General features: G+C 41.4%; 20 protein-coding genes, 1 long non-coding RNA gene and 1 other non-coding gene across 28 annotated transcripts; 5 read left to right on the top strand and 17 right to left on the bottom strand.

Moving 5' to 3' along the window:
- Positions 1-23,290: 23,290 nt before the first annotated feature.
- Positions 23,291-26,172, bottom strand: LOC133000383 (myb-related transcription factor, partner of profilin-like). Its single transcript, XM_061070305.1, has 4 exons — positions 25,915-26,172; positions 25,488-25,791; positions 25,188-25,320; positions 23,291-24,918 (listed from the first exon to the last, which is right to left on the bottom strand). The coding sequence occupies exons 2-4, from the start codon at positions 25,783-25,785 to the stop codon at positions 24,531-24,533; spliced, it is 819 nt and encodes a 272-aa protein (XP_060926288.1). The 5' UTR covers positions 25,786-25,791; positions 25,915-26,172; the 3' UTR covers positions 23,291-24,530.
- Positions 26,173-26,210: 38 nt separating this feature from the next.
- Positions 26,211-42,758, top strand: stx18 (syntaxin 18). The gene is made up of 11 exons (XM_061070306.1): positions 26,211-26,396; positions 36,003-36,070; positions 37,748-37,863; positions 38,005-38,082; positions 38,283-38,349; positions 38,482-38,573; positions 39,282-39,376; positions 39,746-39,804; positions 41,694-41,763; positions 41,846-41,926; positions 42,073-42,758. The coding sequence occupies exons 1-11, from the start codon at positions 26,244-26,246 to the stop codon at positions 42,166-42,168; spliced, it is 975 nt and encodes a 324-aa protein (XP_060926289.1). The 5' UTR covers positions 26,211-26,243; the 3' UTR covers positions 42,169-42,758.
- Positions 42,759-44,255: 1,497 nt separating this feature from the next.
- On the bottom strand, positions 44,256-47,682 carry LOC133000657 (neuronal vesicle trafficking-associated protein 1-like). Of its 2 annotated transcripts, XM_061070608.1 has the most exons (4): positions 47,554-47,682; positions 47,176-47,292; positions 45,347-45,457; positions 44,256-44,456 (listed from the first exon to the last, which is right to left on the bottom strand). In XM_061070608.1, exons 1-4 carry the CDS (start codon positions 47,680-47,682, stop codon positions 44,256-44,258), a joined length of 558 nt encoding a protein of 185 aa, XP_060926591.1. The 2 variants fall into 2 exon arrangements, with proteins under 2 accessions (XP_060926591.1, XP_060926592.1); XM_061070609.1 differs by lacking the exon at positions 47,176-47,292.
- A 9,460-nt stretch (positions 47,683-57,142) lies between these two features.
- LOC132999827 (transforming acidic coiled-coil-containing protein 1-like) lies at positions 57,143-82,421 on the top strand. Of its 2 annotated transcripts, none has more exons than XM_061069605.1 (13): positions 57,143-57,351; positions 71,223-71,332; positions 73,287-75,609; positions 76,479-76,542; positions 77,059-77,224; positions 77,933-77,997; positions 78,590-78,721; positions 78,823-78,899; positions 79,020-79,063; positions 79,437-79,600; positions 79,691-79,797; positions 79,902-80,022; positions 80,850-82,421. In XM_061069605.1, exons 1-13 carry the CDS (start codon positions 57,284-57,286, stop codon positions 80,913-80,915), a joined length of 3,507 nt encoding a protein of 1,168 aa, XP_060925588.1. In that variant the 5' UTR covers positions 57,143-57,283; the 3' UTR covers positions 80,916-82,421. The 2 variants fall into 2 exon arrangements, with proteins under 2 accessions (XP_060925588.1, XP_060925587.1); XM_061069604.1 differs by lacking the exon at positions 57,143-57,351 and adding an exon at positions 69,291-69,774.
- aggf1 (angiogenic factor with G patch and FHA domains 1) lies at positions 58,322-64,870 on the bottom strand. The gene is made up of 16 exons (XM_061069701.1): positions 64,813-64,870; positions 64,661-64,722; positions 63,532-63,725; positions 63,186-63,285; positions 62,893-63,095; positions 62,358-62,489; positions 62,066-62,266; positions 60,820-61,231; positions 60,569-60,680; positions 60,149-60,200; positions 59,953-60,054; positions 59,707-59,872; positions 59,520-59,599; positions 59,317-59,438; positions 59,131-59,230; positions 58,322-59,009 (listed from the first exon to the last, which is right to left on the bottom strand). The coding sequence occupies exons 3-16, from the start codon at positions 63,715-63,717 to the stop codon at positions 58,770-58,772; spliced, it is 2,208 nt and encodes a 735-aa protein (XP_060925684.1). The 5' UTR covers positions 63,718-63,725; positions 64,661-64,722; positions 64,813-64,870; the 3' UTR covers positions 58,322-58,769.
- Positions 82,422-84,777: 2,356 nt separating the features above from the next.
- On the top strand, positions 84,778-115,509 carry loxl2a (lysyl oxidase-like 2a). Its single transcript, XM_061069704.1, has 14 exons — positions 84,778-84,867; positions 86,691-86,984; positions 89,393-89,568; positions 99,015-99,223; positions 102,539-102,755; positions 103,503-103,686; positions 105,954-106,105; positions 106,192-106,359; positions 109,634-109,799; positions 109,951-110,191; positions 110,625-110,740; positions 110,967-111,103; positions 111,460-111,571; positions 114,230-115,509. The coding sequence occupies exons 2-14, from the start codon at positions 86,714-86,716 to the stop codon at positions 114,298-114,300; spliced, it is 2,220 nt and encodes a 739-aa protein (XP_060925687.1). The 5' UTR covers positions 84,778-84,867; positions 86,691-86,713; the 3' UTR covers positions 114,301-115,509.
- A 5,274-nt stretch (positions 115,510-120,783) lies between these two features.
- Positions 120,784-125,908, bottom strand: LOC133000081 (golgin subfamily A member 7-like). Its single transcript, XM_061069951.1, has 5 exons — positions 125,881-125,908; positions 125,322-125,444; positions 125,078-125,230; positions 124,860-124,961; positions 120,784-122,460 (listed from the first exon to the last, which is right to left on the bottom strand). Exons 1-5 carry the CDS (start codon positions 125,887-125,889, stop codon positions 122,413-122,415), a joined length of 435 nt encoding a protein of 144 aa, XP_060925934.1. The 5' UTR covers positions 125,890-125,908; the 3' UTR covers positions 120,784-122,412.
- Positions 122,704-124,086, bottom strand: LOC133000082 (uncharacterized). Its single transcript, XR_009678176.1, has 3 exons — positions 123,814-124,086; positions 123,661-123,739; positions 122,704-123,047 (listed from the first exon to the last, which is right to left on the bottom strand). It is a non-coding gene; the product is annotated as an uncharacterized LOC133000082 (long non-coding RNA).
- Positions 125,909-126,538: 630 nt separating the features above from the next.
- On the bottom strand, positions 126,539-131,183 carry LOC132999565 (large ribosomal subunit protein uL10-like). The gene is made up of 8 exons (XM_061069258.1): positions 131,090-131,183; positions 128,380-128,486; positions 128,222-128,301; positions 127,998-128,085; positions 127,377-127,523; positions 127,053-127,238; positions 126,783-126,923; positions 126,539-126,598 (listed from the first exon to the last, which is right to left on the bottom strand). The coding sequence occupies exons 1-8, from the start codon at positions 131,181-131,183 to the stop codon at positions 126,539-126,541; spliced, it is 903 nt and encodes a 300-aa protein (XP_060925241.1).
- A 4,004-nt stretch (positions 131,184-135,187) lies between these two features.
- LOC132999566 (uncharacterized) lies at positions 135,188-138,224 on the bottom strand. Its single transcript, XM_061069259.1, has 4 exons — positions 138,129-138,224; positions 135,982-136,372; positions 135,704-135,888; positions 135,188-135,304 (listed from the first exon to the last, which is right to left on the bottom strand). The coding sequence occupies exons 1-4, from the start codon at positions 138,222-138,224 to the stop codon at positions 135,188-135,190; spliced, it is 789 nt and encodes a 262-aa protein (XP_060925242.1).
- A 565-nt stretch (positions 138,225-138,789) lies between these two features.
- LOC132999567 (uncharacterized) lies at positions 138,790-142,561 on the bottom strand. The gene is made up of 5 exons (XM_061069261.1): positions 142,535-142,561; positions 141,154-141,544; positions 140,886-141,060; positions 139,960-139,992; positions 138,790-138,862 (listed from the first exon to the last, which is right to left on the bottom strand). The coding sequence occupies exons 1-5, from the start codon at positions 142,559-142,561 to the stop codon at positions 138,790-138,792; spliced, it is 699 nt and encodes a 232-aa protein (XP_060925244.1).
- A 937-nt stretch (positions 142,562-143,498) lies between these two features.
- LOC133000091 (lysyl oxidase homolog 2B) lies at positions 143,499-148,373 on the top strand. The gene is made up of 4 exons (XM_061069963.1): positions 143,499-143,608; positions 143,835-143,971; positions 144,480-144,591; positions 147,239-148,373. The coding sequence occupies exons 1-4, from the start codon at positions 143,506-143,508 to the stop codon at positions 147,307-147,309; spliced, it is 423 nt and encodes a 140-aa protein (XP_060925946.1). The 5' UTR covers positions 143,499-143,505; the 3' UTR covers positions 147,310-148,373.
- Positions 146,046-153,481, bottom strand: r3hcc1 (R3H domain and coiled-coil containing 1). 2 transcript variants are annotated; one of them, XM_061069961.1, is made up of 9 exons: positions 153,443-153,481; positions 153,002-153,162; positions 152,095-152,232; positions 151,003-151,561; positions 150,638-150,813; positions 149,573-149,643; positions 149,383-149,478; positions 149,103-149,243; positions 146,046-146,943 (listed from the first exon to the last, which is right to left on the bottom strand). In XM_061069961.1, exons 2-8 carry the CDS (start codon positions 153,043-153,045, stop codon positions 149,134-149,136), a joined length of 1,194 nt encoding a protein of 397 aa, XP_060925944.1. In that variant the 5' UTR covers positions 153,046-153,162; positions 153,443-153,481; the 3' UTR covers positions 146,046-146,943; positions 149,103-149,133. The 2 variants fall into 2 exon arrangements, with proteins under 2 accessions (XP_060925944.1, XP_060925943.1); XM_061069960.1 differs by having other exon boundaries at positions 153,002-153,461.
- A 567-nt stretch (positions 153,482-154,048) lies between these two features.
- On the bottom strand, positions 154,049-157,117 carry LOC133000090 (golgin subfamily A member 7-like). The gene is made up of 5 exons (XM_061069962.1): positions 157,087-157,117; positions 156,528-156,650; positions 156,283-156,435; positions 156,065-156,166; positions 154,049-155,735 (listed from the first exon to the last, which is right to left on the bottom strand). The coding sequence occupies exons 1-5, from the start codon at positions 157,093-157,095 to the stop codon at positions 155,688-155,690; spliced, it is 435 nt and encodes a 144-aa protein (XP_060925945.1). The 5' UTR covers positions 157,096-157,117; the 3' UTR covers positions 154,049-155,687.
- Positions 157,118-157,707: 590 nt separating this feature from the next.
- Positions 157,708-160,394, bottom strand: rplp0 (ribosomal protein, large, P0). 2 transcript variants are annotated; one of them, XM_061069529.1, is made up of 8 exons: positions 160,363-160,394; positions 159,954-160,060; positions 159,639-159,814; positions 159,295-159,382; positions 158,677-158,823; positions 158,390-158,575; positions 158,136-158,276; positions 157,708-157,932 (listed from the first exon to the last, which is right to left on the bottom strand). In XM_061069529.1, the coding sequence occupies exons 2-8, from the start codon at positions 160,005-160,007 to the stop codon at positions 157,777-157,779; spliced, it is 948 nt and encodes a 315-aa protein (XP_060925512.1). In that variant the 5' UTR covers positions 160,008-160,060; positions 160,363-160,394; the 3' UTR covers positions 157,708-157,776. The 2 variants fall into 2 exon arrangements, with proteins under 2 accessions (XP_060925512.1, XP_060925513.1); XM_061069530.1 differs by lacking the exon at positions 160,363-160,394 and having other exon boundaries at positions 159,639-159,850; positions 159,954-160,023.
- LOC133000741 (small nucleolar RNA SNORA63) lies at positions 159,456-159,583 on the bottom strand. Its single transcript, XR_009678224.1, has one exon. It is a non-coding gene; the product is annotated as a small nucleolar RNA SNORA63 (small nucleolar RNA).
- Positions 160,395-171,355: 10,961 nt separating the features above from the next.
- Positions 171,356-198,777, bottom strand: LOC133000493 (paxillin-like). 2 transcript variants are annotated; one of them, XM_061070439.1, is made up of 11 exons: positions 198,664-198,777; positions 183,090-183,271; positions 182,880-182,965; positions 182,498-182,634; positions 182,164-182,356; positions 181,901-182,048; positions 176,195-176,353; positions 175,784-175,957; positions 174,466-174,547; positions 174,203-174,351; positions 171,356-173,869 (listed from the first exon to the last, which is right to left on the bottom strand). In XM_061070439.1, exons 1-11 carry the CDS (start codon positions 198,674-198,676, stop codon positions 173,603-173,605), a joined length of 1,590 nt encoding a protein of 529 aa, XP_060926422.1. In that variant the 5' UTR covers positions 198,677-198,777; the 3' UTR covers positions 171,356-173,602. The 2 variants fall into 2 exon arrangements, with proteins under 2 accessions (XP_060926422.1, XP_060926421.1); XM_061070438.1 differs by having other exon boundaries at positions 182,164-182,359.
- A 2,242-nt stretch (positions 198,778-201,019) lies between these two features.
- LOC133000093 (myosin regulatory light chain 2, ventricular/cardiac muscle isoform) lies at positions 201,020-202,864 on the bottom strand. Its single transcript, XM_061069966.1, has 6 exons — positions 202,760-202,864; positions 202,137-202,212; positions 201,854-201,958; positions 201,667-201,745; positions 201,397-201,445; positions 201,020-201,124 (listed from the first exon to the last, which is right to left on the bottom strand). Exons 1-6 carry the CDS (start codon positions 202,793-202,795, stop codon positions 201,020-201,022), a joined length of 450 nt encoding a protein of 149 aa, XP_060925949.1. The 5' UTR covers positions 202,796-202,864.
- Positions 202,865-205,640: 2,776 nt separating this feature from the next.
- Positions 205,641-240,016, bottom strand: cita (citron rho-interacting serine/threonine kinase a). The gene is made up of 48 exons (XM_061069262.1): positions 239,915-240,016; positions 239,638-239,779; positions 238,791-238,966; positions 237,814-237,915; positions 235,656-235,798; positions 234,350-234,447; positions 234,061-234,263; positions 233,724-233,877; positions 232,320-232,509; positions 228,695-228,800; positions 228,132-228,275; positions 227,891-228,010; positions 226,263-226,433; positions 226,106-226,159; positions 225,952-226,005; positions 225,577-225,717; positions 225,316-225,441; positions 224,723-224,818; positions 224,000-224,116; positions 223,218-223,327; positions 222,615-222,789; positions 220,871-221,068; positions 220,597-220,650; positions 219,804-220,001; positions 219,316-219,509; positions 219,089-219,224; positions 218,844-218,948; positions 218,482-218,622; positions 218,144-218,251; positions 217,813-218,005; positions 217,169-217,330; positions 215,685-215,822; positions 214,974-215,154; positions 214,795-214,886; positions 214,524-214,628; positions 214,151-214,320; positions 212,185-212,265; positions 211,961-212,096; positions 211,732-211,871; positions 211,484-211,576; positions 211,254-211,362; positions 210,946-211,074; positions 210,651-210,731; positions 210,473-210,551; positions 210,082-210,264; positions 208,344-208,535; positions 208,154-208,235; positions 205,641-207,663 (listed from the first exon to the last, which is right to left on the bottom strand). Exons 1-48 carry the CDS (start codon positions 240,014-240,016, stop codon positions 207,640-207,642), a joined length of 6,228 nt encoding a protein of 2,075 aa, XP_060925245.1. The 3' UTR covers positions 205,641-207,639.
- A 1,281-nt stretch (positions 240,017-241,297) lies between these two features.
- Positions 241,298-243,221, bottom strand: LOC133000413 (beta-crystallin B3-like). Of its 2 annotated transcripts, none has more exons than XM_061070346.1 (6): positions 242,541-242,615; positions 242,312-242,427; positions 242,075-242,216; positions 241,856-241,998; positions 241,497-241,741; positions 241,298-241,417 (listed from the first exon to the last, which is right to left on the bottom strand). In XM_061070346.1, the coding sequence occupies exons 1-6, from the start codon at positions 242,613-242,615 to the stop codon at positions 241,380-241,382; spliced, it is 759 nt and encodes a 252-aa protein (XP_060926329.1). In that variant the 3' UTR covers positions 241,298-241,379. The 2 variants fall into 2 exon arrangements, with proteins under 2 accessions (XP_060926329.1, XP_060926328.1); XM_061070345.1 differs by adding an exon at positions 242,995-243,221 and having other exon boundaries at positions 241,369-241,741; positions 242,541-242,622.
- A 1,344-nt stretch (positions 243,222-244,565) lies between these two features.
- Positions 244,566-265,209, bottom strand: tnks1bp1 (tankyrase 1 binding protein 1). Its single transcript, XM_061070173.1, has 10 exons — positions 265,056-265,209; positions 260,879-261,856; positions 256,554-259,440; positions 249,034-249,146; positions 248,313-248,391; positions 248,020-248,164; positions 247,751-247,887; positions 247,462-247,664; positions 247,267-247,352; positions 244,566-245,514 (listed from the first exon to the last, which is right to left on the bottom strand). Exons 2-9 carry the CDS (start codon positions 261,844-261,846, stop codon positions 247,277-247,279), a joined length of 4,608 nt encoding a protein of 1,535 aa, XP_060926156.1. The 5' UTR covers positions 261,847-261,856; positions 265,056-265,209; the 3' UTR covers positions 244,566-245,514; positions 247,267-247,276.
- A 3,307-nt stretch (positions 265,210-268,516) lies between these two features.
- LOC133000492 (protein unc-119 homolog B-like) lies at positions 268,517-272,788 on the top strand. Its single transcript, XM_061070437.1, has 5 exons — positions 268,517-268,739; positions 269,695-269,808; positions 270,339-270,438; positions 270,642-270,814; positions 272,263-272,788. The coding sequence occupies exons 1-5, from the start codon at positions 268,517-268,519 to the stop codon at positions 272,373-272,375; spliced, it is 723 nt and encodes a 240-aa protein (XP_060926420.1). The 3' UTR covers positions 272,376-272,788.
- Positions 272,789-280,563: the final 7,775 nt, after the last annotated feature.

A 280,563-nucleotide genomic window follows, 5' to 3' on the forward strand; every position in this document is an offset into this window, starting at 1 on the left:
TGTACACCTAAATAAGAGAGTATGATGGCAGGACCACCCAAATAGAGCAATCACACATGTAAAGTAAGAAAAGGGATGCTCATTATGTGGCAGACAGTTTGACGCTCTCTTTTTGCATGGTCTCATGCCACTTTGGGTCTGAGAATGATTGTAAATATAGTTTAAAAAAAAGTTAGATGAAGACATCATATTTGTCTCATGGCTTGAGTAAAGTAATTCCTCTTATTAAATTCAAGAGTGCACATTGGGGTAAGAGATTTGAACATCTGCCCATATCCTCAACTGGCTGCTGCCGGTGCATTTATTTCTCGTGATGCCGTCTGTGTATGTTTCCAAAGTGATACCAAACTTTAAAGGTGCAATTTGGTAAGTTAATGCTCTTGTCAAAACAAACAAATGAAACCACAGTGTGGAGAGAAGTGATTGCTGTTGCACCTAGAGGGGAGGGGCGCGGAGAGCGGCGCTCACACCGAGCAGACGGGCTCTCTCCAGTGTTCACTCAGGGGACTGCCGGTCTCTGCACAGTCTAACCTCAATTCCTCCCACATGCTGACACATCCGCATGCTGAGATTTACTCAATACCAGCACACACTTTACATGCAAGCATTTTAGCTGTTTAAACTACATATGATAGTTTATATCAAGCAGTTAAACAGCAGGCAACATTGTAAGAACCGGCAGAAAATGCTAGAAAAGAGGCTTGTGAAAATAAAAACAGTTTCTATGATTTCTTTGGCAGGCATACCCAAAAACTTTTTTCTCTCTATCTGCTTTTATCATGTTTCAACATTCAGAGTGAAATGAATTTAGCACTAAAGTGAAATACAACTACTATACTATCCAAGGCCAGAAATAGATCATATTTCAAAGGTGTTGTTTTTCCTATAACAAACCTGCTGTGATATTTTTTAAATGAGATAACTCACTGACAAAACTGACAAAACTCTGCTGCAGAAAAATAATTGATCTTTCAAGTCAAAGTTGACATATGTATTTGTGGTCATTAGCCCCAGAGCTGTGATGAGTTCTGCTGTGAGAATTGTTTCTGTGTGTTGTTGGTGTATGCTGTTAATCATCCGGAGTTACACAGCATTATGCAGCAAAGTATTGACGCTCCTTTCGTGCCAATATACTTTGGTTGTCAGTAGATCCGTCTGTTCCATTCTTGTGATTCTCAAAAACACCTGGGGGAGAATTTCTCCAATTATGCTGTTAACATTCAGTTGGACTCAAGGATGAAGTGATACTATTCGGTGGTCAAGGGTCAAGGTGGTTGGGACCTCACAAAGCACATTGTTTGACTGTGAACAGGATGTCTCAAGAATGCCTTATTTCTTCCCATTTTGCAAAAACATGCATTTGATCATAAAGATGAACTGATTATAGTTTGATTGGTATAAGGAACTCTAAATCCACTGTGTCCTGTTCAACAGCATTCTCACTCAATTTGTTCCCCCATCTCAGTCATCTGGATGGTTGAAGATCCAAAATGAATCATAACTTGTGGCTGCCCTTTGTAAAATGCAGCATTTACCAATCTTGGTTTGATTTTGTCCTCTCTTCTTGCTCCTCAGGTTAGATGAAGCCTTAACTTATTTCTTACTGGAGGAAGCTGGAGGCCCCACCAAAACCACAGGTTCCCTTTCACCCGGCCTCTGCTGGGACTTTTTCTTCACTTGTTCACATTTGTCCACAGTTAACTGTGGCCTTCCATCCTCAGTGGGCTTGGAGGAAGAACCTGAGGCTGCACTCTTGGTCTGAGGACCTCTACAGCCATTCTGTCTTTAGGATGTTCCACTTCTGCTTGGCTGTGACCACCTCCAGATTATTGCAGATAATCAGGAAGAGTTTGCAGAGTTACCATAGAGACTCTGCCTCTTGGTTATTGATGGGACTGTCTACACAGATGTGAATGAGAGCCTCTCTCAGAATGTGGGACATACGGAGCTCCATGATAAACTTGATGGTACTACGAGAAGGTTTAGCGTGCTCCAGCTGTTTCTTAATTTTCTCAGTGAATCTTATGTCCCTGACTGTCTCCAAACTTCTCACCCTCTTCTCAAAAGTCTCATCTTGGCCAAAATTCAAATGATGTACTGGGAACACCCTTAACCTATGTCCACCAAGTCTGATTTCCATCTGCTTTAATCCACTTGAGCGCTATCTAAGTTTTTCTTTTGTGACAATAGTAAAGCAATAATTATGAGCCCAACATAGTATTTTCCTCATTAAAATGCTGCTGTGATGGATGTAGCTTTTACTGAATTTGACTTTAGCCTTTAATTACATTTGAGTGATGCTTTCCTTCAACAAAGCACGATGATGCCGTTGCGGAAGACATAATTAAACAGCACTTCTAATTAGAAAAGAAGCAATACATGTGATTCTGCTGCACCCTCCTAAAAGGGTTCATTGGATAGAGGCAGGTTGTATAACAAATTCCAGGAAGCATTTATGAATATGGTATATATTTAGCTTCATTCAAAACTGGCCCTGCTCTCATAGCCTGCACCCTTTGTGAGTCATAGTTTCAACATTACCTGAAGAAAACTTGGCACAGCTACTAAGCAAGCGATGGAAAATTAAAAAAGCCCAGTTAGTGCCTATGGGTGAGAAACAATTATGGGTTTGTGTTCATTACAATGGTGTACAAAGGGAATGAAAATTCCTAAGCTAAGTGTTTTACCATCAAAATGCCAAGGGTAAAATGAATGTAATTAAGCCCACAAATACCTCCGGCTTTTGTAGCAAAGCTGTTTTACTGCCTTAACAGCGTGTGAGTACTTTGCTTTACACTAAGTAGTCGATACAAGAGCTTTGGCTGGGAATGACTCTGGAGTCAATCATGTATAAGGCAACATGTCACTGTATCATGTTTCATATTTGTTTCTCAGTTCTGCGATACTATTAATTAAGACATTCTAATGAATTTAAGTCTCCATAAATAAAAGATTTGTGGTTGTAGAGTTCTTCCATTACAGAACAGGGCTGTGTCACAGGGTAAGAATCACAGTTTCCTTCTCTTTTAATAGTTTGAAATCCATATTTTACAATAAATGTAGTGAAACTTACTTTGTACATGAGGTGATGATGCGGTAAAGGTCAACCCTTATATTTTATAAATCACGAAAGACAAAGATTCTGCCAACTTTCATGAACCAGGAGCGGGCCTACAATTGTCACTGACAATTGTTGTCACTGACAACAATAATACAACCTTTTAAAAATATGTTCCTGAAGAGTCATTGCAGTACAAACCAAGGTTTGTTATGTCTGGCACATATCAGGAAGTTCCAGTGAACATAAGGCGCTACTGCACCATTCATATCACCCTCAGGATATTTGGACCGAGTTTAAACTGTTTGGGCGTCAGCGCTCGTGTGAAAACGGCAACTCAACTGAATTTGTCAAACAGTGAATGACGCTCTCGAGGACTAGCGTGTGTTTTTGTGTGTGTGTGTGTGTATGTACTGTCTTTTGTTTAGTGTGGTGGTTGTTGGTGAACATTTTGTATTTGTCTGACATGGAGTATTAATAAGCAGATGTCAGAGCCACAGCAACGGTGAGTAAAAACACTTGTGAGTTTAAGAGGAACAACAGAAATCTCTAAAGCTATGAGCCTATTAGACACAGCATGTTTCATGTGGACTTTGTTATCCTATCAAACCCGCACTCAAGGCATGCCCTTATATCTGAGCTCTACATTTCCCCCAATTGAAAACATCTTCATTGAGATACATAAACAGATTTAAAAGTCCTATTTCGCTCTACATTTGGGTCCTGCCTAAGATCTCATTTTCCTCTCTTTGATGTTACGTCCATATTCTTCCTCCTCCCCGGCAACATGTGTCCCTCGTTACATCACGTCATGCCAACGAACAATCAGATTGTCAAAACACATCTCCAGGCTGGAGAGAAGGGCTGAGAAAAGCTAGCGAGGGGAAGAATGGTGGAGCACAAAGTTATCACCGCATTATTACCACAGTAACAGATAGCTCATAGCTAGTAGCATCGCATGACCAGCGGCTCGGAGCCCTCACCCCTAGCACCTTCTCCTTGATGTTAACACCGGGGCGCTCTGGGACCAGATTGGGGCGGCTCATTGAGTGACAGCTTCAATAAGGCTAATTACAGTGGGCTGCAGGGCCCAGTTATGCTGTCTGGCGACTCCACCCATCGTGGAGCCAGAGCGGCCGTGTTAACTATGGTGTTAGACCAAGGTAGGCATCACTCAGCCACCGCTGGACCTCACAGCTGTAAACACACACACACACACACACAAACAGTGGAATATACACAGACTGCTTCATCATTAGAGTCACGAGATTGTGAACACACGGTTTGATTCAAATGCAACAGAGGAGACTGTCTTCCTGTAACAGACGACCTTGTATGTTGCCAGTACAAGTTGCTTATTATGACCCACAGTTAGTCTTTATTGTGAAACGACAACTAGCAGCCGTACTTCTGACAGCAGCAGAGGAGGACGTTCGGTGATGTAGTAGACCTAGTCCACATCAGGAGGGACAACTGTTGTTGTGAGCCCTATAGTCAGTGTTGCTTCTTTTATCCGTGACTCTGCCAAAAGCTTCACCATGTGTTTATTATTGTCATTGTAACTCTGGTACTTTAGCTCCTGTGGGCTGAAGCTGAGGGTAGAGACAAAGGAGCCACAAGGACTTGTTGTAACAGAAAGAAAAGATGATAATGATGATTTCTGTATGTACACAGTATATCCCCAGAATAATGCTGGAACTGTGGGTTATGTTGCCAGCAGTGACTAAACGTAACCACAGCCATTTACTTACACAGTTAATTGTTCTTTAGCACAACTCTAAGGAACTTGTACTTTTTTTAGCTGTTCTTATTCATGATGGCAGAATTTAAATATATATATTTAAAAATATTTTAACTGACCCCATAGTTGTTGAAATTATCTCCAGCTCAACCAAACAGTACAAAGTATACTAACAATAATAGGAATGATACTTGTGTTGCTGCCACTGCTTCTACAGTCACAAATAATAATAATAATAATAATAATAATATCAATACCGTGTAACTTTTACAGGGGTGATGTTTCAGCATAATACATTTGAGGTGATGATTTAGATGATTTGTATGTTTGTATCATTGGTAAAAACGTCTCTTCTGGTTTCTCCTCCGAAATATTAAGTTTATATTTTCTAACAGTGAGTGAATTCTCCATTCACAGAGGTGGTTGCAGATGAGGTGGCCCAAGTGGTGGCGATAAAACATTGTGGGGGAATTTTTGGATAGAATTGTGCTGCATGGAGAGAGTTCAAACTTGTATGATCAGTGTGTCCAAACTAAGGCCTTCAGATTCAACTGAACATGCCCTGTTGTTAAATTTAGAGCTATTAAAATCAGATTTCCAAGCTGTGTCAAACACTTTTGCAGACTTGTTGGGATAGATCTGCCTATTCAGGATTCTGTTAAATGTGTCATTGAGGCACGTTGTTGATCATTATAGTACATTGTAATTACTGTTTGTACAATGCCTCTCATTACATGAAACTTTAGTTTACTCAAAAAGCTGTAGTTTTTCTGTCACCTCAACTAGTCAGACTGTGAAGATATTTAAAGCTTCTGTGTGAGACACCACAGGTTTTTCTTTATTCATCAAACTCACCTCAGAAGGGTCACATGACTTTGAAGACGCCGGTCAGCCAGCATGGCAAGACGGTGATGTTTGGGCAGTGGGTCGGCCGGCGTGGGAGGCTCATTCCACAGTGGAGCCAGGACTGTTTAGAGGCCAGTTGTGTCTGGAGTCTCTCAGGTCACTTTAATATCAGCCCAAGGCCTTGAATCTGCCCCCATGTCGCTCCAGCAATTACAGGAGAATCTCCCTGGTCCCTCTTCCTCCCCTCCCTCCCTCTGCTGGTGTCTGCACCACAACATTGTTTCTTCTAAACTCTCACATTCCTCTTCTTTCATTGTGTTTTCTGTTTCACATCTTATTGAAACATTAAACACGAGTAATGCTAAACACAAAGTATGCGATAATAGTCCACACAAAATCCTATTTACTACACATGCAAACATGGCAGTTCCACAGGAGATTCCAGTGAAAACTGTTAATCCCGGGTCTATCGTGAGCCTTTTCAATCATTTCAATCTTAACCCACTGTTTACTCTTTCATTGATCTGCCAGTAAACCGAGTTCCTGTCTGTGTATTTGTGTTTAAGCACACACAAGCCATCCCCGTGAGCTTGCGTGTATACAATAATGCTTTTAGGGGATTGGGCCCTGCGTTGGGCCTTTTAACTTCAGTCAGCGCTGCATCCTGATATCCTGGTGTGACTGGTTTGAGGGGGTAATTCACTCCACCAGGAACACAGGCTTTTAGAGGTTCCACATGTGCCTTGGCACCAGACAGAAGAGAGGCCGGTAGGTTTCATTAATTGTGGCAACATTCCTGTAGCGTTGTCAGGCGGTTTTATTAGTATTAGCTTTGCCTGCAGGCTGTCATTATGCCTCATTTAGAGCCCAAACCCTTCCCATGGCTGTCAGGTCATAACCGTATGAGAATATTGTTAACCACTCACACAACCCTAATAATCAAATCAATAAAGTCAGTTCAAGATTGTGAACTAATTGATTAAATGAGACAAACTTTAAACAAACCACTCAATACATTGAAATGAAATTACTTTTAAAAAAGATGTGTTCCTAATTAGTAAAACAACATAAAACTGTGTCACAAAATCTCACGGTCTGAACAACAAATTGCTAACAAGGATTTGGAAGCAAACTGCGTGTTCATAATATGCTCTTTTACAGAGATTCAGTCACACAAATATTTGCAGGTTTTCCTTGTCAACCTTCCCAGAAAAATGTCAAACGCTCCTTTAATCCAAGCAGCTCACTGGGAGGATTCATTGGAGCAATCATCCTAATAACAGTAAATCCACGATAATTGACATGTCAAAATTACTTTAAAAAATTGTCTTTTTTTCTCTTGACAGAGGCCTTTTAAATGGGCTGAGATGGTCCAGCAGGTTGAAAATGAAAAACAGATTGATTTGCTGCAGCAGGTATTAACCCCACCTCTGGTTCGACCTCCTCAGGTCAGCACCGGGCTACTGAAACAGTCGCGCTGCTGACTTTGGTTTGATGTGCGCCTGTTGACAAGGTCAGCTGTAACTGGCTGAGAGGTTGACATGACTGACTGCAAAGCACTCCTGACTCATCTGCGCAATCATTTGTCAGCATGTCATGTTGCTCAAAATGAGAGTTGGCTGGAAAATAAAAGTCCCAAAAACCATTTTCAGTTTTTAAAAATGTCAATGTAACATTTTTATAATCCTCTTCTTACTCCCTAAAAAATAGTTTTAGACGTGGAACGTGTCTTGTAGGCAATTTAACATGTTTTTGAATAAAAAAAGACACTTTTTGGGTTTTAACTGACACCACGTGACGTATTGAAGCACAGAAATGTGACTCATTAGTGGTGCTTATTGTGGCTGTCTGGACGTAATTTGTTTGCACCAATAAAAGTGCGTAGTAATTGTTTGTTTTTAATGACCATGTTATCCCCGTGGAAGCATGAAATTTTATGTCTTTTTTCCACTGAGACATTCAAAATCACCTCAAGATGAGATAATGAAACTGAATTAAACTTAATGGGAAATATATTTTGTTGTTTTACTGTATGAGAGTAAATAGAGCGACTTTGCATGCAAACACATTTTTCAGCCACTTTGAGGAGAATCTTACGAAATCCTGATGTCGACCGCAGCCACCAGCATGTACATAGCATTCAGTGAGTGGCTGTTAATTCACATTGTACCAGAATGTGTGTGTGTGTGTCTTTTAGTCCTTGCTCCCTGCTCGCCTGGTGGTTTGCCGTTTCTCTGCGTGGAGCTCAGATGTGAGGAGTGAACGAGGATCACTGCTGCCATCCGACTGCAGATCAAATGCACATCAGGAGGCAGCGAGGATGACAAACAGTCAAAACAGAACCTGATCTCAGGGGCAATTACCAGTGTTTGCTTAATCTTTGGAACGTGCTGTCGAAAGCCAGGGTCAGGGAAGCCGCCTGACTCTCCCTTTTCTAACTGGGGCGAGAAAAAAGATTATTACTCATGAGGACTTCACAGTTTGACGTTTGGATATGTAGGGGTAGAGCAGGAGTGTGTGTGTGTGTGTGTGTGTGTGTGTGTGTGTGTATGTGAGAGTGTGTGAGTGTGTGTGTGTAGGGGGTGGGGAGGGGGGCTTGTGTTAAGGCATAGTTCTGCTAATCTATCACAATAGAAACAAAGATAAGAGAGACCAAAAAAAGGGACAAGCACACTCAGGGTAAAATGAAGGCATGAATTTTACTAAATGAAAAACATTAAAATCCCAAACGTCCTGTTGTTCAGTCTGAATTTTCCTGAGAGCTTCTTTCTCTGGGCTTGTTCTCGGTGAACAAAGGTGTGACACTGACACTCTCTCACCAGTTTTCTTCATTAACCCCCCTGGCGGTCCTCTCCCAACGATTCTGTTACCTGTTTGTTACCTCAGCATCAATTAAAGCTATTTGAAACCTCACCCACCCACAGGCTCCCTCCACCTCGCAATTAAGGTGGCGTGAGACTCTGGTTTGCGTCACACTAATTTCGCTCCACATTTAAATGACAGTGGCGAGGGCCCTCGAGGGTTGAGCAAAGGTCTTTATTACTGAGGATTCATAATTACCTGAAAAGGTAATTGTAACTAATTCCAGCCAGCCCACAAGATGTTACGAGTTAGTTATTTAGTTGAAAGCTGAGGTTCTCAGCCTCTGGTTACCTATAAAGAGCTGTGCATAATGGAGGGTGTAATGAAGTGTTTTTAAATCCATGTCTAAAATGATAATAATAAGTTATATGGATGTGACCCCTGGTCCTGAAATTATAGATGTGTGTTTATGATGATCCTTTAGGCTACGTATCAGTTCATTCATTGGTTTACTACAAAGTGAATCACTTCTTTCAGGAAATAAACAACTGCAACAAGTAAAGTAGGTCAAAATCCGCCCAGAAGTCAGTCTGTGTGTTTTCGATACAGCAATTTAAATTTTTATTTTTATTTTTGTTTTCTCTTCTAATCAATTTTTGTTTATCTGAGGCTTCTTTTACAAACTTCAATTTATGTTTCTGGCGGAATTTGACCTGTTTTAGGAATGTTGCTAATTCCCAGACTTCAGCAATTAACTTGCTTATGTTTATTCTTATCAACAGAAATGATAGTCTGCTACTAATACAAGACCGAAGTCATAATAGATAGCCAGTCCAGATACTCCATATCCGCAGCTGCTGTTCCACCAGCTTCTTTATCTCAACACATTTTTTCAAAGAGAAAAATACAATAATCAAAGGCATTCAATGAAGAGCAGCTCCTACAAATCTTGTTATTAGAAGTTCACTGTAACATGGCTTCTTCCTCCAACACTCTCCTCTAATGTGACTTCATTAACCAGTCCTCTCAGTCCTGCTATTGTTACAAACATGTCTGAATTACTCATAATCTCTAGACTGCTAAACTTGAACTAATGTGGAAATACAACCAAAGAGAAAAATATTAAACAATATTAGGCTTTTAAAAAAGTAACATATATTTGTGTAAATTTCTGTTCCTGGATTTTGTAATTTTTCTCATAACAAATGTGAATTTGATTTATTTTTATAGTCTGGGAGGAAATGAGGAAGTCACTTTCACCTTGGTCTGTGTAAACCTAAATTCATTTAAATTCAGGAAATGTGACACTTTTTCTTTATTCTCTTTTCACTGTTCTTCCCTCCTCCTGTATAGGGACTGTCAGACAGACGCACACACACACACACACACATACTGACACACGCACACACACCCACACACACACCCACACACACACCCACACACACACACATGCACACACACACACACACACATACACACACGCACACACGCACACACAAGCGTCTTGTGGTCATGTAGTGACTAACCCGGGGAAAGAGAAGAGGTTTCATGCTGACAGGATGTCAGTGCTCAGTGGGAGACGGCTCACTAGTGGGAGCATCAAAGATCGGCAAAATCAGCTCCCTTCCACCGCAGCCCAGTCACCACATTCCTCCAAGGTGCACATATGAAAGGCAGCGTGTGCTTTGTAGATTCTTACTATGAAAAATTGTGCTATCTAAGATCAATTTATGTTCTGTAATATTTCCCCATCTTTTTCACTCTCTTCATCCCTTGATATATTTTGTGAAACATACATGTAGCTGACCGTGCTCTGTCTAGCAGTACAGCTGTCTTCACTTTGTTCTTTACTGTTTTCATGACTTTGGCAGCAGTAACACAGTGAACCACCATCCTTAAAAAAATCGCATATACCACTCAGCACATACACTATGGGGCATGTTGTGTGTGTGTACAAGTTGTTGCGGAGAGGAAGGGGAATATAATGAGACATTTATTTGGTGACAGCTTCACTCACTGTGCCTCTGTTTCACACTTGTATAAAGAGATGCCATAATGGACAAAATGGAAGTTGTGAAAACAGACAGTGCTTGAATTTGAGAGGCAATAACTTTGAGAGGGGCCGTCACTACTGATATTTCCAGGGATATCATACCTTTTATCTGATTTCGGTCAAATGTGTTAGTTTGCGTTAGTTTGCCCTCAGACAGTCACGAAGCAGATCCGTTTTTACAACCCTCCCTCCAGACAATCACGTAAAGTAACTTTATTTCATCTAAAGTGGGTTTTTCCCTTTTTGCGCTTCATGGCCTCACTATTGTATTCTCTCTATTCTCATTCATCCCAAACTGCCCCCCCCCCCCTTCTATTGCTACACAAACCCTGAGACTCTGTTCACCTCCCTCCTCCCCAAACTGCTGCCGCAAACCCAACTCTCCCCTGCCAAGACCATCACACACCCAAACAGGACCTGCTTTGACTGCCACTTAATTACACACCGTTTTACTCCACAGTTTACCAGTCAAAAGGAGGGGCCAGCTGGGGGTATGGGAGGGTGGGGGGCTGGAGGTAACGGGGCCCCAGTATCCTCTCCATCAATGTCGGCAGGCCCAACAAAGGGCCCCATGACAGAGGATGAGTAGTTGTAATGCCGCGGCCGTGCCTGCCGCTCAGAGTCACCCCATTCCTAATTGCCCTCAGAGATGGCAGATAATGGAGGAGCTTTGAAGTAAAAATGGCCCCTAATGAGCGAGAGAGAGAGGGAGAGAGAGAGAGAGAGAGAGGAAAGAGGCATAGCGAGGATGTGTACATGTGTGAAGACTGGATCTGAACCTGTTTATATGAAAGGAGGACAGAAAATGTAAGAGAAATACAGAAGAAACAGAAAGGATGTTTGATGGGACGTTACTGTCCTCTTCTCTCTCTCTCTCCCACTGTGCTCAGAGGAGCGAGGACCAGTCCGAGACGGGAGCCTGAGACGGACGCTCAGCAGGGGTCTGCTTCGTCTATCTTCCGTCCTCGCCTCTTCCTCACCCCTCAGCCTCCAGTTTAACCTACAGGCACCTGTATCCCCCAATGATTGTCTCTCCTTCTTTGACCTCTTTATATTCTGCTCTTCTTTCTTTCATCCTTTTTTTTTTTTATCTTGCCTGTCTAGGTCTCCCTTTGTTTCCATCCTTCCCTCTCTCTGTGTGTCTCTGATGGACAAATGGCCCCACTCTGGTGTCAGGCCCTTCCCATACCAGCAACATGCCTGAGATTCTTTGCACTGTCTCTCATGCTTTCTCAGGACGCCATGGAGACTCAAATGATTTACATACAAAGCATTTTATTTTTACTGCATGCTCCTTTTGTCGTGCTCTTTGTGACTTTCTCTTACCTTTTCTTTGATATTGTGATGAAGCCTTCTCATCCTTTACCTCTCACTGTTGTCAGCAGGCTATAAACTCTGCAGGCCCACAGACAATAAGAGATGCTCAGGATACATGTAATAACTGCACAGGCAATGATCCATCAGAGAAATGATTATTTACAATTATAATAGATGGTAACCTAAAATAAGTAAATCAATTTCTAACTTTTATTAAGGTAAGAGTTTATGGCCTTCTGTATAAATATATTTTAAATGATTTTCAAGACTATGTGTGTGCTGAGCTTTTATTTCAATTTCTTATCTCATTACACCCGAATCACAGATCTTTACATTTGATTCAACTCAAATATATGCGCCAAGTTTTGTATGTACAAAACTATTATTATTAATAATAATAATAATATAAATAATAATTATTTTTTTAAGGCAAACCGTCGTTAAACAACAATAATTGACTATGTATATGTATTTTAATGATTATGATACCTTTATCACTATCTTGCTGAAAGTCAGTTACTCGACAACATTTTTTTATTAGTCTCCCAAATTTTTCACTTTCCTCCCCTAAACCAAACAAAGATTGTTTTGTAAATAACATGTCAATGTTAAGGGAGAGAGATGAAAATAATATTTTTGTTTTCAGTGATATTAGTTTATGTTGATACAATGCTATGCATTTATATAGTGTATATTATGTTTCTTGCTTGAAAACTAAGTAAACCATAACTAATACATTTATCAATATTTTAAAAAATTCTGTTTTTAATGGAGAGAAAAATAGATATAATTTTTGAACCCTAATCCAAATTGTCATTTAGAAATCATTACAGTGGTTACTGTTAGAAACATTCTGGCTTGATGTTTTTAGGAAAATGCTTTTCTCTGTGACTGTGGTCAAACGAGAGGCACAAAGCTATAGTCATTCCATTTCAAGTTAGACAGGCATATGGAAATTTAAATTTTTTTGTAAATTTGCAATATTTTTCACTGTTTCTATAAAGTCTTAATCTCACATTCAGCTCATTCTAGCTGCTTTAATGCATCATTAGCACTGCTGTTATCATCCTCCTGTTCTTCTTGTTACAACAGCAAACCAGCTTCCCCTCCTCTGAACTGAAATTACATCTATTCCCTGTATTGATTTGAATAAACAGTTCCATTGTCTTTCAAATTAAAAGTCGTCTCTTTGAACTCAGATCGTTGACATCGGGGAGTTCCAGTGGTCTGTGATATGACTTGTCCTGTGTTACACAACAAAACACAACCTGCCTGAATAATGAAGCTGCCAGTTAACTGTAATCTGACTTTATCAGGCTCCATCAGCCATTGTGATACTCCCCTCAGCCCTTTGTCTCTTTAACAAGTTGCGTTTTTTTGCTATGGCCTGCCATATCAAAGGGGGGCCTCCTCTACTCGACAAAGACCAGAGCCAGCAGGGCCCTGCTGAATGACAATGCTCTGAGGAATCAGTTGGTATTTACTGCTGAAGAGGTGGAGTGCATTAAACCAAGAGACTGATTGTTGTTGTGTTTGCCTTTACTAATTGGCTGGAAGGCAGTGAGCTGCTGATACAAGTCAGAGGGAAAACAGTGATCAGAGGAGGAGACAGGGGAGACAGGGGTGAGGGGGTGAGGGGGTGAGGAGGGGTGGAAACTGCAGATTAAAACAAATCCACAGTTGGTTGATATTCTGAGGGATGATGAGAACATTAAGGTTGTAAGGACGTGCCAGACAGTGACGTGTGGTTTAACTTTGTTTATTCAAAACCAAATTACACTGTGTGTATTTATTCCCATATGCTGGATGAGGTCATGACCCACTTTATCGATGACTTTGTCTAGTAATTGAATGTCTGCACAACACGTATCGAACCACACAGTGGCGACTGATTAAAAGCAACTTTATTTTAGGAGCATCTACAGTCCAATCGAGTCTCCTGTCCTTCACAGAAACCTCAGAGACAGTCACTCAGAAATATGAAAGAGGGGAAATGAGGACCAGAGAGACATGGTTCCCTCTAACCACGGGTACTTGTCTACTTAGTAATCAGGACAAGCTGTGGGGAGACTTGGCCTAAACTCTCAACCGCAATTTCTTCCTCCAGATTGGGAGACGACGAGAAGGAATAACAGAGGGGGAAACGGTGAGCAAACTTTTTTGCTGGACGAGCAGAAAAGTAGCCATCCCTGCAATGTGCTGTGAAAAACGGAGGCAAGTCATAGGTCTAAAAGGGACGTGCCGTATATTTGTGTGTGAGTGTGTGTGTGTACGGGCGTGTGTGTGCACATTTCTGTGTGTCAGAAACGGACCAAAGGCATGCACCAGTTAATTTTTTGCTGACAAGAGCTGCCCCAAAAACAGAGACGCTACTCATCAACTTTTAGGTCAGAGGGAGCCCAAATTGAGTGTGTGACACACAGCCAAGAGGGGGGTGGGCTTGAAATCAATGCAACAGCCAAAAAGTTGGGCTCTCAAATGGTCATGGTTGAAACCAGTATTCACAGTGAATTTCCGGCCACAGTGCCATGCCTAAGTCCCCTTGATTATTTTCTGGTTCAGGGGTTGCCGCATTTCAAAGCCTCCTCTATGGCCATGTGATTCGGTCTGGTTAAGGGGCCTATATGTCAGCACAGAAACACACAGAGAAGCTAAAGCGAAATTAAATGTGACTATCAATCACCCAGAGTTCTCAGACTTTCATTCGGGGTGTGGCGGCGGCGTGGACCAGGACGCTCGGCGGCCTAACCCTGCGACACTGAGTGGGCTGATATTTGAGTGTGTTTTTGTAAAAGAAGGTTCAATTTGCAGTGAGACTTGGAAATTCTATAAACTCCAAAATCCAGGAACCATGAAGCTCAGCTGGTTCTGCAGTGACTGGGTCTTTGTCCTCTGCGAAGATGCTTCAGTGGAAATCATGTACAATCATCCACTGTCGAATGGAAAACAACCGTCTGAGTTAAATCTGAAAGTGATCCAGACACAGATACTGACAATAAGTGACAGGCAGAAATGATGATGCTTGTATCTCCTTTGATTTTGAATTTTAGTTAGTCTTAAATAGAAGAAAGATAATTTTTATTTTTATTCTTTCAGAAAACCCTTTTCATTATATCACATATAGTTTACTCATCAGGAGAACTACTCATGTTTTTGGTGAACCGTAACTAAAAGAACCATTTGCAATACATACACATCACGCATCAGTTGGTGGCATTAATACAATAAAAAGTATTTTGCAGACTCCCAAAAAACATCAGAGGAAGACTCTTTTCACGAGTGATGGCAACGAAGGGGAAATGATTCGGGGCTGGGGATGGATGGGTAGGATGTAGTAATGAACTTATGGATGTGAACTGCTTTTAGTCAGTGTAAACCGAACTTTGCGTGTGAATTTGCAAAACATCACCACGCAACCTGTGAAAATAGCTGTATATGTAATAAATTTGTAATTACATTTGTAACAGAAAGGATGTATTTAGGATGTACTATAACTTGATCAATAATCACAGGGTTGATGGTTAAATCCCTGTCTCCTTGAGCAGGGAACAAGTGTCTGTGTACAAGATCAAGTTTTACCGTGGACCCAGATTAACACACCAGCAGTTTATATGCTAGTTTGCTGCCATTGGTGTCTGTGAATGGGTGAATTAGAGTTGTTTAAAGTGCTTTGGATAAAAGTATATTTGTGTAATCTACAAAACTGCCACATGCATATTGCTTGTTCCATCTCACTAACAGTCCAAAATACCACAGTATTAAATTTTAAGTAATTCAAGGTTATTAATTTACTAACTGTTTCTACACAATTAATTTTACTATGCAGCTTTTCGACCTTCACATTTGCTGTTGATAAAAGTCCGGACAGGTTAATGGTGTTTAGCACGTGGGAGAACATGACCTATCACCTTTTGAGAAAAATTATTGTCCATGGGGTCAACTCCTGAAGGACATAAAGGAGAAAAAAGAGAGCATTCAGATTAGTGACAGAGTATCTGTTTCACATAGTCGCTGTTCACGGTGCTCTTGCTCCTCCCTCCCCTCATGAGACATGAAAGAACGAACCTCATAATAAAATGGAATAAACCATACAAGGTTGAATTATTGTAATTACATGTAATTGAGTGTTTGGTGGCAAAACCATTTCCTCCTGAGATCCTGCATGTACTTTTTTGAAAATCATGATCACTTTGTTCTTAGCCCCAGCCACCGATTGACCTTCTCCAATTGCAGTCTTTCGTGAACGGCTGTGACATGAGACAGAGTGGGACCTGGGGGGGGGGGGGGGGGGCGGTGAGCTGCATGCTATGTTGTCACACGATGAGTTGCTCTCTACCAGTTCCATATGCTTCCAGTCATCTGACGGGTTCCTTTCTCTTTTCCTTTTTCTCTTGGCCTATTTATAAATACACAAAGTTGTCCGGACATCCTGGCCTTGGCCAGAGACTCTGGTTAAGAATGGTTGAACCACCGAGACACAAATTAGTTCATGTTTCATTCCAATGTCTCTGAGGAGGCTGGTTTGTTGTGGGGCAGAAGCCTCTGCATGCACAGGAGATGTATCTGAGGATGTATAATAGTGTCCATTGTTAGGATTATGCTGGTAAGCCAATAGTCTCTCTGTAGAAGAGCAATTGACCTCAGCTGGCCTATTGTCATCCAGGAATAGTTTACCTTTATACGCTGTGGGTCAACAAACATTATACAGCAATTACAGACTGTTACATTGGGGAGAAGAAAATTGCAGTACTCTGTGCTAACATAGTACTTCTATGTTACCACAGTATAAGGTTTTCACAGTAATATATATTTTCTGGATGAACCGTCTGACTTGTGCTGACGCCCATAAGTCATTTCAAACTCCAAATTACATTTTCACCATCACAGCTGTCTCGTGAGGATGAGGCAATTGGGCGACCAGCTGCCTCCTCTGTAAATGCTTCCATGGAGTGTTTTGCCCCTCACGACCATTGTGTCACTGTGAATGTGCTCGTCTGTGTCAAGTCATCTGTCAAGTCAGAACTGGGTGTCCAATGAGGAAGTTGCAGGAAGTGATTCAGTAACATGACGACGATATTTTGAATCTCCATCAAACGCATTCAACTTGAGCTCAGAGGGCGAGGCAACAAATTTGTCAATTACAGAGGTGATTAATGCTGACTTGAACAACTTGCTGACTTAATTTTATAATATATTATATATTATAATAGGCCTGCTCTTGTTTACCTTTAGAGTTAGACAATGTGCCTTTTAAGTTTGGCCAAAGCCTTTCTCCTTGAGTCTTTGGCTCACAGAATAATAAGAACAAATTTAGTTATTTTGCCAATGACAGTGAAAGCACTAATGACATTACTCGTGGCTAATACTGTTCCTGTCACTGGTTAGAAGAAAAAAGAAAGGGTTGTAATTACATTGAATCATCACAAAGATCATATAGAGAGAAAACTTATTGCAAAATATGTATTCCTTTATTTATCATATGTGACAAAGTTCCCCTTCTGGACATGACCCTGTGATGCTGCAGACATATCTTAGACTAAATGCCATAATGTTCATTGTGGATATCAAAAGACTTGAGCTAATAATAGTAATAAATAGTATTATAGTGACAAATCTGACAGTTTACGTCACACGGGACTTGACATTGTGAATACAATACGTAACATTACTCAGGGTTCAGTAAAACGGTCATCTTTTGAACCACGGCGGAGTAAAAAGATAATTACGTACAGTGTACTTGACATTTCATGGCTCAAGTAAAAATGTCACTTCGATTTTAAAAACAAAACATTCTCTGGGTTGTGATAGAGAAATTGTAATTCTAGTATTCACAGTCGATTTGTCAGTGGGTATCACTCCTCGTATGCACTCCTCGCTGATTACATGGACTGCGGCTCAAAAGCAAGTTGTGAGTGGGAATGTCAGGTTGCCATTTTCTTATGATTGGCTGATGAAAGGTATAATTTGGGACTGCCAAGACAGCAACTTCAAAAGCTCCCAATGCCATATTAGGCTGGAATGTGAAAGCTGTCCAGGCAAAAAATGATCCAATTTTCTACTGGCTTTAATTACAAAGAGGATCCCCTTTCATTGGTGGGGCAATTGCTGTCCATTTCTGAAGACCATTGTGGAAAATTATCAAGTCAAGCATATCCAGAACGCTTAAATCTGGACTGTTTTAGAGTGGCCATGGCATGATTATATCATTTTTGAAACTCACATATCCACAGGCTCTGTAAAACAACCTTCAAAATGATGGAAATGTAGAGAGAGTTGTGTGCCAAGGGTAAACAATGCAAGACACAACTATAACACTGATGGCCACAGTCCAATCACTCAATGTCCAAGACCTTGTTTCTTTAATAACCATTCTGTTTGTGCTTGTGGTGAACAAAATAAAAGAACAAAATGAAATAAATGGGTAAATGGTAATTTGCCTTGTAACTGTGCCTTTTTCTAAAGTTTCCCTTTCTTGGCTGACACCACGCCAGCAAAATAAAAACACAAATTGTGGTTAATCCTTGGAGCAGAGACATTGTGCCTGTAGCCTGCTGGTAATGGGCAATGCCCTTTCTAATCAAAATAAAGTTAAGCATTTGTAACAGCAACTTCATTATGGAAAATCCAATTTGTGATTGCAACATCTCTACTGAACCTATGAGTAGCTCTTTGTTGGTCCAACAGCAAAGCTGCATGTCTTTTCCATGATTAGTTTTCCAGGAAACTTACATGAACATGACCTTGCATGCAATGCTTATGATTCATATGCAAAAACTGGATTATGGTTATTATGGTTGTAAAAAGAATCGACATCTAAGTATTCTCAGACATGCAAACTCATGTAAAGAGAACAGAACCCAGAGATAATGTGTGGGGATACACACAAGACCCCATTCTTTTTCCCATAGTCACACACACACACACATCTGCATATAGTCATGTTTACACACTCTCATCCAGTCTGTATTAAAATAATGACATTATCTATCTGATCACCCTTTGTTTGAGAGTAACTTGAAATAGTACTCTTTAATATTTATTGTTCACTTACTTAATATGACACCATGAGGCAAAGACAGAAACTCAGATGACTTGGACATGAGTCAAACATCTATTCTGGCAGCAGCTCCAAGTATCTTTTCTTCCTGGCTCTAAAAAGGCTTCTTCTATTTGTCTTGTTGAATAATGCCAACCAAAACAAACTATGAGTTAATTTAGCGCCTTGGCAAATGCTTCCCTCTCTACCCCCACCTGTCAGATCTTGTCAGACTATATGTGACAAGGAGAAGGACAAGAAGAAAATGGACCATTCTCACAGATTTGGGTCGTGTCCAGAGGCTTATTTGTAAGCCTGCAGGGTGGGACAGGTAAGCTTCCACCTCAAAGGCAACTGCTCCCTCCCATGTAATTGCTCTTCATCAGATCAAGATGCATAACATTCCTTCAGACTGCTTCAAGTGACTACTGCCAAAAGACAGAGAAGGCTAACTGCCATCAAAGGGGACAATCTCAGATCTGGATCAGCAGTGGCTGATGGGATAGCGTTGTGTCATTAGCCTAGGTTTCAGAATACAACCTATTAATAAACAGCACATATAGTGAAAAAGCACACTGATGGACTTGAACCAGGCAAAACACAAGAGGAAAACGTAAGCCCAATGGGCCACAACATGTATTAAAGAGCCCTTACACAAAACAGAGTTATTCACCCTAATAAGTGATACTCTTATCAGAGCCAGCACTGTTCTAGCGAGTCAGAGGAAGGATGCATCCCCAGGCAAAGCAGAGATAAGGGCCTTTGATAGAATTAAGCCAACGTCAAACAGCCAATAGATGAGTTCTATGAAGATAAAGCAGCCAGGACTGACAGGTCTGATAATAGTCCAAATAAAGAGAAAGTGGAGATTAAGGGGTTCCTTTTCAGACAGTTAAGTGGACTGCCCAGAGGATACTCCAAAACATGGCTCATCTGTCACAGACGGGAGGAATGGATACCATCACTGACGCTTCGTATAGGGATAGATCGTATCTAGGAATGTACAGCGGCTGAGAGAGTTCAACGCACTGCGGCCGAAGAAAACACATGCAAATATACAATAAACAAGTAAAAAATAAAAGTTGAATTACATGCGCTACAACTGCACAAAACGTAACAAGGAAAAGCACCAAAAGCGAACGCACGGCAAGTAGCACAGAGGAGCTACATGCACAGCTTGTTGTTCAATGCTACATTGAACCATTATAAAAAAATTCCACCACCACTGATGAGTAACCAACTTCACAAACTCCAAAAGTCGTGTTCAGATTCATCTCTTCAGCTTTGTCTTTGCTACTTGCAGCATGTTTCTATATAAGGCTGATCCATCTAACAACAGCTCAAGATCCTCTATCAGTCTGCTCGGCCTGAATCTCAGAACCCATTGGCAAATGTTGAACAACGAAATAGCCTTTGTGTGCAACGGCCAATATTTGTACTTTGTGTCGCTTTCTTTACGTCAACACAACATTTTGGTTAATCTCTTTAAACAGCTATCTGCATGTGAATGAAGATAAAATAAAAATAACCGACAGCCAATTTGGTCAATTTGTTTTTGCTCTCCACATGGACTGTTTACCTGTGTGCAACTAATAACGGCGCGAACAGAAAGCCTCCAGCCCCAAAATCTTGTCCCATGCCCCAAAAAATTCAGCATATTCACATGTAGAATCCCTTTATTGAGATTATCGCGGCCTCAAACTCTGCTCACATAGTCCTGTTATGTGTCCTGCTGCCAGTCTGGCTCTCTACCAGTGATGCTGCTGATCACTGCCTGTCCCCTTCTCCAACTCAGAGCTCTAGTTCTACTGCGTGGTTCAAGTTTTAATGGCAGTTTGATTTTTTTCATTTCTTATGGCAGTAGCAATATTCAACTCCAATTATTCTGCCTTATTATTCTGGGTCTTACATGATATGTCCTTGTGTACTGTATTTTTTTCCGTACAATATAATATTCTGCAGCTGCTGTAGCACTTTGGCCCAAAACAAATTTCCCCTTGGGAATACTAAAGTGTATTTGATTGGAAAACGTCTATTCAAACCTAACAATTCCTGCAATTGAAAGAGTGTGAGAAAACGTACAAGAAAAGATATTAGGTAGATGGATAAATGGTTAGAATGGACAAAACGTTTAAATGGACAGTGTTGGGAAGGATACTTTGAAAACGTATTCCGTTACAGAATACATGCACAAAAATGTAATCTGTAACGTATTCCATTACATTAACTTATCTGAGTAACGTATTCTGAATACTTGGAATACTTCCGGTTTGTATTGCATTTTTTAAGTGTATGATTGCGGCGTTTTTATAGTCAGGGGAGCAGCAGCAGTTTAAACTCTCTCTCCACCGATGCTGCGGGCCGCTGGATGTCCGGCTCCCATCCACTCCCACCTCTGTGCCGGTCCCACCAGAGGCTGAAGGACCCCCCCCTGTGCCAAGGCTGCCTCGCGCCGTGCTACGATCGTTTCGGCGTCGAGTCTATTTTAGTTTGAGCTTGACGCGAGCGTATCGCTCCAGGAAACACACTGAAAAATGATTTTAAACGATATTGATGACATATTTTATATGATTTATAAGCATGCATCCCATAGTTTGTATTCCCCTTCTGTTGTCCTGGAGTTTTAAATTTACCAATTTGACCGATCACATTATTAAATGCCCCCCTCTGCCCCTCCATACAGACACACAAGCAGTCATAAAGATAAAAAGAGAGGGGGGGGGGGCGGAGAATACGTAATTTACCCTCCACACCCGACATTGAATGGAGCAAACAGCGGAGAAGTTCTTGAAGATGGATGACATTAAATTGGGACGCTGTTGCAGTTAATGTTGGAGCAAGAAGTGACTATATGCTTTTATACTACTGGGTCAACGGGTGATATTATTTTAGCGTCGCTTCAGCGTCCGGTGTGAACCCGGCGTGCCTCGCTGGCCTCCTGCAGAGCCATGACAGCAGAGCTCTGGGAGCGCAGGTCGGTCTTCTCTCATCAGGCGCAGGAAGGGCAGCTTGCGGATCAGCAGCTCCGTAGATTTCTGGTAGCGACGGAACTCTCTCAGAGCCTCGGTCCCGAGCCGGTCGCGGTGAGGCTTCTTCACGCCGCCGGGGTCCCGGGCGCTCATACGGCAGCCCTGGTCTCCAGCTGCTTCCTGGGGGCTTTGCCTCCGGTGGATTTACGAGACAGTGATTAAACTCGTGAAACAGAGAAGTACCGTCATGTAATCCACTGATTTCAACAATGTAACTGTATTCTGAATACCATCTATTTAATTTGTAACTGTAACGGAATACAGTTACTCATAATTTGTATTCTAAATACGTAACGCCGTTACATGTATTCCGTTACTCCCCAACACTGTAAATGGATTGGTAAAAGATGTGGAAATAATACTTAAGATTGTATAACAGTTGGCTAACAGAGTAAATCAATATTAGAAACAGCTCAATGTTACAGATAAACAGTTGAAATAAGTAGCTAAGGGGCGCCCCCCCCACTCTCTACCCACACTTCCCAAACAAGTTAGCTTAAAGCACTGGCTAGAACAGTTTGACATTGTGATGAATGAACTATTGTAAAGCTAATGAAGCAGTTAGCTAAACATAAAGCTGTTTAAATTTAGTTGGTCTAAAAGTGAATATTTATGGCTGTACTTTGGTTATGTATAAAAATTTAACTTTAAGCATTGAGATTCAGTGTATAATTAATCCGTATGGACATGTTAAAATAGTGCAGTTAAACAAGTCCTCATCTGAAATGGATTTGAGGTTTGCTGCAGCAGACAAATGTTGAGAACCACTGATTCAGAGAATGAGAGTGACCTGATGAATGTTTTTCAGTATGTGATGGAAAACAGTGTGTGGTTGTGTGTGCACTTGTGTGATTGGACTTTTTGAGGAACATGTTGAACGTCTTCAGAAACATGGATACGGTCGTATTATTATGAATAAGTTATAAATAACTAGGTTTCTCATGTTTCATGTAAATGTAAAGAGTCAAACCAAAGTTACCAATGTTCAGGGTAAAAAACTGAACATAGGGAGATACAAATATTTTTTTTGCCAGTTATCCTATTTCCCATTCAAACCCATCACAGTACATGCTTGCAGCAAGCTGTTAAAGTTATAATGTGTTTTATCCCGTGGTAAGATAAAAGCTAGGAAACTTTAATGCTCGGTTAGCTCACATCAACACATTAGGTATCAAAAGGGCAATCATGCCTTAGTTTGAGCCAATAACCTCGGTCCCTAAATAGCTGCTCTCTTTCCACAGTCAAAGCTGAAAGAGTGAATGAAAAAACAAATGATGAGGAGTTAATGCTGAGGCGGCAGAAACGGAGAGACAGTACCAGCACTCAGCTGTAACACAGTCTGGCACAACACTAACAAAGGAAATGAGCAAACCACACAGCAAATAACAGACTTTTATTCAACACTCTGGGCCCCCACCACTTACATCTGAGTGCCAACGCCAGTCACTTACAAATAAATGGATTTATGAGGAATATTACGCACAAATAACTACATTTGTCTAGACAGGACATTAGTTTGGATTTACTCTCACTGGCAGGATCAAGTTCAATTTTCTTATATATGTTTATTGGTATATGTCAAACATTTACAGCTTTCAAATTTGCACTTGGCATGGCAGGAATCAGTAAATAAACAAAATGTCTCACAGTGTGAAGCTACACGAATGAATTGGAATTTCAGGCCAGGAAAAACACAAATTATGGTTTCTACGAAATATAAATCAATTTCAAGAATTACACAATTTAGTATGTGAATTTCTACAGTTACTGTGTATAGCATGATGCATTAGCCCATTTATTAATACGTCATCTGTCAACATAGACGGATGGTAAGGTCATATATCACACTTATGACATACGCTTTAATCAAAAGCTGCTTTGAGTTTCCAATACGAACTTACTCATGTATTCAAGCAACAACTGATTTACATTGGACCAGAATTTCACTCTACATGGTCACATTTGTTTAAATCAGATACAATACAACTCGGTACAGTTTGGATTTTATTATTCTGCAGTCATTTTCTCTTTTCAATATGACACTAAAGTGGTAATAATGTAACGCAATACATTATGAATCCCTATTCTTCCATTGTGCTACAGATTTTATGATGTATAACAGTGTTACACAAAGTTGGACAGTCGGTCATAAAATATAATTTCTCCTAAAGACATCACTGAAGAAAAAACACAAAAATCATTTCCTCACTCAAACATCCTCATAATACTGAGAGCTCTGTACAGACAGATAGACAGACAGGAAAGACAAAACTGTTTTCACCCGTACAGGAATAAATATTGAATACAATCTGAGTCATTGAAAAACACATTCATTTGGAAACAAAACCACATATTACTTGATGGATGCAGAATATCTTCAGACTTTTATTTGAGCTGTTACCAACAGATCACATGAAGATTATTATTCAGCATAAACGGACAAACCTAATGAGAGTCTCACAACAACGGAATGACGAATGGGTCTTCACCCTGAATAAAGTGTTTTTGGTGTTTCCCTCCTCTCTACTACAGAAAACATTACAGATTTAATCTGTAAAACTGAAATCATAATACTCATTGGATTTCCACGAGCCACATTTCACAGGCGACAGTCACATAAGGCTGCAACTGAGTTTCCTACAATTGTGTTAGTCCTTTTTGAGTGGCTCTTCCATTTTCTTTTTCATCAGCTTAATTTTTAGCGTGTAATATTCCTCTTGCAGCTTGAGGACAGCCTCTTGTCTTCGCAGCACAGACATTTCCAAATCCATTCGTTCTTGCAAAGCTGTGCAGTGCACCGAAGTTGGAGAAGTAGAGCCAGGAGTATACGAGTGTTCTCCAGAGGCAGTAAAGATGGCCGCATGGGGAGTACTGAACTGTACTGCAAGGGATTTAGGAATATTTGTAAAAGCAGAAAACTTTTGCTCTGCTGGAGAAGTGGATGAATGTGGATAGGAGAGGAACTCGTGGTCGGTCAGTGAACGTTTGTTTGGGAAACCTTCATCACTTCTGTGGTCGTTTCCATTCTGATCACAGCTGAAATGGGGGAAAGACACAATTTTTCACATCTCCAACCATGTGCATAGTTACCTCCAATAAAATCTGCGTCTAGTGAATTTAAATCTTGTTTTAAAATAGGGTTTCCTTTAAGGGATGTTGGGAATTTGAAGAAGTATGGACTCTACTGAGTGCCATTCTAGGTTAAGGTTAAATTTGTCCAGATTCAAGATACAGTGACAAATTACCAGTAACTTTGGCAAAGTCTGAGCACTCGAGAGAAGCCACATATATAACAAATGTTTTACCTGTTTTGAGGAGTTTCCACAAAGTCTGACACTGAAGAGTCCTCTCGATCTTGCTGCAGCATATCTGAGAGGTTCATCACAGAAATCACGATTTGTGTCACAGTGCTGAATTCATCAAGGGACATGCCTTCATCTGTTGATAGAAAATGTATAAATTTAACATATAAATAGAGATTTAGAATTGCAAATGTTTTATATATTTGTTAACTCTTAAAAACCCTCTTGGCTTTTGTAGTCTCAGATTGCAGATATAACACTGGTATTATGAGTTCTAGCCACTGAAGGGCAGATTTCCATCACCTGTATCTGTTTGCCTTCCTTGTCGTTTGATCTCCTCCCTCGACTTTGCAAGCAGATTTTCCCACTTTTTGTTGCAGTCCGACACTGTTCGCTGAATCTGTGGGAAGGCGGTGTTGATGGATTGGGTGATTTCCTCCCAGGCTTGTCTCTTGTCTTGTACGGATATTCCAGTGCTGCACTTCCCTCTGATTATCTCCCTCCTCTCCTGCATTAACTGGGCGAGAAGGAGACACTCCTGGTCTGTCCAGTTAGGTCTTCTTTTCCTGCTGGTCATCCCCTCAAGAAGTTGTAGAGGCATTTTTATCTGAAAGAGACAGACAGAAATTCACACATATTGATTATATGATGGATTAAATACCATAAATTGCACATCCTTGCAGCACATTAATATCAATGAGAAATGTCAGCATGACTCTGTTGAACTGACCTGTTCAGCATGATCACCTGACTGCACAGAAAAAACTTACACTTGAGTCTCTTTCACCTTAAGTTATTATATTTAAGATATTTTTTGAAATAGGAACATTTTCGCAGCCTGGAGCTGAATCAAGACGAGGAGTCATTAGTTATCAGTCCAGGCTCTTGTAAGATGTGAATAATATGAAGCACGAACGAGGCTATTACGAATAAATCTTAATAAAACCTTAAGGTAAAACGTAAGGCTTTCTTCTCCGTCTCAGGGAAAAGTCCTGGTCGCAGGATGATGACGTGGTCTCCCGGTGACGTGTCAGATTGTTTACAGCTGCCCGGGACACCATGGCTGTGGATATAACTAGTCTGTTTAAAGCCAGTGTGAAGACAGTGAAAACCAGGAACAAGGCGATAGGAATCGGCCTCGACTCCACTAAAGATGAGATCTTCCGGCGGAGCAGGACAAAGAGCGGCTTCTCCCCGAAGGCCAAGGAAGTGGTGAGTGTTACTCCCGAGTTAGCTTCAGCTAGCAGCAGGGCTAGCCGCCTAGCACCGAGCCTGACTTCACAGATGATGACAGTTGGGATGTTTAAACACAAGTAACTGTCTTGTACAAAACAATGCTGAATTAAAATGTATAGTTTAGTGGTTTTAAACTGTGTCTGATGCACTCTGTGAGAGACAGACACTTGGCTGAAGAGGGATCTGACAGTTGACAGATTTATCTGCACACAACTCAAGACGTCACATCTGTCAAACCTGACCAAGACCGTCATCATCTGGTCCAGGTTTAACCGAAGTGAACAGATGTTTTTGATCATGTTCCAGCTGTTTTGTTTTTGATTTGATTTGTAATCTGGGCCAGTTTAAGAAGATGTCAAAACGTAATTAAACCTGATTTCACACTGTTATGGCCTCGGTAAGAGATTATTTCCATGAGTATGCTCAAGAAACGGTTTCACAGCTCTACACAGGAGAAATACTAACCTTATGGTCTTGTCCATGTTTACAGAGTTTCCACTAGGATAGTAACTCCTGCCAGGTCAACATATATAAAAAACTAAACTAAAAGTGACGTAGCAAATTTTGATTCCATTGTTAAAGAAGACAAATTGCAGCAATGAATAAAGCTCACTGTGCTTATCATGAACCAGTTTTGCAATTTAACAGAGGTTATTTTTATGCAATAAAATATTTCGTTTTTTGATGAGAGGGAAGCTCTTCCAGTGAGTACTGCTCTGCCTGAAAAACATCCTCAGGGAAACACTGGTTTAATTAAATATATCTAGAGCAATAAACCAGAAAATTATGATTTTACGAATAAATAAAGTAGCTTTATCAGGCTGGATCATTATGCCTGCTGCTAATACACTCTTCCTGTCTCTAACTCATCTTGCAGGGTGGCTCCTCAATCGGTAATTGAAAGTGCTTGAATTGATATAGTCAATGGAAATGGATGATTAGTTTATTTTCTTCATTGGTTCTAAATTGTACAGAAGAAGTTCTGAATTATTTAAGTTTTTTTTTTTTTTCTGGTTTTAAATCCTATCCAAATTTAAATTAAAGTTCTGGCATAATGTTAGCAAGAGACTATGTGTTGCTGTCTGTGTGTGTACGTAAGAGACCACAGTCCGCATTTTATTCTGCCATTTCAATCTGACGTCACTGAAACACAGTACACATAAGTGACTTTGTAGTTTTCACACATTCAAGCCTTTAAATAGTACTCTGTATGAGCAAAAAAATCTTAAGCTGCTTTCAGTACTGCCCTGAACTCCGGATAAGCTAATGAAGTGATGAGGGGGAGCTGTATGTAAGAACGCAAATGTTCGAGTCAGTGTTGCAGACATTCTCTGGAGTTCCTCCTGTCAGCCACCTAGTAAAAATTCATGTTAATGTCTGAATGAGCCCTTGTGAGTATACAGCAGGAAATTATCTAGAGGTAAGACGTGCCATACACGTAGGCAACACAGAAGTAGATGTCAACTTAGAAGGCAAGAAGACTCTAGTAGGACATTGATGCCAGTGCCAAACCAAAACACATGATCTCTGCAACAGAATTCATATGTTACGTCCGGCCCCCTGCATGCCCTCAACCCCTCACCTGAACACTTCAATGTTGTGTCTCTGGAGAATATCCTGCTTTGTCGTTACGTGTGAAAGGCATAATCCGGAGAAAGACTGGTCTTCTCTGTGTGGACATTTCCCGGAATTCATGTCTGAAAACAGCTTTAGTGGTATAACATTGATCCATGTCTCAAACTATGCCATGTAGAATTCTTTAATCTGAGGAAATTGGGCCTGGAAGTCCTAGAAATGTTCTTGAAGTTGATGTTTATGAAGGTGTGGGAACCCTGCAACGGTGGCATCAGGTTCTAAATCACATTTAGCAACAGGACCTCAGCCTGAATAATTATCATTTGGTCTTTTAGTAATTAACGTAATGTCTCGGTAGGTATTTCTGCATCTCTGGCACGTTTTACTGCTGTCTGACTGAAGGCTCCTTCAAATGGAGGAGCAGATCAACTGCTCTGCTTGAGATCTGACACCAACAGGTCTGGGTTTAAAAGTAATGCAGAAAATGAACCGATGTGATGGATGATGATATGATATCCTGCTCTAATTAAAAAAGTGGTTCACTATGAGATGTTCAACTTCAGGTTGTAATTACATTACAGCAAGGAAATACTGATCCCAGTGCCTCTTTTAAAAGAATTAACTATGCTTAACTAATCTTGATTTAATTGTAGGAAATATCACATAAGCTTAAATATATTGGTGAAAACAAGTTTAACGAGTTTAAACTCTTGTAATGGGACACTGAACTTAGAAACTTGGCAGGAAAGGAAACATTGGCATTAAATTAGCTCAGGAAGCATCTCAAATGTTATTCTTCCACTGAAGTACAGAGACATCATCAATGGTTGGCAGTTACCGTTGGCAACACAAAGGCTTCCCTCCATGTCATGAGTGTTGCTTATACAGCTAAGAGTCGTTGGCCTAACATGAATATCATGAACACAAACCTCTTCAAAGTCACCTTGAAGAACCACTTTACGTTTCCCTCCGAGAGTCAGGATGCTATGTTTTACCTGATGTCTCCAACAATCACTCTGAGGCAAACATGAGCCCAGTCTCAGCAGCTCTGCACAACCAGCTTTTTGTTATGTCCTGAAACATTGATATTAGAACTGGTGGTTTAATAAAAGCACTGTTGCTGAATCAAAAGAAACCAAAACCTATCCTGTGGTTCCCTGCCCTCTGCTCTCCTCCCCCCCGCCGCCGTCTCCATCGCACTGCAGATATCATCTCAAAAGGTCCTTGTGGAGCAGCTTTTGTAGAAATTGAAATTGCGAGTTTGGAATGTCCTGACTGCTTACAGTTATGTCGCGGTTTTCACCCACATCTCCCCCAGCTCAAGTATCCATTCTTCTCTCTTTACAGCCTGACATAGGCAGCGTTTTTTGTGCGAGTCCCCTCTTTACATGTATGATTCCATAAACACGCTGCAATAACATTTTCTTTCGGCTCTCGAGCAATTTCTTGGGGAAAGCCGATCTTCCCAAGAGCCAGTGATTAAAGGTGGAAGATCAAAACAAAGAAAATATTAAATTAGGTCCCCAGTAACAATGTTGACGGCCGGCACCTAATGCACAACAGATGTGAGTGCCCTGACATGCATAACTCTCCAAGTTCCCACTGAAGCTTCACAAATTTAGAAAGAAAACATCAAAGTTGACAAATACACAGTGGTCCAGTGAGGCTTTTTTCCACTCGAAAAACTGCGCCATGAGAAAGGAAATGTAGCTTCTTTCAAAGCAATGCAAAAAAAGGGCTTGATTGACTAATAAGAGGGCCAGTGTTTGCAGGGTGGGGTTTGGTCTGGGGAATCTTTTACCTCATAGGGGTCGGTTTGGGGCACTGGGATCTCCATTTCACCGCACCACCTCTTCTCTCTCCGTTGCATGCTGCCCTTTTCCATTTTAAATGAAGGGGGTCACTCTGAAATTGTTAAATTGTGTGTAGAAAATAGTACTGGGCTCCCAACTGTGCCTTTAGTGTTGGTCTTTCAAAATTGGCTCCCCCTCACAGTGTTTTCTTGTAAGCCATTAAAAGTTTCAATGTATTTTGTGCTGTTGGAAAAAGGCTTGTTCCCTATGACCATTAAGAAGATTGAACTAATATCCCTATTTATTCTCCAACCAACAGTTTACATATACAAACTGCTTTACTCAAAATTTCTGTTATTTTAAACATTTGGAATTTCAATAAAATCATGTTTTGGGCATACTCTATCGTACCGCATAATATCAGTCTATGAACATGACATTATTTTTCTCCAGTAAAACTGGGATGTGTTAAATTAATGATATGGATTTTTTTGCTTTGTGTCATTCAGATGGAACAGGGACATATTTTTAAATGTGTTGTATTTTATAGGTCATGGTGGAAAAGATGAAAAATTACATGTATATAACTTTTAGGGAAATTATGGGTCTAGAAACAAATTTGTCCTTTTCTCCTGAAATTTGTTTTATCAAGAATAAAAAGCCATAACTGGCTGTAAGTACTGTTACTCAAATTTGAATATTCACATATGTGTACAGTACACATCCAACAAATATTTAAGAGAATGGAAAACAATCATTCATGTATTCAATTATGAGTATAATACAACATTGTTGTCATGAGTCAACATGAGGTCTGACTAAAGTCTTATTAATTGGCAAACTGTATGAAAGTGTGTTATTTATTTCAAAGTCAGGCCTGAGTAGGAGAAGCTGTTGAATCTCTTCAGTGTATAAAGTTTCCTCTTTAATGTTTCAAGTCACAAACTATATTGGCACACAGGCAAATACATGCTCACATACAGCTGTCCAAACCGGCTCTATATTGAGTCGGCACTTTATCCATGGGGAAGTGATCTGCGGGGATCACCCTGAGATGAACATGCTGCTAAATGGTCTCTTTACCAGTTGGCCTAATCTCTGCACTGTTTTCCCACGAAAGCCAGGCAAATTGAATTTCGAGGCATCTGTTGTCAGGCCCAAGCACAATCTTGATGTTGTTTCGCTGCGTGCAAAAGTGTTTTTTTGTTGCATGATTCATGAAATTGAAAATAAAAGAGGAAAAAAGTGGTGAAACACAGATTTACAGATGTGTGTCAAACGCTAAATCACGAGATGGACACCAGATTCCCCCGCAGACTAAATAGTTTAAGGAGAAAAAAAAGTAACGTTGAACACAAAAGATGAAGACTCTATTTAAACATTAAAACATGAAGCAAGACTGCAGCAGCAGCTGTGGAAACTTTTTAAAGAATGTTGTATGGTTCTGTTGTTAGACAAATCTCAGTTATTGTGATTTACAATCGCTGAAATTCTACCAATGCAGATGACAGCAGGCTGCATACTTGACCCTGACACTCCAAAACACTGAGAGTCTGAACCATGAAACTACAACAGATGTGTACTCATCTAAAACAGATGACATCTCCTAAGGACACCAGGGTGCCTTTTTCTTATAGATTAGGATGTCCGTGCAAGAGAGCATTGAGTATTAATTATGTATTGTTATTTCACACTGATGTTGAATAGGTCAAGTGATGCTGTTGTTTGAGTAACTAACTAATAACAGCAAACATTACGTATTGTTTGGCTTCTCACTTCACTGTCAACCGTCATCTACAGTAGATCAAACACACTGCTTAAGGCAAAGGTCGACAGAGTTAGACGTTTGTTTACTGCCTCAGAGGCGCAAACTGTCCAGGTCCTCATTTTTTCGTGTTTTCTTCCTCAAGAGGTTGAGTCTGGCAAAATTCTCAGAGACAGTCATCCACTCAGCTGAGAAGTCTGTCGTTTGCACATGTACAAACTTTGATTATCGTTCTTCAAATTCTGTAAATGATTTGAAAAATTTAACAGAGTGCGTGCTCCGTGATTCAATCCAATTTGGAGTTAATAGAGAAACTGTTCTTTAAAACTGGTCTTTAAAACTTTCATAACAAATGTAGTATCTTTGATACATAGAAAAGAAATGTTTTCAAATTCATATACATTTCTGCTGTTTACTTGACATGATGTAATTTAGCGCATTTTACATTCCTCAACAAGTTATGGGATATATGGTCTCTGTGACCCATCCTGGTTTTACTTTTGGTTATTTTATTGAATCAATTCTAATATATAATGTTTTGATTCCTCTAAATATAAGCTTAAGACAATTCAAGTAATTTTTGCTGAGCATATATTATTATCATTAGTAGGAATATTTGATACTAGTTCGTATCCAGATCTGTCTATGTCTCACAGATCTGAAAAACAGATTCGATTTTTTTTTTATTGGTATCATGATCCCATGATTTTTTTCTGAAAAACTAAGACAATGCTAAAAACACACTGGTCAAATTACTAGAAAGAAATCAAAACCAGTTGTCAGAAGAAACACTGGAAAACCTTTCAGAAACACCTTCCCAAATTCAATCCGAGGAGAGTGTGTTATTTTGGATTTTACACTTTAGAGTTGGAAGTGAGGCTTGATATGTGTTAGGCTGTCAGGATGAATCAATTATTGTATCATGCAGGCACCTCGAACTCCGCTTTCAGTAAACACAAGAAGAAAGGTAACGATGATTATGAAACATGTTCAGATTATTCAGAAATACAATATTTTTGCAGTATTACATAATCAGGTTCCTTTTAAAGAGAATTTGCTCTATAGAATATATAACATGGACCAGAGGATACTTGCAAATGATTACTTAAATTCATTCAACAAGTTGTTAATTTTTCTAAATATCTGCAATAATCTATCTGGTGCTGACCCATCACTAGTTGTGAATTCTTCCCTTCACACAGACAACATTGCCTTTGTGCTTGTTTATTTCTTCTGTTCTCTGTGATGCCCAGATTTTTTTTATAGATAAGTGTGACACAGACAATAATGTGTTTGACACTGAAATGTGATGTGGTTGCTTCAAAATGCACATTAGTATTTTTTATTTAAATCGCCCGAAACAGATGACAAGCCCCTTCTCCGTGGTGATGTCACCAAGACAATACAACTCACTGAGCCTCAGCAGCATCATTCACACTGCACACAACACAACAATAATTTTTTATCGATGCATGAACCTACCTGCATGATCAAAACTGAATACTAAGACTGATGTGTATAACAGCTGCTTATACAGTTTTTACTCTAAATGACTAATCAAGTAAAAATCAGATACACGTTATAAACGTATCAAAAAAGGTCAATGATTCAGTTCAGGGATAATCTTAAAAGCATTTGTTTGCTGGTGCTTTTTGTTTATAGAGCTGAGTGAAGCTCTCGAACTGCGAATAGACACGAGAAGACAAAACTGAGCCCATTAGAGAGTCAGACATAAACATGATAATAAAATCAACATGCGGCGCAGTCTTCTCCACTGAAACACCCTTTATGTATCAGGCCCACATACCTAAACACAACATAGCATGGCGTCAGTGTGGATCGCCCTCGGTCAGGACACACAGGGACTTAAACACAAGCAGGGCAGCCATCACCAAATTCTGTCAGTTACCTGGATTTAGCAAAACAAAGAGCCATCCAAGCTCTTTAGAAATCTGCAAGCTAAGCCTTTTCTCTTTTCTTCCTCATAATAATCCCCCCTGATGGTTTGTTTGGGCTCAGTCGGGGCTGGAGGGAAGCAGGGGGAAGGAGAAAGTGAGGAGGTAAAGTGGGGGTCTTTGATGATGACGAGATTAGATGTAGCCCGGCAGACTGTCTCCTCCTGCCTTCGCTACGAGCTCTGCCTCACACACACACACACACACTTACACACACACATACACACACCTATGTCGTCTTTGTGCACACACTCGCATATACCTACACACACACGGCAGTGAGCCGTATGCACAAGGCCACCCTCTTCCTCATTGTTGAGGAATTACTTGCTCTTTAGGGTCTTAAGTTACAAGAGCAATTGATCCCTCTGACCCCCTGCAAACCCTTGAGGTTGTGCTGGGAATCTGAGCCCCAATGTATACACACAGGAGACAGCTCAACCCCCAGAGCAGCACTCTTGACGCTCCCTGGCACCCCCACATCACACAGACAAACATACACATGAACACACTGGGTTGAGCTCTAAACCAGCGTGTTCTAATGCTGTGGATTTAGCTCTGCCTGCTGGTCAAAAAGGTGTAGTACCGTAAACACAGTTATTCAGATAAATACACTAGCTTGTACACAAATAAAAGACTGGAGCCAAGTGCTAATTGCAAGCAGAAAATATTATTTATCGTGTTTCACTTTGTGGCAGGTCATGGACAGTCCAGAAAAAAGGGAAAAAAACATCGCAGTTTTCTTGGTTTATAAATAACGATTTAATGCTTGAGAATTGGGAGTTGAAGAACTTACAACATCACGTATATCCCATACTGCATTTTTAACATTTAAAGACCTGTCAGCAAATTAAAAAAATCTCTTTATATAAAAGAGTTGTTTTTTTGTTTTCGTCTGATCTAGTGTAAATCCTAAAAATATCCAGATTATTATCATAGGAAACTAAAAGGATAAAAATATATAAAAATATACAATAATTGCTTACTTAAAATTGTTACAAAAAAAACTTGTATTTCTATTGTGATAATAGTTTCTGATGGGATCTCCTGCTGTCTTCACACATCGGATTCTCCTGGATTTCTATGGACTTTTTTTTGGAGGCCAGACATTAGAAAGAAGTCATTAGAAACTGTGGAGCGTGTCACTCGGACAGTTTCGTTCACATGCAACCCCGACGGAGGAAACACGGAGGAGCTGCAGAGTCGGTGCATGTCTGAATTCAGTTAAAATGCATATTTGCATTCTGCAAGATTACCCATTCTTTCCAACCCAAGTACATTTTAAAAAACAAGTTATCCATTGGATATACAATAAGTGTCGACTCAAAGGAGCTCAATCAAAGTTCTCTAATTCACTGAGACACTACATAACGTTCAATGTTTGGAAAGACTTGAACCATAAGAAAGGTTCTGTTCTCCCCTGAACCCCCCTCGCTAAGCTCAATTGCTCTGAACAACAATTAACTCTTGACCTCTAATAATTGTATTATTACAAGGGTCGGCTTGCCTGAGCTTGTGCCCCACAGCAGTGTCTTACGCCACTGAGGTTCCTTCCAAAGCAGAGAAGGGAGAGCTTGGTTTCGAACAAATTGCCCTGCTCTGTTTATCTTGACATCTTCGCTCTGCATAGAAGAAATAGTCATTTTTTTCAACCGTCAGCTCGAATAAAACAGCGCCTCAGGTCACCGTGACGCTGGGAGTGAATGTTTAGAGACATTATTAGACGGCTGGTGCCAGGTTGCTCCTCACAGCCAGGGCAATTTGATAATTGAGGTTGTTAGAGTGAAAAGGCTGAAGGCCGAAGACAGCGTCATTATGCTATCAAAATAATCTCCCACGCTCTGAGGTCGCTGTCACAGTCAAACTCATTGTGTCATTCCTCAGTCTCGGGCTTGTCTCCGTCCTGTCCTCTTCTGGATCTCACAGAGCCGGCTGTGTTCACACCCACGCGTTCTCTGCCAGCACCGCTCTGTGGACAGGGAAGCAATTTGTTCTTTTTTAATATTTGACCAAATTACAGGAGCAAATATTGGATTGAAGCACGTTTCCTCTGGTTTTCCTGTGCACATATACACTTGGACATTTTCTCAGTGATAAATAGAAGCAAATCGTGAATTTAAAGCTTATTAGAGATCGCTCTGTCAGTGGTCTGTATGCACTTGTTCTTATGAGAGCTGTTTGAAGAGGAAATTGCGGGTTTGATTTCTGTATGTCACAGACTTGATCAATTGTAAAAGTAAATATTGAGAATTCACAGATAGACAGACAGTAGTCGCCTGTCGTCCAATAAATACAAATTTCTACATTTACTCTGGCTCTGTCTAAATGTAGTTTGTAGAAAATGGTTTCCTGGTACATGTCTAAAAACTCTTTTTTAAGCTGTGTTTACAGGGTTAACATATTTGAAGGAGCAACCGAAACATCACAGTTAAATAGAACTGTTGACATGAAGGTAATGAAGTCAACTAATGCTTTTATCAATTTATCTTGGCAGATTGCGAACATCACCAAGCTCAAAGACTTTCTGCTGCAACACAGGAAAGACTATGTGAGCGCTGGAAGGTAAGCATTTCCAAAAAGTCACTGTCATCCACCACAATCCACAACGTCAGTAGGAAAACCTGCCCAGGCTGCAGAGAAAGGGACAAGCACTTTGAGGTCAGGGTTATGATGGGACTTTTAGTGTGTGTGTGTGTGTGTGTGTGTGTGTGTGTGTGTGTGTGTGTGTGTGTGTGTGTGTGTGTGTGTGTGTGTGTGTGTGTGTGTGTGTGTGTGTGTGTGTGTGTGTGTGTGTGTGTGTGTGTGTGTGTGTGTGTGTGTGTGTGTGTGTGTGTGTGTGTGTGTGTGTGTGTGTGTGTGTGTGTGTGTGTGCGCTGCAGGGCCTTGCTACTGGCACGAGGTCAGCAGCGAGCAGGGTGGTCTGTAGCGGCAGGCTCCAGTCTAATTGTCTGGAATAATTGAGCTGCAACCAAGTGGAGAACAAATCCCGCCCTGGGACTAATCCAGGCTTTCCTCTCTCCAAGGCCCTTTCTGTGTTCTGTAGGTGTGGGTGTGTGTGGAGGAGCCCATGTTTAGTTAGGCCTGTTGATAAAGTCTCTACAGAACACATTAACCCAACATTAGAGATGCTGAGGGGCGGAGTTGAGACGTATTTAGTCCTGGGAAAATCCATCAAGATGCCGTCACTGGTGTGTGGACAAGCCTGGTCTACTTTCAGCATCATCGCGGCTGCTCTGTTCCTGTCTTCTAGTTTTCTTATCATCATCCATTTTCCTCTACATCGTTTGACTTTGCCAGACAGAATAATGGCCACAATTTTAGTCCAAGCATGAATAAATAATGGGTAATTATAGTAAAAGCCTAACTGATGATAACTCTAAAATAGATGGGGGCAACACATATTCCCAGAGTCCAAGTTAACGTCTTCAGATAGATTGTTCTCTGCAAACAAAAGACGAAATATATCAAGACATGAACCTGTGAAAAACAGCAAACGTTCACACTCAAGAAGCTGGCCCAAGAAAATGTTTAGCATTTTGCTTGAAAAATTATTATAAAAACAGTTCAATATGAAACTAGAGGAGCCCTCAGAGAGCATGTACCTCTGTCTAGCCTATCATCCTATTTCAACATGTTAAGTTGGGAAAAAATCTTGGATCCGGCTGTTTATCTGGATTGGTTCCAAATTTGAATGGCTCCCTCCTTGAGTCATGCTCCACCCCTGCACAAAATGTAATTTAAACAGTTGTGTATTTTTTTTGTAATTCTGCTTACAAACAAACAAAAAAACATAATAAATTGTTGGTTACCTGCTGATTGGCTTATTATTTCAGCTCTAGTTAAACATTATCCCTTTAGGTGTTTGCATGAACAGTGATACCTTACGCAAGAAATACTTAACCCAGTCACACTTATTCAAAATGAAGTCTAACCAACTGAAACCAGCTTTGCACCAGAGGAGCATCACAGCTTCTCAGTGCCCTGTTCGTACTTGTTGTGTCTTAGAAGTCCACCAGAGGGAAACATTCAGTCTCAGCTGCACACTGAGGCCAGACTACAACCTGCATCTGAGTTATAGTCATGCACTTTCTTATGTTGAGTTCACATGCTCTCTCTTTGTGATTGAGCTACATACAGTGCTACATTGCTTTAGGGAGATTTGTTAAGTTTTCTATTAATCGTTCAGCTTTCGATACTTGCATACAAAGTATTTAAAGCCACTGTGATTTCGTTCTACAGTCTCATCTCATCAGATCTGACCCGCATGACGGACAATGAACGAGATCAGATCGACCAGGACGCTCAGATCTACATGAGAACCTGCTCGGAAGCCATCAGGCTGCTACGCAATGACGGTGTGCAGCCAATCAACTAGCTTTACAATATTATATGAAACATAGAATATGTTCATATTATTAATTTAACTCAGCATTCATCTGTGTTGAATTACATCAAGAGAACTAGTAAGTGAATGAAGTTGTTTCTTGTTGATATAGCGGAGAAGAAGGTGACATCAGCCCAGATTAAAGAGCACAGAGGAGCAGTACTGGACCTCATTGTAATGTATCTGAGAGGTGAGTTCATGCAGCTCATTACAATTTAGTGCAGTCCTCTGTCGATGCATCAAAATAGTCCCGATAGAACCTGGTATATGACAAGTCTACAACTACTTTGCACTTGTCCATTTGTGTATCATAAAGAACATTAACATTTTACGCAAAGAGATGATGGTTGCTGTGTTATCACTATTGTGCACATCTCTTCTGTCTCTAAGGAGTGTGTAAGCTGTACTCTGAGCAGAGGGCAATCAGAGTCAAGAGGATGGTGGACAAGAAGAGATTGTGAGTATTTGCTACTATCAAAATCTATGCATACCTCATTCACACAATTCATTATTTTAACTTTGAAAATTTAATTTTAGGACTATAGTGACCTTAAAAGCCAATTATTCGTCTTGATTCACATGGTTTCAGGTCCAGACTGGCACCAGAACACCACAGTCGGGTGGAGAAACCGAGAGAGGTGGAGCCCACGGAGGAGAAAACTGTCAAGGAAGAAAGTACTGGTAAGACAGGGAGTCAGCTGAAACACTGTATTTCTGGTACAAGAAGCCCTGTTACTACATTTTGTTTGGGTATGCTTATATTTTTCACTGGTTTAGTATTTGGTGTATTTAGTTTACTTTATTTGCCCCTGAAAGTTATTTTATACCTGTGTTCTGTGCAGGTCAAAGAAAAACGCTCTTTTTAAAAAACTGATTATAGAAAGAATTTTTGTGAATCAGTTTGTACTGCAGCTAAGATTAGCAGCCAACTTGGATCTTATCTACACCAGCTCCTAAATTGTGTTAAATGGTTCCACTTCATTAGTTTCATATTCACAGCCATCTGAAGACCAGCAGGACAGATGTGTGTGTGTTTCATCTGCACACTGTAATTATAAAGTGTTGTGTCACTTCACATGATGATCCATTGTTGGGACTCTGATCAAATCACATCCAATAACTAATTCTACAGGTTTTATGTCATCCAAACCATCAGGATTTGACCCCCCCCCCCAAAGAAATGTATTTATTATTTGAGCTCTTAGGTTGACTGCGATAAATATAAAGTGACTACATCTAAACAAAACCTTCTAAATAACCAGCTTTGAGCTAAATGTTCCCTTTGAGCTAGCGATTACATGCGTGACTCAAATAAACCCAGTGTACTAAGGAAACGTTTGGAGTTTTTGTTACTACATGAAGTTTTTTCACTCGTTTGTCTTCCTGTAGAGAAGAGTGTGTCAGAGGTCCTGGACAACACAGTGGAACACCTGTGGGAGGAGGGCCGAGTGGAGGACGAGCTCTCTCCCGAGGAGATCCAGATGGTACAGCGCCTCAGATGTCATAATTCATTATTTATGTTATACAGTGTAGATAGATCCATACGATTCAGGTGTTGAGGAATGGAAAGCTATTATTAGATGACATCTAAATGCAGAGGGACTCATTCAGAGAAACACATTTAGTGCATTACTGAGGAGGAAAATTACATTAATAGAGGTCCAGATAAATGACTAACTTAGTTTTGTAGGTGTTTGTCATCATAGAAATAGAACACAATCAACTAAATTGCCTTTTTGTTAGACACACCCTAAAATGTTCAGATATCCGATGTTCCTGTTGTACTTCATTAAAATCTGACATTTACATAAGCGTCGCTGACGGTAAAATGTGAGCTGTGTATTTCTGTCTAGTTTGAGCAGGAAAACCAGAGGCTGGTGAGTGAGATGAGCAACCTGGTGGATGAAGTGAGGTGAGACTCCCTCCGCAAATATGTTCCCGTTCATTTTTAATAAGTTTGTTGTGACCCGTGTTCAGGGCAGGTCAGGGATTTCACTCTGTTCTGTGAACGTTAAATCATTTATTAGGATCTAACTGCTGTGATCCAGAGACACTTAAGTGTGGCTGTTACACATCCTCACATCCCTCCCACTAAATTACATGCCCCAAGTGAATGAAAGGCCAGGTGAGCAAGACAACACTTATTTGAAACACCAGATGTCGATCCAGACAGGATTAAAATGAACCAAGGACATAGGTGTTTGCAGATGGAATTATTGCTATGGCAGCCAGAGAAAATCACTGACATGTTTGTTCCAGATGGCAAAATTCCTTATGTCCTGAGTTGAAAATTACCAGACCTGCCCCAGTAATATTGATGTCATCTGGGGGGGGTTTAAAACTGCTAGGCACACTGTTGTCATGGGATGTTTCATGCTTTTTTTTTTTTTTCAAATGTGTTTATTGGATTTTTTTTTTTCCTTTCAAGGAAGAGCAAGTTACAAATACAGTAAACATAAGAAACAATCACCCACACAAAATAATACAAATAAAAATGAAATAAAATAAAATGAAAAAAAAATACAAAAAAATAAAAAATAAAAATAAATTATTTAAAATGACACACAGAACTAGATGGCACACTCATTGGTACATTGGCATGAGGTATTTAGACAGTGGGTTGCCCAGTGGTTGTACAGGGGTAATGACTATACGTTCACTTTAGAGCCCTAAGAAATTGAGGGCCCTTAACAAAGTCCAAGAAGGAAGAACACATTTCTTCAAACTGTGCATATTTTCCTGTCAGTGAATATGATATTTTTTCCATGGCTATAACTTGTACAATGTCCTGTAGCCAGCCTTTCGTGGTCGGCCTCTGTATAGATTAACAACATTTTGCAATAGTTCGTCTGGCTTGTAGTAGGCATAGGGTAACCATCTTTCTGTTAGCTCTGCAGAGATTAATGTCCTTTGGTATGAGTCCCAAAACGCACATTCTTGGGCACATAGGAAGAGTCACCTCTGATGTATTTGAGAGTGTCTCAACAACCTCACTCCAAAACTTGTGTACTTTTGGACAGGACCATAAACAATGGAAAAGGGTCCCTTTATGTGTTTCACATTTAATACATACATCAGGAATATTATCATTGAAACGATTCAACAGCTCTGGAGTGATATACAGCCTCATGGACCATTTATACTGTAACAATCTGAAACCTGAGTTAGATGTTTGTGTTTGTGATTGGTAACAAATATATTGCCATTCCGACCTTGTTATCTCCTCCCCTATGTCTGCGCACCAAGCAAATCTCTTGTCCTCTGATGACTCTGTTGACAAAATCTTATAAAAGATGGAAATAAGACTTCTCTGGTGAGGGCTTACCATAATTTTTTCTACTGCTGAGAGGTCAGGTATTGAGAGCTTTTTTTGGGTCTTATAGATGAAGTCTCTGATTTGTAGGTATTTGAAGAAATGATTAGCTGGTATGTCAAATTGTTTTTTGATGTCTTCAAATGGCATGAGAACATCATCCTGAAAGAGATCTGCTATTTGGCCAATACCGACCATAGTTTAAATCCCTTGTCTTTTGCCCCTGGATGAAAATTGTTGTTTCCCCAAACGGGTGTGAACTGTGATAGCTTAAGGGGAACCTTTAGGTATCTATGAACTTCATGCCAAACACGAGTGGAGTTGGAAACAAATGGGTTACCTGTGATTTTCTTTAGTTTATTAGGTTTATCTGAGTATAGATACATACGAAGAGGTATGTTGGCTGAAGTTTCTCTTTCCATGGTCACCCATGAGGGGGATGGACTGGATCTGAGAATGTTTCATGCTTCATTTTTTGTGTGCATCAGGCAAATCGAGGGGAAGGTGGTGGAGATCTCTCGACTTCAGGAGATCTTCGCTGAGAAAGTGCTGCACCAAGTGAGCTGACTACCTTTCGGTTCATTAACATGTTTTTTTTTAGAATAAGTTTCACATAAACCGTTCTCACTCTCCATGATAGGAATCAGAGATTGGCAACATTCATCAGCTGGTTGTGGGAGCTACAGAGAACGTGAAAGAAGGCAATGAAGACATACGAGAGGTAACACTCACTAGATTAAAAACATGAATTTATGAGTACTATTCATAAACATATTGTCCTCCTTTGGTTGGTTTCTATACATCTGATCTGTAAAATGTCTTATTAAAATGTATACTGTTCTTCTGTATTCCTCCTTCAATCCCAAGGCAATCAAAAACAACGCTGGCTTCCGGGTATGGATCCTCTTCTTCCTCGTCATGTGCTCTTTCTCACTCCTCTTTCTGGACTGGTATGACAGCTAACACAGCTGCCAGCATGGACTCTGTGGATATGCTGGGAAACTGCCTGGCTCTGGCACATACTGGTGATCTCATTAACAAGTGATGACAACACTCAGACTGAATGTTCGGTTTCCCCAGATGAAGATTGTGCAGTCAAGTGGAGACGACAGTTTGCTCTTCCCTGATCTGAAGTATCAGTTTATCTTTGTCCAGTGCTAAAAGGAAGCAGTGTTAATGTGTTTGAAAGCACTTCTGTGAAGGCAAGCTTTGTAGGGAGCACTGAATCCACTATCATTATTTGTATGATTGGATGTTCTGTCTTTGTCTGCCTCTTAAGAATGAAAATGGTTTGATTGGCTGCTCCTGCTTTAATCTAACTGACTGAAAAACAAGTGCACTAAAGGATACTGTTTAGACTTGTGTCTCCTCATGTGTCATGTCTTTAAATAGATCATGAATATGTTTTCTGTGACACTAATGTATACATCACTGTCAAACCACTGACAATGTTTTGCCTTTATTTGAAACATCTGACAGCACAACTGTACTGACACACACTCACATTCAAGTTAAACTGAGCAATATTCTTAATTAAATTCTGTCTCTCTTAACCTCAGGACATCATTTTATGAGTTAATACATTTCAAATTTATGTCAAGCCTTCAGATAACATCAAGATGAGCAGCAACCAGTCACGGCCTGTCTTAGCCAAAGAGAAGAGGCCGTTCGACATGTTTGAGTCATGCAGCTCCTTGATAATTTCTGCTTAGCTGTTTATTCGGTTTAACCTATATTCGTAGAAAGTGCTTAGAAATGCCTCAATGATCATAACTCAAGAGAACATGAGCTGTGTGAGAGCATCGGTGTTGATGACAAAATGTATTCTTGAAACAGTTGAAGAAAATTCTCTTTTACTCACATGGATTCCACTTGAACATTGGTGTGAAATGTGGGCACTTTTATTTCAGTTTTTCAATTTAACATTTTTATGTAGCAAATGCACTTCAATGGTAATCATTACATTGTTTGAAAAAAGTACAGAATCTGTGACAGTTTTAGTCAAATGACAAATACAGGGGGAAAAGCAACAGGACAAGCAACTACTGTCGGATTGTTCCACTACATCAACCTAAGTCTAGTGTCTGTGATGGCTACCACCACCCATCAACGGTGACATGAATCAATGCGAAGCATTGCACAATACAGTGTCTTATCTAGCAATGCAAAAACATTCAATAGAGTAGCATAAAATGTATGCTATGAAAATTAACCTTTAAATAATGTGTAGCCTGCAGCAAAGAAAAGCACATGGTGATCACAAACAGTTCAGATGAACGGAGACAATCATTGACGCTGGTTAAAAAGACAATGCTCCAAATACTATAAACTCCTTAACAGCACTATATGCAGAGAGCAGAATGGCCTCAATTAAATAACAATTAAAATGTTTGTTTTTTTCGCTGGTTTACAGTTTTCTTCCAGTTCAACCCTCATGTATTCACAATATCATGACAGTAAAACGATGACCTCAGCGGCAGATATTTTTTAAAACTTACTGGACCGCAACAGGTCTGACATGCGCTATCAGTACATGATGTAACTGAAAAGGAAGCAAAACTGTATTATTATTATTAGAGTCGTGCGTGCATGTGCGTGAATACAAGCGACGCAGACACAAGATGGTTCACAGTAATTTCACAATCTGAGTACTAAAGTGAGTTCTCTTACATATGTGTAAATGTACAAAGACAGTGAGTGTGTGTGTGTGTGTGTGTGTGTGTGAGTGTTACTGTGGCTTTTTTCTACACGTATGCCACTCTTGTTTTGAAGTGTAAATAAATAACAACTTATGCTATTCAAACAAACCACGAGTCCACCCGACTGTAAGACTCACTTTGCTGAAAAACACGTTAAACAGTTCCACAGACTTCCTGCTACACGTCCACGGACCAAACTACACCAATGAGGCAGCACAGCACCTCAGGAACGAGAAGTTGATTTTTTCCGCCCTACAAAAAGCCGTGACACTCCGAGGTTTGCTTAAATGGCACAACCGTATTATTCATTTTTCCTACAGCAGGTGAGCCCACCTCCTGACCCCAGGTTGGTTAAGCCAGCTTCTGAGCAGTCTCCGTCTCCTGCTGGGTGACCTTCTCCTCAGACATGATGGTCATCCACGGCGATACTGACCGAGTGATGGTCTGCTTGGCTATGTTGTAGTGGTTGATGAGGGTAAAGAGGCGTCCACGGCCCCCAGGGCCCTGGGGAGGGAAGTTGCCGTACATCCCAGCCGGCATGCAGCGACCTTGCTGCTCAAAAAACAGAAAAACAGTAAGTGCGAGATTTTAAAATACCAAGAGAGGAAAAAATTTGTTGACACGAGGCATAATTGACAACGACACAAGTTGAAAAAATTCTGATTATGGAAAGTACAATGACATTCTGAGACAAACTGTGATCAACCCTTCACATTTGTTTGAGAAGAAAACTAAGCAGGTGATGAAATGGATCTGCAGAAACAGAGGAAGAGATCTCACTTTAAATGAGAAAGAGACCAGAAAGAAATGAATACGAGCTGAGCCCCTTTTGATAAGTACCTGTCGCAGTGGATCAGGCTCTCACCGAGAGCCAGTCCTCATTAACAATAACTCCACTGCCATAGCGTTGTAATAAGACTGTGATGAACAGTATCGCTGAGTCCACAAATCACACAGTGGGACCAAAATGTGATCGAGCTGCTGCAGCTTTCAACAATAACATTATTATTATTATGATTACTAATAATACTAACAGTGACATAAGTGGGGAAAAAAGCTATAAAATCCTGTACCATAAATATACTAGACAGTCTGATAAAATTAGCTCATATTCATTCAAGTAGGGCTATAGCTAATCTTATCAGAATATTGAACTGAGCGATGGTACATTTTTATTGTTTATTAATTTATTAAAGACTTCTCATCTTGCAGCTAGATGAATATTTCTGCTCTTTAATTTACATACTTTCATTTCAAGTTAATTGAAAAGGTAAATTTGCACCAAAAGTTGATCAAGATAACTGATTATCCTTCAAAAGATAAATGTTAATATCAAAGTTAGTCCAAAAAAAAAAATCTCATCATTACTTATCAAAGGGCTAAATAATCTCATGTGAAGTCAGTTTTATTATGAAGTCTTGATAAATTTGGAAGATGTTTACCGTGTAGACAAAGCTGTCGGGGCACGGCTGCTCGTACTGGTAGACCTTGTAGACGACCAGGAACACCACACACACGAGGAAGGCCAGGGCACAGATCACCAGCAAGGTCACCTACACAGGAGCAGACACACAACAACAACAACAACATCAGCTCCGTCATCAGCAACACCACCTCCTGTGTGATAACTGAGCCAGTCTAGCTGGCTTAAAGTAATGAGTGGGGAGACAATGTCTAATATTTATACTATTTATCCTCTGAGGGTCGTGGGGGGGCTGAAGCCAATCCGAGCTGACATTGGACGTGAGGTGGGGTACACCAGGTCGCCAGAGTATCTCAGGGCCAACATAGAGCGACATACAATAATTCACACTTACGGGAAGTAAGTGTTCACCTTGGCTGAATGCTTTTGGATTATGGGAGGAAACTGGAGTACCCGCAGAAAAACAGTCACACACACACACAGACAGAGAGAGAGAACATGCAAACTGTGGGGACATTGTTATGGCAAATCTATTTAGACTATTTTTTTCATTTATTTATTTTACAGGTTAAAGAGCAGCGTGAGGCTGCAGCTCAGAAATATCCATTGAGGTGTTCAGAGTTCTCCTGTGCCTCTACATTAGTGAGTGTTTATATGTAACAGTGACTAACAGCCAGTGAGGGCTACAAGATATTCTGTAACTCGACTGGGAAAAAGCTTGTGTGACCATCTGTGCAGCCCAGCTCTCACCTCTCTGGGGATTTCTGCAACAGCTTCTGGTGTTTGTGTGAAGTGGGAGAAAACGCCTCATTATTGTCGAAGCGGTTGACAGTGTGTGAGTCGCTTTAAAATAAATGTGCTTATTTCTTGAGCGCTCGTGGAGATTTGGGGAGAAACTGCTCTGTGTTTGTTTGGTTAAACTGTTTCAACACTGAAATCATAATGCAAATGTTGATTTTCATTTGAGTGCTGTGCTGTTTGATTATTCCTGAGGATTTATTTCGAAAGGGAGTGAGGCCGCTCTCTCTGTACCGCTCCTCAGTCTGTTTGGCTCAGAATTGATTGTTAACAACGTGTATCAATGAATAAAAGGAGTTTCATCTGTCGGTGCGAGTCCTGCAGTTGCACGGCGGAGCAGACGGTACAAAACGTATGAAGCAACGCAACAGGAGCTTATGAAAGAGACTCTCTGTGATGAAAGAGCCGCCTGCAGCATTTCAAAGCACCAATGTGAGGATACAAGCTGTGTTCTCAGAGAAAGTGATGTGCCTCTTCACCTCTCAGATCTTTGAAAATTCAAGCTCTATTACTAAAGGAAGCTTGACAGTCTCATCTGTTGATTTTGCATGTGGAGGGAGAGCAGTCTGCATGCAAGGCACCTAATGTATGTTGAATTTTAAAACATACAAGGAAAACGTCGGCCAATCAGAGCTTGAGCAAGGGATGTGTTTTAAATCCGTTTTAATGATCTAGAACACATCAGCTGGCCAAAGGGGCGGTGAGGAGGCTGGAGTGATGCTGCCGTTTGGAGGCCATCGCCATGGCAGCAGCTGAATTAATGAGGCTTTAGGGCGGGGTTAAGGGACTCATTGTGATATTGTCTCCCTGTGCAGCCTGGGCAAGATGACAGGCGGCACAGGACAGGAGACAGGGGGGTGTCCTCCGCAGAGAAAACCACAGAGTCTGGGCTAAACTTGGAGAGACAATGTTATGACAGCAGAGACAAATGTCCTGAGCTGCAGGGGATCAGATGTCTGCTCTCCATCATACGCATGTGTGGGAGTGTGGGAGAGCTGGGAAATGGGATGATGCATGAGATACAGACGATGGCGGCCACATGATTCTCACTTTGAGTCGCTCGGAGACGCCTTCGATGATGCTGATAGAGAACTCTGCGATTTTGGGAGACCGTAGCTTCCCTTTCTTGCTGTCGCTCTCATAGTCTGCCTTTGTCTTCACCACCACCTGGAAGAAGAAACACACACACACATATGAGAACAGATGCAATCAGCTTGCAGATACAGCTTCATACTGTATTAGGATTCACAGAGGCAGGAGGGATGAAATCATTTCTATTTTGCTTTTGTACATATGGAAATAAATCTGCATAGATGAACATTTGTTCACACAATAACTGTTTTCCTCCATTGGACCATTTGTAATTCAAGAAACACATCTAAAGGCCGTTATTCAATCAATGGAAATGTATAAAATCTCAAATCTCACCTTATCTGGTGCAGGAAACTGCAGCTGGCTGGCATCTAGCGGGGTGATGAGAGGGATGGTGTCAAACCCGTCTTCAGAAACCACCTTCCCGTTGTTTTTCTCGCTGAAATTATTCCCCAGTTTCACCATTTTCCCAACACGGAGGAAAAGCACCAACCTGAGAGGAGAAGACAAGCGCTCCCTCTAAAAAAAACACGTTCCATGAAAATACAAGCCTTGATGTTTTTTCGATACACATTCAGCTGATGATGCGAGGCGCTTTGTGGGCCGGGGGGGGAGAAAACCCCGTTAACCACAAAGGCGCAGGAGAGGACGCGCACGGTCTCGACATGATGACACTGATGGAGGAGAGAGAGAGAGAAAAACACCATTTACCGCATCCGAGCACCTACCAGATCTGTGGAGTCGCCTTCTCGGTCACAGTTTTCTCCGGATGTTCTGCCTTTATCGCTCCACTGCTGCTGAATGTGTGTGTGAGTGTGTGTGAGTGTGTATGTGCTGCTTAGGTGTGACGCAGCCGATTTGCGGAGAGCTGCTGCACAATATGGCCAAATGGGTCCGTGCGCTCCTTCCTCAGAAGCTGCTTCTGCTGGATGCTGCTGCTGGCGTCTGGCTGCACTGCAAGTGATGTAACACACACACACACACACACACACACACACACACACATGCACGTCTCTCTGTGGTTGTGAGGACACTCATTGACATAATGCATTCCCTGTCCCCTAACCTAACCCTTAAACCAGGTCTTAAGCCCATTGAATTTGTGAGGACCAGCCAAAATGTTTGGTTTAAAATTGGCCCTCATAACTACCTGCACGCACACACATCGAGCCCCCCACAACAAATTAATCTTTTTTTGTGTCCATTGATGAAGGGACTGTTAGGGAAAAAAATGATTGTGTACATGTAGCTGTTTGAAACATTTGTTGTCAAGAGAGTGTCTCCTGCAGAATAATCGAACACATTTGAGATAAACTGACTTATAATCATTATTTAGAGAGGCCCGAGCACCTATGGTTATTTTGAAGGATTTCCTTCTGGGCTTTTTCAGGGCCTAGACATGCTCAAATTCCGACCAAAGTTAGCAGGAAATGCAAAACCCCAAAAAGTTATTGTATTCTGGAGTAATTTTTCCCATCCTGACCCATTTCAAAGTTACATGTTTCAATCCGGCTTATTTGACAGGTTTAAATTTGTTATGAAACAAATCAGGATGTTCTGCAGACAATTGTATAAAACACTTATATCTAAAAATGTGATATAATGGACAAAAGAGCAAAACTGGGATTTTGTTTTCACAACTCACAACAAGATCGCAAAGGTGACTCTTTTCTCCTCAGTATTATTATTATTATTTTTATTGATGATAATAATAATAATACATTTGACTTCTAAAGCGCTTTCAAGGAACCTCATAGACACCTTACAAATTATTGAAGGAGATTAAAATCAATACACAAAAAATAAAAGCATAACATTTAATATGAATTGAATGGTAGCATCCAGCTTCATCTTCCAGAGACAAGATACCACATGTGAACTGGGTACATACACCGACCTCTGAGCTCTGGTCATGTTAAGGGGAACATATTGTGCTCAAGGCTCAGGGTAACACGTAATCACTTGTGGTTTCATTCACACCACTGCTTAGATTCACTCCCACTGATCTCACTGTGTCTATTTTAGCTCCAGAACATCAGGCAGCTGTTGTCAGAGGAAAACAACAGAAAACCCTCTGAACTCTGCGGGCTCAGCACTAAACAGCAGACAGGTCCAGAGCTTTATTACATTTAGCTATATCTGATGTGGTAAAGCAGGGGCAGCTCCTGGTACAGGCGACATAGGCGGTTGCCTAGGGTGAAAAATGCCGAGAGGGCGGCACAAGAGACTGAACTATCATGACGTGACACATGCAATGTAAAACAATATATTAACGTCACACCATCATCCTCTAACCCAGGGACGCACCGGAGCTAGAAGCGCCGCGAAAAGCGGTCCGCCTCATTTCCTCGCCCATGTACACACACACACACACACACAAGCACATAATCTCCTGTGGGGGGTGGCTACAGGCTTGCGTAGGTCAGTCACCTGTGAAGACCAGCATCATTTACCCCTGAACCAAGGCGGAGAAATGCGTTCCCTGGGCCGCAGGGATGATCCAGCCCCACGCCACTACGCTGCCATGGGTGGAACCAGGACACAAGCGGACACAGGAGCTGGGTCCGAACTCATGGGTAAGTTTGGCAGGCTGTCGTGTTGGCAGGACTTCAACCACCTATTCATTGCACAATATCTAATAATATGTATATTTAAAAACAAAAATGAACCATAACCATTTCAAATTAAATATAAAAACATAAAAAAATAGATTAAATTAAATAAAAAAAATTAAATAAAAAAAACTGCGCGCGCACATCCTGCGCAGAAGGCCATTGCGCAGGAACTGCACGTGCAGGTTTTTTTTTTTATTCATTTAATGCAATTTATCTTTTTTATATTTAATTAATTTAAATGTACATAGTATTATATATTTTGCAACTAATAGGTGATTGAAATCCTGCCAATTTTAAGAGTTCAGTATATTGCCGGCTCGAAGATAAGAAAGAATGGGGATTGCCGCGACATTTGTGATGAAGAACAACTACTCTACCCACTAGGCCAAACCTCCTGCTGTCTCCTGTGAAAAACCAAGCACCATAACAGGATGGACAAATTATCGTGTGTGTGTGTGTCAGTGTCATTCTATGCTACTTTGTATACACACTTCAGAAAAAATATTTTCTAATTTACTACCTAACTTAAAAGTTACTTTTATATTTTTGGATTTTAGATACTGGAGGATTTAACATGCTTTAAAAACCTATTGTTAGAGAATAACCCAGTAGTTTCCAAACTTGTCTTCTGACGCCTTACAACAGGGGTGTCCAAACTACGGCCCGCGGGCCAACTGCGGCCCGCCATCGATTTTTTTTTTTTTTGATACTCAAAATTTAGTAGCGCTCAAATGGCACTTACCTAAAGCACTTTGTTTTGCTTTATGGGGCCAGGCTTCTTCGACAGTGGAGAGGCCGGTGCATGCTTCTGCGTTTTCAGAGACACGCAAGAAGGGGCACGCAAGCACGCAAGAGCCCTTGCGTTCTTGCGTGCCCCTTCTTTCGTGCTTGCGTGCATTCACCAATTTTTGTAACTATACGACAAAGCTACGGAAGCCTCACGCAGCCCGCAAGGCTGTGATTGGTCCGCTAACTACATCTTTCCAGAGTCATATTACCGGTTTCATGCCCTATAATACCGGCAGAAACCAAGGAAGATTTAGAAGACCCGTCACTGACTAAATACAAGGACACGCAGATGACCTGCAATTCCTGGAAGGAGATCTCGGCTGACGTCGGGTTGCAGGTCGACGAGTGTACAAAGCTGTGTAGAAAGATCAGGGACAAGTTTGTCCTCCAGAAAAAGTAATAAACAGTCGACAAAGACTGCCACACACAAAGAAGGTGTCTCTTAGGTTGTCTTCGACAAAAAACCTTACTCCACCTAGTGGTGTGGCGGTGAATTGCTTTGCTGACTTGCTAGCTGTCCCTCAGAACTCCGCCACGCCCCCCCGCCCTGAGCGACGCGACTGTCAACCGTCCACTCCAGGGCAGGGGGGCGTGGCGGCGTGAGTGGCCCAGTCCTTGGTAATTTTTTCTGTATGTGGCCCTCGGGACAAAAAGTTTGGACACCCCTGCCTTACAAGAATCACAGTCTGCTGCTGCTGGTTTTCATGTGATGTCCTGAGGCTGCCCCCTGCTGGCTGCTGGGTTCCTCTGCTGCTCTTGCTTGGTTTGTGCAGCTTGTGATTAACTAAAGCTGTCCATAAAAGAAAATCTTTATTATCCTTCAAGGGCAATTTGATGTAAAACCAGCAACCAGTGCACGACAAAAATAAACCAATATATACAATGTAAATAAAACACAATATAAAAACCCTATAGACTAAGTAGCAGGGGAAAATGAGCTTTTAATAAATTAATTGATAAGTCGACCAACAGAAAATTACCCGTCAACTATTTAGATATTCTAGAAACATTTCAATCTACTTTTAATTTCCGGTTGTGTTTCTAATTATTAATAATGTTGGTGACATTACCTTGATAAATGTGTGGAGGTTTTATTACCTCTGCTTAGGAGGTTATGTTTTCACCTCTGATTTGTCAGTCAACATGTAATGAACTACTTGACCAATAACCACAAAACTTGGTAGAAGGAAGCTGCATGGATCAGAGATGAACCTGTAGGGCTCTATTGAGTCGTACAGGTACAGGCTCCCTGTGTGAACAGCCACGCTGCAATGACAGACTGCGGTTAGAGTCAACGATGAATCAAAAAAAAGATTAAATTATCAGGTGCACAATTCAGAAAGCACCGCAAAGTAGAGGAGGAGAAGAAAGAACAATATAGAGGTAAGAATCACCCCGATTGTGGACATCATTTATGTTTTTTTTGTCGACATGACATGATATGCTATCAGTACAGCTGATTTCAGACTCTTTATACTTCTTGTTATATATTTTTATTGTATTTTATAGCTTACAATTTTGTCTGCCTGTGTGTGCATCTGTATACAGTCCAAAAGTTATTGTGGATGCATGACAGTTTGCGTGTGTATATTGGGTGGCGCCAATTTGAAATCTTGCCTAGGGTGCCAACATTGCCAGGATCGGCCCTGTGGTAAAGAGCACAATCAGCCAACAGTGTATGACTGTGAATAGGAACTCGGGATTTTCAGAAATGTCGGGGTCCATCAGGTTAAGATACAAATCAAACCCCTTAAATTATCAACAACTATAACAGACGGTACAGGGTATCATGCTATTTCAAATACATGACTTTTGATTTTACGAGGCCTTTATTTCTTCTCAGCTGTGACTGAGGTTTTATCCTGTGGCCTGTTGCCAGGCTACAGTGTGGAGAGGGTTATGAGCAGTTGCAGAAATGATCAAGTCCAGCATTCACGTGAATGATCAGTGTCACAGTTTGGTAGCTGGGCCCTTGTGTATCTTATTCTTTGAGATATGAATTACAAACGTTCCTCATGCAGGACGGCTGTGGCTCAGGAGATACAGCGGGTCGTTCTCCAACCAGAAGGTCGATGGTTTGATCCCAGCCCCCGATTTCATGTTCTGCAACAGGGAGATGTGTAGCAAGTCTCTCTGCTGCAGTTGCCTTCTCCAAAAAATACACTAGAGGGAGACACCAGGTCAATGATGAAAGTCTGAGTTCTGCACAGTGTATGATGTGATCGATATCATTAAGATAATAAGCAAAACTTTAAAACTATGATACCCAAGGCATTCTTTGTCTATCACATCATGAAAATGAGCAATGACAATAAGTACAATACTATATCTATATTTACCCTTAGCTCAATAAAACATTCATGAAATAGGAAAAAGAAAGTAAAATTAGAAAAGCATTTACATCCAAAGACATTTCGATCTTAATTTATATATATTATTTTTATTTTTTTTTATTTTTTTATTTCCGTAGGCTTTGAATTTCCTGCTAAGTTTCATGATTTTTTTAGCATGTCAAGGCCCAGAAAAAGCCCCCCAAAGGAAAATAATAACAATAGTAAAAATCCTTACCATTTCAATAAGGCCTCCCAGCGCTCGGGTCCTAATGAAAAGCTGCAGCAGCAGAAATATCTTTACTTGTAACTTCCACAGTGAAAGTGGGACCAAACCTGACATAGCACTGAAACTGCTGTGTCTTTAAAACCCACTCTGCTCTTGGCTCTTTGCCCAGACGGCTCATTTCCCATTTCCCATCCAGCCACATGGGCTGAGCTCCGCCACACACAGGAGACAAGTATTTTCACTCTGAGAGCAGCAACTCCACCAGCAGTCTGAACTCGGACTCCCTGAAGGACATCTGTCATTGACCCATGCAGGACTTCATCTCCATCCACTGTGAAGGAGGTCACAGCCCGTCAATCCTCTGAGAGGTTGAGGTATGATTTACACTGACACTCACAGTGTGACAGCTGTGAGCCAGTCAAGGACACCGTTATCAGTTTTGAGTAAAATACACAGGAGCTTTGCGTTAGTAAACTGTGCTCTAGTAGTGATCTGCTAGTTTTTGGACGGCTGTGTGTCAAACGACTCGTTGAATGTGCTGTGTCTGGTGTTTAAAGGTCCTGCTGCCGGAGCTTTTGTCTTTTGCATGAACACAAAGCTTCTTTTCACAAATGTATAATTCCTCTCACTGGATGACCCAGCAGTTTGTGGAGGGTATGATGCCCAGAGGTGTAAAGCAGTTCGGTTAATTTACGCTGTTTTTGTGAATACTAACCGAAAGTTTTCCCTTGTGAGATTTTTTGTTTTAGCACTAGTGGTAGAATTAGTCGGTACGTTTTGAAAGGACAGAACTTTGGAAAGAGCAGTGAAGGTTGAGACTGAACGTTTGAGGAGTTGTTAAGCTTCAGCTTGAGCAAGAAAATGAAGTTCTCACATTTAGGCAGCAGTGACCAGGCTGCATAAACAGGATGCTGTAGTCTTCACACACTCACACACACACACACACACACACACACACACACACACACACACACACACACACACACACACACACACACACACACACTCACTCCGCTTGAATGAACAAGCACCACCAACAGCGCTGTTGATGTGATTCGCCGAGCGAGATGTTTCTCCACAAACTGTCTGGTTTGTGGTTGTGGACAAGTTGCACGGAGGCTGCATCATGTGGGCTGTTCGTGCTGCTGTTGTTTCCGGAGGAGTTCTCTGGGGAGATGAGGTCACAGGGAGACACACCCAGAGGCTTGGGGCCCTGAGCAGGAGCGGACATGGCTGGAAGACATTCAACAGGGGCTCTGACTCAGTCACTCGCTGGGAGGAAGCCGCTCTGATGGAATTTCCATTCAGTTTGGAGGAAAGGAATTTAGGTCTGAATGTATGAAACCCTTCACATGTATGACATTACTAACATGGGTCATTTCTTCCTCACATGCACAAATAGAAGCCCCACGACGTCTTGGACCGAATAATCTGCTACATTTTCATATACACACACATTTAGCAAAAGACTTGAGGGGGAAATCAAATTTCCTTTTTTCAAATCTCAAAAGTGATTTTATATGAGCCTCCTTTTCTAAGTGAAAAACGTATTTCCATTGGAATGTGCTTGGAATGAGGATCATTTCCTCTCAGCCGGAGAGATCAAGTTGGATGACCTGTGAACTTTATGGAAGCGTTTAAAACCCCCACCACTTCCTGATCTCTCTTCTCCTCACATGGACACTCACACACAACAAGTGCATTTTCACTGAGCCGGACATTGTTTTGACTACTGTCCAAGGTAATTTTTAAAATAGTATAATCTTGTGTCTTCAGCCTGAGAGCTTTAATTCATGTATCTCGATGAAAGAAATCCTGCATCTTTAGAGGTCTGATATTCATGACTCATGAGCAATATGGTGCAGATCCAAATAAAAATCTTGATCTAGTTAATTTGAATGTGGTTTCTTAAGGAGACTGTTGGACCTCAGCGGAGGTAATCACTCTACTGAGTTTCCTTCTAGCTAATTAACCTAATTGTTTCCTACAATATGTTTCTTAATTCATCGTGTGATCTGAACACCATAGACCTTAATGGAGTGGACTGCAAAGATCCCAATCTTCCATCTATCTGTGGAGCTACTGTGTCTTCATTACTTGACTGGGATCACTCCCATCACCCTGTGTGTATGTGCACTGCATACATTGTACAAGGACTTTGCTGTGCAGCAGATTGAGTCACTCAGATGAACACATTGTTAGCAGCATTTCAAAGTGCAACACTCTGTGGTCAGCTCTGTGTAATGCAACACACCAGACAAGCTCATAACGAAACTCCAGCTCAAAACTATCATGACATGCTGTTCACTGAACTCTATTTCTGAGGTATATTTTCCAAAATTACAGACTCCTCTGACCGATGCTTGCGGCACAGCCAAGCCCTCGACCATGATGGAAAACTTTAGAAATACATGATGTCCTGTCTTTTTTCGGGAAACTATGGATGATGATGAAGTTGCAAAGTTGCTCTTACTCTTATATTATGTGGTTGCTACAACACAGAGCACGGAAAGACAGGGAGTGTACAGTCGTGTTCAGAGTCGACCAGCTGATGTCGTGTTTCACTCAGTGACAGATCTGGACCAACTGAAGAATGAGTTTTTCTTCTCAGATTGTTTCATTTGAAGAATTATAGAGATAAGGCTGGAGTTAAGGATCCATAAAGAGGCTGGTATTAAAGTTAATTGAATTTTTTATTTAGTTTCACTCATTTTGGATCAATTTATTTAATCCGATATAATCGTTTATTTCAATTCAATCAATTAAATGAGATTCTCTATCGAATTAACCGGGTCTAAACAAATCAAAATTAGTTTAATTAAAAAGAGTAATTAATTAAATATATTCTACTAATTGTATTATTTAGTACACTTTAATTAAATACACCTTAAACCGTAAAGCTAAACTCCTATATATAATAAAAGACAACAATGGCCAGAAAATACTTTTCAGTCATCAGCATCTCTGACTCATCTGGATTATTTGTGACTTGAACATCCTCTGAAAACCTGAAACACTTGTACAGACACTCCTCTGTTATCTGCAGACAAGAGACGCTTCCCTCTTCTTTGTCTGAGCGGATTTAAAAATACAGCACACCACACAGTGTATTTACACCTCATCGTGATTGGGTTTATATATGTGTGGTATGAACAAGGGGGCAACCATGCTCCATGACCTTTGACCTGTGTTCAGCTTGAAGCCACTAGACAACCTTTAGACAGTCAGACACAGCAGCAGCACATTTTAGCCACTGTGTTAAAATATTCCCATTCCCACCTAAAAACTCTCATCACACCTGTGGAAAACCAAAATAGATCCTGTAATACAGATGTGGTGAATCAACTGCTTTCTTAAACCTCTAAGATTCTAAGTAGCACACTATGACAACATGTCAGTCAAATAGCCGAGAATCTGTTTCAGCTTCAAACTTCGACCTAAAGAGAACCTGTTGCCACTTGCCTGTGAGAGTACGGTGTGAGGAAAGATGGTCATCTCAGGAATACCCATATTTTCTCACTGCTCAACACTGTTAAGTTTAACATGGGCCTGCAACAATGAGAACTTTCATTTATTAGCATGTTTTCATTACCATGCATCAGACCATGAAAACACGTCAGCTGATTTCATCCTCCGAGCACTAAGAATCACTTTGTTTTGCAGAAAAATAGAAATTATGAACGCACTTGAAAGAACAGAGACCCAGTGTTCCTCTGATCGACTTTGCAGTGTTAGGAACTGGTCAAGCCTGATCTCTGAAAGAGCCCTGAGCCACATCCTCACACAAGAATGAATTCCCACTTTATCTCATGACTCACAACATCTCTTTATGGCGGAGGCTTTCTACCCAACACAACCGGACACACAGGACACGAGTCGATCCCTCCCAACTTTATTACACTGCAGTATCAGCTGCTGACAGGAGGCCGAGGGAGGAGACTCCAGCAGGGAGGGACCTACCTGCCCAGAGAGAGAGGAAGAAATGTGACAACAGAGCACCAGTGCTTCCCACTGAACAGACTCAGGAGAGTTTGCCTGCTAGCTGAGAGGGACACACACCCGTACCAGTGGCGGTCCAGTGACTGGAGCGAGGGGGGATCAGAATGGGGGGATCTTTTAGTCAGAAGAGCAGCAGGAGGGCCAGCTCAAGGAGTCACACCAGCAGCGTCATGTGAGTCAAATCACGCACCTGTTTGAAACAGGTTGTTGTGCAAAGTCCACCACCATTTACTTTCTTGTTTGTTGACATGGACTTGTGCTACTTGTAACTGAGCTAGTAACAAATTACACTTTCGGTGAAGTTGTATGCTGGTGAACCGATACCTGGAACTCTAATACAAAACTTGTGGCTGTTTGAATTAGTTCTTCCCAGTGGTATGAATGGCATCTGTTCAAGCGCACATTTGCACTCACATGCAAATATTCACACAGCCTCAAAATGAATCCACAGTTCACACGGAAGGACTGTACAATATCAACACATTGTACAGTCCGTACGCTCACTGAACAAATACGTGGTTGTGTGTGAGCGCTGCAGCAAAAGCCGCAGTGACAAAAAAATTTGATCTGATCTTACACAATGTTCAGGAAATATAAATTTTTAAAGGTGTCACATGTTAAGAAGGGGTTTGGTGTTTGGACACATGATCTAGTTGACAGGGCTGTCTGAGCAGATCCACAGTTGTCTCATCACAGTATGATGTCATTGTGAGAAATGTAGCTTCACTGTGTCAATATTTGCTTGAGGCGATCCACGTCCTCTTTGTTCTGGGAGGCACAGCAGCAGATTTGCCCTGTGTTGGTTTGACTACAGACACATGGGTCTGAGAAACACGGTCAGGAACTTTACTTCCAGTGTTGTGGACCGAAAACATCCCACATTGTTCACTTATGGAGCAGAGGCAGAAACATTCTGCAAACACAGCGGCTGACTTTCACAAGCTCTGGACAACTGGTTGATAGACAGCGTTTTACAAATGGACATAAGAATCATTGTGGGCATGAAGTTCCCATATATTGACATAATACTTTTGATCAGCAGCGTTTAATGTCATCAATTACAACTATTTTGTTATATTTGTTAATCCCTAATTCATATAAAAGGTTGGCTTTCAACAAATAACCACATGACAATGTGAAAGTTGGATGAATATACACGCTTTATTGCAAATTCTTGTTCAATCTATTCCTACATTTGTGTAATCTCACACTGTTGCTCCAGATCAGCATGATTGTTTCTTCTGCTGCCATAAACAACTCTTCTTCAGAAGAGGATTTTACCTAATTAATAAGAAATCACTGCCACCATGAAAACCGTAAACAAAAATGATAGTCTTAAAATGCCAAAAATGTCATAAAAAAAATTAACTGAGATTAACTGAGATTAAAATGACTTCAATTGATCAATGTTTACATCAATCTAATTCAAATCTGGTGTCAAACACTGATGGTCATACTCTGCTCTCAACAGAACAAAGTTAGAGGTTGGATTTCGTTTGTTGCTGGGGTCTTCAACCGGTACCCTAGAGAACAAACTGAGAAAAAAGGACTCAGCTCTTAATTTCCATAGTACATATATGCATCTTCTTCCTAACTTTGGTCATCTGTCTGTGAGTTGGTGGTATCAGTCTCTTCTGCTTTCACCCAGGCTTTGGGGGAGCTGCTCTGTGTTTTGGCGACTGCTGCGTCAGGCTCGAACGTATCAGCAAATCTCTCCCTGGCTTTCTCCCAGTTCTTCTGGGACTTTGACTTGGTCGTAGAGACGCTGTCGAGAGACATGGGTGCACCGGCTCCCAGACCTGACTGAGACTTCCTGATTTTTAGTTCAATCTGTGGAGAAAGAAATGAGAAAAAAGTAGAAAGAAAATCAAATATCTTTGCTATTTTGGAGTACATCTATGTTAAAGCAGATGTTACAGTCCGACATCTCCAGACAGTAAGGCGCTCTTACTGGGTTTTTCATTCCAGTTCCTCCTTTGCCCAGTCCCTCTCCTTTCTTCCAGCCCATCTTTTCCAGCATCTTCCGTCCTCTATTGACCTCACTGATCTCCCTTTCAGAGGAAAATCATAATATACAGTTAACACTCAAATCTATTATTTACATTCTTCAGCAAAATTCCAAAAACAACGGACTTACTTGTGAACAGAAGCAGGAGCATCATCTCTTTGGAAAACCCCCTCGCTGCCCACTGTCTGTCGACGAGACTCTGCTCGGTCCACATATTTGGGGTTCTTCAAGGCTTTGGTCTCCTCATTGCTCTGTTTACAGAAAACACAGAGGTGAATGGCTGCATAAAGAAGAATTGAGGGTTTAACCTGTCTGCTGCTGCCAACACTGACCTGCAGGCCATATTTGGCCTTCATCTGTTTCAGCTCCTTCTGTCTCAATGCTTCTTTATCCTCTTTGGTGGGAGCAGGGCCTTTAGGGAAAACAGTGAGATTTAAGTGAAGTATATCACTGCTGTTTCATGATTCTAAGCCAGAAATATATTCTTCTGTGACTTGGTTTCCTCTCGAGGCTGCTCACCTGTGTTCTCCTCTCTCTTGTATTTGCTGAGGTGGGCCATCACCTGCCCTGGCTCACATCCATCACAGGTGTCAGTGCCTGAGTGGATATGGAAAGAGAGAACAGTCTCTCCCATCTTCACCTCATCACCGTGCATCAGCACTTGCGGCTCACATATTGCTTTGGGCTGTTGAAGAAATATTGATAATGATGTCACGGCTAGCTTCAAGTTTTCCTAATTCATTTCAGAGGAAAAAAAAGGCTGACCTGTAAGATTCGGTTCCCATTGATGACTGTTCCGTTCTGGCTTCCCTGGTCCACCAGCGCATAGCTCTGTTGCTCCTGGTCAAAGTGCACCTCTGCATGGAACTGAAACCAAACAACAGTTAAAAACATCACACGACCACATATTACTCAAATGAACGATTCTTCCCTCTGGAAACAAAGAAGTGAAGAGCGTTACCTTGCTGACCCCCATCTCTGGTATTCGGATTGCATGATCCATGTCTTTCTCTCTGAAATAGAAAACAGCACGTCACCATCAAGGAGTCTCACTAGCCGTTAGGACACACTGAGATATCAATTACTTATTTAGTTTAAAACATTGAAAACCTGGAATGCAAACAATACAAATAATAATCTAATCTGCATTGTGAGTTTCGGGATCTGTTGCACCTCTACTACTAGTACTACTCACAAAGATTGTGCATTCTAAAAATTTGTGTTAAAGCCATGTGGATCAGTATTGCAGCCTTAGCACTAACGATTCATCCTCTGAAAATGAAAGCAGACATTTTTAGTCCTTGGTATGAAAGTATCAATTTTAACTGAGATTAAACTTATGTTGGCACTTGACACGTAAGAGAGAGAAAACTTCACAGACCTGCCGATGGTGGCCGTAGAGTCGGCGGTGATGATGAACAGAGTGCCCACCTGCAGCACCGGAGACCTGACCACTGTCACTCTTACACATGGCGGCCAAATGTTTGCGTTGACTGCAAGAAAAATACACCCACCAAAAAGTTAAGACAATAAAAACAAAACAAGTTATTACCAGCTTTAACCTCACAAAGAACTAATAGTGAACATGTGCACCCTGGACAGGTGCTAAACCCGTCTGGTCTTTCCTCTCACCTTCCTGACACTGAGTCTCCATCTCAGATTCCTGGGAGGGGGATGCACACGACGATGAGATCGAAGAAGTAGACTCCCACTTGTCTTTCTCAGACTCTGTGAGCTCGCCCTCCTCCTGTGAGCTATTCCCCTCCGAGTCATCACTTCTAGCCTGGCTCTTTTTCTTTTTCTTCTTCTTCTTCTTTTCTGATTTCTTGCTTTTCTTCTTTGATTTTCCTTTGTCATCGTGCCGTGATCCGTTTTTCAGCTTCTTCCTCTTCGAAGATTTGTCGCTGTCCTCCTGGCTTGGAGCCAAGTCTGCACTGCGAGACCTTCGCTTCAGTTTCCGGGATTCTGTGTTCCTCTTGGTTGATTTCAGCTCGACCCATTCAATATCTTCTTGTTCCAACCTCATCTCATCGAAAGTTAGTTCCTGCCATCAGACAGTCAATGGTGTGATTACCACCTTCAGTGATTGTTTACTGACAGCAGGCCAGCTGGCTTTGTACTGTAGCTCCTGTGCCTTCTGGCACAGTGCATGATCTCAGTCTTCAAACACAACTCATCATAGACCTCAACCAAATTATGTGAGGCTTAACAGGAAAATCCTCTGTCATCCCAATATTAGTTTGTGGGCAGATTTACACAAAAGATGACTAAAACCTTGAGTCATGTTTACAACACATTAGAGAAGTAATGATCACTTCAAACATGTTAACAGTTCATTAAAAACTGTGAAACATCCTACAGACTTAAACGATCCAAACTCACTGGGAAAACAAAACCTTTTAACTCTATGTTAAGTTTTGTAAGAATATATTTTACAAACTATTTACAATAAGTAAATAGTATTAAAGGTGTAGTTTGTATAAATTATACCTTTAATAAAATTGTATATGGGATTTTTTTGTTGGTGAGATGTACAAAATTATTACTATTTCAATGATGGTAGGAGAAATAAGTGTAAATATTTTTTAGGACCTTAATGGTGGTATTAAAAATGTACCTCTGTGTGCAGCGATTTTCCAGCGAGAGGAAATCTTCATTTTGGCCAAAGAGCTAGTCACCTCTTGCACCTAGGTCAGAGGAATATTCTTTCAGTGAATTAGCCTCAAATTAATACAACAAGCAAGTGTTTGAATACTGAGATTAACAAGGTCCATAGGATTTGTTTGGGCAACGGTAGAGAGCCAAATGGCAGCTGTCAGCTACAAAGAATAAAATGAGTCTATGCCATGGATCAATGAAAGATTTGTTTTTTAAATACCTTATCGTCCTGGTGTGACGTTTTCTTGAGCGCTTTCTTCAACTTCCTGCTTTTCTTCTCAGCAGTGTACATGTCTGAACAAGGCTCCACACCGGTCTGTGCAGCAGGCAGCTCGATCCTGGAATGAAACTGATATCGGCCGCTTTCTGCTTCGCAGTAGTAGTAAATGCCTGTGTTGGCATCGTAGTACAACTGACTAGCCTGAGGAAGAAAAATGGCTGGTCTGTCAAATTGCTGCTTATATGAATTCAGCTGTAGACACCAAAGTTTTACACAGAAGCAGTTGACGAACCGAGTCATAGTACAAGGCTGTGCTGTGATCGTAGTACATCCCTGTGGCCTCATCAAACACAAAGCCGGTCTGTGTCATTGCCTGTTCAGCCGTGGCCCTCAACATATCAGCTATAGATCCTGCATCGCCCTCCTGGAAGAGAAATCACATTTTTATCTCAAACTTTCAACTGACATTTTCAAACAAATCTATTTATCAGTCTTTTTTTGTTCCAAATTTGAAAGGATTCTCTTGAGGCCTTCCTAAGAGTTCACGATACAAAAGTGGGTTTTGAGAGGTCATAGTGACCTTGACCTTTGATCACCAAATTCAAATCACATCAGACATGATTCCAAGTGAATGTTGGTGCCTGATTTAATTAAATTCTCTATTTGTGCTCCTGACCTCACATTTCCAAGATCATTAGGTCACTGTTACCTTGACTTTTAATCTTTGAACAAATTCTAAATCAGCACTTGCTTGAGTTCAAAATGAAAACGAAGAAAGTTTGCTCGTTGTGACTGTTTAAATGTAACTAACTTTTTAATAAACTGACCTCTGTTGCGACTGTGACACTGCTGTTAGGTTGAGCTGACTCATCTGCAGCTTCTGTTTTGTTTGAAACCTCTGCAGCCTTGCTTTGGTCAGTTCCGTCCACTGCTGATGCTTCTGATGCTGATGCTTCTGCGTTCAGGCCTTCCTGAGGATCTGCTGACTCATTGTTCTGAGGGTAGCTTCCATAGTAGTAGTTGTAATAATCTGGAAGAGAATATCCAAACATTTGCAACAGTTTTCTTATTTTCAGATGTCATCCTATCCAACAAATGTACACATGTGAAATTTACCCACCAGTTTCTGTCCACACATTTTCTTCTGTCTGAGTTTCACTGTTGACTCTGTCTTTATCCTTCTTCTTCCGTTCATGAATCTCTGCACTCAGCTGATCCACCTGCAACAAAATAATTCAGATCAATAAATCAATGAATTCAGAATTCATATGCTTCTAACATGATTATCTGTTTGTTGTGAATCACAAAACCAAAGGCCAGCATGCTAACAGTTAATAGACTTTAATGAAATACAACATTCAAAGGGGAACAAATAAAGTCGTTGTTAGGTTATTAAGCCGCCATCTACTTGTGGTCACAACATTTTTCTGAATATGACTCTTTGAGGGTGCACGAGTCGGACTGACCTGTTTCCTCAGGTCTTCGTTGTAGCTCTCTGTGCTCTTCTGGAGCCTCTCAGACTGATTCAGCTGCTTCTGTAGCTTTGCCAGCTCGACTCTGCACTCTCTGAGCTCCTGCTTCAGGGAGTCTGCTTTCAGACGCAGCTCAGCCACTTCACTCTCCTCGTCCTTCTCTCCATCTTCCTTCTCCATTACTTGACCTGAAGTTTTGATATTAAAATGCCTAAGTTATTCACGAATGCAGCATTGAATTGGCAAAACAAGTTTATTTGTACTTTTCAATGACGAGAGCTTTGCATGAAATATAAAAGACATCATGACAAACTGTAAGGCCCTGTTCAGACCTGGTAACATCCGTCCTGACAGATCTGATCACAAGTGGAAAGCCTGGGGCTTAATGAATCAATGCCATATGTAGAACTACTTTGAAGAAAGATTTGATGCATTTGAGAGACAGAAATACATATATGGTGGTCACTGTTGCTAATGTGGCTACTGAGCGGTGAAACAATACTTTTGATTAATAGTGAAACTGTATCAGGTCAGAGGACGTGAGCAGAGAAAGCCTTCAGGAAGCGTTCAGCGGGCACACAGCAAAAAAACTGTGGGCACGTGTGTTCTAGACCTCTTCCAAATGTGGTTTGAAGGATCAGGTCTGAAGGATCAGGTCTGAAGGATCAGGTCTGAAGGATCGGGACCTGAACGCATTCCAGGTGAATTTGGGTGCGTTCGGTCTGAACTTGACTCTTTATGATCGGATCACTCAGGACTGAGGTTGATACCAGGTGTGAAGAGGGTCCACAAGCAACATCAGTAAATACAAAATAAGTAGATGGATGGTTGGAGAACGAAACACGAATCGATGAAATAAGAAATAGGAGTTAAAGTAACGTTGAAGTGTGAGTAATGATTATTTGATTTAGCAGAGAGCTTTGACTAACTAACAAGAAAGCAAAGCTTGTTCCGTGTGTGTGGAGCATAGAAGCGAAACCCTGCCTCTGAGGAGGGAATGTAAACCAGTCCCTGGAGACCTGAGGGGTCTGAGCAGTAGACCAGACATGGATCATATGAGTACAGAGACATGTGTTGATGAGGGTCCTGCAGCTGCACTTCATCCACCCTGAGCCCCTCTCACCGTTCGTCTCGTCTCCGGCTCCTCGGATGTGAGTTCGGCGTCCGCGCGTCGCCTGAACCGACCTGAAAGTTGAAAATAAACATCTTGAAACCACTCCGCCTTTCCGACACACTCCGGTACATGTTGAGAAGATTAGGAGACAGAGTTATAACCGTGGGAACGTTAACAGTCCACCCTGCTGTCCACCGCCATTAACTGAGTGCTAAGCGCGTCACAGCGGAAGTGATTCTTCTTCACGTTCGGCGGATCTGTTCCTTACTGTCAATTTGTCACAGCAAGAATAGAGGTATCGCCATCGAGCGGCAAACCTAAGTAATGTTTTTTCTTTACAATTTTTTTTGCCATTTCTTCCTTCTACCATCAACTTTAAATTAAATGTTATATAATTAAACCACTGTTTTAGTGGAGCCCAGCAAGTAATATAAAAGACAAATCCTGCTCTTTCTGCTCTTGTTTTTGACTCTTTCAGACTCTTTTATTGTTGGCATAACATTTGAGTCTTTGATAAATTGATGCATAAAGTGATAAAGTGAGGGAGGAACTTATGGACTCATTGAGCTGTGCAGGCACACAACACATGCTATTTAGAATTAAATATTTAGTTTTTAAGTGCCAGAGGTCTTCTTTTATTTTTTGTTATAATTTGTCTCTCCTGTTACTATACATTATTTTGTAGATTTCAAAATATTTACCACAAGCAGTGTATTGTGTCTTCTTATGTTCTCCACTGTATTCTTTTGTGTGCCCTGCACCAGCGAAATCTACATATCCATATGACCATATGTAATAATAATGTAACAATAACATTTAGTGCAGTGGTTATTCTCTGCATTCTCCAGCTGTTATGGTGCTTTTTGACCACTAGATGTCAACGCATCACTGATTCTGCCATCTGTTGACTGATGAGGCTGGTGAATGGGCCCACAGTCATTTCTGACAGGATGTGGTTCCAACGCTTAACGGTCTCTGCCAGCTGCCTGTAGGTTTTGTTGGTTGGTGAGTGCTCTTCTCGTGGTGTTCAGTTTGTGCTCATATTTAACAAGGTAGAGTCCCTTGTTGTCACACTAAGGCAGAAGTGAGCACTGCTCTATGCTACACTATTAACCAGTTGTTGTTGTTGGACTCTGCCAGGCCTTGCCGTCCCTCTGTTGTTCCTCAAACACACACAACTCTTCTGTGCACATTTTGGACTCACTTCCTTCCTCCTCATTAGTTTCCAACCCTGAAAAATAAAAGAAAACAAAAAGAATATGGACTGTCTGATGCCTCCAGACAGTTTGCTGACACTTGCCAAAACCAGGCCATCTCTCCATGTGTCTGGACTTATTTCAGGCTCCAGAGCAAAGGCTGTTATGTAATGCTATGGCTGCAGCATTGTTGTCTTAAACACAAACACACTTCTGCTTATAGCAAAAGCCTACTTAAAGCATTATAAAGTAGACTCTGTGTAAATATAGTGTGTGTGTATAAGCACATTTTATCTTTGCATTCTTTCCCACACCTGAACTGTGAAGCCACAGAGCAGCCCTGTATGAAAGATAATGTAACATGAATCCGAGACGACTCAAAATACTTGTGTCATTAATTACATTTTTACTGTAACAGCCTGAATTTGAGAACAACTCCAGAATAAGTTGGGACAGGCCAGGTTGTTTTTCCTTCTAGTTTTAATGACTTTCTCAAAAAACGCCTTTCAGGTTCCTCCCACCGTGTTTGAAACCTGAGCCCTTCTGAGCTGTGTTTGGATTTTGGTGGAGCATCAGACTTCTTGGCAGGAGCCGTGGTGGCAGTGGTGGTGATAGAGCCTTTGAGAATAGGTTGGTCTCTTTATCTTGAGTCACACGCAGCTGCCTCACGCTGCCTACTGATGTTTAATGATGCCGTTTATTTTTAGACGTGAAAAGCTCCAGTCCTAAAGGTTTCCTCACTGAGTACGACTGAAAAGCTGTGTGCTTTAGCACAGTGTTTAGAGCAACATGTTATGATTTCTTGTCAGGGATGGTAATAGGAATGCTTCCTTATGTAACCTTCTTATCCTTGGCTACCATGAGTTTTCAATGATGGCTCCGGTGCAGAGTCATTTGGAATAAACACAGAGTCCATGGAAACAAAGTCTTAAATGTTCTTTCCGCTTTCAGGCATCAAAATATTGAAAAAATAAAAAACCTCCACAGATGTGAAACCCATATAAGGTTTGTCATGTGTTGTAACTTATTAATCACATACTGTATGAACCAAATATTGATCATGGATTATTGACCAGTTTAAACACAGATAATCCTTTCTTCTGATAAGCCTGAGCCTTTGAACATTTCGACTGTGTCTCAGTAACTTCAAAAAGAGAAAATCCTGCCGCTTTTGTGAGATCATTGTTTACAGATAATAAAGAGAAACTAACTTCTCAGAATAAAGGCGCAGATGGATCCTTGTGCACCGAGAAAAATCTTTTAAACTACTACTTTACTAGTACCTGCACATGATTAGTTCACATATTCCACAGGGAATGGGCAGTGGACACACTCCCCCCTTTTGTGCTCTGATGTGGAAACTCTGAGGCCGACTGAGGCACGTGTGTCTCTGTTGCTGGGTGAGCATTTGGGAGGAGTTTAGCTGCTGCATGGTCGAGCCAAACCTTTTAATTTCTGGCAATGGAGGTCGATATATTTGAAAGAAATGCACATAAGAGGCTTTGTCATATTATATGTCAACAATCGCAGCACAAAAACATCAGATCATGTACTATACAGGTGGACTAGAAAAACAACACTGATTTTAAAGTAACTAAATTGCTATTACAAACACTGCTGCGAGCATGGCTGTTGATATTTTGATCTCCTCAATACTATGTCTGTATCTTAAATGTTCTCTTTTCCAAGGGTTTGTCTGTTTCATCATCCATCTGCAAATGAAAGGATAAAGTCATATTTTCTACCATAATGACATATTCACTTGTAAACTTTTACAATGCAAGAGTTTTTAGGGACTGTAATTATTCTTTACACTACAGACCATGAAGACAATGTACAGTTTATCCCTCTCGGTGAATAGGCGGATACTGATATTGTTATAAACAAGTTAAAATATAACAAACAATATATTTTCCAATTATAACATATTTTATAACAGAGAGATATAATATACAGATGAAACTATGAAACTAATGTTTTTCATGTAAGATACGTGATGAGATTCCTGGTTTGCTGTTTCTACATATTCTTTGTTACTTGTCAGTCAACATAGTGATATATCTTCGGCTGATACATCTGCTTTATTGTTTGTCGGCCTAACTTCACAGTCTTTCACTATCATTCATTTATTTAGCTGAGGCCAACGTGAGGCTCAGAAAATTTGAATAGCCGAAACAGTGGGATTCCTCCAAAGTAAGTTCCCCCCTTCTGTTTCCATGCATAGTTTGTCCTTGTACAGGCTAGGCAGAATGACAAAAAGTTCACTTCTGATAATAACAGTGTAACTTTGAAATAAGCCCAATAAATAACTGCAGCTGCTAAAACCTCCTTTTGCTTTATCTTGGGAGAAGTTACGGTGAGAGAGTGTTTCTGGGGGATTACTTTACAGCCAGTATATATAGCAGGAAAAACTGTAGAGAGCCATATTTCTGTCAGTGTACATATGGCTGTGAGTATTGCTTTAGGATTGACTTGGGGAGGGGGGGGGGGGGAGTGAACCTATATTATAAGCACAGAAGCTGCAGTCACTCTCCTCTCATGTGTGTTTCATTACGGCTTTAAAAACTCATATATCAAAGAGGTGAGTGGCAGATTTGATAAGTGCTGCTAATTGGCTCTTACTTAAATACAAACCACATTTGAAGAAGAGGTTGTAATTATGATTAATTAAAGAGTCTTTTTCCAGGAGGCGTTTAGCCTTCGTATGTCATGAGTCTTTATGTAAACATGATGAATCCTCTGCTGACACACATTTAAGGGATTTTTTTCTTGTATAGCTGCAATAGTTATGTAAAATGATTCTCACGCTGTTGAGGCGTTTCAGACACATCATGAGAGATGTCCTTCTGTCTTACTGCTCAATTGTCTTCACGATGTTCCCCTGTCAGATACAATAATGGGGATTTACCTGGTGCTAATGAGTGCATTGAAGTCCATTGTTGCCTGTGAGTTTAGTGCTATAGGCTGAGGCTATACCTCATACTAATTTCAGGTAGATCACCTGAGGCTGTCCAACGGAACAGGTTCTCGTGGTCATGCATGCCTGCCTGCCACTGGATGGGAGAGACAGATAACCGCTTAAAAGCCTGGGGGGGCAACGAGGGCTTTTGAAAATCCAGCCCCACATTCCTAACCTCTAGTTGGGCTGTAAAATGTGGAGACCCAACCATACAACTCCTCCTCCTCCTCCTTCTTCTCCTCCTCCTGTGTTTGTTTTCTGACTCCCTCCCTCTGCCTCAGAGTAGAAGAGCAGCCTGACAGGGAGATACCAATCTCCAACCACAGGGGAACTCATTCAGCTCAGTGCAGAGAAGCTGCATTCAAGATCCCTGCCTTCCCCCCTCTGCATTGCCTGTCAGTGGAGCAGCCTGATGTGGAAGGGAGAGGTTGGAGGGGGTTGAGAAGAGAAGAGAGTGAGCGCAGCATTTTGGAAACCAGCTGATCAGACCTGTGGTATTCTGCCACTGAGGCAGAGAGGAGGAGGAGAGGGACTGTCACTGGGGGAAATAAGAGAAGAGAACGCAGATGGAGTCTTTTTGAGAAAATACAAAAAGAAGAGTGGAAAAATAATGATCTCCTTCCTTTCATGGGAAACTCATGTGAAGAAGGGAGCTCCGTGGGGAAATGTGAGAGCCAACTGGCAGCAGGGTGGAAATCTGAGGAGGAAACACATAGAACAGGACAACCAGTACCGTTCTGGATTTAAAGAAAACACATCAGTGAGTCGACAGAGGGTTGAGGATCCAACCCAGAGGACAGAGGAGTGATGTCTTGGCTGTCACCTGTGTCATGGGCCAAATGGACGTGGACGGCGGTGCGAGGGGGAGAAGAGGAGGATGAGGAGGGGAGGGAGGCCAGCGAGGAGAGCGAGCAACGTGGAGAGAGAGGGGAGGAAAGAGAGGAGGATGAAAGATCTCAAGGCTTCAGGCAAGTGTTGTGCTGGGGGCCAGGGAACAACTGACACTGTAGGTTCCCCCACAGGAGGGGACATATCTACATTTGTGTGTCTATGCTCACCTGTCAGGGTGAGGAGTCTCAGAGATGAGATTGACAGAGAAAGACGTGTGTGTTGTCTTGTGTTGACACACACGTTGTGGTATGGTTGGTCTTTAGACTCTGATAGTGTTGGAAATGAATGTTTTTCTTAGCCGGTACATTTCTGTGGCTTTGACAGAAACAACACACACCCCAGTCAGGTGCTAGTCAGGTGCAATTCAATTTAATGATGTAATCCCTGGAAACACAAAGGTGACACATGCTCCAGACATTGTGTCGTGTGTGTCTATGTTCCTGATCACATTATCATCCTGGTCATTGTTGCTCTACTTCTTTTGTGCTCACTCTTTAAACACATTTTATTGATTGACTGCTGTGTGAAGTCAATTATCAGAATCCATGTTTACTCTCTTGTTAATCAGTTGTTATATAACCAGAGTAACGTCAACATGTGTCATGTTGCTTCCTGAAGTTAAAGCCATTGCACTAATGTTGAAATTGTAAAATCGGCATGGAAAAGACTGACAATATATATAAATATATGTATATATTACAAACTCAAACTCTTTCCCAGGCAATACTCACATCTTTATTTCAAATTAATGGATCACTTATTTCTAGAATGTTATAAATCATGCTGCATTGTGCTTTCAGTGGAACAGGAAATAGTAGGCCGTCCTACTTCCTCTTTCTCTTTTACTTCAACTATATTTTACTGTCTCCCCGTTGCTGACATGAAGTGAATGATACATGACACTAAACACATTAAATCGTGTGTATTATGACATTCAATATATTTCTGGTTCATATGCAAAACATATTGATAGTTGTGAGGCGTCAGTCAAGAAAGATAATTAGAAAGATAATTCTGTAGACCTGAACAATTGTATTTTATGACTTTTCTCTGTTTGTTGATTGAATACCGGACAGTTGTACCTCCTCATGTCTCTATTCTAATGGAACTATGTGACAAGGGAACATCTGGATTGCAGCCTGTGATGAGGGTTCACAAATAAACACATATTTACATTTCAGGTTCAGAAGCCATGATGACATGAATAATGGAATATGCAATATGGAATATGATGCCATGAATATGGAATACAAAATGTGTCTGCATATGATTTAATGAGTGCTCCGTTTGTCCATATACATGTACAGTGAAATGCACTTTGTGCATTGCTGTCTATGCAGGTCTGTTACAGTTCAGTGAATTCACCCTTTCGCTTTTGGGGATCAGCAGTTTTAGTGCGCCCTGTGTTCTCAGTATTGTAATGTGATTCCTCAGTTATGTAAGAATTTTTCTGTCCTCGTCTCTCATCTCATGAACGTTATGAAAGTTCACGCTCTAACTCTCTGACTCTCTCTGACTGCCACAGCTCTGACTCAGAGGGGAATTTTGGCACCCCTGAAGCTGCAACTCCTGTCCACGTGCCTGCGACCATCCTGGGAGAGCTGGAGAACAACAACACTGATGCAGAAAAAACAGGTGAGGCCACTGCTGAGTAAATCAACTGTAAAGGCAGACAGACTGCTGACGTAAGATGTCCAAGACGCTACAGTAACACCTCAGGTGGCTGCAGGTTCTCATTAAAATGGCAAATGTTGAGCAGAATAGACAGACAGCGTCACTTCCTGTCACTCTTCTGATGTTCCCCAAAAGGCTCAGACTTCACATGTGTGAATGTATTGGTCTGTAGCGTTAGACAATGAGAACATGTTCCTAAATATATACAATTAAATGAATAAATAAATATAAATTATCTTTAAATATGTCTTAAAATGTTAAAATCTCTGCATATATGACCTCCACTACCGTTTGTGAACTGTGTACATGGTGTTTCAAGTTTACCACGCCACAGTAATTGGATACATATGCAGTGTGCTGTCTCAGGAATGTACCTACAGACTACATTTCAGCTTCAATAAGAATTGACCTGCCTTTTTTTTAACTACAAGCTCAGTTACTTATAACCAGTGAAAGAAGCACTCACACCTCCTATATATTAAATAACATCAAATGCACAATGCTTGATAACAGATACCTGAGGTTACCTGATAGTTAAGCTGTCCTGTATGTTGGTATGTAAACTGGTATGCACATTGAGTAGGAATTTTGGGTGGGTTTTGGGTGTGTTGATGGCAGAAGCACGGTCACTGTCAGTTAAATACTAACAGCAGGAGTCTGCAGCAGAGTGTGGGAATGGCCTTTGCTCTGGAATTCAACAGGTTCAACAAAAGCTTTGGTTGGCCCTGCTTTGTGCTGGTCACTGATAGAGGTCACGGTGAGGGGAGTGACTGAACAAAGACCGTTATCAGGCTGAAACCATCAAGTCTTTGGAGAACAAGCTTGAAAGTGAAGCTGCTGCAGTGCTGATAGAGTTAAAATCTTCTGGTTAAACAGCTCCAGCGACATTTTACAAAATTGTATGTTGCGCATGTTCATGTTCGTTGCAACCACAAACATCCTTAACCCTGCAGCTGGAGGAGTAGGTTTGAATCCTGGCAGCCAGGAGCTGTAGTGACACTATAAACTTCTTTGGATATAAACATGGTAATCTCTGTGTCTGTGCCCATCCAAAGTCATCATCACTGCATCAGAATCAGTCTACACATGATGGCACTTTATAAATATTTAATAGACGGTGGAAGACCATGTGACCAAAAGTCCCATAACATGAAACCTGATTATGTGAACAGCGGGATGCTTGACATTTCTCATTTCAAAGAAACAAATCTACTACTGTGAATAGATATATGTTGCACTTATTGGATGCAAAACAATGCTTTAATGGTATAAGGTAAATAAGACCTTGGGATCAGTGTATTTTGCAGCTGAGTTAGTTTAATCTTGCTGTGACGTGTTCTGCCTCTTTGCAACACAGAGAGAACCAAACGACCTCTTTCACAAACATTGTGGATCGAGATGAGGACGTGTTTGCATGGGCATGCCAGATGGAAGGAGCACTTTGAAAATGACACTCAGGAAGACATGCTAATGTGTGTAGAAGTAGGTAGAAACACAGCAGGCAGAGCTAGTCTCTTAGCAACATAATATTACATGAATATGGCGGGTATGACGGGCACACTGAAATATGTTGATGTGTCAAAAGGAGCCCTGGAGGTAATCATTACACTATCACAGCCGCTGTCCCTGCTGTCCTCAGTATACAACACAGGGTGAAAAATAGAGCTATTTATGTAGTATTTTCCAATGTTCTTCTTGGTATGTGACGGCCTTCACAGAAAGACGTCGCCATGGCAACAGCAGCTAGTGGAACAGTTGGCTGGCTAGTAACCTGCTTTCAGAGAGCCAATCCGATATCACTTCCATCAGAGTTTATGTTCTGATTGGAGAGGTTGCTGCTTGCATCTGAAGTGTTTTAATGTTTTTATTTTCAGGGTTAATTCTGGTGTTTTCCTTTCTCTCATTTCTTCTTCAGACTTGGATCAGGACGAGCACCTGATAGTGACAGCTCCTGTTGACGATCACAACGGTTTTCTTAGACACAACATGGGTCAGGATGAGCCTGTGGTCCCCATGGGGGGCCCACTGGAAATAAACATGCAGACACTGGAAGCAGAAAAAACAGATGCTCTGGGCTCCATGCTTGTCCCTGATTCCTCCTCAGTGAAGGAATCTCCTCAGCAGGCCGAATGCACAGTGCCTTCCTCTGAGGCATCTCAGGACACAGAATCCATCCTACATGCAGACCCCGTCCTTGATCTAGCTCCAGCTCAAACTCCTGCCCCAATCTCAGCCCCAGCCCCAATCTCAGCCCCAACCCTAGCTCCTGCCCCAATCTCAGCCCCAGCCCTAGCTCCTGCCCCAATCTCAGCCCAAGACCCGGCTCCTGCCCCAATCGTAGCCGTAGACCCAGCCCCAGCTCCTGCCCCAATCTCAGCCCCAGCCCTAGCTCCTGCCCCAATCTCAGCCCAAGACCAGGCTCCTGCCCCAATTGTAGCCGTAGCCCCAGCCCCAGCTCCTGCCCCAATCTCAGCCCCAGCCCTAGCTCCTGCCCCAATCTCAGCCCTAGACCCGGCTCCAGCCCCAATCGTAGCCGTAGCCCCAGCCCCAGCTCCTGTCCCAATCACAGCCCCAGCTCCTGCCCCAATTTCAGCCCCAGACCCAATCACAGCCCCAATCACACCCCCAGCTCCTGCTCAAATCTTAACCCCAGCTCCTGCCCCAGTCTCAGCCCCAGCTCCTGCCCAAATCTCAGCCCCAGCTCGAGTCCTTGCTTTTGCCCCAGCACCAGACCCAGACTCAGTACAGAGCAGTGAACCTGAGGAAAAACCTTTAACTGTTTCAGAACCAGAGTGCAATGGCCTCCCCAAACAGACGGAGCCCATTCGAAAGACTAAAACCAGCAAACCTAAGCCTCCGGCCCTGAAAATGAAGGTTTCTCTGGACGAGCTTGGACAATCAAATGAGGAACAAGAACTTCCTGTTCCCAATGCCACATACAACTTTGATCCTGACCAGCTGGATGGGAGCTTTAACCCTTTTACCAGTGGTGGACCAAAAATCCAAAACTCTCCTCCCCCATGCAGTCCAGACTCTCTACCGAGACTTGAGCCACCTGGTAGCTCATTTCCTGTTTGCGAGGCCAGCTCAGCAGCAGAACCACAGATAATGGAGCCCTCATCTGAGACTAAACCTATGATTCTGGAGTTCGGTCTGGATGAGGGGCCAGTCAGTAAACCACCTCCGAGGAAATTAGGTGGAAAAAAGACAATCAGTAAATTCACAGCAAAGAAGCAGAGGCCAAAAAGACAAGAGGCCTACAGCAAACCTGCACCAGAACCCACAGAGCCAGAACCAGTACCTCAACCAGAACCAGAACTAGAACCAATTTCACAGGCAATTTCAGAACCAGTTACAGATCCTCTCCCAGCAACTTCTTTGCCAGTTTCAGACTCTTCCGCTCCATTGAACCTTGACGACGTTCCTATTCCTAAATCAGGAACATACAACTTTGATCCTGACCAGCTGGATGGGAGCTTCAACCCTTTTACCAGTGGTGGACCAAAAATCCAAAACTCTCCTCCCCCATGCAGTCCAGACTCTCTACCGAGACTTGAGCCACCTGGTAGCTCATTTCCTGTTTGCGAGGCCAGCTCAGCAGCAGAACCACAGATAATGGAGCCCTCATCTGAGACTAAACCTATGATTCTGGAGTTCGGTCTGGATGAGGGGCCAGTCAGTAAACCACCTCCGAGGAAATTAGGTGGAAAAAAGACAATCAGTAAATTCACAGCTAAGAAGCAGACGCCAAAAAGACAAGAGGCCTCCAGCAAACCTGCACCAGAACCCACAGAGCCAGAACCAGTACCTCAACCAGAACCAGAACTAGAACCAATTTCACAGGCAATTTCAGAACCAGTTACAGATCCTCTCCCAGAAACTTCTTTGCCAGTTTCAGACTCTTCCGCTGCATTGAACCTTGACGACGTTCCTATTCCTAAATCAGGAACATATAACTTTGATCCCAACCAGTGGGATGACCCGAGCTTCAATCCGTTTGGCAGTAACAGCAACACGAGCAGCTCTCCTGTGCTCCCCAAGGGCTCTTACAGCTTCGACCCAGACACATTTGATGACTCTGTGGACCCTTTTAAATCCTCCCAAAGTCTGAGCACAGAGGAATCGTCCAGTAGCACCGCTCAGCCCGAGAAGAAAGTGAAAGAAGAAGTAAAGCAGAAAGCTGGGCCCTTGCCTGGTGAGAAGAAAGTGAGGCAGATTCCCAAGAAAAGCAAAGAGAGGTTAGTCTACAGAGATATGCAATTGAATATCCATCCATATGCCTGCATTCCTTCGTTCATGCCCCAGAAGATAAAAGATATACATCACATATTATTATCTACATTTAGTCAGTGAGGGTGTCTGGATGCATACCAAACAGTGCTTTGAACACATGACAACAATTAACACTGCATACTGACCATTGATGCCATTCCCATATAGGCTATAAATAGAGTGTTAAAGTGCGCATGCACTGTTCAAACTAGCTTTTCCAGGTTTGTCGGCATCTTGTTTTTCTGCTCAGACCTTAAACTATCTGCTGAGTATCTAACATGTTGAGCTGAACACGTTTGTTTCTTCCCCCTGTTCTTTGTTCCCTTATGAAAACCCTCCTCATCCCTTCGCTCTATCCCCCTTCATCCTTCATCCTTCCTCCTCTTGCCTGTTGCACAACCCCCTCAACCTCTGCTTTCGCCCACCTCTCTCGGCCTCAGGAAATCTGAACAGGTCAAGTTTCTCTGTTTTCTGTTGTAAGTACTCTCACTATCGACGCTGCCTCTCACGCATGCCCCTTCCCATTTTACTGCCATCGTGACATATGTCATGTCAGAACTGACCTTTGAGGGATATGGTGTCTCCTTCAGTGTCCCCCCCAACTTGTGAGGCCAATCACTAACTATTTAATTTGTCCCGTCTCGTGATCCCTTTTGGAAGCTGGGCAGCACCTGTGGGGTTATAAATGTTTGCCACTCACCTCACATGATATAGGGCCATGCAACAGGGCTCAGGAGTGTTAGCAGCTTTATGGTTATAGAAACATTGAATTTAATGCTTTTTAGTTATATTTAGATATTAACTGTTGTGTTGGTTCCATGTGCTTGTTTTGTAGGAATTCCTGTAAAGTACAGAAATATGATGAAAGCCAGTCCATGGTGCTTGATGTGTGTAATCAGGTAATGTGTGTGTTTTGGCTTTATGTGTGTGTGTGTTTGTGTGTGTGTGTGTGTGTGTGTGTGTGTGTGTGTGTGTGTGTGTGTGTGTGTGTGTGTGTGTGTGTGTGTGAATGTTGTGTTAGCTGAAATGTTTTGCCCTTCTGTAGTGACACCGCATTGTTCATTATTCGGCAGCTGTCTGACCTCTCGGCCTCACCTCTCAACACACACAAGTACACACAAATAAACACACACCCACACACAGTCACGGTTGGTTGTGATGAGTGTCTGAATTAATGTGCTCTACCCTCATTAGTTCATGAAAGGTTTCATATCACAACAGAACATTTTATTATACATTTTTTTAAAGATTTTATGAAACTTGCAAACTATCTTGATTTCTGCCACCAGTAACTCTATACACCATCTCCATGTGTTCTTTCGACCAGAATGTTGTGTATTCTCTTGCAGGTGGATATGTAAGTAGGCTAATGTGTGATATAAATCACATCATATTGTGTGTTCTCTTGTCTGCAGGGGGAGGACGAGGTGGTGGTTCAGACCCCAGAGATCACTCAGCGGGTTAATCATGCCACCGATGAGGAGAAGTTGGCCTCCACTGGCTTCATGGGCCAGACAATGGAGAGCCAGGAGGAGAAGGGAGAACCTGAATGTAATAAGGCACCAGTTGATGTTATGGATGGTAGGATACAGATTCAGATTTTCTCTGTTGTGAAGTATTAGAGTATTGTTTTAGGGGTCAGCTATAGCTTGGGCAAATGGAGAGCCCAGGCTAGAGATGACATTTATTAGAATTTTAAGACAGCCTCAGTGGAACAGCTCGCAGACCAATGTGTTCACAAAGAAATGTATGTTTATGTTAAAATGACAGGTCTGGTCTCTGTTATTCCACCTGAACATATAAGTTCCCCTGTAATATGGTAATAGTGCCACTTTATATCAGAGTATTGATGTTGGGAGAAGAAGGCATCCGCAGAAAGGTGTCAGTTTAACCAAGAAACACAAAGAAGGAAGTGAGAGTGAATTTAGAGACTACAAAAATTTGTCAAATTGTGATAAAGAAAAACGGAGCCTGCCAGCTCTGCAAAAAACCCTCTGCTGGATATGAGGAAGTTATAAATGTGACACCAGGGAACCACTGCTTCCCACAATTGTGCATTAAAACTGTGTCTGTGTCTGTGTGTGTGGTGCAAATATTACACTTTTCAAAATCTTTTTATCACAAAATCAAGACGATGTAATAAAATAGCCTAATGCTGAAGATACTTTCTTAACATAGACTAAAGATGAGCCACTGTATGGATTTTCTTCTTTCTTTTTGTAGTTTCGATATGAGTAACTTTGTACAATTAACACGTGTCCCTGAATTATGTTTTTTTTCTCTTCAAAGGCCCTAAGACAAAGATTTCAGATAAGCAGGAGGAGGAGGACCCCTGCAGCCTGAAGGAAGATATAGTAAGTACTGTAGAAACCACAGGCATGTGTTAGTATAAATAATTAAACACAAGCAGCTTGTTAAGTACCTAATAGTAGTAAATAATAGGATTGTTTAGTCATAATTGGAGTCTTAGTTTTTATTTTGATGTGCTGCAGTCACAAGATATTTTAGCTACAAGAACCAAATCGTTTTTACTCACACAATATTTATCCAAGATAACCTCTTGCAATGGTGAGACAACACAGATGTTGATTTGTTAAGTCCACATAAATGTGAGCAGTTGATTTCAGAACATTCTTTTCAAAGGCATCATGTGACTAAAATATACTAATGTCTGAAATGATTTGTATATTAATAATTGATTAAAAATAGGGCACAAATTGTTTGTGTGCAATTATTTTATACAATCAACATTTTATGTTATTAATCTACGTGTTTGTCTGTTAATTACTTGTCAGGTCTCTCTTGTAAAAGAGATTATTAACCATAATGGGAATAACCTGGTTAGATTAAGGCTGAGAATAATGACAATAAAGCAACCATACATATAAAGATCATGGATCAGATCTCGACAAACTGAGCACATTGGGTTTTCTGCCTTTTTTACAGAGTGAGTTATGCATGAACCAAACTATAAAGATTAGCAGCACCGATGCCACAGGCCCAGGAGCCTTGAGCCAGGACAACTTACCACTGAGTGAGATGGACAAGGCTGCAGTTCTCACCCTGATCAGAGAAGAGGTATACATCACTGACCTGAAGTAAATCTGATGATGATCACTAATCCACATCCAAACATATCTAATCAGTTTATTTATTTTTTCTCTTTGTCCTCTAACCAGATCATCACTAAAGAGATTGAGGTGAACGAGTGGAGGAGAAAGTGCGAGGAGAGCAGGGCTGAGGTTTTTGAGATGAGGTACGAAGTTTCACTGGTAGCTACTCTGGCACCTCACTTCCTGTTTACAAAACATTACAGCACAAATGTAAAATGCTCCCGGTCAGCAAAGCTGACAGAGGACTGCTCTCTTGTTGACAGGAAAATAGTTGCAGAATATGAGAGGACAGTTGCACAGATGATTGGTAAGTTCCTGCCCCCTGGTGGTGATACTTTTCTATGTTTTTCCCATACTCAAATACAGCGAAATACTTACAACACAACCAAATACTCTTAATACAACTAAATATGCAAAATACAACCAAATACTCACAACACAACCAAATACTCACAACACAACCAAATACTCACAACACAACCAAATACTCACAACACAACCGAATACTCACAACACAATCATATACTCATAATACAACCAAAAACTGGCAACACAACCGAATACTCACGATACAACCGTTTGATGTGCCCACACATTTTTAGGCTGCGTTCAACAGCACTGCTTCAGTTCAGTCTTGCAGTTGTTTGCATAAAACAAACTTTCCCCTGACATGTCTGTAGAGGACGAGCAGCAGCAGAAGACGCTGTCCTGCAGTAAGTCAGTGAGGCAGCTGACCTTAGAGAGAGATCAGGCTCTTGCTGACCTCAACTCAGTGGAACGCTCCTTTGCTGACCTCTTCAGGAGGTATGAATCCTTGAAGGGAGTCCTGGAAGGCTTCAAGAAGGTCAGTACAGCTTTATATTTCATTATGCAGTTCCTTCCACCTTCATGTAATAATCAGCTCACTATATACTCTCTACATGCATCTCTACAGAATGAGGAGGTGCTGAAGAAGTGTGCACAGGACTACCTGATGAGGATCAAGCAGGAGGAGCAACGATACCAAACCCTCAAGGTTCATGCTGAGGAGAAACTGGACAAGTAAGTGTCATTAGACGGGTTTAAATAAATCCACATGGGTTCAAGGCCGATTCTGACAATCATCTCCTCCTTCTTCCCTCTCCTCCACTCCCTTACTTTCGCAGGGCGAATGAAGAGATAGCCCAGGTGCGAGGCAAGGCCAGCGCTGAGGGCGTGGCTCTGAACGCCAGCCTGAGGATGGAGCAGATGAAGGTGGACTCACTTGAAAGAGCTGTGCTTCAAAAGGTAGCTTGATTGAAAAAACGATTAAAATGGACAGTGTTGTTGAAATGAAGAATTTATGAAATTCTATATCTGTCATATTTTTGCATCATCCGTCAATTGTGAAGCACTCTGAGCTGCACAAAGTTGTGTGATAGGTGCTATAAGAAAAAAGATTGATTGATTGATAGATAGATTGATTACATCTGCATGTAATATAATCGACCACAACTCCCACAGAATCAGTTGTTTCCTGTCTGTTAGATTAGATTTTGTCAAGTTTGCTCCCATCAGCTTTTTAACTTTTGCATCATGGGGAACTACACATATTTTTCTTCCTCTGTCAATGTAAAGAAACATTTTCCTGTTTTTTTAAAACTGGATATCATTTAACCTCAAAGTTTTATTACTCACAATGTAGAAACACAAGTTAATTGTGCTGTTTCATTATAGTCATTATCTGTCTATACATGTGCAGGCAATGAGCACCACTCGTAAAAATTTGCCAACATGGAAATGGACACTAGAGTGCAGTGTTTCATTTACTAAAAGCACAATGGATTGGAAGTTAGATGGGGAGAAAAGCTTGGTGTTGGATGTTTTATACTTTGTTTATGGATGTAAGCCAAACAACTGTGTTACCAAATACCACTGTGTAGGCTCAGTTAATTAGTGTTTGAAATGAAGCACACTGGATAAAGCCTGTTTATTTATTGGCTGCTCTGCAAGGAAAATGGAAACCATTTCTCTGCCAACAGACTCAGACTTTCATTGTACCTTTACAGGGACGTGTTTCTGTCCTGGAAGATCTGTAAGATAATTTTTCTAAAACTTATGTTTGTCTCTCACAGAATCAAGAGATCGAGGAGCTCACCAAGATCTGCGATGAACTGATCGCCAAAATGGGAACAGACTGATAGGCCTACGTGTGATGTAAATTCTGTACAGGACATCTCAGCGTTCTCTTTGTCAGCTCATGTGTTTAAATAATTGGAGATTATTGAAATACAGGTTGAAATATGGTTGCACTTTCTTGTGATATTTTCAGAATGAAATATAAAGCAGATTTATGTCATTGTGTAATTTAAGAAGCACAAAGTTATCTTGAGGGGTATTTTAATAATATTGAAGGAGAAGTAAGGTGATCAAATTCCTGCTATGATTTGTTGATCTTTTATTTTGGATTTAATTAATTATTTTGAGGTTAAATGATTAGTCGTGATGTTTTTCATCTTCTCCTTTATTTTCCAACATCATTTTTTATCAAACTTCTCTCACACAAGGCTGTAGAAAATAATGTGGAAACTAAGAGAAAGAAAATGTGCACAGACACTTTTGACCACAGAAGGTCTACAATGTTAAATCTGATACAGGAAAACAAATGAGTGTATTCAATTTAAAATTTGATGGTATTTCATTTGTGATACAGATAGTTTTGCTCTGCTGTTTACTTTTTATCATCAGTAAATGAGCTGGAAGTAATATTGCAGATATTTTTCATCATTATTGTTTCACAGATTTTGAAGTCAAACCACAACGATTTTACATCTTGATCACTTGACCCTTTACATCTCGGGGATTGGGATCGGGAAATTTCAGGAGCACTTATGAAGCTCAAGCCTTTCACTCAGCTATATAATATGTTCATTTGATGGGAGTTTGATGATGGGTGAAGATGAACGTTTCAAGTAGTACAATTTTGCTTATTATACTTAATAATGAACCATGTGCCAAGATTAATTTTCTCTCGCTCTGCCTTTGAGTGTGGAAAAGCACAGTCTGACGCTGCCATGTAGATATATTTGGATCGTATTGATATTTTATGTGTGTGCTCACATGTTGCTAGTGTGCCTTTATTTTGTTTATTATGAAAAAGAGAGTTTGTCACACCTCATTGTTTCCATAGTCTGTTGCCAAAATGTATATTTCTAGGACTAAAGTACAACAGTGAGTCAGCATGGGTTTACAGTTATAATGTTTTACCTGCAGTTAAAAAAACAATGATTTATTTGTGCACAAGATGGACCACATTACTTTTATGGTAAAGGTCTGTGATTTGGGAGCAGTTTATGATCACATGTCCAGTGGACATCCTCTGGTCAGATATCACTCAGACATGTATCATATATAAAAGACAGGTTTTTGTATAAAAACCTTATTTCATGTCAGCACAATCAGTTGTAAAATGTTTGTGTAAACTGAGATGGGTTTCAGTGTGACCTTGTCCGGTTGTGTTGGTGTTACAGTGAAGGTGCTTTTCAATGCAAACCCATTGTTACATTATAATATGCGTGAATTTGATACTTTATGAAAAGAATATTCCGAATTCCATTGCTAATATTTGTAAACTTGAAGAATTAATAAGAATATACTCAGATTATTTTGTGCATTCCTGAATAAATGGTTTAAAAGATTTAATATGATGCCACTGTCCTCCTCTGCCTGAATCATTTCAGCTGTGCACGACAAACCAGAGATGAACATAAACAGAAGTAAATCCAGACAGAAGTTTTTCAGTCCTATACAGAGGAGCCAGTTTTCATGCTCTTTCCACTGTTACTTTTTACAGACATGTAATTTGTGGTGTTTGGTTTGTCAGTCAGGAGCCTGCAGTTTCCTCCAGCAGTCAAATTTGTCATAACAATGTGTCCATAAATACATCAACAAAACAGTATATCGTCGCCCCTGTGGCATGGTCGATTCATTTGTAAGGAACCATTATAGTATATATTTAGGATGTGATAACATTGTTATACTGTAGATTGAGAAATGGCACTAAGGATGTTGAGTTACTAACTATGACCAGCACTGCAGTTGTATGTTTTAACACTCCCCTGTTCTGTTTTAATCTGACCACGAAGACCACCTGCTTCCTGCTCCCCTGGGCCAGAGAAGGACTATTTAAGTAGTATATAAGTAACTCTTTGTTTAATATTCTTTATACTCTCTAATATTTTTAGCTGTTTATGCATAGAGCAGACTGCCCACTGATATAACTTTCTGATGTAACTTAGTGATCTTCACTTAGACCAAATGTGGTAACTAGCCATAGTAAGATATTTCTTAGTACAAAGAGTACAATGTTTAGGTGATTTGTTGTTTGGAAATAATAAAGAATTAAGTCATACTGGCTTAAATGTGGGATTAAAGGTTATTGTATGAAAAAGCAATGAAAAAGTACAGATGAAAAAGGGTGAATATGGTTAATGTGCTCATCAACATGTGTCCTGGTTTACAACAGTTGCAAAAAGCTAATAAAAACCTCAAATGTAATAATGTTACACAATCTGAGGAGGATTTAATGTCTGACTCCGAAAAACCATAACTTGGATATTTGCTCAGTTATTAGGGCATAAACATATGATAGCTGGAGAGACAGAAGTGCAAAGTTTGGGCTTAGATCTTACTTCACCTATAGCTGTAAATAAAAGAAACATATGTTTGTGAATATGTTTTAAATTGTACACAGTATTTTTCTGAAGCTGTGTGTATTTAATTATTCAGTCTGCAATATCCCTGGATCAGCACCTTCTCACCACATGGTGGAGTCCTCAGAAACCACAGGGAAATAGCACACCTCTGGTCCTGAACAGATCAGTTACTTCACTGTCAACATCACTGTCAATGAGGAGGCTTAGACATGTAGGGTTTACTGACGGGGCGAGAGGGATCACTCATTGATACAATCTAAATTTCTTACATTTAACTAATATTTCCTGCTTGTTGTCCTCTGGATTTGAATGAAGACCTGGTTATTCTAAATGTTTTCTTTTGATCACTTATTACTTGGTCTGCCATTCATTTTATGATGGAAAGAAAGGGAGTGGACTTGACTTTGGTGTTGATCGTTGGAAATGGTCGCCCTTACTTTGTCAAGAGAGAAGTTCACCTTAACTATCCTTCAAGCCACTAACATTTAAGTCCTATATACTGTATATATATATATTACACTCGTCATTTTAACAACTATCAAAACATAGCTTGACCAAACTTTACACATACACTCCTAGAGCCCAAGTATCCCAAAATGTCTCTTGTGCTGCTTTAGGCAGAGACAGGAGTCGACTCAGAGGACTGCCCTCCACTGTTTAATGGCCCCAGAGGACAATATAAAACCCGGTATTTTCCCTCTGGTATTTCTTTGCACCTGCAAAAAAAAACTGTGTCTTTAAAAATCTCCACGTAAACTCTCCAGTTTCCAAAGACAGTCGATGAATAACACAGCAATCAAGAACATCACAGTGATCAAATTCAGAAAATCATTTAATTATAAATACATTTTGAAAATACATATTAAAAACATGAAAGTGCATTTTTTTTTCTCTGTTACACCGAGAAGACATTTTGAGAGGTGGGGTCTGTGTTGGATGGTATAATTATAAAAATGGATGTTCAGTTTGGCCAAGTGAACAGTTAATAATTCAAATATGATTTAATGATTGCCTATAATCAGTGACAATACGTTACTGATCTCTCTGGAGTTATGTATAATCCTCTAATGAAGGATGCAGCCTCAGTGTTTGACTTGATGAGGCTATAAAACGGAGGGGGTTGGGGGGTGGGGGGGGGGGGTCACAATCCACTGATCCGGGTCCAGGGTCTTTCCAGCTCGAGCAGTGTTTTTGTAACCCATGGTGACCGGGCAGGAGGGGGCGGGTCCAGGATGCTGAGGCTGCGGCTGATAGGCTGCTGGCCGCGGTGATGAGTGGGACGGGACCGCGCCAGCAGCAGTGAGAGGAGAAAAGAGAAGAAGCAGAGGAGGAGAAGAGAGGAAGAAGTTCAGCTGCACAACTCATCCTCTGCTGCAGCTCAGAAATCTGAAAGTGTGTGTGAGTGGAGGACTGAGCCGCCTGTTCTCCGTCTGTGAAGGTAAGTCTCCCTCTTCGTGTCAGAATAGACCACTTCTGATTGGATGATCTGATCCGCACGTGCAGGAATCTGTGAAACTTTTTCTTGAAACATGAGACTCTCTGTAAACTGCATACTTCTCTTTTTTGTCCCCTCTGCATGACTTGGAACTTAAACAGGAGGGATATTTTTTATATCATTTATCACTGTAATAAGTAGTTTGCTGTCATTTTATCTCCTGTTGTTGTTTAACAAACAAGAGTAACACCCATTTAAAGTGATCATGATCTAAACATGAGCTACTAAGGTTTCGTATTGTTGCTATGCACTATTTACCCAAATGCAGACGAGAGGGACAGTATTCTTATGTTATATGTGTCTGGATTTCCAGAAGAAGGAGGATTCCTCTGAGCTCTGTCCTTTTCTCACTCATTGAGGATATTTGGAACTGGGCCCTTCTGGTTTAACAGTAACTTGAAGACTGATTTGTAGTTTGCACTCATGCACATTAGGGAATACAGAAAGCACTGGCTTTGACTGAGAAACCCATAGATTCATCATTTGGGGATTTTGTATTATCGAGTTGACTGGACAGCCCTTTGCTGGATTTCACTGACTTATTGTTCTTGAATGTTTCTGTAGGAAGTAAGTGTATCTTCACTGGTTTTGTAAGAAGTATAGACCAGTCACAACACATATTCCGGAGAAGTGTTTTTTTCCATGAATAGGTTTGTTGAGGTGAGACATGATGTTTGTTCAGTGTGTGTTCATAAGTGGACTCTGGAATAGTTGGAATAGACAGTGAAATTCAAAAGGCCAAATCAAAGCAGCTCCTGCTGAACTTGTTCCTCTCAGGGGGAAATAACCAGATGTTTTCCCTGGAGGATCACAAGAGACGTCTAACGGTTTATTGAGTGTGTACACCAGGGGTGTTTTGTCAAGCCCCTTCGTTCAGCAGTTTGTTGGCTGTTACTATGACGTCAACTTGGAAAGCACCCCCCCCCCCCGTCCTCATCCTCCTTCTCCCTCCTCACACTACGGACCTGGAGGTCTCCTTACTTTCACCGTGATCCTCCCCTCATTTAACTCCAGGAACATTCCTCCCTGAGGGGTTTTGGTCTGTCCGTTGACACTTTCATGGTCTGCAATGAAATATCGATGTGGAGTTCACTTTCCTTCTCAGTTGTGCAGCCTTCAGGCAGAGATCAGTAGATAAGTGAGAGGGGCAGCACACACCCTGTGGAGGCCCACATTTGCTCTTCATTAGGCTGTCAGAAAGACAGAGGCAGGAATCCTTGTCTCTGCAACATAACGTCCATTCTCACCCAAATCACACTTCTTCTCTCCCTTATTGGCAGTCAAATGCAGTTTCACATTTTTTACTGAACCTCAAACTTATATTTGTGGTGTATGGAGGCCAGTGGAGTCTCTGGTAACCTTAGGATAGCCAAACCAAACTCTAGCTGCATGTGCAGGATTTTATAAAATAAAAAGTCTTAACTTTTTGACGAAGCTCTATGCATGCCAAATCCATGAACTGTTCAGTGGGAAATCAACTGAAATGTCAATAAAACAACTTTTGGTCTACCCCCAGATCCGGATCTGCAGTAAAGATTTAAAGGGTTCTATCCTGAAACCTTTCACATCTTTCCACCAAGAACATTGATAATTCTTCCTGTGGTTTTGTGTAATTGTGCTCATAGACAAACAAACAAACAAACAGAAAGGGGTGACAACATATCCTACTTGGTAGATGTATCATCAAGAATGCTGTTGAGTTCAGCATCCCAGTATACAGCTTGAAACAGCTCTGACAGTCATTTATCTCATCCTCTTCTTTTTAGATTCTCCTCCATCCTCCTGCATCATGCTGCACCTGGGTGCCTTGTTCTCTTTGCTGTACATGTGTGCGCTGTGCAATGCCCAGTCAGACTCTGGAACACCTGTGATCCAGCTCCGTCTCGCTGGGGAGAAGCGGAAACACTACGAGGGTCGGGTGGAGGTTTTCTACAAAGGAGAGTGGGGGACAGTGTGCGATGACGACTTCTCCATCTACACTGCCCACGTGGTGTGCAGAGAGCTGGGCTTCATTGACGCAGCGTCCTGGTCGCCCTCAGCCAAGTTTGGAAAAGGGGAAGGTAAGAAAAAGCTGAATATGTTGGTTTCCCAAAATTTGATGTAAAACCCATATTTTTTATCGAATCAAAAACCTTGAATTTCATCTCAAACCCACGTTCTTCAGCTGTTTAAGACCTTGAGATGAGGGTTAATGGTTGATTATTTCAGCAAACTGCCAATCAGCCAACCACACACAGTCAAACGCAGTATATCTCTACATACTGTTTCATATGTTCCATGGAAACATCTTTGAATGAGATACACGTTTCCTCCTGTCTGACTGCTAATAACCTGAGGCACTGGCACTGGTTTCCACATTAGAGGAGACGTGAGAGACGCCAATCAGTTCATGAAGTAGCAGCAGGGTTGGTTTGGGGGGGGGTCAAGACTGGAAACACTGGGTGTGTAAGCCAGACAAATACACACACATAATCAGAAAAACACTCATGAGACATAATCTCATCACTGTTAAAAAAACAAACCCTGATGACATTTCCAACTCTGTCAAAGCTGTAGCTGCTGGTGGTGTACATGTTTGAGTAAGTTGGTGTTAATTAAAACAGTGTCCCTCGTTAAAGGCACATTTTACCCCTGGGTCTCGGCCACATCCAGCCAGCCACTTCAACAGTGAAGTAATTAACTTGGCTGTTTACTTCCCAAAGCACCAGAGTCATTATTCAAGAATTACGTTTACGACCTAATAGGCTCCATGCATGTAATGTTGCATGCATATACCATTTTATGAGTAGCAGCAAAACAGTTTGATGCATATGTATGGCCTGTCTGTGCAGAGAGGAAAATGTTTGCACTCAATGCAATGTAGGAATGTAGAGATGGAGGCTTTTGGCGATGTGGTCAGGGTGTGACCCTCCAGCGTTCCTAAAGATTAAAGATGAATTTTCACTTAAAACGTGGACAGGAAATTTATGTGCCATTTTGAGGAAGGTTCCTCTTTATTCTGACAAATAGATTCAAATTAGTTTATTGGGGAATAATTTAGAGAGGAGGATTTGAGGCTGTGTGCATGTGTTTTTTTGTTGTTTGTAGAGACACATGGCTGTAAAAGGGATCAAGAGATTTTTCCCATCATCATGGGGACTGTTGAAAGAGACCATCACATGTTTTCAATTGAAAACATCACTACATAACAAGTACAAGGACATCTCCCCTTTGGATGCAGTGCTTTTCCTGCCTGGTTGTTAATCCCATTCCCAGCAGCCTTTGCACAGATTTAAATTGCAAACTCTGTTGATAACATCATTAATTCACATTTATTCAGATTCACTTAGGAACACTGTGCTATAGTTTTGAGTATAGGTTACGTGGTTGACTCAAAATGCCAATATAAGCTCAATTTGAAAATAAATGGCTCCCTACATGCTGTGCTCCCTGCAGTTTTCACTAGCTTGCAAATTATGTTTTTAACACAACAATCCAAAACAATTACAACTGGCTATTCTGAATGTTTGTTTAGCCAGGGGTGCACTGAGACCAGGCTGGCTCTCACGTGGACTCTCTGCAGTAAATCACCACCAGGAAACTTGGCTTCTATCCTATTAAAAAATGTTCCAGAGGTAATAATCAGCTGCCAGGAGGAGGCTACGTGACCGTATAACATCCAGTCACTCTCTTGGTATGATCAGGATGTTCCTCTGCAGCGTGTTGAGACTGTCAGAGGAGCGATCCGTAGGTGGTTCCCATGGCCACAGTTGCTGGGGTTTCCGTGCTTCAGCAGGCTGATTCGGAACGGGCAGCTGGACGGCAGATGATCCGCTTCAGCCATGACAACATTCTTTGGCCAGGTTTTGGCTGAAAAAATGCGTCAGGTTATGTGGAGACGTCTCCACGTGAGTAGGTCTACTGTCTCTGTGACGAGGCTTCAGTGGAAACACGGCTTAAGACGGTCAAGGTGCAATATTGAAAGCACTCTTTCATTTGACTTTTCTAATGAAGAAATCCTCTGTCAGGGAAAGGGATTGTGTCAACATGTTGTGGAGAGTGCAGCATCAGCCCTACCATAACAAGGATGTCACTCACATTGTAATATAAAATACACAACCTTAAACACAGAATGTCACATTTTATTCTCACCTTGTGTTTTTGTCTGCGTTTGTGTGATTGCCTGTTCGTTAGTAGGATTACGTAAAAACAACTCAACCGATTTCCTATAAGATTTGTGTAGGACATGACTCATGGAAGAATCCAGTAAATTCAGATCAGGGGGTGGATCTAGGAATGCATTTCATTGCTCATTTAATTTGACCTACAGGAAAAAGTCCAAAGATTATAAGATTACATGAGACCAAACCCCTCACAGTTAATATAAGAGTAAACATCCTCAAAACTTGTTGAGTCTTCTACCAGAAACCCTTCATCTTCATCAGAGTACGTGTCAGTTCACATATAACTCTGCTCCTCTTCGCCCTAGGCCGTATCTGGCTCGACAACGTGCACTGCACTGGTGGAGAGAAGAGTCTGGCTCAGTGTGAGTCCAACGGCTTTGGAGTGTCTGACTGCAAACATTCGGAGGATGTCGGGGTGGTGTGCAATCAAAAGCGCATTCCAGGCTACAAGTTCATCCGGAACCAGGCCCATGGTGACGAGGTGGGTTCGCATTGAGAAACACACTTACGTCTAAACAATCAAACCTGCACGTGTAGGTCCATGTCACACTTATCTAACACCATGGTGGGATCCCTTACATCCAGCTACCACCTACATTCACACATGGTTCAAGTACACACATGCAACCTGAACAGATGTTCGCAATAAAAGAAGAAGAGGACAGGCTCGGGATGAAAGAAAATCCGTATCATAGTGCACCATTCCGAAGGGCTTCAAGTCCAATGTACTCTTCAAATCCTGCCAACTTTCCAGACTGAATATGTCTGTTGTCTTGTCTAACTACAAGTTAATTTCAAACCAGTGGTTACTTTTATCAGACTGCACCATTAAAACTTCACTGTCTTGGCCTGCTCAGACTAGTAATGTCCAATTACAACTAAGTAGCTTCAACGGTAACAGTTACTCACAAACTGTAACACAAATATAAAAATACAGTTTAGGTGACCAAACAATATATAAAACTTACTGTAGGTGTTTATATGTATACTGCATAGAAATAAACGTGTCAGTGTTAGTAGCATTGATACAATTTAGAATGAGTGTGGAAATATTCCATATATATATACTATCTGTTATTTGCTCCTTTACTCCAATGGTGACTGGGAGAATGTTTACTAATTTGAGGTATATATTTTTTTTTTTATCAAATTTAATTTAAATATTCTTGTTTTTATCGTTATTAAAGAGTATTGTACGCAAGAGCCAGGTCTGACGTATCGACAATATTCTTATACTGCTAGTGCTCTGGTAATACAGTTTATTAGAAAGGTAACTTTATTTTGTTAGTTAAGCAGCTAAAAAGTTACAACTGACAGTTATGTAGGCATAAATATTTACTAACATTAGTGTCTCCATATGATCTAGTATATTTGCAATTTATTTCAATGTGGTTAACACTTCTTGTAAAGTTCTTATTAACCAAAATTAATAAGAACTTTTGAACAGCTGCTGGAACTGGCTCCAGTATTTTATGATCTTTATGGTGAAATGGATACAACCAGTAACGAAAATGTCCTTATGGATATTTAATCAGTCTGTCTGGAGAAGACGTGCAGGTAGTCACATCTGCAGTGACATCAGGCCGGTGACATAGTCAGCGAATAGCGTTGAGCTGTCCGCACCACCATTTCCACTGATGACTTTGCCAGGCTGGTATTCGTCTATCACCGGCCCTCGGCAGACCCCGGCCCACTCTGCAGCCATGACTCAGAGAGGGGGAAGACCATCCTGTCTCGGAACGCCTCTGTGCCGGATGGAAAGTCAGCGTGGGTCTGTGACTGGGAGACAGAGGGAGAAAGGACGATAGCTGCATTCCTTCAGCTTGTCTGAGAACAAGTCATTGGAAACACACTGCCACAGAGGGCTTCTCTATTAAAACCAGACTGACACTGATGAAGCAACATTTCTTTGGCAGCTAACAAAACAGTCGATGTTGATTTTTTTACTGCTTTGGTTTTACAGTTTTATTTTTATGTATACTAGATGTAGGGTGGTAGATTCTGCTGAATGACCCATCTCTCTACAACAGCCAGAACTGTGACTGTGTTTTCACTGGATTCATTTTAGCAACAAGCCAGAGGAGTTCACCTGAAATACTTGTGTAACTTTCTAGCTGAGTCATGGCAATGAAAGCACCACTGAGACCTTTTCAGGATTTTTATTTTCCAGGTCATGTCCATAAGCAGCACCCTCTTGTTCCTTGTATTTAGGGTCTCTGGGGAGTTACTTAACTCCAGTCCCCCACCCTTTAAATATTTCCATGGTCTGGTTGAAGCCATTCACCTTTAACCATGCATGGGCTGACGTCAGCGGGCGGCTCTGTTCCTACAATCTGTTTATTCACAGCATGAATCGAGATGCTGTGCTGAACCTGAAAAGTTAACACCCTAACCATGAGTGTACTATAGTCTAAGTAACGGTAAAAAGTGAAAGAGTGAAGCAGTCAGTGTCCTCATGAATGTGAATTATTTTAAACCTTCAGAAAACTGATGCATGAAGAAGTTTCCAGCACATCTTCCCAAATTGAACTTGTATTGTCAGTGATTTGTTGATTCATTTTGATATGATATACGTGAATTTTGTCGATAACATTGGAATTGCAATTTGAATTATATGTAAAGTAGGTATTCTTTAAGTATTTCTGGGTCAAAAAATAGCTTCAGACTGTAATGATCTTGTTTTTGTGAGGGATACATCATGAGACAATTTCACAGTGTATGGGAAGGAGTGAAGATAAGACCATAACAACTCACTCTTGCAAGTTGAGCTTTGACCACAAATGATAGTCTGTTGAAAACATCAGTCTGTCATTAATGAAAATGGCAGCTTCCGCTGGCACAACTTGCACGTCTCAAATTGTAGCCGAGTCAATCAAAGATGTGTTGTATTGGCACAAGTAAAACAGTCGTAGGGCGTTAGCAGAAAATCTAAGTCATATTGCTGAAAGTGTTTATCTCACACAGTCCAAATCCGAGCGGTCATTTAACCTCTGTAATGTCCATGCATATCTCAGTCTGCTACTGATCTGACCAGATTCCTCCTGCTCTCACCATGACAACCTGTCTGTGCTGGTTACGGAACGCTTTTTAACACCACAGAACTTACATTCCTCCGTGACTGAATCATTACCATGGATAATCTTGATTATTTCAAAAAGCTTCAATGCTTTAGCAACACTGCCTGGAATCTATGTATTCATATATGAAGGGGAGTTTGTCTTTGGGAAAATTTAGCACAGTTGCTTTATTTATTATGTGTTTGTGCATAGCAGAGGCCTGAGTCTCTGAGTAAATAGGGAGACTTGCATTTGACATCAGAACCAGACACTGGGATGACAGGAAGCTTGTTTATCCGTCAGCAGGGACTGTTTAATGAACTCAGCTGTGTTGTGCTGCTGTTTATAACAGAACAGCTTGCTGTATGTGTCACGATGTTGAGAGGATCGAGGCTGGATACGTCTCCTTTATTAGAAGATGTCTGAAAGTTCAAGTATCTCGATGTTAGATGTTTATGTGAGAGTATACTGTGTCATTTGAGCATAATTATAGCTTCATGGTTAAGTTTGATTAGAGCTGTTCCACCGTGTTTGTTACTGTGTGGCATTGCTGTGTACTTGTGTAATCGTTGCATTTCACATTGTCCCCTGAAGAAGAGAGATTTACAGTGGGAACTCACATAATCACTAGCCAATGCAGATAAATTTAGCATTGTTCAATTAAAGAGATCTCCCGCTGCTGCTGTCAGAACCTCGTACATCATCACAAGCACGTGACAATACTTGATGAGTTCATCTTCAGTCTTCCTCCTGAAGGGTAGAGAAAACATCTGCACCAAAAGCAGCTGCAGTTGCGCGCCAGACCATTAAGCGTGTTTACTTCCACCAAACACTTGGATCTTAAATCAACACAAAGACGTCAGACGCCACTTGGAACAACAGAATGCAGCGGTTAAAAGGCTTTTGATTCTTTGCACGCCAAAGGCTGCACATCTCTGTGAGGCGCGACGGTGTCCCCTTACAAGAATTTCAGTGCCTCACATTCTGTGCTATACAGCAAAAAAAAAAGAAACTGGAGACAAAGCGGGTTAGCCTCCTGCAGGATGTATGCGAGAGGCTCGCGAGGAGGAGTCTGATCGAAGGGAGAAAAGGTTGGTGCGTGTCAGGAGACAGGAGCCAGTTGCTCTCTCTTGTGGATAGAAAAGTAGATGGATCCGCCACATGTTCAACAGCTGGATCCCTCTGGCCTCAGCCCTCCTCTCGACTGCACAGAGCCAAAAGTCCTGACCTTTATTGTCAGTAGGTGTGAATTATAGTATAAGCACTGCACATACTGTCTTCGTCAAAACTAAATAGAGATATGACACAAAAAGAGATTTTTTTAGTTAAGCTAATGGTGCCCTGGCCCTTATCTGAATCTGATTGGCCCCTAAAGTGCCCCTGTGTTGTCAGTAGTCACTCACTAACTATGCTAACAATAAATATTACAATTTGTTCTCTAAGCTTTTTTGAAGTACACAACTTGCTTAAACAAGGAACAAATTCCAAATCATGAATTGTTCATGGATGTCGGACATATAAATGGCCCCTCTATGGCCCATAATTTAGGAAAACCCTAGATCCGCCACTGCTCAGAGAGAAAATCTACTATATCGTTGCTTTGTTACTCTTTAACTGTTTTAATTGTTGTGACATAAGTTCAATTTCCATTTAACTTTTTGGAAAATATACTTTGGGAAGTTCGTCCCTAGAGTTCACGTCTGTCTGTGACGTTACCACAAGCTAGCTTAGCATTGCATAAAAACTGGTACAACTTGCCTGGCTTTGTCCAACTGTAATATCTGTATTCCAGCATCTCTAAGGCTTACATTAACTCATTATATCTTATGAATTTGATCCCTTAAGTGTAAAAACAGCAACTTGTGGTTTTATGGAGGTTTATGTTATGGATTATCGGCAGTGAGCTATTCATCTGGCAAACTCACAGTGACAAGAGCCCAAGGAGGAACTGTCTTCCAACAAGAAAACCTTGGGCAGGTAAGCCCCTGTGAAACTCCTCACTGTTGCTTTTACATTTTTCTGTTATAGATTCTTAGCAAACAAGATGAAGCCTTTTGAATAAAGAGCTTTAGAGGTGCTGGTCAGGGATTGTTTAACCCTTGAATGGAGCCAGGCTGATTCTCTAGTTGTAATCTGAACTAACCATCCATTGGCTCTGGCTTCTTATTTAAAGGAAATACAGAGAGTTGTATTGATTGTCACATCAAAAATTCAGCAAGAAAAAAAATGTTAGAATATTTCAGATCCTGGAAATCATCACCGTATATGTGATGCTTTAAACTGCTCTTATTTGATTAATTATCTAATCAAGGTCATGCTGTTAATTTGCAAACATATTTCAGTCATGATGTAATGATCATTAAATTATTCTGAGTATGTGTCTAGTCTTCCTGTTGTAATGATTCTTTTTAATTTCTATGATGGGAGCAGTGCATTCTAATAGATTTTCCAGATGTAAATCATCTCACACACACACACACACACACACACAGCACTTCGTCAGTCAGGCAGACTGGGGGCCGGTGAGGCAGAAGTTAGGCTGTGAAAGTCATTTCAAAGAGCCTCACTGTGGTCTTGCTTTTCATCTAAACTGTGGCGTGATTACCATTCATCCCTGCCCAGCTTTGCAGGGTGGGGCGTCGAGTGGATGGGGGTCTGTGGTCACGTGTAGACAAACGTGCAGCCGGGCGGTAAAGCTGAGTAAAACGGAAAAGAAATGCTCAGTAGTGGAAGCATTAGTCAGACACTGGCTAGACCACAGTCTAATGTTCACACATGTACATTGTGAGGGGGGGGGGGGGGGTTCCTGGTCAGAAAAACAAGTCTGCTTTCCTGTTGGAAATGTTTCAGTATAGTGGTCAAAGCTGGCTAAATAAAGAATGTTTTTCTTTTTCCTCAGACACCACTCACAAACAAGAACAAGAATGACTGTATTTGAACAGGATACAAGTATTTGGATCATATCCACAGAATGAATGAATCAGTGCAGTTGCACAGTGGTGAGAGTGACTGTGAGATGAGGAAACTTTGTAGAAATATCTAGGTGAGTGTTAACCTCAGGATGACCTGCAGGATGGAAAAGCCTGCATTCATTACAAATGAGTTTCTGTCCCTGCACTGATCCTGATGATAAACACGCAAATTCCCTATACTTACGTAAATTGTTCCCTATTTTAGATGAATGGTCTGTATTTATATTGAGCTTTTCTAGTTTTCATGACTAGTTACAGTACAGTTTTTGCCATGCACCCATTCATTTCATATGCAGCACTTTCTCAAGCACACATCTAGATCGCTTTATGAGACGCTAAGCTAACCATCTTCTGACTGTAACTTCCTAACAGATGCAAGAGTGATATCAATGTCCTCATCTAGCTCTCTGCAAGAAAGCCAAGAAGCATATTTCCCCCCGAAAAGATGTTCTTTCCATTGATTTCATGGTACATTTTTGGGAGTCCTCTTATTGGAAAGTCTAGATCTCCAAAGTGATATAATTAAAACTTGCAGCTTTTACTTGTAAAACAGCTTATCGCCTTCTTTGCTCTCTAGTAATAATTTCCCAGCATTGCCTTGAGAAAAAAAGAGTTTGGGACTGGGCAAACAGGATTTTGCTGAGTTTATGTCTGGCGGTTTGGGTTAAGAGGGGAAACGCCTGCTGGACAGATCACAGCTGTGGGTGTCTGTCTCTTCGGCCTCACACGTTCACATGGCCAGTTTCCGCTGTCTGAGCCAAATGCAACAACCGGTCAGACCCTTCTCAGTTCCCCCAGTTTCATACTCACCTCTTACCCTCCCTGTCCTGTCTGGTGTGTTAACCTTCACACCTGCCCTTACCTGGAAGATAACAGAACTTTATTGTCACTGCACCAGTACAATACAATGAAACTCTGTTGGAAGTCGACTAGTTGATGCCCATTTGGGTAGAATAAAAGAATAGACTTGAAATAAAAACTAAAGACACTAGAGATATGAATAAGTAAAAAATTAGAAAATACTATATACACAGTACGTACATACTTGTACTGTAGTTTTTCTATATGATTTCATGTTCTGTGTCAGTTATACTTTAGTTTATCAATTTATGAGTATGATTTTCATTTGTCTTCTTTGTATCTTTTTTTTAAATTATTTTCATGTTTGTCAAACTAAAAGTAATAAACTGCAATTTGCTTTTATATTGAAAAAAAGTTAATCCATAAAAGTTTCAGTTTATTTCGTTCATTTCAGTGTAATCATAATAATAATTAAGTCTTTTCAGCCCCTTTCATATAACATAATATAATATATATGCTCATTCCTTTTTTAATTTTCAATCTTAATATTACTCAATACGTTCATACTGTTTCATTACTTTTTCTTTACAAAATTGTCTTCAATTTATCAACAATTTGAGCAACATTTTTAATCATTGTCCAGAGAATTCCACAGTTTCATTCATCAAACAGAAATACACGTCTGTTTTACTGTAGTTTCCGCATATGGTCTTCTTAAACTTCCCTCTATGATCCTCATCATTTGATATTAATGTAAACATCTTCTGAGGGTTTTCAGCTACTGGCTTTACATATAGCCAATAATACTGTCAGGGAAAATAGATCTTTTAGTTTCAAAACATGTGACTTGATAAACAGTCTGTAAGTATTAGGTTTTAAACTGAGAATACCAGATCCCCTGATCATGATCACATCTCCTCACCTTCATTTACTGCAGGGCACTAATGGAAAACACTATGTCATGCTATTCGACCAGCAGGAATCTCCTCATGAATAAGTGGTTTCACCCGCTCTAACCGCTGCGGTCAGTGGGAGTACTTGGGTCACAGTAGAAACAGTTTGACTCAGTCATAGCTCCTCCTGCCGTCGAAAGTGTTCAGAGACCCTGAAGTCTTGAACATTCTTTCAGGATGATGCCATCACAGGAAACCAGCCTCTGGGCAAGCCTTTAGTATTTGCCTGGAGACGTGCCTGAATGTTTTTTTTCTTGCAGAGTTAAAGTACCTCCTGTTACAAAATTACAGAGATCAGTGTTGGCACACCACAAAGTAGCTCAGAGTTTGGGCTCTTTTTGGCGCCCACAGTGTAACCTCACACGCAGTCAGGAACCAACTGCAGCTCTGGGCTCAATGAGGGAAATCAACAATGGCTCTCTTATTAGGTAGCTGGTTCCTTGTAAAGCCCTGGAGGTCAAAGGTTACCATTCCTTCCTGATTTAGGGGTCTTCAGGACACATGATGCTAACTATGTTTGATGACTCTCCGCCTGACCAAATGGCTTTATAGCCCTTTAGTAGCCTGTGGACCACCCGCATACACACTCCCCAACCTGAACCCTATCGGCCACTCAGCTCAACAAGGCTTCTTTCTTCAACCTCTCTTCATTTGACATGAGACTTAATTGGATTCTGATTTTATTCATTAACCTCCCCTGAAAGATGAGAACTTAGGGAAAGATGAGAATTCACTGATCTGTTTCTAATTCTTGGTTATCTGTTGCATCAGTAAAAATAATGGCAATATACATTTCAACTCACATCTGAATATCCAGCAACAAGTATGAAACAGTGATGAATTACCACTTATTTCTTTTAACTTTTTAGGACGCAGGTAACCAAAACACTACTAGCTGGGTTTGACAGGTTTCTGTTATAAAGTAAACGGTCAACAAACTCCCTACTGACTCTTAAATGTCTTCTCCAAATCCTTCTGCAAAGATGGAGAAAAGGACGGAGAAAGAAATTCCAGACATTCATCTGCCCTGCTCGGGCCTCTCACCAACACGTAACAAGTTGAAACACAGATCTTATCATTCGATTTTTCAGCTTGACTTTGTGTATTTTGTAACACATGTGCAAAATGTTCCCGTTCCTAATAGTTTGGAGTGGAATTTATTTTCTTTTTTTATCTGTAACACTCCTGTATTTGACCAGAAAGCCATCTACCTTTATTATTCATATGGGCTGTATAGTACTCACAATATATTAAGTAGAAGATGTACATGTCCAGAGTAGTCATGGTGGTCTTTTAGAAAAATGTAACTGATGGATTTGAGTGAGTTAGTTAACTCAAACATCAAGTTATATTTCAATGTGTTGAATGTAATGTTGCACTGAAGCTTCTTGGAAACACGTTAGGGGGAATCACAGAAAACTCTTCGACTGGAACATGATATGCATGGGAGCACAGATATTTCTGCAGCTGGGAATATAAAGAATTTCCTTTGGCTCCACTTGTTCTATTTGACATGTTTAGCATGAAAACAAATTCATCACTGGTGACATTACTGATGTAATGAAGGATGGTTCAAAATAAAATAATATGTTTTTTCTTGTTACAATCAATAGTCTGATATGATCCACCAGCAATCTACCTACAATGATTTCAGAACACCATGAATCACTAAAACTCTGACCCAGTGTCAAAGGCACCGATAAATTACTTATGTAACATATTTTTCATCTGTAACTATTCATTTGCTTTTTTATATTGTCTTTAAATGCAATTATACCCTATTAATGTAAATGTTTGCAATTATTTTATGCCTCTGAAAGGCCCCTTTGAATTGCTTTGTGTCTCAAAGCACTCTAACATTCACATGTTTGCTTTCACTGAAAATGGTAACATGCTGATGCTAAGCAGGTGTATTGTTTACTATGTCTATCATAAAGTCTCCCTGACGATCATGAAAGCCTACTTAAGATTAAGTTTCACTACATCTATTGAGTGACGCACACAGTCGAATGCTCTATGTTTAGCACATTTGTCTCCATCCAGATGGACTAAAATCTACTTTCAGAGGCCAATTATGTTCATATTATCTATAAAATCGGAGGCAGTGAGGCAGTGATGGAACATTTCCTCTGCTCCGTGTTGCAGGGTTTGACGGTGCAAGTGGAGGACGTGAGGATCCGGGCCACGTATTCCCAAAGGAAGAAGGTTCCCATCACCGAGGGCTTTTTGGAGGTGAAAGACGGCGGCAAGTGGAGACAGATCTGTAATGAAGAGTGGACGGAGATGAACAGCAGGGTCATGTGTGGCATGTATGGCTTCCCCGGGGAGAAACGCTTCAATAGCCGGCCCTACAAGTGAGTAATGGTGCATGGGCGAGCAGCAGGGTTTAAGTAAGGCCGTTGGATATAATGAGTCTTCACATGAGTGAAACACACACATAAAAATTTGTTTTATTTGCAGTTTAGGTAATGGGAATATAGTAGTGTTATACAATGAATCCTTTTTAAATTCACAGTTGCGTAAAAAGCATGTTAACGTCTGAGGTTCGCCGCACATTCCTTTTTGATACAAACAACTCTATATGTTAAAAATACAGCATTTCCTGTAGGTGCTTTTTAGGTCTAAGTCTTTTTAGGAGTGTTGCAACACACCGGACTGATGTTAGCAACTGTTGCATAACCAGGCTGTTTACAGTGGTCATCAGTCATCCCTTCATCCACTTTCCACACGGAGATGAAACAGACTTGGGCCTGGACATTCTTGACAGGAAGCCAAACACAGCCTCAGGAAGTCTTAGAGGAAGAAGGCTGGGCTTTGCTGGGACTCGACTTAACGCAGTACGCTGGGAAACAGTGGCTCTTTTTTGGCTACGTCTAATAAGTCTGAGGATCTGTGCAGCTCATCAGGATCGCTGGAAGCTACATCAATCACAGATTTTAATTTTAGAAATCTGAATAAGAGTCAGAAATACTTACATGATGCCTGAGGGTAAATTGGATCACATTGCAGTTGCTCCATTCTAAGAATAGAAGAAATATGTGACAGCATAGAGACTGATAAGTAAAATAGTAATTATAGGATAAAAAGTATTCTATAACGCAATTGGTAGGTTATGCTTTATTTTAGTTTTGACTGGCCTCATAGCATACTACAAATTTGTTTTATTTTTAAAGCTTTTGCCAAGTTTAAAGAGCTCGCCAACCATCCTACACCAAACGATATCACAACACTTTATTAATATTATATAATAGGCAATAGCTCCATTTATCAATCATTTAGGCCAAAGCTGGAAATACATGCAATGTGATTTGGAGAGAAAATATGGCTTTCAGGTTAGATCTGCTTCGAAACACTTTTGGGACTCATCTACCTGCTTTCTTGTTCTGCTCTTTTATTTGCTGTGACTCAACTAGATATACACACACACACACACACACATGCACTTACAGGAATTTAAAGAATGTGTAAATTAAGTTGGATCAGGGACCGTATCAGTCGCGGTATAAAGGTGCTCAGATTCAGTGTCACAGGAGCTTTCTTTCTGGAACACTTCCAACAACTTGTTCATTTTTTTCTTTAGAAAACCAGTAAAGCTCAGATGTTATTCTTCCTGACGCTGTTGAGATGTGTGCACACTGTCTGGTATAACTCTGGCAGACATACACCAGTGAAATATGTACACCCACGTAGAGTCTAGCCTTCTGCCACAACAGACAGCGACTGGTGGTCAAGGCATATGAACGAAACCTTTTGGCTGTTATTTGGTTGATATTTGTTTTGGTTCACTTGCTGCCTTAGTGTTGGCTAGTTCAGTATTGTCATTTTGCTTTACGCAACTATGGCCTTAAAATGTCAGATGAAGTCTATGGTGTTCAGATGTTTTGGTTTCTTTTCTCCACTGTGAATTTCCTGCTGACACCAGGGCAGCCATTGTAGCTGCATTAGGAGAAATTGTCTCACGTTTTGTGCCATCTAATCAGCTCCTCTGCTTAGCAGCCAATGAAACTACTTTGAACACATATAGGCCCATAACGATTGGCCGCTGACGGGTCTGAGCACCTACATCATCTAACTGTTACTCTGTAAGTGAGGACCTGTCAGAGAGCCATCATTCTTAAGTGTCACAGTCAATATGTAGCTCAGCACAAAGCCAGCCACTTCTTACAGCACTTAGTGTCTCGTCACTTTTATCTGCTTACATTTGAACCAAAGTTCAAAACAAAACAGATACTTACACCATATGAGAAAATAATCATATGAGCACATCTGGTTACTGTGTGAAGGAGAACAATGTGGTTCTTTCTTGGCTCCCTCAGGCTGATATATAAATCCTCGAATCAAATATTTCTGAGAAGTAAACGTGGCGACCTGCCCTTTAGAATACATTAATAGATGGTTTGATCTAAAGGGAATTTCACACTGGCCGTACATTTTTGTTTTCATATCCAAATCAGTTTTTTTATGCACCGAAAACTAGTCCAACCACTGTCAAATCAAAACCAGTCAGACATCAGAAAGACATAAATTTACACAATGAGTCAATGTGATTGTCATGTCTCTATTTTGGCCAAATGAAGGCAAAGAAGGTGACTTGGATTAAAATTGATTTTATAGCTCTGGCGACATGACCTCATCTGTTTTGATGCAAATCATATGCTTCCTATCAGAAATGAACACTGGATATGTGGTTTCAAAGTGTGTGATGCTGCTGTGGCCTCACACGGTTCACAATTTTACAGATTTTTACTGATTCGGTCTTTCCTTTGTCTGGAACATCAAAAAACTGTTCTATTCAACAAACGTGCAAAACGAAACTAATACCTCTCTATCAAATAAGGCATTTCTTCATATTTCACGGATCTTAATCGGTCCTTGTATTCAAAGGGACTTGAAGCTTCACTGTGTTAACAGCATCTGGATAAGGCTGTAGAAGTGAAAGGCTGTAAATGTCACTCATGCTGCTTTCATTACACGGCCAGCCTCTTCCAAGTCTCAGGCCTCTTCAAGATCCACTGGTATTGCTTTCTTCAGTGACTTGAAGACTTTCTGGGGTCGTGAGAATGGAAAGGTATTCACACAATAATACCTCCATTGTGCTTCAGTATAAGATGGGCTTTGTTCAACCCTGCACGCAAATAAATCTTATTAAACAGCTGCTTAATATTTTAGTGAAGAGAAAGAACAATAAAACATTTTATGTGCTTTTGTACATGTCAGAGGAAATTTGTTAAGGTTTAAGGGAGCAAACAGAAGCTGAGACATGTGTAGAGTTGACACGAAGTAATTTAATGTAAAGATCAAGGGTTCAGGTATAAAATGATATTGCTTGGGTGCTGACGAATATCAAAGGTGATCTATCAAACCAGGGGTTGAAGGAGCTCCAAAGTGGAAAACTTGACGAGGAGATAACATAAAATAACAGAGACTAAATACTGACTGTGATGGATTGTGTTTCTGAAGTGAGATTCACGTCTGCAGGTTTTGGCATGAACTCATACCTATGAGAGGTTGAAAAACAAATGTCATTCTTCATGTGTTAATCTTAAAATCTATGACATCCTTTCTAAAATGGATGGCATACACACGTAACCATAAATAATGTACAGTATAAACCATGTGTTGCAGTAACTGACTCTATGTTATCTCGCTGTCATGTTACGCCTCCTCAGATTATTGGCCAAGCGTCGTAAGAAGAACTACTGGGGTTTTGCTGTCAACTGCACAGGCAACGAGGCCAACTTGTCCGACTGTAAACTGGGCCGGGAGATCGAGCTCAAGGGCAACAGCTCCTGTGGACAGGGCATGCCTGTCGTGATCAGCTGTATCCCGGGCCGTGCCTTCGCTTCCAGCATCAGCATCGGCTTCAGCAAGGCCTACAGGGTGGAGGTAGGCCAGAGAACCACTGTCAACTGAGAAATATTAACAAACTCTCTGACACCTAACAAGTCAGTTCATGATCCCATATGGCTGCAATTAAACTCTGCAAATGTGATCTAACTGGACGTATTGCAGATACTTGCATTTGTTCCTAATTAGACTCTTTACAAACATCCGATTAAAAATCTGTTGGATCTGCAATTTCATTGCGGCGCTAGATGATTACATCACATAACAGGAAGTACAAAATCCTGTACATGTAAATACAGAGTTCAATAATAACAATATACACGTGTCACGGTGTCCAACTATTCATTACAACAATTCATTCTTATAAATCAAGTGTCAGCGGTGTCCAACATCTGGAAACATTTGAATGGATGCACATCTGTCAAACATACAGTGAAATAATCAGTACTCCCTTACTGTGTTTATTGTTTATTGCTGAGTTATTACCATGGCATCTGTATGCTGCAAAACAAGGAACAATGGTGAATTGGTGATATAGACATAGAGTATATAATATATCCTCTAATGTTACTAAAGTGAATAAATCACTTTAATTCTAACTTTGATTTTAAAGGTCTTTATTACCTGTTACTTGCGTTGACATGTGTGCGTCACTCAGAAAGACTGCCTTCTCTGAACAAGAACTTCTAGTAAAATCGCAGTAAAATTTTAAATAAGGAATCTTTAACAAAATTATAATCTTCATGATTTTCACTAATATTTGTTTTTGGTGGACGGTTTCCATAGCAACCCCTGGTGCGTCTAAGAGGCGGAGCCATGATAGGCGAGGGCCGAGTGGAGGTGTTGAAGAACGGCGAGTGGGGAACAGTATGCGACGACAACTGGAACATTCGAGCTGCCACCGTGGTCTGTCGAGAGCTTGGGTTCGGTAGTGCCAAAGAGGCCCTGACCGGCGGCCGACAAGGACAAGGTACCATCTACAGATTAATCACCCTATAAAAGTTCACGTACCATAGAAGTATCACACTACAGTACTATAATAGTACTACTGCATTGGGTGGCACACTGAATGAATGAGTTGGAATGAAATAATAATAATTAAACTTTGTTTAAATGGTGTAACAAATCATTATTTAAATGCATTTTTTTTAAATTTGTAATAGAATAATTATATTTTTAAAAGGTTTTACATATCACTTATATTTAAAGAGTAACTTAACATCCATTTTTAGCTTGAACGCACTTCCTTCCCAAATTCAGTGCATTCATCTTAAAAAAGTGGTTTTAATGTGAAGGTACTTGTTATGTAATCAAAGAAAATATTCGGGCTATAAATTGGTTGGACCAAAACTCCAATGCAGAAATGTCAAAGATGAAGTTTGAGGTCATTTGGAAACACTTTCCCTTTTACTTACAGTAGTTTTCAGAACAAAGATGTTTTCAGGTTTATATTTAAAAAAAAAAACATAAAATCAAAGGCATTGTTGTTGTTTGTCTTTAAACAGAGCTCCAAAGAACATTAAGTGTCAACAAAGTTATCTCAGACTACAGTTCATTTAATCGCAGCAGTGGTGACACAATCCCGACTCCAGACACTAAGACATGTTCACACCCGTACGGGTAGAGTGAAGCACAATATTCGCTTTCATTACATTCCACATTTACAGCACTATCACACAACAACAATCTAAAAACTAGGTCAAGTAAAACCGCAGTTCCAGCTGGGACAATGAAAGGTGTGGGCTGAAACCAGAGATCTCCACCTCCCCCTTACGACCTCTGCCAAGGAGGCAATGATTCCATCAGCATTTGTTTGTTAGTAATCAGGATTACAGTAAAACTACTGAACCAATGGGCTAGGGCATGACCCAAGAAAGAATCCATTACATTTTGGAGAAGATCTGAATGGATTCAGGACATTTTTTGTCTCTGTCTTTAGCATGGCGAGATAGGGCGTTAGCCTTGGCGGGTATGAGGTATGAATGCTCCGAGCACTTTTCTAGTTTGCCCTCTGTGTCCCCACCTGTCTCAGTTTAATCAGTCTAGACCTCGAGTCAGCACATAAATATATATATATATGGAGCAGCACATTAATGTTCACACCTTGATTTACCAACCTGATTGTGCGAAATGCAATCTACCTCAGAATTATAAGAAGCATATGTTAGTCGGAAGATATTGGCCGTCTCCTTTGCTTTGATCTCACATCAAAAAACACAGGAGCGCCCTTAGTGCTCCAGCAAAGAAAACCAGCCTTATGGGTTTCAGAGGAGGAATTCGTGGTTGGAGAGTCCACAAGGTTATTTGAGGGATTTCTTTTCATGAGCTGACCACTGGATCCTGGAAATAGACGGGAAAAAAAGACTGGAAATAGATGATTGTGTTTGTTTTCAGAAGTCGGTGGAGTGGACGAAACTAAAATGTCAATAAAAATTAAATGAAATGGTAAAAGAAAGAGATCCAAGATTTTTATGGGAGTAGAATTTTATATACGTGTAATTACTTTTTCCTATTTATTATACAAAATTACCCAAATGTGCATTTTATGAATGTAATTTTATAACTTTTTTCTCACTCTTTTTTTGATGGACCTATATAAATTGTCTTTCATGCAATTGAAAAATACCATGTTTAATCATTTAATCTATTAAATCTGTCGTCATAGAAATTGACTGCCTGTTTTCCACAGCACTGTGTTCTTCCTGTCATGAAGTTATTTTTCTCTGATGGCTGCCAGTCCGTCTCAGTCTGCACTTTCAGAGCTCACATCACTAGAGACATTCCTGCTCAGGCACATGGGAAGAAAACTTGCTTTGACGGAGCATGTTATCGTGGAAACTCTGCTACACTCAGAGGACTTTTTTTTTTTTTAACAGGCCTCAAGTGTCTAATTTTCATTTGACATAGCTGACAGCTTGTTTCCTTTGCTGTTTGATTCTAGGAAACAACATCTGTCTTTACACGCAGTTATTTTAACTAAACAGTCAGGCAGGCGAGGTTGCTGGAGCTTCACTCGGGAAGAGTGAACTGCTTGTGTTTATATGAAGTTACTGTGAAATACAAATATCAAAAGTTGCTCTCTCCAGTAATGAAAATAGATGACACTTCTTCTAAAGTCGTTTTCTGTTTAGTTATGGTCTTGGTGAATAAGCCAACCTGTTTTTTCATGGTAAGTGTAGTCACAAGTTCAGCAGACTGAAAATATTCATCGTCTCTGTTGGGTTTGTTTCCTTGTAGGGATCGGGCCGGTACACATGAATGAGGTGGAATGCTCTGGGTTTGAAAAGTCACTGACTGAGTGCCACTTTAACCGTGAGTCTTTGGGCTGCAGCCACGAGGAAGACGCAGCCGTCAAGTGTAACGTCCCTGCCATGGGTTTCAAGAACAGAGTGAGTAACTCAATCTATCATGTATATCAAAAACAGCTTTTGATTGTGTTGCACTGCAAGACACATCTGTCTATCTCTGTCCTCAGCTTCGGATAAACGGGGGCCGTAACCCCTATGAGGGTCGGGTGGAGGTCCTGGCAGAGAAGAATGGCTCGCTGGTGTGGGGCACAGTGTGCAGTGACAGCTGGGGCACCATGGAGGCCATGGTGGTCTGCAGGCAGCTGGGCTTGGGCTTTGCCAGCCACGCTTTCCAGGTAAGATCTCTGGAGCAAATGTTTGTTATAATATGATAGATATATGTTGTTTTCATTTAGAAAATTGACCCTTAAAGGGACTCTCACCTTTGTTGCATTTGAGAATTACAGCACATTCAAATCATCCCGCCTTCCTCCAATGCCCCACCCCCTCGTTCCCATCCGCAGTGTTTTATTTAAGAAACTTATTTACACAAGCAGACTTACAACCATCCCGGTGTTTTTATTTTTTTGAAGAAACTTTATTTACAAGCAGACTTACAACCTACTGCCTCCGCGCACGCACGTGAGTTTTTGTTTACCAAAGCAATGATTTCGGATTCAGAAGCACCGGTAAGTTGTATACATTGCCTTGATGACGCGGGCCCGAATGCGCCACAAGAAGCAGACGGAAAACCTGCATGTCCATGCAGCAAACAGACAGGTCTGTCGGCCAATAAGGTCCTTCGGTCCGAAGAATTTTATTGGTTGAAGTTTTCACTAAATATTATGAGAGTGAAATAATTGTTTGTTTTTACTCCTGGTGGGTCTGTCTTGCATTTTAGAGTGTCATTACCTTATTAATACCAATTTAACCTTATCCAAAAAAAGTGTAAAAATGCAACAAAGGTGAGAGTCCCTTTAAAGTCCTTTCTTGTGAATATCAAGTTTTTAAACAGGTTAAAATGTCTCGCTTGTCTGATAAAATGGATTGAAACAGCCAGGGTTTGTCATGTCCCAAACCCAAGTAACCAATCCTGTCATCTTGTGGTTAAGGGTCAGTAGATGGAAAACGCTCCTCAACTGCAGGTGAGCTGTGAAGGTGGGAAGACAGGATGAGGGACATGGCAGCGTTATCTTATTAATAGATTTTTTTGCATAATAGATCAATGTCACGAAATGAGGAAGACAGGTGTAGAGTCACACTTAAGGCAGGAGGAGAATTATTTTAATGACAAACATTTTGAATGTCCTTTGATGAACAAAGAAGAGTTTTGTGTGTGCGTGTGTGTGTGTTGTGTGTGTGTGTGTGTGTGTGTGTGTTGGTGTTTGATTGGCCACTGGGACTAACATGCCATTGAGAAACTCCAGCTGATTTACAACAGCAGGACAGGATCCAAGATAAATAGTGGAGTTTTTCTATTTTTTAAGTTAGCTTGTAGTGATAAACATTGTAAACTGATGATGATCATTATTCATACTTAACAAAACAATCCATTTAATAGCAGCAATAGCATGTCAGCATTGAGAATTTCCACTGTGGGTCCTGAACTTGTTTGGCGTAGTGTTTCGTTGACTGTCACACACAATGTTGAGTTGTTGTAAAGTATTAGTAAACTGACCTTATCGCTTTTTTCCGCTTGTAGCTAAAGAAATTAGTCTGTGTAATTAGTTTTAAAAGCACTATAAAACTTCAGAAGACATTATGAATATTACTTAATGTTTAATATGAGTGAGAGTATATGAGTCTGACAGCACTACACATTTCACTCGGACCAGCTCTAGATTTATTGAACCCAGAGGGCAAAACAAAGATGCACTTGCTTAGTAACATTGAAAACACGCTGTCAGCACGGAAAGCAGGTCAGGCATGTTAAACACATGACAGCTGCTCAGCAGGAGCGATGGGAAAAGCCTTGGCTTCTTGTTTGAAGTTTTGTGGACCCTCCAACAGTAAAGTCTGTGGCATGACTTTGCTGCGTCACACTCCTGCCATGTTTAGGTTTCCCTCTTAGTTTTTAAAGGAGACCCCAGGGCTCCCTTTTTATCATAAGGCTAGTAAAGGTAAAGACCCCCGTCAGATCTTTATATATTTTTTCCCATTTTAAACCAGTGTGGCATTTAGGGATTCAGATTTTATAAGCCTGGAAAAAAGTATGTGTGAATCCTGGGGACGTGCGCTAATAACAGCAGAGGGTTTTATAATGTAACGTGGACCGACTCTGGAGGAGTGTGTTTATCTCACTAAGCGGTGTTTGGGACTATTACGTGGGATGCACTTCTAATGGTAAACATGTCATCATGTGTTTGTGCTCAGTGCCGGAGCATGCATCCCCCAGTCAAGTGTTACCAGCACTGATCCAGGATCGTTGTGTTGTGATTAAAAGTAGTTATTTCACTTGATTAAAGAGTAATTCTGTGTCAAGTCAGGCAAAAGGTGTCATAATTACAAGTCTCTCTGTCACTACATACACTAAGCTGCCATTACATAAGAGTCCTCATGTTAACGGCAGGTTGAGGAGTGATAAATGTCTCCTCTTTGTTATCACAGCGGAGCAGGGAACCCGTCTCCTAGGAAACTCTTTCCTGTCTGACTTTTAAATGCTTCTGCAGGCAAATCCCACCACCAGATGGAACAAATGACACAGAGCTCAAACTATACTGCTGCACGTCTGTCTGTCTCCTCAACCACCCGCGAGCACCCCCACATCCATATCCCTCAGTTTCTCTCTCATGACTCCTCTTCCTCTGTAGATTATGGAAAGAATGATTTTCTCTCATGGTTTCCCTGTGGTTTGCAAAACGCTGTAAAGAGGCTGAGTCAGGAGTGTGAGGATGACAGAGCGCCCCATGCTGTGTGTGTGTGTGTGTGTGATATACCCTCTGATTAGATCCGCCTTGTGGGACAAATGGGATGACGACGTGTCCGCAAATGAAATACTAAAGGAAAATTAAGATCATCATGTTTTGGTTCTAAACCGTCCCACACAGATCTTTGTTTCCAAAACTCTTTAAGCAGCACGATTTTTATTCTGCTTATTTCCAGCTGAGCTGAGCATGAAATAATGTAACTAGGATTTAACTGAGATAAAAAGTCGTTTGACGTGATGGAAAATTTCCTTTTTCCCCCAGAAGTTAGATGATATCACTATCACATCTGTACACTTAATTTAAAGCTACAGCCAGCAGCCAGCTTAGCATAAAGACTAGAAACAGGGGGAAACAGCTAGCATCACTCTGTCTGAAGGTAACAAAATACCTCTGATGTAATTGGTTACTACAGGAGAGGCACAAAGCCAAGTAACACCTCAGCTTTTGTTGAATTCAAGCAATTGCAACAAATAAATAATTTTAACATTATAATAATGGAGCTTAAGATGTGTTTAGGAGGTGGATTTTGTTAATTTTGGACAGAGACCGTTTCTACTGTTTGTGTTGAGCTAAAATAACCAGCGGCTGGCTTCAGCTTTATACCATAGCTTATTCTTTTAAGTCACAATAATTAGTAAGTCTTCTGAATTTCTTCTCCTTCAGCTTCTCAACTTCTCTCATCTCTGTGCTTCTTATTACTCAGGAAACATGGTACTGGCAAGGAGACTCCTCAGCTGATGCCGTGATGATGAGCGGAGTGAGATGTTCAGGTACCGAGTTGACTCTGGACCAGTGTCTGCACCATGGGAAACACGTCCTCTGTCCCAAAGGAGGCGGACGCTTCGCTGCTGGGGTCTCATGTACTCAGTGTAAGAAACAGTAGAACACCAATATTTAACACATTTAGAATATTGCACCGTTTAAGAGAGGTGCACTTTATGGGGGAATATCTGAAATGTGTGGAGTAACGTGTATTGTCACAGTCGGATATAAATGTTTTTTGTATCTCTCTCCCTCCAGCGGCTCCAGACCTGGTCCTCAATGCTCAGGTTGTAGAGCAGACCACCTACCTGGAGGACAGGCCCATGTACGCACTGCAGTGTGCCCAGGAGGAGAACTGTCTTTCCACCAGCGCAGACAAAGCCGACTCCACCTCCTACCGCCGCCTTCTCCGCTTCTCCTCCCAGATCCACAACAACGGCCTGTCTGACTTCAGGCCGCGGGCAGCACACCATTCCTGGATTTGGCATGAATGTCACAGGTTAGAGCCGCACACTTAAAAGTTCACTGCTGCACTTCACACGTAATTTCACACAAAATAATGCAAATGCAGTTTCATTATGTGAAAAACATTGATATAAAAATCTTCACTGCAGATAAACCAGGTAGGATGAACACAAGGTTTTCTACTTTCACTCTGCACCATATACTGTTTATAAAAAGCTCTGCACACAACGTCCAGCACAGAAACAATAAAAAAGTGACAGTATATTGTAGAACTGTGAGGAGGACTCAACAAAGACAATGAATAATCCTGCAGTAGCTCCGGAGCGTTAACACAGGACAAGACGAGACCCCCATGTGCTCCTGCTGATTAGAGTGGAACATGTGTAAGCATATGTAACTGTCAGGTTAGTAGTTATGTACAGAGGATGTTTAAAAATGTATCTTTCCTTTGCCTTTGTCCTTCCTAGACATTACCATAGTATGGAAGTTTTCACCCACTATGACCTGATGAGTTTGAATGGCACTAAAGTGGCGGAGGGACACAAAGCCAGCTTCTGTCTGGAGGACACGTATTGTGACGAAGGTAAATACAGACACCTTCCTTTCCTTTGTTCTACATTACATAGCTGTTGCTTTGTGTTGACGGACTTTTGGTTGATTGGGATTTTCTTCCCGAATATTAAAGTAGTAGTAAAAGCCCAAATTCGAATATTGAATAGGAATGATTTTACAAATAATGAACACTGTTGAATGAAGCATTTGATTAAAACTTCCTGAACAGGTCTAAATACAAACATTTACACTCACAGGTATCCAGAAAAGGTACGAATGTGCAAACTTTGGAGCACAAGGAATAACAGTTGGATGCTGGGATACATACAGACATGACATCGACTGTCAGTGGGTTGACATCACAGACGTGAAGCCCGGCGACTACATCTTCCAGGTTCGTCTGTTAGCATCTGCTGCTGGAAAGATCCTCTCATCCTCAGCCAGCATGGTCTCATAGACCAAACAAACACTTACCATGTCTCTGCATCTGCTTTTGTTTGGCATTCAGGCAATGAAACTCAAACAAGTTCACTTTTTTGTTTTGGGACATTGACTTAGCGAGATCCTCCTGACACCCTCTTAGTCTTAACTTGTATTGTTTGGTCATCAATAACACTTAATAATAATAAGGCAATAAGGTCCTCGCACCATCAGTGCTTGGGCTCTAATTCCTTTTTAAAAGTGTATAAATCTGTAATGGCGAAACATCTTGCTGTCATGTTTAACATGACCTGTTTTCTCCTCTGCCAGGTTGTGATAAACCCCAACTATGAGGTCGCAGAATCAGATTACAGCAACAACATAATGAAGTGCCGCTCTCGGTACGACGGACAAAGGATATGGATGTACAACTGTCGTATAGGTGAGAACTTTGATCTTAAAAGAATCACTATCTCCTCTGTGTTAAAATGATATTAACTCCAACCGTTAAACATCAGGACTGACTGCTCATCAATAAGGCCCGGGACCACATTGCAGTATAACAGTACACAATTATACTGCGCTAACTGGAAGTTGTACACAACATTCATATTGCACTTATCGTTTTTCTATTATTTAAAATATTTTGATAGTGTTCCTCACTTTTTATAACACACAACATACCTTACTTAACAGAACCTACTTGACTTCACAGGATTTGAAACTAGATATTACATGTGATGAGGTTTCTATATAAAATTGGCTTAAAGTCACATGATTCCTCTGGTGTAAATGAATAGATCCTCATATTAAGGATTAAGATAATTGACATACAACAGTGTTTCAGTTTCTCTTTGCACGTAATACCTTATTTATAGCGTTGTCTTCACAAGATGTTGGAATATTTCCTTAGTGATTCAGCTCTAAGTTGACATGACAGCCTAACACCATCTCTGCAGATCAGCTGCACAATACTGCTGCAAATGTGTTGTACTACATCCCAAAGGTTAATCTATTAGATTCAGTGACTCTTCTAGTGAATAGGAAGGCAACTGAAATTACTGTTCATGAAAATAGTTTGAGACGATATTTACTTTGGTTCATGATCCTGCTGGAAGTAGCCATGAGGAGATGCTGTGATCATAAGCAATAATTTAATTAATTCAAACCATGATTGATGGATATTCCCCACTAGCTGCCTTGACTGCAGACCCAAGGCAGGTTGAGTTTATGGATTCATGCTGTGCAAAGCATGAATTCAGACCCTACACTCTGCAGTCTCAGCAGAAATCCCCATTCATCAGACCAGGCTACACTTTTCCATTCTTCAGCTGTTTAGTTTTATGCACTTGGCTGACACGAGTGGAACCTGATGTGGTCTGATTCTATTCACCACAGTTGTAAAGGGTGGTTCTCTTTCTGCCAGCTCGTCTGAGCTCTCTCCATTGAACTTTCTAATCACTGAGATGCTGCTGGTCACACAACTGATGTTAGAACATTCACTGAAGCATCTCACCTGTAACTGCAGGACTATATGCCACTGCTGCCACATGATTGGCTGATTGGAAACAGCATTAATAAGCAGATGTACAGGTGTTCCCAATAAAGTGCTTGGTGAATATGTTTATTTTACAACACTGAAACCTCTTTTATTCAACAGATTTAGTTGAAAACAATGTAGAGTTTTAATGTTTTTGAGAATTTGTGCCACATTTAACGCTACAATCAAGTCTACTTTTGCCAAAAATGTCCTTATACAATACTGTAGATTAGTTAAAATCTCAAAGTTACTGTCATCGTAACAGACACAGAACAAGTCCTGGCAAACTGAAATCAGGTCAAAAGACAATTTCAGGGAAACAGCCCATTAAACTCAACTAATACAAACTTATAAATTGTCTCTTTATGCACTTCTTACAGAGGACTGATGTCAAGTCGTTCGCTAAATGACAAAAAATATGAACAGAGGGCTGAACATTTAAGCTTCCAATACACACGCTTAAGTTTTCTGTAATATGATGTAAGAAACAACTTGAACTCTTCCCTTCTGAGGCAACAAGAAATATATTTGTTTAGCTTTTCCGAATAAATTAAATATCAACAAGTCATATATTGCAACTTTTTTACCAAAAATAAAACTACACTTTTAAATGAACTAAAACATCAGGAAATACCTATGAAGTCCAGTAAAACATTGCTTGTTACATGTGTTCTTCTTTATACCTGTGTCTCTCTTGATGGTAATGGCTCTACATTACATTAAATCTGTTTACGCTCCATATAAAAATCTATCTATAACTTCAGCGTATAATGTAATAGATTTCTGTAACCAATCCTGAGAAAGAATCTGTGGGGAAATTTGATATTAAGTTACAATATAATAATTGCTACTAACACTGGATTATTCAACCAATCCTGGATGAACTGGGCAGGGGGAGAACAAAAATAAAACTCCCTGTCAAGAAATTAAGCAACTGTTAAACTTACTTTAGTTTAAAGGCAACATGCAATCAACTCAAAACAGATGTACCAGCTACTTCTAATCAGTCTGTTTGCATCTGAATGTTTCATATTTCACTCGCTCTTCAACACTTTTATCATTGTCGTATTATAAGTGACCCAGTGAACAACAGGAACCACAACAGTAATGTCTGAAGATTGGGGGGTCAGGTTTAACTGCAGAACAACAACTTTGAGGCTGGTGGGGATTCAGGACCCCTCGATCAGGGTGGATGTTGATGATGTTGGACGGTAGTCATGCTCATGATGTCAGCTGTAGAACATCTCTGCAGAAAAAAAAAGAAGAGTTTTGGTGTCAAATCATAACATTTTGAAATGTTTTCACTCAAATCCTTTGTGCTTATATTTGCTCGAGTTGTGCTCAAACTGTCTGAGAGCAGAGGGAAAAAATCCGCGGTTTGAAAAACACAAGTGTTTTGTAGTATTTATCTGAATGTATAAATCAGTAAGTCCTGCTTTTAAACCTTAAAGACTACACTTTTTAATTAAAAAAACGTTTAGACCAGGAGATTCAGCTTTTGATTTGAATTGTGTTACATAATACTGCTCCTCATCATCCTCTCCCTGTCTGCCCTCACAGGTGGCACACTGAGTTCAGAAACAGAGGAAACATTCCCTGGACTGCTCACCAACCAGCTGTCGCACAGGTAGACCTGAGGTCGACAACGCGGACGGACAGACGGACATTAGGGAAGCAAATATGAATATTTGACAACCACTAGAGGGGGCTGTGCAGCTTTGCTTCCTTGCAGAAGTCCTGGATTGAAGTTGAGCTCAGAGCTCAGCTGGTACAAAAGACAATGAGTAAATGGAAACAAAACACCTGCTTGCTTACTAAATGTATTTACACGATGTACAAAAATGTTCTTATCTCTTAGTGTCTTATGGTTGTTGTTAGTGAAATATCAGTTTTGACCTGGTGCTTAATGAGAGAGATGTCAGGGAGGATCGAAGCCAAATAATTTATTAAATGAATTATGCCAAACAGTTCAAGGCCAAAGTTTCAAACATTAGGGAACGACTCGAATGAAAGTACCCATTAGATGAGAGAGAGCGTCACCTGGATGTTGAGTTTACTTAGGATGGATAGAAAAACAGTTTGCTGCTAAATCTGGTGCTATAAGTGGTCGAAATCTTGCACTGTATGTTTGTTTTCTAAAAGAAAGTTGAACTAGAAGACAAATCTATCAATCACAGTGAAGATGCTTCACTAGAAGACAAAAACAAATACAGTACATGACTATGAGAATAACTGCAGAGCAACAAGGCGCAGAAGATGGCAACACAAAAATAATGCCTGTTTCCAGCATAGCTGTAAATTAACTTTCTAAAAATAATTCTCACTAGTAACCACAACTGCAAAGCAGGCGAGTGGAAGTTGGATCATCAGAGCGGAGTATCGTAGATTTATTGATGCCAACTGTCTTGGATTTGGTTCCTGCAGTATTTCTGACAATCTGTGAGGTTTTCACACATACATTTAAGTCACCATTAAGCTGAGAGGGAAAGTGCTTTTTGCTACCATGACTTTGTGTTTCACATACTTGAGTTCACTTTTAAGAAATGTTTTATTTATTGCTTTCATTATCTTGGCTGTTACAGTAGACACGTTTTCATCTTCAAGTGCACATCCCCTCAGCTTATGCTTCACGTTTGTTAAATTATTACCATCAGGGACAATGATAACATTGCGGGTGAACTGTGATACCTGCACATGTGTGAAAATAACTCTTCATGGTTTTGTGAATAAAATTTCTGATGTACGAATTCAATGACCCCTCTTTTTTATAAGAGTACCTGTTAGTTGTTGCCAAACTGTTTTGTATTTTGTATGCATGGGTGAATGTGGAAAAATTCATTAAAAATGATAAACGCAGAGATCGACTTGTGTGATGAACCTTTTTTTAATGTTTAAAGGTTTTAATGTTGTGTGATATGTGTATATTCTGCAGTTAATTGTGTGTTATTCAAAGCTTTCTGATCAGTAGCAATTAAAACTCCAAAGTGGTTAGAGTTGGACTGAGAACTACAGTGTTAAGATAAATGTGACAAAAATCCTATTAAGTAATAATAGCATGGAATCTCCCAAACCATAAAATAGGTCCAATTCATTTATTCCAACAAGAAAACCGTAGCCATAGTGGAGCACAGGCCGACTCTCATGTGACAATAAAGGAATTCCTTTTCAGTAAATCCTCAGCTGCAATTCCACAGGCTACATCTATACGATCTCAGCTCTTTATCGATAAAATCTCAATCAATGTAAACAGGAAACAGAATATTTACTCTGCAGTTAGTTGCTTGAATATTGAAAATATACAAATGAAAAACAACAATGGTGAAAAGTAAGAGCAAGGATTTATTTTGCCTTTACCGCTGATAGTCAAGTCGTGACTGATGAGAACCAATAAGGAAGTGAATGGGGTGTACACAGGCGCTAGAAAACGTAGCAATAGTGTTGCATTTTTTTAACAAAAATAAATTAGCATGGATGAAGCCACAGTGTTACCTGTGTGAAACTATGACGCCAAAATTCTTTGCCTTGCATTAGTCAGCTCACCTGTAGATGTCACCAGTGTGAGCACTTCCCTTCAGTATCGCGGCACTCTGCCTCGTGCCTGCAGCCCCAGGGCTCCGGTCACCATCCGCCTGGCGACAGCATAGTCTGTCCTGGGGCGTTCCTTCACAGGCTGGATAGACTCTGGAGGGTGTCACAGAAACAACCATCTCATCCATCAAACAGTGCTACAACAAAAACGAATCCCCGAGAACAATTATTAAGAGAGGGTTAAAACATTATTGCTAAATATAAGACATGGCTTAAAGGAGTGACCAACCTGCTCGTTGCATGGCTTTGCCTTTGGATTTTTTACTCCCTTCAGCCAGTGCTCGTACCTTCAGCAGTGGATGGGAGATGGAGAGCGCATGGAGAGCTGTGTGACACAGTAAAGAGCGCTGCACATTAGTACAGCATTTCAGTCACATATATAAGCTCTTAACCTAAAACTCACACGAAAGAGATCATACCCGCTGATTCACTGGCAAAACCCCCCAGGGCATGTGTGTTGTACTAATGCAGCTACCGCAACAAGGGGCAGGACTTGGTGGCTCTTTATGTAATGTGGGATCTTGTGAGCCTTTCAGGGACCGTCTCTCCAGGGCAGCTCGTGGCTGGTAAAGAGGTTTGTCTGGCCTCTTAGGTGCTCGGCTTCGTGATGTTCTTGAAGGTTTAGATTTGGCAACACCATCCACCTCCTCCCTACTTTTTAGAGGCTCTTCACACAAGCTGTTGTTGCTCTCCAAGTCCCTGTCCTCCTCCATCTCTCCCCTACAATAAAAGGAGAACAAAAACCCACATTTTTCTTAAACCCTACCTTGAATTTGATATGGATTACTCATTTTAGTTCAACTTTAACAGTGTTATATTCAAGTGTCAATAAAAGCTGTTTAAGTTAGTCATTTGTAATGCAAGAGGTTAGAATACACCCTCTAGACATCTCTAATTATTCAATCTCTCATGTTGGACTGAGAGTTGTAGGAAAATTACAGTGTTTCATTAAAGGGGACATATTATGCAAATTCCACTTTTGTAGTGCTTCTACACGTTAATTTGGGTATCTGGCATGTCTACCGTCCTTCAAAACTCTGAAAAAAAACAACTCCCGCGATTTGTTGTGGTTCCTCTCTGACAGAAACGCTAAACTAGAGTGCGTCCTATGGGATTATGGGCTTTATCTACGTCACTCGTGTGCCCCCCCCACCCCCCCAGGTGGAGATCTGGCGGAGGCGGAGACCAGGGTGAAGTACGAGCCAGAGCACCCTGGGGGGGGGGGGGTGTTAGCTGGGGAGCTAGCCGAGGCGGGACGCTAACCAGCCAGGGAGCTGGGTGAGAGGCGGAGGAAACAGAGCCTGCGGTCGGAGTGAGTTACCTGCCACAGCCCCCTCAGCTCGGGCTCGCTGGGTGATGTCTGTTGGACGTGTTGCTGTTTATTCCAGGTAGGAGGTCGGAGCTGCTTCACTGTGTTGATGCTGGGGCTGCTGGGGCTCTGTTTGACTGTGTGTCACTAGCTGGATGTAGCTGGATGTGACTTTGTCCAGGTTGGACGTGTCAGTGTTTGTTTACGGGTAGCAGCACCGGGCTAACGCTAGCTTCTGTGTGTGTGTTTTGCCCCGGTAGAAGCGGAGGAGGAGGAGGGGGGGAGAGAGCTGCGCCTTATAACTTTTGTGGCTCGTACAGATTTGCTCCACGCAGCCCGAGCACCGGTCACCAGCAGCTCGTTGCTGCTGTCGCTTTAAAATAGACTCATACCCGGGGTTTTAAGTGCAATTCGCCGCAAAAGTTGCAGCAGTGTTAGCCTCCTAAGCTAGCCCCAACATCCCTTTGTCTGTGTGTGTGTGTGTGTGTGTGTGTGTGTGTGTGTGTGTGTGTGTGTGTGTGCGTTCGCTCAGAATATATGCCCTGTATGAATAAATATACACATACAATTATATATTGTATACACACATATCTAATGCATGTGTTTAAATAAATGTACATCTTTATCAGAAGGTGTAGTAGTTTGAAAATTGTAGCTTCAATGAAGAAACCCAACAAACGAATACAGAAATATATGTGTAGGACAGTGACTTAAAATTATTTTAACAACCTTAAATATGCTATGTGTGTCTGTGTGTGTGTCTGTGTGTGTGTGTGTGTGTGTGTGTGCGTGCATGCTCAGACTATATGCCCTGTATGAATAAATATACACATACAATTATATACTGTATACACACATATCTGTATACATGTATTTAAATAAATGTACATCATTATCAGAAGGTGTAGTAGTTTGAAAATTGTAGCTTCAATGAAGAAACCCAACAAACGAATACAGAAATATATTTGTAGGACAGTGACGATTTGACAGCAGAAAAAATGTCTTTTTTCATGCCGATTTTTAACGAAAGAAAAGTTGTTGTTTTTCTGCCGCTTTTCAACGGCAGAAAAAATGTCTTTATTGTAGACAATAAAAAATGTTTTTTTTCATGCCAATTTTTAACGGCAGAAAAAATGATTTTTTTAGTTTGCTTTTTAAAGGCAGAAAAAATGTCTTTTTCATGCCGATTTTAAACGAAAGAGAAGTTGTTGTTTTTCTGCCGCTTTTTAACGGCAGAAGAAAAGAAAACTTTTCTCCTGCTTTTTAACGGCAGAAAAAATGACTTTTTTAATTTGCTTTTTAACGGCAGAAAAAATTTCTTTTTTCATGCCGATTTTTAACGGCAGAAAAAATGTATTTTTTCATGCCGCTTTTTAACGGCAGAAAAAATGACTTTTTTCATGCCACTTTTTAACGGCAGAAAAAATGTCTTTTTTCATGCCGCTTTTTAACGGCAGTAAAAATGTCTTTTTTCATGCCGCTTTTTAACGGCAGAAAAAATTACTTTTTTCACGCCGCTTTTTAGCGGCAGAAAAGTTGTCTTTTTAATGCTGCTTTTTAACGGCAGAAAAAAAGACAACTTTTCTGCCGCTAAAAAGCGGCGTGAAAAAAGTAATTTTTTCTGCCGTTAAAAAATTTCCTTTTTCATGCCGATTTTTAACGAAAGAAAAGTTGTTGTTTTTCTGCCGCTTTTTAACGGCAGAAAAAATGTATTTTTTCATGCCGCTTTTTAACGGCAGAAAAAATGTATTTTTTCATGCCGCTTTTTAACGGCAGAAAAAATGACTTTTATTTTGCTTTTTAGCGGCAGAAAAACTGTCTTTTTTCATGCCGATTTTTAACGAGAGAAAAGTTGTTGTTTTTCTGCCGCTTTTTAACGGCAGAAAGAATGTCTTTTTTATTTTGCTTTTTAACTGCAGAAAAAATGTATTTTTTCATGTTTTACAAAACCAACTTCAGTTTGTATGGCATCATTTCCCATGATGCTCAGCGACAATATCATCTAACCAGCATCCCCATATGTTAATGATTGTACGACTTTTACGACTGATGAGGAAGCTGTACAATAAAATGACTGGTTTTTCAAAATAATAACATCCTGTGGGATTTCTGATGAACTAGATGAGACACATGACTTCAAATACAACAGCTGGACGGTTCAGCTGTGTGCTCTCTTACCTCTCATGGCTGTTGTTCTGCTGGTATGTCTCCAGCTCCTCCATGACATGATGCACAAATTAATTCTCTTCCTTTGGGAGATAGATGCCATCGTAACAGGGGAACGCCAGGGTGGATATAGAAGGATGGCTCCAGGGTGGAGAAGCTAACTTTTAACTGACCTAACGAGCAGCGACGCCAAAAAACATCAAATCCAGCCAAATGTAGTAACGTTAGCTAAAAGTTAGCCACAATAGTAACGCATGTGTTAAGTGGAGCAGAAAGCTACCAGACTATGTTTTTATGTCTTAAACCACGCGTTGAAAACATGCTATCGTGTTAGCACGAATGTGGTAAACGTCAGATAACCGGAGGTTAATTAACGCTGATATTGAATTGAAGGGTCTTACCCTGGAGTGGGTTTATGTGTTATGTTTTTGTGTAACTTACGAGCAGGCTAACTGACCGTTTAGCTTCCGGAAGCAGATGTTTTGCTGTTCTGGACAGACATCCAATTTGACTCCTTCAGAGTAAAGGTCCTACAAATCTACCCCGACAAGATAGTTAAGATGCAATGTTTCTAATTTTATGGTGATACTAATTCAAGCCAAGTTAAAATAAAAAACACTTTTGGAACATTATTCCCAAACATGCCACTACAGCTCATGTAGGCACCAGAACGGAAGACATACTCACATCTTTTTCTCTGTAGAAATTGCATAGAAATACTTTACCAAAGGTTAAATTATTTAAAAATTGTTGCTTTATTGATGTTTCAATACTTGAATATAGTTACGCATATCACTACAGCAATTACTGTGAGTACAACTTGAATCAGAAAAAATAAGGCAGTTTCCTGTGTAAGAATTGAGTAATTTGGATTACGATAATTTTAGGAAAAAACCTACTTCAGTATCGATAGTCAAATCGAAGAATTTGCTTAACATGTGATACATTATAATGTATTCCTAACCAGAATCTGCAAAGTAGTTTTTGAGTAAATGTGTTGGTTACTTACCATCACTGCATGTGCTTTAGTTTTTCAAACAGTTCAGGAAAAGATTGTTTATTTAGACAAAACAGAAGATAATTTGTAACAAAAGTAGACTGGTTGTATCAAACACAAATTACAGCAATAATCTGTGGAATTCAAAGTGTTTAAGGTTCCTGTGGTGTTTGGTGACAATGAAAAATGGGATGACATTGACCACGTAGAAAACAACTTTAAGGAGAAACATGGCACAGGACTGTTGGGTATGATTTGGGAGATTTAGTCCAGTTGGGGTATATGACATGGCAAAGAGAGAGATTTCGCAAAATGTATTAGTTCACATTTTAGTTTTATGATTGACCTACCAACAGCAAACATCCTCCATGTTTGATTTCATAAACTCAAAACCAATGTGTGTGTTTCACAAGACAAGAGTTTCCCGCCAAAAAGTCCCATTCATGCACGAATGAGACATTTTCTCCAACAAAGACAACAGGTTAACACTGTGGAATACAACACATAACGGTACTTAGTTTTATAGACAGTTTCAACAACTCCGCCCCTACACAATTCTATGAAAACACAATATTTGACTTGCAAAACAATACACAAGTCAAATCCCTTGTGATTACCATGGTAAGAAGTGGCATTTATCACAATGGCCGATTAATGGAGACTGATCTCGATCAACTAGGACATCATCAATTATAAATTTAAGTATTTTGACAGATGACTTTTTTTTTTCTTCAGGCTCTGTGCCTCAGTAGACTAAATTTAAGATGATAATAATAAATACAAATACTAAAGTGTCATGTCTCAGCTTTAAATTGAGATGGGTTATGTTCATAGAGAGATAAATGTGTGGAAGATATGGCCCTTTTAGTACACAGTGCAAAAAGTTAAGGGGTTTTGAACAGATACACATGAGGTTAAACAAAACTAAATGGAACATTTTATGGAAAATACCTTGCTTGTGGCAGTTTAAACTTTTTTCAGCATGAATAAACATTCGAACTATACACAATTGCCCAAGAAACATTTAGGAGCCAAGTGTTAAGTTCAATTCATTTTGAAACTTTGCCTCTGTGTTAAATGAGCTTTATCTCCCACACAGTTATTTATATATCATTAAGAGCAGGCATTTCAATGGACTGTTTGAATTTATATTTCAAACAAAATGTGCAGAAGCAAAGGGCCTGAAGAGGTGGGGAAAGTGTCACTGCTCAAACACTTAGTCTGGACTGTAAACTATTTTATTTATACTGTATATAAAAAAGACATTAACAAATAAGGATAGGCAGACAGTAGAGTACGTATAAATAACAGAAATAAGAATCAGATACAAATTATAGACATCCATTTAGGTGAAGCAGATATCTGAATATGTGCTTCCAAATAGATGAAGAGTATCTGGTCAGACATTAGTTTACACAAAGAGTAAAGGAAAAAAGGGGGAAACTTCTTGAAAGTAAACAAAAGCCTATGGAGTTTGGTTTGTTAAGGCATCCTCGTAAGTAAATTGCAGTTCTTATCACATGGTGGAATTATAAGTGGTCAGCAATTAGTTTGACTATGGATAAAGGAAAATACTGTCCAGAAATTCAGACAAGAGTGTCACAGTGGAGCTCCCAAGATTTTCCCAGCAAAGCTGACACCATTAAAGATGTTTTTATGACTGACAACATACTGCAAGATTCTTTATCTTCCAGAGCCAACACTTCTGTCTTCATAGATGGTGATTTCAACCTGGAAGACAGCAAGTTAAGGAGAATATGCAATGCTAAACATGTTCTTATACAATCAACAGCAATTTGTTTTTGTTAGAATACACAAGGTTGCACAAGCTACTGTAACCAATTTTAGGAGTGTAAAAGTGAATTACAGTATAATATAAGTTGGACTAACAATAAGACCAGGACCAGAATCAGAAGAGACCAAATTCGAGAGGAGCCACTGTACTGAGCAACAACAATGAGGCAGACACAAGAGTAACAATTGAGTAGCCACTCTTATATTTTACAGTGAACAAAGTAATTTGTCTGGTTCGTACAAAATGCAAAATATCATACCAAACAGTAAGAAAAATAAAAAAAATAGTGTGCACACTTAAAACAAAATTGTCTGTTGGGGCCCTTAAAATAAAAGGAGTTGTTGCAAGTTCACCTGATTCCAAGGTTCCTTGTAGTGTAATGTGAGTGTATTATTTGTGTGAATGAGTGTGTACGTGAATATCTCCTCGGTGCTAATCTTCAATCAGGGTAGTTGGCTCGCCATCTTTTACAGCAGGAAGTTGTCCTGAACCTCAGACTCTCCAGTCCTCTAAAAAACCTGACCTGTAGACAGGGTCACACAATACATTCAACACTATCCATTCTCAGATGCATCATTAGGGATATCAGATGTCAAAAAATGCACACAATTACATCTTATTCTGACAAATCTTCATCTCTATTCAATTCTCAAATCTCTGTCTTTGTTGTACAACATTCAATCTTTAGTGTATCATTCATGAGAACTAAATATTAAAGTGCTCACACATTTACCTGTTCATGTGAACAGTTTAAATAATACTTATGGCAAGTAACCATTAACATACAAAACCATTAATTATAAACATCTGAACCATGTGCAAATAACATAACAGTACACATTTTGAGTTAGACTCAGAGGTATTAAAGAATTGTGCTTAGTTCACTCTTACACTATAGGCCTATTCATGTCTGAGATCTGCACCAAAAATTACCCTCTAATTGCTTTAAACTCAGTTGGAATAACATAAATGTCTTCAATAAATTGCACAATACAAAATAAACTATTGTTTTATATTCATCACATTCACAACATATCAAATTACTCTTTTTCCCCTAATATCACCACTGCTTTCTTTAAGCACACGGAAAACAAAAGGAAAATAGCACCAGAGCAGCTAAAGAGCAAATTTCTCACCGTTGCTCTGTGTGTCAAGGTGGAGCATGCCGATGCCGAACCTCGTAGCAGCTCTCCGGAGGACAGGCAAGCAGTTAGCCTGCTAAGCACAGAGCTAGCATTAGCATGGACGACGTCAAGCTATCTTTTCATCGGATAATTAACTCGTCTTACCGACGTAACTCTCCTTCGTTCAGCCACTTGGCTCCGGACCTCCACTGGGTAAGTGCTCCGACTCTTTTTCCTTTTTCACAGGTTTCACTCTGGGTTTCTTTTCTCTGGTTTTCCTCTTCTCCTCAACACACAGCTGCCCTCGCTTCCCTGGCCGAGATCCGAAAAGACCGGAAGAGCAACGCGACTGCACTTCCTCTCCGAGCCGACAGGCTGAGCGCGGCCTGCGTAGCTTCTGATTGGCTGCTGAGAACTAGGTACCCCACGTGGGACCATGCGAGTTGAGCGGTGCATTCAAAACAAATAAGATAATCAGAGCAAACAGTCTCTCTTCTTTTACGGTACTAAATTAACAGTGTTTCTTACACCTGGTTACACTACGTTTACATTCACAGATAGAATCACTAATGTTACAAGCTGTGTTGAGACTAATTTGTTATGCGTGGTGCATCAAATTCTGCATACTTGAAACTTTCCAAGAATACTCTCACCATAGAGATTTATGAGCCTGGTTTATGGAGATGAATGCACATTATTTTGAACCTTAATTTCCCTTTCCTGGACATTTAAACTAACACTGATCCTAATTTTACCTGTGTTATGGCATCTGTGGCTATGTAGGCTTAGGTACAGAATTCCTGTGCCAATATCTCTCCGGTTCGCAGACAGTTAGTACCTACCGGGCCAAATCACAACTCAGATTTCTGTACTGAAATATTTGTTCTGCTTACACGCAACATAAACATCACCACACGTGTGTAGTTTAGATTACATTTACCTCTAGTGGCAACACACACGCTCCATGGCTCTGGCAGAACATAACGTTGGCTTACAGTTAACTAGTAAGTACCTCAACCTCGAGACAACACAAAATGCAAAAAGCTTAACATAAAAAGTGTGGCCTCATTTCCCGCAAAAGGATTGAGACACTTGGCACATGCAGGAATTGTTTGAAAATAATTCAGAGTAAAGGGAGGAACATGACAAATTTCTTGAAACACTTGGTGTAACAGAATTCAGAGCTGGAGCATTAGCCAAGCAAAGGATACAACTCTGAGGCCTCTCTCTATGGGGTCAGTGAGCAGCAAGCCCCTGGGAGCATAGATCTTCTCATTCTGGTCCTTAATGTACCTGGTGATCTTCTTTAACACCTGTACAAAGATAGTCAGAGACACACTTAGGGAGAAGCAAACAACTGTAAACTATTGGTGGTAGTTATTTGATCTCCCCGGCCCGCCAGGGACCAAAACACTTGAATCAGTTTTACCTTTTCGTAGTGGGTCTCCATACAGAGGAAGACGGTGTATGCAGTCAGACAAGCCAGACAGCCCTCCAAGTAGGACTTCCCCCCGAGCTTCTCTGCCTCTGTATACAGGTTGTTTAAAGTCTGGATGGTCTTCTCAAACTGCTGCTTATCAAGCTGAAACCACACACACACACCACTTAAAGGCCTGACACATGGACACTAAGTCAACAACGATGACATACATGTCAATACTGTGAATACATACTCTTGACTCCAGGTCAGAGGGGAACTTGGTCTGGAATTTGCAGATGGTTCCTGAGCTGTAGTCCCTCTGCACGAACACCTTGGAGGAGACACCTGGCTGCTGGAGGTCCTGTAAACTGTGGGTCTGGACAACAGAACACACAATAATGTGACTTGTTTTTAAAGATGATCCGTCTGAAAGAGAAGAGTACCCACACATGTGAGGCTAGCTAACATACTCTCAAGGAATTCAGGATACTTTAGCCACATAAGCGTATGTTATCAGTAAGCCACAAACGAGTTATTCTCTATATCGACCTAATACTATGACACTCAACCATTTATGCAACATAACACTGGAGGAAATTGAATATGCTAGATTAAGACCGTGTTTAATGAGGTAATGTTAGCTAGCGTTCGCTAATGTCACGTTAGCTTAGGGTTTGATGAGCCAACGCAGCAGAAAAATAGGATGTTAGGACTGTATCTGGACTTGAAGCGACCAATCACGGCAAGCTATTTAGACATTCAAAGACATGACAATCTATAAAAATGAATAAAACCCAGAAAAACACTGTTACCTCAGCCATTGCGGACACTTCCTGTGAGCTCCACAAGCCCACTGAGATTTCCGTTCCACGGATTTCAGAATAAAACTCTTCACATGCCCATCACATTAATTGCGAGGCTCTTTAGGCATTAATTTACCCTACAAGTCTGGAGTCACGGTACATACATTTACATTTATTCCTGTTCCATGAATTTAAAAATCTTGAATCCCTCAGATATGACCAACAAGAACAGTTACTGAGGTAGACCTACCAGGGAAAAGTTTTCCAGGTGAAAATATCTGAGGTTGACTGATATTTTTGAAGATGCAAACTTGTGCTTCAAATTACATAGTAAATATGAAATTTTAAGTGTCAACTTTGACATTAAGGTCGATACCTTAATTTATAGAAAACCCAGTAATTCCAACAATGAATACAGTGGCACAACATGGGACATTAAATATGCTGGACTCAAAATCAGATGAATTATTAATTAATAAGTATTTGACCTAGCACAAGGACTATTTTACCCAATAAGCACTAGATAATAACAACATGAGCTCAACATTTAACACTACAATTTCAGAAGTTTATGGAACAGAGATTTGACAAGTCACAGTTGTAGGAGTTGAGATTTATTTTTTATTGAATCATGGTCTTATTTGACTCTTTTGTGCGCTGCATTTGTTTAGTCGAACAGACCGAAGCCCATGTCATCAGCAGAAGGGTCAGCAAGGAAGGCCTTGACCTGTGAAGATAAAGGGTATAATATTAGTTTCAGCCACACTAATATTCAAGGCCAATTTAAAGTCTCCTAGGAGAAGAAAACTAACTTCCCGGATAGACCTGCATGAATGAAACTTCACAGGCTGCATCTCAACTAGAGAAACCAATGCCACAATTTGCTTTGTTTAAATGTGAAGGCATCATACCTTGTCTGCCAGGGAGAATGAGTAGTCAGTCTCCACAGCAACAGCCAGGACTTTCTTGTAGCCATTAATGATGGAGTGGGGGATAGAGGCCATGGTGGGGTATCCAATCTCCAAACACACGCTAGCAATGTTCCTCACACCCTAAGAAAAACAAATTCATATGTTATAGTTACAGCTTTGAAGTAATTATAATATATAATATATAATAAACCTTCAGAGATCTAAATTAGTTATTGTATATCCGATTTCATAAAATCAAAAACATCTCACCTCCAGGAATTTGGCGTGCAGAGATTCCTCTGTGATGTCAAGCACCTCAGGGCTGTAAAAACTGCCATTGTCATACACCTGCTGGATGTCGAGTCCGAAGGAGAAGGGCGAGATGTTCAGCATGTTGAGGAGCGTGGCCTCGCTGGCACCAACCTTGTCGCCAGTCTTGATTAGATTGACGTCACTCTGAGAAAAATAAATAGGGAATGTTAAAATGGGCATACCTTCATGCACTTACAGCTTGGAGTAATGCATTTCAGTCAATAAAATCTGGGGCCCTCACTTTCAGAGTCAAGCAAAAAAAAAAAATAGTTTCAAACTTACCAAGATTTCAATGGTTCCCCTAGAGATCTTGGTGGTGATGCCCAGAGCCTGGAAGAAAGAAGTCTTCTCAGGACCCAGTCCGGTGTTCTGGGCAGGCACTGTCACACAACACGGGGCGATGGCTCCAGCACGGGCAGATGCAGGCACCTATGGTATTGACAACAATTTAGAACAATACTTGACTAAGGCAGGTTTGACCATCAAGTTTGTGATTCAATGTCTGAAATCCTACGTCCCTGTAAGTCAAAGGGAACTGACAGACAGGGATAGCGAGGAAACAGATTATTGTTTGCAGGGGGAACGACACAAGCTGCATTGTAACTTATCCTGCACATAGACAAACAATAACATCCATGTTTTTCCTGTAGGGTCCCTGATTAGACAACCTTAAAGCATTATCACCATCTATCAATTACTTTAAACAATTGTTTATTGCAGTTTCCACTGAACTTTGGGTGACGTGCAAGTTTGTGCTTTAATCTCCAATTACATGATAGTTGGACATGCTTTTGTTTAAACCAATGGACTAAAGTTTTAATTGCCGTTTGAACACAGTCTACTCTACTAAATGGGAGAAAAGGTCAACTTGGACAGTTCAACCAGGATTTCTTTAGGACCAACCTTGTTGAACAGCAGCAGGTCCCGGACCTCAGCCAAATCCTCCATGGTGAAGACAAAGCCCACATTTCCTTTAATGTGGGGCAGGAGCCTGAAAAAAGGATGGGATCAGCTGTTAATCACGGAGGCAGATAATCGTTTAAATGAAGAGAAAAACTCATCAAGTGTATGAAACCATGCGTCCCTGGTTGCCGGTGTGATTGAGACAGACAGGGATAGCTTGGGACAAGCGGATGGTCTGCATCTGCTTGGACCCCACATTGTCTGCCCCCACGATGAAGCATTTTGGATAGTCATCCAGAAGTTGCTACAAATCGAGGGCACAGCACGTCAGCAGTGAAATCTAAACAAGAAATTTGCATAAACAGTATCAGATCGTACTTACGATGAATTTAAGGAAGTAGTTGGACTTCCACGTGGCCCTGTCTTCCCTGGGCATCTTTGCAGTGCTTCCAAGGATCGCTAACAGCTGGTTTAAAGACAAGGAAGTATCTGTAGAAAGGGAAATGAGAATTAGTCAGAATCTCAAGGGTAAGGGTAACATGAGACGATACACTGTGTATTACAGATCCTGACACGCGGTCGGCAGCTCACGTTAGCAGGCTTACAGCTAGCTAACAATACTACCACAGGCCGCACTCGGTTAAGTCGCACATCCGCACTCTAACTAGACACAAAACACACTTCTATATGTGCCATACATGTTAGTGTAATGAGTATAATAATCAAAGATGATGTAATTAAAGTAAAGATAAATATTTTCCGCCAAACAAGACTACGAGGTAGGCCTTACCGAGCTTGCGTGGAAGTAAGAGAAAGATGATGGACGCCGGGCCCATATATATACAAAATGAGTGACCAATCACACTGGAGCTGTGGGCGGCAGCTTCACAACTATTGAATGGTTTCAGTGTCAATCAAAAGCGAGGCAAGGCTGCACCGGATGTGAGGAAATAGGAGGACAGTCAGGATAATAAGCGAATCAGATGGCAAGGTGGTAGTTTGGACTGAAGCAATTCTACATATTATTTTCCTTACTCCTTATTTTTTACTTTTAATCTAGCTCAGATTTTACCAACTATTATTATAAGTACAAGTACATCAAAGTAAAAATGTGGAATATGGCCAAAATGGCCACTAAATGCAAAATAGCAGGCTTCCTGTTGTGTTTTTCCAATTGCACCTCAGACTTTTTTGTTTGTCTGGTCATGATACACCTGTGTATCGATTTTTGTGAAGACCGGTCAATGTGAACACGTTCCAGGGGTCTCGGGGGGCACCGTTGAGCCATTTTGCGACGCCCATTGAAAATTCCTTCAGAATACGTACATTTACCACTTTCTAACTTTCTGAAAATTTTGGTAAGAAGTTGAGCATGGTAAAGCCCTCAAAAAGCCAATTCATTTGCCTGAATAATAATAATAATAATAATCCTTACAATTTCAATAGGGTCTCACCTGACACCTTTGATGTCAGTGCATGGGCCCTAATGAGGAAATGTCCCAATTCTGAGCAAGAAAGAGACGTGACCTTTGCAAGCCATGAAGTTTCCTTTGATCTAGGAAGACTGGCACTGCAGGAGTGGAGTTGTTTGTTTGCGGCTCAGCATCAAAGGATTCATGGTCCATATATGTCCGCGTTACAAAACATCGTGTTTTAATGGCATGTAATCAAACTTTGACGCCACGCCACGGTCGCACCGTGTGACTAAAAAAAAAATCTGTCAGTCAGTTTTTATCTCCGTCTTGTTGTGATGACACTCATCTCAATTTGAAGTTGATCCGATGAAAACCCTGGTACAACTACATCAAAGTAAAAATGTGGAATATGGCCAAAATGGCCACTAAATGCAAAATAGCAGGCTTCCTGTTGTGTTTTTCCAATTGCACCTAAAGACCTTTTTGTTTGTCTGGTCATGATACAACTGTATATCAATTTTTGTGAAGACCGGTCAATGTGAACACATTCCAAGGGTCTCGGGGGGCACCGTTGAGCAATTTTGCGACGCCCATTGAAAATTCCTTCAGAATACGTAAATGTTCACCACTTTCTAACTCTTGCAAATTTTGGTAAGAAGTTGAGCATGGTAAAGCCCTCAAAAAGCCAATTAATTTGCCTGAATAACAATAATAATAACCACAATTGTCATCTCCACCCCAAATAGGAAAAAAGTCCACCCAACTTTGCCATATTTATCTTCTGAAACCTCGTTTTCTCATACTTCCACAGGAGCAGTGGCCAAACAGATGAACTTGATGTAACCAACTGCATGACACAAGACCGTTTGAAAAATTCAGAGGCTCTGATTAAGCTTGAGTCCTGACTTGGCCACCTGTCAGGAGATAGAATAGTTGAACTATGCACTTCAATTAGGTCATATGACAATCTTTTCTCAGATGTCCCTTCAGGGACACAGCTGTTAGAGCATGATATTGAGGTGGGAGATTCTGCACCTATCCGCAAACGCTTTAACACATCTTCCCTTGAAAAACTTGAGCAGTTGGAGTCATAGGTCAAGTACATGTTGGAGCACGGCATTGCATTACCCTCATATTCTAGTTGGGCCTCACCATGTTTGTTGGTTGCTAAGCTAGGTGGAACATTCAGACCCTGTCCAGACTTCCGACAAGTGAATGCTGTCACCAAGCCAGACAGTTATCCCCTTCCTCGGATGAAGGATTGCGTGGACCAGGTTGGGTCAGCACAGTTCGTCAGTAAATCCGAACTCCTTAAAAGGTTATCGGCAAATTCCTCTGTGGCACGGGTCAAGAAATTGCATCCTTTATAACACCTACTGGATGTAGATGCTACGTTCGAACGCTTAATGAACCAGTTGGTTTCTTGGCTGCAGGGGTGTGCTGTGTATTTAGACCATGTAGTGGTGTAAAGTGACTCATGGCAAGAACATTTGCAGCACATTCAGGCCTTGTTTGAGTGCATGACCTGGCCGAACCTCACCATAAACTTGGCCAAGTGTGAGTTTGCCAAATATTCGCTAACATACCTGGGTAAAATGGTTGGGCAAGGTGCTGTACTGGATGAAACGTACCCTCTTTAATCAGCTCTATTTTAGCCTCACGCAGTTTAGTAGTTACCTTTTAACCGTTCAAACTTCCATTCTTGCTCCCTGGCAAGAACCCGCTCTTCATGGGCACGTGCTAGACTCTCCTGTTGGTGATGTAGCAACATAGTTCTTTCTTCTGTTCAAATGTTATGTCACTTAAGTCAGAAAGAAAAAAACTTGAACTGCCCTTTAACCTGGTACCCGGTAACACTAGCAAATCACACTTGGACACTGGACAAAATCCTAACTGTCTGCTAAACCTGCCAGTTTATGCAGATTGTTAAATTTGTTATTTGGGTTGGGTTTATTTTGTTCTTTATGTTCAAATATGTGTTGTGTTATTTAAGTTAGTAATTTGTTGTCTTTTTAAAGGTAGCGACTCCCCTGCATAGGTGCCTGTAGTTTTAAGGAGCGGACTGTTTTAATAAACACACCGAATACCTTGCTTCCGGTCCAAGGCAGAGACAAAAACACCTGCTGTACATACATGTAATACCTCTCCCCAACCTCACCAATACCAGCTACCATCTCTGGACCCTAGTCTTCATGCATTTCATGATGGCTGTTTTAAAAACAAAACCAATGACCAGGTAAAGTCCCAGCTATGCTGTTACCAGACGGACAAGGACGTGTACCCAAGACAAAGTCAAATCATGTTTATGCACAAAAATAACAAACAAAAAAATATACCGGCTGCTATGACGACTTAATTTCCCTTCGGGGATGAATAAAGTAATCTATCTATCCATCATCAACACCATCCACCGAACTGAAGAGTCTGAGGCTCTGAACAAACAAGCTTTTGTTTGTTTTGAGTTATTTTAGCAGAAAATTTGTTAAATCATAAATAAAACGAGTAACAGAGACCCGGAATATTTCAAAGGTGCAAAGGACCAGATTTTACCTTATTCAAGGGACAGTACATCGACAATTGGCTACTTCCTCCCGCCGAAAACAAAAAACATATTATAAATATAAACTTAAAATTTCTAGGGCTGCAAAGCAGCACTTGGCGGGCCCGAGCTTTGAAGCGTTGCATGCGTTTTGCCTGAAAAAAAATTAATGACTGAGGAAATTTTGACACACAGCTGTTCAGGCTTTGACTCTGATGATGAGACAGAAGTTTGGTGGTGATAGGACAATGCACAGTGGAGTTATGACAACATCGTCTCCTTTGGCGAAGGATGAACCTTCGCCGTTGACACGGTTTGAGGAAATGTCCCAGTTCTGAGAGAGAAAGAGACGTGACCTTTGCAAGACATAAAGTTTCCTTTGATCTAGGAAGACTGACACTGCAGGAGTTGAGTTGTTTGTTTACGGCTCAGCATCAAAGGATTCATGGTCCATGTATGTCCGCATTACAGAACATCGTGTTTTAATGGCGTGTAATCAAACTTTGACGCCTAGGTCACACCGTGTGACGAAAAAAAAAATCCCTCAGTCAGTTTTTATCTCCATCTTGTTGTGATGACACTCATCTCAATTTGAAGTTGATCCGATGAAAGCCCTGGTACAAGTACATCAAAGTAAAAATGTGGAATATGGCCAAAATGGCCACTAAATGCAAAATAGCAGGCTTCCTGTTGTGTTTTTCCAATTGCACCTCAGACTTTTTTGTTTGTCTGATCATGATACACCTGTGTATCGATTTTTGTGAAGACCGGTCAATGTGAACACGTTCCAGGGGTCTCGGGGGGCACTGTTGAGCCATTTTGTGATGCCCATTGAAAAGTCCTCAAGAATATGTAAATTTTCACCACTTTCTAACTTTCTGCAAATTTTGTTAAGAACTTGAGCATGTTAAAGCCCTCCAAAAGCCAATTAATTTGCCTGAATAGTAATCCTTACAACTGTCTGTGATCTTTCCTTTGAAGAACAAAGACGCAGTTTGGGATTTATTCCTTTAGTGTGAGTAAGTTTATCTAATATACTGCCAACATAGATATGAATGCTGCCATCTTGCACAATCGTAGTCAGTAGTGATCGGGGCTATGTTGCCATGGTGGAGAGATCTTTATAAGTTTTGGACCAGTCAAAAAAGGCACATCGATACCTAAATTCAAAATGTTTTTAAACTTTACGTAGACTCATTCAGTTCATATATGACTCAGCTTTTCTGACTCAGTCACCTCTACACATCAGTTAGACTTAAGTTTCATCAGTGAGTCACATTCAGGGGATTATTAGGGCCCGAGCACCGAAACGGTGGGAGGCCCTATTGAAATTGTAAGGATTATTCTGAGCGTAGTGAATGGGCTTTTTGAGGGCTTTCCCATGCTCAAAAACTTTCTAAAGTTTGCAGTAAATTAGAAATGTGTGAAAATTTACGTATTCTGGAGTATTTGGAAATAGGCATGGCAAAATAGCTCAACAGCGCCACCTACGGATAAGCCCCTCATTTAGCATTCACCGATCCTCACAAAAAAAAAGACGGTTGTGTATCATGACCAGACGCACAAGAAAATCTATCAGTGCATTATGAAAAACGCAACATGAAGTCCGCCATTTTGGCCATATTCCACGTTTTTACTTTAATGTACTTGTCGTAGAGCTTTTATCGGATCAACTTAAAATTTAGACGAATGTCATCAAAACAAGATGGAGTACTAAAGTTATCAAAAGATCAACTTTTCGTCAGAGCGTGTGACCGTGGCCTGGCGTCAAAATTTTATTAAACGCCATCAAAACACGGGCATCTGTATCTCGGACATATTTGGTCTAATCAAGTCCAAACTAGACACATAAGACAAGAGTCGCGAGCTGAAGACATCAACACAGAAATCGTGACTTAAAATCACAGCGCCCCCTGGTGGCAACAGGAAATGTCTTGTTTTGGGTACGTCTTACACTTGGAAGTATTCCTCCTCATCCACTTTGCACAACCATGTCAAACTGTGTCAAATGGGTCTCAAGACATTGATAATGAAGATGTAAGATTACTGTGACTTTTCGTCAAACGCTATATTAATGGCGAGGCATCAAAGTTGATCAACTCGCCATGACACACGAAATCGCTCTAACTTCCGTGTTCATGGGTCCATCTCCCTCAAAATACATGTGTTTATCAACAGCCCCCCCCTGAGGACTGACAGATAGGTTTGAGGAATGGGCGTGGCAAAATAACTGACTAGCGCCCCCTAAAGGGCAGCCCCGGCACTACGATTTGCCTACTTCTACAAAAATCTGTTCAGAGTCATAACAATGCTTGGATTGAGGTGTTTGAGGAGCTTTATTTTACTCATCCAGAGCAGTAAACACAGAATATGCCCTCATTTGTGTTTCTATATGCAGTTTGAGAATAATATATATATTAAATAATAGTATTAGTAGAATTCTGAAATATGAAATAATTTGGCTCATCCGGTCAGTAGATTTGTATGCAGCAAAAAGCAAAAATGGAATAACTATTCACTCACTAATGCTAATGTCCAGATTAACTTATGTGATTTTTGTATTGGTATAAACAAAGAACAGTCAATACTTTACTGCCGTTTTTTAGACTTTTATATGCTTGAATGAATACTTTTACTCGGCTGATAAAAGTGCAGGCCGATTGTACCATGTGAGCATCAGGCTGAACAGTGTGAAATGTGAAATACTGCCTTTACCTGAGCAGAGCTGCCAGTGCGATGTATGATGATGTATGAGCACTTTAACAGCGTTTTCCCTGTGACTCTTTCAATGGAAATGAAAGTTGGCCTGTGGAGCAGTTACAGGATGTGTCTGTGTTCAGTTAAATGTCTGAGGGATTTAACAAATTAAACCTGAAAAGTCGAGTAGGATAAACCACATAATCATTCACACTTAAGGGTGGATTTCCCATTAAATATGACAACACTACGCCATAAAAGTTAAACCTGTAAAATCTGACCCTTGTAGACACAACATAATGAATAAGTGGATTTAAAAAGTCTTTGTATGTGGTTGTATATTACATTACATGTCATTTAGCTGACGCTTTTATCCAAAGCGAATTCCTATTAGTGCATTCAACATCTATGAGGGACCGTTCGGGGTTCAGTACTTGCCCACGGACACTTCAGTATTTGCTTGGATTCGAGCTGCCAACCTTCTGGTTGGAGCCACAGCCATCTACCCCTCGTCCACAGCAGCCCCCATATTATGTGTGTTATCTGCTGCTATCTTCCTCCAGATCAACATATGGGAGAGTGTCATGTGGTAGTGGGGAGCAGAAGAAGTGGGAGCGATAAGAAGAAAAAACCAGCCGATCAGCAACAAAGCGATCCTGAAACCCAAAACGAAAGAATAAAGGATGTCGAGCTGCTGAAAGAAGAGACCACAGTCTTATATTTTGAATTAAATAATTAAAAACTGTTACATTTTAATATCTTTGTATGTTAGAGAATAAAAGATTTTGTTCAGAAATATTTATTATATTAAATCAATATTACCAAACCCTTTTTGAATAATAATTGGACAAATTTTCAAAGAGGAGGCAATCTTAATTAAAAAAATTAAATGAGCATTTTAATTAGATAAATGTCTTCTTATTATTCAGAGAACTTCTCAGATAGATGTACAATACATTTGTTTTCAATACATTTATGAATGAGGGGAACAATTTTGTGTGCATTTACTCAAACATACAAAAAAGACCTCCCTGAATAAATATGTGTATTAATACTGTGCGCATGGGCCCTATTAAATGCTTCTCTAGGGAGACGGTGAGACCTCTCAGGCTGCAGACGTTGCCCCTCGCCGGGTTAGTGGAGCTGGCTCTGGGGGTCCGCTGTCCTATCTGCAGCTCGTAGGAACGGGCCAGCGTCTGCAGGGCTTTCAGGAGAAGAAAGGCGCGGTACTGGTTCTCTCCTGGTAGATGCAGAGGAGAAAACTGTCAATGGGAGGAGATGCATGCCTGAAAGTTGGGATAACACTGCTAAAGACAATAAGACGCTACATCACCTGCTCCTGGTTCTGTCTTTGGTAAAGCACTGAGTTCTTTGAGCCTCCCCAACCTCTCTTTGGCCCTGCTACCCACCTCCTTTCCCCCTATCACCTCCATTATCTGCATCCCAATCTGCTCCAACCTCTGCCTGAGCTCCTCCAACAGAGAGGGAGACAGAGCCAACTGTCCATGATGCACCTGAAGCATGGAGCCCCATTGAGAGAAGGAGAAGACAGTGGTGGACGAGGAGTTGATCAGCCCAGCCAGCAGGGTCTTGCTGGAGGACAAGCCCAGCGACAGGTAGGGCACGTACTGTAGCGAGCCCAGCTGGAGCTGAGGAGACTCAGGGCGGTTCTGAGGCAGGACCTCACACAGGAAGCGCCTCAGCTCACACAGGAAGGAGAAGGTCTGTGACCAATCCTGTCATCTTGTGGTTAAGGGTCAGTAGATGGAAAAGGCTCCTCAACTGCAGGTGAGCTGTGAAAGTGGGAAGACAGGATGAGGGACATGGCAGCATTATCTTATCAATAGATTTTTTGCATAATAGATCAACGTCACGAAATGATGAAGGCAGGTGTAGAGTCACATTTAAGGCAGGAGGAGAATTATTTTAATGACAAACATTTTGAATGTCCTTTGATGAAGAGAAAATAGTTTTAGGGGGTGAAATAAGCTGCAGGAGTTGGACTTTGAAACAATATACTGTGTGTTTGTGTGTGTGTGTGTGTGTGTGTGTGTGTGTGTGTGTGTGTGTGTGCGTGCGTGCGTGCGTGCGTGTGTGTGTGTGTTGGATTGGCCACTGGGACTAAGATGCCATTGAGAAACTCCAGCTGAATTACAACAGCAGGACAGGATCCAAGATAAATAGGGGAGTTTTTCTATTTTTTAAGTTAGCTTGTTGTCATAAACATTGTAAACTGATGATGATCATAATTCATACTTAACAAAACAATCCATTTAATAGCAGCAATAGCATGTCAGCATCAAGGGTTTCCATTGTGGGTCCTGAACTTGTTTGGCGTAGTGTTTCGTTGACTGTCACACACAATGTTGAGTTGTTGTAAAGTATTAGTCAACTGACCTTATCGCTTTTTCCCGTTTGTAGCTAAAGAAATAAGTCTGTGTTATTAGTTTTAAAAGCACTATAAAACTTGTTGTTTAATATGAGGGAGAGTAAATGAGTCTGACAGCACCACACATTTCATTGTGTGTGTGTTTCCATGTCAGTGGGTGCCATTTACACTCACTCGGACCAGCTCTAGATTTATTGAACCCAGAGGGCAAAACAAAGATGCATTTGCTTAGTAACATTGAAAACACACTGTCAGCATGGAAAGCAGGTCAGGCATGTTAAACACATGACAGCTCCTCAGCAGGAGCGATGGGAAAAGCCTTGGTTTCTTGTTTGTGGACCCTCCAACAGTAAAGTCTGTGGCATGACTTTGCTGCGTCACAGTCCTGCCATGTTTAGGTTTCCCTGGGGGGGCTCCCTTTTTATCATAAGGCTGGTAAAGGTAAAGACCCCCTTCAGATCTTTATATATTTTTTCCCATTTTAAACCAGTGTGGCATTTAGGGTTTCAGATTTTATAAGCCTGGAAAGTATGTGTGAAACCTGGGGACGTGCGCTAATAACAGCAGAGGGTTTTATAATGTAACGTGGACTGACTCTGGAGGAGTGTGTTTATATCACTAAGCGGTGTTTGGGACTATTACGTGGGATGCACTTCTAATGGTAAACATGTCATCATGTGTTTGTGCTCAGTGCCGGAGCATGCACCCCCAAGTCAAGTGTTACCAGCACTGACCCAGGATCGTTGTGTTGTGATTAAATTAGTTGCAATCTTGAAAATGCTTGCAATCTTGAGTGACATCTACGTGAAGACTGCCTGGGAATATCAGGTGCTGTAAGGCTTACAGCCACACCAACTTGAATAAAATCACTTCAAGATTAACCCGCCTCATGTGTTCGTGGAACAGTGGGTTGCCACGCAGGGTCGGGCCTGACTAGTATGTGGACACGAGTCAGCTGTTAAAAGTACTCCCTCCGACAAAACCAAGTGGCCGTCTTATTGGAACGTAGTGGAACGGCCACTACAAAAGTCAAAACTTGAGAGCGCAGCGGACTGCGCAGCCATCGTGACGAGGAAGGATCGGACTATTACCTGGGCGCACGGACAAGTGCCAGTGATCGTGAAAGGACCTGCCGCAGAAGTTACGCAGGAAATTGGATTGTTGAACACAGACAGCAACTTGCGCATGTCAGTTGGGCTGTGGGACTATAAGAACAGGCTGCTGTCAAAGTGAGACGTTACATCAGCAATACGTCATGGCGGATGAGAATGATGATATTGACGCACTTGCGGACTACGGCCACAAGAGGGCAGCAGAGCCCACGGTGAAGTCAATGGAGGAAAGGAGTCATCATTACATCAATGCCAGAAGAGGAAAATTAAGAATGTTAACAAACAAGTCAAACGAAATGGATCTATTAATGGAAAACAACTGCAACTTGGAGAAAGTTAAGTCAAGGCTGAAAGTTCTTAAAGCTACTTATGAGGACTTCAAAGAATGCAACAGTACGGTTCTGCTCTACCTTCATCAGGATGAGATAAATAAAGACCAAGAAGAGTGGTTCTATCCTAAGAAAGATAGGGTGCAGGAATTCATTCAGAAGACTGGAACGTGGACTACATGGATGAGTTGGATAACCCTACAAACATGAGAGTTATTGTCTCCAAGCTGCCCTACAAAATGAAAGAACAATGGCGGGCACTTGCATTCGAGATCCAGGAAAAGAGTCAGAGGAGAGTGAGATTTAAAGATCTAGTCGCCTTTGTGGACAGGCAAGCAAGGATCATCACAGACCCTCTCTTCGGAGATTTGCAAGGCCCCGCTGCTGAAAAGAAGGAAAAGAAAGTTTCAATGATTGAGAGAAATTTCCAGAAAGAAAGAATAAAAGGAAGCAGCTTTGCTACAGATGTGGCCACAGCCGAAGAGAAAGATGATGAAAGGTCAAACACAAGGAAGTTCAGTACATCAAACACTGTAGCTTTCACTAAACCATGCTTGTTCTGCAAAAGGAATCACACACTAGAGGAGTGTTGGTGTATTGCAGAAAAACCTCATAAGGACAGGCTGGATTTCATATGGAAGGCTGGACTTTGCTTCGGATGCCTAGTTAAAGGGCATTTAAGTAAAGACTGTAAAAGGAAAATGTCATGTCAAACATGTTCTGGAAAGCATCCCAGCATGTTACACATTTACAGAGATGACGCCCACAGCCAGTCAGGTGTAGAAAGGCAAGAGGATGCTTCTTCAGATCAAGCTGTGGTTTCCAGTGCATTGGTGAGCCTAACCCAGAAGCAAAAACCTTGTGTTGGGGCCGGAGACAAGTGTGTTCTTGCCATACTTCCAGTCTACATCAAGGCAAAGAAAGGTAACCAAGTTGTTGAAACTTATGCGTTTATTGACCCTGGGAGCTCAGCAACCTTTTGCACAGAGTCGTTAGCAAGGCAGCTCAATCTTCAGGGAAAAGGAACTGAGTTGATCTTAACCACAATGGGCTCAACAAAGGAAGTGAAAAGTTGCCTTCTTAGAGATCTGGAGGTCTGTGGACTTGAGGAAACTAGTTTCATCAGCATGCCAAAGGTCTATACTCAAAAGAGCCTTCCAGTAAAAAAGGAACATATTCCTATGCAGGAGGACATACAAGCATGGCCGTATCTCCATAACGTGAGGCTGCCACACATCGATGCTGAAATAGGGCTCCTCATCGGAAATAATGTGCATGAAGCGTTCGAGCCATGGAAGGTTATCCACAGTCAAAGCAATGGGCCATATGCTGTGAAGACAATTCTTGGTTGGACTGTTAATGGTCCGCTGAGAGAACACAGGGACAGTGCTTTGGATGGTGATGAACAGCAGCAGGTCACGATTAACCGAATCGCAGTGGAGACAGTGGAAAAACTGCTCATACAGCAATACCACGCTGACTTTCCAGAGCATTGCAACAGCGACGAGGTGGAAATGTCACAAGAGGACAAGCGGTTTATTACCTCTGTGTCTAACTCAGTTAACCATGCAAACGGACATTATTACATTAATCTGCCAACAAAGAAACCTCTGATTATTCTGCCAAACAACCGAAGTTCTGCAGTGCAGCGAGCGTTGAACCTCAAGAAGAAGCTCATCAAGAATCACAAATTTCACCAGGAATACAAAGACTATATGAATGACTTGTTAAAAAAGGGTTATGCAGTTGAGGTGCCAGAAACACTGCTGAACCTACAGAACGGGAAGGTTTGGTATATCTCACACCATGGGGTCTACCACCCGCAAAAGAAAAAGCTCCGTGTGGTCTTTGACTGCGCTGCAAGTTATCAGGGCACTTCACTGAACAAAGAGCTGCTTCAAGGATCAGATCTCACAAACACTCTCCTTGGAGTGTTAACAAGATTCCGACAGGAGCATGTTGCACTAATGGCGGATGTTGAAGCTATGTACCACCAAGTAAGAGTTCCAGAAGAGGACACAGACCTCCTGCGTTTCTTGTGGTGGCCACAAGGAAACCTGACACAGGAAGTTAAAGAGTACAAAATGGTTGTACACCTCTTCAGTGCCACTTCATCCGCTAGCTGTGCCAACTATGCTTTAAGGAAAACAGCAGAAGAAAACAGACCTGAAGCATCACCTGAGGCTGTAGACACAGTTCTCAGGAACTTTTATGTGGATGATTGTTTAAAGTCAGTCAGCAGTGATTCTGATGCTATTTCCCTAAGTAGTGACCTCATGTCCCTGTGTGCTTCTGGAGGCTTCCATCTGACAAAATGGACAAGCAATAGCAGAGCTTTCTTGGCGGCTTTTCCTGAAAATGAGAAGGCAAAACAAGTTAAGGACTTGGACCTGTCTATGTGCGCATGGGCCCTATTAAATGCTTCTCGAGGGAGACGGTGAGACCTCTCAGGCTGCAGACGTTGCCCCTCGCCGGGTTAGTGGAGCTGGCTCTGGGGGTCCGCTGTCCTATCTGCAGCTCGTAGGAACGGGCCAGCGTCTGCAGGGCTTTCAGGAGAAGAAAGGCGCGGTACTGGTTCTCTCCTGGTAGATGCAGAGGAGAAAACTGTCAATGGGAGGAGATGCATGCCTGAAAGTTGGGATAACACTGCTAAAGACAATAAGACGCTACATCACCTGCTCCTGGTTCTGTCTTTGGTAAAGCACTGAGTTCTTTGAGCCTCCCCAACCTCTCTTTGGCCCTGCTACCCACCTCCTTTCCCCCTATCACCTCCATTATCTGCATCCCAATCTGCTCCAACCTCTGCCTGAGCTCCTCCAACAGAGAGGGAGACAGAGCCAACTGTCCATGATGCACCTGAAGCATGGAGCCCCATTGAGAGAAGGAGAAGACAGTGGTGGACGAGGAGTTGATCAGCCCAGCCAGCAGGGTCTTTCTGGAGGACAAGCCCAGCGACAGGTAGGGCACGTACTGTAGCGAGCCCAGCTGGAGCTGAGGAAACTCAGGGCGGTTCTGAGGCAGGACCTCACACAGGAAGCGCCTCAGCTCACACAGGAAGGAGAAGGTCTGTGACCAATCCTGTCATCTTGTGGTTAAGGGTCAGTAGATGGAAAAGGCTCCTCAACTGCAGGTGAGCTGTGAAAGTGGGAAGACAGGATGAGGGACATGGCAGCATTATCTTATCAATAGATTTTTTGCATAATAGATCAACGTCACGAAATGATGAAGGCAGGTGTAGAGTCACATTTAAGGCAGGAGGAGAATTATTGTAATGACAAACATTTTGAATGTCCTTTGATGAAGAGAAAATAGTTTTAGGGGGTGAAATAAGCTGCAGGAGTTGGACTTTGAAACAATATACTGTGTGTTTGTGTGTGTGTGTGTGTGTGTGTGTGTGTGTGTGTGTGTGTGTGTGTGTGTGTGTGTGTGTGTGTGTGTGTGTGTGTGTGTGTGTGTGTGTGTGTGTGCGTGTGTGTGTGCGTGTGTGCGTGCGTGCGTGCGTGCGTGCGCGCGCGTGCGTGTTGGATTGGCCACTGGGACTAAGATGCCATTGAGAAACTCCAGCTGAATTACAACAGCAGGACAGGATCCAAGATAAATAGGGGAGTTTTTCTATTTTTTAAGTTAGCTTGTTGTCATAAACATTGTAAACTGATGATGATCATAATTCATACTTAACAAAACAATCCATTTAATAGCAGCAATAGCATGTCAGCATCAAGGGTTTCCATTGTGGGTCCTGAACTTGTTTGGCGTAGTGTTTCGTTGACTGTCACACACAATGTTGAGTTGTTGTAAAGTATTAGTCAACTGACCTTATCGCTTTTTCCCGTTTGTAGCTAAAGAAATAAGTCTGTGTTATTAGTTTTAAAAGCACTATAAAACTTGTTGTTTAATATGAGGGAGAGTAAATGAGTCTGACAGCACCACACATTTCATTGTGTGTGTGTTTCCATGTCAGTGGGTGCCATTTACACTCACTCGGACCAGCTCTAGATTTATTGAACCCAGAGGGCAAAACAAAGATGCATTTGCTTAGTAACATTGAAAACACACTGTCAGCATGGAAAGCAGGTCAGGCATGTTAAACACATGACAGCTCCTCAGCAGGAGCGATGGGAAAAGCCTTGGCTTCTTGTTTGTGGACCCTCCAACAGTAAAGTCTGTGGCATGACTTTGCTGCGTCACAGTCCTGCCATGTTTAGGTTTCCCTGGGGGGGCTCCCTTTTTATCATAAGGCTGGTAAAGGTAAAGACCCCCTTCAGATCTTTATATATTTTTTCCCATTTTAAACCAGTGTGGCATTTAGGGTTTCAGATTTTATAAGCCTGGAAAGTATGTGTGAAACCTGGGGACGTGCGCTAATAACAGCAGAGGGTTTTATAATGTAACGTGGACTGACTCTGGAGGAGTGTGTTTATATCACTAAGCGGTGTTTGGGACTATTACGTGGGATGCACTTCTAATGGTAAACATGTCATCATGTGTTTGTGCTCAGTGCCAGAGCATGCACCCCCAAGTCAAGTGTTACCAGCACTGATCCAGGATCGTTGTGTTGTGATTAAATTAGTTATTTCACTTGATTAAAGAGTAATTCTGTGTCAAGTCAGGCAAAAGGTATCATAATTACAAGTCTCTCTGTCACTACATACACTAAGCTGCCATTACATAAGAGTCCTCATGTTAACGGCAGGTTGAGGAGTGATAAATGTCTCCTCTTTGTTATCACAGCGGGGCAGGGAAACTGTCTCCTAGGAAACTCTTTCCTGTCTGACTTTTAAATGCTTCTGCAGGCAAATCCCACCACCAGATGAAACAAGTGACACAGAGCTCAAACTATACTGCTGCACGTCTGTCTGTCTCCTCAACCACACGCGAGCACCCCCACATCCATATCCCTCAGTTTCTTGCTGATTAGAGTGGAACATGTGTAAGCATATGTAACTGTCAGGTTAGTAGTTATGTTCAAAGGATGTTTAAAAATGTATCTTTCCTTTACCTTTGTCCTTCCTAGACATTACCATAGTATGGAAGTTTTCACCCACTATGACCTGATGAGTTTGAATGGCACTAAAGTGGCGGAGGGACACAAAGCCAGCTTCTGTCTGGAGGACACGTATTGTGACGAAAGTAAATACAGACACCTTCCTTTCCTTTGTTCTACATTACATAGCTGTTGCTTTGTGTTGACGGGCTTTTGGTTGATTGGGATTTTCTTCCCGAATATTAAAGTAGTAGTAAAAGCCCAAATTCTAATATTGAATCGGAATGATTTTACAAATAATGTACACTGTTGAATGAAGCATTTGATTAAAACTTCCTGAACAGGTCTAAATACAAACATTTACACTCACAGGTATCCAGAAAAGGTACGAATGTGCAAACTTTGGAGCACAAGGAATAACAGTTGGATGCTGGGATACATACAGACATGACATCGGCTGTCAGTGGGTTGACATCACAGACGTGAAGCCCGGCGACTACATCTTCCAGGTTCGTCTGTTAGCATCTGCTGCTGGAAAGATCCTCTCATCCTCAGCCAGCATGGTCCCATAGACCAAACAAACACTTTCCATGTCTCTGCATCTGCTTTTGTTTGGCATTCAGGCAATCAAAGTCCTATTCAGACTTAAAACAAGTCAGCAGGGGTGTTTGAAGGACATATGGTTAGGGTTCTCTTGACCCTGCAGCTGCTGCAGAGGCTTATTTACAAATTTACAAACTGACCTCCTGCAATAGAAAGCCATCTTTCTGAAGCAGCTGCAACAAGTTCACTTTTTTGTTTTGGGACATTCACTTAGCGAGATCATCCTGACACCCTCTCAGTCTTAACTTGTATTGTTTGGTCATCAATAACACTTAATAATAATAATAATAATAATGCAATAGGGTCCTTGCACCGTCAGTGCTTGGGCTCAATTCCTTTTTAAAAGTGTAGAAATCTGTAATGGCGAAACATCTTGCTGTCATGTTTAACATGACCTGTTTTCTCCTCTGCCAGGTTGTGATAAACCCCAACTATGAGGTCGCAGAATCAGATTACAGCAACAACATAATGAAGTGCCGCTCTCGGTACGATGGACAAAGGATATGGATATACAACTGTCGTATAGGTGAGAACTTTGATCTCAAAAGAATCACTATCTCCTCTGTGTTAAAATGATATTAACTTCAACCGTTACACATCAGGACTGACTGCTCATCAATAAGGCCCGGGACCACATTGCACTATAATAGTACACAATTATACTGCACTAACTTTAAATTGTACATATCCAACGTTCATATTGCACTTATCGTTTTTCTACTATTTAAAATATTTTTATAGTGTTCCTTACTTTTTCTAACACAACATGCCTTTCTTGACAAACGATGTAATCATCAGACTAGAAAAGCGCTATATAAATACAAATCCATTTACCATATTACATGTGATGATGTTTCTAAATAAGATTGGCTTAAAGTCACATGATTCCTCTGGTGTAAATGAATAGATCCTCATATTAAGGATTAAGATAATTGACATACAACAGTGTTTCAGTTTCTCTTTGCACATAATAGCTCATTTATAGTTTTCACAAGATAGTGATTCAGCTCTAAGTTGACATGACAGCCTCACACCATCTCTGCAGATCAGCTGCACAATACTGCTGCAAATCCGTTGCACTACATCCCAAAGGGTGATCTATTAGATTCAGTGACTCTTCTAGTGAATAGGAAGGCAACTGAAATTACTGTTCATGAAAATAGTTTGAGACGATATTTACTTTGGTTCATGATCCTGCTTGACCTGTAGCCATGAGGAGATGCTGTGATCATAAGCAATAATTTAATTCATTCAAATCATGATTGATGGATATTCCCCACTAGCTGCCTTGACTGCAGACCCAAGGCAGGTTGAGTTTATGGATTCATGCTGTGCAAAGCATGAATTCAGACCCTACACTCTGCAGTCTCAGCAGAAATCCCCATTCATCAGACCAGGCTACACTTTTCCATTCTTCAGCTGTTTAGTTTTATGCTCTTGGCTGACACGAGTGGAACCTGATGTGGTCTGATTCTGCTCACCACAGTTGTAAAGGGTGGTTCTCTTTCTGCCAGCTCGTCTGAGCTCTCTCCATTGAACTTTCTAATCACTGAGATGCTGCTGGTCACACAATCGATGTTAGAACATTCACTGAAGCATCTCACCTGTAACTGCAGGACTATATGCCACTGCTGCCACATGATTGGCTGATTGGAAACAGCATTAATAAGCAGATGTACAGGTGTTCCCAATAAAGTGCTTGGTGAATATGTTTATTTTACAACACTGAAACCTCTTTTATTCAACAGATTTAGTTGAAAACAATGTAGAGTTTTAATGTTTTTGAGAATTTGTGCCACATTTAACGCTACAATCAAGTCTACTTTTGCCAAAAATGTCCTTATACAATACTGTAGATTAGTTAAAATCTCAAAGTTACTGTCATCGTAACAGACACAGAACAAGTCCTGGCAAACTGAAATCAGGTCAAAAGACAATTTCAGGGAAACAGCCCATTAAACTCAACTACTCAATACAAACTTATAAATTGTCTCTTTATGCACTTCTTACAGAGGACTGATGTCAAGTCGTTCGCTAAATGACAAAAAATATGAACAGAGGGCTGAACATTTAAGCTTCCAATACACACGCTTAAGTTTTCTGTAATATGATGTAAGAAACAACTTGAACTCTTCCCTTCTGAGGCAACAAGAAATATATTTTTTTAGCTTTTCCGAATAAATTAAATATCAACAAGTCATATATTGCAACTTTTTTACCAAAAATAAAACTACACTTTTTCATGAACTAAAACATCAGAAAATACCTATGAAGTCCAGTAAAACATTGCTTGTTACATGTGTTCTTCTTTATACCTGTGTCTCTTTTGGACGTAATGGATCTACATTACATTAAATCTGTTTACACTCCATATAAAAATCTATCTATAACTTCAGCGTATAATGTAATAGATTTCTGTAACCAATCCTGAGAAAGAATCTGTGGGGAAATTTGATATTAAGTTACAATATAATAATTGCTACTAACACTGGATTATTCAACCAATCCTGGATGAACTGGGCAGGGGGAGAACAAAAATAAAACTCCCTGTCAAGAAATTAAGCAACTGTTAAACTTACTTTAGTTTAAAGGCAACATGCAATCAACTCAAAACAGATGTACCAGCTACTTCTAATCAGTCTGTTTGCAGCTGAATGTTTCATATTTCACTCGCTCTTCAACACTTTTATCATTGTCGTATTATTAGTGACCCAGTGAACAACAGGAACCACAACAGTAATGTCTGAAGATTGGGGGGTCAGGTTTAACTGCAGAACAACAACTTTGAGGCTGGTGGGGATTCAGGACCCCTCGATCAGGGTGGATGTTGATGATGTTGGACGGTAGTCATGCTCATGATGTCAGCTGTAGAACATCTCTGCAGAAAAAAAAAAGAAGAGTTTTGGTGTCAAATCATAACATTTTGAAATGTTTTCACTCAAAACCTTTGTGCTTATATTTGCTCGAGTTGTGCTCAAACTGTCTGAGAGCAGAGGGAAAAAATGTGTTTTGTAGTATTTATCTGAATGTATAAATCAGTAAGTCCTGCTTTTAAACCTTAAAGACTACACTTTTTAATTAAAAAAACGTTTAGACCAGGAGATTCAGCTTTTGATTTGAATTGTGTTACATAATTCTGCTCCTCATCATCCTCTCCCTGTCTGCCCTCACAGGTGGCACACTGAGTTCAGAAACAGAGGAAACATTCCCTGGACTGCTCACCAACCAGCTGTCGCACAGGTAGACCTGAGGTCGACAACGCGGACGGACAGACGGACATTAGGGAAGCAAATATGAATTTTTGACAACCACTAGAGGGGGCTGTGCAGCTTTGCTTCCTTGCAGAAGTCCTGGATTGAAGTTGAGCTCAGAGCTCAGCTGGTACAAAAGACAATGAGTAAATGGAAACAAAACACCTGCTTGCTTACTAAATGTATTTACACGATGTACAAAAATGTTCTTATCTCTTAGTTTCTTATGGTTGTTGTTAGTGAAATATCAGTTTTGACCTGGTGCTTAATGAGAGAGATGTCAGGGAGGATCGAAGCCAAATAATTTATTAAATTAATTATGCCAAACAGTTCAAGGCCAAAGTTTCAAACATTAGGGAACGACTCGAATGAAAGTACCCATTAGATGAGAGAGAGCGTCACCTGGATGTTGAGTTTACTTAGGATGGATAGAAAAACAGTTTGCTGCTAAATCTACATGACTATGAGAATAACTGCAGAGCAACAAGGCGCAGAAGATGGCAACACAAAAATAATGCCTGTTTCCAGCATAGCTGTAAATTAACTAAAAATAATTCTCACTAGTAACCACAACTGCAAAGCAGGCGAGTGGAAGTTGGATCATCAGAGCGGAGTATCATAGATTTATTGATGCCAACTGTCTTGGATTTGGTTCCTGCAGTATTTCTGACAATCTGTGAGGTTTTCACACATACATTTAAGTCATTATTAAGCTGAGAGGGAAAGTGCTTTTTGCTACTATGACTTTGTGTTTCACATACTTGAGTTCACTTTTAAGCAATGTTTTATTTATTGCTTTCATTATCTTGGCTATTACAGTAGACACGTTTTCATCTTCAAGTGCACATCCCCTCAGCTTATGCTTCACGTTTGTTAAATTATTACCATCAGGGACAATGATAACATTGCGGGTGAACTGTGATACCTGCACATGTGTGAAAATAACTCTTCATGGTTTTGTGAATAAAATTTCTGATGTACGAATTCAATGACCCCTCTTTTTTATAAGAGTACCTGTTAGTTGTTGCCAAACTGTTTTGTATTTTGTATGCATGGGTGAATGTGGAAAAATTCATTCAAAATGATAAACGCAGAGATCTACTTGTGTGATGAACCTTTTTCTAATGTTTAAAGGTTTTAATGTTGTGTGATATGTGTATATTCTGCAGTTAATTGTGTGTTATTCAAAGCTTTCTGATCAGTAGCAATTAAAACTCCAAAGTGGTTAGAGTTGGACTGAGAACTAAAGTGTTAAGATAAATGTGACAAAAATCCTATTAAGTAATAATAGCATGGAATCTCCCAAACCATAAAATAGGTCTAATTCATTTATTCCAACAAGAAAACCGTAGCCATAGTGGAGCACAGGCCGACTCTCATGTGACAATAAAGGAATTCCTTTTCAGTAAATCCTCAGCTGCAATTCCACAGGCTACATCTATACGATCTCAGCTCTTTATCGATAAAATCTCAATCAATGTAAACAGGAATCAGAATATTTACTCTGCAGTTAGTTGCTTGAATATAGAAAATATACGAATGAAAAACAACAATGGTGAAAAGTAAGAGCAAGGATTTATTTTGTCTTTTTTTTGCCTATCGCTGATAGTCAAGTCGTGACTGATGAGAACCAATAAGGAAGTGAATGGGGTGAACACAGGTGCTAGAAAACGTAGCAATAGCGTTGCATTTTTTTAACAAAAATAAATTAGCATGGATGAAGCCACAGTGTTACCTGTGTGAAACTATGACTCCAAAATTCTTTGGCTTGCATTAGTCTTCTCACCTGTAGATGTCACCAGTGTGAGCACTTCTCTTCAGTATCGCGGCACTCTGCCTCGTGCCTGCAGCCCCAGGGCTCTGGTCACCATCCGCCTGGCGACAGCACAGTCTGTCCTGGGGCGTTCCTTCACAGGCTGGATAGACTCTGGAGGGTGTCACAGAAACAACCATCTTATCCATCAAACAGTGCTACAACAAAAACGAATCCCCGAGAACAAATATTAAGAGAGGGTTAAAACATATTGCTAAATATGAGACATGGCTTAAAGGAGTGAATGACCAACCTGCTCGTTGCATGGCTTTGCCTTTGGATTTTTTACTCGCTTCAGCCAGTGCTCGTACCTTCAGCAGTGGATGGGAGATGGAGAGCGCATGGAGAGCTGTGTGACACAGTAAAGAGCGCTGAACATTAGTACAGCATTTCAGTCACATACATAAGCTCTAAACCTAAAACTCACACGAAAGAGATCATACCTGCTGATTCACTGGCAAAAACCCCCAGGGCATGTGTGTTGTCCACCCACGTGATCTTCATTCCACCATCACTGAGAAAAACAGAAGAGAAGTTGTTTTTAGTAAATCTCGACTACAGCTTTATTGGTGCGATCAATTATTTAGGATAATTTCATTAATTAAATTGGACAATAGACGGAAGGATGTTGCTTTTCCTTCAAGTCCTCATGAAATCATTTTTGGGAATAAAAATGAAGGAAAAACATGCTTCTCTTGCTGAACACTGAGTAAGAACATTTTAGGACTGAGGCTAAAATACAGTGACTATAAAGACAAACTGAGTTGTAGTGTTGTGACACTTCTTTTCAACGGCTCTTTGATATGAATGTAAAGCGTGGGTCTGACACTGCCTTTCCTAAATGAATAATTCTACTCCAGTGACGCTGCTCCCCTTCACGTGAACAGTGAGAGCATTGCCCTCTTCGAGAAGGACAAATTGGAGGGGGGACTTCTCACCCTCATGCACTACATTGATATCAGAGTAAGCTCTTGCTCAATAATAATGTCCCTTTGTGTCTCTCAGGATTGTACATAATCAGCAAGTGTTTGCCACAAGATGGTCTTTCCTTCAGGCTATGCACCAGTTTCCTTCAGGCTATGGACCAGTGTTGCGTGGTTGCCTGCTATAAGGAAACTTTTAAATAACCTTAAATTGTTTAAATGGCCGAGTGTGCATGAAATGATAGCTAGTAATCTGTCTGACGTGACTCTGTGTAATGTTTACAATGCAGATTATTGACATAAGGTCTGGCAGTACCAGTAATTTAGTGCTGCTGAACAACAAATGCAAGAAGAAATTATACTGGGGGGATACCTAGTTTGATTCTGATCCAAATCGATGACATCATCATTATCCTAGTGGATATTTTGCAGATAAACTGATTAACCCCGTCCCCTTAAAACAAACAAAAAATAAAAAAATAAAATAACATTGAGCTGTTTTTATGAACGGTTCTCAGGAAGGAACAGAGGCACTAGGTCGTGCTCCCTTCACAGAGTATACGAATCTTCACTCTCTGATCTCACCTGTATTCTGTGAAGGCATCCAGCAGGTCGTCTGTTTTGAAAATTTGCGGGAAGTCATAGATCTCGATCACATGACTAAACCCTTCCGGACTGATGCACACATTCTCATAAATAGAGAAGTCGCTCTGGACGTGTTCAATGGAGAAGGACACTGCCTCTTTCAGGTGTACCTTGATCTGATAAGATAAACACAAAATAATTAACTTGGCATTAAAGACAACATCACCAACACAAACACAAGAGGACAAAGCAATGGATTATAAGAGATTTATTTATTATAAATACATATGATTTCCCTATTATTTCACTTAATGAAAATGTAGAAATAATACCACACCTACAAAAGTATAGGTATGCTAACTTACCTCTTCAGTTACATCATCTGCATCTGTGCTGTCCTCTACCTGGGTGTTGTTTGGCACACTAGCATTGTCCTCCAGAGTCATGTCAGTGAAGGAAGATGCCGTCTGGTCCGAGACAAGGGCCTCAGCTTCATCCAACCTCAGCAACATCTCTTGTTTCTCTTCCAGAGCACAATGCACTGAACTGTCCTCAATAAGGTTGTGGACACTGTCTGCTACATGGTGGAGTGGTTCTTGTCCGGATGTGGATGAGGACGTAGTGTTTTCTGTAGTTTCATGACAGGAACAAGAGTCAGATGAGCTACTAATGCAGCTACTGCAACAAGGGGCAGGACTTGGTGGCTCTATATGTAATGTGGGATCTTGTGAGCCTTTCAGGGACCGTCTCTCCCGGGCAGCTCGTGGCTGGTAAAGAGGTTTGTCTGGCCTCTTAGGTGCTCGGCTTCGTGATGTGCGTGAAGGTTTAGATTTGGCAACACCATCCACCTCCTCCCTACTTTTTAGAGGCTCTTCACACAAGCTGTTGTTGCTCTCCAAGTCCCTGTCCTCCTCCATCTCTCCCCTACAATAAATGAAGAACAAAAACACACATTTTTATTAAACCCTGCCTTGAATTTGATATGGATTACTGATTTTAGTTCAACTTTAACAGTGCTATATTCAAGTCTCAATAAAAGCTGTTAAGTCAGTCGTTTGCAAGGCAAGAGGTTAGAATACACCCTCTAGACATCTCTAATTCTTCATCCTCTCATGTTGGACTGATAGTTGACGGACAATTACAGTGTTTCATCAACACAAAGTAGTATTACTCAATGTGACAGGATGGTGCTAGCTGATTAGCATGCTACTTTTAACAAAACTCTTGCTAATGCTAAGTATAGTGCTAATGCTGGCTATAAAGCACCTTAAATGACCATCGTTGGCTGTAATGTATCCTGCACTAGAGGAACTAGCTGTAAATCTTGTCAGATTATTATGTCATGTTATATTATGTTTCTCTTACTAATTAAAATGCATAGAATTATTAAAAGCAATTAAAACACAGCATAAAGTTTGGTCAACACTGTGCATATGATCCTCTGTTTGCATCAGTACCTGAGCTCAGAGTGGCAGACCACCACCCTGCGACACCAGCTCTCTCCCACTGAGAAGGTGGTGAGCTCTGGCAGGTCTTCTATGGTCTTGTGAATCAGGTACCGCAGTCTGCTGGGTAGAGACGGGAACAGGAGCACGCTGGAAGAGGACAGAGATGCACTGTAAGAGGGCTGCAGTTTCTTTGGACGATGTGAAAGCTACCTCATTTTATATTACAGAAATGTGCCATTGAGGCTTTATTGTCACTGTAAATCTCTCACTCAGATCATAGTTTCTTCTGGTGGGTACAGAGAGGAGAAATAATCTCACAGATCTCTATAAGGGTAGAAAATACACACTTTATATTCAACCTATGGGATGAGGTGTTCCAACTGTTACAGCCTTTAAATATTCACTTCATTATACAATGTAAAGTGCTAGAAGGCTGTCTACCCCGGATTAGTGTAAACTTGGTCTAATATGAGTTTTTAGCTTTGTATCTGATCTGAGGATCAGTTGTAAGTCTTTAACGAGATGTAAGTTATTGAGGCAGTTTTAGAAAGATACACTTAGCCAATTTTCCTATAAATTACAGAGTGATGATTCCATAATGAAAGAGCAGCAAGTCAAGCACAGAAATGATGGCAGGCTACAAAATGGTTTCCTGTACAGAGTAAAACCTGTTTTATTCCAACAAAACAAACGTCAGTTTGTATGCCATCATTTCCCATGATGCTCAGTGACAGTATCATCTAACCAGCATCCCCAGATGTTAATGATTGTATGACTTTTACGACTGATTAGGGAGCTGTACAATAAAATGACTGGTTCTTAAACTTAATAACATCCTGTGGGATTTGTGATGAACTAGATGGGACACATGACTTCAGATAAAACAGCTGGACGGTTCAGCTGTGTGCTCCCTTACCTCTCATGGCTGTTGTTCTGCTGGTATGTTTCCAGCTCCTCCATGACCTGATGCACGAATTCATTCTCTTCCTTTGGGAGATAGATGCCATCGTAACAGGGGAACGCCAGGGTGGATATAGAAGGATGGGTCCAGGGTGGAGAAGCTAACTTTTAACTGACCTAACAAGCAGCGACGCCAAAAAACATAAAATACAACCAAATGTAGTTCCCGAGAACCGTAACGTTAGCTAAAAGTTAGCCACAATAATACACATGTGTTAAGTGGAGCAGAAAGCTACCAACCTATGTTTGTATGTCTTAAACCCCGCGTAGAAAACATGCTATGGTGTTAGCACGAATGTGGTAAACGTCAGATAACCGGAGGTTAATTAACGCTGATATTGAATTGAAGGGTCTTACCCTGGAGTGGTATTATGTGTTGTATTTTTGTGTAACTTACTAGCAGGCTAACTGACGGTTTAGCTTCCGGAAGTAGATGTTTTGCTCTTCTGGCCAGACATCCAGTTTGACCCCTTCAGAATAAAGGTCATAAAAATCTAGCCGTGACAAGATAGTTAAGATGCAATGTTTCTAATTTTATGGTAATAATAATTCAAACTAAGTTAAAATAAAAATCACTTTTGGAACCGAATGCCCAAGACATACTCACATTGTTTTCTTTGTAGAAATAGTCCCATAAAGTATTGCATAAAAATACTTTACCAAAGGTTAAATTATTAAAATAATTGTTGCTTGGTTGATGTTTCAATAATTTAATATAGTTACGCATATCACTACAGTAATTACTTTGTGTGTAACGATATAAATTTGTAAGAATTTAGTATTTAGGATTAAGTTAATTTTAGGAAAAAACCTACTTCAGTATCAATAGTCAACTCAAAGTCTTTGCTTAACATGTGATACATTATAATCTATTTCTTGATTCGTTTTGTAATACTTACCAGAATCTGCAAAGTAGTTTTTGAGTAAATGTGTTAGTTACTTACCATCACTGTACATGTGCTTTAGTTTTTAAATGAAGTCAAACATGAAGAGTTCAACAGAGTTCAGGAAAAGATTGTTTATTTAGACAAAACAGAAGATAATTTGTAAAAAATGTAAACTGGTTGTATCAAACACCAATTACAGCAATAATCTGTGGAATTCAAAGTGTTTAAGGTTCCTGTGGTGTAAAATGGGATGACATTGACCGTGTAGAGAACGACTTTAAGCAGAAACATGGCACAGGACTGTTGGGTATGATTTGGGAGATCTAGTCCAGTTGGGGTATGTGACATGGCAGAGATTTCGCAAAATGTATGAGGTCACATTTTAGTTTTATGATTGACCTACCAACAGCAAACAGACTCCATCTTTGATGTCATAAAAAACTCAAATCCAATGTGTGTGTTTAACAAGACAAGAGTTTCCCACCAAAAAGTCCCATTCATGCACGAATAAGAAATTTGCTCAAACAAAGACAACAACCAGCATGTTAACACTGTGGAATACAACACATAACGGTACTTAGGTTTAAAGACAGTTTCAACAACTCCGCCTCTACACAATTCTATGACAACACAATATTTTGCTTGCAAAACAATACATAAGTCAAATCCCTTGTGATTACCATGGTAAAAAATGGCATTTATCATAATGGCCGATTAATGGAGACTAATCTCGATCAACTAGGATATCAACAATTATAAATGTAAGTATTTTGACAAATGACTTATTTTTGTTCTTCAGGCTCTGTGCCTCAGTAGATTAAATTTAAAATGATAATAATAAATACAAATATTAAAGTGTCACGTCTCAGCTTTACATTGAGATGGGTTATGTTCATAGAGAGAAATGTGTGGAAGATATGGCCCTTTAAGTACACAGTGCAAAAGGTTGAGGGGTTTTGAACAGGTACACATGAGGTCAAACAAAACTAAATGGAACATTTTATGGAAAATACCTTGTTTGTGGCAGTTTCAACTTTTTTCAGCATGAATAAACATTCAAACTACACACAGCTGCCCAAGAAACATTTAGGAGCCAAGTGTTAAGTTAAATTCATTTTGAAACTTTGCCTCTGTGTTAAATGAGCTTTATCTCCCACACAGTTATTTATATACCATTAAGAGCATGCTATTCGATGGACAATTTAAATTTATATTTTAAACTAAATGTGTAGAAGCAAAGGGCCTGAAGAGGGGGGGGGAGGGGAGTGTCACTGCTCAAACACAGTCTGGACTGTAAACTATTTTATTTATATATAAAAAAGACATTAACAAATAAGGATAGGCAGACAGTAGAGTACGTATAAATAACAAAAATAAGAATCAGATACAAATTATATACATCCATTCAGGTGAAGCAGATATCTTAATATGTGCTTCCAGATAGATGAAGAGTATCTGGTTAGACATTAGTTTATACAAAGAGTAAAGAAAAAAAGGGGGAAACTTCTTGAAAATAAACAAAAGCCTATGAAGGTTGGTTTGTTAAGGCATCCTCGTAAGTAAATTGCAGTTATTATCACATGGTGGAATTAGAAGTGGTTAGTAATTGGTTTGACTATGGATAAAGTAAAATACTGTCCAGAAATTCAGATTTCTCACAGATCAAGAGTGTCACAGTGGAGCTCCCAAGATTTTCCCAGTGAAGCTGACTCCATTAAAGATGCTTCTTTGACTGACTACATACTGCAAGATTCTTTATCTTCCAGAGCCAACACTTCTGTCTTCAAAGATGGTGATTTCAACCTGGAAGATAGCAAGTTAAGGAGAATATGCAATGCTACACATGTTCTTATACAATCAAAAGCAATTGGTTTTTGTTAGAATACACAAGGTTGCACAAGCTACGTTTACATTTACAGATAGAATCACTAGTGTTACAAGACGTGTTGAGACTAATTTGTTATGCGTGGTGCATAAAATTCTGCATATTTGAAACTTTCCAAGAATACTCTCACCATAGAGATTTATGAGCCTGGTTCATGGAGATGAATGCACATTATTTCTTGACAAATTTCTTGAAATACCTGGTAACACAGAATTCAGAGCTGGAGCATTAGCCAAGCAAAGGATACAACTCTGAGGCCTCTCTCTATGGGGTCAGTGAGCAGCAAGCCCCTGGGTGCATAGATCTTCTCATTCTGGTCCTTAATGTACCTGGTGATCTTCTTTAACACCTGTACAGAGATAGTCAGAGACACACTCAAGGAGAAGCACACAGCTGTGAACTATTGGATGTAGTTATTGGATCTCCCCGGCACGCCAGGGACCAAAACACTTGAAGCAGTTTTACCTTTTCGTAGTGGGTCTCCATACAGAGGAAGATGGTGTACGCAGTCAGACAAGCCAGACAGCCCTCCAAGTAGGACTTCCCCCCGAGCTTCTCTGCCTCTGCATACAGGTTGTTTAAAGTCTGGATGGTCTCCTCAAACTGCTGCTTATCAAGCTGAAACCACACACACACACACCACTTAAAGGCCTGATCCATGGACACACAGTCAACAATAAGACATGCATGTCAATACTGTGAATACATACTCTTGACTCCAGGTCAGAGGGGAACTTGGTCTGGAATTTGCAGATGGTTCCTGAGCTGTAGTCCCTCTGCACGAACACCTTGGAGGAGACACCTGGCTGCTGGAGGTCCTGTAAACTGTGGGTCTGGACAACAACAGAACACAAAATAATGTGACTTGTTTTTAAAGATGATCCGTCTGAAAGGGTACTGACACATGTGAGGCTAGCAAACATACTCTTAAGGAATTCAGGATACTTTAGCCACAGAAGCTAATGTTATCAGTAAGCCACAAACGAGTTACTCTATATCGACCTAATGCTATGACACTCAACCATATATACAACATAACACTGGAGGAATTTATTAAATATGCTAGATTAAGATGCTTGTTTACTGAGGCAATGTTAGCTAGTGTTTGCTAATATCACGTTAGCTTATGGTTCGATGAGCCAACGCCGCAGGAAAATACGATGTTAAGACTGGAGCTGGACCGACAAATTACCATCACGTCAAGCTATTTAGACATTCAGAGACATGACAATCTATTAAAATGAATAAAACCCAGAAAAACACAATTACCTCAGCCATTGCGGACACTTCCTGTGAGCTCCACAAGCCCACTGAGATTTCCGTTCCACGGATTTCAGAATAAAAGTCCCAACATATGCCCATCCCATTAATTGAGGCTCTCTAGGAATTGATTTACCCTACAAGTCTGGAGTAACGGTACATACATTTAAATGTATTCCTGTTCCATGAAATTAAAAATCTTTAATCCCTCAGATATTACCAACAACAGTTACTGAGGTAGACCTACCATGGAAAAGTATTCCAGATGGAATTATCGAGGTTGACTTTGATTTACGCATTTGAAGATGCAAACTTTAGTCTTGTTTGTAATTACTTAACAGTGCTTCAAATTACATAGTAAAATAGAAATTTTAAGTGACATCTTTGACATTAAGGTCGAGACTTTAATTTATAGAAAACCCAGCAGTTCCAACAATGAACACAGTGACACATGTGCCATTAAAGGCTGGTCTCCAAATCAGATGAATTATTAATTGAAAGTATTTGACCTAGCACAATTCAAGCAAGGACTACATTTTACCCAATAAGCACTAGATTAGGACCACATGAGCTCAACATTTACCACCACAATGTCACAAGTTTATGCAACAGAAAATAGACAAGTCATAGTTGTAGGAGTTGAGATTTATTTTTTATTAAATCATGGTCTTATTTGACTCTTTTGCTCGCTGCATTTGTTTAGTCGAACAGACCGAAGCCCATGTCATCGTCGGACGCCTCAGACTCCTCTTTAACCTCCTCCTTAGCTGCTGGAGCTGCAGCAGTCTCAGCAACTGCTGCTGCAGGTGCAGCAACAGCAGCAAAAGCAGAAGGATCAGCAAGGAAGGCCTTGACCTGTGAAAATAGAGGGTATAATATTAGTTTCAGCCACACAAATATTCAAAGCCCATTTAAAGTCTTCTAGGAGAAGAAAATAATTTTAAGTAGTCAGAAAACTAACATCCTGGATAGACCTGCATGAATGAAACTTCACAGGCTGCATCTCAACCAGAGAAACCAATGACAGTTTGCTTTGTTTAAATGTGAAGGCATCATACCTTGTCTGCCAGAGGAAAGGAGTAGTCCGTCTCCACAGCAACAGCCAGGACTTTCTTGTAGCCATTGATGATGGAGTGGGGGATAGAGGCCATGGTGGGGTATCCAATCTCCAGACAAACGCTAGCGATGTTCCTCACTCCCTATGAAAATTTTTAACATGTTATAGTTACAGCTACGAATTAAATCCCATGCAAACATTAAGATCTCAATTAGTTATTGTATAGCTGATTTCATAAAATCAAAAACATCTCACCTCCAGGAATTTGGCGTGCAGAGATTCCTCTGTGATGTCAAGCACCTCAGGGCTGTAAACACTGCCATTGTCATACACCTGCTGGATGTTGAGTCCGAAGGAGAAGGGCGAGATGTTCAGCATGTTGAGGAGCGTGGCCTCGCTGGCACCAACCTTGTCGCCAGTCTTGATTAGATTGACGTCACTCTGAGAGAAAGAAATAGGGCAAGTTAAAATTGAAATCTCAATAAGGTCTGGGACACTCACTTGCACAGAGTCAAGCATACAAATAATAGTTTCAAACTTACCAAGATTTCAATGGTTCCCCTAGAGATCTTGGTGGTGATGCCCAGAGCCTGGAAGAAAGAAGTCTTCTCAGGACCCAGTCCGGTGTTCTGGGCAGGCACTGTCACACAGCACGGGGCGATGGCTCCAGCACGGGCAGATGCAGGCACCTATAGTATTGACAACAATTTAGAACTATACTCTACTAAGGCAGGTTTGACCATCAAGTTTGTGATTCAATGTCTGAAATCCTACGTCCCTGTAAGTCAAAGGGAACTGACAGACAGGGATAGCGAGGAAACAGATTATTGTTTGCAGGGGGAACGACAATACAGTACTGCACAAGCTGCATTGTAACTTATCCTGCACATAGACAAAGATTAACTATTTTCTTCCTGTAGAGTCCCTGATTAGACAACCTTAAAGCATCATCTCCATTTTTCAATAGCTTTATATAATTGTTTATTGCCGTTTCCACTGAACTTTGGGTGAAGTGCAAGTTTGCATTACCTTATAGGCTACAATTTATTGTACTGCTATATTGCCATAGGAGTTTTGAACACTGTCTACTCTACTAAATGGGAGACAAAGGTCAACTTGATGAAATTGGACAGTTCAACCAGGATTTCTTTAGGACCAACCTTGTTGAACAGCAGCAGGTCCCGGACCTCAGCCAAATCCTCCTTGGTGAAGACAAAGCCCACATTTCCTTTAATGTGGGGCAGGAGCCTGACAAAATGATGGGATCAACTGTTAATCACCGAGGCAGATAATAGTTTAAAAAAGGAGAAAAACTCATCAAGTGTATGAAACCATGCGTCCCTGGTTGCCTATGATTCAGACAGACAGGGATAGCTTGGAAACAAGTTAATTTGTGCAGGGGGAACGACAGCACAGCACCAACAAGCTGCACTGTAACTTATCCTGCATCATAAATCTCTGATGACGTAGGGTCTGATAGTGTAGAAGGGAAGAGTAAACTCACTTCTCCAAGGCTGGATTGTTCTCCAGGTGGCCACGGATGGCTTTACGCATCATGGTGTTTTTGCCCATCAGCACCACAGCCTTGCTGCGAAGGGACAAGCGGATGGTCTGCATCTGCTTGGACCCCACATTGTCTGCCCCCACGATGAAGCATTTTGGATAGTCATCCAGAAGTTGCTACAAATCGAGGGCACAGCGAGTCAGCAGTGAAATCTAAACAAGAAATTTGCATAAATGGTATGAAAATATAGAAAGGCATTTAATGTGCGTTTATTAGAATGCAAATATAGGATTATATGAGTCTGATCGTACTTACGATGATTTTAAGGAAGTAGTTGGACTTCCACGTGGCCCTGTCTTCCCTGGGCATCTTTGCAGTGCTTCCAAGGATCGCTTAAAGCTGGTTTAAAGACAAGGAAGTATCTGTAGAAAGGGAAATGAGAATTAGTCCGAATCTAAAGGGTTAGGGTAACATGAAGCGACACAATATGTGTATTACAGATCCTGACACGCGGTCGTCCGCTAATATTAGCAGGCTATTAGCTAGCTAACAATGCTACAACAGGCCGCACTTGGTTAAGTCGCACATCCGCACTATAACTAGACACAAACACACGTCAATATGTGCCAGACATGTTAGTGTAACGAGTCTAATAATCAAAGATGATGTAATTCAAGTAAAGATAAATATTATCCGCTAAACAAGACTACAAGGTAGGCCTTACCGAGCTCGAGGGTCGCGTGGAAGAAAGAGAACGTTGATGGACGCCGGGCCCATATTTATACACAATGAGTGACCAATCACGGTGCAGCTGTGGGCGGCAGCTTCACAACTATTGACTGGTTTCAGTGTCAATCAAAAAGAATGAAAGGCTGCACCGGATGTTACTATAGAGAGGAAATGGGAGAACAGTCAGGATACTAGAGGGGTGACTTTAGTATCACACTCTGAATTCACCTTCTACATATTATTTCCCTTACTTATTTTTCTACTTTTAATCTAGCTCAGATTTTACCAACTATAATAATAATTTGATGTTTTAGTTTTAACTGGTTTTACTCTTTTCTGATTGGCAACATGTATTTGCTCATACTAGTGCTTTAATGCTGTGTGATCTTCACCTTATAAATACATTTATAATAGAATATTTATGTTTCTTGTCCATTTGTGGGTTGTTTGTTCTCTGTCTCCTTGTTTTTACTGTACATTGCCCCTTTTGAATAAATAATAGTAATATAATATAGTATAATGAATAGAAATACTCAAGAAGAGTACACCTCAGAATTGTTGGGGACAATATTTGAGGGTGTGTTCTAGAAAAATACAAATGTACTCAACAGGCCACGATCTGCAAATGATTTAAAAATAAGTATAAATATCTATTTAAAATAAGATTAATAAAACTTAAAAGGAAAATCACTGTAATGCTTATTAGTAAATACAAACCTAAGAACACCTCAATGTTAAAGTGATGCTGAGAAAAAAAAAGGTCCACAATAAAACCTTGACAGTTACAATGTTCTTTTCATCTGTGGCTAAATTAGGGAAAAATGGCAAAAAAATAAAATCAATGGTTCCATATTATTTCAAATTTAATATTTTTACTTTCAGGTGCTTGTACTAGGGATTACAGAATGTTATCAATGTTAGACCTTAATTTACGATTACAATGTTGCAAATATATAAAAATACGCCAAATAATGATATGAAATATTAATGAACAGACAAAACATATGTGTTGCAATATGTGCGTAATGATTGAGGGCTTAAACTGATTTATAATGTTATATATAATAAGATTATTTTGATCTGGAGGTTATGTTTTCCCAATTGACCCTTTGTTTGTTGATTGGTTTGTATGTTTGTATTTGAGCAAGACTACACACACGATACTGGATGGATTAACACGGAACTTAGTGAAAGGTTGTGGTACAGGACAATGTCATGCGGATCTGGATCAGGGGACACATCCAGGATATTGTTTTCACTTTTTTTAACGTTACAAGCTAATTTTCAATAATTTCTGCAGTAAATAATTCATTAATCATGATCACAAGAAAAAAACCTGACATGTTTAGAGGGATATTTCAGAGCAAAATAAAGGTAGGGCATAAACTGAGAAATAAAATTGATGTTTGCATAAATTAGGGGACTTTTAAGACCATGAAGGGGTTTTGTGATCTTTGTGAACTGGACCTATTATAAAATTACTAACTAATATGACAGAAAAACAAGGGACAAACATTGCCAGTATAGATATCTAACATAATTCTAGCAGTAATTTATAAATCAATTCCATGATCCTAACACTAGATATCCAGACTGAATTTTATCACTAGTCATATATGTTTTAAGGCTTTGAAGTTATCCACCATGGTGAGGCAGTGCTGCAGCTCTATAGATGACGTCTTTATTGGAGGCCAAAAATATTTAACTACATATTTCTGTCGCCCCCTCCAGAACGGTCTAAATCTGCGGGTTATGGAGATTACAGGATTCACTTCCGGACACAGCTTGATATTAAAAGATTTGACACACACACACACCGGTCCTCCATCTGAACACACTCATCACGTCACAAAACACCGGGCATCAGCATCCGTGGGAGCCGCATTCGCCCCTGACAGCCTCCGCAGCTCAAACAGTCATAATGATCCGGAGGAGCCGCTGACAGCCTGGGTTTCTGTTTCCTGCTTCAAACATATCAAATACACAATAAGAGCACACACAGACACACACTGTGGACTCACACTTTTGTCTGCAGGCGGTTGGTCTTCGTGTGAGACGGTTTGTTGATGTGAACTCTTGAGGACAGGCAGTGTCCCGGTGCTGCTGCTGCTGCTGTAGGGAAGAGGCTGCAGCAGGGGGCGCTGGTGAGGCACAGTGTGGGTGCGTGTGTGTTTGTGTGGCAGTCCCTGTCCCTGTTGGGTATGTTAGTGCGTTTTCGTTATTCTCTTGTATGCTGTTTTTATTATATACTGTTAGTTTGTCTTCAAAGCAACGTCACAGTCAACTGTCTTTGATCTTTCCTTTGAGAACAAAGACGCAGTATCTGACACGCGGGTTGGGTTGAAGAGAGATATTTATATGACACACACTGGATTCATCAATGGTTCACTCTCCAAACCAGTAGGTGGCGGTAATGTAGCTTCTACATCAGATACCACGCGCCGTCAGAAAAAGAGAAGACAGCGAAGCGGTTGCAGTCAGTTGTCTGTTTCTTAAAACTTTATTTCTGACTTTAGAACTAAAACAAAAAATATGAAATGGATGAGATGAAGTCATTTAACTACAGCCCACTGAACAACGCGATGGCACAGACTCCTCCTCGGCTTCCGTCCGAGGTGTGGAACCTGGTTTTCAGCTGCCTGTCCACGGCAGACAAGCTGAGCGTTCGGGCTTCCTGTAAGTACTTCAACTCGCTGGTGGACCACGGCTCCCTGTGGAAGGACTGGGCCGTGGTGCTGAGGTTTCGCAACGGCTGCTACAACCCCCGGTTCTGGGCCAGTCTGCGGCGCAGGAGGGCGACCACCGCGGTGGTGAGGAGCTCCAGGGTGAAGGACTGGAAGCAGGTCGCCCACTTCCTCCCGTCGGCCACCACGGTGGTGATGGACCCGAGCTCCCAGCAGAGCCTCCACTATGTCCGGGACTTCCCCGATCTGAGGCGTCTGGCTGTGAGGAACAGTTCCACCTCTCTGGTGTTTGACTCCTCCACAGTTTGTAAACCAGAGCAGCTCACGCACCTGAGCATGTGTGACGTCACTCTGCCCACAGCAACAATCGAGGGGGTGATCTCTGCTGTCTCCCACTTCACCAACCTCACCTCCCTGGTCTGTCATGGCACGGTGCTCTCGCAGGAGACTACTCTACTGGTGCGCTCCCTCCTCAGCTACCTGCCCAAGCTCAAGCACCTGTCGTTGTCTGTTGCGGACAAATACTGCTCCATTAACGCTGTTCCCAGCTTAAATCCCAGAGGAGAAGGACGTGCCCACGCTTTGTCCAGTCTGGAACTCATCGACTGCATGGATCACTCGATTCCACAACATGCAATGAAGCTGATGCCCGGCCTGAAGAGTCTCGCTGTCATCTACAGGTACTCGCAACAGGAGTGGCCATCAACTCCTCCGTGTCACCTGAACACATGGCTGGGGGACCTCCCTCAGCTGTCCACCCTGGTCATCCTCAAGGGCCCAGCGGTTGAGAACTATGTCACCTCCATTCCGCCCACAGTGACCAGTTTCACACTCTGTGTCCCAGAGTTCTCCTCCAAGGACCTGGCAGCCACAGCAGCGCAGGTACCAGATCTCCTCCAGCTGCACATAGACCCCTGGCCTACACATTTGGGAGCTCTCACAGCTCAGATACCACTACTTTTCCCAAAGCTCAGACGTCTCAAAGTTCGCCTTGAACATGTTCCAGAGGACAAGTTCTTAGCCCTGCACAAGCTGCCGGACCTGGAGCACTTGGAGATTCTGGATAGTCGGCCACATTTCTCTGAGCTCATTGACAAACTCCGAGCCCTCACCAACTACAGGCTGGAGGTGAAAACTCCTCCTCGACAGGAGGATGTGATGTCTTGTTCCTGTGTTTTTTACTGAATTACGGAGTTTTGACTTTGAAATAAAATATGCATATTCATCATTAACTTCAAAATTCTGGAGATCTCAGAATCACTCAATCACTTCAGAGCTGCGGGCAGGGAGAGTGAGAGGAGAGAGAATCCTGGGTGAGTATCAGGACGTCTCTCTGTCATCTCTACGTACAGTTACATGAGGTCGCCATACAATCCTCTATCTGTAATAAAGAGCTGAAAGTCCTACTCACACTTTAGTTGGGTTTACAAAAATAAATACAGATTTAAACTAATTTGATGATGCTTTTGCATTTTTGCAGGTTTCTGGAGCATCCTTGTGCTGTCAGTAGTCGTTGGATGCATCTGCTGCGTCTTCTCGTGGACTCATACCAGCCGGGCAAGGGGTTCCTGTCACCGCTGTCACTGGCCCACCTCAGGTAACAGTGTGTTGAACGAGTGTGTAGTGTGGTCCCTTGTGTTTGAACTCACTGGTAAACAGCAGAGGATGACGTCATGTTAAAAACTGCCTTGCCTCTCTGTGTTTCCTCATAGAGAGGAACCTGGCCATCGATTTCAAGTGGGTTATGGTGCTGTCGTCCTCAACGGCCTCATGGCCATGCTCACCGTCTTCTGGATCCTCACCTGACACACGCACACACACTGTTCTTTTGTTTGTGTTTTTGTTAGTCTGCAGGATTACACAAAACTACTGGAGTCATTAAAAAAACATTTGAAAAAAGGATACAGTATGGGTCAGGACATAAATATTTGGGTGCACATCACATGATGAATCCCCACGGAGCTGTGTGTGTTTTTTGTAAGGTCAATTTCAGAAATGGGTTTCTCCTTCCATGTTTGTTTGCCCACGTCACAACCCTCTGAGCTGTGGGTGATTCCATTTGGCGAGGTCTGCAGAAATGTTCCTGTGCTTTCACGGTGGGACAGACCTCAATGTTAAAGTGATGCTGAAAAAAAAAGGTCCACAATAAAACTTTGACAATTACAATGTTCTTTTCATCGGTGGCTAAATTTGGGAAAAATGGCAAAAAATTTAATCAATGGTTCCATATTATTTCAAATTGAATATTTTTACTTTTAGGTACTTGTACTAGGGCTTACATCAGATTTTTTCAGGCAAATGAATTGGCTTTTTGAGGGCTTTAATATGCTCAAATTCTTACAAAAATTTGCAAAAAAATTGAAAGTGTTGAGACCCCGAAACATGTTCACATTGACCGATCTTCACAAAAATCGATACACGTGCTCTGTTCCTATAAAATAAATCAAATTAAATAAAGAATGACCTTTGATCAGTGCTCGGGCCCTAAATACGTTCAGTATGAAATCTGTAATGAATCTGACACGCGGGTTGAAGAGCGATATTTATATGACACACACTGGATTCATCAATAGTTCACTCTCCAAACCAGTAGGTGGCGGTAATGTAGCTTCTACATCAGATACCACGCGCCGTCAGAAAAAAAGAAGAAGACAGCGAAGCGGTTGCAGTCCGTTGTCTGTTTCTTAAAACTTTATTTCTGACTTTAGAACAAAAACAAAAAATTTGAAATGGATGAGATGAAGTCATTTAACTACAGCCCACTGAACAACGCGATGGCACAGACTCCTCCTCGGCTTCCGTCCGAGGTGTGGAACCTGGTTTTCAGCTGCCTGTCCACGGCAGACAAGCTGAGCGTTCGGGCTTCCTGTAAGTACTTCAACTCGCTGGTGGACCACGGCTCCCTGTGGAAGGACTGGGCCGTGGTGCTGAGGTTTCGCGACGGCTGCTACAACCGCCGGTTCTGGGCCAGTCTTCGGCGCAGGAGGGCGACCACCGCGGTGGTGAGGAGCTCCAGGGTGAAGGACTGGAAGCAGCTCGCCCACTTCCTCCCGTCGGCCACCACGGTGGTGATGGACCCGAGCTCCCAGCAGAGCCTCCACTATGTCCGGGACTTCCCCGATCTGAGGCGTCTGGCTGTGAGGAGCAGTTCCACCTCTCTGGTGTTTGACTCCTCCACAGTTTGTAAACCAGAGCAGCTCACGCACCTGAGCATGTGTGACGTCACTCTGCCCACCGCAACAATCGAAGGGGTCATCTCTGCTGTCTCCCACTTCACCAACCTCACCTCCCTGGTCTGTCATCGCACGGTGCTCTCGCAGGAGACTACTCTACTGGTGCGCTCCCTCCTCAGCTACCTGCCCAAGCTCAAGCACCTGTCGTTGTCTGTTGCTCACACATACTCCTCCATTAACGCTGTTCCCAGCTTAAATCCCAGAGGAGAAGGACGTGCCAACGCTTTGTCCAGTCTGGAACTCATCAACTGCGTGGATCACTCGATTCCACAACATGCAATGAAGCTGATGCCCGGCCTGAAGAGCCTCGCTGTCTTCTACAGGTACTCGCAACAGGGGGAGCAATCAACTCCTCCGTGTCACCTGAACACATGGCTGAGTGACCTCCCTCAGCTGACCACCCTGGTCATCCTCAAGGGCCCAGCGGTTGAGAACTATGTCACCTCCATTCCGCCCACAGTGACCAGTCTCACACTCTGTGTCCCAGAGTTCTCCTCCAAGGACCTGGCAGCCACAGCAGCGCAGGTACCAGATCTCCTCCAGCTGCACATAGACCCCTGGCCCACATATTTGGGAGCTCTCACAGCTCAGATACCACTACTTTTCCCAAAGCTCAGACGTCTCAAAGTTCGCCTTGAATATGTACCAGAGGACACGTTCTTAGCCCTGCACAAGATGCCGGACCTGGAGTACTTGGAGGTTCTGCAGAGTCGGCAACATTTCTCTGAGCTCATTGACAAACTCCGAGCCCTCACCAACTACAGGCTGGAGGTGAAAACTTCTCGACAGAAGGATGTGATGTCTTGTTCCTGTCAGGACATAAAAATGTGGGTGCACATCACATGATGAATCCCCACGGAGCTGTGTGTGTTTTTTGTTAGGTCAATTTCAGAAATGGGTTTCTCCTTCCATGTTTGTTTGCCCACGTCAAAACGCTCTGAGCTGTAGGGATTCCATTTGGCGAGGTCTGCAGAAATGTTCCTGTGCTTTCACGGGGGGACAGACCTCAGCTGTATTTATTGGATGTATTTATGTATGGAGGACGGACACTGCCAACATTTAAAAACATTTATAAACAAGCGCTCTTCTCTGCGTTGCATGCGTCTGCGCGCTGTGGCAAGGATAAACGCTTCACTTCCTGTAGCCAGCAGGTGGCGCTGTGATTTAAAGTCATGGTGTCTATGCAGATGTCTTCAGGTCGTGACTCTTGTTTTACATACCTAGTTTGGAGTTGCTTGAACCAAATATGCCTGAGATACAGTAGCTCGTGTTTGATGGCGTGTAATCAAACTTTGATGCCAGGCCACGGTCACATGGTATGACGAAATGTTAAAACTCAAATAACTTTAGATCTCCATCTTGTTGTGAAGACACTCATCGAAATTTTAAGTTGATATGATGAAAGCTCTACGACAAGTATATCAAAGTAAATATGCAGAATATGGCCAAAATGGCCACCAGATCCAAAATGGCGGGCTTCCTGTTTACTCTAGCATATCTATCCAAGAGACTTATTTCTTTGTCATGACAAGGCACATGTCCCTGTCGATTTTTGTAGATGTAGGCCAATCGTAGTGCCGGGGCTGCCCTTTAGGGGGCGCTAGTCAGTTATTTTGCCACGCCCATCTCTGAAACCCATCTGACAGTCTTCAGGGGGGGGGCTGTTGATACACACATGTAGTTTGAGGGAGATTGAACCTTGAACACAGAAGTTATAGCAATTTCGTGTGTCATGGCGAGTTGGTGAACTTTGATGCCACGCCATTAATATGGCGTTTGACGAAAAGTCACAGTAATCTTATATCTTCATTATCACTGTCTTGAGACCCATTTGACATAGTTTCACATGGTTGCGCAAAGTGGATGAGGAGTTATACTTCCAATTGTAAGACGTACAAAAAACAAGACATTTCCTGCTGCCACCAGGGGGCGCTGTGATTTTAAGTCACTATTTCTGTGTTGTTGTCTTCGGGTCGTGACCCTTGTCTTATGTGTCGAGTTTGGACTTGATTGGACCAAATATGTCCGAGATACAGACGCCCGTGTTTTGATGGCGTTTCATCAAACTTTGACGCCACGCCACGGTCACACGCTCTGACAAAAAGTTGATTTTTTTGATAACTTTAATACTCCATATTGTTGTGATGACACTCGTCTAAATTTTAAGTTGATCCGATGAAAGCTCTACGACAAGTACATCAAAGTAAAAACGTGAAATATGGCCAAAATGGCGACTAAATCCAAAATGGCGGACTTCCTGTTGCTTTTTTCATAACGCACTGAGAGGCTTTTTTGTGCGTCTAGTCACGATACACAACTGGGTATTTTTTTTGTGAGGATCGGTGAATGCTAAATGAGGGGCTTATCCGTAGGTGGCGCTATTGAGCTATTTTGCCACGCCTATTTCCAAATCCTACAGAATATGGTCATTTTCACACATTTCTAACTCACTGCAAAGTTTAGAAACTTTTTGAGCATGGGAAAGCCCTCAAAAAGCCAATTTAACTTGGGGAAGAAAAAAAAAAATAATAATAATAATAATCTTATCAATTTCAATAGGGCCTCCCACCGGAGGTGCTCGGGCCCTAACTAGGGCTACGTTGTAGCACTAACGGGCCGGAGCACACGCGCGTTTCAAGTCTGTTGCGGTCGGGGAAGAGACAGCGTTCAATGACCAAGCAGCCGTCTCCGCGTTGCATGGGTTTTTTGCACTGCGGCAAGGATAAACGCTTCACTTCCTGTAGCCAGCAGGTGGCGCTGTGATTTTAAGTCATGGTGTCTCTGTAGATGTCATCAGGTCGTGACCCTTGTCTTACATGTCTAGTTTGGTCTTGATTGAACCAAATATGCCTGAGATACAGAAGCTCGTGTTTTGATGGCGTGTAATCAAACTTTGACGCCTGGCCACGGTTACACGCTGTAACCTATAGTTGATGTTTTGATAACTTTAGTACTTCATCTTCTTGTGAAGACACTCATCTAAATTTTAAGTTGATCTGATGAAAGCTGTACGACAAGTATATTAAAGTAAATATGCAGAATATGGCCAAAATGGCCACCAAATCCAAAATGGCCGGCTTCCTGTTTACTCTAGCATATCTATCCAAGAGACTTATTTCTTTGTCATGAAAAGACACATGTCCCCGTCGATTTTCGTAGCTTTATGCCAATCGTAGTGCCGGGGCTGCCCTTTAGGGGGCGCTAGTCAGTGCAACGCCCATTCCTTAAACCCATCTGACAGCTTTCAGGGGGGGGCTGTTGACACACACATGTAGTTTGAGGGAGATTGAACCTTGAACACCGAAGTTATAGCAATTTCGTGTGTCATGGCGAATTGATGAACTTTGATGCCACGCCATTAATATGGCGTTTGACGAAAAGTCACAGTAATCTTATATCTTCATTATCAATGTCTTGAGACCCATTTGACATAGTTTCACATGGTTGTGCAAAGGGGATGAGGAGAAATACTTCCAAGTGTGAGACGTACCAAAAACAAGACATTTCCTGCTGCCACCAGGGGGCGCTGTGATTTTAAGTCACGATTTCTGTGTTGATGTCTTCAGGTCGTGACTCTTGTCTTATGTTTGTAGTTTGGACTCGATTGGACCAAATATGTCCGAGATACAGCCGCCCGTGTTTTGATGGCGTTTAATCAAAATTTGACGCCACGCCACGGTCACAGGCTCTGACGAAAAGTTGATTTTTTTGATAACTTTAGTACTCCATATTGTTGTGATGACACTCGTCTAAATTTTAAGTTGATCCGATGAAAGCTCTACGACAAGTACATCAAAGTAAAAACGTGGAATATCGCCAAAATGGCGACTAAATCCAAAATGGCGGGCTTCCTGTTGCTTTTTTCATAACGCACTGAGAGACTTTTTTGTGCGTCTGATCATGATACACAACTGGGTATTTTTTTTGTGAGGATCGGCGAATGCTAAATGAGGGGCTTATCCGTAGGTGGCGCTGTTGAGCTATATTGCCTCGCCTATTTCAAATTACTCCAGAATATGGCCATTTTCACACATTTCTAACTCACTGCAAAGTTTAGAAACTATTTGAGCATGGGAAAGCCCTCAAAAAGCCAATTTAACTTGGGGAAGAAAAATAATAATAATAATAATAATAATCTTATCAATTTCAATAGGGCCTCCCACCGGAGGTGCTCGGGCCCTAATTAATATCAACTTGAAGATGTATAAATAAAGTTAAGTTCAGGAGGCCGGAGGTTTGATTTGATTAATGAGTAATGATTGACCTTTACTCCTTGTGCTAGTTGATGGGAACAATATGTCATTTATTTGATCACCGACTATAAACTAGAAGGTTTTGGATGAATTTTTCTAGAACTATATTAAATTAAATGTGTCCCACACTGTGATTCCTGTAAGGCGTCAGAAGCCAAGGCTGGAAACTACTGGGTTATTCTCTAACAATAGGGGTTTATCATCCAGTATCTAAAATTCGAAACAAAAAAAGTAACTTTTAAGTAAGGTTGTCAAATATATGTAGTAAAGTAGAAAATACAATGGTTTTCTCTGAAATGTGTATCAAAAGAGAATTTTCTTGATGGAACACATTTTCTAATTGTGAGAAAGTTCTAATTGTTAATAAATGTATTAATATCAATAAATAACCACAAGGTAATAAGAATAAAATTGAATATGATTGTCTGATTTATGTTTTGTTAAAACAAATCTAAGAAAACACTTTAAATCTCAAGACTACTGCCTAATAGTCGTGTAATTGCCATTTGATGGCAATTGCTCATACTATACTGTAAGCCTAAATAAGTAAACTTATTATTTTGAACAAAGGTTGAATGTTATTTCACAAGTTTCAAAAAGTGCCCCCAATTTTTTTCAAATGCCTCTGGATTTCAGTCAAGGGGGGCAAAATATGTAAATGTACTACCCTGTTCAGTTCTAATGACAAGGTTTGCTACAATCTTGTAAGGTATGAACAAATTTATCCGATTTCTTTCATTCTGTGAAAACCTCGAGTGACAAATCTGATGTAAACTGTTTGTGCACAAAGCAAAATTCACACTTCTTGGACAGAACAATGGCAGAAATAAAGTATTTATTTCATTTGCAAAAGTTATATGAATCGGTCAGTAACCAGGACCCACCCACACAAAGAGCCTCAACAATTTGTGGCTCATGAGAAAATTAAAATGGTAAAAGCACTAAAAGGTCACATGAATGTCTCCATGTACAAAGAAGAGTTCACTTAATCTCATTGACAGTAAAATTTTTAAATTTTTTATTCATTGACATAAGCAAAAACTATAAGGCAATATACTGTAAGAAGATAAACATACACGTGGTGATTCCGGTTTCATTTTCTTAGGCATACACAGTTTTTAAATGAAGGTGCAAACGTCTTTCCAACAGCCCCTGCTACCTGTGAATCTCAGTCTGCTACATGTTGACTTACCACAGAGGATCTTCTCCATGGTTTGTCTATTACAGTGTAAAGTGAGTTAAGATGCACCACAGCAGGTGAAGCCTCTCCCAGAGTTCAGCCCAAGAAAAGAGTCCGACCACAGGAGAGAGAACTCCAGTGTGTAAGACCTTATTGCATCGACACATTTGGCACAAGAACACAAACATCTTCTTAACATAAAATCAATCTGAATGTAGATAATGTGTAATAACTCCTTACTCACCTAGTGATCAAAATTAAAGACAAGGAATATTCTCAAAAAAGCAACACATCTCATATATGGCAAAAAAAAAAAGAGCTGCAAGCTAAATAAAGATGAAATTAGTCATTACATGAATTTTGCTAACTCGGCCCAGGCTTGGTGTCGTATTCTGATTCCTGACCAGCTAACACACAAAATCCAGTTTCCATCAGTGAGCGGAGCAATGGGCTCAGCAGGATCATAACTCACGACTCAAAATAAAAACACTGAGGGCTGCGTTTTCTTGGAAGTGGGACGCACCGGAATCGAACTGGTGTATGTGTGTGTGTGTCTGTGTGTGAGGAGGGTACACATCTTGTTACCCTTCTCACCAATAGAGCCAGCTCTTTGCATATCAGCCTGAACCTGAACAGCTCAAAAATACATATATTTTCTAATAATCAGAGTGAGACAAAACACAGTTCAGTCACATCTAACACACTGTATATAAATTTTGATTCTGATTGTAACAGCAACTGGCAGCTAGTGCTGATTAAATTCCACAAAATATAAAGTAGCATGCTTGTAAGCTAAATGCACAACCAATTTTGAAATCATTAAACATCCTTGATATTAATAAAGAGTAGCATAGGGTAAATATCGAGGGGAAAAAGTTAAACTGAAGTTTTTTTTCTGAGAAGAGCAAATTTATAGTATGGTGTTATTCTTATGGACCTACCTTTTGTCAGCACTAGCTGTAAAGGACTAATTTCATTTCACAATATTAATGTAAATGACAACACGTTCTTTGCTGTAGTAAACACAACAAAGATCAGTGTGATTGACTGATTTCACTTCCATATGTGAAACAATGCAGTTACAAAAGCACACGTGTGTATGTACTGAAACTGAAAACACAGCTGGGTTTTTTTTCATAGTAAAACAGTAGAAAAATAAGAAATAACATCCTGATGAGACCAATTTGTAAAATGCACCTTTAGGATAGTTTCATCAAAAGATCTGTGGTTGGAGTGTGCAAAGAGTTTGGACTGGTATTTGAAAGAAGTGAGGACTGAGTTTTCTGTGTGTGTATGTTCTGTACATTTGGAGTGTTTACATGGTTATTTTAAAATGGCACATCAACAGGTTCCAAAGGTAGAAAAATACATCTTTCTCATAGATTATTAACACTTATTGGCCAAGCACTGGGTATTCAACACTCAACATACGTTAAATCTGATGAAGTCAACTCTCCGTGGTCCATGCAGTCAAGCAGCCATCTCATACCTGCATATTGTAAAACCACCATATCGTGCAAGGTCTTGCCCTGCGATGGGGGAATAAAACCATTTACAAATCACAGCTCTGAGGAAGTCTCACGGCTTATCTCGTATGTATATATATGTACCCACACACACACACACTCACAGGGAAATAAGCACATTTGCATTGCTGCACACAGGAATAAACCTAAATAAAAATCTCTTTGGGCTCTCTTAAAAATGTTTTAGCAAAAGTGTGAAATGCCAAACCTGAGAGGTTGGACAGTCAGGAAACTCCCCACAGTGTTGAGTTGATGTTACCTACCCTCTGTCTTAAAAAACCACTTCACCGACCCGAGGGCAAACAAATCCACATGTACAGTCAAACGCGAGCACAGACGCTCACACACAGACCCACAGTCTAACTGAAGAGTTTAATAAAGCAGCCGTGGCAGTAGGGCTTGTCGTTCTGCTCCTTGAAGGTGCCTTTGTTGAGCTGCTTGAGGCAGAAAGCGCACACAAAGTGCTCGGGGTGGAACTTCTTGCCCATGGCGGTGATGCAGCGGCCGGTGATGGGCTTCTGGCAGCCGGAGCACAGAGAGCCGCGGCGCTCGTGGTAGTGCGCCTCGCAGTACGGCTGGCCGTCGTGGTCGAAGAAGCTGCCATTTATGAAAGGCGTGAAGCACTCCTGCAGATCGAAGAGGTAGAATTCATGATGATGGGTTGAAAGAGGTTAAATTCATCACAGAAGAGATTAGAGTATTTTTATTTATCACATGCACAAAAATACAAGGTCAAACATGCGATGTAATGCTTACGTGTAGTCGTACCAAATAGATTAAAAAATACAGTTTATAGGTAAATAAGAATAAAAAAAAGAAATTATGGATCACTAGAGCAAGGAAATATAAGTATATGCAAAAACATAGTTACTTCCAAAGAAAGAACGCATACAATTAGGTTTCTAGGATAATACAGTTTAAAGATAGCTGTGTGTGAATGTATAAGTCAAGTGACTCACCCTGCAGACGAAGCATTCAGGGTGCCAGAGAGAGTTGAGTGCTGAGATGTAGTTCTCCAGGATGGCACGGGCACAGCCGCCACATTTAGGGGCAAACATGTCAAAGTAGTCCTTTCTGCAGAAGGCTTTTCCATCCTTCTCATGGAAACCTAGAGGGCAGCAAACAAACACTGTCAGCAACTTAGAACGATGCAAATTCAACTCTGCTTTTAGGCCACACAAACAGACAGGTATTGTGCCATTAACTGATGGGAAGCTGATACCTTCTGGTCCAAAAAAGGCTCCACACTGGGCACAGAAAAAGTGCTCTGGATGCCAGGTCTTGTCCAAAGCAGTCACGACTTTCTGTGGAGCAAAGGAAAAGCAAACGATCACACTTTTGCCTTAAGGTGTCATCTATAAATACAACTTCTGATGCTACTCCAACGTAAACAAAGGCAGCATGGTGAGAGGTGCTGGGATGATATGACAGTGAGCTCATGTTTTCCAGACTGATTGCATCTCTCTGCAGCTTCAGCTGGAAACACACTCACACTGTCCATTTAACACAACATTTGAAAATACCCACAACAACCAAATCTCTGCTGCAGGGTATGAATTACTCAATGTAAAGCCGAAACATTTGATTTAACAATGATTCTTGACTCTGCCACCAGGGGGTGCAATGTTAAAAAAAGGGTGTTATACTGAAGTAGTAACAGATTTAGAGGAACTACATAAAAACCCTACAGGCACATCTAGGCATCACCAAACCTAATCACAAACAATGACAACTGAGAAATCCTTTGTCTACGATGTGGTAAATTTTTGCATATAGCTTTGCCCTAAATATATATTTTTAGATAGTTTTTAAAAAGATTCAGATTTCAGTGGTTTACTTAGAACATTAAAACATGACAATGTTTCCAGCACCGTAACAAAAGCACAGAGATGTAGAAATATGAGAGAAGAAAAAGAAGAAGTGAGAGTTAAGCTGAGTGTGAGCCTGAGTGTGTGTGAGAGAGACTAACACTGATGAACCTGGAGGCCTTGGCAGTGACATATGTTGGCTTTTCCCCAGGCTTAAGTCCACTATCTACTATCTAATATCTACTTCCCTTCCACCATCTCTAGTACTGTGTATGTGTGCATATGTGTGTGCGGGTGCATGTGTGTGTGCGCTTGCATTTGTGTGTGAATGTGTGAATAGGTGCAACGGCTGTAAACACCCTGGTGGGAGTGTGTCACTATGAAGATATGACTGAGCACTGACAATTGAGGGATGAGAGAAGTAAGCAGTGACATTGACTTATGTGTTAGACTTACTGCATTCGTACCACAAGTACAAGTCACTTTCCCTTTACCGCCTCCACTGTGTGAGTGTGTGAGTGTACGTGTGTTTGTGTGTGTGCATCTGTGTCACAGCTTGTGTTGACTGTCGGCTGAGAAAGAGCCGCATTTATCATATGTAGTAGTTATTCCACTTCCACTCGCCTCAATCCATTAGGTCATGAATACATAAATATTATTATCCACCCACATGTACCGTATGTATTTACATACATATATATGTGAGAGTGTGTGAATGCATTTATTACTAACATCCAGTATGGGTCTGTTACAGTAGTGGCATCTCGGTGAGAACAGGTTGTGGTAGTCTGTCTCACAGTAAGGCTGCCCGTCTCGCTCAAAGAAGTTTCTGGAGCCGATCTCGTCCTGGCAGTGTGTGCACACAAAGTGCTCAGGGTGCCATGTCCTGCCCATGGCTGTCACCACCTGGTATGGGGAGACAGAGCATTAAAATTAAATGAGCTGTTGGGGGCAAGGCCTTGCTGAGCGTAGAAAAATCACTGCAGCCTTTCATGCAAGAAGCAAAGGACCAGCACAGCAGCAAATGTAATAATAATAATAACAATAACATGTCTAAAAATATTCATGTTCTCATTCAGAACATATACTAACTGTAGTCTTGTTTCAATCTGAATGACTTGTTTGATTCAGTATTATCATCACCTGTCCAACAATGGGTTTCTTGCAGGCTCCACAGACGCCCTTAGCCACAGTCTGGACTCCGAGTCTATTGAGGTCTGACTGCAGGCTTCCCAGCATGTTGTCCAGCTTGTTGGCTGGTTTGGGTGGCGCAGTGGGAGACGTCTTTCCCTGGGACTGGATCTGACAACAGAATTACTCATAATTAATGGCACTACAATCAATAATTCTACAAAGGAGCTTGTGATATTCAGTCTAAGGTCTACACAGCAACACAAACAGACTTGCTTTCACTTATAAATCATATAGAAAAATAATATTTACCGGTATGGCACTTAAACTAAATATAATACCAAGGCTAATGGATAAGTATATTTTGATAAACATATTCCATAGTCGATGTTTGCAGTGTCTGATGTTGCATGTGAATGTGCATCTAGGTGCATTTGGCTTCTGTGATGAAAGCAAACAGACCTTCTCGGATGGTTTGGTCATTCGAGCTTCATGATTCCTACATTCCACTAAGAGAGAAAATAGCATCTCTGTTTATGTATTCTCTCTCTCTCACAAACACACACACACACACACACACACACACACACACACACACACACACACGCTCGCACTCACGACTTACCCTTGAGAAAATACATATGCATTTATATTATGCAGCTCATGTCAATCCACCTCTCCACAAGTCTAAAACTACTTCTAAAAGACTTGAGGTTACATGGTATTCAACAAGGACACACTGGTGTCTAACCTAGTGGGACCTGTTGACGGAAGCCCAGTGGGAGATGCTATAATTGTGATGGTAACTGTGCTGTCATGTGGCAGATTAGGTTTCAGTTGCACCGCAAGCTACCCATTCCTGCTCATGGCAGGACAGTTAGTGTAACAGGAACATGGGGAGGTTACACTTTAAGCTCTTAAACTCTCCACTCCACTCTGAACACATGGCTCCTGGCGCCATCAGATGTTAGAATTAGAAAAGGGAGCTCAGTCTCAATGGCCTGAATGTCAGCACCTCTCATGTGGACTGACTGGACTTCAGACACAGCTTTATAGAGGGTATCTACTGCAATGTGGCAGGAGCAGACACAAGATGACATTGACAAAGTCGAATTGTCCAGACAATGTTTGTAGTTCACACTTATACTGAGGTTATACAACTACTTGGATTTGAACTGAATAAATAAACAATCTGTAAACAGAGAGTCAAACTGTTCTGTTTACATGGCTTGTGTTGGTGTGGCGCGTCTGATAGCGAAACAGACAGTGAGTGAGAGAAAATGGAAAGAGAGTAATGGTCAGAGAAGAGGAGAGGAGAGGGACAGATGAAGAGATGACCCATGCCTGCATTGGTGGGAAGAATGGGTCGTAGTCGGTCTGACACCCCACTGATACAAAGACCTTGGGAGGCGGAGGTGGCGTGACAGGCTTGGGAGGGGGGCTAGGTGAGGGAGGGGGCTGGACAGGGGGAGGTGTGGGTTCCCTAGGGGGAGGAGTTGGCTCTTTGAGGGGTGGAGGGGTGGGTTCTCGAGGAGGAGGAGGGGTGGGTTCTCGAGGAGGAGGAGGGGTTGGAGGGGGAGGAGGTAGCGGTGGAGGAGTCTGCTTGACAGGGGGTGGCTTTTTGGGTGCTGGGGGTGATTGCGGAGGGGGCAGGACTTTTCTCTGTGGGGCAGATGGTTCAGGAGGGATGAGGATCTGGGGGAAGAAGGAAAAAGAAAAAGAAAACGGCAAAGAGAGGAGAGCAAACAGATAAGAGACAGAGTCAGGGTGACGAAAAGAAATGGCGATCCAAAAAAAAAAATCGGCACAATGAACTTAGATAAGAAATAGATACAATTTTGGGGAGGAAACCAAATAACTTTAATATTGGCTAGTTAAATCAATAATTACAGGCCAAAATCATGTGAAAAAAATTAAGGGACATACAAGACCCAACTCTTTGTTAACATTATCCATGAAAGCACAGACTATTTCTGCTGTGCTCCTCATGTCTACCTTATTCACAGCTGGCCGGACCCCATCTTCACGTGTTCGCTGTGGGTTGGACATGACAATGACTCCCTCCGCCAGCCAGTCATCTGGCTGTTGTTTTCGCCGGCGCTCCACTCGCCCTATCCCAAGTTTCCCCTGCAGCTCATCAATGAGTCGATCTTGCGAGTTGCTTTTGTTCACAATGATTGGTCCCATTTTACGCCGCAACAGTCCCTCCCTGAACATCGGATGCACATTGGAAATCTCTTTGGTGCGTCGGATAACTGACTTGAGCTGGAGAGTAGATAATAGGATGTGTGGGAAGCTCGGGTTGTACCATTCACAAGAATTTCCATGTTGAATTGCAATCACAAAACAGGACAGGCCCAGCACAGGATTCAAACAGTCAAGTGGCAAAATGCTCAAGCTCTGGCTTTGACAAAATGCTCTGCAGGTTTTGTCAGGTTTATAAAATTGTCTTGCTGAAGCACAGCCTTCCATTCAAGTCCATTCTCTACTATCAAGTCCACTTAAAACTAATCAAGAATCTGCAGCGTGGCATGCTGGATAGCTTATAGGGGGACAACACAAGTCAATCACAAAATGCTTTTACAAAAGGTCAGCACATGCCAAAGCAAGGCCAAAAAGTCAAAGAAGCATAGACGCATGTTCATAAACCAAATATGCATTGGCAAACAATTTCAATATCCGCTTTACTGTGCAGCCTGTATCATTGAGCTGAATTGACACAGTCAATGGTTACATCATTCGTTGTGTAAACATGATCGGTCAGGCCCAGTGACTGACACTGCAATTTCTACTGAAGCAAGTAGGGGAGTGTGAACACATCCTTTCAGCAAAACCTTCAGCATCAGAAACAAATAGTCTCCAAAGAGACTTCTCCTTCAAGCCATTTTGTAATTGCTATGCAATGACACCACATGCATCAAGCCACAGAGATAAGAGGAATTTCTCTCATCAAAACGTTTTGTACTAATGCACAGCTCCTGGGTATTTGTACGAGCTGCTCTCCCAAAATAAGCTTGTTTCAGCAACTAGAGGTACCCTCTTCTAGAACAGCCTTCTGAAACAGCCATCCTGCCATTATTGTCAGAGACAATTAATATCTTGCGTCACATGGTCAAATAGAGGCAACATGGGGCCCTAAAGCCTCTCTAGCTTTATGCAAGCAGCTTATTTTGGAAGAGTAGGGTCGAGCCGATCCTCCTACTTGGCCAGAGGCAGATAGCCTCTCCACAGCAGAGGGCTGTTGTGAGGGCAGGTCCAACGCTGCATCTGGTGTCCCGGGGCAGGTGGAGGGGGTGACACACTCGTCCATCCAGCTGGACTCAGTCAAGGGTGTGAGGGTTCCCTCTCGACTCAGATCTGGGTAAAGCCCATCTTCTTCCTCCCATGATCCGTCTTCGTGTCCAGGCATAAAGGAGGAAAGTGGCTGGTTCTCACCCAATTCGGGGTAGTCAGAGGTTAGGAGTTTGTCTAAAGCATCATCCAATAAAGACTCATGGCATGGCCATGTTAAATACATACCCTCACCCGCATGTTTTGCTGTGGTTGGGGGAGACAGACTATTTGATGGTACTGCAGCATGTGAAATAGGTGAAGTTCTAGGATTACTGGTCCCTGGAAGAGTGTATGTTTTTCTAATGTTTAACACAGGACTCTGAGGAACTGGACTCGAAAGTCTTGGCAATATTGATGGAGAAGCCTTCTTTTGAATAGTTTCAGGACTAAAACTCTTGGTTACAGATGGTGAGCTGGCGATATTAGGGATTGTCACAGGACTTGAAACTCTCTGAACTGACACTGGACTTGCACTCTTGGGAGCCGTTTCGGGACTAGCACTCTTTGTGAGAGTTATTGAACTAGAGAGATTTGGGACTGTCACAGGACTTGCACTTTTTGGTACTGGACTTGAAAGTCTTGGGACTGTGACTGGACTCACAGTCTTAGGCACTACTTCTCTACTTGTTAGGACTGGACTTTGATTCTTAGAACCTGCTTCTGAACCGTGACTAATGGAAATTGGAGTTGGACTCTTTGAAGACTGACTTAGATTGGAGCATTTAAGATCAGGTGGACTAGGACTCTCGGCTCTAAGAGTGGGGCTAGAATTAGACACAGTAACAGGACTAGGGCTTTTGGAAACTACCACTGGACTGGAGCTCAGGGCAGCAGGAGCTGGACTAGAACTTCCACCAACAGTAACAGGACTCTTTCCAGCTAGACTTGAGACTTTACTAGTAATGACCCTAGAGGTTGACATCTGCATAAAGCTTTCTACTTCACTACTGGAGACACTGAGGTTCTCCACATGAGAGCGTTCAGGGGTCACACTCACACCATCACCTTTCTGTTGGATCTGGGAGTACTTGGATGATGCAGTTACTACAGTGGAACCAGCTGAAGTGGTATGGGCTGAACTGCCATCTTCATCTATATGGAGTTCCAGTGGAAGAGGTGTACAGGTGGGAGTAGTGTAACTAGAAAGTATAAGAGTATCCAGTGAATCAGCATTAGGATATATAGATTGGGTGGTTTCTGTTTGGACAACTGGGGAAACAGCTACAAGTGAGGGGTCTAGTGCCTCCTGATTTATAGACAACTGAGACCCGGACTGAAGTGAATGCAATGATGTAATGATTGCAATGTACAAACAGAGACAAGACATACACAGTGATGGAGAAAAGAGAAAGAGACCAAGAAAAATACATTGAGAATGGAGGGAATGATCAATAAAAGGGAAGAGATAAAGTGGTTTCTCATTTGTTTTTCTGAAATACAACAAAAATATAAAAATATTTATATTATAAAATATTTATATTATACGTTTTTATTGTTTCCCTCAGACATGCAGTGCCACAATCCCAAACAATCTAACATACTACTAGGGGTTTGAATCAACACAATATCAAAACAACCAACCACTGTCATTAAATAATATACATATTATTTACTGCAATTTGTTGATTGGGTATTATGAACATCCCCAATAAGGTTATGTTTTCACCCCTGTCCACTTTTTTGTTTTTTTGTAAGCAAGATTAAACAAAAGCTACTGAACTGGTTTCAAAGAAATTTGGTGGACGGATGCGGTATAGGTAAAAAAAGAACACTAACATTCAAAGAGGGTGTTTTTTTTAAAAATGTTCACTGATTTCCCAAGGAATAATAGAAAATCTTGATCAGGGAAAAATCTGGCAGATTTAGGGAACTGATATCTATGAGTGTGTGGACTTTGGTGCAGCTTGATTGAATTTAAAGGGAAGGTTGACTTTGGCAGAGGTATGAGCCCTACTGAGTCCCATTCTAGTTGGAAATTTGATGGCTACACTGCAAAGATGCTGGTTTTGCGTCCTCCATTATTGAACTAAACAACCACTTTAGTTTTGCCAACACAGCAAAAGTTTATATTTGTAAGATAAATCTGTGTAAACTGCTGGTGAAAGTACAGAAGGTGTGAAAGAGAGAAAATCTTGTCTCAGAAAACTATAATTTCTGTTATCAGCAACCAACTCAACCTCACAAAATACGGGATACAATGTATTTGATCCAATTCTTTTCTACAAAAATAAAAATGAGAGTTGAATATGAAACCCTTAAACATGTGCAGAATACTGTAGTCCTAAACAGAATTGCCAACACACATTTCCAAAAATAAACACACTCCGTCAAGTGTGCAAACTGCAGAGGACCAATCTCATCCACCCACATGCGAAGCTTACTCACATTGCTTTGGACTTTGAAGTCAGACAGGGAGGCCATGAGCTCATCCAGCTCTCGTGTGGCAGAGGAAGCAGACATTCTGGCTTGTTGCTGTGCTGGTGTTTCCTCTTGCCCATCTGTTTGTTCCTCTGACAACACCAAAGGAGTGGGACTAAAGGAAATTAAGTATGAGCCAAAAATATATTTAAAAAACTCAAGCGAAACATACCTAGACAAAAATCATAACATCAAAATGTATTGGCATAATTAATCAGCTTGTCTCTTACGTGGGTGATGGCACAGAGCTTTCTAGCTCATCTAGAAGACTCTCCACACTTGGTCGTACGTCCTCTATTCCCCGAGCCGTCGCACCACGCTTGGGCTTCTCCAAATCATGTGGTCCCGCCTTGCCAGCAGGTGAAACTCCATTCTCGTGGATGTGGTGGATGATACTGCTGGCAGGCAGTGGTGGGGCCGCTTCTTCTATTACAGGACAATAAAAGATTCATGAATCTCTCCATATATCAATTGCACAAGACATTCCTTTGCAGTACCATAGATACAGAGATTCCAAATCTGAGTTGAACTTTTTACAAATTGTTAATTCATCTCTGTGTTTACCTTCTGTGGGAAAGGCAGGGGTACTTTGCTGGACAGCATTGAGCTCCAACAGGAGACGATCAAGCTCAGACAGGTTGCTGCCCAAAGTTGAGTTCATGGCAACAGATGACTCACTACTCTTCTGCTTATTAGGGAAACTGTACAGGGCAGAAAGAATAATAATAATTATCATCAAAACAGCTCTAGACTGAGACTGTAACTATATTTATAAATTGGCATTATTTGGACAGTTTCGGTTTACCATCGAGTCCAAAGTCAAAATCAAAAAGATACCTGGTCAACTCAAGTTTTCACTGTTTCACATAGTTAAATAGAAAATATGTTATATATATTCCCAGTTATAATTGGCAAAATGGGGGGTAAAAGTAATTGTGAAGCCTACCTGTATACGTGCTCCTCCTCACCAGTGAGTTGGGTTGGACTGCTGCTTTCTCCAGACCAGGGACTTCTCTGAGCCGAGCTGAAGGACTGAGCAGAGTGTGCAGAGGAGCATTCATAAATTTACTTTCAAAAGTGATTGTTGACTTATTAGGTCAACAAACATTCACATTATGCCCAGGACACATACAGTATATGTACAGTGTGCGTTTACCTCCGTTTCATCCAGTCCGTTCAGGGCTTGCTCAGAGGTAGTGGATGGGACTTGTTGTGGAGAGCAGATGTCTTGCTGGGTCTGACCCCCAACAGGGATGGAGTAGGTGGGATCGTCAGACAGGAAGAGTGGACGCTTGGAAATGTGGGATGTCGTGGACTCAAGGTCCGCCAACAAAGCATCTAAGGAAAACACAAGATTGATCTTGTTTTAAGATTATGTCACGCACAAACAGAGAAGGGTAATATGATGCTACTGTAATACAAACTTGAAAGGTTTTAATTAAAATATAATTTATATTGAGGTAGCTGGATACTATCTATTATTTCTACTTGTATCAGACCATTGTGAAGAAAGTTAACATTATTGGGCAGAGTGTACATGACAATATAAGATTTACAGGATTTTAGCATGAATGTATTTTATTCAATGAAATGGCTGAACAGACATTTTCCTCTGGTTATTTGATATTGAACTGCAGAAAATGTATAATATCACAAATTAAAAAACATTTTAAAATGAAATGAGGTAATAAATTCCAGGTCAAATGTAAACAGATGTAAAATTGATTAGTCATTGTATGTTTAGGATCAAACACTGCAAAACATCCGCAGTTTGGTTTCAACACAAGACAAATAATTGCAGCTTTCTCAATCGCACAAATCCCCATGTGAACTGACATCAGGGGAGCTGGAGTTGTATAAGGTGAATCATGCAGACGGTCTTGGCCACTCCTTCAGTTACTCATTGACCCTTGTCTGCCTACATGTCTTAAAGCCAAGAATGGCCGTCAGGTCTGGAACCAGGAATCCAAGCTCATATTTACCATATACACGTCAACAGCTACCTTCTCTGTGTGGACAGGTTATTTGGTATTTAGAGAACGGCCATGCCAAGAACACAACTACTGATTTAGCAGTCATAACCAGTAGGTAGAAGGATACATAACATTATAGGAGATTTAATGAAGCGCACAGACTGTATTACTGAATACCTGGGCTTATTTTAGCATGCTCACCCACCACAGCAGGGTTTAGTTTCTCTTGTAGAATTTCACCTAAAAAATAAATCCCTAACTTTACTCACAAACAGGATCTAATGGAATGAATAGAGGATTTAGGTTTAACTGCTACATAAACATAATTATCCATTTACTACAAGAGTACAGGCTATTAAAGACATTGGGAAACTTGTCCAAGCCAAATAAACCATAGTTAGATTCATGGCACCATATCAATCATGTTATATTATTCTTCATTGCTGGAAAGCCTACATAACATTTTCCAAACAGTTCATATTTTGCCATATCATAAAATGTTCAAGTTGTGTTCAACAGTAAGTATTTTACTCAACCTCCATCCTAAAATAAATCACAAGGTCAAGAAAGACTAAACTAAAGGTAAAATAACACGACGATGAGACGTACCTTTGAAAAAGACACCCAGGGAAATGAAGAGGAGGTAACACAAAGAAGAAAAGAAGAAGTAGAAGTGGAGACAGAGAGCAACCCAAACAGACTGTCTGCCAGGAAGGAACTGCCTTTCTTAACTCTACCATCAACATTGGAGAACGAGAGATGGGGGGTGCTACTGAGCACAGACAGGAGGGTGAGGGTAGAGAGGGCAGGATGGGGTTAAAATGAATAGCGGTGGGGGGTTAGGTTCACCCCCACCCCCCAAACTCCCTCACTGCTATGCCAAGTCCAACCAAGCTCAAGTTAAGAGACACTACTCACGTAAATGACGACCCTGAGGACGGTGCTGTCCAACTCTCACAGTGGAGTACACACTGTTGTGAAATGAGCAAAGTTGAGAGCAAGCGGAGCTCTTATCAACAGAGGCCTGCCCAGCTGAGGGAGTGGTACCACAAAAGGTATACTAAAGTATAATCCGCCCCTTCTTCACATCGTCAGCACTAAGTGTGATTAAGTCACTCATGACTCACGCTTACTTTTAACACATCGTAATGTTAGATGTGACGTCTTTAAGAACAAGGATCAGATTTGTAAAATATGATCTTCAACATTCATCCGCAGGATACTTTTGCACATTTTAACCTGAGAACGACTGCTAGGTACACCACAGTATTATCAGCAGTGTCCCCCAGACAGAGAGGAGACAAGGCAGCAGCAGAGCCAGATCAATACCAGATGCACTTGGACCAGCCTGGCCTTTGCATGGTGATCATGGTTATCATGGCTAACATGCTATTTGACTGGGTTTCACGGCAGAGACTCGAACACAGAGGCCTGGGCACATTCCACAGAGTTTCATTATGGATACAGCACAGCCCAGTGTTTACACTACTGCAGGAAGATCTGTCTCTGTATCCACTGATGGCAGCAAAAAACTGCCCCAGATATATGGAGGCAGAAACAACACATCAATCAGTCTTAATACTCCATACCAAGTATGGTGAGTGATAAAAGCTACAATTTAAAGACGTCTCAAACCAACAGAAAGGCCAGCCGGTGCACCCAAGGCTGCAGCACCTGAGCTCTTCTTCTGGTTCAGATGAAGAGGTAAGATTGTCAATCTTTTGTAGTTTCCTGTGTGTAAAAATTCCTTTTTACAACATTTCCCACAATGCAGTTGATTTTACTGTAACACATTATTGTTCGACAGTCGACCAGTTTCCTTGTATTTGATCTTATCTCTGTGATGTCACATTAAGACATACAAACTAAAAAAATAAGATGTTGGTCCAGATGGTTTTAACAAGAGATGTTAATCAACTTAGCGCTGGAGCTGAACTGGCCTTAACCCTGGTTATTAAGAATCTGCTGATCTGAAATAGAGTTACTTCTCAAGCACGAGCCTCCAGGCTACATAAAACAAATATTCTGTTTGGACCAGGCTCATTGCAGATCTGTGCACCTACTTTAATAAATCATAAAGCCGGTTATTTGAAAACCCCAGCTCATTTAGCTCAACAAAATACTCAGAGCATGTTCCTATAATTTAGAGGATATTGGTTGATTATGAAATATAACTGTAGCAGCTTCAAGGCTGTCTTTGTTTGCTCAACACTGCATACAAGGCATGCTCTGACCCATCCACAAACTACAATAACACACAGAGGTGTGTCAGGTTCCTCTGCCAAGGGAACATACCACGACACACAGACCCCAGTGCAGAGCACACACTCATTCCCCAGTGACCAAAAATGGAACTACAGTAAAATGAAGACCTCATTAGACATCCGAGCGCTTTAAATTGAGCCTCCTCAATCCATCTTATCCTTTGTAATGAGGGGCGTCTTAGAGACTGTTCAATATTTACCTCTGTCGATGTGGTTATGTTTTCATTGCCATTTGTCTTTTAGCAGGATTATGCAAAGACTACCGTACAGATTTTATTGAAACTTGGTGACAGGGTGGGATATGGGCCGAGGAAGAACCCATTCACTTTTGAGATGGATTCTATTGAGGAGGGTTAGGGTTAGGATTTTTTTTATTACTTTCCTTAACATTGCAAGATGTGGATGAAGGTGTTTTTTTTTATTTTTGTGAATTTCAAAGTAATGCAGAGATCTTTGACAAAAATCAGGCACCTGTGCTAATATCAATGCAAAGGTGAAATTTGGTGCTGATCTGGATCGTGATCAAATTATGTAATCAAACTGATTTCTGTACATTAATTTGTTTCACCTTTATTAGAGAATGAATATAAGTGTGCGTTTAATGTGAACAGCCTGCATACATTTTCTGTATCTCAACTTAATACATGCATGTGCAATGTGGTGATGAAGTGGCCAATCTGCCTTGGTGGAGGTATGCTCTCTCCTAGTGCCCTTGTAGTCGAGTATACATTTTCAGTAAGAGCATGAAAGGGAGCTACCTTTAAGTCATTTCATATGGGATAAAACCCTGCAAGATCAAAGTTTCTGTGAAGCTGGCAGTTGTGAGAGGGTGACAGATCTCCTCCTGCTTACCTAAAATAGTCCACACCTCCACCTAGCCTGCCGACATTAATTAAAGACAGACAACCGTCTTCACTTGCACCTAATGAACACAGGAAGATGGCGTTGGCCTCAATGTCCACAACGCTAAATATGACATGGTGACACAGCTGGGCTGAAACAATGAGGAATGGCGGTGTGAGTGTCGAGAGAGAGAGAGAGAGCACGAGTAAAACTGGGAAGAGTGTGTGCGTGGTGCGAAGCAGGCAGATCCTCAGAGGCTACAAATGTGGGTTGACGCAGATTAAGGAGACTCCCTTCCTCCCAGATGAATGGTGTGCATTTTAATTACATGAACGCTGCTCCGCATGGGGCTCATTACAGGAAAGTCAGAGGAAGAGAGAGAGAGGGGGGGCACTGAGAATATTTGGGTGGCAGAAGGAAGGATGAATTAAAAAACAGGAAATTTACTATGGAAAGTAAACCATTTGAAAAGTCATTTATGATGACAGTGTGGACAGATGTTGGATCAGCACTTAAATTACAACCGTTGACAGTCAAAAGCAACATAAAATATATATTAGATCTAATTAGACAAAGCAATCCTGGTGCACCACTTTCACTCAGGGGTTTGATCAATATAAATCCAGGACATCAACAGAGGCAAGCCTCCATTATCCTTGACAGGACATCCTGCCTGCTTCACACTGCTCCTACTACTGCTGACCACTGCACAGAGAGAGAATGAATCAATGCTGTCGACTACTCAACACATCTATATTTTATTTAGCCCTGGTAGTTCACGTCAGGAGAAAGGTGCTTGAATAACCTGCAGGGGGTGATGTCGAGTTGTGTGTGAGAGCCTGCTTCACTTCTGTATTGGGTATTTTGACTTCCTCAGGGCTGATACTCAGAACGGTCTTTATCTGAGAGGCTCACACCCACATACATTCACTGAGATATGAGCTGACACCAAACTAAAAGGATGAACATCAGCAGTTAACCGGCAAGATTCAGTCTCTGCTCCAGTGTTCTTCTCTGTACGCCCCAAATCTGCATCTCCCTTCTCTCATTCTTCTCATTTCTTCCCTTTTGCCTTTGATGTGTTGCAAGTTGCAGGGTTGGCTGATATGAATTCCTAACATGTCACCGCTCGTCTTCCTAATGCAAGAGAAAGAGCGGGAGACGCACAGAAATGTGAGGTGCGCAGCAGCTGAGCGAGACAGAAATGGAGGAACTGAAGGCAAGATAGGACAGATGAAAGAAAACAAGATGTCAGCTCTTAGACAAAGACATTTTGTATATCATCTGTTCGGAGTGAAACAGTGTTTCAGTTGCGATTTAAAAATTAAAATAACGACTAAAACACTAACAATAAGGGACAATCCATAGTTCCGTTAGTTAGACATACAAGAACACATGGACGTGAAGTGACAGTCTTTCATGTTCTGTTGGGAGGGAGTTGGCCTTTCAACGAGACTCAAGCTGACAGACCATCACATAAATGACAAATCCCTCTCTCTCCCTTCACAGAAAGAAAAAAAAACAGGGCAAGATGGGTGCACATGCACTTATGCTTTACTTCCCTCTGGGCTTGTGTTAGACAGCAGAAGGCCTGTGCCTGTATTCATTTGCAGTGCTTCAGCAGGCACACACTTCTCAAAAACTAAATTAAATCACACTAGAAACATATGCAAACAAAGGTACAACAGTTTGACAACAGCACAGCATGCAGGTGCCTCCTAGCAAGGCTGCCTACACATACCAGAGAGAGACGAGGTATGTAGGCCCACTATAAATACCTCTCACCCTGACACCGACCTACGTGAGTGGATGCACAGAAGATGATGGATGGCCATGGCGGTCATAGTCACAGCAGGACATTTGCAGACCACCCAACCAGCCCGTGCTCTATATTACATCAAATTTACACCAGTCTTCATAAACCTTTACACTGTTTAAGGAAGTGCTCGCTTAGAGTTTCCTTAAGATCAATGTGCAGCTACAGATGCTGTTAAAAGGAAATGGCACCACAGCCTGCATTAAGTTATAGTGTATGAGCTGCTTACACAGCAGTTTGCACTGTAGAATAAGAAGCAAGAGCCTAAACTTAGCATATGAACTGGAGGGGGGAAAACAGCTAACATGTGTAGGGGTATGCTTCATACTTAGAAATGTATTTCCTCCCATGCCTTTGTAATAAACTTGTTTGTATTTGAGGTTAAGACTAACGAGAATGCAGCTGAAAGAAAAGAAATGCAAAGAAACGGAAAAAAACGCAGTTAATGTTTGACACGTCATCTCAGTACATTTCTAACCAGAAAGTAACACCCTTTGACCAGCTGCCTAGTCTCATTTCCTAGTAATGACTTGTTGTTTGTCAAAGATGTATAAGAGTGCTGCAGTCTAGATGAGTCAAAGTGCAGTTGAGATAACTCCCTTTAGTTTAGAAGGTTGAATCAATACCTCTCCAATAAGGGCCTTAAAACAAGAGGCATGATGGAGATTTCAGAGAATTATCTGCATCTCTCCTGAGTCCAGTCGCATCTTTATGTTAAAACAAAATTTCTGAAGCAGAATGTTACAACATAATGACATACAAGTAGAAACTAAAGATTTTCATCTCAACAAGGAGGCAATCGATGCCCACTTCCCACAATGTGATAACAGACTCCTCGTGTTTGCAAAGAGTAAAATACTTATAAATTAATAAATTAATAATATGAATAGTGGTACATATAAATTACCAAAAAAAACGGTCTAATCTTGAATACTTGTCATCTTAGAAAGTCAATCAAATGGTGATTGTGCTGTGAAACAGACTCAAACGTATTTAGGAGACTGATATCTATGGGTGTGTGTAATTTGGTGTGGCTTGACTGACACTGGAGCTATAAACTCTAATGGGTTAGGGTTAGGGTAACTCAACCACTTGTGATGATAAACATGCACTTTTCTCTCTCCAGTCTGCTTTAATCACACTGATTGCTTTAGCTTGATGCTTCTTCTGCTACATTTTTCTGGCTTATGAGTTTGGTTTGGACTGATTTTCAAACCTTGCCAAAAAATCTATTTCCCAAAAGGGCAAGAAATATCTACTGACCAGAATAATTTAATTGATGAAATCATTGATTAAATGATATTTGAAAGTATGAATGATGTATCAACCTCTACAAATGGCTTTAAAAACTGAAGGGAAAAAATTGAGACAAAGGAACACTATTGAAAGACTGTCCCCGACTTCCTCTTTCTGATTCCCCACACTGAAGAGGAAATACAGAGGTAGTTTGTGGGCGAAAACAGCTTTCCTGTGGTTTATATTTTGTCCCCTGTGGTTATTTTAGTACAAGCAACAGTGGAAACTGCACTTAAAAAAGTTCTTAGGCGGTGCCGAGGGTGTAACTTTTGTAAAAGGTACTATAGACAATGATGAGATTGAGGGTTTCGTTGAATGGCAGACATAAGCATCTGCATTGGTATTTGTCAATGATACTGTCCAAGGCGTAATGCATACAGACAAGAAGAGACATATTAACTCTGCTGCGTATATCACATGATTTTGTTTACAGCACCCCTTTTCACCAGGAGATATTTGTTTTCTTTTAGTTTTTTCCGTTTTTGCGTCTGTCGCGTGTTAACACATCCACTTCTGCTGGATTTCTAAGGACTTTCTACTAGGAGGTCAGGCAGATAACGTCTGTAGCAACTGCTGAGCATCTCACTCGGATATTTGCGTTCAGTTCACACATGAACCTCCGCCAGAGAAAATACACAGAATCTGCGGAGTTCAGTGCATGTCCGAAAGCAGCTCAGCTGTGAACATCACGATAATGATATCCTCTCAGTGACAATCGTAACATGCTGATGTTAACATTTCTGGGTTAACAATCTCGTTGACTAAGATCTTGAGATTTGCTTGAAGGATGTGAAGTCATGAATTATTCTCGATTTTTGAGCTAATTTGCTATGCTTGCTAAGATCATCGTCAGCCCCAGTAAGTGTCAGAAGATAGATATCCGGGAGAGACCGATGGATGGAATGACATTTTTCCCTTTCTCCATAATCACTTATATCTGGTTCTGTCTTTTTCTGGGTTGAAGTAGGTCACAGTTCCAGAAACAGGCTGCTCTTTGTCCCCCTGCAGCAGGACGAGGGCAGAGGGAAGAGGGTGGAAAGGAAGGGATAGTGAGGTCTTCAAAACAGGCAAAATAAGTCCACTGGAAAACATCAGCTCTATCTGAATGCCAGAGCCTGAGTTTGTGTGTGTGTGCATTTGTAAAGTCTTATTAAGCCTACACCCTCGTAAACCTGTGGAGTAGTAATCCTGACCCGGCATCACTGATGCTGCCATTAACCCGAGCGGGGTCTCGATCGGACCAACTGAATGATCCTCTTTAACAGGCCAGAACCTGATTAGAAATCCAGCTCAAACATAATCTGACACACACACACACACACACACACACACACACACACACACGCACACGCACACGCACACACAGCTCGCTTTCACTCACATGGGCATACATCCCACCCCCCACCCCATTCATCAAAGGCCTTCATTGTGATGGCTTTATATCCCAAATAGGGCAGGAGCAGCAGTGTGCTGTGAGTATTTAAACCTGTGCCAAGGCCAGAGGAAACCTGCTTGGCAAAAACCCATTTGCTAATAAAACAGCGACATGTCATCAGAGCCTGCTACCTCATTAAGAAGCCAATTAGAGTAAAGCCTGAAATACCACGCAGGTACATTTCAAAGGCCATGTGACAATTAAAGAGCTGACTAAATTATTAAAACACAAAAATACTACTTTTGCAGCAGTTTCCTTTTGAATGGTTGTGGGCTATGAGACTGAATCTTCACATCTCGAATAGAAGTCATTTCATATTCAGTTAACGATACACTCAAACCTTTTTTCTAACGTGTATAGGAGCCACGTCTAGATGTAAGATGCAACAGCAGATGTCTCCTATCGGGTGTGCCGCCAGCAAAGGCATTTGACTAATTCTATGGTTCTCATCCGTGGACTCTCCAACCAGGAGATAAGCAGTGTTTGAGTCTTTTGAAGTGGCCTCTATGCGGCATAATTTGAAATTTATCTCGACTGGCCAGAGTTCTTCTCCTGTTATCTCCATTTGTTCTGTGTTAAGTGCACTATCCTCAATATCTGTTTGAGTTGCTGTCAAGTTGTTTTCCTGGCAGCTGTGGCTCCCGAGGGTAGAGAGGGTCGTCCAGAAGGTCGGTGGTTTGATCTCCAGCACCTCCAGTCTGCATTCTAAAGTGTCCTTGGCCAAGATACTAATCTCTAAATTGCCCTTGACTGTGGTGTGTGTAAATAAAGAAAGCGCTATGAATAGAAGAGGATGAATGTGTGAGTGAATTACAACTTGGGACTGTAAAGCACTTTGATTGGTCAATAAGACTGGGAAAATGCTTTATGAATATAGTCAGTTTACCGTTCCCGTCGTATAATGATAATACATATCATGATATTGCACAGCCCTCTGGTGGGATCATTATAGTTTGTGCTACAATTTGGCAATTAGTGAGGTATCTTTTTACTGTATGCAAAGCTGCTGTTTTCCTGTTAGAGCTCACATGAGAGGGGATCAGCAGCATCATATCAACTGAGCTGTCAGTCACTGTCAGGCTCGGTGAGGGGAGCTCAATTCATCAAAGCAAAGCATGGTGGTGAAAGTCTTATTTGAGCTTTAGGTATACACTTATATACCAAAGACATCATACAAAATGTGTTATGAGGACACCTTACTTTGACCTCCTTTCATTGACAACATGGTACATCACACTAATGAGCTGCCGTGGTTGCCTAGAAACAAATAAGAAAACAGTGAAAACACCAAGTGCAGAATTCATGATTTAAAAAGATCCAGAGCAAACCAGTTCCCTCTGCTCACATTAAGGAAGTCAAAAAAAATAGGACAGGATGAGACATGTCCACAAGTCATGCGTGACCAACATAGTGTCTGTGACCTACACTAGACTGTTCTGATGTTATGAAACATGTGTCTAGCTGAATGAGAAGCCACCATATAAAGAGAGCTCATTGAACTCAGCTGAAAAACAGAAGGACAGAGAACATAACTGATTCATGCACTGACTGTACTGTGCGACTGGTCTGCAGCTCAAACTACACAGATCCACACTCAAGCCAGTGTTGATTTTCTGTTTGGCTTGAAGGCCAATTTCCACTCACACCCTGGTTACAAAAAAAAACTATAGCCGCTGTTCGGATATCGACCCTGCAGGCGGTTGTTGTGGTGCGCTGGACCCATGAGGGATGACATGACGGTTGGCTGAGTGTAGAGCTGTCGCTGCTTAGTCAGCTTCCCCTTAAGAGCTGCCTGTCCACACTAGCAGGCTGCAATCGGGAATGTGTTTTAAAGGGTCTGCACCACAGTCTATGGTCTGCACCCAAGTGTGTGTACTATACGTTTCAAAGCGAAGCAGCATTTTCATTTAAAAATCAACTAGATGGACGGGAGTAGATACAGCCGAGTGAGCCAATTGTCTCAAGCCTTCAGACGCGACATTGATTCTGTGTGTGATTTATGTGCATGTGTCGGGCACAAGAGACTTATTCAGTGTAGGCATGCCACTCATTGCATTACGTTGTGGGTCACTGGAGATGTAAATTCACAACAACAATTTACCAGGGTTTTTTTCTTTGTTGCATAAATGAAAATAAAGCAAACTGGAGGGGCTTTTGGACATCACAAACTTCCAAGTTGAAACTGCCTGGTCTTCTTGTCATTAGATGCAAGTCAGCAGGTGGAGCTCACACTCATAATGCATAAAACCCTCTGTTGTTAGAACCTTCCTGTGGGATGAATGCTCAGTTCTTTAAAAAAATCCACAGCCTCATATTGTATTTCAGGCTTTCTGTTCAAGTCCTAGGGCAGGTTCACTCTCAAAATCCTTTGAACCATTTTGCTACGTTATCCAGGTTGAATATCATGTTCACTCTAAATGGCGTGCAACGCGCTTCGGGGTATGTGTTATTTCATTTGGTGAGTGTGTCAGAGGTCTCGCCCAATCAGCAGCAATGTGGATATAAATCACAATGACAAGAACGTTCATTTCAAGGGAACTAATGTCAAGTACTGTGCATGAAGTTGGTGATACTGTTAGTACTACCATAATGAAATTACAGTGGCACTGGCAAGAAAATGTATGAAATAAACCAGTTCATAAATTTTTTTTCTATTCAAACAGAAAGACTAATACCCACCCACCCACCCCAATTGAAAAACACACCCACATCAGACGCACACTAGTCTACAAACCCCTCAATGTCATGTAAAGGGAGATACAACCCGGGGAGGTGAAGACGACACAACATATATGTCATAAGCCATTTTTAGACATGACCTGCAAGAGTTTGCCTTCCACACATGCACAACAATGAAGGAGGTTCTTTGCATAGACGCATTCACAACAGCAACAAATTCTCCGCATAATTCAGACGAGGTGAAAACGCCTGAAAATCAGATTGTGATTCTTAAAAAGGCTAATGCATTTCGTTAAGTCACATAAAAGTAAGAACTGAATAAATGTATTGTGTTGTCTCTTTAAACTGTGTCTTATTGGAGTGATATACACTTGGGTATATTTGACATCTGTCACAGTCTTAAACATGACTTGACAAATGTTCACATGAGAGAAGCCGGATTTTTCTGGTGTATAAACAATAAACCAAACTAAATTTAGACTAGTTAGTGAACTGAATCTAGGCTACATCAGATCTCACTTGGAGTTAGTAAAAAACAATTTCGCCCACACCCATTCTGTAAGTGACATTTCCAACGCTGCAGCTGCTGCGCTGATAGGGCTCAGGGGATTCGCTTCACATCAAATGACGCCACTGAAGTGACAGTGAAGAAAATCAGCGAGAGAGAAAGAGGGCAGTTACTGTATTTGCAGACATGGAAAGGAAGGAGTGAAAGGTACTGCAGATCAAAGTCAGTCAAAGGAAGTTAAGTTTGGAGGCTATTTGACATTCATGTCTTGTTGGTGCAAGCCCAGAGCAGTGAAGCACGGAGCAACGCTTGGCAGCGCTGATAGCTGCAGAGGGGAGGTCAGTGCTAGTTTGCCTCTGAACATACCACAGCATCTAAACTTTGAATACTGCACAAATAAGAGGAGACACAAATAATATAGACCATTTTAGTATAATAAATCAAGGGACTATTGTGTTGACGTTACCCTTTCCAACACTGACTTTCATTACCAACAGAAGTGAAAACTGCCCAAAAATCTGCTTTGATCCGGATCTAACATGCTAATCTGCTCTCCTGCTAACTCAGCCAGCTTGAAGCTGTCAATAAATTGCAGCCTGCAGCTTCCTACGTGGTTCACCACAGGAATGGAGGGGAGTGGGAAGAGAGAGGGTGGGGCAGTGCAGTGTTTAAAGAGGATAAGTTTTGGCCGGGGCCCAATCCCTGCATGTGGGCCTGATCCATCTTGACGTCCTGCCTGAGAGCAGCGGTAGTCTGCTCCCACAGTCGATGCTGGAGGAAGCAGTAGGATAAAACAGACTGAATGCGTGTGTGTGTGTGTGTTTATATTATATTATATTATATAATATATATATATATATAATCTTCAAAGGGAAGCTGATTTAGGGAGAAAAGCGAACCTGATGTAATAGTGCAATGTGGGAATAGTTAAAACGGCTATTCAGTGTGGAGAAGGGGCAAAGTTGGTGGAAGGTTACTTTGTGCTTGTTTGTGCAGCGCTTGAGAGGAAGGACTCTCCTCGGCTAAAAATACATGTCGGTTTAGTTGTCCTCTCTGGTGTCTGAGGTGCATGGATCCCTGCTGTGTCTCACTTCAAATATTTGCGAGCTGCTTCTTTAGACCCTCTTCTTCTCTGTGCATTTAAACCATATCAAAACACCAACACTTCTAATTTTCATAAACATGTGGAGGGATGAAAAAAGAACACTCTGACTCCAACGTTGGACGTCGGAGTATTTATGTCTAGTGTGCAACATTTTGACAGTTCTGCTAAAACGACGACAGGATTTACAACCCTGTGACATTGTAATTACACTGGGTTGTGCAACACTCCTTTTTTGAGCAGCTACTTTAAGGAAAGCCCTTTACCCATGTAAGCTGAGAAGGTATCCATAAATATTGACTGGATATAAGGTGACCAATATTCTTGGTGCAGTCTCACACCCGGCACTAACATGTCACCCGGAGTGCTTGGTTTGGCCCAAGTTGGATACATGCAGGTGGTCTCCGGGACAACAAGGATAACACAGCCAGGGGTGGGAATGCAATGTGAACACACTTGTCTCTTCTATGATAGAAAGTCCATGTTTTGGATGGGATTTGCAAAGTGTTTATCACCTTTGACTTTATGAATGCATCCTGGTGTGTTTTTTAACATCCAGTGAGCCTGACCACTTCAATGCATTTCACTGGTGTACTTCTACACTTAACTTTACAGTTACCCGGGGTATGACTTGTAGCCTTGTAACCAAAACTATACAATCGGTGCATGTAAATAAATCCCCAAAACCTTGGATTGTGAAAGCACAGTGAAGATTTATCATTTTAACTATTTCCTTATGCTTTTAATTCAAATGCACACTTATATTACTGAACAGGGCCTGCATAGTTGCTTGTTTACATACATTTTCATTTTTATTGATTTGTGGAAGATCAATCCAGGTCTGACACAAACACTAACATACAGCAGGTGGAAGGCTGTTTGGGTCATACAAGGATTATTACTAAAATATTACGACTGTGATATCAAATTATTGAAAAAAGAGCAATCACTTCAACTGAGCCCCTGAGCAGCTCCTCCCTTTCACTACAACCTGATCTCAGGCATTACATGTTCCGCTGTTAATGATGAGACCTAATTCACTGAGTTGACCTCCTCCTCACAGGCAGGACAGCACTGCTCTCCTGGGTTCATCAGCCACAGTGTGGCTGTGTGTGCTTGTTTTTGTGCATCTTTATGAACCTTTTCCTGTATAAAACAGTGTCTGTGTCAGGACCAGTACACCGTATGGGGACCAAAACCCAGTCCTAATGGGACAAAACATCATTTCTGAAGTCCTAGTTAAGGTTAGGGATACTTTTAGGTAAGACTGTGCACCATGAATAGAATTCAAAGCGCGTTCCTAACAAAGAGAGCAGCACAAACTCGCCTGTGTGTGTGTTGGTATACTTTTATCATTTTGAGGACAATTTTGAGCGTAGACCCCACAAAATGAGCACATTCTGGCCGGTCGTCGCTTTCTGACCCACTTTCAAAAGGGCAGTTTGAATGTTAAGTATTGCTTTTAGGGTTAGAATCAGATTTAGGGTTAGGTTGGGTTTAAAATGCAACAATCTGACCGTGAGCTATGGGGTTAGGCAGGTTTAGACGTTAAGTTGGGATGGTTAGGGTGAGGGGCATCATGTCAGAGTGTCCTCAATGAAATAGAAGTAAAAATACTGTGTGTGTGCAGATGCAGCACTGTTGAGATCAGCTGAATTCAGGCTGAAAGTGAGACGCTTTCAAATGAGCACGTGTGTCCTCACCACACTGAGCTTAACTTCAGACAAACAGCCTCTCTCCTCTACCTTTCCCCACGAATATTGCCTCATCTGCAATATGGTATATGGTTAGATGTAAAACTGCATTTCCGTGTACTTGTGCTATGACAATAAAGTTGAATCCAATCTTAACTATCATCTTAGATGTTAAAGGGACAGTTCACCCCAAAATTAAAATGGACCATCTACCCAACACTAGGCCAATGGAGGGACCGATTCTTCAAACGTAAAAAAAAACATGGAATGCCTCCATACTGCTCCTGTGATGTCATCCAAGTGTCCGCTCCAGGAGGATATCAGAGGACATTTAGGCAAAAAACATGGAGTAAATGATGCAGTTTCCAGTCTAATATGAAGGCCGGGGCTTACGGACACATGGACTAAACACAGGAGCCGTAAGGAGGCATTTTCTGTTGCTTTTACACTTTAAGAGATGGTCAGCATTTACTGCAATTGTATTGGATTTGGCTGCAACTCTGTCTACCCCAGAAACTCCAAATGTGTTTTGTGGACTCGAACCCTTCACCCACCGCTCCCCCCGGCACAGTGCTGGGTGGATAGTGAGTGGATTTCCCTCTTCAGGTGAACCATCCCTTCAGGCGATGGAAACCTGACAACCAGCAGGAGGGGCCCAGCAGGTCAGTGATCACATGACTGCTCGTTTACAGCGAGGGGGAAAGTTAGAGGAGCCCTGCAAGCCTGGTTAACTGGTGGGGGGGGGGGCTATAACGAGGTGTGTGTAGCCACCGTAGCGCACACACACACACACAACACACACACACACACACACACACACACACACACACACACACACACACACACACACACACACACACACACACACACACACACACACACACACACACACACACACACACACACACACACACACACACACACACACACACACACACACACACACACACACACACACACACACACACACACACACACACACACACACACACACACAGAACAGTGAGTCCGTCGTCACCGACTTTCTGAAAACCTCCATTGAATTCGATGGTGTCCACGTCTGTGTCGCGCAGCAGCAAACAGGCTCTGAAGGTTCGGCGGGGGGGGGACGACGACTTACCCAGATCATCCATGTTGAGCCGGAAGTGGTTCCGCCGCTGCTCCGGACCGCTGCTCCTCCGTCGCACCGCAGCAGCTCTGTGAGGACCTCAGCGAAGTTTACAAGTTCCTGCTGCTGCTGCTCTCTCTCTCACGCACGCACACACGAGCAAACACGCACAGCTGCCGCCCCCCCCCCCCATCACCCAGTCCCCCGCCTCCCCTCCAGCCCAATGACACGGGCACCAGCGACCCCTAGCGGAGACTTAGTGACCTTGCCTCAAGGGGCTCGGAGAAAGGATCGTCTGCTTTATCGGCACAAATCTCCTCGTCCACAGTCACACGCATTTAAAAGCGGGCAGTGTGCGTGTGTGTTATATTTATATGACTTAAAATATATATACTGGTCAAAACACAATATCTGTGTTAATCATATTTAAATTTATTCTGCTGCTGCTATGATGTCAGCTGCAGGAGAAATGTCATCATCTCTTTGCAGGAGATGCGCATGTAAAGGCTGCCATCGCCCGAACGGTGTCAGATAAGAACTTGGCATTTAAATATAATAATTCTATTTTCATATTTTCAACGTCAAAAATTAACCACAACAGTGATGTCACAGTGTGCCGATCACATCCAACAGTGATGTCACAGTGTGCTGACCACATCCAACAGTGATGTCACAGTGTGCATTCACATCCAACAGTGATGTCACAGTGTGCCGATCACATCCAACAGTGATGTCACAGCGTGCCGATGACATCCAACAGTGATGTCACAGTGTGCTGACCACATCCAACAGTGATGTCACAGTGTGCTGACCACATCCAACAGTGATGTCACAGTGTGCATTCACATCCAACAGTGATGTCACAGTGTGCCGATCACATCCAACAGTGATGTCACAGCGTGCCGATGACATCCAACAGTGATGTCACAGTGTGCTGACCACATCCAACAGTGATGTCACAGTGTGCTGACCACATCCAACAGTGATGTCACAGTGTGCTGACCACATCCAACAGTGATGTCACAGCATGCTTACCACATCCAACACTGATGTCATGCTGTGATAACCTCATCCTACGGTCATGTCTCATTTTGCTGACCTACTCCAACCATCCAGTCACAGGGTTCTTACCACATCCAACTGAAACGCAACAGTGTAAGGAACCACATTTATCGGTGTTTTCAAAGTGTACTAATCACATCCAGTGTGCTAACCTCATCACTGACACAGTCTCATTCACACTGACTGAAGTTGGCCTTGTGAGCCACAAAAATTGAACTGTTTTCACTGCAGTACAAAAACCTCTTTAATACATCTGATGGCAATTAACAAGGAATTACAGCTTCCTAACTCGAAAACACACATGCCAATCATTCAGGATTGAATGCAAAGTTTAGTCACACTAAGAGATGTGAGAAAATGCACATCTGACTTTATAAAACCTTTTAAGGTCGTATTGGTTTTTGTGGAAACATTAAAGTAACACCTTAACATATTTGTGTCATGTTTTTGAGCAGCTGATGAAGTAGGGGTCCTGGTGGCAAAGATCACGTGTTGGCATCCTATTGTGTTCTTGTCGCACAAACTCCAAGGTATAGCATTACCCCCCTCCCATTAACACAGCACCAAAATAACAACAGGGCTTTGTCTCAGTAAAGCCCTCTGTTCCAGTAGCCAAACATTTTTACTCTGACACACACACACACTATTTTGTGCATGCACACAAATATACAGAGGCACACACAAACACACAGAGACAATGCCACGCCCATGTTTGGATGCTCTCTGGGGGATTTCAGAGGACCACCAACTAAACACCTGCTATTCTCAAGTGCACACATCCACTTCCTAACATGGAATTAAAGTGTAGCTAGCGTTCAAGCATGAATCATATGATCACATGAACAGATGAGCAATTCTTAAAAGGCTCTTTGGGGTTCCCTTCAGATCAAATATTAAAAAACTCAGAAGGAAAAAAAGGCTGGTAACTATCTTTGAAAACTTTTATTCGACGAACATGCACAGATGGGACAAATAGATTTTTTACTATGACACAAAAACATAATGGAAGTGGGCTTGAGTATGTAAATAATAAGGAAAAATAATTGAATTAGTCTCAGATGAATGTGGGAAGATAAAGCAAAGAGGGAGAAACAGAGCAGTATGTTGGCCCGATAATTTTTTGGGGACAGGGAGAGACTTTTTTTTTGTTCTTTATCCTCTTTAGAGAGTAATGTACAGACACAATGCAGCCAAAATGAGTAAATATACAACAGTTCATGTCTCTTTGGAGGGGAGTGGGTCAGGTTCGAGTCACGAAAGGGCAAGAGACGGACTTTCTATGTGGAGAAAACGTCGGCAAAAAGGTTCACTCCTGGTCCTTTTCCTCTCCATGGGTGATGATGTGAACCAGGTTCTTGTAGTCCAGGTTTCCTGCCACGTCTGGAGGGAAGGCAGCGAACATCTGCTCCATCTGAGAAACAGAAAACAGATATTATGACCACTCTTATAACAGCTTTAGTCCTGCACAAAAACAACATACTGTAGCTAAATGTGTGTGAAAAAGGTGTCATGATTCAATAAGTTTTTTCCTTCCTTTGGATTCAGTTTGTATGAAAAGGAATCTGATGCGGTTGCAGACGATCTAGACAATAACGTTCAGCCCTCTGTGCTGTTTGGTCTCACCCACACACACAGAGCAATCGGCTATAATAACAATATTTAGTTTAAAAGCCCACAATGTACCTCTTCAGGGGTGAATCTGTCGGCTTGTGTCGTTAGCATCTGTGTCACACTGAGGGAGAGAGAAAAAGTGTGAGCGCTGGCGAGGTCTCGTATTCACACCATGAGGAAATGTGCAGGTCACACTCATTGTGGAGTTGTGCAGTGCTGAGTGATGGCAGTCACACTCTAACGCATAAATAGTGAGTTAAAGCTGAAATAACACAGCTCGTAATGAATTAGCATCTTACAAATTGAGTTGGAGTGAGGAGTGGAGTGTGTTGAACGACTTACTAATCCTTCCTCAGCACACCCTTCGCCTCAGGGTCAAAGACTTTAAATGCGTTGAGGATGGTTTCCTCGGGATCAGCACCTAGATACATTAAAACAGAAAAAACAGTGCTTGAGACATGTTTAAATTCATGCTGCACTGCTTATATTTGACACTTTACACTTCCAGCTTCCGCCCGTGTGCTCTCACCTTTCAGCTTCTCGCCGAACATGGTGAGGAAGACGGTGAAGTTGATGGGGCCAGGAGCCTCTTTGAGCATCTCATCGATCTCTTCCTGTTTTACATTGAGACGTCCTGTGGCACAAAAGTCCGTCAACATTGACACTTGACATCTCAGTTTCAGTAGCTGTATGCCAAACACCCTTGTTTTCTGATCTAGGATCTGATTTGGTCAAATCTGAACAACTGAAAATAATCAAATCACAGTGCCTTAATGTGGGTGTGATTGATAAAAAGTTTGATGATAACACACCTAGAGCAGCAAACGTGTCTCTCAGGTCGTTCTTGTCGATGAAGCCGTCTCTGTTCTGGTCCATGATGGTGAAGGCCTGAGGTCAGAGCACAGAACATAGAGCCAGAGTTTCAGCCACACAAAGATAAAAACATAAAGAAAACAAGTAATCAATGTCACGCTCGGTCTTAGATTCTCTTTCTTCTCTTTTTAAGTGCCATCTTTACACAGTGGATGACCACCGCTAAGTATTTATAACATGCGAGTCCCCCTGGGCTTAGCCCGGCATCCAGGGCATGCCCAGCAGTTTATCTCCAGCCTAATCAAAGATGACACAGTCTGAATGCCTGGGCACCGCTGAGCCTCATACCAGCATACCGCACGCCTCGCTGCCGTCAAGCCAGGGATGGGGGAAAATAGACAGGTGGACATACTACAACGATGAACAATTAAAATGGGAAGAGGTGGATGAGGAGAGGAAGAAACTGAGTCCTCTGTGTGTTGTTGCTGTGTTTCGAAGAAAGAAACACTTGGATCAGAACCCTGCACAATGGTTTACCAACACACACATTCATGCACCATTTTGCATGATTCACTGCCAAATGTATGATAAGTGAAATTTAAATGGGCCCAGCAGCTCTCACCTCTTTGAATTCCTGGATCTGGGCCTGTTCAAACATGGAGAACACATTGGAGTTGGCTCCCTCTGCTGATCTCTTCTTGGCTTTCTTGGGGGCCTTTTGGCACAAAGACAGGAGATGAAGCAGATACTAAGAGCTGGGTAAGCTATGTTGCAGAAATACATTACTAAAAAGGACTTACAAGCTTAATAAGAGAAAATATAAGAGATAAACGATGGGAAATCGCTTCTGGGCTATTACACACACACACACAAACTGCATTGTATGCTGGGACGAAAGCAATATAAAAAAATTAGATTTTTAATTGTCTAAGTCAGATGAGGGCAGTAACAACTTGACATGCTTCATTTCAGTATCCATTAGCAGGTCAACACAATGAAAGAGAAATATGTTTCCCTAGAAATGACCATTAAAATACAGGATAATGCTTGTAATTGAATGTCTCCTGCACATAGTGATGCATTCAATGTCTAGTGAAATTGAAAAATTAAAGACTTTGCAGCTTTCCATTCAAAGATGTGTTTTTTTTCCTAGTAGATCCCTGTCTATCATCACTCCATCAAACAGCACACAGAGACTTACCATGGCGGAGCAGCTGGGAGGTCAGACCAACAATGATGCCAGTGAACAATGGGGGAGATGGTGGGTGTCCTTTTGTAGCCCCAACCCTCAGCTCTACTGGATGATATTTATAAACTATGTCCTCTTTAGGAAGTGACAGGTAAATGATGCTTCATACAGAACATAAAGTATTGCGCCCCCCCCCCCCCCCCCCCCCTGTAGTAGCCACTCGCCCCATGTCGTCATGATAGTCACTGGACAAAGAAGAGTGGAATAACTGGTCTAGAATATCAAGAGCAGACTGAAGGTTGAGGCACTTAATCACTTTAAATGGAACATTGTCTGCAGACCATGGTACCACCACCATGAAAGTTATATTGTACATGTAAAGTTAAAATGGTATTTATTTTAGAATATCAAATTTTTCACTTTTCTTCTCCACGTAAGTACTTTTTTTAATTTGAGAGAAGAATTCAGAAATTGGAACATTTTAAAACATCATAGAATTATCATCATTAAATATTAAACATTAAAAAGATTGAAAATAGAAGGCAGATATTAGGTGGAAGCCAAAAGTCTTGTCCCCACCGAATGTGTCACATGAAACTGAGACAAAGTAATGTAACTGATAAATATGTCAAATACATATCGCTCTTCAATATGGATAATATTATTTAATATAGTTTTATTTACAGTCTTATACCAACCACCTCAACTGCAGCAGGATGTATTGGGCAGTGCTGGATTCATTTGAAAACAGCTTTCAAAAGAAGTAATTGGAATAATATAGAAATAATATAATTCACAAATAATGTCTTTTCATTGCTAAATAGCACTACAACAATTTTTCTGCAATTCAATTAACAATATAGTATAAGTCTGTACTTTGTATGTATGTGGTTCACAGGAAAAACATTTGATCAGTCTAACACACAGAGGTCCATTTGAAAAAAGTTTACCTCAAAGACATAAAACAAATTAAATAAGAGTCTGTGTACAAGGACTTGGATTTGGAACTTTAATTTACCTGTGTTGATTATCCAAAATTTAATTCAATAATCAGATCCGTGTCAACAATCATTTATATCTCTAGATTCCATAAGCACGATGAAGGCGTGTGGAAATCACCAGCTCATTTAGTGTAATTCATTGACCTGTCAGTACCGTGTCACCATCGTATCTTAGCCACATGTCTCACACACTCCTTCACATAATTGGAGTTAGTCTCCCTTCCCCTGACAATGTCACAGCGCGGCACAAATAGTTCAACTATTTAAGTGACATTTATTCTGCGAAGGTCAGTGCTCATTCACATTCATGCCAATGAAATGGTCGGACAGAGCGTGTCTCCTCCATTGTCTTCTCTGCTGGAGCCTACACGTCCCAGGATCTAGTGGTTGGATGATCTGCAACTCAACTGAAAAGTGACTAAAATCTGAAATATTAGAAAGCACAGTGTGAAAACACTAAAAAACCGACTGATAGAGAAAACTTTTAAAAGAAAAGCATTAAAGAGAAAAGTAGTAGAAAAAGGCCGAAGATGATAATCCACTTGGATCCATTTCTTAAACCATAATGGTGTAAGTGTTAATGAGCTTGTGAAACTAATCTCAGTGATGTTCACAGCAGAAGGTGCGACATGTTGGAGCGCTGAACACATCCTTACAATGTGCTATGTCTCTCTGCGGCATTAACAAGTCGTCAAGTATCACTTGATGCCACCCAGGTCAAGAAAAGTGAGAGTGTGTGAAAATGAGCTGAATGGTCCGGGGTGAGTAGGTGACACCACGGGTCTGTGATCTAAATTAAGAGAGGAGCTCAGAGACTCCCAGCGCTCCGGCCGCTCGCTGTCAAACACAAAGCTGGTGATGAACTAACAGCAGATGTCACTGGTGTCATCTCGCAGCATGGCGAGTACAAAGAGGTTTGAATTAGACAAGTTCCTGTTAACAAACGAGGCAGCAGCTATTGTTGAAAACTTCTGCGGTGCTCTCAGTTTCTGATTGGAGCAGCCGCCGTAGCTACTGTGGCTGGAATGGCGAGCCACTGAGCACTAGGATCAGACACCTATAAATAAACCAACCCGATCTCACACAATGGACATGGACAAATGGCCATTTCACTGGCAGACTGGAGAGTAAGTGTTTCGTATAAAAGCACAAGGGTAACAGAGAAAAGAGCTGCAAACACGACCAGTTTCTACTTCCCTTCCAGGTTTAATAGGGAAGAGTTTGAAGGGATTTAAATATAAATGATCACAGCAACAACACAAGAAGACAAATAAGAAGTGAAAGACAATGCGTATAATATTTAATATTCTGTGACAAAATCTCTACAGGGAGAACGCTAATAAAACATTTGTTAGCAGACATCAATATCATATCCAGTGTTACGGCATCGTGATTCAGGATCATGAGAAAAGAAATGCTAATTATAAAAACAATATACAAATGAAATAAAACAGGATGGGGAAACCCTTCTTCTATAGAGTCCTATAAAGACAGCAGTAGAAAACTTGTGCAATCTGTAGCTTTGGGTGCTTTCTGTTGAGCAATTGTGACCAATAAATCGGTTCCATCGTCTTGGCTTGAATACATTCAGGAAGATTTGTGACGTGTAAAAAAGAACAGTAGTGGATTCAGTAAGTTGACGGAAAAATCTTCCTATTGAGCGCAATACTGTTGACAGACACGCTGGGCAAGTTGCAATGTGGATTCTCAAAAAAACATTTTGAGAAACACGCATTTTCTATTTCCAGATATCGAATGAAGGTCTGTAGAGATAACAGCTCAACAAGAGCAAAAATAATGGTGGACGGATTTGATTCTTTGAAGTTTAGACTGGAATGTTGAGCTTGCCAAGCAAGAGTGCCTTTAAAAATTCAAATGATAAGAATGAACTGTGCAAAGAGGTAATAGTTAAATGAACAGATGTTATTCACGTGCTTCATTCTTAAAACTGGGGAATAAAAATATTACCCGAATGAGGCAGAAGCAGAAGACAGCACTCCGTTTCATTTCAGATATACATATCCATGCCATTTACGAGTCAGGGAAAACAAAAAAAAGATTATTTTCATCTTCACCTTGAACAGTTTTGGGCTATTTACAATATTCAGGGACATTGTACAAAAAGAAATGCTCAAGTACTATGTTGTAAGCTTCATACATGATCTATTTTTTTCCCTCCTGTCATATAATGTAGCACTGAGGTTTTGCCTTTGACAGATGAAGTGCATACAAGAGCTGGATCCAGATACAATCACTCACTTGTTAAAAGACGTTTGGACATATTAAAAGAATACTCATTGGACATTCAAGAGGACACGTAATAACTTTTTTTTTTTTTCTTTAACAAAAATAGACATGGCTTAATCCAGCCTTGAAATTCCTTCTTAATATATAAAATTATGTCTCGTCTATTTACAGTCAGATAGCATTCTGAGGGATTATAAAGGTCCTGCTCCATCGCTGCTGGGGGATTGTGGGTAGTGCAGTTTTAGTGTCGACCTAACTGAGGGCAGACAATCATCCGGTGTGTGTGATGTACAGGGGTGGGAAGGGCTCATTCATTTGAATTTTTGTTCTAATTAGGGTTTGCTCGAGATAAGTCCTGTTACCTCAGCTAGCCACAGTCTCGACAGGAGACTGAGGTTAGTGGAGAATGATTGTAATAAGCCGATAATGATTGTGTGTTGAGGTGTCAGCGCAGGACTGGAGCCAGAAAGGTTGTTCATCCCCTCCTGCCCTCATCTGTAGCTACACAGGACAGAGCTGAGTTTGGAAAGTTGCCACTTGTGATAATACTGTTTTCTGCCATTTTCACTAGTGAACGACTTCTGGAAATATTTAGGCTTTGACGTGTTGCTACGGCTGTGCTCATCTATTACTGTCTCTACTGTCTGCAGTAAACTGAAGCGAGAGAAACTCATGAGTCATTCACGTCACAGCTTTCTGTTGTTGACAAAAATAAATCAAATCAGGTTGTTTCCTTCCCAAATGACAGAGCACATACTCATCCCCCCTTTTCCCAAACATCTCTGCTCAGATTGGTAATATTGCATTTTCTTGACCATCGTAAGTTCATTAAGGAAAAAATGACCTGATTGCGATGACATCTATTTATTTCTCTCTTTCTCTCTACTGCAACAGCTACAGATGTTTTCCTCTGTGGGTTTCTCAGCTTAGATGTCAGGCAAAACAGATGTGTGGCAGTGTTTCATCATGAGTTGGTGACATTCTCACTGGTTCCCGAGTTTCTTCCTTTCATTTTTCATAGATGATTTTCTCTGTCCATGTCTGGCTATGTGGCTCTGCTGTGTCTCAAACAGATGATTGGTCCCATACCTGGAGGAAACAGTCAACACAAGACCATCAGTTACGTGTGAACAAGAAAATATGCTATAGTAATTTGATGTTTGCTTGTGATTAATTAAAATAGGAACCAATAAAATAGGGTGAACATGAATTTTGTGACCAATTTTATAACATTGGTTCATCAACCAGTTACTCCAGTAAAGAAATAGATTCATATTAAGGGAAACATCCTCTTTGTGAGGGTTAAGTTAGAAGAGCAACACCATTCTCGTGTCTGTCAGTTATAGATGAAGCTAACACTAGCAGCCAGGTAAGTTAGCTTAGCATTCAGACTAGAGGCCGACAGAAAAGGCTGCTGGCTTTGTGTAAAAGTAGGAAAATATGTCTACCAGCATCTCTGAAGATCAGAAATTGAGATTCTACATGTTTCCGTCATCTCATCCAACTCTAAACAAGAAAGTGAGTGCATTTCACCCATAATGTCAAATGAACATACCATGAAAATAAACGATTGTCAAACCTTGTTAACAGAGTTTATGGGTGTGCGTCCAGAGCCAGTGTGGAGCCTTTGGCGCTCTTCGAATCGTCCGGGGGACCTCTCCCTACGAACATCCATCATCCGGCCAGGGGAGCGGTCCATGCGAGGGTCTGCCATGGCCCTCCCTGGGGAGCGCTCTAACCGGGGGTCGGCCATGGCCCTGCCTGGAGACCCCACTATCCGGCTCTCCAGCATCCTGCCGGGGGACTTCTCTCGCTCCAATGGACGGCTAGGGGACTTGTCCCGTCGAAACTCTGTGCGAGCCTCTCGGTAGCGGTGAGGTGTGCCTGGGTCTCCGTGAGGGTTGGATGCCAGCCTTTTAGAGATGTGCTCATTGTAGGATGGAGGCCCGCGCTTGTTGGGGCTGTTGGGGAGGAACCGAGGCATAAACACGGGCATGGAGGGTTGGTTAAAGAAAGAGGTATGTGTCTTGAGACATGGGCTTCGCTTGGCGCTGTGGGAATCAGGTCAGTTAGTAAATGTGGTGAAGCTGATGAGATCACACTCAAGCTAATTTATTAAGCAGTTTGTAACTTGACTGAACTCATCTACCACATTTGACCCTCTAAATGAGAAAACAGTCAGTGGCTGAAAACAGGGGAAGAGCAAAGTTTGGACTGGTTGACAAAGCAAGTTGGAAAATTCAACACAATGAGCAAGAACAACTCAGTTGATAGTGAGCATCAAATTGTAACAGACCAGTCTCAGAACGTAAAAAACGTCAGTCTTTATTCAACAAATTCCCTTCTACATTTAACAAGATACACTTTACAAAGCAAATCTAATTTAAAAAGACAAATCTAACGATCCGTTACAGATCAAAAATGAACTCCTCTTCCTGCAAAGAATAAAATGAAGGTATTACTTTTTTGTTTTTACTGTGTAACCAAATAAAAACATTAAGGCCACAATTTCCCAAGCACCACCTGTGTGTGTCGACCTGTGCCCATCAGTGCCAGCTAGTCCCAGTGACTCTTCAACAACACCAGTGTACATGGAGTAAACAAGTGCAGTGTAATACTCTTACAGTTTAGACTCAGCATCACAGAGAAGACTAAACCTCACCAAAAAATAAATGAATGAATAAATAAGATGGGGTTTTTTTTGTTTATGATTTTCTATCTGCAGGTTTTACAATTCATATAAGCATTCATATATCATTTTATTTTCCTTCAAAAGACTAATTAAGTCATGACTATTTATTCATCAATCAATACGCAGATAATGTGGTTTTCAAATTATATATAGGAGTTGTGAGAAATTGCTAATTAAACTGAGCTTCCAGTTAAGTTGCTAAAGTTAGATAACCACTTTAATTTCCATCTTTGGCTGTTGAAATGTTGAAATTAGATTTGATTCTCTGATTTAATAAATTAAATAATGAATCAATCACTTCTCCTACATTTAAAATACAAGACTACTAACATGTAGTATTAGTAGATGAGGTTTAAATTACGCACATACGTCTGAACTGATTTTTGAAACTTTGTTGAAGGGTGGGGTATGGGCCAAGGAAGAACTCATTACATTCTGGAGCAATTTCAATTAATGAGGCGGATCAAATGTTTTGAAGAAATTATGCATCTTGATTAAAAATAAATCAGGCATGTTGAGGGGACTGATATCTATGAGGGTGTTTAATTTGGTGCAGCTTGATTGAATGTGAAGTGACTGTTGCGCCTTAGTGGAGGTATGCGCTCTCCAGAGTGAAAATCTTTGTTTGATAATTGAATACGTTTATTTATTCATTCCTTTATTGTAGAATTGATTTTAGCATATAATAACAGTGTATAAGACATGTTGGGTGGTTCAAAAACATATTATAACATTATATTCAATATTTTATCAGCTACCACGAGCGTAAGCTAGGGAAGGTTTAACAAATAGCAGTCGTGTGTGTGTGTCGTCACCTGCGGCCGGAGCTGTTGCGCTGCAGGTCTTCTAAAGCCTCTTGGCTCTGGACCAGGTTGCCCTTGCAGCATATGACCCTCAGTTTGTTCTGGTAGGACGAAGCCAGGTAGATGGCCCCAGAGGAGATAGCGGGGCCAAGGTAGCGTGGGTTTGGGATATCCAGGTGTGCATATGAGTGAGGCCTGGAAAAGAGGACATGGAATCGGATATTTTATGATTCTAAATAGTAGAGAAAGAAATTTTAATTTTTTGTTCTCACCGATCTTTTAGGGGCTCTTTACAATTTGAGCACTACAATAAATAATAATGTTGAATAGGGATCCACAAAATGATGATTGTGTGAACTAATTGAGGCATTAGCACAGACAAAGAAGCAGAATGGAATCTTACCCCAGAGCAGCATGTCCCTGAATCTCAATAACATCCAGTGAGTTGAAGTAGGTCACGAACAAGTAAGGTTCTCGGTACGCTGTGAGGTCAAAACAAATCCACTTATTATCTTTTTATATCGACCATAAATAATTGGAAATTAAATCAAAATTTGAAGGTGTCCATGTTTGACACGAACCAAATGAGAGAGGCAGACGGCTCCATCTGATATCATCATTTCTACTCCTGCGGCCGTATGCATCCACAAACACACCAAACTCTGCAAGACAAATATTTCGGATATAACAACCAAAATAATCTCCAGCTAGATATAAGCAGGTATCACATTCACAAGAATTATTTCCTGAGGTCACATTTTCTCCCACTAAGGGTTAAAGTGTTGTTATTTTACTGGTACATGTGTTGACATGCCCGACTGCACACACAGCGTAGATAACAGGTGAGCCCACACAGAGAGAAAATAGGCATCTTACCATGGAAACAGAGCAGGTATTCATCCTTCTGTGGAGCAGTGGTGACCTGGATGATAGAGATGGGGAAGCTGTGGGAAGAAGCAGCGAAGACGGCAGAGGCGAGCGTTACGTCGTTTTTATCCAGGAACTCTGTAGAAAAAGATACAAAATCAGTGTAAATCACCATCGGTATCAGTGAGGTCATTCAGGTGTGAATGTTCCAACTTCACAGAGACAGATACACCCTCATGTAGAGTTTCTCACAACACCATCTGGCTTATGAAGTTATATTTTCAAAAGTCACATCAACACAGATTTTAAACAGTTACCTTCCAGCACATACTGCTTCATCTCAATCTCATAGAACTTGTTGGTGCCGATGATGATGCTGTAGCCAGTGAAGTGGATACAGCTGCAGGGCTCTGACGTCTCAATCTCCTAAAAATACAAAGTTCAACAGTGACACCTTGTTAAACTCACTACTCCCTGTAAGAACACTTTCTTTCCTTGTTTTTCCTTCATCATGTAATCTATATCCTTGTCTTTCAGGCCCACTCACCTTTCTGATGCAGAACTTGTTGAGGCTTTCGTTGAGTCGTAGAATTGTGATCTTATTGGGCATAGCAGCGCAGATACAAGTCCCATTATCAATCTGTGAAGAGAGAACAATTCTGCAATCAGGAGAGCAGTAAATATCTGCAATCAGACAGCAGAGCGCTCTGCTATTACTCTGATCATTAACTCTGACTAAATAACAGCCCAACCAAAATGATTGTGTTCTGTGTAAGTAACAACAGCCTGACTCACCTTCCCAGAGGAGAAGAGGTGGCATCCCTTCACTGTCTCAAAGATGAAGGGACTGAGGTCAGGCTGAGCCGGGAGATGAGACTGTGACAAAGACTGCTTCACTTTCTTGATCTCCACCAGACAAAGTGCCCTGTCCTCTCCTGGAGGACAACATCAACGAATTAGTAAAAAAGTACAGTTGAACCTCTGACTACTGAGCAATTGAGCATATTGGGCATGCTGTACTGACCAGTGATCATCAGCAGCTTATCAAGCTCTTTCAGGATCTGGATCTGGAAGACGGAGGTCAGCCCAGGGATGTGTGTCAAAGAGTTCTTTATGACGTTCAGAGCGTACAATCCTTCCTCGGATCCCACCAACACAATCTGAGGGAAAGGAATATCATACATGTGAACGTGCAGCTGATTAATGCATCAGGCAGAGGACATGTCGTAAGGTTTTTCTTCCTTGTACCTGGTCAGTGAGAGGCAGAGTGCAGTTGATGTCCAAACGGTCATCACCCTCCAGTTTCAGCAGGGAGTTCCCAAGAAGTTTCTATTAAGACAAGAAACATGAGCAGAGGGAGACATGGACATAGACATGTAAAATTAACAAAAATAGGGACTAAATTAGGCAAAATCCAATCAGAGGTTCAAACACAAATCACTTGGTATATTTACAGCTGTTTAACTCTGGGTGACCATGTCAACAACCACGTCAGTGCAATAAAAAGCAACAGTAGTGGGTCAATAAATGAATTTAATAAAGATGGTTTAACATTGTAAGTGTCCCCGTGCTGTTCTTCCATGGTTAAATGGACATATCACAGAAGACAGCAAAGTAATGAAAGGTGCTGAAGGTGGAAATTAACCAATAATAAAAAAGTAAAAGTAGGTTAGTAAAAAAAACGGAGGGTTAGTCAAACAACATATAAACGATATGGCCACAAGTAAAGTATGGGGACACGAGACTATTCAATCCAAATACATTGGTCATGTTTGGTCCATAGCAATTTGGGCAAAGTCCCATAGTTCCAATTTTAAAAATCCTCATGGACATAATTTAAAAATTCAGATTGATGGTAACAGTTAAAAGTCCTTTGACATGATAACACGACAATCCCCCTGTGTATTAAGAGTAATCTTTGACAAAATGTCTCTTTGAGTTTGGTGTGTAAAAACTCAACTGGCCTGCACAGAGCCCTGACCTCAACCCATCCAACACGTTTAGGATGAAGTGAAAACTGAAGCCTTATCGCCCAACATCAGTGCTAATGTTGATGCTCATGTGGACGGCGTGTAGCCAGTCTTAAGATTTCTATGGAAAGTCTTTCTCGAAGAGTGAAGGCTTTTATAGTATGTTACAGCTCACGTTTTTGTAATAAGATGTTAACAATCACATTTAGGTGTAAATGTTCAGCATTACGTTGATTTTGTTAAATAATTTTAGCCATGAAGTATATTCTGCCTTGAGGGGATACACTGCATATTAAATATTTAAATGCATATTTGAATAAAGAGGCAGATTTAAGAAACGTAGCAGCAGTACAGTCTTGAGTATATCTAAAACTATTTTAAAGGATCATTTTGCACAGGATTGCAAGAGAGATGACAAACAGTTTTTCTTAACAGCAATAAACACACAAACACCAACAAAACCAACAGAAGTCTGCAGACTGATGTTGAGCTCAGCTCGCTTCAGGAGTGTCACATGTGTCTGTGTTTCAGTCAATGGGGCTGAAGCAGCGGATGGCTTTTGCAGAAGCATGCATGCCAGAACAAACCGTCTAACACCAGGCCAAAGGTGCAGAGCAGAGTCAAGTCACATCCATGCATTAGGTAAGTTTTATGTGTGGATTTAGCAGTTTTTCAAATGGCGGCTCTTCCATTGGACCATATAGGGTCACTGAGCCTCAGACTGTGACTACCTGTACTGAACAGTGTCAGTGTTTAATGCGCACATGTGTACAGCTACTGCATGCTCAGTCGGTCGGTCGACTGACTGAAGCCCAAGCATTCGTGCAGCTACTTACTGTACCTGAACCAGAGGGGATAGGTTCTTCTGTCTTTTAGAAACACCTGCCTATAATATGATCCACACAACCGAGTTGAATGGAGATACACACGCACAGTATAACCACATCAACAAAGACGATGACAACACACAAATAGTAGACGATGTTGAGAACATGCAGAGAGACAAAGAAGAGGGAGGGGGAGAAAAGAGGTGAAGGCACTGGCTGATGTTTAATGGAGGCATTCAGTATATTTGAGCCAATATACAGACCAAACAATACAGCCACTCTCGTATTACATTACTATTTGATATGTGCAAACTGTAATAAGCGAATTTGTCTGTCTTACATTTTTAATAGGCAACTCTTGAACCCAATCAGGCCTGACACAAGCAGAAACATTTAATATACAGTCAAAAAACTTACAGCATCAGAATCGACTTTGTCTTTAGATCCACGGCTACCGGCCACCACAGACTCCAGCACAGCCACCCAGCGCTGCTTGTCAGGGAAGCTGGGAGCCATGAAGTAGACAGACTGGCCTGGCCAGCAGGTGGTGTGGGGATGTGACTCCAGCTTCAACACATATGGGATGTCTGTGTACAGACACACAAAGCTGAACTGGTTGGCTCTCTTTCACATCCCAGCAGAATGGTCAACATTTTTGTTATATTTTGGAATAAGATGAAAAATTATGTTATAGTTGAACATTTGCATTTAAAAAACAGGGAGAGGAGGATGCACTTAAACTCCTACAATAGGCTGAATGTAGCAGATTTAGTTGATAGTGATCTGGTACCTGACTTTGCCGTGTTGATGAGCTCAGAGGCTCCAACAGCTCCATGAATTGTCACTTCTCCATCAGGCATACAGAGCTCAAACTCATCCTCAGGCGTCATACAGTCTAGAAGAAAACCCCCCACATGATTATTATTGGTTTAATTCTGTTGTATTGATCTTCATGGAAACAAAACTGGTTGAATTGGGACAGAATGTTTCATATAGGGGTTGGATTGGGAAATAAGTGTTTTCCAATGATATTTTATCAATATAAAAAAAGAAGTACTGACCCTCTCTGGGCTCACTGTCAAAGATGGATACTTTGGTTCCATCTAGCACCACGTACTTCGTCTCCCAGCCTTGCTGACCACGCTTTCCATTTCTATTTGAGCAGACACAGAGGTACACACCCATTCAATGCAGTGTATTTAACATATGGCAAACGTTAAAGAAGGACTGAGATTGTTACCGAGGCTGCTTCATCCATCCCTCCAAACGAACATGCCCACTGGCCTCTTTGACTTGCAGCGCAGGCGAGTTTGCCTTTTCTCGGCACAGAGCCTCAGAAAAGTGAGTGGCGTACTCGGCTGGCAGCCCACAGGTGGCCGGAAGACACGGTGAGCATTTAGGGTGACACAAGGTGTTGCACTCTATAATAAGACACAGACACATAGACAGAGACAGAGACAGAGACAGAGACAGAGACAGAGACAGAGACAGAGACAGAGACAGAGACAGAGAGAGGGTGAATGAATGCTAATATGGATTTTTTGGACAGTTTCTTTTCTAGTCATTGTCAAGTCACTTATCATTCATATCGGAGTTGATTTGTTTATATATAGAGTTGTGTTTGTATGATTTAATGTTTATAATAACCCATGCCAATCTAGCTAAGATCCTTTCATTTAATTGTCGTTATCACAATATTGACAATGACAAGAGTAAGACAATTGTGTTTCCACATTTCCATGAGTGCGTTTGCCATGTCTCTAGACTTAAAGCTTGGGAAATAATCAAAACAACAGTAGACATTTTAAGGACAGCTAAAACAAGAAAAATCTGATTCCATCTTGTGAGGGAGTCGATGGCAACACAACTAGAGCTATTTCCAGCATTTCGTTAGAGCTGGCCAATAAATACTCCTGAAATATCTTCACATTTGGTATTCACAGCTACAGACCTAGACAAGTGGCAGCCTGCCGTCCAAAATGCACAGTGTCCAGACAGACGGCACACTTGGCAGCCCTCATGTTGAGGCCCACAGTGAAACGATGAGGGATGTTGTGGTGCATTCTTTCCTTCACACGACGACCAAATTCTGCGAGACAAAGAGGAAGAAGCGGGCAGGGAGAGGAGTTACTGAAAGAGAATCATGGTACCAAAACATATTGTTACACAAGTGATCATTTCAGAAATCTGCAAAAAAATTGGATGAGTTCCAGTTTTTCAAGCAGAATGGGACAATTTGAAAAATGAATTGAATCTTTTGATTGCAGGTACAAAAGGCATATGAATGTAAGTATTTTTTAAAAAGTCAATCAGAATTATATAATGCATGCCTATGAGCATGGGGTAAATTAAAAAACGCCTGGGTGAAAAGCTGCCTATACTGCCATATGCTATCTAAATCATGACTCCAGGAATGAGGCTGGAAAAAAAAGACGCAAAACTTGACCTTACGAGACAAGTCTTTGGTCAAGTTATGGTTTACGCGACAAAAGGACAAAAAGACAGATTAGGATTTTGTTAATGTCTTTATAATGCATGATGCATGTAGATGAGCTCATGCATGTATGGAGACGCACTATGGTGACTGCTAACTTACTTTCAAAGGTGACCCTCCTCTTTTCTGTGAGGAGCAAGAGGAAAGAGACAGAAAGAAGAGAGCAGTCTAACAATAGCTAGGTGAAAGTAAAGGAACGCAGACAGTCAGGGGTCTGAATCACAAAGCAGGTTTGACTTAGTGATATCAATGATAAAATACACAACATGGAGTATATTATGTTATCATAACAACTGACACCATGGTGTTTAGAGATTCAGTTGCACATGTGTTTTTCTCATCAGAAGATGCTGTTCAAATTGTTGCTTGCTATTTTTCCCAGAGCTTTGTTAGTAGACGAGCTGTTTTGCACATTTTGATATGAGTCACTGAACCTGCCGAAATTCTATGATTATATGTAATACGAGGTTCAGTTTCCATGGTGATCAACAACCCCGAAAAATGTAGTGGTTTAGCTTTGTGATATAGGAAAGCCTGGATTAAAGCCAGTGCTACCTGGCTAATCCACTATTCTTACTTTGTGAGACAGGCCCAAGCAGGATTACGACGTTAGCTGGATAAACGCAGTGAATAAAACCTGAAACAGCTCTTTTTGCTTCCGTGTCCTTGGTTAAACATGTGCTGAACAGATGTTATCCAATTTTATTCAACTTCATAATCCTGCTTGGTGAGACAGGCCATAGACAGAACACACACATAAAGACAACACGTAAATAAAACATGTGAACAGGGAGTCCCAATTGTGTCGACACCGATAGCGTAAGGGTGATCAACTTCAAAACCCAGGTTCAAATTGACAGTAATGAGCTGAGGGCATCATGAGGCGTCACTTGACTGTCTGTTTACTAGTCTGTGTGCGTCTTGGTGTGTGTGTGACTAACCTTCAGGTGTGGACATCTCCTTAGAGCGGGTGGAGGGGTTGAGCAGGCTGCTGGGATTGGGCTGATGTTCTGGGGATTTGACAATGGCCGACATGAGGATTTGGTGTCGAGCCTGGGCCGGAGTGGAAGGAGGCATATGTTCCTGTGCTTTGAAATGAGCCGCTGTGTGACCACAAGCAAATAAATCAGCCCAATATTAGTTCAGTGATATTACATCTGGCTCCATTACCAAAAAAACAAACAAATTAGAGTCTGAAATAGATCTTATCGGACATGACAGGTGTAGGCAATGGCAGGGCAGGATGCTGTCACGGCAACTCTATTACAAGATTACTGGGAAGAGATAAGGGAGCTGACTTTGGTTGTCACTTCTCATCTGAAATGGCAGGCCTCAATTTATGAAGGTATGATTTAGGACTTTAAAAAAAAAAGTTAAATCAACTCTTCTGTTGCTCAGTGTTAACAACATTTAAAAGCCAAGTTTCACACACAGGAAGTGTTGATAACAGGACTGTTATCATCCAAGGTTATCATGGAAGATTAACCATCTTGCACCAGGACTTAGCTGGCCAGGAGATGCCATTAAGATATATGACATAATAGACAATGCTATATTTGTTGCAGTAAGAGTAATGTGTCCCTACCCTCTTCTCTGAGGGACCGTAGCTCTATCCTCATCTTCTGCAGAGCCTCTTCTAGCTCTGCACACCTTGAGCGCTCCTTCTCCAGAGCCAGTTTCATGTCACTGTACTGCATGGGAACTGCCGGCTGGGCCTGTGGAACCAGTGCCCCGTTAGTTGTGGTACCTACATCTTCTCGCCGCCGCCCAAATATACCCTGTTCAGAGAAGAAACAGAACTGAATTGGTTAATAAAGATACACAGATGTCATTACTTATATTATACATGAACACTTATTTTAAGATGACTATCAATTTAATAGGGTTTATAGTTTATGCTAAATCTTTTCACAGACCTTCTTTTTTTTGGTGGGCTGGTCCATTTTCGCCTGGAGGAAGTCAATGAGTTTAGTCTGCTGGGAGATGGTCCCCTCCATCTTCACCTTCTCGTGGGAGTACACAGCCTGCAGGAAGAGAAACCGAGGAGTTCAGAAAAAAATCCCTCTGGAGACAACTTTAAAAGAATTTCCTCTGAGAACACATGAATTAGTTACTTACTTCATCACCTTGGTCTCACTGGGATACCTTGTAACTCGCACACATCATCAGTCTTATTCTAATTTCCCACTATGACTCATTTTCTCCCAGGAGACCATTGTATTTCATCAAATTACAAATGTGTTGCACTTCACACCTGTATATTCTCCAGCTGGTACTCGAGATCAGTTCTCTCCGTCTTGAGCATGTCAGTCTGGTCCAGGGCGTCCTGCAGACCTTGGGTCAAGCGGAAAATGTGGCTCTTTTGCAGGTCCATCTGCTGCTGCAGTTTCCCTTGCTGTCGAAACACCAGAACAGAGATATTTAAAAATACAGATTTGGCCACAAAAGAACTCAAGTAAGAGGAGATATGTTCCAAACAAGACAAGTAATTGAATTTCTTTAACAGCTGATTAAAAGTTCTCTCCCTGGTCCCTGTTTTTAGGGAGTTATAGGGGACATAAATACAAAATATTGAATCAGTCATGTTATATAGGGTGGTCATATTTTATTTTTTACCTCTTCCATGAGCCTCTGTTTCAGTTCTCGCTCAGTCTCCAGTTTCTGCTGTAAGCTGCGGGCGTTCATCTCTAGCATTGAGTGCTTCTTCTCCAGATCATTGAGCTGTGTGAGTGAACATTAAAACAAAACACAACGCAGCTACTTACTCTGCTTCAGAAGGGACACAAATATCTGTTGACTTTTCAGTCCATGGACAGAAGATTGGGGTTCATGTCGAAGACATAGGAACATTATTGACTCACAGTATCAGACAGACTTTCAGCCTTTAGTCTCTGCTCCTTCAAAGCATGCTGTAAGGCCACTATCTCAGCTTTGTGCTCTTTGACGGCCAGCTCCACTGCCTGGCGAGACTCGCTGCTGCGCTGGTCTGCACGCAGCCTGTGAACAGTAATAGGGTTAATACATCTTGATGGATATACTTAATGACACCGAGCAGACGTTCTAAATTATAACACCGCTTGAATCGTACCTATTCTGCTTCTCATTGTCCAGCAGTCTCTGCAGGTCCCTTGTGCGTCTCTCAGCTTGGCTTTTTTCATCCTCCAGGGCCCCTCTCCAAGCCTCCCACTGCCGCTCTTTCTCCAGCAGCTCGTCGTTTAGGGACTCCAGCTCTACCACCTGCTCCTCCAACATGCTGCATGTTGTCTTCAGTGTCTCAATGTTCTAGAAAGATCAACACGAGAATGACTAAAAAGAAAATCTTTCAATAATTTTTCAGCCAAAGCATGGGATTGTTGCCTCCTGCCTGTCAGTTTCAGGTCACAGACTCACTATGAGACTACAATATAACATAATTCCTTGATTTGAAAATAGGTAAAGCAACAAAAAACTTAATGTAATCCGTCATCAACACTGTTTAACATCCCACTATATCGACTAATACGATGTTCTGTTGGTAGTTAGTTCTTTACGTTCAAGTGCTTCATGCCTTGTTTAAGCATTTCAGTGTCATTTTACCTGTTTCTGGTTGTTGAGGTGCATCTCGCGGTCAGCCACCTCCCTCCTCAACCTGTCCACTTCCTGGCTGAGCTGCAGCTGGTCCTCCCTCTCATCGGACGCCTCGTCAAGTTGTTTGGACAGGTAGAAGTTCTGGCGGTTCAACTCAGCATTCTCCTGACTCAGCTGGGTAAGCTGCTCCTCCAGGTCAGTGATCACCTGAGGGAATACAAACATAAGGACATTAGCCTTGCTTATCAAAATGAACAGGTATTTTAGTATCTGTTAAAAAAGGCGAAGGTAAAAGAATCATTTGAGTAATATAGTCATAATTTCTCACTTCATAATGTCACTAATGAATGCAACTACTAATATTGAACTCTCACTAGTAAGAGACATATGCATGTAGGATTGAGAAGGTCTCTTTCACTAAGCAGGGTAAATGTCAAAAAATAATTCTACATTTTTTATTTAATACCTAAAGGATAAAAAAAATGTTTGAATGGCAATGGACCTGTTCGGTTTCACTGGAGATTTTTTGTGAGGGAAAAGTATCAGAACCAGTAAACTACATTATTGAGATAAAAAATACAAAATTTGAAGTGTAATGAAATTGAATACAAAATTAACAAGAACAACTAGGGCATCCTCTATGAAATCTAGCTGTGTTTTCTTGCCAAAGGCTTCATTTCTGTATTAAAACTAAGTTTTGTAATTGCGCATAAATAATCACAATTACAAGGTTGCATGGAAACCTTCAGAGATTGGTTCGCTGCTGTTGAGAGCAGAGACAAAAGCCTGCAGCAACACTTACTGAGCAGCTGTCTCTCAAGGCATCAAACTTGCGCTGAATTTCGTCTCTGTGATTCTATAACAGACAAAAGCAAATGAAGATCAAAATACAACATCGGACTGCTAAAGAATCTATTTATTGCTGACACCAGAATTCAGAGCAGCTTGAAAACACGATCTGAACTGCAAGCAAGATAGTGGTTGTTGACAACTAAATAAACTTATTCAGTATGTATGTGCACGTGCATTGCTATGAGTGACTCTAATTGCACACTGTGTTTGCGTTTGCGTCCTACCCTGAGGGCGTTGATCTCCTCCTCAGCCTCAGCGGTGGTCTCTTCCAGCTCAGTCTTTGCCTGTTGCAGCTGGCTCTCCAGGGCATGACGTGCAGCCTGCAGGCTGCTAATCTGAGACTCACGCTCCTGTAGAGACAAGGTCAACTCCGACACCTGTCTCTTGATCTCCAGCTTCTCTTCTTCATGTTCCAGGCCCATCTACAAGAGGGCAGGACTTGCGTGAATGTTGCATGTATATGTAAATGTAAATCAGACATGAACAGATTGTATTTGTATTGAATTTACACATTCGTTTAACCTGCTCAGGGGACCAGATGGTAGATGTTATTGGACATCAATTTAGAAATTGGAGGCAATTTAAAAAATGGTTAAATTCAACATGGAACAAAACAACCTATCTCTGTTGTCCTACCATTTCCCCAAAATTACTGAGAGAAATGTGAAACCTGCAGTTAAATCTAAAATTATACACAAGCTACCTTTGCTTTCAGTAGGTAACAGCAAATGTCTAAACTTGTCTGAATCTGCAGTTTAAGAATTTGGACAAAAGGAGATTAATTAAGAGGATCACAGGGGATATAAGTCCAAATATCAGATGTAGAAATTCAGGTTGAAATTGAAAAACTGGTGAAGCAGAGAGAAATCTAAAAGTAGACATTTAAGTGTCTGTTGTTTAAATTTGAGACCTTTCAAGGACACATACACTCTGCTGGAAGTGTTCTAAAAAATAAAAAGTGCATTTAGCCTCTTCATAGGTTTCAGAGTTATAAAGATGGTGATATAACTGGAAGTAGACGTATGTGTGTTCGTAAGTGAGGCTGGAGAGAGGTTAGAAATTAGTGCCAGTCTATATGTCACATCTCAGTGGGGAGGACTTTGTGGAGTTTGAGCTATGACGACTATGAGACTTCCCACCAGGGGGGTGAGAGCCCTCAAACAGAAGCGAGAGGGAAGTGTTATGCGGTCCTTAATTATATCAAAACTTATTTTAATAGAAAAGGTACAGAGCTAATGGGTTTTGTGGTGTATCTCTATTTTTTTTAATTTAAACCTCTGACTTGATTTTAATGTTTTTTCAAATATTTACAGGTGACTGTCTAACGTAAGTTCAATAAGACAAATTAATCAGGCACTTGGGGAAGTGTCACAAATATGGAGTTATACCGGACTGTTGTGGTTCAGAGTAAGCTGAGCCATAAATAAAGCACTCGATTTACCAGCTGATCTTCCGTCCAACCCTCGCTACAGTCATGAACTTATGGTAGTGACCACTGCAGGGCAGCTGGGCTCAGCCGGAGCTGCTTTGGGGAACAGTCACTACTCCGTGTGTAGAAAAGGAGTCAGCTGAGGTGGTTCAGGCATCGGATGCCTCCTGGGCTCCTTCCATTTGAAATCTTCCAGGTTATCCCAAATAGTAGAAGGCCCCGGGGGAAATCTCCCTTATATTTTCATTTGGCTTAATATATTCTCTCACCTGTTGTCAGTCAATGCAGTTACATCCTCCTAGAGAAGTAATATTAATACACCACTAAACCAGCAACTTTATCTTGTGTAAAGGCTAAATGGAAATTTGGCAGAGGTGCCACTGTCGTCCTGCTTTATTTAATTAGCTCTTTATCTGAAAGGGATCTGAGCTTGGTAGCTGCTCAGCTTCTTTAATCCCTTTTGTGGATACTAATGAGTAATGCTCCACTGTGTATTACTTAAAATGAGGCATTTTATCTCCAGTTTCCTGTTGCCTCACCTCTCGCAGCCTGCTCTCCAGCTCCAGCAGTCGGGTCCTCTTGGTCTGTTCCTGTTGACTCATCTTCTCCAGGTGCTCCTCCAGTTTGGCATTTTGGGCCTCCAGCTTCCCTGCCTGAGACTCCAGGTAGAACTTCTGCTGCCGTAGCTCTGAGATCATCTCCTCTTGGGCTTTCCTGTACAAAAACAACACCCACACAAACCCATTATACTGACTGTTTAGAGTCTTTCATATTGTTCTCGAGAGGAGAATCTTAAGCTGCATGCAAATTAGTAATGTCAGCGCAAAGGTTTCTTTAAAAGTCACCTTTGTGTTCAATATACTGTAGCTGATCCAGTACTCAAAAACTTGTAATTTAGGTGACAATATGTACATTACAATTACTAAAGTATGCATGTTATGTACTTAAACAAGTACTTTTTAAAGTTAAAATAAGTTAAAGATTTATTTTCTGTATTTTATTTTGCAGTTATCCTGTCAAGGGAGATAGATCAGCCAAGGTACACAAACATGTACACTAAAGAAGTGATGCAGAACTCCAAGACACAGCCAGTGTGGGCAGTCATGAAAGCACAGTGTGGGCAGATGGTCTAGTTAACTTACATATTCTTCTGGGTATAGATGCTGCTGTTAGCGGCCAGCTTGTTAGCCTCTGACAGCTCAGAGATGCGCTGCTCCAGGTTCTTCATCTTGGAATCCATAGCATTAATGGTCTGCAGGAAGAGGGAGACGCAACATTAGTTGAAATCACATCCCAGGAAAATAGGTTCCAAATGCGGTATTCATATATTCCACTTTGATTGACAGCCAAATCCTACTAAGAACCTTGGGATGCATATATTTGAGCGGCACTTTTTTTTTTAATACAGGAAACAGAATTCTGTACTCCAGTAAAATCCTATTAGAGTCCATTAAGGTGTTGCTTGAAGCGTCTACTGTCAATGTCAGATGACTACCTCTAAAAGCTTCTTAACTGCTTCAATTCTACCACATTAACCAGATTAGGGCTTGGGGCAAGGCTTTATAGTGCAACATGAAGTATACTACAATCTAATCCCACCGTACAGTCCAATACAATTTGCACCACGATAGCAAATTACAGACTAAGAATTGAATGAAAAACATTGATCGATTTCAGTGGTCAAACTCTGAGAACAACTTCAGAGGTGAATGAAAAGGGATAATTTGTTTACAAACTTTCACCAAGTGAGACTTACATAGTGCATTGGACTTGCTTAGTATAAAGAAGAGAAAAAAAATACACCTCTGCTGCTGAATATAATTTCATAAAAATGTATCAGAGAATGTGAAATATTTAAATCCCTCAGTTTAGCAGGAAATAACAAGGTGAATAAACATTTTTAAAAACCCCTGTGTTTCCTTACTGCTTTCTGTTCACCGATAAGTTTGCAGTTCTCCCTGGACTCCTCCTCATGTTGGGCTCTTCTGACCTCAAGGCTCTCCTTGTCTGCCAGGTCTACCTTCATCTGGGTCTCCAGAACCTTGATTAGACACAAGATGAGACATATTCATGTTTAGTTTGAAGTCTATAATCTGCTGCATTATAAAAAGCATATTGACATGGTTGTAACCTGGTGTGGCAGCTCCGACTTATAATGATTTAAAATAACAGCACTGACAAGGAATTACTACTTAAACATAAACAGTAAATTGGCAGTCCATCAGGTACAACTAGTTTAAAGAAACAGTCCAGGGTCATCAAACATCATTTATAGAATGTAGTATCCAAGGCTGTTAAAATGAGCTACATCATAAAAAGTGGGGTTTCTGTTATTTTATATAAATAGAGTGGAAAAATTAATACATTATATAGTAATAGTTGAACCTAACCATCATGAATGTAGGAGTTGAAGGGTCTTATAAAAGTCTGTGGGGAGGTGCTGTTCTGTAGCTGCCAATGCTACATCTCACACTTGGCATTTAAGTATTTTTAAGACAGATACAACAAATTTGATTATTCCACATACGTTTTTTAAACAAACTAAAAAATTATGATGCAAAAAAAAAAAAAACCTCCTCATGGGGACAATAGAAAAATCTATCTATCTATCTATAATTTACAGTCCTGATATATCATACATTCCAACCTTGATCTTGTCCTCAAAAAGCCTCTCTTTTTGAACTAGTTGGGTTTCCATTCTCTGGGCTGTCGACTGGGCATCTCGCAGGTTGTCCTCCAGTTCCTGGAGAATGTAGGATCAAAAAGGTAACTGGAAACATTCAACACAATAAAATATACTCAAAAAGAAAATTCTGTGGTTGTATTTTTCACAAGAACCACCATGGTTAAAGTCCTTAAAACGTGATTACACAATCTACTGAAAAATATCTATTATCTAAATTCAAAAACATTAAAAAAAATTAAATGAAGAAACTTGCATAGAAAAGCTGGAAATCCACAAGTCGGTTGCAGCGTTGCCTGCTCATGCTGACGCTGCTAAAATCATATATCTGTTAAAATCTATACATTTACTGAGGCTTGTTAACTAGCACCAATTTGAGAGTTCACTTGGAACTTGGAACATGGAACTGTCTAATGAGAGTGTGTATGTGTGGGCTCTAAGATAAGTGAGGAGGATAGAGGAGAGGGCTGAATGAACAGGAGAGGTGGGCAGAGGGGGGTGAAATTAGGGGTGGAGTGGGGCAAAGTATTAGCGAGCCTTATCTTTAGCTCTCTCACCAGGATCTTTTCAGCCATCTGGTGGATCTGCTGGGATTTGGTTTGAATGTCATCTTTCAGCTTATTCTCCCGCCGCTCAACCATTTCCAGCCTCTTTACCTGGTTCTCCAGGGTCTTCCTGCCCTCCTGCTTACACAACAAAGATAATAAAATAAAACTAACCACACTGACAATTTGTCAAGGGTTAATTGTTGGGGTCCGCCCAATCACAAACACCAAAAAAAAATGTAATCATTGAACATCGTAGGTTTAGTGTGATACCTCTGTCTCTCTGAGTCGCCGTTTTAAAGAGTCACTGGAATCGCCTTTGCCTCGCAGACGCTCCAGGTCCCGTTCCAGACGCTCTTTGGCCTGCCGGACATTCTGCAGCAGCTCCGTTGCTTCTGTGCTCGCTTTCACTGCCTGGGGGAAGGTCAAGAGTTCAAAGGCTTTTAGTAGCTCCCCAGACAAACCTCGTGATATGCTCGGGCAATTCCTGTCCCCTGAGATATTGCAAAAAAGGCCTCTCTGGAAAGAGACCCCAAGCAAGCCAACCACTGTTGATCTCCTTCTCATACTATAAGGAGAAAAGAGGTTTTCCAAACTCTAAAAGCACAAATAATGTTAATGCGAGTACAATAGCAAAAATGAATTTACCTTGGACAGTTTGTCCTGGAGCTCTTGGATTTTCACCTGCTGCTCGGAGTTAGTCTTAACAGAGAAAAAACAAACACTGTAAGCTCAGACACAAAGTTTTAGTGTAATTTAATGTTGAAACCATGAAGATTTATCTGAACAGAGGTACTTATACCTTCTCAAGTTTAGAGAGAAGCTCCTCCACGTCGGCCTTTCCCTGCTCTTTGGCCTGAAAAATAACGTAGAAAAAAGAAAAAGAATTCTCAGCCTTAGACTTGGTCACGATTTCATTTGCATTACCTGACCTTTAACCATCTCTGATGCAAACAAACCTTCTGGATTCTCTGCTGGTATTCAACAGCTTTCCTTTTCAGTTCTTCACTTGTTTGTCTGGAGTCCCTAAGTTCGGCTTCATAGAGGTCACTGCGGCGCCGGGCGGCGGACAGGTCCTCCTCCAGCTGCCTGATGGTGACCTGCATCTCTTCCAGTTGGGCATGGTACTCCTGAGGGCGGAGAAACAACACAGTCCCCATCATTATAGAAAGAAATGTGCTCCAAAAAGTGTCAGTATTCATAAAACGAGAGATCAGGTTAGAACCTGAATTTTAAAAGACGTTAACATTGTATCGACAGCAGACATGGCTGTTATACTTCATATTTTTTTATCTCATTTCCATCTCGTATGTCTTACATAATATTCTCAGCACTGCATACTGAACCAAGCTGCTGAATGCAGTGCTACATGGCGACAATTTCTACTTTGAAACCTATCTGAGGACTTCAGGGAAAGAATTGGTTCTGCATGAACTGTGTGAAAATAGCTCTTGACATTTTAGTGTGAATCTAAGTGTTTTTTCCCAGCTCAGTAAAATGAAAGCATTTCTATAGGAAGAATAAAATAAAATATATGGGTGCAGCTTTTCAGGTTGTGTCACAGTGAAATGTTTAAGACTGCTGTATCATCATAAGCACAGTTCACAAAGTTGTTGCTTTGTGTGATTTTCTTAAATAAATGTATCGTTCTGTTCAGGAATCTCCTGGAGAAAAAAACAATTTGCAATTTTGTTTTTGTTTTAGCAAGAGTAGCAACAGCAGCAAGAGCCTTCTTAGAACAGCTTGAACAAAGGAACTGAGCTGTTCGTACAGGCGGCAGCTTCTGGTTGTGCTATACAGACAAAGATGTACTTCACAGATCTGCTGACACTGTCTCATTGCGCAGTGATTTAGAGAAACTGCAGTGCACCGCTGCAATGACCATTTATCACTAAAACTGTCAAAATCAAAGATAACAACTCAAGGTTTACTACTTCAAAACTGCAGTTGGCCACTTTGTGAGTGAAAGGAAAATAACTGCTTTGCAGAGACAACATGTTACACTGATGTTGGTGTACCAATAAATCTTTGATTTCACCTCCTGATCACTTCCTGTACAGTGACACTGGATAAATGACAAGAATGTCTCGACTGGGTCCCAATCACAAAGGACGACGTGTCTGCTACAGCCCTGATTTACTGAAAAAGCAAATCCGTTTCTGAACATATGTCCTAAATAAATTTTAACAAGTGATATTAATCATGAATGTATGTTAAATTATTTTAAGCAGAGTTTGTTATTCCCCTAGTAGGAGGATGGGCCAATCTCTAGAGTAATGATAAAAGTCTCCTTCGCTTTGGTAGCTTGCAGCGATATCATCTGTTCAGATGACCTGTGGGTGCTAAGGACAAGGGAGTCCTAAGAGGGGAAGCCCCGTCTGTGTGACAGAGCAGAGCAGGAGTATAATCTCAGGGATGATTCAGGTATTCTGTTAATAGTAATGGCAGTAAAAACATGATATGTTATATGATACAAACAGTATAAACCAGGTGGAAAGTAGAAGAATATTAAGTAATAAGTTAACACTTATCATCCTAAATTAGTTGGGTGATGAAAAGAATCATCTGAATGAGGAGATTTCCATACCTGCTCTTTGATTTCCTGCAGCTTATTGCTCTGTTCTCGGATGTCATGCAGCAGCTGCAGGGCCTTGTCATCCTCTTGGGAGACTTCCACACGTGCCTCTTCCAAGCTTCGTTTCAGGCTCTGCAAACACACACACACACACACAGGGCTGTGATTGGTCTGAATTAATCTGGATTTCTGACATTACTAATTTATGTGTTCTCACATACAACACACAGACAGTGTTGTTATTGTGACTCACGCTGCACTCAGTAATGTAGGTGGCGAGGTCTTGCTCCAGGATGCCCCGCTGAGTCTCAGACGCCTTCAGCTCCACATCCTTCTGCTGGAGGACTGACTCCAGGTCAGTCATTTTACGCTGGAACCTGGAGATCTCCTGATCCATCTGATTTCACCAGAGAAAACCACACAATGACAGGCTTCTCTAAAACTTTGCAGATGGTTAATATATAACTGAAAGGAGGATTAGTTGTGCTACATTCACTATCTCAAATGCAGCAGAACCGTTAAGGACTTTAAGGAATTGATTTAAAACACAAGATGTTGGTATGGTGCTCTTAAATAATTCTAATATAATTCTTATTATTATAATAACAATGGCGGAATAATTTTTACGAATAGCCTATTTCTAAAATATGGAAATAAAAAAATAGACATTTCAGAGTTTCCAATCAACCAGCAGATGTCTTAATCTAGTCATCCCTGGCTGCTCTTGTATTGGAATATAAGAATGAATTTTATTGTCATAAAGCCGAGTAATATACACTGAATTATTAATAATGGCATTAAAAAGTCCACACTCACTTTGTGACATTTGTCTTGGGTTTCTTGTAATTCTTTGCTTTTCAGGTGAAGTTTCTTTTCCATAGAGTTGGTCTTAGCTGGAGAGTTGAGGCCTGCAGACACTGATCTGAGGACAACAACGTATAAATCTTTAGTCCCATTTTCTCCAAACATAAATACAAAATGCCTCCTATGTTCTCAAATTTTCATGCAATAACCAGCTCTAAATGTTTGCGTTTTTGCATCTATTCTTAGACAACTCATTGTGGTCAAGCGACATATTCAGACACATTTTGAACAACATCATGTAAGGCAGTGAGCAAGCTTTTCTGTTGTGTAAAAACAAGGATTCTCTCATCATATCAGCTAACCAGCATGAGGATAACAGACAGTGTCATATCATTACATAAACCCACATCATTCAAAGGCAAAGCCCGCCAGTATTATAGCTGTAATCAAGATGGCTGAAACGCAGACAACACCCACACATCATAAATGAGCAACAGACACCGAGAGGATGGAAATTTGCCTCGGCTCAACTTTAAGAACAACACTCGGAAGAATGTGTAGTCATAACAATAAGGCATTCAACAGAGCACTTTTGAAGACAGAAGGACATATTCCATTCATCAAGGTCTATTCAAGACAAACAGCAAGAACATTTGCTCTTTGCCAGACAAAATCATTTTACAGGAAATTTATGCAGATGTCTGCAGTGAGTCCACGGGACTTATTTTTATTGTTTGTATAAAGTAATGTCCCATTTTATTTCCAGTCAAAGTCAAGTCAATTTCCTTCTCTTGACCAGAGAAAGGGGCAGCTGTGAATATAAGTCTTCTAAATAAATGAATGGGTCTGTATGAATGACTCAACAAATACCGCAGAGGGGTCTTTAATAAAGTTGACTCAGTCTGAGTCACAGTGTTAAAAATAATCACAGCTCCCTTTGCCGCTGCAGAAACGCCCCCTGAAGCGCACACTAATATACAGTAAAAAAATCAAATATAAATATATAAATATTTATATACATAGAGGGGAAGAGAGTGTATAATCAGACACATCTGGCTCACTTCTCGTACAAACACATCAACAACTCAATCAATTTTACAGGAATCTGGACTCAAGAAAAGAAACGCTCTCGATGAAACTGTTGCCAATTAAAAATGTATGTTGGACATCAAAATTCATTCAAGTTGTCCACCATCTAGTTGAAGAGTCTAGGATGACAGCGATAATAAGGCAATTTAAAACTCTGAAAAATGTTCTGCTCTAACTTGCATGTTTTCAAGGCACTGTGAATTTTAGTATGAAGTGTGAGGAATTAATTATTCACCTTAATCTATTGACTTGGAGGGAGCATGTTTATAATTTTGACTGTTCTAAACAAATAGAGAATACATAAAGAGAAAAAAAACAGGCCTCAATTTTCCTATCTGAGGGATATGGTCATTGTCATGTCTATATAATGTGGAGGGGAAATAAATGAGTAGCCAGTGCAGACTGCATTATTGAAGAGAACCAACGAGAGACAGGGACTGAGGAGAAGTGTGCAAGTTAAAGGCTTAGCAGCTCGCAACAGGTACACAAAGAGAATGGACCATATGCAATAACAAACACAAACGCTGAGGAAAACGCAAACAAACAGAGTTAATCCTGTGAGTAGAAAAATCCCACACCTATACAGGGCTGCAAAGGTAGGAGATTTTTCCTTGGAACTGCCAATCATTTCTGGAAAATTTGAAAATGAATTTGTCATTTTAACCATGTGCATACAACGACATAATAATAATGATAATACACAAGAACAATACTGATTCAATCATCATGGAAATAAGCAACTCCGTCCATAAAATGAGGTTGGAACAAATGGATTTCATTTGATGAATCTACATTTATTTCCTCACATATTTAGTTTTTTGGTGCCAGACTGTATTTATTTATTTTATTTATTCACACAAACAAACGTTTTAACATTGTGTTACTTGTGGAGATATCACGTCAAGGGGAAACTGACCAGATGACAGCATGAGATGAAAAGTCAGTTGACTATTGAAATCATTAAGAAGCATCCTCTGGGGACTATAAATTATCATAACATAGCCATCTGGCAGTGTCAATTCAAGGCAATCTGGTCAGCATTTATCTAAATATTCCACTCTTGACTCAAGTGTTAAATGATGATCAGACAGACAGACCAACTGATACTATTGTCCATATGCACAGTCACTAGTGGGCAAAAACCAAAGACATGCCATTAGTGGAAAAAATATATATATGTTTTTCAAAAACACCTCAGAACATTTCATATAACCTCAAGATTCCTCAAAAGGAAAGATTTCCCTAAATGTGTATGAGGCCACATTCAAGGCACCATGCAAAGATGATTCTCTGACAGTAAACCACTGTCGGCTTCATATAAATGTGAGGCAAGCTGTTAAGGGGATTTTGTTGTTGAGTTTTTCCTAATGAGGAGTCAGACAGACAAGTTTATAGAGAATGGAAACCCCCCCCCCCCAAAACACATGATTAGCATTTCATTATGCCTGGATTTGCGTTAATTTCTCTTTCCTTTTTGGAATTGCAAAGAATAATATGCACACACACACACACACATATACATGCAGTCAAACACAAATGTGAAACATTCTATGAGCTCTGGGTTCCTCTTAATCAAATGCAGCAACAGAAAAGACTGGCGTCTGATAAAAACCATGAACAGATGACTGATGGTGTAACAGCAAGGGACAGAGACATTAGAAGAGGGAGAAAATAAAAGGAAGCGATGAGACGGGTAACGATGGGGGTGGGGACTGGGGGGAAAAAAAACATCATGGTAGAAATAGATTCTCGTTCCCCAATCTGAGCTCTCATCCTTTTCCCTGTCTAATCTACTCACGCTTTTTCTTCCCACTCTGTTGTTGCTGCTGTCATGATCCGCAGTCTCGAGCACCATTAACCTGCCACAGAATTGCCATGGGGCAATGAAATGAATCCTATCCCCCTGCATTATCATCAGAGGTTAAGAAGCCAAAGACCATTAGGGATGATTACAGTGACCAAAATCCAAGCTATAAAAAGGTCCAGAGCTCATTATACTGCACGGTAACAGAGAAAGCACAATAACAGCAGTGAGGGTTGGAGCATGTCTATGTGTGAGGTTCCACCTCTCGGCAAACCTCATTGACAAACTCAGCCGCATACCAATCAGCACCGATTGCACGAAACGCCAGCTTACTTCCCCTGGTCCATTCATTTGATGTGAATGTGCTATCCAGAGGCACAAAAACAAGAATCAAAGGAAAAAGAGCCTCAGAGAAGAGGGGGATCCATCCTCTTGCTCATTGCTTGTCTGACACGGCATATGGCCAAACCCTTTTCAGCCCCAACAGGCAAAACACCGATGACAGGGAGACAACACCAGATGCCCAGGGCACCACACCAGGTGACCTGAAACAAGGCTATCAGGAATTTGTTGCCGTGGTTATGGGGAGTTTAATGGAAGAACAGAAGCCGAGGGTATCACAGGGACTTTAACCAACAAAGGTGTATAAGAGAGGTGTATACAAGAGGTATCTGCATTGAACAGAGGAAAAAGATGGGGTTGCCCTTAAAAAAAACCAATGCAGAGTAAACAGGTAGCACTTACTCAGTTTTGGCCAATGTTGTCAATGCTCTGCTGAAGAACCAGCCTAGAAAGGGCAGATCCAGGCCCTGGAAGCCCACCGACAGAGCTCCTGGCTGGGCTGCTGAGGCTGGCCGGGGGGCTGCCTGCTCCGGCTCCTCAAAATTAGAGGTGTCATCTTCAGTGTGCAATGCAGGAACAAAAGGCGGGAGAACTGCAGGAGAGAAGGATGAGAGGAGGGAGTAAGTGAGGGCAGGGGGAAAAAGGAAGCAGGTAATAAAACACGGTAATAAAAAAAAATGTAAAGGATATTTAAAAAAATACATACAACAAGGGTGAAGGGAAGAGAAAGGAGGGGAGGAGGAACGGAGCAGAGCGGTGTGAGCCTAGAGTGCGGTAAGTCGCGCGCTGATGCACATGCTGCCTCTCAGTCCCTCCCTCCTCTACCTCTCTCTCTCTCATACACACATGCTCACTCCCTCTCCCTCACTGCAGCAGAGCAAGTTAATCAGCTAGAGCTGAAGCATAGAGCTCTATCTGTGCCCACTTAGTAATACAATGTGGCTGCAGTTCTAAAACAAACATGTATAAATGTAATTCTCTTCTTTATGTTCATATCTATTGGTCAATAATCTAAAGCCGTAAATCAATATATCAGAAACATTCCCTGCACGTACACACACAGACATGTACACACACTATTCAGCATTGATAGGGATAATATGAGTGGAAAGCAGCTCAGAGCACACAGATGACTGGCACAGCCATGTTTCATAATTGCCCCATAATCAAAAAGCAGGGGTTGTTCATCTGAAAAAGAGCGATTCTGCACAGAAAAATACACGCTCCTCAGCCCTGCAGCTACACATGCCGACAACAGAGCCACTGTAGAGCTGCAGTTCTTAAATGTGACCATGCTTCGCTGAAAATGTCCATAAATGTGAATGCTGTGGGTGTGTTTGTGTTTTCCCAAATTCAGTGCACTCTTAAGATTTAATGGTAAGAATGACGTTCAACAAAAGCACATGTATTTCCGTCACAGAGAGCATGTCTGGTGGTGCTAGCGTAAAATCATTTGTGCTGCGTCTGTTGTGAAGCAGATGAGTTGCAGTTCTGTACTCCGCGTGTGTTGCTTCTCGTCTCTGGCTCCCTCCCATTCTGCTCCTCGGGAAAGAGCTGGCCCACTGCCAACGGCGCATAGAATCTCATTATTTTACTACTGACACCACTGGCTACACAATCACTGTTTGGTTTCTATGTGTAACCGCACAAACACAGTGCACTTATTTATGTTTTAAACTACATTACTGCTTGACAACTAGTCCTATATCATCGGTCACAACATGATTACAGCAACACTGTAATTTCAAGCCAAATTGAGCTTTTTCTCTGGACAGACAAAGTCTCGAGGGAAAGGAATCTCCTCACCGTGTCGTAAGTTGTTCCAGTCGACACTGGAAAAGAAAGCGTGACAGTGGAGCCCCTGGAAACCCAGTCGCTCTTTGGCTCCACACAGCAAGCTCTGCACCAGGTCTACAAACTGCTTACTGGCGTGCGGCTGCTGCGGAAACTTTAGGAATTGCTGTAGGCAAACAACAGAGACAAGGATTAATCACATAATTAATATGGTCAGGTATGACTTCGGGGAAAATTAGACTGCATTTCACTGAGTATACTGGGAATGTATGTTTCTTAACAAGTCTGGATTTATAAATTAGATAATGACAATTAATAATCGAAATAGTCTAGATGAGACTCTATGTACCTCAAAGTTGAGGATGTTGTGAATTGTCTTAGAAGTGCCATTAGAAAAGGGTGGCCTGCCATAGATCATCTCATAGGCTATGACGCCAAGTGACCACCAGTCACACTCCACCCCGTAAGTGCTGTGAGAGGAGCCCCCATTCATTGCCATCAGGACCTCAGGGGACAGGAAGTCCTGGGTGCCAACAGGCACTCTGGGAGCGGCTACCTGTAAAATGCAATAATTAAAGACAATAATGTCACTGTCAATAATACAACAGCTAAAACACAAAGCAAACTGTGTAATCTACTTACTCTTTTGTTAGCATTCAGCCTGGCAGCTGATCCAAAGTCTGCCAGCTTAATGTGACCAGTCCGATCGATGAGAACGTTCTCTGGTTTGACGTCTCTGCAAGTGGAGAGTTTAGAGGAGATCTGATACGGCTTTTACAGAGCTGTTTGTTGCCTGAGTACTGTAATATGTCTACCGCTCTGACGATAATGGAATACATTTGTAAAGTCCAGCCATGTTTTTGTGTTACGTAACATCCCGTTCAGTGCTTCGGGTTACATTACAAAGCGACATTTCTCATGTTTAGTTAATGTTTTCCTGAATTATGCACATTCAGCTTTCCAGTGAAGACAAAAGGGAAACAAACAATGATTTATTGAGGCGCTAAGAAAATGTCCCCAATTAGTCTCTGGTCCTTCTTTCAAACGGGTCATTACATTGCCAATTCACCCAGAATTAAGAACCTTTCCCAGTTAATCTCATGGATTTTCTTTTAAAGAAATTCTCATGAAAATCTATTCAGTTCAAAGGGCCTTGCAAAACCCAATAGCATCTCCCTCCTTCTTGGGAACATACAATTTACCATCTATAAGTGGGTTTTCCAGCTCTACCTTTTTTAATTATTGTAATATACAGCACAACTATTACCATGAATATATGTTTCGAATTATAATAATTACATTTTTGGATGTCCAGTCTTGATTTCCAACCAATCTGATGAAAAACTGAGAAAGGCACTGAGTAGAGCTCATACCTCTGACAAAGCCCAAAGAGTCTCGTTAAATTCAGTCAGGCTGCACCAAATTTCACAGACTCTTGACTATTCCTGATGTTTTTTCATCAAGATCCATAAATTGGCCAAATGTCAAAACACCCAATGTGAAAGAATTTGGAAATAGAAATCCCAAACCTTCCAATATTTTTCTGTGGATATCTGTTCAGTATTTTAGCTGCAATTCTTCTAATAAACCAACCAACAAACAAACAAAACACCAACAGACAGGGTCAAAAACAACTTCCTTGTCAGAGAAAATAAAAAACAGTTGAGGCTTAGGACACGCATGTAAAAAAAACAGATAACTAAGAGATGACATTTAGGATGGCCAATTATTAGAAATGTTTAACTAAAAGAGTATCTGGAGTAGAGCTTTGGGATCTTGAAAGTTCCAAAAAATAATTCACATGATTTATTTCCAAGAAAAATCCATGATGTGAACTGGGAAGTCCTTGGTGAACTGGTATGTAATGACCCACGACTATGTTATTCCATAGAGCCGTGAATGAGGTTTACACAGTCTTTTTAGATTCAGTACCCTGGGTCTTACCTGTGAACATAGCCCAGCTGGTGGACAGTATGAATGGCCTCTACCAGCTCAGCCAAATAGAACTGAGCCATGGATTCATCAAACTGATCCTCATATCGGTTTAGTAGGGACATCAGGTCACCACCTGGCAAGTATTCCATCGCCTGAGGACACATTTGTAATGATATATGTTGCAGTGAGCGATCAATAAGTAACATGAAAACCACTTGGATTTTGAATGAGTATGTGTTTAAATAGAATTAAGTTGAACAGCTGTAACATTGTAACATGCCATTGAAATGTTTCCAAGTGGCTATAAATAGGCCTAGAAAGCATGAGAAATGGAGCAACAAGTGTAGGCCCACGTGTCTGAGCTTATATCAAAGCGCTTTTTAGCTTAAGCTAATAGGGTGGTTCTCCTCATTATAGATTCAGTTATGTAACACCAGACACTATTGCAGATTTATCTGACACTGCAGTCAAAAAAAATCATCCATAGCTAAAAATAGACCAACAATAACTGCAAAAATACATGTTTCGTGTTCTCAGGCTACAAGCAGACGTGTTTTCAAGGGAAGCAACATATCACAACCAAAAATGAATAAATAAAACACAACTCATCCTCAGATACCTTATTTAAATTTTTTTTAAAAAGCAAATTACAAATCAACCTAGATAATGTTTGACTCAAATTCTCCTTTCTGCTGTCTGCATCCTGAGCTGAAGGACACTGGTGAGGCTGGTTGAGCTATATGGTTGCAGTCATACAGCCATGACAGGCAGAGAGCCCCTGGTGCATGAATGGTCCGCAAGACTGAATGAACGGCGAGCATTCTCCAGTGTTACCTAGCAACAGGGAGACTGGTGTCTCTCTGACACACCGATAAAGATGGATGCTTTGTATTTTCCTCCATGCTCAGTTAGGGAGCAGGGTGAGACAGAGGGGGAATGAAAAAAGGAGGAGGAGGAAGAATGGAGACAGACACGCGGGGGCAATGACGGAAAGTATAAGAAGAGGGGGAGTGAAAGAAAAACAAAGGGCAGTATGCAGTAAAAGGCTTGGCTGAGCAGGAAATGCTGTTTCCTCCACCCTGTGCCAATCTAACAAGTCAGCAGAGAAAATATAGATCCTCAGTGAGCTTAACAGCTATCACACTGATTACATGGGATGCTCTCTGTGAGGAGAGAATTGACACTTTACTTCACGGCTGTAGATTAAGCCATTAGACAGACACTAACATTTGTGGGAAATATGTCTGGGCACCTCCTTAACCAGACTCAAATGATAAGATGTATTAATTATGGATATGCACATAGTACTGACATCTTGGGGGTGTTTTACCTACACATGAAACACTGAGATTTAAGTTTCAGGGAGCTACTAAAACAACAGCTAGGCCTAAAGAGCCCCTCAAGGATCCTGTCCAGGGGAGGTTGAACACTGGTTAGCGTCATTTATATGAACAAAATCCTAGTGGGGACCGTAGAGCTAACAGTTTCCCCCTGCCTCAAAGCATTACTTCGACATACAAGTTTTTGTTACGTTATGGAAAACACAGCTGTGGCAGAAAATAAGAAAAATGAAATGCTCTGAAAATATATTTAACATGTGTAGAAAATCAAGGTAATAATAAAGTATAAATCGTATCAAGTAACTGTCTACTTATATAAATACTAAATCAAATACAATCTCTTTATCAGTCACCACTGTTAGACAGTCAGTAGATCGTTCAATGCCACGGCTACTATACAGATTTCCGTCAGTCAAATATGAATTATTTTAAGATTTTGAGCGAATATGCAAACTCATCAGTCAGTAACTGACTTCTCAGTGAACTGAGGACCACGGACCCTCACCTGGTTTAATTTAGGGCGGGAAATGTATTTTGACAACAAATTAAAATGCGGTTAAAATAGCCCCTCTTGTAAACAATTGCTTGGCAAGGAACCACAGCTGTATAAATGTGTATCTCAGTTAGCATGCTTAAATAGAGAGGCTACCTCTAGGCATCTACAGCACAAAGCCTGCCCTCACCATGACTGTAGGAAGTGCTACTACATATACCATTTAACACAGCTAGCCCACCACATGGCAATCACCTGCCTCTATTATGAATAATTATTACGAAACTGAGAAAAATAAAAATCAACAAAAAAATTCAGAAGCCTGCAGCCTCACCAGGTAGATGTGTTCTTTATCCTGGAAGGCGTAGAGAAGCTGTGGGATCCAGGGACTGGTGTTCAGAGCCAGGATCCTCCGCTCTACTTCATGAAAAACCATCTGAGGAGATTTGAAAAGGTAGGCCATCAGCACACATATATAGAACTGCAACAATAGTGTAGGACTAACTGTCAATATGAGTAGTGTACAATCCCCATCAACTCATCAATTTAAACCATTGATCTCATTAAAACCTTTAGAGGATGAACAGCGTTTAAATGTAATGTATGTGTCGTATTCAGAGAATACATAAAAAGTCTAATGCACATACGTTTGCTTGTTTAAAGTGGGATGCCACTTAAAATTATGCAAAGTAGTGACAGGTGGCATGAGCAAAAGATTTGTAATTCACACGAGTTGTTCATTATAGTGCTCACTTCAGACTCCTTCCTGTTATAGCTCATGTACTATTCTGACTGAAATCTGTTCCATTAGTCGCATGCTGGAGAGCACAGCTGTGAAATAATGTACACAGATGTATTCAACATCACAGCACCCCCCAGTGGACCATTTTCCGACTGCAACCTCAGGACACAAAATAGATCAAAACAGACTACAAAGCCTTCAAAGAGGATTGTGCAAAATACAAAATTTACAACACCTACTCCCATAGAAATACTTCTTAAAATATGAATTCAAAGCAATAAACATTTATAAAAGTTGGGATTTGTTAACCCGTTTTCTCTTATTTGTCTGACTTTTCTTATAGTTCCTGTTTACTTGGTGTTAAACAACACAGTTTGTGGTCAGTATCTGTATTCATTCAACATTTTTATATGAAATATGTCTGAATGAATTAACATTTGAAATCCTAAACCACAAATCTAGCATCATTGAAATGAGGGAACATAAATGATTGCACGTTGCAGCCAAATGATCATTGTAACAAAGATTTTTCCCAGCCTGACCCCACCATAAACAAATACTTTACTTACATTTTCTTGAGTGCGCAAAACTGCCTTGTCCATGACTTTCAGGGCACAAATGTCTCCTGTGGCTTTCTCTCGAACGACTTGGACTTCAGCAAAGTGGCCACGGCCGACCAACGAACACAGTTCAAAGTCATCGACCCCAGGCTGCAGGGCCTGCAGCTCAGAGACAACTTCAGAAACTGTTTCACAGACAAAAGAAAACACACAGAGGTTTCAAGCCCATTGTTTGTGACAAAGAAATTGAAACAACATTTAGGAAACTCTTTTCTCAACACATCACATATTCAAAGAACAATTTTGAAATGTAACTCTTATGGATTGAGATTAGGGCTGGGAAATTAAAAAATATAATTTTCATCAGTAGCAACTTATTAAAAGTCCAATATATATCTCTATATATGCTTATTCATTGTGCAAGCCCACTTGGGAGGTAAAACAAAATAAATCCACCTCAGATTGGTAAAATGTTTTGCTGTTTGTCAAGTGTTTGTCATTCTCTGCTCATAAAGAAATGTTTGAAACCACAACCTTCACTCAGGAGCAAAAATCAGTTTTTAAACTTTAAAGAAACAATAATGTGGCATTTGCTGCGATAATCATCGATATTGATTCTATGAAAATATAGATAATTCTAGCAAATGTCTTATTGTAATTTGCTCATTGTGGATTATGCTTTTTAGTTATCACTTTTTTGTGGCGGTACGGGATGAGTGCCATACACAAAAAAGCAAGACAAAACAACGTTTTACTGTAGAAGAGTGTAAAGAAGACCCAGAGGCAATGTGTCATGTTTTTCAAAAGCAAAAATAACACCATAGAAATGCAGTATAGGTGTAGAATGCGTGCTTACACTTGTTGACAAAGTTGGCCACATGATGATTGCTCATCAGCTCCGGGGAGGTGCACTCCTGGTGGAGGAGCAGCAGCGCCTCCAGGAACTCCTCCCGGCCCACGGTGCATCCCTCCGGCTGCCCCCGCAGGCTGGCACGGCCCTGCGGACACACATCAACACCGGAACAGGAAGTCAGCGACAGAGCAATAACCTCAGCTGGCTCTAAGCCGAGTGGAGAGACTGTGTTTATTATAGACGGAGACGATGAGCGTCAGGACACAAAGACACAGTTTACCTGGAACACCTGGTTGAGACGCGAGCTGCGGCTGGCGATGGGGTCCGTGGAGGACAGCATCGGGACCAGGCTCCCCTGACTCACGTATTTAAACTTCAACATGGCTTCCTAATAACAAAACGAACCTGAGGACATGACACACAAGTGGTCGAAGTGAATAGACGTGTGTGTCTGTGTGTGTGTGGGGGGGGGGGGGGGGGGCAACAAACATCAACACTGCGTCCCTTGTGAAGCTAACTGACGTGAGCTAACGTCTGTCTGCTAACGTGTCGCTAACAGGGAAGTCGCGCTAACACACACACACACACACACTGTCCTTCACACAGAGGAAAGCGGGAGTACTCACCAGCTGCCATGCGGGTGGAGGTGAGACTTAGTTATAATTTACACAAAACATCGGTTTCCCCAGAGAAACGCACTGTTTTCCTCCCGGGCAACGTTACTTCCGGTCAACTTTCAAATTTTGCGCGTTGCCATCCCTCCCACCGCGCTGGTTCAAAGAAGCTGGCAGGTGACTGGATGGGGAGTTTCCTTTATGGGCGGGGCCAACGGTTTTTCCAACCAATGGCAGCTGGTCCACGCCTGCTCGCCACATCAGGAAGAGACTCCGCTTTCCTTTACCCAGAAACATTATGCACAAAGTAAATATGAAATAATAAGCGTGTGGAAATAAATTAAAGATAAAACAGACTGTGTTATCTTAACTAAGTAGTTAGTATGTCCTGTTTATAGGCCCTTTTGTTAGGTAATGCAGACGTTTACTCTCACTTTTCCATAAATAGATAAATAATTTAAAAAAGACAGGCCAAAATCAAATCAAGTAATTTCTTGACTTGTGTTCTCTAATGTGGATTCACTTTTTTATGCTGTCTATGGTCCTGTTCTTAAATAACTGGCTCGTACATTTCACATAATTCAACCATTAGCATGATTTAGTTTTACTCTTCCTGCTTTATAAATTCCTATATCTTTCAAAAACAATGCCTCAGACTGTAACACAGACCCTTTGTTATAAATTAGTTGTCTCAAACCAAGAGAACTCTGATTAAGTAGATAGTTAATTTGAAAATGCACAACTTTTTTATACGTTAAGTGGAACTCACTAAAGAGTACAATTATATTCAAGGTTATAATCGGCCCCTTAAATTATACCTTGATTAACTCAAGCTTTTTGTGTTTTCAAGGTTTAGATGATCAACATAGGTCTTAATCAGATTCTTAGACACTCACATAATTACTATAAGACTCCTACTACCAAACATTTCTTGTTTCCCTGTACTCAGAATAAGATGCACTTTATGCGCAATAAGATGCAATAATGTGCGGATTGCAAAAATCAGGGCCAAATCTTTTTATTTCCAACAGAGATACATGTTTGTCAGTTCCAGTTTTCCAGAATTGCACGGTCAGATAGTCTAAACTAACAGTTGGTATGTTGGTGAGACTGGCTCCTGGCTCGCTGCCTTCATCTTGCCCCAGTTGCTGTAGGTGGTGCGGGAGGTGTGGCATTAAGATTGGGGATGTGTTTGTGATTTGGGGTTGGGAGTGGGAGTAGGATTGGGTTTGGGTTTAGGTTTAGGATCAGGAGTTGGATTGGGATTGGGATTGGGATTGGGGTTGGGATTGGGGTTAGGGTTGGGGTTGGGAGGCGTAGGGGCAGGGGCAGGGGCAATGTAGCATCCTTTCTTGTGCCACTGCATGTCCCGCACCCGTCGGACGGACTGGATTTGAGGTGCAGTGGCTCCCCAATCATTCCAGTGCTTGAAGTCTCCGTGCTCAAACACATACTGGCTCCCTCTGTAGCCTGGATACCTGTATCCCACCCACCTTCAGAGGAAAGACAATGCGTAATATATCACATTTGTGGGGTGTAGAACTGGGCAATATAATAACAGAACAAAACAATGGGTAACATTTATGTCTGAGAGGGTTGCAGCTTACGTTCCACTGCCAACCTTAGCACTGGCCACACGGTCCTGGAAACCATACGCCCACAGACTGGGGACGTCATCATCAAGTATCTCCATCTTTCTGCCTTCAAAGCCTGCCATCTCAAAGAGGTGCAGCTTGTGATCTGCACTGTCCTGGAGAGAAATTCATCAGGTTTGAGCATGACTTGCAAGAGGTTGAATCTGCTAACATCACATCCATGATACTGACCACTTTCAGGGGCCTGAATGAGCTCAGGCTGTAGGTACTCTGCCAGTTGATCCAGTTGGTCCAGGTGCTCCAGCGAGGATACTCTCCTCTCTCCAACACATACTGCTCTCCTGCAAAACCTGGACGCTCAAACCCAACCCACCTGAGGACATGGAGAAAACACATCACGTATCAATGCAACAATTTGACCGTGAGCACGTTAAGCAACTTGGATGAGGGGGAAACTGAATCGCTCACGGTCCAGACTCCACGATGACTGAGCCAACTTGCTGTGTCTTCTCCCACAGGTCTTTACATTCACCAGACAACTCCACCTTCTTCCCTTGAAAGTTCTCAAACTCAAAAATTGCCAACTGCAAGACAAGAAGAGAGGGGGAGTTGATGGTGTGATCAGCAAAGTCCCAGGCCCATGGTGATTCTGACTTTTTCATTTCAAAATCAACAGAAAAACGTTTGTGAAACTTACCTTAAATGTTGCACCGGATCCTCCTTGTCCCTTGTGTGCAGGCAGCTGGTCTGGGGTTCCCTGCTGTTCTGTCATTTTCCCTCTACAAAGCACAACAACTACATTTTTAGAGATTTTGCATTATCATATTCATTACATGAATATAATACACTGGTGTATCCTGCAACCCTGGAGACATAATATAACCTTAACACATGTTCGGTAGTAACAAACCTGCTTAGGCACAATCCATTTGCTCATAAGCAAAACATAAAACCAAATATTTGCATATCTTATTTTACTCTGCTCTCAGTTGTGTCTGTTGCGCAGGCTATACAAGTATACCACATCAATATGGCACACACAAAATGCCTCTTAGCAAGCTATCATCTGCAGATAGAAGAAGAAATAGGGAGAGCTTAAGATAGAAACGGCCTCTCAGGTATAGAGGGATGATCTTTTTTTTGTCTTTTACCTGGATGGCTTGTGCTTCACTGCACCACGTAGGAGCCTCGCTCTCCGTCTTTCCTCTGTCTTATGTCTCTTTACTGTTTGTCTCAGTGTGAGGATGTGGGTGTGCAGGCCTGGCGAGCGGGTCGGTGGAGGCCAGCGGGGGTATTTATGGTTTATTTCTGGCCACAGCAGCAAAAAGCCTGTTGATGCAGCAAGTCTGTCGCGCCCATTGTGTCCGTCACACTGCATCTCAATAGGCTTGCCCCTCTGTCCCTGGCACACTGGCAAACACTGCCTGGCTCTGCCCATGCTGCCATCCTGACCATGATCCTATAGTGGGCACACGCACCAGTTGCCAGCCAAGAGAATGTGCAGGGATCAGTCTCACTCAGCACTATCGGCCCCACCCAGCTATCTTTCTCTGCACTCTCCCATCTTCTACTTGCTTCTTTATCTTTCTCTTCATCCAGCATCCAAAAAGCTGCATCAGATTTCTGGCTTTCTTATGGTGACATGGTGATAATAGTATCAACACCTAATAGTAATTGTATTTTGGAAAAGACTGACGTAATAATCATTGGCCCTGACCACAGCAGGCAAACTTCAACCATTGATTGGTCCACTGGTTAGTAAAATTGTATCCACAGCCACAAACCTTGGTATCAGATTTGACTCTTAACACAATTTTGAGGCCAGTGTCAATAGCCGTATTAAATCTTATTACGTTCATCTATGAAATAACTTTATAATCTTATCAGCTCTGTCATTTCTTGTATTTAAATGTTGTGCTTCTGAACATAGAATGCTCTGAGTGGGAAATGTAAATTCTAACCTTTTGTAATGAATGCATTTCTTATTCCTTATCTTTTATGGTAAATGCTCCTCTCATCTGACACAGTATTCTTCACAGTCTTTGCAGGACACACTTGTTTAAGCGCCAGCACTTCACTGCAAGTCCATTGGCAGGAGAATATAAAATAACCTGAAGTTCTTGCCACCACCAAAATATTATTGTAGTGTTGACAATACATATAGTGTTGACTCAGTGTTAGATAATGTGTGACTCATCTAACAGGTGTAACTCATTCCTTCCTCATTTTCACATCAGATGTGATGAGTCCATCTGCAGGTGCTGCATTAAATCTCAGACAGACCTGCACTGACTTATTCAACAGCAGTTACCACCACACACCTGGACACTGCAATGCACTGTTTGAACATCCCAGTCCATCCTCAGTATCTCTGCTTTAGCTGGTGCAGAACCTTCAAACCAACATCAAAACGCACAGGACACATATCGCTCCAATCCTTGTCTTACTTCATTAGCTGCTGGCGTTAAATTAAAAATAGATTTTAAGATTATATTTACAACTTTTAAAACCCAGCACAACAGTAAAGCCCGTTGTCACCTTGTTTAGATAGGTGCTATAGAAAAACATTTATTTATTATAATAAAAGGCCGCTTGTGATACAGGACTGAGATTATTTTTTCAGTTTAAAACTGATAAATAGGTCAATGATGCTTAATTCTCCATTGTCACTTATGTCTGAAGATATGCAGAGTAAATTTCCCATAAAATAAACGATACTCCATTGTATTTCATAGAAAAGGTTTTAATAAAGGTCCCTCGATTTCCTCTTATCATACAGACAGTTGATCATAAATGATTACAGCATCGATGACAGTCAATCATTAACGTTTAAAAAAAGCACTTGGAAAATAATTTCAAGCTGAAGAAAACATTTGTTTTGAGATTTTACAAAACACACTCTTTAAGTCCATTACAGCATTTCTGCATTTTCCTCTCAGCTCACTGCTGATGTTCTGATCAGCTTGTAGCCATTTTAATACAACCAGGGACTGTATCCTTACATGTTGGTCAACTTTGAAGAGAAGAAAGGCATTCAAGGTGTTCAAAAAAGAAAAAGAAAATCCCATGACCCTGTTACAACAATTATCTACTTGGTTAATCTATCGCACTGTATGGAAGATAATTTGCTATGTTTCTTAAAGTGCTAGGTAGTTTTACTTGGGACGATTTGTGATCTGTAAAATAATTCCAAAGGCATTTTATACAATTCCCACTAAATACACACAATTTGCGATCCATCATTTATATTCAGTAGTTCCTGTATATACAGTATAGGTGTGCATGTGTATGATGGTACGTACTCTGCTGAAGGTCTGGTGTTATCAGTTCCTGTCGGAATGTGATGGACTTGGAAATTCAGACAACAAGACAGTGCATGGCTTTTTTCTAAATTATATTGGGGTGTTCACCCTCCACTCAGCCTCTGTACAACAGTCAATAAAACATAAAACTTGGCATTAAAACATCACATCCTTGGCACAATTATTTCATTTACAAGATAAAAGTTATCAGGGGGGCTCTATATCCAGAAACCCCTCCTCTGATTGAACCAGTAAAGGTTCAAAATAAGGCACTCGAAGTGGAAAATGAGCAATCTTAACAAGACGTCTGTCAGGAGCATCATCGGCTGAGATGAATTGATTCTTGCTCAAAGGCCATGGTACAGTGTCCTAAAGGCAACGAGAGATACAGAAGGTTTAGAACAAAGTTTCTAACTAAAACAGACATTTAATAAAATTGAATCAGCATTTATCACAAAGGTACGATAGGTTTCCACACAAGAATGTAATAAGTTTCAGCATGGATGGCCAAGTGGTGCTTTAAGCCAAATTGGTCTCAACTTAACTGTACATCACAGTGACTCTGCTCAGACCTGGTTTTAACATCTGTCCTTAGTGATCTGATCACAAGTTCAGCACTAAGTTAAGGTCTGAACATATCCAAATGTGTCCTCAAAGTGTTGTCATATCCAATCACAAAAACTACATGTGGAGGTTGTCTGGCACACATGTGGCCACATTTTTTTTTCTGTGTGAACACAACATTGTTTTGGGCCACATATGAAGGACCGCCTACTTAGCTGACGTCCTCTGAGCCGGTACCGTCTCACAAATAACCAAACATATTTTGACAAAATGCATCATCCTAGCACAGCTGCACAAGATTAATTTAACCCGCCAACACTACTCTCTCGCTCTCACTGGCGCGCACACACAGATTCACACACACACACACACACACAAACACACCCACACAAACAAAGTGACATTTGACACATCTCTAAACTCAGACTGGGTAAAAACAACATCATTTGGACCGAAATTCTGAAAGTGTGAGATCAGATCACAAGTGGTCACAGGACAAACATTCACTATACATTTTAATGCCAGTGTGAACAGAAAAGTTACATACAAACAAATTGCATTCAGGTACAGCGATCACATTTTACCCACAGTGCAGATCTGATAGGAGAAAGTGTTGCAATGATATGGACCATTTCCTTTTTAATCTTTTCTTACATTAGTAACATGAGTGTTACCGACAGCCCAGAAAGGTTCAAACCATTCACGCTCTATTATTACCACCCTGTTTAGCTGTCTTTAATCATGACTTAGAGGCAAATTGGTCCTTTTAAAAAATGCCTTCACTCCTACAGTAACACATTGCATAAGCCAAATGCCAAAACCCTCACGACTCAGTCCTCATCTACGGCTGATTCTCTCATTAAGTTATTTAATGTTCATCATGCTGCAAGACATTTACTGCTTATGAAACTCTAACGTGCGTCTCACAGATACCAGCATCAAAGTTCTGCCGATGTTAGATAAATCAGGAAGTTATTCAAAAGATGCTTTTTCCCCAAAGATCACTGCATCATCTTTCAAAGACATAAAAAAAAGAAAAGAAAAAGGACAACTTTTTGGCCTGCTATTGGTACTATTGTTCTTATTCTTCTTTTTATTAATTTTCTTATTCTATCGTTACCTCCACTGAGGAGAGTATGTTTTCGTCTGTGATATTTTGAAGATCGTGGGCGCATGACCCAAGATAGAACCCATTCAATTTTGGTGCAGATCTGGATCAGGGGGCAGATCCATTAATTTCACCTGTGAGATAGGGCGTTTTATAAAATCTTCATTGATTTCTTAGAGAATGATTCAAGGAAATTATGAAAAAAAAAGTCGTGTTTAGGGGCCTGATATTGTGTGTGTAAGTTGGCCGCAGATCAAATAAAACTCTAGTGAAATTAAAATGTGGTTTGATGAGGGGACTGTTTTGCCTTGGTATGTGCCATTCTAGTTTTTTATTCATTTCAACAACAAGCAGATTGCAAGAATTTAAGATTTTAGTTCGCCTGTGACTTTATATTTTTTTTATGATTATTTGTATTTATTTATTATAACATCATCCATATAACTCACCCGTGTCTGGCTAAGCCTCGCTGTCGAGATGACTTAGGCGCTTCTTAGACTTCAGCTCTTTCAGCCAAGCAGGAGAAGAGCTGGTTCTGAATGACACACAGAATCACATTCATCTTTAGAATACTTTAATTTAATTTTCTCATCATTTCTAAGGTTTGAATATTTTTTAAGTGTGCTGTCGTGCTCTGTTCTTACCCTCCATCTGTGCCGCCCAGGGGTGGCAGCACAAGTGCGGCCCCCGCGAGATGAGAAGCAGAGCGAGGCGAGGAGCGGGAGACTGGTGAGGGTGATGGGGCTGTTGCCTCGCGTTGACCTCCTCGCTCTTCTCTTCCCTTGTGTTCTTCTGTCACATCTCTTCCCCCAGATGCTCCTCTCACTGATCTCCTTTTTAGTTGAGCCTTGGGGAGTAAGTCAAGACTTTCACTCAATGCAAATACTGACTGTTTCCATCACGTTTCATTTGGTAAAATGTATTTAAGCTCACAATCAGGGCTGTAGGGCTCAGACCAGGGAACACTGAGACTCTTTGTGAGGTGGGAGGGGGAGGTAAGGCTTTCTTCGGTTTTGGCTGATCCTCCTCAGAATCTGAGTCCCTTTGTTGGGAAGACACCTCCTTTCCATCTAGAAACAAAAAGTTAAGAGTCAAAACAGATAATGACTCTATTTGGTGTATGTTGCTTGTTTACTCTGAATTAAAGGAATTAGCTCCAGCCCTCTATGTTGATTAGATAATATTAAGGATGCTGTTATAACCTGCGGTGTCACAAGCCCTCCAATCCAACATGTCCCTTGGAGTTGGCGCTGCACGGATCGAGCGTGACGGACGCGATCGAAGTCGCCTCTTTCCAACATTGGCCTTGGATTTCTGTGCACTGGTGTCGAGGAGTGGGGCGGAGCTCTGTGCGCAGAAACAAACACACACACACACAAAAAATCTAGCAATAATCAAATAATAATCTAGAATATATACTACTACCACTGACCATACCGCTATTGTCGTCACTGCTCTGGTCTCCAGGAGGTTTAAGAAACAAAGAGAAACTAACCTCAGGGAATGAAGAGAAGTCAGTGGTATCAACATCTTGAGAGGCGACTTCAGGAACTTGGTCAGCGATCAGCTTTGGACTGAAGACAGAGAAAACATTTTTAGGGTCACAGACTTAGAAGAGAAGGCACAGTGTATTTTGAAGTGACGTTTTGAACAAAGGGTCACTCCTCTGGGCTTTGGACGTTGTGCTCCTTTAACCACAAGAGGGCACAGGGAGTTCAATTCCTGAAATTCTTTCTGGGACATTTTAATGTGTAGATGCAGTCTGTTATTCTGCCAGAAATTATGTTTCAGAAAATGCTTGTTTTACTAGATTACATTAATCTATTTATTGATAAAAAACAGAATCACACAAGGTTCTAAGGTTAAAAAAAACTAAACAGAAGAACAACTTTGGTGTCCAAATAATATTGGGTTATTTTTCAGATGCTTCGTCGATCATAGTAAGAAAGCCGAGTTCAACAAGCCCCTCTGACGTGCACCTCCAGGCTTCTTACTTTGAGGTGTACATGTAAAGGTAGCTAAAGGGCTTCTATTTTTCAGGTGTGCTCAGTTGGAATAAAACATCTACATCATGTGGAGCCACACCCCTCAGCACGAGACACAAAGAATGACACATAAACCTGTCTGGTCCTGTCTGCCTCCATCAGCGTACATTAAGGAAATGAAGTGTTAGTGGTAAGAGTTTGTATGATGTTATAGTTCAACCTCTCACTTACCTGTCAGTTTCAGGTGTCTGTTCATGGAGGGGACTCAGCTGCTCTGGCTCACTGTCTATCAGAGCATCCGTGTCTTTGTCATCTCTGTTTACAGAATAGCTGTTAACCTGTGTCTGAGAGGCAGAAAGATCATTCAATTATAAGGAATATGAATAAGAAAACATATTATACAACAGAACCAGAGAAAACATGAAGGAGCCATGTGATATCGTTGGACAAAATTACTTAATCTCTTTGGATTTACAGAATTATACAAAATAAAATGATGATGTGACGTCTGGCTTTTTTGCTGAGTAAATCTGCACATGAGAACTTTCACATTGTGGATCTGCGGCAGGGAGAAAATGGACCGTGTGCTGAGCCAAGATCACTAACTACAGAGGGAGAGGGACTGAGGACCAGCCAAGCATGCATCTTTTAATGAGCCGGTCACAGAGACTGGGCTGTCCTCAATAAACACTGACAGCGTGTGTATGCACGCACACGCACGGGCATACACACCTATGTGCGTTTGCACGGACACACCAAACACACTCATGCTGTCACGCCCACATGCTGGAATGCATGGGTGGACACACACAGATACACACACACACACATTCCACACAAAAGCAACTACTGTGCACCTCCTCACAAACATTCCTTTAAGCTCTCTTCATATTTTGTCAAGGGGCACATCCCAGTGTTGTTCTCTTGAATATTGTCTCCTGGATACAACACAGCACTCGTGTAAACAACCCTTAAAATCTCATATCCATCTTATCTCCTTCCTCCGTCCATTTATTACTCAGCATTCACACAGCAGCTTCATTTGCACAATGCCTGTTATCTGGCAGCATCACAGCATTAGTGAATAGGCTTCTAGAGATTTTCCTATGACCACAGACTGTGTTCAGTTATAGGGGAAAACAAAGTCTGGTCAAACAGAGACACAGTCTATGATTGAGCAATTTCACCAGCAACATGCAGCTCACCAAGTTATATCGTGATGTATATGTTTTTAACTTATTTTTCAGTCATGTCATGTAGCTCTTTCACCTCCTATTCACCCTGGTTCAAAAAGGACTAAAAAAGGAACTGTTTGGAATTGTGTGCAGCATGCAACAATGAATGAGACGAAGGGCAAATGTGTATCAGTCTCAGATATGCGGATTCCAATGAAACAGCTAATCCACTTGTATCATATCTTAGTTCGAGAAAAAGCAACTTATTACACGTCAACAGAGCAACTGCTCTTATGGACAAGTTCAAGTTCAATATTTCAGTTTTGATCCCTACCAACTCCTGAGGATAGGATTTTGCTTTTCAGTTGTCAAATGCTCCACTATGTTCACCAGTTGGTGTCTAACTTTGACTGCCTGTCATTTGCCACTGGACAGGTATCATACAGAGGGTTGACCAAAGCACTTTCATTAAAAACAGTGTCTGTTGTGGCTGGAAAAAAGTCTTTAGAACCGATACAATGAGCTGAAGGTTGTTAAATGCCTCTTAAAGCTGAGGGAAACTGTGATAAAAAACATGTTGATTTGCAACTCAGTGGAAACATTCACTCATGACTCAGTCATTTGAGCCATTGTTTATATATAAATATCTGTTAGTGCAACTTTAATCTACATATGCACAGAGATTCACAGATATATTCAGACACAAGATGGAAACTGAGCATTTTGGACAAACTCAACACATGTGTAGACATGTGTAACGTATGTTTAAACCCTACACCACAAAAAACAGCACCTGTAAACTATAATGATGGGTCTGAACAGTATGTGCTCATGAGGGCAGAGGATGTGCAAGTCAAGACAGGGTTGGCTTCATTACAGTTTACATGCATCACATTTCTGTCACAGTCATTGGTGGGTGATAGCTTGTTTACGATGAGGATAAGATGTAAAAGATGCCACAAGCAGAACTAATAGACTCTAATGAAACAGATGATGACCATCAACAACATCTCACCTCTAATAAAGGGAAATGAGGGGTCGTCTTATTAAGAGGGAAAATAGCCTGCAGGTTGTTTTCTCTTTTTTATGTCTCTTGTGAATGCACAGCCACATATAAACAGAGACACACACAATCACACTCACATGCAGGATACACCCAAAGCTAACACCTGAGAAATACTGAGAGTCACAGGCAAGTAAACTTGTGTGACACTGTTGATACCACAATATTTGACTGATCTACAGCAAAGAATTTAAATAAAGATAAACTGCTATCACGCTGTTGTTGGCAGTTTATACCTGGTTGACTGACTGAACGAAGTGTAAGACTGAAAGTCTCAAAGCCTGCAACAAGCAATACTAGTAAATCATCCATACCCCTAAAACCACTTACCACTTGCTGTGTGGAGAAAAAAGGCAGCTGCAGACATAGACAGTGCACAGACATAAACAGTCACTTTAACTATGAAGCTAGTCTAAGTGTTTGTTACTATCCTCTGCTTCATCTCCGACAACATGAACAAAGGTTTGTTGTTTTTAGATCACTAGCCTTCCTGAAACAGACGGCCACTGACTGCTGCTCTCCCTCTTTACATTTGCATGATCATCTATTGGCACATGGGTGTTGAAATATTAGACCAGGTGATGACTAACATGGAATAAATGGAGAATGGGTATTAATGCAATGAACTCAGGCTTTAAAAACTGCTGCGTTCATTATCATTGCACTAAATGTCTATAAAAATGAGCTCATCAAGACTTGAAGGTAAAATATAATTTTGATTTAACAGCAGATTATAATTGGACTTGACGCAGAGCATTTTAAAGCATTTATTGCCATCTACTGGGTTAATGCATCAGCTCTTACAGAGCAGGCTTCAGTGGTTCTCCTCGGCACAGTTTGCCGACTTCTGACGGAGAAGCGGCGCAGGGATCTCCTGCTACGTCTGGCAAAGCTACGGAGCGGTGACACGGCCCTCTGAAACCTTTCTCCTCCATCTCCACCTTCTTCCTCTTTATCCTCATCTTCCTCTTCCTGCCTCTCCTCTGTGTTGTTCCACACCAGCTCCAGAGCCTCTTGTAATGAGCGCCGGACGCTGCCCACCCAGCCCGCCACCTGCAGCTGGGCCGCTGACAGTTTCCCTCCAAAGTACTGCATGGTCGTAATGCTCACACAGCTGGTCGTCCAAGCACTAGGGTCACCATAGAAACTGGGCCACCAGAGGAATTGAATTACAGCTTTGAATGGATTTTTTTGAGTGAGTCAAAAAGCTGGATGTGGGATCTGGCTTTCAGTCGTCATTTTCAGGAAGCAGACGTTAAAGAAAACTCAAACTGTCTTCTTCAGAAAGACAGATTCTGAACTCATAAAAAGCAAGAAATAGTCCTTTGTCCATTTGAGCGTTGCCCATCGTCTCTTTCCATATTTTTATGGTTCAGGTTACACAAACTTCCTGGAACAGTCTATTATTTGCTGCCAGCAAAGAAGTAAATAGTATGACCAGCCATGTGTTTGCTCTGTGACGACACCACTCGACTGCAGCATTCACAATGATGGATATGACGTCCGAAACAGCAGCGTCCCAAAGAAAGACTTTCCCATCGTCACATCATATTATTATCCATTTGAAAGACACTGACAGAAGTGTCAATAAAAGTTTCTCTCACTGCAACTTGAAAAAAAGGAAAGCAGCTTTTCAGTCTGACAAAAAAATATTCTAGGCATTACCTCTTTTCTGCAACAGCCAAGCCTGTTTGCTTGTGTACCTACATCCGAGTTCACATTGCAACTCCGTTCTCCATTTAGAAAAAAAAGGAAAAGCAGCGTGGGAAATAGCTGCTTCCCCAAACATCCAAAGCCAGGTACACAGAGGTAGATCAGCCCTTTTTACCTCCTTGAGCCCAGACTGGTTCCAGGGAGCATCCGATCAAAACAAAGCAGAGGTCTGTGCTCAGATGTGGAAAATCCCAGGGGGAAGGAAGGTGCGGTAAGTGGGGCCAAGGTGTTTTCTGTACCTGCCTCCACTGCTCTCCTTCCGTAGCTACATGCAAGTAATGAATGAAGCAAGTCTTTGTGAGAGGAGAGGGAGAATAGGACAGCAGAAAACAGGCAGACTTCTGGAAAGTTGAGAGAAAGTATGAGCAACGCGCAGCAGGAGTTAGTTGAGTGACACGATGAACAGTGGACATGTGCACTTTCTTGTCAGTGGTTTGGCCCATCCTCTCTGTGTGTATGTGTGCCGGGAAGTGTGTATGTGTGTGTGATTGTGCAGGGGGATGACAGGCTCTCTCTCAAAATAGGGTGGAGGGATTGAGTCGAGAGACGGAGAGGAGATAGGGGCACCATGTATGGACATTTGACACGCTTCCCTGTTGGACACATCCAAATGAGGACATGATGACCACATAGCACCTTGGCCCTACTTACTATAACATCCTTCCATCTTTCCATCCATCCATCAATCTATCTGTCTTTTAGTCTGTCAGTGAATGAGAGTGCTGCACAGCCTGTGTTTGCCCTGTAAACATTTACCTCCTTCTCCTCAGTCAAATTGCTTTTCTCTGACACACAATAGTATTTTCCTGAGCTTTTCTTGCACCCAAGAAATTATACCCCATCTGAGACCATACAGTTTAGTCTTATGGCGGCCACATTATAGCAGCGTAAGGTGCTCTACATGAGATAAACTTCAGGAAGGAAGCATGAGGAAGATAGATTTGTAAGAGCAGCAGCACCACTCAGTGGTTGAAACAAGGAAGTACTCGCACAGCCAAGACCAATGCTTCAATACTAACAGCGTTATGATGTTGACGTTTCTATGCACAATGTCCCTTTGCAGTAGCTCACTGGTTATGTGGGTTATGATTTGTTTGCATAAGTGTGCGCGCTGCAAACAGAAAGACGATAACACAAAGACACGCACACATACTGTGCATACACACAGTTCAGGGCTCCAGGATTCGGTGCTTCCATTGACTCTGCAAAAATGTTGCATGTTCAAACAGGTGCTTGACTGATCTGTCTTGACTGGCAATGCCCTGTCAGCTGTTCTTTCACTTTGATGTGCAACCACATGCTTCTTCTTACTTCACCACAATTTTTTTTGTCTCTTTTCATGGTGAACAAACTTCCGCCTTCCGATTTCCAATGTTCCTTTCTCTTATGTTGTTTGAAATGTCTGTTTAATTATTAATTATCTAAATATTGTACTTGCCAATAAACTAAACATTGTGTTCAGGCCATTTGTAGTTTGTTTTAAGCCTCTTCCTCTTTTACATAAAAACAAGGCTAACATTGCTAACATTGCTAACAAGGCTAAAATGTCACAGTAACAATAGCTTAGTGTAACACTCCCTACTCATTAAGACGGCTTCTTTCAGGCAGTGGAAGATCACGTTTACATAAGGATCCACCCAGAATTTTGTTTAGTTGACTGAAAGGGAAGTAAAAATGTACGACTGAATAATGTTACTGATGTGAGATTAAATACATTTACATTACTAAGAGGAAGAAATATTAACTCTTGTCATGGAAATAGATTAGGATTGTTAAAGATCCGTACCACTCTCAGGTTTGTGACCCAAATTTGAAGCAGCCAGTTAGCTCAGCTGAAATCCGGGTGAAAACATCTAGCCTGGCTCTATCTAAATGCAAAAAAAAAAGACCTCTTGACGTCACTGATAAACACGAGACATCTTGTTTGACTAGCAAAATGGCAGTGCTTGTATATCCTGCCTTCATTTCTGGATAGTGAGAGGAAGTGGAGACGTGTCGTCCATCTTTCTATACAATCTATGGTTCCTTGCACAGACGTGACCTTGGTTATCGTTCTTCTTATTTTCATCATTTAACTATCCGCTCTCTAACATGTAATCCACACATGGTGCGTTCAATGAGGCACTGAATAGTTCAATAGTCCCTAATTCAACTGGTAATTACAGTGATAATCGAGGCTGTTTTAGTGCAAACAAAAACAAAAAATGTTTCTACAACATAAGAGCTGGAACTCTCACAGAGTGGTCAAATTGCTGAGCTGGCTCTGCAATTCACAGCAAAACCACTTGTACTTGCATGTAACATTTCTGTATGCAAATAACGCCCCCCTCTTTCACATGCTCCTACATCCTCCTTATATTTTCCACTGCTGTTTATCTTTATAAAAAGTTTTTTCTGGATGCAAAAATAAGAAGAAAATGAAAGTGTTAAACAGAAAATTGTAGATATAGATTCAGGGGAAGTCGTAACCTCACGGTCTGTTTCATTTGTGATTATCATAACCTCCCTCCTACATACATTCACACATCAGCAGACATAGAGTTCATACAGTTTGTTGTACTGTTGCAAATGGATGGAAAATTCACATGATGCATTTGGATCTGAGAAAGAAGAGACTCCTGACCCTGCAAATGTGTGTATATAAAATGGAACATGAAAAAAAAATCCAAACTCATCCCGAGCATCTTCAGGGTTATTTGACAGCACTGATGGAGAACTGTACACATTCACAGTTGCATGCATGTTTGTTTAATCACATCTCCCACTCTGACATATTTTTTTATAATCTTGAAACACAATAGACTTACACACGGCACACAGAATGGATTTGCTTGCTTGCTTCAAGTACATAAGTAATAATGGTAATAATAATGTTAGAGATAAAATCCAAATTGTAGCCTGGCACCCCACAAATTCAGGAATATGCCAAAATGAAAACGTTGTTAGACGCGACTTATAGGAAGACAGTCTCAGACGAACTTATTTCCTCAGGCAATTCACTCCACAACCTTAGGGCCTTGATACCCACCCTCTGCCTCATCAAGTTTTCTGCCTTGATTCAGCAAGAGACAGCAGACGCTTGCCTGAAGATTGCAGGCTGCACAGAGGTAAATAGCCGTTAAAAGATCTGAATTATACCCTGGGGCCAGGCCATCAAGAGCCTAATAGGTAATCAATAAAATCAACCAGGAGCCAATATAAAGCAGGAGCCAATATAAAACTTTAAGACAGGTGTGATGTGATATCTCTTAGTTCTAGTTAATAGCTGTGCTGCTGAATTTTGTACATCATTTAAGACTGGACTTTAGTCGCCATGAAGTTGACTGGTAAGATTTTATGCTGTATACTGTCAGTCCTAAAGAGGTGACAAAAATGAGTGCACACACTCACACAAACACACACACGCACAAACACACACACACACACACAAAGACACTCACACAAAGACACATTCTGACATGAAACTTAATTAAGCCAAAGCAAGTATGACAAGTATGATATCGTCCTCATGTTTCAGGAATAGTTATGTGTTGATGTAGATGGGGTGAGGTGTGTGTGTGTGTGTGTGTGTGTGTGTGTGTGTGTGTGTGTGTGTGTGTGTGTGTGTGTGTGTATGTGTATGTGTGTGTGTGTGTGTGTGTTTGTGTGTGAGATTGACAGGTAAATATGATTCAGCGGTGAAACAATCCTATGTACACTCCTGTCTCTCCTCTTTCAACCTCACACTATGAATCTGGCATTTAACTTCCTGGTGTATGGTTTGTTGCATTACAAGTGAAAGAGGCAGAATGTTGTATTACCTTATGATCTTCTTCTTCTTCCTCTCCTTCATCCATCTCTTCCTCTATCTCCTCATCCTCCTCTTCCTCCACCTCCTTCTCCTCCTCTTCCTCCACTTCGAATGTGATGAGCTGTTCCTCCTCTGGCCTCTCTTCCACCTCCTCCTCCTTCTCCTCTGCTCTCTCCACAGCTGGAGGAGGCTCTGGACTGTCTGGTTTTGCACCATGCTGGGGTGCGTAGTTTTCCTGAGGGGAAACACTCTGGGGCATCAGCACCTCCTCCTCTTCTCTTCTATCCACGGGACTTGTTGTCCAGCTGTCGACGACTGGACTAGTTTCCGCTTTGGGCCGCGAGCCCCATCTCTTTGGCTTGACTGAAAAATCGTCAAAAACCACCTCGTTCAGAGGCTTCCTGACGGAGAAGTCATCGTACACGACTTTGGTCGGACTCCCAGGGGTCTCTGAGGGTACATTTGGGGTCCTCGAGTTCTGAGGGACGTCTTCAGAGTCAAAGCTGATTAAATCTGCTGCACTCTTCCTTCCCTCCCTTTCTCTTTCTTCATACATTCTCACCCTTTCCTCCAGTTCTTTCTCTCGCTTCATTTCCAATTCCTCCTGCATTTTTCTCTCCAGCTCCACCAAACGTTCCCTCTCCATCTGTAACCCCCTCTCCTCCTCCCTTCTCTCCTCCTCTCTCTGTTTTTCTATTCGCCTCGTCGTCTCCATCTCTCGCTCTCTTTCCTGCTGCATTCTCCTCTCCAACTCCTCTCTTTCTTTCTCCTCTTCCTCCTGTCTCTGTCTTTCCCTCATTCTCTCTTCTTCTTCCAGCCTCCTTTGCCTATCCCTCTTTCTTTCCTCAGCCTCCTCTCTTTGTCTTTCTTTCTCCCCCTCCTCTTGTTTAAGTCTCTCCTCTTTCTGCCTCGCTCTCTCTCTGTCCTCCTCTTTCTGTCTCTGCCACATCAACTCTTTTTCTCTCTCCCTCTCTCTTTCCTCAGCCTCCTCTCTAATTCTTTCTTTCTCCACCTCCTCTTGTTTAAGTCTCTCCTCTTTCTGCCTTGCTCTCTCTCTGTCCTCCTCTTTCTGTCTCTGCCATATCAACTCTTTTTCTCTCTCCCTCTCTCTTTCCTCAGCCTCCTTTCTCAATCTTTCTTTCTCCCTCTCCTCTTGTTGAAGTCTTTCCTCTTTCTGCCTCGCTCTCTCTCTTTCCTCCTCTTTCTGTCTCTTGAACATCAACTCTTTTTCTCTCTCCCTCTCTCTTTCGTCAGCCTCCTTTTTCAATATTTCTTTCTCTCTCTCCTCTTGTTGAAGTCTTTCCTCTTTCTGCCTCGCTCTCTCTCTTTCCTCCTCTTTCTGTCTCTTGAACATCAACTCTTTTTCTCTCTCCCTCTCTCTTTCATCAGCCTCCTTTCTCAATCTTTCTTTCTCCCTCTCCTCTTGTTGAAGTCTTTCCTCTTTCTGCCTCGCTCTCTCTCTTTCCTCCTCTTTCTGTCTCTGCAACATCAACTCTTTTTCTCTCTCCCTCTCTCTTTCGTCAGCCTCCTTTTTCAATCTTTCTTTCTCCCTCTCCTCTTGTTGAAGTCTTTCCTCTTTCTGCCTCGCTCTCTCTCTTTCCTCCTCTTTCTGTCTCTGCAACATAAACTCCTTTTCTCTCTCCCTCTCTCTTTCCTCAGCCTCCTTTTTCAATCTTTCTTTCTCCCTCTCCTCTTGTTTAAGTCTTTCCTCTTTCTGCCTCGCAGTCTCTCTGTCCTCCTCTTTTTGTCTCTGCCGCAGCAACTTGTTTTCTCCCTCCATCTCTTCTTTTTCTTCTTGTTCTAAACTCTCTGTCCGTTTCACCCACTCTTTTTCCCACACCTCCTCTCTTTGTTTCCTTTTATTAATCTCCTTCTCTCTCAGTTGCCCCTGTGATTTGTGTTCCTCGTGTTCATGAATCGGTCTCTCCTGCTCCTCCCTCAACCTCTGTCTTTCTCTTTCCTCCCTCAACCTCTCTCTTTCACTCTCCTCCTGATCCTGCTTTAGTCTCTCTTCTTTCTGCTTTGCCTTCTCACTTTCCTCCTGTCTTTGTCTTTGCAACATGATCTCCATCTGTCTTTCCCTTTCTCTTTCTTCCTCTCGTAGCCTCTCCCTTTCGTGTTCCTCTTCTCTCAACCTTTCCCTCTTCCACTCCTCTTTCCGCTGTCTCTCCATCTCCTCCTCCTCCAACTTCTCTCTTTCCCTTTCCTCCTCTCTCCGTTTTTCCTGTTCCCTCTGCCTCAAGTTTTCTTTCTCCTTCTCTTCCTCTCGTTTATGGTCTTCTTCCAACTTAAGTCTCGCCTGTTTGTTCTCCTCTGCTCTCTGTCTTTCAAGCTCCAAATGTTTCAGTCGCTCCTCTTCTTGTTTTAGCTTCTCTTGATCCTTTCTCTGAAGACTTCCCACTCGTCTGTAGACGGGGAGCGAAACAGTTTCCTCCTCAGCTTTATCCTCAGAAGCTTCTTCTTCTTCTTCTTCTTCTGAGCTGGACTCCGACGCTGAGCCCAGGATCAGTGGAGGCCCACCATCGTCTCTCTCCACGATACCAAAGCGAACAGAGCGACGCTTGACATTGTCTCTCTTTAGAGGTCGCTGGCCACTGTCTGCCTCATCGTTAGCTGTTTGCGTTGCAGATGGGCTTCGACTGCGGAGTCGAACCTCGCCATCGGTTGATTTCTTCTGCTTGTCCTCTCCAGGTTTCTCGCTTGAGCTAACCGTAGACTTAATTTCTGTAGAAACGTCTTTAGGTGTTTCCACTGGGGGCTGTATGGGGGGTTCAGCTGAGGAGATCTTTGGACCTGGATCCACATCCTTTGTAGACAACGTTCTGGTTGCGGCAGGTTTCTCATGTGATGGTGTTTCGGGTATTTTCTCTGCTATTGGAGCAGCCATGGGCTCAAAGCTGGAGAAGAGACAGAAATCATCAGTTGTTCTTAATTCAAATTAGTTTAATAAACCTGGTTGGCACTGCTCAGTTGTGTCATTTCATCTAAGCATATACCATGTCAGAGGAAAGGAAGATTTCAGCTTTTCGGCAAATATACTTGCTGTTGTTCTACGAGTTCGATTTAAGGACTTCTGTCTATAAATGTGAAGCTTGAGTGAGACAGCTGTTGAACTATTCCTTTGTTTTGGTTTTATTTGCCAGGTCTTGTGAAACACATGCCTAACGCATCTCCTTCTCCCTCGTCAATAGAGATGTGTTATTTTTGGGGAGTTCAGAGCATTGGAAGTTTAAAAAACATAGAACATATCTTTTCAGAAACAGAATCTCTGTAACTGTGGATTTCTACATAGCTGTCAAGATTTTTCATAGTTTTGCTTACTTTGAGTAGAAAATAGTTCCAGAAAAAATGTTAGCAATGAAATCTCTTCAAAACAGGGAGGACTCTATTTCTGTAAAGACTTGTTGCTGCTATTGTTTCTGGATGGATGGATCATCTTTAGAACCCCCGAGGGGAAAATTGTCTTAAATTGAAGTCAACTCTCTTAAAGACTGAGAGCGGGCTTACTTTCACATGTAGATTTCTGTGAGGAGAACAAACAACATTCTGCTTGCAACCACTATAGTGAGAACGGCAGCAGAATACTCAGGGATGGATATCTGACAAAAACTGACATCATTGGAATATTCAAATCTTTTACGTTGTAACACTGCAGTAAAAATATTTCATTGCATCAATAGATAACTTCAATAAAGTAAGTCGCAGTTATAAATGTACTTATAATATCAAAAAGTAAAAGTACTCATTAGGAAATTATAACCTTGGGAGTGTTACTTCATATAATTTTCATTGATGTAGAATTGAATGTAGTATTGTATGTTTAAGTAGCATTCTGGTTAATGTGTTGCATCAAAAATAAGCAGCTAAAGCTGTAATTGAGTAAAAACTACACCATTCCCCTCTAATTTTCCCCTTTAATGAAGAAGAAGTATATAGAACAAGTTTTTTACATATATACTCAAGTACATTACTTGAGAAAAAGTAGTAGGTTGAAGAGCCAATCTTAAAATTCATAATGAGGCCAGGTTTGCTCTCTTATCTAAACTATTTTGTTTGAGGACATAAATCTGGCTGCAATCTTGATATTATAAGCAACGTTATTCATTTACCACATCCACACAGTGTGCATTAAACAAAACTGAGGAAAACATTAAAACACTTGAAGCATCTCACATTTGAGAGTACCAATTGACTGGTATGAGTCATAATATTAACATTAACCTTAAAATAAACTTCTTGCTTGGCTGCACTTTGAAGAGAATGTTATTTTCCTTTCCCTCGTGTCTGGTCATGTCACTAAATTCAAACCGCACTGATAAAATTAAGCTCACTCACCTACGAGACCGAGGCCGAGGTGCAACCTGAGGATTCTCCTCCGTCTTGGCACCCTCAGAATTTGTATCCACCACCCAGTGTTTGATTCGCTGCTTCACGCCCCCTGTACAGTTAACGATGTCGGGCTCCTCTTTCTTTGTCATGACCTCTGGCCTCTGTGAGGAGTCAAACAGAAGACTGATTCTGCGCTTGATACTTCCTCCTCCGCCATAATCTTCCTTCAGTCCTCCTTCATCAGTCTCTCTGCTTGATGGCTCTGTTGTCTGGTTCTGCTCTAGGTTGGAGGACGCCGGCTTGTTTGACTCGTCTTTGCTGTCGCTCGTAGATACGGTTATCGTTGGCTGGGGAGGCCGGGGTGCACCACCCGACTGAAACCTTGAAGTGAGCTTCGTGGACAGACTCCTCCTTGGGCCGCCCCATCGATTCACCGTATTTGGCGGAGAGGAAGCGCCGCTCCCTGGTTCTTCAGGCTTTTGGACGACAGACGGCTGAGTTTCATCTTCTTTCTTTTTGTCATCTTTCTGTTCTGAGTTGGTAACAAGATCAGTGGATACATTGTGGTTTGTTTGGAGGACATCGTCTTTCTGCAGTGGCTCGGACGTGGGTGTCTCTTTGGGTGGAGAAGTTTGTGAGGCAGGATCGGATTTTCCTGGAGCGACACTAGAATCAGGAGTATCCTCGTCACGTTGGGTTGGTGTACTTTCTTTGGTAGTTTTTGCTATATGTTTCGTGTTCTCGCTCACAGACCTGAGTTTGGAGCTAGGGGCAGTGGTTTGCTTGGGAGGTTTCTGAGCGTGGGCGGTCGGAGTCAGTTTGGCGACATCCGCAGCTTCAGATTTTCCAGTTTGGTTCGTTGTTGACTTGACAGTCTTGGTGGTGACCGTCTTTGGAGCGTGGATGGAGCGAATGGAAGTGTTCTTCTGCAGGGAGAAGGGCTTAGGAGCAAGCAGAGGTTTGGAGCGCTCCATAACTGAGTCGCTGAAAGCAGAAGAAGAGAGGGGACGTTTATATAAAGCAAACTGCAGAATCAACACAGAAAAATCTGACCACTCTGTGTTGAGACACAGCCAGCTGGTTGTGTTGTTACAACAAAGAGTGGATAAGTCTGGTCTGTCTAGATTTCTGAAAGCTCTTTACCTCTGCAAGAGCGAAGAGAAACCAGATTATTACACTGAAAACACCAGAAACCATCACATGCCTTTCTGCGGCAATCACCTTTATGCAACTATATGAGATACTACAAAACTTGTGCCTTCCTAAGATGGACAGGATAAAAGAGGAGTTGGAAAGAGAGCTCGGAGCCCTGATACCTCCCAATGTGTGGGAGGAGAGTTTGGAGCACATCCATGAATGTTCTATAAACGCCCGACACTGTTTGATTCAATTTAAAATAGTGCACAGACTTCACTACTCCAAAACGAAGCTGCATAAAATATTTCCTGAAGTCTCTCCTTTGTGTGAGAAATGTGACTCCATGGAGGGTACTCTATCTCATAGTTTCGCTCTCTGCCCCAAACTTCAGAACTATTGGCATGAAATATTTGATTTATTTTCGTTGATTTTGGGGATCCAACTAGATCCAGATCTTATCTTAATAATTCTGGGAACATCTGAGGGGCTAAGGAAGCTAAATAGTACACACTGTTGTCTTTTTTCTTTTCCTTTTGTCCTGTCCTTTTTGTTTCATCTGTTTTGTTGATGCAGGGCATTGCTTGTTTACTAACTGTTCTTTTTTGTCATTAGTCTTTTTTGTCAGGGATTACTTTTTCACCTTCTGTAAAAAACAAAGGAAACATAACTGTCGACTGTTAATTTTTCTGTTATGTGACTGGTTTCCCAATAAACATATTTGAAACATAAAGCTGTGTTTCCACTAGTCAAAAAACCCAGACACCCAGCATCTTGCTTTGCCTGTGATCGGAATGGATACAATCAGAATTCTCTCCCTGGTCAAATGACTCTGCAGTAGACACAGGTTTTCATCCGCTCCTGCTCTGAGCGACTGTGATGGAAACTTGACACCCAGGTAAACATGCTAATTTGGAAAGACAGCGAGGTGAGCACCTCAGTTAAGGTGCATTGTGACATCGAACATGACGCACCAGGGGAAAAAAATGTAAATGCAAACTCCTCCACTTGCAATGGGAAGAGTGAATCTGCTTTCTTAGAGGGTTAACCCATAAAACCTGTGTATACCCAGTACTTTAGGTGTAAGAGAGGTGTAACAGTATCGATCTGACAAGTCACTGTCACTTTTGTTACACGTACCGTTTGAAGGGTCGTCTTCACTGAGGATCTCCAGAGACCAAAAAACACTGACTCAAAGAGTAGAGAGGAATAATACAATAGCCTACTGAACATAAAGCTCCATTACAGCCTGACTGAATCATCAGTCGACAGGTTATATCTGCTAAGATGAGCTTTTCACTGACATAGTGTGACTGCATTTATGTTTGCTGATAGGAACACCTTAGGAATCGTTATCAGTTATTTTATTTGTTACTTATTACTCCTTAACACCAGTATTGGCATCAGCCACTGAAAATCCATATCAGTCGAGCTCTGGTATTTATTATTTCAAAATAATACATAAATACTTGACCCTTTCAAGAATGACTCTTTCACATCACAGTTAACCAATCACAGGTTATTAACCTTCTGTCACTGATATCTGATCATTTCATCATCGCTTCATTGAGCTACCAACCAGTAAATAATTTATGGAGCAGCAACTAATGATTATTTCCACTGATGATTGTTTCCATTATAGATCCTGACTATTATTTTCTCTCGTCACCCTTTTTTTAGAAGAGTCGCAGAGTAATTCCTCTTGATTTATCAGCTAACTGTTTCAATTGAAAACTACTCCAATCGCTTCAGCACATGTTTGATGGTGTATAATAATGCACAAGTTTGATCATCTTTGATGCATAAATATGATACGATGTGAATTACGATGGGAGTTTGACAGTTTATTTTAAACCACACTGAATGAGAAGATGAAAAGCAACTAAAACAGGCAGGTGTGGTGTTGTCAGAGACCGAAACATGTCCGATGAGTCATCGCACGTCTACAACATGACCCTAACCCCAATGACACAGACACATCAGACTGAACTGAACCCACCCACACGTGATCAGGTTCAAACATCTCAAGACAGCCTTCACTTAAAAACTCCCAAACTTTCCAGCTTGTGTTTGAGGAACGAGAATGCTTCTAAAGTCTTAAACCCTGAATACCAGAGGCGCTGCTGCGCTCAGCACTCATCTGGTTTGACCTGAAAGACTTTTGCACAAACCAGTAGCTCCACGCCCCACACTGTAATAATGTGCAACACTCGATGTGTCAGCAATAAGCTCAGTATCAACACAGCTGCTGTCCATATAGACGCTCTGGATGCACAGTGAAGATGGCTTTTGCACTTAGGCAGTTCTTGCATGTGTCATGTTTTAAGTCTTATTCATCGTTGCCTAAACACAGTCCTCCTGTGGGTTTCCCTTGATATTGTGTAATAGGATCAGACTTGCTGGTAACACCACCCAGTGAGGAAGTGTTGCAGGGTTTTGGGGATGTGTTCAGGATCTGTGTTTTCCTCAGGAATAAACAGTCTCCAGCAGGCAAAGCTTCAGCTGACAGATGGTTTATTTTTGCTTATTTAGGCCACAGTCATGGACCCACAGCTCCCAGACTGTAAACTCCCTTTATCTGTGTTTGCCTTCAGAGTCTGTTACCCTGCCAAGGTTTCATATTGATATTAAACGATTATTCATGTGCTGCTGTGAGAGATGCTAATAATGTCTGATCTGTTGAGTCTCCTACACGGAAACATCGCGCTGTGAGGACGTGTGGTTTACATTAAAGAGTGAGATGAGGTTTTATTGTCCAGCTCTATCCATGTGTTTGACTGGGAGTTGTTAATAAGTGACTAATAAACACGTCCACAATGAACTCTCTGTCGCTGAACCAGCAGCAGCGCGTCCCCTGAACATACTGATAAACGAAAGTAACTTTACATTGACTTTAAACTCGGTTACACGTCTTTTCTGTGAGACCACGCGTAAAAGTAAAAGTTGTACGTAACGCAGCGGAGAGTGTGCACCTGCTCTTCAGGTCAGCTCCCCCCCCCTACCACGCCATGTGTACATGAAGCTGCTGTGTTGTTATTTACGTGTTTACCTTCAGTCGTCACGCAGGCATTCGGGTCGAGGGAGGAAGCGGGAAGAAGTAAGAAAGTGTTTCCGCGATGGTTTCTTCTCCTGCTGAGCTGTTGTCACACTCTTCTCCCGCAGCTCATTCACACAGAGTGGGAGACGTCAGGCCGCTCCTACACACACACACACACACACACACACACACACACACACACACACACACACACACACACACACACACACACACACTCACACACACACACACACACACACACACACACACGCATACAAACACCAGCAGACACTCCCTCTCTACCGATACACAGCACCAGAGCCAGGCTCCCTGCGAGGTCAAGCTACACACACACAAGACAAGGAGAGACAGGAAGTACAGGAGTGTTTTCCAAAGCAATGTTAAATGATATATAGATAATTTATATCATGTATGTTCAGCTACCATTTTATCATTATTAACTACGGGTGCTTATACTCGCGGTATCTTTTGTTCTCAACTTGTATTAAACTATTTTTATTCTTCTAAATTTTGCTTATAGTCTTTTATTATAGTTTCCTTATTTCGTTTTTTATTCCACACTCCTTTACCCTTCTTAAAATCAGCTCAGCTCAGACATTCTATTCTGTGCTATTTTATTCTATTCATTTGTCTATTTAATTATCTCCATTTTACTGTGTGCAGTACACTAAATTTGCTTTTAATTGTTTTTAATTGTGTCCTTTCTTTGCCCTTGTTGTTTTTGTTATTACGTCTGTCTTATTATCATGTTATCATGAAAGACGCTGTATAAATAAAGTTTGATTAAAGAGTTGATTGGTTGATTGGTTGATTGCTATAGCATTAATTTACCGACAGAAACACTAATTACACCCACTTGATACAAGTTGTGCTTAGGTTGAATTTCTATGCCAATTTCAAAGACTATTGCAGTGCTCAATCTTAACCTACCTGTTCCCTTGTCTTGTGTCAATGCTCCTACTTTACATGTATTCCTTTCTTTTCATTAGTGAATTCTACAATATAGGCTACTGTCACTTTTTACTGTTTTTGTGCTGGGAGTTCTGTGCAGAGCTTCTTATAAACAGTCTATGGTGCAGAGTGAAATTTGAAAATATGGGTCCTATCCACATCAAGCAGGTCAAATGTAATGGATGGAGAATGGTGATTGGAGCGCAAATGAAATGAAATCTCAACTTTGCACATGGAAAGTTACAGAAGGTGTTTTTTTTTTGTTTTATTTTGAAAATGTAGAGTGTAAGTGGCCTGTGACTTCACAGTAGCTTGACGGCAGTACGTTGTTCAGTTGACCGGATAAACAGGTTCAGAGTGAAAAGGAATTGTATCCATGTAGCTCTCCCAGCTTCATGGGGAGTTCTGACGTGACCCGAGGCTTCTTCACAGCAGGAAGTGCTCACATCATTTACATCAAACTTTATTTGCTTTACCCGCGCTGCAGAGCAGGCAATAGCACAGCGACAGTGAAGGGATCTGTGACTCTCAGCAGCAAATCTGAGAAATAAGACTTCGGATGAATTGACCGATGTGTGTGTTTGATTGAATGGTCCTGGTTACTTTGTAAATATATAGAAAAAATAATTAAATGTTTCCAACGTTTTCGCATCACAAAAAAGTAGCAACTTTGGGTCTTTTCTTATGTTTGAGATGTTGTGACAGTTCCATCAAAAGGCCGAGCCCTCTAAACCTCTTGAGGGGTTTCATTCAATTAACTGTACCAGATATCAAATGATCAAATATTTCACTGAACGACCAGGTTTGCATTTACAACCATATCTCGTGACCTTTCAGTTTGGAACTGGAACACCCAAACTAATTTTGTAGATAAACTTAGCTGAATCTCAATGAGTTACAACAGTGAGCCACTGTAATTCAATATTCTTCTCAATTATTACTTTCTCTGTTGATGCCTTAAGTACATTTCATCGTGATACTGTTTTGATTTGATTAGAACCACAAATATAAGATAATTATACTTATAACACAAGTCAAAGATCCAGTGTGTCAGATTTAGGTGAAAAGGATCTATAGACAGCAATGTTTTTGTAGTGGCCCAGACTGGACAAACTAAACACCCTTTGGGTTTTTATGACAACTGAAGGTTACCACAGGTTCTCTTTCATGTTTGGAATTCAGTGATTTTCTGGCACTTATTTCTACACACTGCAACTTTAAGATAAGATTGAAATTCAATAATTCATTCCTATGCCAGATCTTGCTCCAAAGTTGCAATAACACAGAATATTACTGTATAATAGTAGAAAAATAAGTCAAGTATCAAGTATAATGAGAAGTAAGAGAGGACCAGTCAGTGCCTGCAAATAAGATAAGTTACAAAATAATATTCGAATAAAAAAAATAGGAAAAGAAGTAGTGTTTTATATGACAAATGAGTATTACACAAATATATACATACATGATAATGAATATTATATTACACATGATATTCATATATTTCAGTAGATGATGGTAATGGAGGTGATATTGAACAAGAAATTGTAAAAGTAGTATTACAGATATAGCACATTATAATGTAACAGTGATATTGCGCATGATGTTGAGCAGTATTATTCATTTTGCAAGGTGATATTGTATGTGGTGGATGAAGTACTTCAATATTTTACCTTAAAGTACCACATTCACTTTTATACTTGAATTAAGATAAGTAAGTACATGATTTTAAATATACATATAGTAAAAGTAAATGTATTTGCTGTCTGTAGCCTATTCTCTTCTGCAATGGTCACCTATGTAATTAACTGTGCATACTGTATATTTAGTTTAATGCTAGATTAATACAGACTCTGTCCTATGAATAGAGAATACTACATATGTTACTATTGAAAACGCTTCTATTGTGATATTTATCAATGGCTGAGGCCTCATGTCTAATTGCCTGCCTGCTCTGAAAAGTGAAAAGTACCTGAAAATAAATCTTCTTTAGTAAAGTACAGGTACTTGAGAACAGTAATGAAGTGAATGTACCACAGCCCATCACTTCTTTATATACAGTCTATGATCCAACCATAAGTCATGCCAAAATAATGCTGCTTTCAGTTATGGGCCTACAATTAGAAAAATGTACTTAACACAATACAAGGGTTCGAACTTTTAGTTTTATTTATAAATTATATATAAATGTGGTTTAATTCATAACCATAAGACATTTGAGTGTTTTTCAACGTTGTGTTTGTCTCCCCCCAGTGGACGCTCAGGTGAACCGCTTCTTCCCTTCCTCCTCTGGCTCGGCGGACGAGTTGTCATGGCAACTGTACAGCATGTGTTTACTAAAACCGGAGCTTGACCGTTCACCGACACTTCTCTCCACTCGACATCTGCGACGCCATCTTATTCTAGAAGCGTCCGTCGGGGGGGGAGCCAGGGGGAGACGGACAGACCGACGGGAGGTGCTGCTTCCAGCGGGAGAGGAGGAGAGAGGAGTCAGAGAGCCGAGGATGAGCGGAGCCAAAGCCCGCAGCGAAGCGCCTGTTGCTGAGGACGTCTCCTCCGGCACTGCGGCTCCACCGCGGGACCGCAAGCCCGGCGGAGGGGTCCTGAAGAGGCTGAAGTCCCGCCGGAGCCAGGTGGACAGCAGGCCCGTCACGGAGGAGGACCTGCGGGCGCAGAGCGGACACATCTCGCCGGAGGACGTGCTGGGACTGCGGGGGGCGACGCGAGGTTTGAGTGACCCTCTGTGGGGGGTTTACCACCGGAGCTCGATGTGGGGCTCAGGCTGAATTATATGAGAACATAATGTGTCCGAGAAACAGAAACGATCACATGTAGACAAGACGTCTGCTTGTAGCTCTCGTTTCAATGGAGACGAATATGCTGTCATATTACATTTTTTATATTGAGGAGAGAATACACATCTGACATCATAAACAAATGTAGGACGCCATTACACGATCTTCCATTCATGTTTTAACACATGTGGTATCCTGTTTGAAGCAGTTCAGGATATTAAATACTCTCAGTTTAGTCGTTGAACTGAGATATTATTTATTTAAACTCACATCGAACTCCACAGAACACTGGCAGGAGTGTTGCTGAATACAGATCAGAGTACAGAGTATATCAGTGTGGTACTTTCTTTTCTAAAGTATCTCTGTCTGTCTGTCTGTCTGTCTGTCTGTCTGTCTGTCTGTCTGTCTGTCTGTCTGTCTGTCTGTCTGTCTGTCTGTCTGTCTGTCTGTCTGTCTGTCTGTCTGTCTGTCTGTCTGTCTGTCTGTCTGTCTGTCTGTCTATCTAGACCACAGTGACAGCTGTTGAGGTTAACTCAGGAAGAAAATAAAGAAACTGTAATGTTATGCTTCATTTCCCCTGATGAGAAAACCACACATGGTTTCAACTGTGAAGCCATGAAACAGTGTCTTTAATCTCTGTTGCCTCCATTAGTTCACACAGTATATTATTATGGTGTTTGTATTTCCTTGTATAACTCAGAGCAGCCCCATGTTGATCATAAAGCCTTGTCACAGCTTGTGTAAGCAACAACACGTTTTTACAACGCAGTGTTTTGCATGTAACCTTAGTACATTGGCAGAGCAGCATGTCTGTGCTTGAACAGCGTACATCTTGATTCCGATGGCTTGTGTTTATAACTCCGGCCTTGTGTCTGTCCTTGTTGCAGGGTACCTGTGTAAACCTGAGGACAATATTTACAACATAGACTTTGTGCGCTTTAAGATCAGAGACCTGGAGACGGGCACCGTCCTCTTTGAGATTGCCAAACCACCAAATACAGGTATTGTGTGCACTAGCTTCTTCCTTTACCATAGTGTTTGATCTCTAGTGTTATCTATCTACTAAATCCACAAATGTCTGTCTGTATGTGGAACAAATCTTTTGCAAACCATTTAATCTGCTTCACACTTGGCATATTGCTAATGGCCCAGTGAAGTACAGTGCCAATTCATATATTATTTTAGTTCATTTTATGAAAAACATTGACTAGGCATCTTCATTGCAGATAAACAAGGTAGGATGAATTCAAAGTTGTCTTGCTTCACTCTGCACCATATACTGCATATAAAAACTCTAGACTCAACTTCCAGCTCACAAACCATAAAAGGTGACAGTATATTGTAGAACTGTCGGAGGATGACTCACCAATGACAAGGAATAATTCTGAAGTAGCTTCAGTTAGCTCAAAATGAAAGACTCCAAGCCTTTAACCAGGTCCAGAAACTTGGTGTGCTGGTTGTTCTGATCACAGATGGCACCTCTTGTGTGTGAATGATGTTAAATGTCTTCTTCCCTGGTTGTGTCTCTCAGAGGATGATGAGGAGAACAGAGAGGCAGACGCCAGCGCAGGCCGATTTGTGCGCTACCAGTTCACCCCGGCCTTCCTGCGCCTGAGGACCGTGGGAGCGACGTAGGTGACTCACACTTCACCAGCACACAGCTATTAAAAAACACACTCACCTGTTCCATCAAAGAATGAAGACAATTGCAGCATTGTCCTCAGCCACCGAATCACACTTTTCCATCTGTGTTCTGATACTGGCTGTAATAACATTATAATTACTCAAAGCCTACTCTTGTAACGTCTCCTCTCTCTCCCTGTTATTCTCTAAGGGTGGAATTCACAGTTGGAAACAGGCCGCTGAACAATTTCCGCATGGTTGAAAGACACTATTTCCGCGATCACCTGCTGAAGAGCTTCGACTTTGACTTTGGCTTCTGTATCCCAAACAGCCGTAACACCTGTGAGCACATCTATGAGTTCCCTCAGCTGTCTGACAGCCTAGGTGAGAAGAGATTGATCTATAATATCGTGAAAATGCTATAATATTATAATTATGCCAAAGTATTGCCATGAAGGTTATCTTTCACTCCTTCCTCGTCATGTGTCACAGTGGAGCAGTTGACATTGACAAAAGCAAACATTAGGTTTCATCAGATTTACATTAAGTTCACATTAGGCTCATCATAATTTGGCAACAAATCCCTCATGACATTCATACTTTTCTTCTACCCACTTGTCTGCATTTAATTCTATCCAACATATCCTGTATTATGTCACCATGGTGATGTCTGCATGTGGAAATATTCTTGTCAATCAATAACTTGGGAACAGGCAATACTTAGGGCATTCTCTAAAGTAGATGATCTAACTGATTTATGAACGTTCATATCAATGAGAAAGACTGTCATATTCAAACTACTATTTCTTCTTAAAGGGTAGATTCAATATATTTTTTATTGTAGTTATTGAGCCTACATGACTTATGAATGTTGAGAACTATAACGGCAATCATTTCTTCTCTACTCATGGTTCATAAAGCGATTCCTACCTACTACAACATGCTGTAAAGTGAATGTGAAATTTAAGGGCCCATTGCTTCAAATGGGAATTGTTAAAGTCTAAGTTACACAAAAATAAACTAACATGGTGTTTTTTGGGCTAAATTGACTGTGACTGAAGGAAGGTAGTTATTCGGGGCAATCATCATCAGCCTGCTATGAAAATTAAACCTTCTTCAAATGTCTGAAACGCAAATCCAGTGGCTTTATCAATTTTTACGCAAATATAGCAAATTCCCATTTTTAGGTCAAATTAAATGTTGTATTTTCTCGCTTCATTTGTCTTTCAATACTCAAATGTTTGTGTACTTCAAACACATAGATTAGCAGCTCAAAATAAATCACCATGTATGAATATAGCTGATAATACTGTGTTAATTAAATCAGCAGATGATAACTATTTCTCAATAACCTTCATATTCTCAATCTTAAATCATCACCATGTAAAATTTTGAACACAATAATCTGCGTATCTCAGTATGTACATATGCAGAACAGGGCCTTGTGTCTGAGTTGTAGAAATGAGCGCAGTGTTTTATTATCTGTGTTTTGTTCCAGCAACAAAGCAACTTGTGACAACCACAAAGAACTCCTCTGCAGTGAAAGACAAAACCCAACGGGGGAACATTGTGATTAAAAAGACTGAAACTACCTCAGACAAATCTTTTGTAATGTAGTTAGGAAGCTGACACCAGTATGAAGTGGAGGATTTACAACCACAATTACTGACTTTTCAGTGTTTAATGGATATTTCAAGTGCTGAATCAATAATACTGACCCAATTTTTTCAGGTGTTTTTTTTGTTTTCATACATTTATTGATAAAAATTGCATGGACACCAGAAAACCCATTTGTTTTAATTACTGTCTTCCGTATTTTGTCTGTTTTGCAGTCCGTCAGATGGTGGAGCGTCCGTACGAGACTCGCTCGGACAGCTTCTACTTCGTCGAGAACAGACTGGTCATGCACAACAAGGCAGACTATGCTTATAATGGAGGACAGTGATATCTGCCTGCCAGCATGCAAACACACACCCCAAACAAGTGCATGCACACACACATGTGCACTCACATTTATAGATATATATACAAACAGACATGCATGCACATGGCTGAACATAAATACAGTTCATTCCCTCATACGTGCACCAGCAGCTACAGACACGGCTGAGTTACATTATGTTTGTAAAGAGGAAATGCCAATCATCAAAGCTGGCATTTCGGGGGATGTATTCGATATTGCATGAGGTCAATATTAAAAAGACGAAGAAAATGGGCCAATTTATCTACTTTTAAGTTCTGGACCGATGACTTTAAAATCAGTGGCTGTGGGTCATTTGTCCAAAACAGACCACAGTTAATAAATAGATGGTCAGTGTCCTCTTAGCAAATTTAAAAGTGTCCTACCACCCACCCACTCAAACAGATACACACACACATGCACACACTCAATCCCCAATTGACACACATAATGTTTACACAGTGTTTGTCAGAAGCAGCTGTTCTCAGAGCTACCGCCTCCACAATCCACTCCAGACAATATCCGGGGAGAAAGAGAGAAGCCATCCACAAAAACATTCCTGTCAAACACACATGGTCACTCCTGTAATCCCCTCCCCACCCCCTTATCCATACCCCAACCCCCCCCGTCCCCCCTTTCACTTTCACGTACATATCAATATAGTACTGTACAAGACTCTGATAAAAAAGTCTCTGAGGAAGCCATCCACAAAAACATTCCTGTCAAACACACATGGTCACTCCTATAATCCTCTCCCCACCCCCTTATCCATACCCCAACCCCCCCGTCCCCCCTTTCACTTTCACTACATATCAATATAGTACTGTACAAGACTCTGATAAAAAGGTCTCTGAGGCATCTCTCTCTATTTTTGTTTGGCAGCTTTCTCTGTTTGATAGTAACAAACATGGAAACAAATCAGGGAACAGTTAACTACAATGTAATTCTAACATTTGACTGTGACCAAATAAACCTTGAATAATGGACAATGGTGAATAGAGGAAGGCAGATCTGATTTCATATCGTGATGATGCATTTGATGATGAAAAAAAAGGGAATTTTTAATAACTTATTTGGTTTTCAGTGTGGCAAAAAAATAAAAAAAGAAGATTGGTGGGCTTCTTTGTGTGAAAGTCCCATCAATTATCCTCCATCTTAGTTTAATCATCTGTATTTTAAAATCATTTGTCCTATCGTGCACATCTTTAAAGATCACCATCAAGTTAGAACTTCTATGTAGATAGCATACCTCGACTTTGTACTTTGTAAACTTCGGTGTTCAGGGTTAAAGGTTGTGTTTGTAAGAAAATAAATTAACTATACATATATATATATATATATATATATTTATATATATATACATATTGTAAAAAGTGACAAAATCAATTAAATGTACATTTTGAGATACAACCTGTGTGATGCTTGCTTCATGTCAGAGGATGAGAAAAGTTGAGGTAATTTTGGTACAGTCCCAAAAGTGTCCACCAGGAGGAGTCATATTATAACTAAGTTACTAAGCACTGTCACTGGTTTGGGTGCAGATTGTTTGTGGAAAAGGCCACAGCAGTGATTTTTTATTATTATGCTGAGACGTGTTGACATTCATATCTGTTATTTGCTTAATACAAGTTGAATTACTTCAGCTGAGGTCACAATCGGATCTTTTTATTCGTCTGTGGCTGGGGTTTCTCTGCAGAGAGGGATACAACTCTGATAATATAATTCTAATTCCACATCATTACTTTATCCACAGGCCACATGTGAGGAGCGAACACAACACGCAATACATTTCAAAATTGTTACACTTTGATTTTGGAGTCTATTGGGATTCAAACCAAAATTCTGAGACTCTCTCTGTTTATTCTTTCTCATGCAGTTTCCTCCTATCTCTGTGTTCATCTCTTGATCTCCCTCTCTCAATTTCCATCTCTGTTTCCAGCTCTCATGCCCAAACTCCCATGGTCCTTTTCTTCTCTCTTGACTCTCCTTTTTCTGTTTCTCTCTCCTCACCTATGCGGCTCTCCCCGGCCTCGCTCTCCCGCTCTGTTTTCCCCTTTTCTTTCCTCCTCTCTCACCTGGTAACCAGACCTCTGGAGAGGAGTGTTGAGTTTCCACTTTCCCAGAGAAGAGGACAATCTGAGGCACAATGGATCCCCTCTGCTCTCTCCTCCCTTCCCTCTGTTACTGCACAGCTGAACACACACATGCACAGAAAAATACAGTTTGCTGAATTACAAAGGAATAAATACATTCCCTGCTTGTTATGTCCTGTTCACCTTGTCATCCAGTTTCTTTTACTTTTGCTTTCCTTCTTCTTTTTTCTTTCTCATGTTATTTCTGCCTCCCTGTATATTTCGTTATTTCATTGAAACATTCACTTGTCAAACAATCAATCCCCCCCCCCCCCCCTCTTCTTTTACAGTTGATTTAATTACATTGAAATTATGGTTTAGCTGACATCCATCCACAATTACATTATACTGAGAACTGCTTATGGCCCAGTGGGGTCTCCGATAATCTAAATGGGAAATCTGCATCTGCTATCCACGTAGAGTTACTTTGATAAGTTAGATAACGATAAAAAGAAAATGGTTGGAACTATCTAAAAGCGATAGAAGAGTTGGTTAGAAAAAGTAACGCCTAAACTACTAGTTATGTTTTCGTCTGAGTTTGTTGGTTAGCAGGGTTACGCTAAAACTACTAAACCGACTTCTATGACCTTTTGAGAAGTGGTGGAGCTTGACCCAAGAAGGAACCCTCAACATTTTTGGTGGATTTTCATATATCTTGATGAAAGAGCTGAATAAAAATCAGGATCTAGTGAATCTAAATATGATTTCATAAGGGGACTTTAGGGCCTTTGCGGTAGCATGTGCTCTACTGAGTGACCCTCTGGTTAGAAAACCTTCCCCGACAAGTCTGTGTTTTCAGTGACTGCACTAGTCCCGCAAAACACATCCATGTTGTTTCCACATTCCAACTTTAAGTAACAAACCTAGGCTAAGCTAACCTCCCTATTGATCACTGATTTCTGTCGAGAAAAGGCGACCACGAGTTCACCTTTCCCCAAAAGCGTTAACTACCCCTTTAAAATGCATAAAAGACAATGGGGCTTAGACCCAATGTGCCAGTTGCTGATTGGGCGGCAAAGCAGATGAATCAATAACAGTGGCCTTCCATCAGAGCTGTGGGGTCTGTGCACTGCAGCACGCAAGCAAAGCAGCTGTACTCTGCACGACCACGTGTTGGCATAATCGGAATCTCAATATATCCGGTTTTAGTGTCTACAATTAGCAAGCGCATGCACAGACACATTCACAGCAATAAATACACACACTTTCCAACTTTCCAGGGATGAATGTGTGTTCCCGGGCCTTCGTGGAATACATTTCAGCTGTGGATCGAACCACACGCGCCGGTAACAACTAGACAGGTGGGCTAAATCCACCTCATTCACCTCACCCTTCACACACACACACACACACACACACACACACACACACACACACACACACACACACACACACACACACACACACCTATCTTTGTAACTGACTGGCTTTACCATATATCCTGTTCACTGAATCACACACACTTTGAGATTAGGAGTGAGAAGTACTGGTTATTGAGGTTCACCTCTGCAACACACACACACACACACACACACACAGATCTACTGTCAAGCAGGGGGACAGGGGGACAGCGGTCTCCTATAAATAGCAGCAAGGAATGGCGTTGATAGGTCCTGTGAAAAGAAATAGGGGGGGGGGGAGTGGAAAAAGGATTAAAAGAGATACAGGATGCACTGCAACTCCACTTGTTCGTGTGTGTGTGTGTGTGTGTGTGTGTTCGTGTGTGTGTGTCTGTATGTGTTTGTGTGTGTGTGTGTGTGTGTGTGTGTGTGTGTGTGTGTGTGTGTACGATACTTGAAGAGAGGTGGTATAGATTTCTTTGCTCTCTCTCTCTCTCTCTCTCTCTCTCTCTCTCTTTCTCTCTCTCTCACTCTCAAAAAACAAATCACCATCCATCCTCTTTCTCTTTCTGTCCTACTTACACAGACTTCCTCATCCCATCCTCTTTCTTTCTTTCTTTCTGTCTTTCTGACTTCCCCCCTGCCGTCTTGCTCCGAGGCCCTGGTGTGAAACCCATCACGTGTTAACACTAAACATTACCCGCAGCGCGTCTTTCCGACAAATGAGATGATGAGTCATTCTCTTTTGGGTCGGCACGGCGATGGCCCAAAAGATGGTCGTGACTCCATCTATATCTGTCATGATGTCATTTCCAGCAAATAGCCCCCTCCCCGACAGAGGTGAGGGAAGAGCTTGAGTTTCAATCATGGAGGATGATGAGTGCAAGTATAAATAAACATCAGGTTACATGTAAGACGCTCATCCATCACCACTGCTGCCGAAAGTAAAGCAGCACCCAAAAGATTTTCTGAGGTATGTGTCACTTTCATATGAACAACTCATTTTATACTGAATGGATGCTGTAATTAAATGTCATGCCAGGCACGGCTTTGTAGATGCGACAAGAGATAACACATAATTAGTTATAGGGGAGTTAATAATGCACTCACTACAGCAGTGATGAATAGACAGGCCTTTAACAAACTGTGAGTCCCGCACCAATTTCCATGGTGGCAAGTGCAGTATTGACAATCTGTCTTTAAGTGTTAGGTCTCCGCTGATTTGTTACCAGAAGCCTTTGAGGGCCTTCTCTCTGTGTGTGTCTGTGTGTGTTCCCCTGTGTTTGTCAGCCTGTGGTTCTTACAGTGTAGATCTCCTCTGTGTCTTACACAGACACACACACACACACAAACAGAGAAATAGTCCTGTGTCATCTGCCTAAATGGGTTGTGGTCTGTTTGTGCTACACAGGAAGCCCACTGCCGCTCCTGGAAGCCTCTCAGAGCCCTCCAGCCTCGCCAGGTCCAGTTTGTTTTGTGTGCGTTTGATTAATAAAAGGTTAACTTAGCCCTCAGTCAACTGTTGTGGAGGCCTCTAAATCTCCCTCCTCAATCTCTTCCTTCCTCTACGTTTTTCTCTCCTCCCTTTGTCTCTCTCCCTGTGCCACACCTTCCCCTGCGGGATTGAGGGATTGTGATCGGAGAATGGAGGTGGAGCTCCAGGCGCAACCACAGGTGTGCCTGTTTCCTCCCTTCTCCTGTCTCATGTAATGATTTCTTTGGCTCGCCACCTGCCAGGTGGAAAAAACACCCACAGGAAAATGGAGTGCCTAAAATGGCCTCCTGGCATCTGCTTGGAAAGACTCTTTTTTTCAGTTTTTCTTTTATCCATTAACAAACATTTAATTTACCCTCTTTCATTAAAAATTAACTCCATTATCTTCAACAAGGGCTCAGTGGAACTACTTGCTGCAAGTTTGCATTTTGCATCACATGCAAATGATGGCTCCTGTCTGTAAAAGCTGCTGCTGTGACCAAAACAGCTGACAGAAATTCAGAGGTGGCGTTCCCTCTTTTCTGTTGCGTCCCCCCCTCCTCAGCTCTCTTTTCAAACGGCCTGGAGGGTGGAGGAGAGCAGGTCCCAGGCCCTGCCAGGTCAAAGGTGGATCGCAGACAATAGGCCCCCACTCTGGGTCAGCTGTGGTCAAGGAAACAAAAGCTAGTGAGGACCTGGAATGGACAAGCTATCACAGTGTGTTAAGGTGGTGGAGTGACAACAAGACAGAGGGAGAGGGAGGGCATAGAGCAGACATAAAAAAAGGCTAACTTCTCATGCACTGACCCCTCTACTCACATATTTATATATACAATTGTGCAGATTTTGCTTTTGTGCACACTTTATTTGATCTTAAAAGTTCCCTCAAACATAATAAAATCTCTCAGTGAAAAATCGATTGCATTTAAATTGTAAATAACTTACAACATGAACTGTCGTCGATGAGTAAATCAAATTCACAAGTAAAGCCAAGTGATTTTTTCCCCTCCTCTCTATTCTACCGGTATCCTTTCACATGGTTCTAACTTGTTCCACCCCCTCCCCCATGCCACTGTCTTTCCCCTCTCTTTTTTATCCACTGCCATTGATCATGCATGCAGAAATTCAGCACGCCCCAACTGTGGCTCCAGCCAGGATAGGTTAGCCGGTGCAAGGCCCTGTCCTACATACTGTTCTCTTGCCATGGTCCACCAGGCCACAGTCACACCCTCCCCCTGATCTGCCTCCCCTCGCTGACTTCCACCACTGCCATACACACACACACACACACACACACAAACAGCCCGTGGCCAGTCTCAGACTCGGCACATGCACGGATCATCACATGGTGCCGGGAATGTTAACTCATTGCTGCTGAAAAAACTTTTTAGTCAGGTGCAGTGCAAATGAGACATTTCCAGGGAGGGTTTACTTCTTGTCTCTGGCTTAGTTTAACTTGTAACTAGTTATACACACACACATACACACACACACGATCGCACGCACGCACGCACACACACACACACACACACACACACACACACACACACACACACACACACACACACACACAAACACACACACACACACACACACACACACACACACACACACACACACACAGGTTTGCTCAGCTATCCTTATTAGGATTTTGCATTGAGAGGTAACAAAAAGAGGTAACAAAAAAATTGCAGGTTTGTAGCACAAAGGCTACCCCCCCCCCCCACACACACACACACAAACACACACGCACACACACACACACACACACACAATAAGTTATTTATCACCTGGCTCCCAAAAAAACCACACAACTTAACCTCATCTGTTTATTGGCGGTACCAACGTCAAGGTGCGTTACATCAGTCTTTGACATAGGCCTACTGTGTGTTTGCTGCAAGCTTTTCTTTTTCCTTTGTATCAAAGTCACAAATTGAAAAGTGATCAGTCGTATTTCACCTGATTTTGCTCGGGCTTTACTGGTTTCTCTTCTGTCAGAGCAGCTGAGGTGTGTGACGACACCACTCAGCTGACCAGGCTCGTCCAGTCTGAGAGAGGGACGGACTTAGAGGTAATGCTGCTAATCTACCACTTAGCTGGTTAGGACGCCCGGTCACATGGGTGCAGAGAGACAGGAGAAGTGCGTAACATGGGGTTGAGATGAAGGGTTGAACTGTAATTGGGTAAGAACGAGATGGAAGATGAGTGGTGACCGCAGATGTTTTGAATATGATGGATTAGGATGAGAGCTGGGCAGCAGGAACAGGTGGGCTGGTGGGTTGGACCAGGAAAGGATGATTGATGAATGGAGATGACCTCGAATAATGAGTTAGCATGGACTCTTGAGAGAATTCATGGATATGAGGGTAATGCTGCTGATAAAGAAAACACGTCAATGGGGTAACTAAAAAAAATCCTTGTCAGAAATGATTCCAAATCATGTTGTAAATGACGGTGACACATACAATGACATGATATCATAAATGATCACATGATACTTCACATTGATACATACAACATTGCTTTGTATGACATTATACAAGAATAACATCTCATCCCATTTGACCTTGTCAGGTCACATTACATCATTGTCATCAAATAAGATCACAACGTATATACAACGTATATTATCTATCAAATTATACCATGTATGATCACATCAGATTACACAGGTGATAATATCTCATTACTTCATATATAACATCACATTACATCCTATATTATTACATCACACCACACATGATCACATAACATCATATGTATAACTTCACATTACATTATATATATGATCAAATCGTATATGATAACATCACATTACATTATCTGTGATCATATCATATCACACCACATGTGATCACCTCCCATTACATCATACAGTATATGATCACATCACATTATACATGATTACACGTATCATATGTGATCATATGTGATCACTCCATATATGATCGCATCACCTTACATCATGCATGATAACATCACAGTTTGCATTACATCATCAGCTGACTCTGTAATTGAGCATTACAGGGTTTGGTGGTATCCTGGTTACAGATGCTTCATTTCACCGGAGGCCCGACCTGGCAGCACTGGAACACACCGGCTCCCATTAGCACTAACACCTCCAGGTTGGCACATTTAACAGACATGAAGCAATTACTCACCAAGCACAACAACAATTGAAATCTACAGGCTCGGCCACTGGTTGTATTTAGACTAAGTCTTATCAT

The sequence above is a fragment of the Limanda limanda genome, chromosome 4 (genome assembly GCF_963576545.1).
Source record: "Limanda limanda chromosome 4, fLimLim1.1, whole genome shotgun sequence".
In the NCBI taxonomy this organism is placed as follows: Eukaryota; Metazoa; Chordata; class Actinopteri; order Pleuronectiformes; family Pleuronectidae; genus Limanda; species Limanda limanda.

Coding starts and splice junctions, on each gene's coding strand:
- LOC133000492 (XM_061070437.1), top strand. CDS start 268,517: ATGAGCGGAGCCAAAGCCCGCAGCGAAGCGCCTGTTGCTGAGGACGTC. Junction 269,809..270,338: donor TGCCAAACCACCAAATACAG/GTATTGTGTGCA, acceptor TGTGTCTCTCAG/AGGATGATGAGGAGAACAGA. Junction 270,439..270,641: donor CTGAGGACCGTGGGAGCGAC/GTAGGTGACTCA, acceptor TTATTCTCTAAG/GGTGGAATTCACAGTTGGAA.
- LOC133000081 (XM_061069951.1), bottom strand. Junction 125,231..125,321: donor CCTCTGACCTGGAGTCAAGA/GTATGTATTCAC, acceptor GTGTGGTTTCAG/CTTGATAAGCAGCAGTTTGA. Junction 124,962..125,077: donor TGGAGACCCACTACGAAAAG/GTAAAACTGATT, acceptor ATCTTTGTACAG/GTGTTAAAGAAGATCACCAG.
- LOC133000090 (XM_061069962.1), bottom strand. Junction 156,436..156,527: donor CCTCTGACCTGGAGTCAAGA/GTATGTATTCAC, acceptor GTGTGGTTTCAG/CTTGATAAGCAGCAGTTTGA. Junction 155,736..156,064: donor TAGAGAGAGGCCTCAGAGTT/GTATCCTTTGCT, acceptor GCTATCTTCCAG/GTTGAAATCACCATCTTTGA.
- stx18 (XM_061070306.1), top strand. CDS start 26,244: ATGGCTGTGGATATAACTAGTCTGTTTAAAGCCAGTGTGAAGACAGTG. Junction 37,864..38,004: donor CAGGCTGCTACGCAATGACG/GTGTGCAGCCAA, acceptor TTGTTGATATAG/CGGAGAAGAAGGTGACATCA. Junction 38,083..38,282: donor CATTGTAATGTATCTGAGAG/GTGAGTTCATGC, acceptor TCTGTCTCTAAG/GAGTGTGTAAGCTGTACTCT.
- r3hcc1 (XM_061069961.1), bottom strand. CDS start 153,045: ATGGAGGAGCTGGAAACATACCAGCAGAACAACAGCCATGAGAG. Junction 151,562..152,094: donor GTCTGCCACTCTGAGCTCAG/GTACTGATGCAA, acceptor CATTTATTGTAG/GGGAGAGATGGAGGAGGACA. Junction 149,644..150,637: donor GATGCCTTCACAGAATACAG/GTGAGATCAGAG, acceptor TGTTTTTCTCAG/TGATGGTGGAATGAAGATCA.
- aggf1 (XM_061069701.1), bottom strand. CDS start 63,717: ATGGAGAAGGAAGATGGAGAGAAGGACGAGGAGAGTGAAGTGGCTGAG. Junction 62,267..62,357: donor CAGCCTTGTACTATGACTCG/GTTCGTCAACTG, acceptor TTTCTTCCTCAG/GCTAGTCAGTTGTACTACGA. Junction 60,055..60,148: donor CAGAGATGGGGGTCAGCAAG/GTAACGCTCTTC, acceptor GTTTGGTTTCAG/TTCCATGCAGAGGTGCACTT.
- LOC133000657 (XM_061070608.1), bottom strand. CDS start 47,682: ATGGTGAAACTGGGGAATAATTTCAGCGAGAAAAACAACGGGAAGGTG. Junction 45,458..47,175: donor GCGTCTCCGAGCGACTCAAA/GTGAGAATCATG, acceptor GCTCCTGTGTAG/GTGACCTTGCTGGTGATCTG. Junction 44,457..45,346: donor CCGACAGCTTTGTCTACACG/GTAAACATCTTC, acceptor TTTTTTGAGCAG/CAAGGTCGCTGCATGCCGGC.
- LOC132999566 (XM_061069259.1), bottom strand. CDS start 138,224: ATGCGCAAGTTGCTGTCTGTGTTCAACAATCCAATTTCCTGCGTAACT. Junction 136,373..138,128: donor GCACTTGTCCGTGCGCCCAG/GTAATAGTCCGA, acceptor GATTGGTCACAG/ACCTTCTCCTTCCTGTGTGA. Junction 135,305..135,703: donor TAATAGGGCCCATGCGCACA/GTATTAATACAC, acceptor TTTGGGTTTCAG/GATCGCTTTGTTGCTGATCG.
- LOC133000091 (XM_061069963.1), top strand. CDS start 143,506: ATGGAAGTTTTCACCCACTATGACCTGATGAGTTTGAATGGCACTAAA. Junction 143,609..143,834: donor GGACACGTATTGTGACGAAA/GTAAATACAGAC, acceptor TTACACTCACAG/GTATCCAGAAAAGGTACGAA. Junction 143,972..144,479: donor CCGGCGACTACATCTTCCAG/GTTCGTCTGTTA, acceptor CTCCTCTGCCAG/GTTGTGATAAACCCCAACTA.
- LOC132999827 (XM_061069604.1), top strand. CDS start 69,614: ATGTCTTGGCTGTCACCTGTGTCATGGGCCAAATGGACGTGGACGGCG. Junction 69,775..71,222: donor GAAAGATCTCAAGGCTTCAG/GCAAGTGTTGTG, acceptor TGACTGCCACAG/CTCTGACTCAGAGGGGAATT. Junction 79,064..79,436: donor GACAGTTGCACAGATGATTG/GTAAGTTCCTGC, acceptor ACATGTCTGTAG/AGGACGAGCAGCAGCAGAAG.
- loxl2a (XM_061069704.1), top strand. CDS start 86,714: ATGCTGCACCTGGGTGCCTTGTTCTCTTTGCTGTACATGTGTGCGCTG. Junction 89,569..99,014: donor ACCAGGCCCATGGTGACGAG/GTGGGTTCGCAT, acceptor TCCGTGTTGCAG/GGTTTGACGGTGCAAGTGGA. Junction 103,687..105,953: donor CGGCGGCCGACAAGGACAAG/GTACCATCTACA, acceptor GTTTCCTTGTAG/GGATCGGGCCGGTACACATG.
- LOC133000413 (XM_061070345.1), bottom strand. CDS start 243,221: ATGCAGTGTGACGGACACAATGGGCGCGACAGACTTGCTGCATCAACA. Junction 242,623..242,994: donor GTGAAGCACAAGCCATCCAG/GTAAAAGACAAA, acceptor TGTGCTTTGTAG/AGGGAAAATGACAGAACAGC. Junction 242,428..242,540: donor GATCCGGTGCAACATTTAAG/GTAAGTTTCACA, acceptor CTTGTCTTGCAG/TTGGCAATTTTTGAGTTTGA.
- LOC133000093 (XM_061069966.1), bottom strand. CDS start 202,795: ATGTTTGAACAGGCCCAGATCCAGGAATTCAAAGAG. Junction 201,446..201,666: donor GGTGTGCTGAGGAAGGATTA/GTAAGTCGTTCA, acceptor TCTCTCCCTCAG/TGTGACACAGATGCTAACGA. Junction 201,125..201,396: donor ACAGATTCACCCCTGAAGAG/GTACATTGTGGG, acceptor TCTGTTTCTCAG/ATGGAGCAGATGTTCGCTGC.
- cita (XM_061069262.1), bottom strand. CDS start 240,016: ATGTTGAAGTTTAAATACGTGAGTCAGGGGAGCCTGGTCCCGATGCTG. Junction 226,434..227,890: donor TGCAGGAAATCAAAGAGCAG/GTATGGAAATCT, acceptor CTCCGCCCTCAG/GAGTACCATGCCCAACTGGA. Junction 214,321..214,523: donor CATCAACACGGCAAAGTCAG/GTACCAGATCAC, acceptor GTCTGTACACAG/ACATCCCATATGTGTTGAAG.
- tnks1bp1 (XM_061070173.1), bottom strand. CDS start 261,846: ATGGAGCGCTCCAAACCTCTGCTTGCTCCTAAGCCCTTCTCCCTGCAG. Junction 248,392..249,033: donor CAGACACCTGAAACTGACAG/GTAAGTGAGAGG, acceptor CTCTGTCTTCAG/TCCAAAGCTGATCGCTGACC. Junction 248,165..248,312: donor ACTTCTCTTCATTCCCTGAG/GTTAGTTTCTCT, acceptor TTCTGCGCACAG/AGCTCCGCCCCACTCCTCGA.
- LOC133000493 (XM_061070438.1), bottom strand. Junction 182,635..182,879: donor GAGGAGGAGCACGTATACAG/GTAGGCTTCACA, acceptor TGCCCTGTACAG/TTTCCCTAATAAGCAGAAGA. Junction 174,548..175,783: donor GTAACAGACCCATACTGGAT/GTTAGTAATAAA, acceptor TTTGCTCCACAG/AAAGTCGTGACTGCTTTGGA.
- rplp0 (XM_061069529.1), bottom strand. CDS start 160,007: ATGCCCAGGGAAGACAGGGCCACGTGGAAGTCCAACTACTTCCTTAAA. Junction 159,815..159,953: donor ACTACTTCCTTAAAATCATC/GTAAGTACGATC, acceptor CTCGATTTGTAG/CAACTTCTGGATGACTATCC. Junction 157,933..158,135: donor CCTTTCCTCTGGCAGACAAG/GTATGATGCCTT, acceptor CTATTTTCACAG/GTCAAGGCCTTCCTTGCTGA.
- LOC132999565 (XM_061069258.1), bottom strand. CDS start 131,183: ATGTTGCTACATCACCAACAGGAGAGTCTAGCACGTGCCCATGAAGAG. Junction 128,302..128,379: donor ACTACTTCCTTAAATTCATC/GTAAGTACGATC, acceptor CTCGATTTGTAG/CAACTTCTGGATGACTATCC. Junction 127,239..127,376: donor GGGGAACCATTGAAATCTTG/GTAAGTTTGAAA, acceptor TATTTTTCTCAG/AGTGACGTCAATCTAATCAA.
- LOC133000383 (XM_061070305.1), bottom strand. CDS start 25,785: ATGCCTCTACAACTTCTTGAGGGGATGACCAGCAGGAAAAGAAGACCT. Junction 25,321..25,487: donor AGGAAGGCAAACAGATACAG/GTGATGGAAATC, acceptor TTCTATCAACAG/ATGAAGGCATGTCCCTTGAT. Junction 24,919..25,187: donor GTGGAAACTCCTCAAAACAG/GTAAAACATTTG, acceptor CCCCCATTTCAG/CTGTGATCAGAATGGAAACG.
- LOC132999567 (XM_061069261.1), bottom strand. CDS start 142,561: ATGCCTGACCTGCTTTCCATGCTGACA. Junction 141,061..141,153: donor AAAGACAGAACCAGGAGCAG/GTGATGTAGCGT, acceptor TGCATCTACCAG/GAGAGAACCAGTACCGCGCC. Junction 138,863..139,959: donor CTGTTGCAATGCTCTGGAAA/GTCAGCGTGGTA, acceptor CCTTCTTTTCAG/CAGCGGGGCCTTGCAAATCT.